This window comes from Mustela nivalis (assembly GCF_964662115.1).
Source record: "Mustela nivalis genome assembly, chromosome: 19".
In the NCBI taxonomy this organism is placed as follows: domain Eukaryota; kingdom Metazoa; phylum Chordata; class Mammalia; order Carnivora; family Mustelidae; genus Mustela; species Mustela nivalis.
Window position 1 is genome coordinate 16174895 of NC_139038.1, and position 270873 is coordinate 16445767.

Below are 270873 nucleotides of genomic sequence, written 5' to 3' on the forward strand. Positions count from 1 at the left end.
GTGATGGCCTCCTAAGGGAAGAAGATAGGCCAGCAGAAAGTGACCCCAGTGCAGCTCTTCACAGGCCTCCCATTCTCTCTGTTCTAGGAAGATCACAGGCACTCTCCCAAAATTCAGACAAGCTGTTGTTCAAGCCTTTGCTTGTGTGGACTATGTGGCATTCCAGGAGGCCAAGGCACCGTGGTGGAGATGTTCTCACACTTTCAGTCAATAGTAACAGTGCTTTGGGTCATCTGTCGTCTGTCGACATGGGGCATCTGGTCCCTTTCTCCCACCTTTACCTCTCCGAGCTCATCCCTTTCTCTTTGACCCCTCACTCCTTCTGCTGCAGTCATGCTGACCTCCTTGCTGGTACCCAGACATACCAGGCACATTTCCAGCACATTGGCGGTTCCCTTTACTGGACTATTCTTCCCCCAGATGTCTTCAAGACTGATTCTCTCAACTACTTCAAATAAGTGGGGTATCACATAAGTCTTTATATTCAACTTGGCAAATCCCCTTTTCTTCTCCCTAATTTTCTGCCTTTGCCCTCAAGAGAATGAGGAAGGTAGCAGGGTCTCTTTAATCTCCCATGTCCCACATGGCACCCAGGATTGTGGCTCCTCTCTTCCCAACACAATCTCCCGGACCCATCTCTCCAAATTTTTCTCCCAGCCCCCACCTACACAGACAAGTTACCTCTGTCTGAACCTCCCCAATTTGTTTGAACTACCCTATTCAAAGGAACTGGCCACACAGGATCTACCCTTCTGAGAAGATCTGGGAAGTACAAATACTATATTGTTTTTCCATTACACTTATTGCTGAGAAAAGTTCCACCTGAATGTCATTCTTAACAATCTGGTTAAGCCTTTGGGGTCTGAAGCCATACTAAGGCTTCAGACTATTTCTATAGCACATCCCCAATGATACATAAAGGGAATATTGGTCTCAAAGCTGCCTGTTGCTCTCAGAAGCATTCTAGATGGTTCCACACACTTCCTCAGTTGTTCAACCAGAGATCCAAACTTCAGGCAGGAGAAATAAACAGCCATACCATCCGTTTTCCGGGAGTCCTAGGTCTTCCCTCTCCAAGATCACACTAAGACCATGTTTGGCAGCGGTCACTGGCAAGGCAGAGAAACCATGCACTGCCACCACCCCTGAGATACGTCTTTCTGTTTCCCGTCTTTGAAAGAGGAAGTGGCTCAGGACGTGACCTGAGGACTGAAAAGAAAGTTTCTAATTTCTGGAATAGGACAGAAAGGAAGTTGTACTTCCTTCACATGAAAGGAACAGAAGGAAAAGAACTACAAACTCTTTTATATGACATTTTTGCTTCTGGAGGAGAGGGATAGACACAAACGTCAAAGGGCAACAATTTCTCCCCACCTTCTAGGGAGTAGGTCAGATATGTCCTAAGATACACAACTCTGTTCAGTCCCTGACAGTTGAGCTACACCTACAGAGACATCGTATGGGGTTTTCCCTCCCACTTTTTGCCCTCCCTTCCCTGTATGTTCACGTACAAACAGTATTATGACAATATTAAAGAAAACAAGAAAAAGCAACATACAGCCCCACTTCTATCACATATCAGTTTCTCTGCCCTCACTCCCAGCACAGACATAATTTACAAATTTGCCATGACAGGGTTGGTTTAACCCTGTATCGTGGTTTTGTCATATAACACTTTAGCACAAATATTTCATATTTATACCCATTTTAATGGATACAAAGTATTCCATTAAGCTGAGAAGTTTTAGCAAATTTAGGCAGTTCTGTATTAAAAAATTATCTACGTATAACTTTTTGCTTCTCTGTAATTCCTTTTTATGGATATAATTTTAAGATGAAATGACTCAAGCAAGTTAGATGCACACTTTGGGGCCCTTTTTTTTTAATTGATTTATTTATTTTCAGAAAAACAGTATTCATTATTTTTGCACCACACCCAGTGCTCCATGCAATCTGTGCCCTCTCCAATACCCACCACCTGGTTCCCCGACCTCCACCCCCACCACCACCACTTCAAACCCCTCAGATTGTTTTTCAGAATCCAGAGTCTCTCATGGTTCACCTCCCCTTCCAATTTCCCCCAACTCCCTTCTCCTCTCCATCTCCCCTTGTCCTCCATGCTATTTGTTATGCTCCACAAATGAGTGAAATCATATGATAATTGACTCTCTCTGCTTGACTTACTTCACTCAGCATAATCTCTTCCAGTCCCGTCCATGTTGCTACAAAAGTTGGGTATTCGTCCTTTCTGATGGAGGCATCATACTCCATAGTGTATATGGACCACATCTTCCTTATCCATTCGTACTTTGGGGCCCTTTAAATGACTCTCTCCCAATGGGCTGTCCCACATGCATCCCATTTTGAAGTCAACATTTTACAGTGCTTTATAGTTTCAAACCATTTTATAAATTTTATCTCAATCACGCTGACAGGCTGATCTAAATTCCACCTCCTGGGGCGAATACTTTAGTAGGCTAACTCCAGCTCCGTCTCCCATGCCTCTAAGACAGAGACTAGAAAAGGGGCCTGTAGGGTTCCCCAGCTTGCCTTACAGCCACACGTGGCCATGTGGTCCCATCCTAACCAATGAGATGTAAGGGAAACGTGATGGACAGGAGGCTCATGCTCTCCCTGAACCTTCTTCCTGAAATGTGGAAGTGACAGCTGGAGCAGACTATGTTGTGAAGGAGCAGTGGTCACGGGGAGGGAATAAAGTCTATTCACAGAGAGAAGCAAAGATAACACGAGGGAGACACAGAGCCCCTGAGAGAGAAAGGGAGAGTGAGTCTTGCAGCAGCCTGAATTCTGTGGTGATTTCCAGTTTAGTCCGATGGAAATGTCCGTAAGAGTAATAGACTGTTCAAAATATAACTTTAAATGAGGAGTTGTACTGGTCACACAAGCATGCTTAAAGATGACCTTGAGAAAAACATGTACTGGCCGCGGGCCTCTGGTGAAGAGGATGATGCACGTCCTTGAGGCTGAGCAGCTGGGGATGCCCGGCCTGCTCAGGCTGGAAGCCACCTGCTTCCCTTTTTTTGTCGTCTCTCCTACCTCAGAGAAAGCCTGCTGCTAAGGTAATCCCTTGCAGTGCACTTGCTCCACTATAAATTCATGCTGCTGGACCAGACACACTTTATTCCTCCTCTTGTTTACCTCTAAGACTGGTGACCAACATATTACATGTTCCTTCTTGTTTACCTACTAGACCGATGGCTATTGTATAACCTTTTCTTCTCCTTTGTTGCTATCTTGTATCGAATAAATACAGGGCTGAGGAGTTGTTTGGGGCAACAGTCCTTCCAGCTGTCAAACCCTGCTCCCTCTCTCTTACAACTCACATGTTTGTGCCTCATTCTTCTCCTGTGCACCCTTAGGAAAGTGGCAGTCCAGCCCTCACGCATCTGCATACCTGATCCCTTGTCTCCACACCAAACCCCTATTTTCTTGTAGAAATTCAGGTAGGTATTTATTCTTTAGAAACAGTCCAGCCTGCAGGTATTACAGCTGTTCTTATAGTGTGTATTCCATGTTGGTGAACTCAGAGGGCAGAGCAATTAGGGATTTTGTTCTTTACCACAAGAGGAGAGGAGGATGTTCACACACCAGGAGCCTGTTGATAGCTGTCTGGACCACCTGTATCCTGCAGAGCATTGCAGGATGAAGCAGGCTGCAGATGATTTCAAATTTTTTGTTCTTTTATCAAAGTATGCCCCAACTTCTGGCTAAATAAAGCCAAGGATCAAGAGGGAAAAGCGCTAGCATTAGATTCATCTTTATACCCTATTTGAAGAGGCATCAGTCAGTAGAAACCCAATTGAGCACAGAACTGCTCCGTGGAGATTCAAACACAAATATACCTCACCTGAGTTAGCCATTGGAAGCCACCCAGCATCATGGTTAAAAGCATGTCAGTTGGGTCACCTGGGGGGGGGGGGGCTCAGTGGGTTAAAGCCTCTGCCTTAGGCTCAGGTCACGATCCCAGGGTCCTGGGATCGAGTCCCGCATCAGGCTCTCTGCTCGGTGGGGAGCCTACTTCCTCCTCTCTCTCTGCCTCCCTCTCTGCCTCCTTGTAATTTCTGTCTGTCAAATAAATAAATAAATCTTAAAAAAAAAAAAGCATATCAATTAATCTGGGTTCAGTCACTAACTGTTTTCTACTAGCTCGGTCACTTTGGGCAAGTTAACTTACTCTCTGAGCTTCATTTTCCTTATAATAGTTAAACATTATAAATAAGCTATTTTACTAGCAAAAATATGTTTATTCAAGAATTGCTTAAATTTATGCACAGAATTGCAATTTATGGAAGCTATGACAAAACCACAGGCAAGTACAACAAACAAAGGAGAGGAATATTTTTATAGAAATTGAGGAAGCTGGTAGGGATTGTTTGGAACAAAAGTCCATTGAAGAGAAGCAGAGGTCCAGGAGAAGACAGTTTCCCATTGGCTGGATTGCTGGAGTAGTCAACTTCTTGTAGACGTAGTATACATCTTTGCCGTTGAAACCTGCCACTTTCCTAAGGGTGCATGGGAGAAGAATGAGGCACAAGCAAGTCAGCTGTAAAAGAATGGGAGCAGGGGACAACAGCTGGAAGGACTGTCACCTGAACTCCTCAATCCCATATTTATTAGATACAAGATAACAAAGGAGAAGAAAAGGTTATACATTAGTCATGTATCTAGTGGGTAAACAAGAAGGAAGAATCGTATGTTGGTCACAAGTTTTAGAGGTAAACAAAAGAGTAGGATGTGTCAGTCGAGCAGCAGGAGATCTGTAGCTGTGCAACACACTCAGTGTATTACCTTAGCAGGAAGCTTTCTCTGAGATAGGGGAGACAAAACGGGAAGCAGGGCGGTGTTCCACCCTGAGCCAGCCGGGCCTTCCCAGCTGCTGGCTGCAAAGACCTGTATCATCGCCTCCACCAGAGGCCTGCTGCTAGCACATGTCTTTCTCAAGGTCATCTTTAAGCGTGCTTGCAGGACCAGTACAACTCCTCATTAGTTAAAGTTATAGTTTAAGCAGTATGTTATTCTGAGGGATGGTTACAGGAACCTATCATTTATAATTCCTTCCTGTAGAGGATTCTTCTGTTGAGGTCTGTAATTACCCATTTTTCCTGTAACTGAGGTTGAGTGCTACAGCTTTCTCTTCTAACCTCACACTGCAGCCTCCTGGCTCTTGCTTTAGTGAGATTTTATTAACTTATTAATTTTCACATAATTGGAAATCCTGTTACTTATTCATAGTGGACATTTGTTGTTTTTGGCCACTCAATATCCATTCTTCCCTGTTTTGCTCATAGCAACCAACTTCCTTTAAGGGTATGACCCAAAAGCTACACCTACTTCTCTCCCATCTCATCGGCCAGAACTTTGTCACTCATAGCTACATAGCTGCGAAGGAAGCTGAGTTTGAATTCTGGAAAAATTTGGAGTTTGACTCCTAAGGAAGAAATACATCCAGAAGACAACTAGATGTCCCTGACGCATTATCATTGTCGTTACACTAATTATATTACATCCTCTGGTTACAAAATCTTGCACAGTTTGACAAATAATCATGATCCTTGACCGGACCTTGTATCATTACTGTCACATTCAGCTTCAAGGTCTCCATGGTCAGGGTTCTTACAGACCTGAGGGTTTGAAGAAGGGCTGCATATCCTTCCTCCAGAAAAGTTTTGTGCAGCTTAAATAAGACCAAGAAGCAGGGAGATGGGGACTTCATGGTTCCAAATGAAGAAATACATGTTAGAGAATGGGTTAAGCCTGGAGAGGCCAAGTGAGTTGGGTATTTCCCCCTTCAAAGGACTCCTCACTAGGGAAGGGGACCATGGTAAAACTAAATATCATCCCCCCCACCCCAAGAACACCTTGAACCTCAGATCCTGAAGATCATAAGTAAGAGATGGACCCAGTCTGCAACAGAGTGAGAATGGGGACACCTCTGGCTATCAACAGGCAGCAAGGCACATGTGAGGAACCCTCTGCTATCTGTCCAATTCTTTCCTCTCAGTGTCTCTCACCCTGGAAGAGCTAGATTTCAATTAGAAAGGAAAGAGAGAAAAAAAGAAGAAGAAAGAGGAATGAAAAAGCAAATCTCCTCAAAGTCTCTAGAGCCAGAAACAGACCTTACATGGTATGACAAATTCTGTATATATGTATCCTTCCCCTGGAAAATTCATTTATTTTTTTTTTAAGATTTTATTTATTTATTCGACAGAGAGAGATCCCAAGTAGGCAGAGAGGCAGGCAGAGAGAGAGGAGGAAGCAGGCTCCCTGCTGAGCAGAGAGCCTGATGTGGGGCTCGATCCCAGGACCCTGGGATCATGACCTGAGCCGAAAGCAGAGGCTTTAACCCACTGAGCCACCCAGGCGCCCCTGGACAATTCATTTAACAAATATTTACTATGTCTCACTTGAGAGCAGGGATTGTGTCCTGTTCATGGCTCTATCCCAGGACCCAACACTATATTTGACTGGGGCTCAGAAAATGTTCTTTAAATATTTTATGTATTTATTTACTTACTTATCTATTTATTTATTTATTTTAGGGAGAGAGAGCAGGGGAAGGGGCAGAAAAGAGAGGAAGAGAATCTCAAGCATCTCCATGTGGAACCCGATGCAGGGTTTGAGCCCAGGACCCTGAGATCATGACCTGAGCTGAAACCAAGAGTCACTTAACCAACTGAGCCACCCAAATGCCCCAAGAAATTTTGTTTAGGTGAACAACATCACAATTTTGATTTAGTGTTGAACACTAGTGGTTGCCTCCCGAGCATCCAATTTCCATCTTCCCAGCAACTATTCTTTAAGTTTGTTTTTTTTAATATTTTCTCCATTTATTTGACAGAGAGAGCAAGAGACCACAAGCAGGCAGAGCAGCAGAAGAAGAGGGAGAAACAGGCTCCCCACCGAGCAGGGAGCCCAATGCCAGGCTCAATCCCAGGACCCTGGGAACACAACCTGAGCTAAAGGCTGTCACTCAACCAACTGAGCCACCCAGGTGCCCTTTTTTTAAGCTTATTTAAATTCCTTAGTTAACATGCTGTGTAATATTAGTTTCAGGTGTACAATATAGTAATCCAATAATTCCAGAATCACCTGGTGCTTATCACAACAAATACACTCCTTAATCCCCATAATCTATTTAACCTTCCCAGCATCCAATTCCCTCTTCCCAGAACTCTTAATTTCCATTTGGACAACTATGTGGTTTAAGGTTCACCCCCAGCTCCAAGCATACAACATGTGAACTAAGTTAAACCAATCCATATATTCCATACCCCTGACTTCAGCAATTGGTTTAAAATGTGAGCCATGTGACTTAATCCAGACCCACCAAAGTGGATCTGAGGTCAAAGATGTTTTTTCTCTTTCCAATATAATGTAAAACCTGGAACACTATAGACATTTTTGCTACTGTGAAGAAAGTCCACTTGAGACTAAACCAATTTAGCATAAAAACAAAGCCTAATCCCTCTTGCAAATGTAAAGCTCTAGATCAAACCACACTTGAAATCCTTTTTACCTCTGGACTTTACAGTCACATGATCAATAAATTCTTTTCATTGCTTAAGTCATTGTGGGTGGAATTTTTTATTTGTGACTAAAAATATCCCAGCTGATGCAGAAATACTAAGTTTGACACAGTGGAAGAAATCCAAGCTGACATATGATACAAACTAACAGTTTCCAAAAGTCAGTCCAACAGAAATGAAACAAAGAGATGTATTTAAATATACATGAATTTTCAAACAGCCCAAAGGAGAAGCAGAGAATGTTGAGAGCTTATTTAACTGTATTGGACAGCTTGCTGCCAGATTTGGATAAGAAGCAGTTCAACCCTAGGTGCCTTCTTCAAAATATTTCAAGATTTCTCTAGCACCAGCAGTTAAAAACCAAACTCTTCAGCCCCTGATAATTTAGTCCATAAATAATTTTCAGCCTCATTGCTAACCATTTATAGTCCAAGCACACTACATCAGTTACACCTGGCATGCCCTAGGTAATAGTCGGCATTCAAGATGGCCCCTTTGATCTTCCTTTCCTTTTTTAAAAAAACTTTATTTATTTATTTGACAGATCACAAGCAGGCAGGGAGGCAGGCAGAGAAGGGGGGTAAGCAGGGTCCCTGCTGAGCAGAGATCCTGATGCGGGGCTCGATCCCAGGACCCTGGGATCATAAACTGAGCCAAAGGCAGATGCTTTAACCCACTGAGCCACCCAGGCAACCCTTATCTTCCTTTCTTAATATTCTTTCACATTGAATTATGGCTGGCCTGTGTAACAACAGAACTGAAAGTGTGTGACTTCCAAGGAATTTTGGCTTCTGCCTTGCTCCCATGGATTACCCTTTCTGAAGTCTCAAGAAAGTCACCCACCATGCTGCTAAGGATATTTAAGCTACCCCGTGAAGAGGCCTTGATGGAGAAGAACTGATGTCTTCCACCAATAGTGATACCAACTCATCCTCTGTGTCAATGAGCTACTTTGGAAATAAATCCTTCAGCAGCAGTCAAGCCTTTAAATGACTGTAGCCCTGGCTGACATCTGACCATCAGCTCTCTAGCCTACATTGAAAACTCCCTTCCTGGATCTGTACTCAAGGAACTACAGAACACTCATGGAAGAAATTGAAGAAGACACACAAAGATGGAAAAGCACTCCAAGCTCATGGATCAGAATAATAAACATTGTTAAAATGTCTATACTGCCTAGAGCAATCTATACTTTCAATGCCATTCCAATCAAAATTCCACCGGCATTTTTCAAAGAGCTGAAGCAAGTAATCCTAAAATTTGTATGGAATCAGAAGAGATCCCGAACTGCTGAGGAAATGTTGAAAAAGAAAAACAAAACTGGCGACATCATGTTGCATGATTTCAAGCTTTACTACAAAGCTGTGATCATCAAGACAGTATGGAACTGGGACAAAAACAGACACACAGAGCAGTGGAGCAGAGTAGAGAGCCCAGAGATGGACCCACAACTCTATGGTCAACTAATCTTCGACAAAGCAGGAAAAAATGTCCTGTGGAAAAAAAGTCTCTTCAATAAACGGTGCTGGGAAAATTGGACAGCTATGTGTAGAAGAATGAAACTCGACCATTCTCTTACACCATACACAAAGATAAACTCGAAAATGGATAAAAGACCTCAGCGTGAGACAGGAATCCATCAGAATCCTAGAGGAGAACACAGGCAGTAATCTCTTCGATATCGGCCACAGCAACTTCTTTCAAGATATGTCTCCAAAGGCAAAGGAAACAAAAGTGAAAATAAACTTTTGGGACTTCATCAAAATCAAAAGCTTCTGCACAGCAAAGGAAACAGTCAACAAAACAAAGAGACAACCCACGGAATGGGAAACGATATTTGCAAATGACAGTACAGACAAAAGATTGATATCCAGGATCTATAAAGAACTTCTCAGACTCAACACACACAAAACAGATAATCATGTCAAAAAATGGGCAGAAGACATGAATAGACACTTCTCCAATGAAGACATACAAATGGCTAACAGACGCTTGAAAAAATGGTCATCATCATTAGCCCTCAGGGAGATTCAAATCAAAACCACATTGAGGTACCACCTAACACCAGTTAGAATGGCCAAAATTAACAAAACAGTTAACAACATGTGTCGGAAAGGATATGGAGAAAGGGGAACCCTCTTACACTGTTGGTGGGAATGCAAGATAGTGCAGCCACTTTGGTGAACAGTGTGGAGATTCCTTAAGAAATTAAAAATAGAACTTCCCTATGAACCTGCAATTGCACTACTGGATGCACTACCCAAAGATACAGATGTAGTGAAAAGAAGGGCCATCTGTACCCCAATGTTCATAGCAATAATGACCACGGTCGCCAAACTGTGGAAAGAACCAAAATGCCCTTCAACAGATGAATGGATAAGGAAGATGTGGTCCATCTATACGATAGGATATTGTGCTCTCATCAGAAAGGATGAATACCCAACTTTTGTATCAACGTGGATGGGACTGGAAGATATTATGCTGAGTGAAATAAGCCAAGCAGAGAGAGTCAATTTTCATATGGTTTCGGTTATCTGTGGAGCATAAGGAATAACTCGGAGGACATGGGGTGCTGGAGAGGAGAAGGGAATTGGGAGAAATTGGAGGGGGAGATGAACCATGAAAGACTGTGGACTCTGAGAAACAAACTGAGGATCTGGGAGGGGTGGGGATGGAAGGTTTGGGGAGCTGGTGGTGGGTATTGGGGAGACCATGGATTGCATGGAGCACTGGGTGTGGTGCATAAACAATGAATTCTGGAACACTGAAAAGAAATTTTAAAAATAAATTTTTAAAAAAACTCCTTTCCTGGGTCATAAAAATGCCACGGAAGCCTAGGTAAGCTGCAATGGGCGGTTCCATAGTGTCTTTTGCGCTCAAGAGAATTAGTCTGTAGACTGAGAAGTCCAAGAACTCTTGCAACAGAGAAGTGAAGTAATAATGTGGCCAAAAGCTGAGCACCCACAACATGGTGGGGGAGGGGAGGAGGTTAAACTTTGACAGCATCTAGAAAAGAGGAACATCTGGTTTCAGACACTTCCTCCTCACAGATGGGACAAGGAGTGTGGAGGGTTTTTTTAAGATATTTATTTGTTTGTTTACTTATTTATTTATTGTTTATTTATTTTGAGAGAGAGAGAGAGAGCGAGCAAGCAGGGGGAGGGGCAGAGGCAGGGGCAGAGAGACAATCTCAAGCAGACTCCATGCTGACACGCTCCACAATGTGGAGCCTGACATGGGGCTTGATCTCATGACCCTGAGATCATGACACAAGGTGAAATCAAGAGTTGGATGGTTAACTGACTGAGCCACTCAGGTGCCCTAGAGGAAGTATGGTTTAAGGGATGCACCAGTAGGGTTCTTGGAGGGGAGATGGGTAGGAAGATGGGCTGATTAGGTGATGCTCATCACCTAATTAAGAAGGGATCTTGGGTGGGCACCTGGGTGGCTCAGTGGGTTAAGCCACTGCCTTCGGCTCAGGTCATGGTCTCAAGGTCCTGGGATCGAGTCCCACATTGGGCTCTCTGCTCAGCAGGGAGCCTGCTTCTCTCTCTCTCTCTCTCTCTGCCTGCCTCTCCATCTACTTGTGATTTCTCTCTGTCAAATAAATAAATAAAATCTTTAAAAAAAAAAAAAAAGAAGGGATCTTGGGTATTATATGCAACTGGTGAATCACTAAATTCTATCCCCCAAAACTAATAATACACTATATATGAACTAAATTGAATTTAAATTTTAAAAATTTTAAATATATAAATATATAAAAATCCAGCAGTAATGCTAGAAAAGCCATCGCTTGGAGTCTTTTTCCACAATCTTGATAATGAAAGTTCTTTTGCGAGTAGAACAGGAGGATCTTAGAGGTTAGAAACAAACTGAAATTTGAGAAGAGGTTGGAATGATATCCAATTAGAACCTGGAAGGGGAGGTGGATCTTGGAAAGATTCAAAAAGTAGGAAAGGGGACAAGTTCAGATTTATAGATATGGGAATGAACCAATTGCTCTGAACAACACAACTAGAAAGGCAACATTAGTAGACATATGTGAAGATTAACTTTGCCAAGAAAACCTTTTATTTCTATAAAAGGTTTTTTTAAACACTGAAGCACATTTTGCAAGAACCATTCCAATTTTATGCCACAAAAGATAAGAAATGATGCATACCCTACTCTCTAATCATGATACATTAAGGTAAGAAATAGAAAATATCAAAAATGGAACTAAAATGCCAAATTTTGAAAATTGAACATTTTAAGAACATAGAACAAATAGTGAACATGTAGTATGATAACATAATTCAAAATAATAATAACAGGGGAGCCCAGGTAGCATAGTCGGTTAAGAAGCTGTCTCTTGATTTTGGCTCAGGTTGTGATCTCAGGGACAAGGAAGGGGACCCACGTCTGGCTCCAGGCTCCACAGAGTCTACTTAAAATTCTCTCTCCCTTAAAATGTCTTACACGACTGGTGGGAATGCAAAGTGGTGCAGCCACTCTGGAAAACAATATGGAGATTCCTCAGAAAGTCAAAAATAGAGCTACCCTACAACCCAGCAATTCTGCTACTTGGTATTTACCCAAAGGATACAAACATTGTGTTTTAAAAGGGCATATGTGCCCCAATATTTATAGCAGCAATGTCCACAATAGCCAAAATATGGAAAGATCATAGATGTCAAGTAACAGATGAATGGATAAAGAAGATGTGAGATGATAGATGGATGATTGATAGATAGATATAATGGAATATTACTCAGCCATCAAAAAGAATGAAATCTTGCCATTTGCAATGACATGGATAGAAGTAGAGGGTATTGTGCTGAGCAAAATAAGTCAGTCAGAAAAAGACAAGTACCATATGACTTCACTCACAGGTGGAATTTAAGAAGCAAAACAGGTGAACATAGGGGAAGGGAAGGAAAAATAAGGTGAAAATAGAGAGGTAAGGAAACCATAAAAGACACTGAGCTCTAGGAAACAAACTGAGGGCTGCTGAAGGGAAAGGGTGGGAGGAAAGGGTAACTGGGTAATGGGCATTAAGAAGGGCACTTGATGTAATGAGGACTGGTGTTATATGCGACTGATGAGTCACTAAATTCCCCCCTGGTAACTAATAATACAGTATATGTTAACTAAATGGAATTTAGATAAAAAAAATTTTTTAAAAGAGAGATTCTCTCTCCCTCTGCCCCTCCCCTGCTCTCTCACTCTCTCTCATATAAATATTTTTAAAAATAAAGTAATAGGGGCACCTGGGTGGCTCAGGGGGTTAAGGCCTCCGCCTTCAGCTCAGGTATGATCTCAGGGTCCTGGGATCGAGCCCCGCATCGGGCTCTCTGCTCGGCAGGGAGCCTGCTTCCCTTCCTCTCTCTTTGCCTGCCTGTCTGCCTACTTGTGATCTCTGTGTGTCAAATAAATAAATAAAATCTTTTAAAAAAAAATCTGTACACTCTAAATATATACAATTTTTATTTATCAACTATACCTCAAGAAAGCTGGAGAAACAATTTTTTAAATGTACCTTTTATTGGCTGCCGTTCCTCTCTGCCCCTCTGCCAGTGATCCCAACACCTCCCAAACTCCTTGCACCCACATCTGTGTCTCAGGCTCTACTTCTGGGAGAACATAACCCACGGCCGACACCGATGATAAGCAAGAGAGAGGAAACTGCTTCGAGGAAGTCGAGTGCCCCGGGTGCGAAATGCAGCTGAGAGGTGAAGATGAAAAAAAAAAAAATGCCCAACGGATTTAGCAGCATAAACCTGACCTTGTAAAAGGTCATTGCAGAGGCATAGGGCATGTGGAAACCACACTGCTGTGGCTTGAAGAATACATTTCAAAAAATAAGCAGATGCAATCTCTACACCAGGAAGAGGAAGAGGTAAAAAGGTGATAGCCTTGGGGACTGTGGCCACAAACGACAGAGAGACAGATAAGACGCACAGATACCACCCTGCGTGGGGCATCTAATGTTTCTGGACATACTCAGGAGATCAGACAACTGGAAAATAGGCTTGCAACTGAATGAGTGGTAACCACCAAGATAACTAAGAAAAAAAGGCAATTATTATTATCTATTTTATATATATGTACACTTATACATATATATATAATCAAGATTATAGAAAATATATGCCTTAAATATAGAGAAAACAAAAAGTTACACAAGAGGGAAAAACAAATCAGAATATAGTACGTTGCTCAGCCAAGAATAGCACTTACAGAGTCATAATAATGTAAAGCCAGAACATCAATTTTTTTAAAGATTTTATTAATTTATTTGAGAGAGAGAGAGAGCACGCACACAAGCAGAGGAGAGGGGCAGAGGGAGAAGCAGGCTCCCTGCTGAGCAAGGAGCCCAATGTGGGACTCAGTCCCGGGACCCTGGGATCATGACCTGACCCAAAGGCAGAGGCTTAGCTGACTGAGCCACCCAGGTGCCCCAAAACATCGATTTAATCAAAAATAAAACTTGAACTGTTATTGGGAGGATGGAAGAAAAGAGGAGCGGAGAACAAGGAAGAAGCCCACCTTCCCTAGCAAGAAAGCCTAACAGATTGTGCCTAAGAGTTGAGAAAACACAGTACATGTGTATTGCTCACCGTTACGAAAATAAACGCCAAAATTAGCAAAAGTGATAGCCCGGGGTAGGTGGAGACGGGACCAAGGGACTGTAGGTTTTTGTCACAAAACTTGTATAATCATTTGGCTCTTTTTTTCTTTTTTTTTAAGATTTTATTATTTATGAGAGAAAGAGAGTGAGCACTCGTACAAGGTGGGGGTGGGTGGGCCAGAGAGAAGCGGTCTCCCCGCTGAACAGGGGGTCTGACACAGGACCCGTCCCAGGACCTGGAGACCATGACCTCGACTGAAGGCAGACCCTTAAGTGACTCAGCCCCCTAGGCACCCCCTAACTATTTGGCTCTTAAGCCAAGGTTCTTCCAAAATTTCTGAATATAACCACAGTAAAAATAATAGTACTTATAATAATAATAATTAATAATTTTTTAAAACCTGAATTTTACTTTACAACCCAGTCCATACATACGAGTATTAAGGGGTTTGTGAACCAGTGGGATCGCTAACACTTACTGGTTAGTGTGAAAACTGAAAGAATTACTTTTGAAACACAGGTTCAAACACTGCGTATCCTACCCAACAAGTCTACTTTTACAAATTTGTCAAGGTAAATTTAGCACATATGCACCAGGAGAAGCATGCAATAATATTGATATCACACTGTCCACAATGACTAAAAACTAGAAGTGATCCAATGTCTGTGATAAGAGAACAAACAGATACAAGGCATAAATAGAATATTATACAGCCAAACGGAATACCATGGATGATAATCCTAGCAACACAATGTTAAGTCAAATTAGCAGGTTCCTGGTACTGCATGTTAAAGAATCCAAAGTGTTGATTTTTGTCAGGGTGATGATAGTGATATGATTATATTTAAAAAGTCAACAGTTGGGGCACCTGGGTGGCTCAGTTGGTTAAGAGTCTGCTTTCAGCTTGGGTCGGGATCCAGCATCTGGGATGCAGCCCCGCATCGGGCTCCTTGTGGAGAAGCAGAAGAGTCTGCTTGTGGAGAAGCAGAAGAGTCTGCTTCTCCCTCTGCCTCTGCTGCTCTCTCTCTCAGTCAAATAAATAAATAAAATCTTTAAAGAAAAAAATCAACAGTTTTCAGAAATGAGTTCTGAAGTATGCACAAGTGACTATGTACAAGTAATTTTTAATTTATTTTTTAATTCGAGTATAATTAACATACAGTGTTATATTGGTTTCAGTTGTACAATATAATGGTTCAACAATTCTATGCATTACTCAGTGCTCATCACAGTAAGTACTGTTAATCCGCTTCACCTGTTTCAACCATCCGCCTTCCCACAAGTACACTTTTTTGACAACTGAATTACAGGCTTTATTAAAATTATTTTTACAAATTTGTATCTCCTAATATGGAAAGGTTGCTTTTTACTTTAACACGTGCTTTGCAAATTTACATTCTTAATAAGAAGGGCTTTGGTGAGGGCGCCTGGGTGGCTCAGTGGGTTAAGGCCTCTGCCTTCAGCTCAGGTCATGATCTCGGGGTCCTGGGATCGTGTCCCGCATGGGGCTCTCAGCTCAGCAGGGAGCCTGCTTCCCTTCCTCTCTCTCTGCCTGCCTCTCTGCCTGCTTGTGATCTCTGTCTGTCCAATAAATAAATAAAATCTTTAAAAAAAAAAAAAAAAAGAAGGGCTTTGGTGAAATAATATCTAAGATTGGCCTTAAAGTATTCCAGGAGGTTGGGGTTCATATACACAATGCAGTATTACTCAGCCATCAGAAAAGATGAAAACCCACCATTTCCATTGACATGAGGGTTATGCTAAGTGAAATAAGGCAAGCAGAGAAAGACAGTTATCTTTGGTTTCACTTATTTGTGGAACATAAGAAATAGCACAGAGAACATTAGGAGAAGGAAGGGGAAAGATGAAGGGGGAGAAAGCAGAGGAGGGAGACGAACCACGAGAGACCACGGGCTCTGGGAAACAAACTGGGTTTCAGAGAGGATTATGGATGGGCAGCCCGGTGATGCGTGTTAAGGAGGGCAAGTATTGCACTGCGCACTGGGTGTTAAATGCCAGTAATGAATTGTGGAACACTGCATCAAAAACCAACCTGAGGGTTTTGAAGGGGCGGGGGGTGGAGGTGGGGGGAGCCTGGTGGTGGGTATTGTGGAGGGCATGGACTGCATGGAGCACTGGGTGTGGGGCATAAACATTGAATTCTGTTATACGCAAAAGAAATTAAATTAAATTTTTAAAAATAAAATTAATTAATTAATTTTTAAAAACAAATGATGTACAGTATGGTGACTAACAGAACATAATAAAAATAAAGAAATAAGCACAAATTGCAACATGAATGAATGAATGAGTATCCCAGGGAGGGGTGCCGGGCTAGCTCAATCGATAGAGCATCTTTGGGTTGTGAGTTTGAACCGCACATTGGAAGTAGGGAATACTTTAAAATAAAATCTTTAAAATAAATAAATAAAGCCTTCCAAGAAAAACACGATACGTGAAGCAAGAGGGCAAAAGCTTGATGATTGTTGAAGCCGGATGACGGGCGTGCTGAGGTTCAGAGTACTCCTCTTCCCTGTTTGACGGGTTTGAAATTTTCACAATAAGAAAAATTTTTTTATTTCTTTTCAGCATAACAGTATTCATTGTTTTTGCACCACACCCAGTGCTCCACGCAATCCGTGCCCTCTCCAATACCCACCCCCTGGTACCCCGACCTCCCACCCCCCCCTTCAAAGCCCTCAGATTGTTTTTCAGAGTCCATAGTCTCTCATGGTTCACCTCCCTTCCAATTTACCCCAACTCCCTTCAAATTTTAATAGACAAGCCAGTTCCCCCAAAACAGAACATTTTCTTGGCATAGTCATATAGTTCAAAAACAAGTAAAATGAAACTAACAACATGTGTGATAATTAAAAGAAGGAGCAGGAAAAATGAAAAACGCAAATCCAGATAAATTGTCACTTCTGGGGATAGAGGAGAAATCCATCCTTGAGTAAATTCTTTGGAATCATCTACTTGTTGGATTAAGTACTGAAATCATGATTGCTCAGATTTTATAATAAAGTGGTAACAGAATACAAGAGAGGCATTCCTAGGCCAATTAATGATAGTGTACAAATGAAGCACATAACTTAACTCTGTGCACCCGCAGTTTAGCAGAAAAGTACAGTATATTGTTCTCTGCCAGAGATCTTACACTTCCAAAAGTGGGAGTAATATCTCGAAAAGATTTCTGAACTAGGAGTTGGGAAAGAGAGGTCCTGGCCTTTGTTCTGTCACCAACTTGCCACATTGCTTTGGAAACTAATTCCTGTGGGTAGTTCAGTTTCCTCACGTATAGAATGAGCAAGCAATTTTGTCAAATCATTGCTGAAGTTCCTGTTAAGACAGGAAGAATGAGGGGAGCCTGGGGGTTCCGCTGGTTAAGCGTCTTACTTCTGCTTAGGTCATGATCCTGGGGTCCTGGGACCAAACCCCACCATGGCTGCTTCTCCCTCTCCTTCTGCCCCTCCCCCCACTCATTCTCTTTCTCTCTCTCAAATGAATAAAATCTTTAAAAAATAAAAATTAATTTAAAAAATTAAAAAGACAGGAAGGGGGCGCCTGGTGGCTCCGTGGGTTAAAGCCTCTGCCTTCAGCTCAGGTCATGATCTCAGGGTCCTGGGATCGAGTCCCGCATCAGGCTCTCTGCACAGCAGGGAGTGCTTCCTCCCCTCTGCCTCTCTGCCTAGTTGCAATCTCTGTCAAATAAACAAAATCTTTAAAAAAAAAAAAAAAAAAAAAGACAGAAAGGATGATTGGGTACCGGGCTGAGAGGCAAACACAGCAAACATCTCTGGCAACAGGCTTGCAGCCCCTCCCCACAGCAGAGTGACCTCACTGCTCACAACCTCCTCCAGGCCCTCGCTTCTTGCTTCCAGGCCCCTGGGTCTGGTCTTCGTTCTTCCCTGGTTGCTCTGTTGTAGAGCCAGGGCTGAGCCCATTTCCTGAGGTCTCCAACCCAACATCTGCCCCTTCAACCTCCCTTCTCCCTCTGCCATGTGTTCTCCTCCCAGAAACCCAGACATCCTGGCCTAGCCCCTGATTATTCTTGGGAAATCCATTCTGCCCACAGTACCGGACGAAACGGTACAAGGACTGGTAGTCCATGAAGCCACCTACACACTCCCTTCTCCAGCCCGGAACGTTTGCTCCTAGACACGCAGCAGCAGGCAGGGCCGGAGAGTATAAACGGGTCTTGACAACAGGGGTGACTCAGCTGAAACGGGAAACACCCAGGGAACCCGCTTAGCTACTGGGTTCCTCCCATGCCGGTTCCACGTGTCCTCCTGCCTCTCCTCCTGTGTGGCTCATATCCAGGAACTATGTCTACATCCAGCCTCCCACTGCCACCACGTTTCTCAGGAAGCCTGCAAGCAGAGACTCTAAGCTAGTCAGAATTGGGGGAGCCCAGGTGGCTCGGTGGGTTAAGCGTCCAACTCTTGATTTTGGCTCAAGTCATGATCTCGGTCTCATGAGATCAAGCCCCACTTGGGCTTGGCTCAGCGGGAAGTCTGCTTGAGCTTCCCTCCCTCTTTCTCTGCCCCTCCCCACCAATAAATCAGTCAATCTTTAAGCTAGTCAGAGTAGGAGGGTGTGACTGAGACGGGGGATTCCTGTGGGCTCCAGGACTTGTCACCACCATAGGTGCTTCCCCCAGCCTGAGGACTTTCTCCCAAGTCTCAGGTGACCTGCCCCTGTGAACAGCAGACTACTAGTACAGGAGAATTGTCCTCCCTTGGGGTCACCATCAGCCAGGGACAGATAGGAGTCAGTGTCTAAATGCCCAGATTCTTCAGCCTCATGTGGACTGAGAAGAGTGCTTTTTACTGTTTCTCAGTGGAAGCAAGGGTCAGTCCCCACAGTGCTAACCTGCCTCACAATGCACCTTCCCTGACTCCTTGGCTCACTTCTCCACACCCAGTGGGTGCTTCTTGCACTTCCTAAATAAGGAGGGGCTTTCACTGGGATCTTTGCTTTAAGGTCTGCTTCTGGGGAACCCAAACGAAGACAGTTGGATCTCAGAGAAAACTCCAGGCCAGCCCCTTCCCACTACAGAGAAGACTGAGACCTGGAAAGGAAAGATGAGCTGTTCCCTCAACACCTGGTCATCACCAAAGACCCCCTTCACCCACATGGCCACCTCTACTTGAAAGGGAACCTGCCAAAATACCTCAGATCCTTTAAGTAGTGTTTCCAGCCTTCCTTAACTCACATACTGCCTTTACAATTTTTGCCACAAACCACATGCTCTTTTTATATCTGTCATATCCACATGACCACCTATAGGATCTAATTAATATACTTTAATTTACTTTTTAATTCAAGTATAATTATCATATAGTGTTATATTTGTATCAGGCTTGCAATATAATGATTCAACTATTCCATACATTACTCAATGTTGTCATGATAAGCGTAAATTAATACATTTTAATAGACTCTTTAAATTTCCTTTTTCTGTGTTAATTCCTGTCTTTAAAATAAAAGTTATATAGGGGCGCCTGGGTGGCTTAGTTGGTTGAGGCTCTGACTTCAGCTCAGCTCATGATCTTGGGGTCCTGGGCTCCTTGGCCAATGGGGTGTTTTCTTCTCCCTCTCCCTCTGCTTCCACCCCACCAATCCTGCACACACATTCTTTCTCACTCTCTCTCAAATAAATAAATAAAATCTTTTAAAATAATAATAATAAAATAAAAATTATATTTTAGTACATTACATATTCATATGATTCAAGATTCAAAAGGTACAATAATGTACACTGTGAAAAATTTCTCTCCTGTCCCCCCAGAATCGTAGTACCAGTGTCTCATACTTCTTTCCCAAGATAATCTAGGACTATACATGTGCTCATGTGTGTGTTTTCTTTATTACATGTACCTTTTTTCTTTTTTCTTTTAATTTTTTAAGACTTTTTTTTTAAGTAGACGCCACTCCCAGCATGGAGCCCAGTGCAGGGCTTGAACTCATGACCCTGAGATCAAGACCTGAGCTGAGATCAAGAGTTAGACACCTCAACCTACTGAGCCACCCAGGTGCCCCTGAATATTTTTTTTTTAAGAAAACTTTTTTTTTTTTTTTAAGTTTCAGGAGTAGAATTTAGTGATTCATCAGTAGCATAAACACTCATTACGTCAAGCGCCTTCCTTAATACCCATCACCCAATTGTCCCTTTCCCCAACCCACCTCCCCTCCAGCAATGGCCAGTTTGTTTCTTCAAGTTCAGCCATCTCTTGTGGTTTGCTGATTTTGTCTTATTTTATTTTTTCCCTTCCTTCACCTATGTTCATCTGTTTGGTTTCTTAAACTCCACATTTGAGTGAAACCATATGGTATTTGTCTTTCTCTGACTGACTTATTTTGCTTAGCATAATACCTTCTATTTCCTTTTTTTAAAGATTTTATTTATTTATTTGACAGACAGATCACAAGTAGGCAGAAAGGGAGGCACAGAGAGACAGAGGGAAGCAGGCTCCCCGCTGAGCAGAGAGCCTGATGCAGGACTTGATCTCAGGACCCTAAGATCATGACCTGAGCCAAAGGCAGAGGCTTAACTCACTGAGCCACCCAGGTGCCCCAATACCCTCTATTTCCATCACATCACTGCAAATAGCAAGATTTCATCCTTTTTTGATGGCTGAGTAATATTCGTGTGTGTGTGTGTTTGCCACATCTTTATCCCTTCATCTGTCACTGGACATCTGGGCTCTTTCCATATTCTAGCTGTTGTGGACATTGCTGCTATAAACATTGGGGTGCATGTGCCCCTTTGAATCACTATGTTTGTACCCTTTGGGTAAATACCAAGTAGTGCAATTTCTGGGTCATAGGGTAGTTCTATTTTTCATTTTTTGAGGAACCCTCATACTGTTTTCTAGAGTGGCTACACCAGTTTGTATTCCTACGAACAGTGTAAGAGGGTTCCCTTTCTCCACATCCTCGCCAGCATCTGCTGTCTCTGACTTGTTAATTTTAGCCATTCTGACTGGTGTGAGAGGGTGGCTCATTGTGGTTTTGGTCTGTATTTCCCTGACCTCCAGTGATTTAGAGTATTTTTTCATGTGTCTGTTGGCCATTTTTATTTCTTAATTGGAAAAATGTCTCTTCCTGTCTTCTGCATTTTGGGGGGATTTTACTTATTGATTTGAGAGATACACAAGCACACAAGCAGAAGTGGGGGGGAGGAGCCGAGGGAGAGGGAGAAGCAGACTCCCCATTGAATAGGGAGTCTGCCATGGGGCTCAATCCCTGGTTCCAGGATCATGACCCGAGCCCAAGGCAAACATTCAACCAACTGAGCCACCCAGGGGCCCCTCTTCTGCCCATTTCTTGGTTTTTAGATTGTATTTTGGTGCTGAGTTTGATAAGTTCTTTATAGATTTTGAATATTGCCCCTTTAGTTTTGTTGACTGTTTCTTTTGCTGTTCAAGAGCTTTTTATTTTGTTGAAGTACCAATTGTTCATTTTTATTTTTATTTGCCTTTAGTGTCGTGTCTAGCAAGATGTTGCTGCAGTGAGGTCAAAGAAGTGGCTGCCTGTGTTCTCTAGGGTTTTGATGGATTCCTGTCTCACATTTAGGTCTTTCATCCATTTTGAGTTTGTTTTTTGTGTGGAGTAAGAAAGTGGTCTGGCTTCATCCTCTGCATGTGGCTGCTAATTTTTTCAATATCTTCATGTGTTAAAGAGACTGTCTTTTTTCCATTGGATATTCTTTCCTGCTTTGTAAAAAAAAAAAAAAACTATTATTAAGAAATCTCTACAGGGGCGGGCGCCTGGGTGGCTCAGTGGGTTGGGCCGCTGCCTTCGGCTCAGGTCGTGATCTCAGGGTCCTGGGATCGAGTCCCGCATCGGGCTCTCTGCTCAGCAGGGAGCCTGCTTCCCTCTCTCTCTCTCTGCCTGCCTCTCCATCTACTTGTGATTTCTCTCTGTCAAATAAATAAATAAAATCTTTAAAAAAAAAAAAAAAAAAGAAAGAAATCTCTACAGGGGCACCTGGGTGGCTCAATGGGATAAGGCCATTGGGTCATGATCTCAGGATCCTGGGATCGAACCCCACATCTGGCTCTCTGCTCAGCAGGGAACCTGTTTCCCCGCCCCCTGCCTGTCTCTCTGCCCACTTGTGATCTCTGTCTGTCAAATAAATGAATAAATAATCTTAAAAAAAAGAAAAAGAAATCTCTGCACACAGCATGGAACTCAAACTGCAACCCCAGGATCGAGAGTCACATGCTCCCAACTGAGCCAGTCAGGTGCCCCTCTAATACATATATTTTAAAGGTTAATATGTCAAAACTATATCTAAAAACCAGTATCACTTCTTTATGAATAGAAGGTAAGAGCAACACATAAATATAATAAATATAAAATAAAATTAAATTCCTAGAAGTCTTTGCTTATTAAATGGTCTGAGCTGGAGATGCGATTTCTCTGTTAAAAAATTAGTACGTGTGAAGACATCCAGATGGCCAACAGACACGTGAAAAAGTGCTCCACATCCCTCGGCATCAGGGAAATACAAATCAAAACCACAATGAGATATCACCTCACACCAGTCAGAATGGCTAAAATCAACAAGTCAGGAAATAACAGATGCTGGCGAGGATGCGGAGAAAGGGGAACCCTCCTCCACTGTTGGTGTGAATGCAAGCTGGTGCAACCTCTCTGGAAAACAGCATGGATGTTCCTCAAAATGTTGAAAATAGAACTGCCCTATGACCCAGCAATTGCACTACTGGGTATTTACCCTAAAGATACAAACGTAGTGATCCAAAGGGGCACGTGCACCCCAATGTTTATAGCAGCAATGTCCACAATAGCCAAACTATGGAAAGAACCTAGATGTCCATCAACAGATGAATGGATCAAGAAGATGTGGTATATATACACAATGGAATACTATGCAGCCATCAAAAGAAATGAAATCTTGCCATTTGCGACAACATGGATGGAACTAGAGCGTATCATGCTTAGCGAAATAAGTCAAGCAGAGAAAGACAACTATCATATGATCTCCCTGATATGAGGAAGTGGTGATGCAACATGGGGGCTTAAGTGGGTAGGAGAAGAATCAATGAAACAAGATGGGATTGGGAGGGAGACCAACCATAAGTGACTCTTAATCTCACAAAACAAACTGAGGGTTGCTGGGGGGAGGGAGGTTGGGAGAAGGGGGTGGGATTATGGACATTGGGGAGGGCATGTGCTTTGGTGAGTGCTGTTAAGTGTGTAAACCTGGTGATTCACAGACCTGTACCCCTGGGGATAAAAATGTATGTTTATAAAAAATAAAAAATTTAAAAAAAAAATTAGTAAGTGTCAGAGAGGTGCTAAGTACCAAATGGAGACTTTCTCCTAAACTGAATCAGCAAGTTTATGGAACCACCAAAAAGAAAATAACATTCTCATGTGTCAGTCACTAATGAATGCCAAGGTTGTCCTAGTAAAACCAACTTATAATTGGTAGAACATTCCTTCCAGAGGCAGAACTTACTTTGTCTTTGAACTGTAAACTAGCTCTGAGTTAGAATCAGCTTTGCCACTTCCTACCAGTATACCTATCCGTATACTGACACTCACTGGTTTGAAGAAAACAGCAGGGGCACTTGGGTGGCTCAGTCTGCTGAGTGGCCAACTCTTGATTTTGACTCACACCATGATCCCAGCGTCCTGAGATAGAGACCTGCATCAGGCTCTACGCTCAGTAAGGAATCTACTTAAGGATTCTGTCTCTCCCTCTGACCCTCCTCCCATTCTCGCTCTCTCTCTCAAATAAATAAATAAAATCTTTTTTAAGTTTTAAGTAGATACATAAATAGATAAATAACTCAGGCACCTGAGGGCTCAGTGGGTTGAGCGACTGCCTTTGGCTCCAGTCATGATCCTGGAGTCCCAGGATCGAGTCCCACTTTGTCTCCTTGCTCAGTGGGGAGTCTGCTTCTCCCTCTGACCCTCCTCCTTCTCATGCTTTCTCTCTCTCTCTCTGTTCCTCAAATAAATAAATAAAATATTTTAATAAATAACTTCTTGATATAATAACTCATACTATGTGTTTCATAAGGTTTCATAATGATTTAAAGGAAAAGAAAATATATTTACATGATGGAGATATTTCTAGTCAGACGGGATTTGGGCAACTAAACAAGGGATGTTTCCCAGTTCTCAAATCCTTTCCTAGAACTGTTGGCTCCACCAGTCTTGCTAAATTCTCTACTCAGCATCTCCTCTCAGGAAAAAAAACAGAAAAACAATAGCAACAACCTATATTGTCTATGATTACCTTTAATTTTACTGACACAGCATTCCTTCTGAGGAGCTCAGATTACCTGTTACATCCTCCTCAGAAATTCTTCCGAATTCTTTTAAGATGGATATTAAACAATGGCTGTATGGGAAACCATGCCAAAAGAGGCCACAGTTTGGGAGAAACAGACTTGGGCTCCAGGTCTGACAGCATGATTCAGTTGTCATTAGGAACTACTGAGAACCTCAGTTTTCTCAAAATAGAGACATAATTCCAACCCTCCAAGAGGCTGAGGTAATATAGATTTGAAAACACTCTGTAATTAAATTAATAAATTTAATAAATTAAACATAATTTTTTTTAATTTTTTTAAGATTTTATTTATTCAGTTGACAGAGGGAGTACAAGCAGGGAGAGCAACAGGCAGAGAGAGGGAGAGGCAGGCTCTCTGCCAAGCAGGAAGTCAGATGCAGGACTCGATCCCAGGACCCCGGATCATGACCTGAGCCAAAAGCAGCCACTTAAGGAACGGAGCCACCCAAGTGTCCCTAAACATAAATTCTAAAGCACTGCTTTTGTAAAAAAAAAAAAAAAAAAAAAATAGGAATTAGGATGCTCTAAACAAATTAAGGATCCAAGTTCATACTCCAGTTCGAAATATTTTAGGGACAGGAATTTTTCTGCCTGACTGAACAGGGGTGGTATCACAAAGAGTGCATGCTTAGGATTCAGAAGTCCCTTCTTGCTGGGAAGAGCTCATAGTGTAGAGAGAAGCGTGCCCTCAGGCACTTAGAGGGCACAAAATATACTACTCAGATGACACTTAGGCCAGAGATTTTTAAACTCTTCCTCCAAAAACTGCAAGAAAAAGAACCCCATAAAGTTAAAAGATAAGCTGTCCAATTAAGAAAAAGTATTTGTCTGTAATTGACGAAAGGAATTTGTCTGTAATTGACAAAGGAAAAGTATGCAGAATACATAAAGAGCCACTATAACTCATTAAGAAAAATGAGCAAATGGGGACGCCTGGGTGGCTCAGTCAGTTAAGCATCAGCCTTCAGCTCAGGTCATGATCCCAGGGTCCTGGGATCAAGTTCCTCATTGGGCTCCTTGCTCAGCTGGAAGTCAGCTTCTTCCTAATCTCTGCTTGCCTGGTCTCTCTCTCTCTTCCTCTGACAAATAAATAAATAAAATCTTATTTAAAAAAAAAAGAAAAGTGAGCAAGTGATGTGAACAGGTGGGGTTTTTTTAAGATTTTATGTAGCCTGCCTGTTCTCTCTCTCTCTCTCTCTCTCTTTCTCTCTCTCTCTCTCTGACAAATAAATAAATACAATCTTATTTAAAAAAAGAAAAATGAGCAAGTGATATGAACAGGGTTTTTTTAGCATATTACAATTATATTTATTGAAAAGTTGTTAATATTGACTTATTTAATATTTGTTGGTAACAGTTTGTGCAAACTTGCTTACTTACAAAAAGGTAAATTAACTGTGGAGTACTCAGATACAGCAAAAGGAGAGAGAAGTAGTATAACTAGAGCTTGCCTTTTCTTGACTCTCTATGGGAAAGTTTTTATAATTTCTCTGTTCTTCTCTGCCTCAGTTTCCAATGCCCCCCTGTGTCTGCAAACAGGTAAAAGTTGTAGGAGAAGTTTGGGTTTGGAATTGCAGAGACTCTAAAGCAATCATACCCAGGCCAAAGGGCACATCAGCAGAGCCTGTGGGGTTTGTTTTTTTGTTTGTTTGTTTGTTTTAATATATAACATATTATTAGCCCCAAGGATACAGGTCTGTGAATCGCCAAGTTTATACATTTCACAGCACTCACCATAGCACGTACCTTCCCCAGTGCCCATAACCCAATCACCCTCTCCCTACCCCTCAACCCCCAGCAACCCTGTTTGTTTTGTGAGAGTAAGAGTCTCATAGTTTGTCTCCCTCCCGATCCCATCTTGTTTCATTTATTCCTTTCCTAGCCCCCCAAACTCCCCATGTTGCCTCTCAAATTACTCATATCAGGGAGATCATATGATAATTGTCTTTCTCTGATTGACTTATTTTGCTCTAGTTCCATCCACGTCGTTGCAAATGGCAGGATTTCATTTCTTTTGATGGCTGCATAGAATTCCATTGTATATATATATATACACATCTTCTCTATTCATTAATCTGTTGATGGACATCTAGGTTCTTTCCATAGTTTGGCTATTGTGGACATTGTTGCTACAAACATTTGGGTGCACACGCCCCTTTGGATCATTATATTTGTATCTTTAGGGTAAATACCCAGTAATGCGATTGCTGAGTCATAGGGTAGCTCCATTTTCAATTTTTTGAGGAAACTCCATGCTGCTTTCCAGAGTGAGTGCACCAGCTTGCATTCCCACCAACAGGTAGGAGGGTTCCCCTTTCTCCCCATCCTCACCAGCGTCTGTCATATCCTGACTTGTTAATTTTAGCCATTCTGACTGGTGTAATGTGGTATCTCATTGTGGTTTTGATTTTTATTTCCCCGATGCCAAGTGATGTGGAACACTTTTTCATGTGTCTGTTGGCCATCTGGATGTTGTCTTTGCAGAAATGTCTTGAACAGTCTTTTTTTAAAAGATTTTATTTATTTTTTTGAGAGACAGAACACAAAAGGGGAGGGGGAAAGGGGAGAGGGAGAGGGATAAGCAGACTTTTCACTGAGCATGGAGCCTGATGTGGGGCTCAATCCCAGGACCTTTATATCATGACCTGAGCCCAAGGCAGACCCTTAACCAACTGAGCCACCCAGGTTCCCCCCAGGAAATATTTTTAATTGTGTTATGTTAGTCTCCATGCAACACATCATTAGTTTTTGATGTAGTGTTCCAAGATTCATTGTTTACATATAGCACCAGTGCTCCACGCAATACGTGCCCTCCTTAATACCCACCACCACGCTCATCCATTCCCCCACCCCACCCCCAAGATTTATGTATTTATTTGAGAGAGAGCATATGTGAGTGGGGGGAGGGACAGAGAAAGAGAATCTTCAAGCGGACTCCCCACTGATTGTGGAGCCCAACACAGGGCTTGATCTTACAACCCATAAGATCATGACCTGAGCTGAAACCAAGAGTGAGACACTTAACCAAATGAGCCACCCAGCCATCCCTGAACACGCAATTTTTTTAAAAAGATCTTATTAATTTATTTGTCAGAGAGATACAGAAAGAGAGAGAGTGCATGCATAAGCCGGGGTGGGGGGCGGTACACAAGCAGGGGGAGCAACAGGCAGAGGAAGGATTGGGCTCCTGCTAAGCCTTCCTGGTAAGTCTTCCTGGTAAGCCCAATGCAGGACTTGATCCTAGGATCCCGGGATCATAACCCAAACTAAAAGCAGACTGAGCCACCCAGGGGTCCCTGAACAGGCAATTTTTTGAAGAGAAAATGTTACTAGTCAATAAATAGAAGTAAAGAGAAATATGTAAATTAAAATAAAAGAACAATTGGATACTATTCATCTCTTTTTGGGGGGATCTCATACTTTCTTTTATTATAAAATTATATAAATTACCATAGTTATCAAACTAGTATTTTTTTCTGTATGCATAACACGACTCATGACTATTCTTTTGTAAAATAAGAGAAAATTTCTTGGGATGATATATGTTCTTTAAATAGAAAGTATTAAAAGAAATAAAAATTAAAAAAACAAATAGAAAGTATTCTTTTTAAGATTTTTTTTTAATTTTTTTTGCATTTTTTTAAATTTTTATTTATTTTTTTTAATTTCTTTTCAGTGTTTCAGAATTCATTGTTCATGCCCCACACCCAGTGCTCCATGCAATACACACCACAATACACACCACCAGGCTCACCCAACCTCCCACTCCCCCTCCCCTCCAAAACCCTCAGTTAGCTCCTCAGAATCTGCAGTCTCTTTATTTCTTTATTTCCCATCACATTGGCAAAAAGAGATAAAGAATTTGAGTTTGATAATATTGAGAGCTGGAGAAATTTTAGGGAATTTACATTCTCAAATGGTGCTGTTTGGGCTGTAAATTGATAGTTTTTGTTTAAAACCCCAAAGCTAAGGACAGTGACTGAAACACTGCCCCACATTCTTTAAAAAAAAAAAAAAAGAAGAAAATGCTGCAGACACAGCTTTTGAGACTTTCTGGTAAGAGGCAAGTCCAGCCCAGCAAATTCCACCATCATCACCCACCTCAATGGAAGAGAGTCATAGTGTGTGTTTCCCAACCTCAAAGCAAGTGAGAGTATTGCTCCCAAAGAACCCCTCATGGATATTAGAGGTAACTCTTCTGCCCTGAACTGCAAGAACTGAAGGTCCAGATGAAGGCTAATGAGTTCTCAGAAGAACCTGAAACATGTCTCAGAATATGGAGAACTACAAGACCATGGAGACTAGTCCTGGTTTCCCACCTGGAGGGTTCCAGAGGAGGAACAGAGTATATACCAGAACATTCCAGGATGGCCAGGCAAGGAGAGAGATAGAAGTATCTCTTGGGCCCTTGTCTTTTATGAGACACCCTAGGTCATGTGAATGCCACCAGAGTAGTTGGGCCCAAAGTGCTGTGATCAGCCCCTGCCTAAGACAACCACCTGCCTTGATGAAGGGGTCTGGCAGTCGTATAACTACTTCAAGAGTGTATTGTGGGGGAGGGGGGGCCTGGGTGGCTCAGTGGGTTAAAGCCTCTGCCTTTGACTCAGGTCATGATCCCAGGGTCCTGGGATTGAGCCCCGAATCCGGCTCTCTGCTCAGTGGGGAGCCTGCCTCCCTTCCTCTCTCTGCCTGCCTCTTTGCCTACTTGTGATCTCTATCAAATAAATAATTTTTTTTTAAAAAGAATGTATTTGGGGAAAGAAGGGCTACAGAGCAGGAGCTGAGGAATTTCCACAAGAGGTGAGCCCCAGAGTGTCTGACTACATCATCTCTGAAGACCTCAATGGCATCTCCCATGAAAGCAGCAGTATTTGGATGCCTGTCCTGTCATGACTGGGGTCCCACATTATAGCCACACCAATCATGTTGTACTCTGCCTCTGTACTCTTGGAGGAAAGCTCTAAGTAACCTTAACCTTGAGAAGTTAGCAATGCAGAGGTAGGGAGGGTTCTGGTGAAGAGGGATTGAGAGAAGAGTGATAGATTCCCCTCCCTTCTCCACTTAGGGTCCCTTTAAACTGGGTATGATGTTGAAATCTTGAAATATTCTGGACTGGACTTGTTTATATCTGAAAATGAGACTGTTCTTAAAGCTGAAAATGACCAAAACTCTGTGAAATCCTCCAAAGTATGGCTGAAACCAGAGGTAAAAGACAGTTTCCTGATGTAATCTTCCAAGTCCACCACTTTTTCAAGCCCACAATTTAATGGTAACATTTATTCAAATTTTCTTATTATTAACATATAATGTATTATTTGTTTCAGGGGTACAGGTCTGTGATTCATAAGTCTTACGCAATTCACAACACTCACCTTAGCACATACACTCCCCAAAGTCCATCACCCGGCCACCCCATCCCTCCCACCTCCCTCCATTCCAGCAACCCTCAGTTTGTTTCCTGAGTCTCTTGTGGTTTGTCTCCCTCTCTGGTTTCATCTTGTGTCATTTTTACTTCCCTTCCACTATGATTCTCTGCTTGTTCCTCAGATTCCACAAATCAGTGAGATCATATAATAATTGTCTTTTATTGACTTATTTCATTTAGCATAATACCTTCTAGTTCCATCCACCTCGTTGCAAATGACAAGATTTCATTTTTTGATAGCTGTATAATATTCCTCTGTGTGTGTATGTGTGTGTGTGTGTACACACACCACATCTTTACCCATTCATCCGTGGATGGACATCTGGGCTCTTTCCATAGTTTAGCTATTGTGGACATTTCTGCTATAAACATTGGGGTGCAGGTGCCCCTTCGAATCACTACATTTATATATTTAGTGTAAATACCCAGTCGGATCATACGGTAGCTCTATTTTCAACTTCTCAAGGAACCTCCGTACTGTTTTCCAGAGTGACTGCACCAGCTTGCATTCCCACCAATAGTGCAGGAGGGCTCCCCTTTCTCCTCATCTTCACCAACATCAATTCCTAGTTCATTAATTTTAGCCATTCTCACTGGTGTGAGGTGGTACTCTCATTGTGGTTTTGATTTTTATTTCCCTGGTGCCGAGTGAGGTGGAGCATGTTTTCATGTGTCTGTTGGTCATTGTGATAGCTTCTCTGCAGAAATGTCTACTCATTTCTTGATTGGCTTATTTGTTCCTTGGATGTTGAGTTTGATAAATTCTTTATAGATTTTGGATACTAGCCCTTTATCTGATATGTCATTTGCAAATGTCTTCTCCCATTCTGTTGGTTGATTGTTTTCTTTGCTGTGAAAAAACTTTTTATCTTGATTAAATCCCAATAGTTCATTTTTGCCCTTGCTTCCTTTGCCTTTGGCAATGTTTCTAAGAAGAAGGTGCTGTGGCTGAGATGGAAGAGGCTGCTATCCTCTGTGTTCTTCTCAAGGATATTGATGGATTCTTGTCACACATTGAAGTCTTTCATCCATTTTGAGTCTACTTTTGTGTATGGTGTAATAAAATGGTCCAGTTTCATTCTTGTGCATGTAGCTGTCTAATTTTCCCAACACCATTTGTTGCAGAGACTGTGATTTTTCCATTGGAAAAGTCTACTTCTACTTTGTTGAAGATTAATTGACCATAGAGTTGAGGGTCCATTTCTGGGCTCTCTATCCTGTTCCATTGATCTATGTGTCTGTTTTTGAGCCAGAACCATACTGTCTTGATGATGACAGCTTTGTAATAAAGCTTGAAGTCTGGAATTGTGATGCCACCAGCTTTGGTTTTCTTTTTCTACATTCCTCCATCTATTTGGGGTCTTTTCTGGTTCCATACAAAATTTAGGATTATTTCTTCCATTTCTTTGAAAACAGTTGATGGTATTTTAATAGGGATTGCATTAAATGTGCAGATTTCTCTAGGTAGTATAGACGTTTAAAAATATTTGTTCTTCCAATCCATGAACGTGTAATGTTTTTCAATTTTCTTTGTGTCTTTCTCTATTTCTTTCATGAGTATTCTATAGTTTCCTAAGTACAGATTCTTTGCCTCTTTGGTTGGGTTTATTCCTAGGTATTTTATGGTTTGGGGTGCAATTGTAAATGGGATCAATTCCTTAACTTCTCTTTCTTCTATCTCATTGTCGGTGTATAGAAATGCAACTGATTTCTGTGTATTAATTTTATATTCTGCCACTTTACTGAATTTCTGTATGAGTTCTAGGAATTTTGGGGTGGAGTCTTTTGGGTTTTCCACATAAAGTATCATATCATCTGCAAAGAGTGAGGGTTTGACTTCTTTTTTGCAGATTAGGATACCTTTTATTTCTTTTTGTCGCCTGGTTGCTAAGAGTAGGACTTCTAGTACTATATGAACAGCAGTGGTGATAGTGGACATCCCTGCTGTGTTCCAGATTTTTACCCCACTGAGAGATGTATTCGCTGTGGCTTTTCCATAGATGGCTTTTATGATATTGAGATATGTACTCTCGATACCTACACTGTGAAGAGTTTTGATCAAGAAAGGATGCTGTAGGGACACCTGGGTGGCTGAGTTGGTTAAGCAGTTGCCTTCAGCTCAGGTCATGATCCCAGCATCCTGGGATAGAGTCCCACATCGGGCTCCTTGCTCAGCAGAGAGTCTGCTTCTCCCTCTGCCTCTGCCTGCCACTCTGTCTGCCTGTGCTCACTCTCTCTGACAAATAAATAAATAAAATCTTTTTTTTAAAAAAAGGGGGTGGGGATGCTGTACTTTGTCAAATGCTTTTTCTGCATCTATTGAGAGTATTATATGGTTCTTTTTCTTTTTTTTTTTTTTTAATTTTTTATTTTTTATAAACATATATTTTTATCCCCAGGGGTACAGGTCTGTGAATCACCAGGTTTACACACTTCACAGCACTCACCAAATCACATACCCTCCCCAATGTCCATAATCCCACCCCCTTCTCCCAAACCCCCTCCCCCCAGCAATCTCTTTTTTTTTTTTTTTATTAATGTATTGTATCACATTGAATGATTTGCAGATGTTGAACCAACCTTTCAGGCAAGGAATAAATCCCACTTGGTCATGGTGAATAATCTTTTCATGTACTTTTGGATCCTATTGGCTAGTATTTTGGTGAGAATTTTTACATCCATGTTCATCAAGGATATTGGTCTCTAATTTTCCTTTCTGATTGGGTCTTTGTCTGGCATTTGTTAGACATCTGTTCAGGTTTTCTATTTCTTCCTGGTTCAGTTTTGGTTGTCTATATGTCTCTAGGAATGCATCTGTTTCTTCCAAATTATCTAATTTGTTGGCATATAGTTGCTCATAATATGTTCTTATAATTGTATTTCTTTGGTGTTGGTTGTGATCTGTCCTCTTTCATTCATGATTTTATTTATTTGGGTCCTTTCCCTTTTCTTTTTGATAAGTCTGGCTAGGGGTTAATCAATCTTATTAATTCTTTCAAAGAACAAGCTCCTAGTTTTATTGATCTGCTCTACTGTTCTTTTGGTTTCTATTTCATTAATTTCTGCTCTGGTCTCTATCATTTCTTTTTTCCTGCTGGGTTTAGGCTTTATTTGCTGTTCTTTCTCCAGTTCCCTTAGGTATAAGGTTGGGTTGTGTTCAGGTTGGGTTGTGTTCTTGAGACCTTTCTCGTTTCCTAAGAATGGCTTATTATTGCTATATACTTTCATCTTAGGAAGACATTTGCTGCATCCCAAATATTTTGAACAATTGTGTTTTCATTTCATTTGTTTCCATAAATTTTTTTAACTTTTCTTTAGCTTCCTGGTTGATTCATGTATTCTTTAGTAGGATGATCTTTAGCCTCCATGTATTTGAGTTCTTTCAAACGTTCTTCTTATAAGTGAGTTTGAGTTTCAAAGCACATTCCAAAAATACGCAGGGAAAGATCCCAATCTTTTAGTGCCAGTTGAGACCTTATTTGTGATCCAGGATGTGGTCTATTCTGGAGAATGTTTCATGTGCACTAGAGAAGAATGTGTATTCTGTTACTTTGGGACAGAATGTTCTGAATATATCTGTGATGTCCATCTGGTCCAGCCTGTCATTTAAGGCCTTTATTTCCTTGTTAATCTTTACTTAGATGATCTGTCCTTATCAATGAGGTGATGTTGAAGTCCTCTACTATTATTGCATTATTGCTGATGTGTTTCTTTGATTTTGTTACTAATTGGCTCATAGAATTGGATGCTCCCATTTTAGGAGCATAAATATTTACAATTGTTAGATCTTCTTGTTGGATAAATCTTTTAAGTATGATATAGTGTCCTTCATCATTTCTTATTAAAATCTTTGGTTTAAAATCTTATTTGTCTGATACAAGGATTGCCACTCTAGCTTTCTTTTGATGTCCACTATCATGATAAATGGCTTTCCACCCTCTTACTTTAAATCTGAAGGTGTCTTTGGGTCAAAAGTGAATCCTTTACAGGCAGCATATCAAAGGGTCTTGCTTTTTTATTCAATCCAATACCCTGTGTTTTTTGATCAGGACATTTGCATTCAGGGTAACTATTGAAAGATATGAATTTAGTGACATTGTTGTGCCTGTAAGGTGATTGCTACTGTATATTGTCTCTGTTCCCTTCTGGTCAATGTTACTTTTGGGCTCTCCCTGTGCTTAGAGGACCCCTTTCAATATTTCTTGTAGGGCAGGTTTGGTAACTGACATTTTTTTTAAGATTTTATTTATTTGACAGAGAGAGAGAGATCACAAGTAGGCAGAGAGGCAGGCAGAAAGAGGGGAGTAAATAGGCTCCCTGCTGAGCAGAGAGTTCGACATGAGGCTCAATCCCAGGGCCCTGAGACCATGACCTGAACCGAAGGCAGAGGCTTAACCCACTGAGCCACTCAGGTGCCCCAATGATCACAATTCTTTTAGCTTCTGTTTGTCCTGGAAGATTTTTATCACTGCTTCTATTTTCAGTGACAGCTTAGCTGCATACTTTTCTTGTTTAATGCTCCACCTATTCAAACTTTAAAGACACACATGCTAGACCACAGAAACTCCACCACTCAGAATCTACCCTAGAGAAACCCTTGTGTATGTGCATATAGGAGCATATACAAGGATGCTCATTGCAGCACAGTTCATAATTACAAACAATAGAAACAAATACCAATTAATCAGGAAATGATTAAGTAAGCAATGTCGCATTCATATAGTAGAATACTATAAAGCAGTTAAAAGGAGAAGGTACACTCTACATATTACATGGATAGATCTCCTAACTATATGACTAAATGAAAAAACATGTTGTAGAATATGTCATGTTTATGAAGAGTATGATATCATTTATATAGAAATAAAAATATAATACTATGTATTTTCTGTGGAACATATATGTACAGGAAGCCCCAGCAAACTACTCCCCAAACTGACAACAGATATTATTTCTGATGAAGAAGAAAAAGAAGAAATTAGGAATGGGTGAGGGAGAGAAACATGGTCATAGAACATTCCTCTTATCTGTAATATATTATTAAGTATATTTGTACATCACCAGGCTCACCCATCCCCCCAATCCCTCCCCTCTAAAACCCTCAGTTTGTTTCCCAGAGTCCATAGTCTCTCGTGTTTTGTTTCCCCCTCTGAGTTCTCCCCTTCATTTTTCCCTTCCTTCTCCTAATGTCTTCCATGCTATTCCTTATGTTCCACAAGTAAGTGAAACCATATGACAATTGACTTTCTCTGCTTTACTTACTTCACCAGTATAATCTCCTCCAGTCCCATCCATGTTGATGCAGAAATTGGGTATTCATCCTTTCTGATGACTGAGTAATACCCCTTGTGTATATGGACCACATCTTCTTTATCCATTCATCTGCTGAAGGGTATCTCAGCTATTTCCACAGTTTGGCTATTGTGGCTGATGGATATTAAGGAGGGCATGGATTGCATGGAGCACTGGGTGTTACATGCAAACAATGAATCACTGAACACTACATCAAAAATTAATGATCTACTGTATGGTGACTAACATCACATAATAAAAAAATTCTAAGTATACTTGTGCATTTTTTTTTAATTTTTTAAAATAATTTTAGGAATTCATATCCCTGAGGGTCTAGAAGGCTAGATCCACATCGCCAGTACAAATGCAGAAGTTTGTGGACATCTCTTGTTTGATCTCAAAAATTTTCATCAATTCTGTACTCCATAATACGTTTGTTTTAATATGAAACTGTTTGCAATGTTTACTTATGGGTTAAATTATAGAACTTTTTCACCACTACTACCATCAAGAATAATAATAATCTTAGTATAAAGTTGATACTCCAAGAGGCATCATGCACTAATGGATTCAGGTCCTTCATGGCTATACCATCATGTTCCCAGAGGCTATTTGAACCTCAGGGACAGAGGCAACAGAACCAGAGCATCTGGGTGGCTCAGTAGGTTAAGCATCCACCTTCAGCTCAGGTCATGATCCCAGGGTCCTGGGATCACCCTTGTGATCAGGGAGCCTGCTTCTCCCTCTGCCTCTGACTCTCTGCAACTCGCTCACTCTCTCTCAAATAATTATTTTTTTAAATAAAAAGCAGAGTAGGGACCTTAGTCATTGTGAGATCTCAGCTAGAATATCAAATAACAAGCTCTCAATAAAAGGGTTTTGGACAGGAAAAAATATACACTGGAAAAAAGACAGTCTCTTCAATAAATGGTCCTGGGAAAACTGGACAGCTCTATGTAGAAGAATGAAACTCGACCATTCTCTTACACCATACACAAAAATAAACTCAAAATGGATAAAAGACCTCAATGTGAGACAGGAATCCATCAGAATCCTAGAGGAGAACACAGGCAGTAATCTCTTTGATATCAGTCACAGCAACTTCTTTCAAGATATGTCTCCAAAGTCAAAGGAAACAAAAGCAAAAATAAACTTTTGGGACTTCATCAAAATCAAAAGCTTCTGCACAGCAAAGGAAACAGTCAAAAAAACAAAGAGGCAACCCACAGAATGGGAGAAGATATTTGCAAATGACTGTACAGACAAAAGGTTGATATCCAGGATCTATAAAGAACTCCTCTAACTCAACACACACAAAACAGACAATCATATCAAAAAATGGGCAGAAGATATGAAGAGACACTTCTCCAATGAAATCACACAAATGGCTATCAGACACATGAAAAAATGTTCATCATCACTAGCCATCAGGGAGATTCAAATTAAAACCACATTGAGATATCACCTTACACCAGTTAGAATGGCCAAAATTAGCAAGACAGGAAACAACATGTGTTGGAGGGGATGTGGAGAAAGGGGAACCCTCTTACACTGTTGGTGGGAATGCAAGTTGGTGGAGCCTCTTTGGAGAACAGTGTGGAGATTCCTCAAGAAATTAAAAATAGAACTTCCCTATGACCCTACAATTGCACTCCTGGGTACTTAGCCCAAAGATACAGATGTCGTGAAAAGAAGGGCCATCTGTACCCCAATGTTTATAGCAGCAATGGCCACGGTCGACAAACTGTGGAAAGAACCAAGATGCTCTTCAACGGACGAGTGGATAAGGAAGATGTGGTCCATATACACTATGGAGTATGATGCCTCCATCAGAAAGGATGAATACCCAACTTTTGTAGCAACATGGATGGGACTGGAAGAGATTATACTAAGTGAAATAAGTCAAGCAGAGAGAGTCAATTATCCTATGGTTTCACTTATTTGTGGAGCATGACAAATAGCATGGAGGACAAGGGGAGTTAGAGATGAGAAGGTAGTTGGGGTAAATTGGAAGGGGAGGTGAACCATGAGAGACTATGGATTCTGAAAAACAATCTGAGGGTTTTGAAGGGGTGGGGGGTGGGAGGTTGGGGTACCAGGTGGTGGGTATTAGAGAGGGCACGGATTGCATGGAGCACTGGGTGTGGTGAAAAAATAATGAATACTGTTATGCTGAAAATAAAAAATAAATTTTAAAAAAGGGTTTTGGGGGGTTTGTTTGTTTGTTTGTTTGTTTGTTTTTGCAGTGTAGCATGGCTCTGGTAGGTGCCGGTTTGTTCCTGTACACAAGGAAGTCAGGAGGTACAGGAAACCTCTCAGCATCCGGTTGTTCTGGGTTCTTAGAGTTTCCATGAAGGGGAAGAACTAAAGGAGAAGACTCTGGTCTTTGGAGGCATGGGTTATGGAATAACCCAGTTCTGTGCTCCCACTTCACCTTCCTACATCACCAGGAAGATTCTGGATTGTTCAGGTGGCCAACATCCAACAAGGAACACTCTGACTAGGCAAAGTTTGCCACAGATATATCCCACCCTGGAAGCCTTTGTCTCAGGGACCCCACCTCTCTCACTCAGTCAGCCATAGGCAAGATCACAGGGTCGTTTCCCTCAATGCACACAGCTCAAGCCAAGGTAACTTTATGTAGAAAGAACCTGTAGCAGCTCTGAAAAGAAATTTTCTTGACAGAACTCCAACAAAGGGGAGCAAAGACTGAGGGCAGCAGCTAAAGAGCCGTGAAATCCATCCCCGCACCTGTGCTGAGCATAGCTCCCACAGCCAGCTCCCAGCCATGACCCAGACACGGCAGGGACACGAAGGTAGGCCCATACTGGGACACGCAGGGCTTCCTGCACAGGCAGCTGGAAGAGAAGTCCCCACAACCATCAAGGACACTTTCATCCAAAATTCCCCTCCCCCTCTCCTTCACTCAGGGTCAGACTGACATCACAATCTGACCGCCCCGTTTGCTCCCACAGGGGCATATTCCCTCATTTAATGAGGAAACCCTTGACATTTAATGCTGTCTTGGCACCTGTTTCTCAGAGCACCTAATTCTTCAGGAAGGGGCTTTGGGTTCTTGGACGTTGCCAGTCTGTGACAGCGAGGACATCGGAATGCACCTTGTAAAGGTGAGCTGGGGTCTAGAGAGCATGGGAAATCGTGTGAAATAGTGTTTCAGGAAATTCCTGGGGGATGAGAGGGAAACCGAAAAAAGCATCCCTAACAGAGTAATGTGGTGTTGCGACACGGACCCCGAGAGGCCAGTAGGGCCAGAGTGTAGATGTGGCTGGAGAATAGCAGGGTGTCCCAAATGCTGAGCCAAAGATCTAGGGCTTTCTCTTGCAGGGAACACGGAGTTGTTGAAAGTTTTGAGCAAGCGGATCCCACCAGCACATTTGTGGGGTTTTTATTTTTAATTTTATTTATTTATTTGACAGAGAGAGAGATCACAAGTAGGCAGAGAGGCAGGCAGAGAAAGAGGAGGAAGCAGGTTCCCTGCTGAGCAGAGAGCCCGATGCGGGGCTCGATCCCAGGACCCTGAGATCATGACCTGAGCCAAAGGCAGAGGCTTTAACCCACTGAGCCACCCAGGCGCCCCCACATTTGTGTTTTGCTAAGATGAGATGGGTCAAGACTAAAAGCCAGGTGGACAATAAGAGGTTATTAGGCCTAGCAATAGGTCACTTGTCTCTTCACAAAGATTTAATGGAAGGAATCTGAATATAATCGTCTCTATTAATGCTACTGAATTTTACAACCAAATAACCCTTAGTGTCCAAGAACCATTCCTCTGGGAGCACAGCCAGGAGTCCCCCCAGCCAGACCTTGAGGCCTTTCTTACTCTACCCACACCTTCCTTTCACTCTATCCCCCAAGAAAATTCCCGTACTGGCACCTGTTTCCAGGGGTTCCCAGGCCCTTTCACACATCAGCAGCAGCACGCTGGCGCAGAGAGCAAACGGCCCCTACCGTCACCTCTCGGACAGGAGCGGCAGCAGCTCCGCTCCCACCGGCTTGAGTCCCCACAGGCCTTCCCCTAAGGAAGAGGAACTGTCACTCTGGGCCTCTGTCTAACTCCAGGGCCCAAGACACGGGCCGGGCCGTTGAACTAAAACCAAAGAAGGTGTGAACCAGTGAGTAAGCAGCGAGGGGCCAACCCAGGAGAAGCGGGGCTGGTGGGGGAGGCCTTCTCTTCCCCACAAGCAGCAGGGCCCAGGCTGGGATCCGCATCAGGCTCTTTCTCTGGGTTGGCAGCTTGGGGGATTACTTCAATGTCCAAGACACTCAGTAATCATATTCCAGAGGCGAAAGGAACTAGCTAGGGGCCAGTTTATTCACTCAGCATGGTATCTGGCAGTTTTTCAATGACTGTTGAATCTCCAGAGGAATATAGTGTGGGTTTTCTATTCCTGCGAGCTGAGAGCTACCGATAACCACCTCTGTGTAATGGAGAGCTCACGGAACAGACCAGGGTCCAAGTCCTGGGTTTTCCACTTGTAACCTGCAGCAACAGCACGGCCCCAGGAACTTGTAAGGAAAGCAAAATTTTGGTCTGCGCCCAGACCTAGTGAACCAGAAACACAACACTCGGCTTCAACAAGTCACTGTCACATGCTTTGAAAAAGTGACTTTGATGCACGCTTAAGTTGTGGAACCATGAAGGGAAAGATCTTTCTGTGTGGTGAATCTGGACCCCCCCATACACACACCCCAAGGCCGCCAGGAAGGAGGGAAAAGGGGCTCTTTGCTCTCCAGAGATCTTCAGTTCCCACCACCCCAACCCCCACCCCACCCCAGCCGGACCCCTGACCCTTTTCTCTCCTTCCCTCAACTTCAATTTCTTCCTGGAACCCTCGGGCTTCCTGGTTCTCAAACTGGGGTTTCCTCGCGGACCGGACTTTAGATCTCCCTTCCCCACACCCACCCCAACCCCTCCAACCCCGAACATCTCAGAACTCTGAAGAGTCCCCAGTCCCCAACCCCCTCCGCCTTCAGTCCCGACAGCCCCTGCCCTCCCTGCCTCCTTCCAGGCCTGCAGGACCCCCGCGACCCCCCCCCCCAGCCCAGCGGGCGGCTCAGGCCTCCTCGCCATCAGCCCCCACGAGCAGCAGCGGCTGAGCGTTTTTGCCCTTGTCGTGCCAGCACACGTCGAAGAAGGGGTACACGGGCCCGGGCAGGCGCTCGTGGAAGGCAAAGAGCAGCTCGAGGGCGTCGGCGTCGCTGGCATCGTAGAAGGAGAGGACTCCGTCGGCAAAGCTCAGGTAGATCCCGACTCGCGACGGCCGCCTCTCCGCAGGGCGCAGGGCGCGCGGCTCTTTGGCCTCGACGTGCGCCTCCAGGATCTTGCCGTCCCGCAGCCCGATCAGCCAGAGGCCCTGCGAGGGCACCGCGTGCAGCCGGCCGCGGCGGCTGGCCTGGGCCGCGATCACGCCGAGGGCCCAGCGCGGCTTGTCGCCCACCTCCACCTCCCAGTAGTGCTCGCCGTCGGACAGCAGCTGGCGCGCCACCACCGCCACGGCCTTGTCGAACTGGCACGGGTCCTCCCCGGCCGGCGGCGCCTTCTGATCCGAGCACTCCACGCGGCGGCCCGAGGGAGACAGCACCAGACTCGGGTGCGCGGTGCTCGGGTCAAAGGTCAGGTCCTTGGTCACTGCGGAGGGGAGGGAGGCGAGGTCGGGCCCCTGCCAGCTCCGCCCAATCAGTTAGGGGCCAGCGGGTCCGCCCTCGTCCCCCCGCATCTCTGAGAGGTGAGCCCCTCTCTGCTTCCTGCGCTGGGCCAAAGACTGGATGTCTCTGAGCTTCAGCTGGCTCTGCTGAAATCGAGGCCGTAACTGCCCCCTTCCAAGGTAGGGAGGACCCCGTGGCCACAGGGCATGTAAGTCTGTAGCTAAAGCCCAGGTCACAAAGCAGGAGACAGGAAGCCTGGTCCTAGGCCAGCCCCCACCTCGCCCGGCTGTAAAACTGCCGTCAAGTCTTTTTTTTTTTTTTTTTTTTGTCTTTTTTTTTTTAATTTTATTTTATCTTCTCAGTGCTCCACAATTCATTGTTTATGCCCCACACCCAGGCCCTCAAGTCTTGAGCCAGTCTCTGGGCCTTACTCTTGCCTTGCATAAAACAGAATCCCCGCCCCGCCCCGCCGAAGGGCAGTCAGGACTATACCAGCCCTGGGCACGTGTCCTGCAGTTCTGCAGCTAGTGCCACTTCACTGTGACCTAGCTCTCAGGGAGAGAAGGCAGAGCCCGTGGGGCCTCCAGCCACAGGCCACCAGAGTCACTCTCTGGCTTCGGCCCGTCCCCAGGGCACCGGCTCTGCACATCCTCAGCCTCGAGCTGGCGGCCATCCAGTGGCGGCAGGAACTGACCCAGGACCACACAGGGCTCAACCCCCAGGCCCCAGCCTCCCTTGCTTGCCAACGGCAGCAGCAGCTTCCCAGCAAGCAGAGTCTGCCCCACATCAGTCACCCACCCATGAACCCCATGCCTCAAAGGTCCTTCTCTGAGCTCAGGTTACAAGGTGCAGAGCAAACACAGAGGTAAAGGAGCAATGGGCACCTTCTTCGATGACCTCCCAGCTGGGACTGAGAGGTCTCTCTGGTGTAGTCAGGACGGCCCCTCAACCACACAGCAACAAACACAAACCCGGAGACAGCCCCTCCCCCGTACCTGGCATCAGCGCCCGGAACATCTTCCTCCACACCTGGAACTTGAAGTCATCGGAGATGACAGGCAACTGGATATCCAGCCGGGCCGGCGGTGGTGATTCTGCCAGGATCTTCTGTAGCCTGGGGGCGGGGACGTGGGGGCAGGTGTGTGTGTAGAAGGACTTCCTGGAGGAGGCATGGGGCAGGGGCAGGGCACAAGGTGTCACCCCAAAGAGAGGAGGACTGGGCTGTGGTGGGGGTCCAGGATCTCTGGTGTGTCACTCCTGGCTTAAAACTCTGTCAGAGTTTCCCTTTGGAAGGATGAGAAAGTTCTCGAGGGAGATGGTGGACGCCACTGAACTTAAAACTACATGCCAGAAAATGGCTGAGGCGGCAAACTTTACATGGTGTATATTCTACCACAATTGTTTACTTACTTACTTATCTCTACACCCAGTGTGGGGCTCAAAAGTCACGACCCCAAGATCAAGAGTCACAGATTCCACCAACTGAGCCAGCCAGGAGCCCCCACCAAAAAGAAGAAGAAGAAGAAGAACCTTCTGTTGGGATAAGGGCCAGGCTCCCGAGGCCTCCGGCTTGGCCCCGCCCCCCTCCCTCTTTCCAGCCTCGGCTCTTGCCCTGCGCATGTCTGCTGCGTCTCCCTGAGCTCTTCACCTCACCAAGGCGCATCACTCCCCCAGGGCCCCATGCAGAGGTGCCCTGCTCTGCGAAGCCTACCCCAGCCACCCGCTTCCCGCCACGGCAGCACCGAGCACCTACTACGCCTGTGTCCCCGCCCATGTCCATCCCCAGCACCTGTCTGGGAGGTCCCTGAGGAGAAGGACCAGGTCAGGGTCAGGGTCATTTCTGTGCTCAGCACAAAGGCAGGCCGATGGAGGGGGGCGGAATGGGGCGTACAGGTTTGCTGCGATTAGAGGGTGAGGCAGCAAGTGTGAAGACCAGGGCAACTTGGGAAAAGGGGCCAAGTTGATCTCACCTGCTGGTCACCAGACAGTATTTCTGGAAAGAGAGATAAAGAGATGGAGGTGAGGCAGGCAGGGGAGACACTGGGGACTTCTGAGGATGGACGGACCCCCAGGAATGCTAAGTGGGGGGTCAGGAAGAATCAGAAAGAGCCAAAAGGAACCCAGAATTTAAGGCCAACCCTAGCCCTTTACCTCTGTGTGAACTGAAAAACATACTCCCTTTCCTCAAGAGAACAAACAATTCCACCGGATAGATGATTGTCCAAATAAACACACAAACCTCTAACGTCTATGATAGGAATGGTGACCACTTAGATTCAGTGTCCTTGTGCAGTGTGCAACCTAAACAACCATAACAGCAGCCCCAGGGGCCCGTCCCTCTCCGAAGTGTGACCCGGCCTTGTCCCTGCCCCGCTCTGGACCTCAAAGTCCATGTCGGACAACAGGATGAGGTCTCGAGGCACCGAACCCGGGCTGAGAAGCAGAGAGCGAAGGTCACCCAGTGCTCACCATGAGGAACTCCGTCTGTGGCTTGTCAGCCACCTCCTCCAGGACTTTCTCCATCTGCCGCAGCTGCTCCAGGTAAGAGTTCAGGCTGCCCAGCTCTCGTCTCAAGGCGACCCCCGCCTCACTCCGCACACGCTCTGCCTCCCGATCCAAGGAGCCCTCCAGCGCCGCCAGGAACACCCGCATCTTGCCCAGCTGATCCCCGACCGCCCCCCGGAACTGACGCACCGTCTCCTGCGGGAGCAGACAGGCAAGAGCACTAGGCTGGGAGCTCCTGCCCGACCCTAGGACCCAGGCCCTGCCGTGCTGAGCCGCTCACCTCCACCTCCAGCAGCTGGTGCTCCAGCACGGCCGCGCTCTTCTCCTTGCGCATACACGCCTCCTGCAGCTGCAGCTTCTGCTGGGGCAGCTGCGTCTGAGGGGCAGAGCAGCCAATGACAGGGCTGCCCCCGGCCCCACCCGCCCCGCCCCAGGCCTGAACACTGGCTTGGCCTGAACACCGGCCCTCCCCCAGTCGGGTGGGCATCTCCCCACTCCGCAGACTCGTGGGCAGACGTCTGGGCCCTCAGCGGCACTGATCCCGATGGCAAGAACGCGCTGCCCTCCCACTGTTTCAGGAGGTCCTCCCTGGCCACCCATCCCTCATCCCTCGCCGGGCACGGTTAGCACCCTTAGCACACGTCTTTGTGAGGGCGACAAATGCAAACGCGGCTTGGTGTCCTCCAGCAGAGGGGTACAGCGCTGACCCAGAAGGCCTCTTGGGCTCAGTGTGGGGTGTATGAGGAAGAAATGCAACCTCCTCCTCTCCTGGGGCTTTACCCCATCCTTAAAAGCAGAACAACAGCAAAACACCCCAGTCAGCCTTCCTGCCTACCCAAGGGCTCTGGGGGCAGGGAATTGAATGAAAGTGTCTGCTGTGTTGGGGCAGCTGGCTCTTTCAGCCCGTAGAGCACGGGACCCTCCATCTCCTGGTGGTGAGCTCCGGTCCCACCTTGGGGGTAAATCTTACTTTAAAAAAATATATATGGGGTGCTGGATGGCTCGGTAGGTTAAGCCTCTGCCTCTGGCTCAAGTCATGATCCCAGGATCCTGGGATCGAGTCCTGTGTCCGGCTCTCTGCTCAGCGGGGAACCTGCTTCTCCCTCTCTCTCTCTGCCTGCCTCTCTGCCTAGTTGTTCTCTCTCTCTCTGTCAAATAAATAAAATCTTTAAAAATATGCATATAGATATAAATAGATAGATAGATATCTCTGCTGTGTCTACCAAACACATTTGTGGGGGTACCCTACCGTAGGCCTGCCAGTTCGTGAGTCTGGAAATGCAGGTGTAGGGAAACTAAGAGCTCCTGCCAAAGTCACTCTTTGTGGGAAAACTGCAAGGCCCCGGAATCAGACGGTCCCAGGCCCACCTCCATGGCTCCCAACCTCAGTTTCATCTTTCTAGAATGGAAGCAGTCTTCCTCCCCTCACCCATAGCTGTGACAGATCCGTGGCCTCCTCCCTACTCCCCCTAAGGGAAACAGAGAGACCCTCTAGGCTCTGCCTGCAGATGGGTCCCAGTTTTAGCAGGTGCCCCAGGATTAGCCCAGCCAGTCGCAGGACAGGGCGGACCTGGTGGCTCTCAGCATGGAGCCCTCAGAGGTTCAGTAGCAACAGGGCTAAGCCATGAGGAAGAAGCATGACGTCATCCTGGCTGCACAGGGAAAACTTGACCACTGATGACCTCAAGAAGTTCAAACGGAAGCTGGGGGCGGAATCGCTGTGCCAAGGCTTTCAGAAAGTCCTGCAGGGGCCACTCCGGCAGCTAGAGTCCCCACAAGCTGGTTGCCCTCTGCGGTGAGCACTACGGCTCCAGCTCTGTAGGGATCCGAGCCCAAGGCAGCCATGCTGTGCAACCTTGGCACTCAGGAAGATGCAGCTCAGCCCCCCGTTCCCGGCACATCCCATTCGACCACTCTTGAGTCCTGGTACATGGTCTCTGGACCCAAGCCCTCTTCGTGGTCAAGGACCGAGGCATCCAGCCCAGCCCCAGCCTTCCTGTCTCCCTCCTCCATCAGACCCTTCTTGGGCCCCTTCTTCCGAATTCCTGCCAGCCCTCCCCTGTGTCTTAGGGCTGGGGCGCATTCGGATCCTGGCAGAATGTATCCCACCTCTCTGCCCCCTCAGGACTCCTGGGTCACCTGGTGCTCTGTTCCATGTCAGGGACTCTATTCCCTCTTCACAGATCTCTCTCTTGGGCCCAGGCTAGGAGTCCTGGGGTTACCAGCAAAGGTGAGTCTCGGTTAGAAAGGCCCCTGGAAAGAGGAAGCTTCTGCACTGGTCTAAGAGCCACCAATCGGCACTGGGCAGGACTGGGCAAGGCAGAAGGGGGCCAGAATGTTGGGCTGCGTCCCTGGGAGAGTCTGGGGGCCTCGAATACCTGCCTAAGGACAGTGGTCTACCCTCTTTAGAAGTCTGGGGGCGAAGCAGAAGCGCAGTACGCTGATGTTTGTGGCTAAAGATAACCCGCAGAAGCCCCCCACTCATCATTCCTGAGAAGCCGATGACGGCTTCACTGCGGGGTTAAGGGCCGTTCCCTGCCTCCAGAACCCCTGCCCCTCTCCCGCACCCGTCGTTTCTTGTTCCCAGCCCCACCAACGCTTCATGGCAGACCTTCCTGGGCCTGTGTAGACACGTAGTCTCCCGTAGCTGCGTGCCTGTGACTTGCCACACGTCTGACACGAACGAGCCAGTGTGTGTGCGCGCGTCTCTATTCACTATTCTGCGGGGATCTTTTCTGGGCTCCCGTGGGAATCGCAAACCTTGGGCAGAGCACAGCTGTGGGCTGGCTCTGTTAGCCGGCGTTCAAGACTTCCCGCTCCATCCGGAAAAACAGGTGGATTGGGGTCTCGGAGCCAACCTGGGCCTGCGCCCAGAGGAGCGTCCCCAGGCCTGCCCTGCCCTCCCGGCCGGATGCGCTGAGCCCTGGGCCCGCACACGTTCAGCAGCAGGAGCAGAACGTGGGCTCAGCGAAGCCGCTCGGTGGCCCCCACCCGCCCCGCCCCCGGCCGCGCCCCTGCCGTTCCGGTTCCCCGCCGACACCCGCGGAAGCGCCGCGACTCGCCGGCCCAGACGCCGGTTCCCCTCCCGGCTCAGCCCGCTCCGCTGTGCGGCGGCCCCCGCTCAGCCCCGGAAACCTAGGCCGGGGGTTCCCTGAGCGCCCCTCCAGGGTCTCGTCCCCGCCAGGCCCCCCGCTTCGGCTCGTCCGCCCCGATTCCCCAGCGGCCTCGCCCAGCCCGCGTCCCGCACAGCCGCGGGGGCCCCTGGCCCCGGAGCGCGGAATCCAGGTCCCTGCGGGAACGTGCGGGGCCCCGCGCCGCCGACCGTCCGCTCCCGCCCGGGCTCCCCCGCCTCCGCGGGCCGCGCTCGACTCCCGCACCTTGAGGCGCGCGTGGGCCTCGGCGGCGGGCAGCAGGCGGTGGCCGCGGTGCGACCCGAGCGAGGCGCACACGCCGCACACGAGCGCTCGGTCCTGCTCGCAGTAGACGCTCAGCGGGTCGAGGTGCTCCTCGCAGTGGCCCTGCGGCACCTGCGCCAGCCCCTCCACCAGGCGCGCCAGCTGCAGGTTGGTGCGGAGCGCGTGCGGCCGCGTGAGCGCCTGGCAGCACGGGCAGGGCACCGAGCCGTCCGCCGCCGGCTCGCCCGCCACGCGGCTCAGGCAGGCGCGGCAGAAGCTGTGGCCGCACTCGGCCGTCACGGGCGCGTCGAACAGCTGCAGGCACAGCGGGCAGGACAGCTCCTGGTGCAGCAGGCCGGGCGCCGCCGACATGACGGTCCTGAGCAGAGGAGGGGTCGGTCAGGGAGGCTCCGCGGAGCGCCCCGCGCTGCGCCCAGCCCCAGCCCCAGACGGGAAGGGCCCCCAGCCTATAAAGACCGCATTTCTCGTGCAGAAAAGGACTCTGGTTCTGGCCAACGCGGCGGGGGGGGGGGCACTCGGTTTCGATCCCAAAAGCAGTCTCAGCTGCACTTCTCAGCCCCAGCCCCCAAAACAGCCACGAACAGGGACCTTGTCTCAAGCCCTAAACAGTTCCTAAACAGGATCCAGGTTGCAGTCCTTCCCTTGTCTTAGCCCCAGCCTCAGCCCCTGCCCCAGATTCCCCAGAGCCACCACCCCTCCCCTTCTACCTCTCCAGGACCCCCAGGCCTCCCCTCCCCCCATATATCCAGGCCCACAGGACCCGCAGGACTCACAGGTCTGGTTGGAGATCTTGGGCAAAAAGAGACTCCCGGGAGGCCCACTCAAGGTCAGGCCCAAACTTAGCCGGGTCAGAGCTGTGTCTGAAAACAGGCAAAGGGCAAACAGCAAGCACAGAGCACAGACCGGGGCTCACCGGTGCAGCTAGCAGTGGACCCCACCGCTGAAGGCACGGAGTGAATCGCAGACAGACCCTCCCAGACTGTCTTGGCCCCAGGACTATATTTAGTCGTCCTGCCCACCCCTTTCCATCACTTCTGGAAAGCGTTCTAAAAGTGAGGACTGAGTGGTCAGCGGACAAGCATCACATGTCAAGGCCACCTGTCCTGGCCCATCCACTGGCCCCTCCCTGGCTCAGCCTGGAGCCAGAAATTACAACAGCAGGGAGTCACAGAAAAGAGAGAAACTAGGTTGGGAGGAGTGTCTCCCTTCTCCCCCCACCCCCCCATCCGCACCCCCCCTTGCCTGTGGCCCATCCCCAGTTTGTCACCCACTTACTCACTCCCCAAGTTTCTGGCTCTCCAAGATCACACTGACCCTCTTAGCTCCACCAGCAGGAGAACAGGACCTGCTCACTCCAGCCTTGGCCTTTGGGCTTGCGGGCCCCTCGGCCTGGAACACTCTCAGACATGGTTGCCACCCTCCTGTCCCTCAGATCTTTACCCATGTCCCCTCTTCAGTGAGGCTTTTCCCAGCTCCCTGATTCTAAATCTCACATCTCCTTTCCCCTGCCCTTTTTCCCTATAACATTTATTACCATCAGACAAGCAATATTTTACTTGGGTTTTTTTTGACTGATTCCTCCTACCAGAACATAAATTTTATACACTGCTTGTCTCCAATTTAGAATAAAGCATGTGCACACTACAGGAGCTCAGGAAGTACTCAGTGAATGAATAAACACACAAGGTCACTGAGTCCTCTTTTGGCCTCTCAGCCACACTTTCGGCTTTTCCTGTTTGTCTGTTTCTCCCTCCCTCAACCACATTCTGCCTGTCTTAATCTGAGTTTCTGCTTATCTTTCAGAAACATGACGACTTTGGACTCTCTTTTTACCTCTCTCTTGGGTTTTTAATGTCCATTCTTATTAATTTTATCCCAAATGAGCACATGAGGTGCTCTGGATCAGAGGCATACTAAATCTCTCCCAGGAAATAGTAAATGTCTGGCTCCCTGTGCCCTAGGATGATGGATAAGAGCCAAGTTAACTGGCCCATGACAGCAGCCAGGTACCGTGCAAAGCATCTACAAGGAAGAATTCCTTTCCCTGATTATTGAGGAGAAGAAATCAATTGCCCCTATCCCCTGCTTAAAGATCTTTTTCTTGTTTTTAAGATTTTATTTATTTATTTGACAGACAAGGATCACAAGTAGGCAGAGAGGCAGGCAGAGAGAGAGAGGGAAGCAGGCTCCCCACAGAGCACAGAGCCCGATGTGGGGCTCCATCCCAGGACCCTGAGATCATGACCTGAGCCGAAGGCAGAGGCCTAACCCACTGAGCCACCCCGGTGCCCCCTTAAAGATCTTCTTCCTCCAACTCTTTGGCAAGTAAATACATCTCCCCAGGAGCCAGATAACTCCCTACACGTCTCAGCTCAAGTCTTTGGTTTTACTGTTTTTATTCCGTTTTTGTTTTTTCTTTTAATTCCACAAAGATATTTTATTTAACCCAATGTATCCAAAATAGTATCATTTGACATGTAACTAATATTAAAATTACTAATGTGGGGCACCCGTCTGGCTCAGTTGGTAGACCACACAACCCTTGATCTCGGGGTCATGAATTTAAGCTCCATGTCAGGCATAGAGCTTACTAGAAAAAAATACTAACAAAATATTTCACAGTCTTTCTTTCATACTTAGTCTTTGATATCAGGTGTGTATATTACATTGGAGGCACATCTCATTTCCGACTGGCCTCATTTCAGGTGCTCAAGAGCCATGTGTTGATAGCAGCTATCAATGGAAGAGCACAGCTCTATAATCTTCATGATCTTATAGTAGATTAATTTTAAGATTATCTTATTAAGCCTTGCTGATTTTTTTAAAGACCTTATTTATTCATTTGACAGACAGAGATCACAAGTAGGCAGAGAGGCAGGCAAAGGAGGGGGGGGGGGAGCAGGCTCCCTGCTGAGCAGAGAGCCGGATGGGGGGCTCGATCCCAGGACCCTGAGATCATGACCAAGCTGAAGGCAGTGGCTCAACTCACTGAGCCACCCAGGTGCCCCTCATATCTTATTAAACATTTGAAGCTCTTGCATGTTGCATGCTGGCCCACTTAGGAAGCTTCCCCAGGCTTCCTGGCACCTTTGGGCTTAACCTAGGAACCTTGTACACGTTATCATAATTTAGGCCTCTCAGGAAGAGATAAGTCTTATTACTCTTTTGGATCAGAGCCACTGGCTACACAAATGACTAAAGTATTGAAAAGTCTCAGGAAGCTCCTAGGACTTTTTACCAGAACACTGAGCAGCCCAGGGAGGTGTGATTTCCCTGAACAGGAGTGGGTGGGGATGGCAGCATATCGGGAGGCAGTCTCTGAAACCACAAGCTACCTCACTTCCACTCAGAAAGTCCATGTGCTGAATGTTGATCTCACCTGGAGTTTCCATCACTGCCAGGCTGAGGCTGAAGGCTTTGAGCAAAAGGAGTGGGTACCCAGGACAAGGGGGTGACAGTCAACTCAATCTCTCCCTGTGCATGGGCCAGATCTGACCTCTGACCCATGGGAGGGACACTGGTTGTCCACAGAAGGAAACATATCAAGAAGGAAGTAAGGACTTGGGTTGCTAACCCTAGGATGGAGCTCTCTGAAGTCCCCGCAGCCAGGGCTCAGAGGGGTCAGATTTTGGCTTGTCCTAAGGGAAAGCTTCCCAATGGCTAAAGTCATAAATGCCATGGGAGGTGAGAGCTCCTTGTATTGGGTAAATGCAGGAAGAAGGCAGAAATCCTCTAATCAGGGCCAGAGTAAAAGCAGGTCCTGAATGCTGATGTCACAAATTCATGTTGCATACACTCAGGAAGGTCACCTATCTCTCTGGACTCCAATTTCTGGAGCTACAACGTGAAGATAAGTAGGAAAATAACACCATCCCTGTAGGGTTGCTATGAGGATTAAACCAGATATTATATTAAACAAACACCAGAGGCAGTATGCTGACACCTGGGGCTTAGGGGGCAGTGACTGCCACCACTAGGCTCAAATCTTGACTCTGCTCTTTCCTCATGTGACTTTGAGCAAGTCACTTAACCTGATTTTCTCAATTGTAAAATGGGAATCATGTAAGGATTTTTATTAAGACTCTTAGATGGGGGGGGGGGGCGGGGTGCCTGGGTGGCTCAGTCCTTAAGCACCTGCCTTCAGCTCAGGTCATGATCCCAGGGTCCTGAGATCAAGCCCCACACTGGGCAGGGGGCTGGGGGGTCCTTGCTCATCAGGGAGCCTGCTTCTCCCTCTCCATCTGCCTTCCACTCTCCCTACTTGTGCGTGCTCTCACTCTCTCTCTCTCTCTGTCAAATAAATAAATAATTTTTTTTTTTTTTAAAAAGACCCTTGGATTGGGGCACCTGAGTGGCTCAGTTAGTTGAGCATCCAGCTCTTGATTTCGGCTCAGATCATGATCTCGGGGTCATGAAACGAAGCCCGACATCAGCCTGTGCACTCAGCAGGGAGTCTGCTGAAGATTCTCTCTCTTCTCCTGTCCTTCTGCTCCGCTCCCCCAGCTCACTCATGCACTGACTCCCAAATAAATCTTAAAAAAAATTCTTGGATTGTTATGAAGATTCAGCAAACTAATTCAAACAAAACTCTTATAACAATGCCAAGCCCATAGGAAATGTTCAATAAATGCTGGCTATTGAGATTACTACAATTATTATTACTAAGTATTCCAAGGAATCCTCCATATAACTCTATAAGGTAAATAACATCATCCCTACTTCAGAGACTAGAAAACCAAGGCTCAGAAACTTTAACAAGTTTAACAAGTGACAGAATCACCACCTGTTCCAACCATTTCACCATTCTTAATTCATTTACAACCTCATAAACTCATTTATAACCTTGTAACCACCCAGCATTGATTCTGTTTTACAGGAGGCCATGAGGGACGAGGTTAAGTGGCCTGACCAATGTTCTGGAAATCTGTGGTCTTGGCTGCAGAAGCAGCAATCTGGTTCCAATGATCAAGGGTTTCTTTGGTTAGGTGGCGAGGAGCACACCCAAGAGACATCTTACCACCAGCAACAGCTCTGGCTCCAGTCCAGGGGCAAGGGTGGGCCTGAAGTAAAACTTGAAAGTTCTTTTCTTGCCAGGGATCAAAGTTCAGAGCTCTGGGCACTCCCCCCAAGAAAGGGAGGTTTTGAGGGGAAGAGATTATCATGGCTTCCCTGGGCCTCCCTGGAAAGTCCATACCTCTTGATCTCCACCTCCCCAGATGAAAATCACCCTGGCAGTGTCCAGGAACAAGTAGGCTCTGCCTCTACCTCCCTGATTTTGACCAAGTCACTGCCCTTCTCAGGGTCCTGATTCCCTACAGGCTGATGAGGTGAGCACATTCACATTACAGAACACAGACCCAGCAAGGGGCTGTGACCTCCCTAAGTCACAGCTAAGAGGATCTGGGAATCAAATCTGAGTGGAGCTGATACCAGTCAGCAACTTCCTTTCCCACTATTCCACCATCTTCTGAACGTAAATTCTAGAGCTTTCTGCAAAGAGGAGGAAGTTAATGTTATCATTACTACTATCGTAATACCTACCCTCCTAAGATGTTTGTGGACAGTCTGGAGGAGGCATAAATCTCCATATACATAATCTCCCCAAGCCGTTTGTCGATTTTCAAGGAGGTAAGGATGGTGGTTGGAATTTGGGCCTAGGGATCAGATGGTTCAATCTGTTTCCTCACTTACTACTATTGTTGGCTTTGAGAGTAATTTCTGAAAACCTCAGTTTTCTCCTCTGTAAGGTGGGATAATTAACACTCCTCACGGGGATGTCAGGAGGTTTAAATAAGATTATGCATGTTGGGTGGCTCAGTGGGTTGAGCCTCTGCCTTCGGCTCGGGTCGTGATCCCAGGGTCCTGGGATCGAGCCCCGCATCGGGCTCTCTGCTCGGCGGGAAGCCTGCTTCCTCCTCTCTCTCTGCCTGCCTCTCTGCCTACTTGTGATCTCTGTCTGTCAAATAAATAAATAAAATCTTTAAAAAAAAATTATGCATGCTATGTTATGTTATGCACATGTCTAGAACATAGTAAATTCTAAAGAATGGAAATTTTTATTACTACTATTACTGCATCTCACCAGCACTTACCACGTGGGTGAGTATCTAGTAGATTCTTAATACATGTATTTAGAATAAAATAGGGGTGCCTGGGTGGCTCAGTCTGTTAAGCCTCTGACTCCTGACTTCCGCTCAGGTCACGATCTCAGGATGGTGAGATGAAGCCCCATGTCAGGCTCCACATTGGGCATGGAGCCTGACTCCTGAAGAAGGTTGGGACAAGCAGTAACTCATCAAGCCAACCAGAAGGGAAAAGAGGGCAAGCAGAGGACAGTGGCCACTTATGGAGGGAAGTCCAGAGGCTAATAGGGTCAAAAGTATAGCTAAGGAAGTTGGCAAGGATCTTGAAGGCCAAGCCAAGGAACTTGAACTTGGTTCTGAGGGCACTGGAGAGTCACAGGTTTCTGAGCAGAGAAGGAGTAAGATTGATGTGTGGGCTAGGAAGAGGTAGCCTGTCAGCCACAGCGTACTAAATGAACTAGAGATTCTAAAAGGATAAAGACCAGGGAAGAGGCACAATAATAACCATCCATAAGCCAAGGAACATTGGCTATTGGACCACAAGTGCCACCCGTGGTGAGGATGTTGGCACGCAACATGCCCAGACCACACGGGGCAACATGAACAAGGATGGGGAGTGAGCCCTGCCGCCGCCCTTGCTGGAAGCTCTTGAATACAACACGCTGCAGGCACCACGGCCTCATTCATTCCTTCATTTAACAAACCTTCACCGCGTACCTCCTACGTGTCACTCTCCTGATGTCGGGGATTCAGCAATGAACAAGACAGAGAAGGTCCCTGCTCTTACCAAGCTCACGTTTTGATGGGCGATGGATGTCCAATAAGTGAATAAATAAATGTGGAAGTCAGGAGCACATCCGCAAAAGGAATGGTGATTGCTACAACCCAGCTGAACTGGGAAAATGGGCTCCCAATACCCACCTAGACGGAGGGCCCAGATCCAAACTAGACACTGTACAGCTTCGAGCCCGGTCTTCCAGCTCCTGGCAGCGGCCGCTTCGAGAGTGTGTATGTAAACCGCACCCTCCAGTTCCTGGTATCCTCCCTTGAACCACAAGGTGCCTTCGGTGTTGTTGTTTGCTTAATTTAATTTTTTATTTTTTATAAACATATATTTTTATCCCCAGGGGTACAGGTCTGTGAATCGCCAGGTTTACACACGTCACAGCACTCACCAAAGCACATACCCTCCCTCGTTGTTGTTTTTTAATTTAAATTCTAGTGAGTTGATATATAGTTCAGTATTGGTTTCAGGAGTACAGCTCAGCGATTCGTCACTTACATGGAATGCCCAGGGCTCATTATAACACATGCCCTCCCTAATACCCGTCTCTCTCCATCAACCCTCAGTTTGTTCTCTCTCATGAGCTGCTTCCCACAAGGTCCCTTCATTCATACTGATTGCACCATAGGCTTGTTCTAGATGCTGTGGATGCAACAATGATCTGGACGGGCACAATTTACAGACTGGCAGGGAAGACTGATGCCAAGCAAATCCACGCAGTTACAATCCAGTCACAATTGCTAGGAGAGCAGGGGCTATGAACTAGTCTGGAAGGAATTCTAAACCTGGTTGGCCAGAGGAAGTGACCGTTAACTGGAGACCTAAAGTCTCAAGAATTTAGCAGGCCAAGAGTAAGGGAAGAGATTGTCAGGTCAAGGGAACATGTTGAAAGGCTTGGACAGGGGCACCTGGGTAGTTCAGTAGGTTAAGCGTCTGCCTTCGGCTGGGGTCATAATCCCAGATCTTGGGACAGAGTCCCACATCAGTGGGGAGTCCACTTCTCCCGCTGCCTGTCTACCACTATGGTCTCTCTCTCTGAAGTAAAATCTTTAAAAAACAAAACCAAAAAAAGGCTTGGAGAAGCAAAGTAGTGTTGCACGTTTGAGGAACTGAGAGGCCAGTGTGGTTGAAACTCAGAGATGGGGGAGGGCAGGGTGTGGCACAAGACGAGGCTGCTGAGGTTCACCAGGGGCCAGACCAGCAGGGCCTTCCCACCATGCCAAAGGCAAGTTAAGGATTCTGGGCACAGCTTGGGCTCCAATGACTACTCTTGCCGCCTTCACTTGCTCTTCTACATCAAGCCCTCTGGGCCCAGAGTGGATCCAGAACTTTCCCTCCAGTCAAGAAGTTTCACAAGCGTCTCATCACCATTTCCCCAGAAATTCAGCTGCTGGGACCAAATCCTGGTTGTCCCAGGAAGTATCTAGCAAGGTTTCAGAAGCCACCAGGTACCCCACGTTATGCTGGAATACTAAGAATATTAAGTGGGTGTTATGATACCATTTCACAGATAAGGAAACCAAGGCAGAGAAAGGACACAACTTGGGCGCCTGGCTGGCTCAGTTGGTTAAACAACTGCCTTCAGCTCAGGTCATGATCCCGGAGTCCCAGAATCGAATCGTACACCAGGCTCCCAGCTCCACAGAGAGTTTGCTTCTCCCTCCGACCACCCCCTCCGCCTCTCATGCTCTCTCTAATGAATACACAAAATCTTAAAAAAAAAAAAAAGTTGTGAAAGGTTTTGAGAGCGAGAGAGAGCGAGCGAGCGAGCATGCATGAGCAAGGGTAAGGGGCAGAGGGAGAGGGGTAAGCAGATTCCTTGCTTATCCCTTTTTGCTGGGAGCCCAGCCCAGAGTCCCGGGATCATGACCTGAGCTGAAGGCAGACCTTTAACCAACGGAGCCGCCCAGGTGCCCCCCTACCCTTTTTTTTACATCTCTTTTCTTCCCACTATGTGGAATTTGGTAAGCTACACGGTTCTGGCTGTTAGAATTTTATGATTCTAAGATTCTTTGACTTGTGAGAGTGCTAAGGTTCAAGGAAATGTGGACATTATAGTGTTCTAGAACTTCAAGATTCTAACCTTGGCACTTGAATAAACCAGGCTCCCCAGGTCTGTGGTAATTACTGCAAGCCTGGAGATGCAGGCACTACCCTGGAAGTCCCTCTGTGGCATCGCCCTGGTCCCACCCTACACATCCGCTGCAGGATGCAATCTGGGCGCCCCCCGATGGCCAGGCTATGGAGTCTGGAGACCTTGGTGGGTGGGAACCAATGGGATCATCAGGGTTCCCTCTGCCACAGGGCACTGGGCTGGGGCAAAGGCAGGAATCAGGAGAAGGCGGGGAGTTCCAGGTCCCGCCCCAGAGCAGACTTCCTGATCTGCACACATCCCGGTGAGCGAGAGCAGCAGAGGACCCCAGCGCCATGGGGTGCACGCGCGACGCCATCCTGGACGCACTGGAGAACCTGACTGCAGACGAGTTCAAGAAGTTCAAGCTGAAGCTACTTTCAGTGCCCCTTCGCGAAGGCTATGGGCGCATCCCACGGGGGACACTGATGTCCATGGATGCCATAGACCTCACAGACAAGCTCGTCTCTTCCTATCTGGAAGAGTACAGCACAGAGCTCACCGTGATCGTGCTGCGGGAGATGGGCATGCAGGAGACAGCAGAGCACCTGCAGATCAAGTGCGCAGGTGAGCACGCCCCTACACACACTCTGCAGGGGCCACCTCCTATACCCCCTCACTGCATCAGCCCCCCAACACTTGCCCCTCGGGCTCTTTCACTTCCTGTTCCTCCTACCCTCTAAAATTACAAAAGCTTCTCCTGCTGGGAAGGGAGGTTTCCTGTGCTTGGCCCTGCACTTAGCTTCCACACCAAGGGGCCCCTAACCCCAGAGAGACCAAAGCTACGGGATGACCAGAAGGCGACCACTTGACTCATTTCCTTATAGGCCCCGCTCCAGGGCCTGCTGGGATCCAGGATCACCGGACTGGAACCTCGCCAGGTGAGGCCTCCACTCCCAACCGCTCAGCCGCACCCCATCACGCCCCATCAGCCTGAAGCAAAGCAGCTGCGTCCCACAGCCGGGAGCAAGGGGAGCAAGATCGGGCCCAGCCTTCCCGCCCACCTCCACTCCGTGGGCCACACCGGCGGGCGGCAGGGGCCGGGCAGGGGGGCTGATCGGAGGGAAAGAGAAACCAAGTTCTGCTCGTCCCACTATCTGTAGTGTGGGTGGGCTGCCCACCTGGAGCCCCACCCCGTGAGTTAGAGCAACTTCTGAAGCAAGCAGTGCTGGAACACAGGCCTGCACCCACCCTGGGAACTGGCTCACGGCTCTCTGCTCTGCCCACAGCACCGCACTTCGTGGACCGGCACCGGGCCGCGCTCATCACCCGCGTCACCGACGTGGAAGGGGTGCTGGACGCCCTGTACGGGACGGTCCTGGCAGACGGGCAGTATGAGGCCGTGCGGGCGGAGCCCACCAACACCATGAAGATGAGGAAGCTCCTCAGCTTTGCCCCGGCCTGGGACAAGACGTGCAAAGACCTGCTCCTTCAGGCCCTGAGGAACACCCACCCCTACCTGGTGGCGGACCTGGAGAAAAGCTGAGGGGTCTCCCGCAGCGGCAGCCCCACCCAGAATCTGGGGCAGGTCCAGTGCATTCGCCCAAACCTGATTTTTTTATATACAATATATGAAAAGCCAGCTTGTACTTGTGTGTTTTTCCTACTTGGAGCCTGGAAGCACAGGCAGAGCTAAGCTAGAGATGACCAGCGCAGAGGCCAAGCAAAGCTCTACTGTCACTGCCTGTTCCCAGGGCAGCCGGTCCCCCCCTTACCCTCACGGTCACCCCAGGCTGGCCCCTCTCATTTACCATCTGGCACCTCCTCCAGTGCCCCCCTAGTTAGCCCTGGGGCCAAGGTCTAAAACATATGTGCAAAGGGTCTGGAACAGACAGGCCAGCTTTGTCGGGTATTTGACAACAGACGGGTCTCCGCGGCTTCCCTTTCACTTCTTCCTTAGGGAAAAAAAATTGTAAAATTAGAGAACTTTTCCGAGGGACAGAGAGTACCCTCTAAATAAAGAAGAGGACAAGACATCAAGTACCCTTCCAGGGCTTCTTCTGGCCCCGGCACAGCCGTGGGCAAGCCTCACCGCTCCCTCTGCACCCTGCCAGCCACCTGGAGGAAGGGGTTATAGGTTATACTTTGCCCACAAAACAGACCATTCTAGGAGCCATTTATTCTCTTGGTTGAATTTTTGCCTCAAGGGATATAGATTTTTCTCCAGAACAGCACTTCAGGAGCCTTTGCAAAGGCTGCTGGGGAGCCAGGATCCTAGGATTACATCCCCCAGACCCTTGGCACCCAAAATTCTTCCTGGCTTTGAAGCAAGATAGGGTTTGGTAGGCAAAGCAACGGGCAGGCACACCAGCCCAGCTGTCCAAGTCTTAGGGGGTCAGATCATCAGACAGAGGATTCAGATATGTGGGCACATGAGTGGTTCTGTGCCACTCACAAGGACACCCCGGGTCACAATGAACAAAGCTGTGTGGACTCCCTCACCCAGAGGACACAAAAACTAGAAATGTGGTGTTTATGCTTCCCCTACACTCCCTTAGGGGTGGACACACAATACTGTGAGTCTGTAAGAAATTTCCCTGTCTTCATCTACGGGATCACCTGAGCAACCGGAGAAAACAGGTAATTTGCTACGAGAGAAAGCATCAAGGTAAGACAAGGTCGCCCACTCATCACATGGTAGGAACTGCTCCTAATGCTAGCCAGCCACCCAGGTGCCCCTCGGCCCAACCTGTCCTTTAACATATCCCATGATTCCAGCAATATTTGCTCACACCCCATTCCCTAGAACATGAAGGTCCCTAACTCTGGACACCTTGAAACGTTTATCTGGGTTCCAGTGCTATTTCCCAGGATTGCTGTGGTAAAGCAAACCTTTTTGGGTCTCTTACATAGGGCTGAGCCCTAATAAAAAGGCAGTTTTTCAACCTCTTGTGTCTTGCATGCAAAAAGTAATAAATGGGGGCGCCTGGGTGGCTCCGTGGGTTAAAGCCTCTGCCTTCGGCTCAGGTCATGATCTCAGGGTCCTGGGATCGAGCCCTGCATTGGGCTCTCTGCTCAGCAGGGAGCCTGCTTCCCCCTCTCTACTTGCCTCGATGCCTACTTGTGATCTGTCAAATAAATAGAATCTTTTTAAAGAAAGAACAAATGGTAGCTGTGTATCTCCAATATCTTAACAACTTTTCTTAAAAACTCCACACGAAGGGGCCCCTGGGTGACACAGACAGTTAAGCCTCCCTTCGGGTCCTGGGAGAGAGGCCCGCTTCAGACGGGAGCCTGCTTCTCCTCCCCGTGCTCGTGCTCTCTCTTGCTCTCAAATAAATAAAATCTCTAAAAAATAAGACTTCACATAAAACTAATGATTCTCAGATGAGGAGGCCTTAGCTAAAACTTTCTTGCCAAGTTATCCTTAAAAAGAGCAGTTACAGGGACACCTGGGTGGCTCAGTCAGTTAAGAGTCATGATCCCAGGGTGTTGGGATTGAGTCCCTAAGCAGGCTCTTTGATCAGAAAGCTCCTAGCTCTCTCTGCCTGCTGCTACCCCTTCTTATTCTGACAAATAAAATCTTAAAAAAAAAAAAAAAAAGGTCCGTTACAAAACCAATGCAGTCCTGAAGCAAAAGAAATGGCTCTAATAAACTGTTCCCTAGGTTAAAATTTTGGGGGGTCTTTTTCCCTTGGGGAGATGATTGGGGGAAGGGGAGCACAGGAGAACAGAGTTTCTTTTTTGTAGTATTTCTTTAATTTTTTTAAGAGCACAAGCAGGGGGACAGAGACAAAGCAAGAGAGAGAACCTGAAGCAGACTCCACACTACGCACGAAGCCTGACACAGGGCTCAGCTGGGGGCTCGATCCCAGATCGCCACCTGAGCAGAAAGCAAGAGCCGGATGCTTAACCAACGACACCACCCGAGGTACCCCCAGGAAGGCTGAATTCTACCGAAGTCTTTAAGCACAGCACAACACAGTGGTCGAAGATCGTTCTCCCCCAAAGGATATCAACTCAAATCCCTGCTCCACTTCACATCAGTTATGAGGCCTTAAGGCCAGTCTGTGCCTCAGCATCTCCATCTGTAACGTAGGGATAACAGCAACTGGTCCACAACTAGTACACTTCAGTCCATGTATCTCCACCAGCATGTTTTTGATCTTGAGCTCTCCAATGGCTTAACATAAATAACACTGGAATCAAACTTTTCTCTCATCTCCAAGTATCGTTAAGACTGAAAAAAGAGGGGCGACTGGGTGGCTCCATGGGTTAAAGCCTCTGCCTTCGGCTCAGGTCATGATCCCAGGTTCCTGGGATCAAGCGCGCGTTGGGCTCTCTGCACAGCGGGGAGCCTGCTCCCTCCTCTCTCTGCCTGCCTCTCTGCCTGTGATCTCTGTCAAATAAATAAATAAAATATTAAAAAAAAAAAAAAAAGACTGAAAAAAGAACAAGAACAGGGGTGGGTACCTGGCTGGCTCAGCTGGTGGAAAATGTGCCTCTTGATCTCAAGAGTTTTAAGTTTGAGCTCCATGTTGGGTGTAATTAAAGATCTTATTAAAAAGGGGGGCAGGGGGATGTCTCAGTGGCGCAGTTGGTTAAGCATCTGCCTTCCACTCCGGTCAGGATCCCAGGACCCTGGGATGGAGCCCCGCGTCGGGCTCCCTGCTCCAGCCTGCTTCTCCCTCTGCCTGCCACTCCCCTGGCTTGTGCACGCTCTCTTGTTCTGACAAATAAAAACCTTTTAAAAAAAAATGTATTATTGACCCCCTTGCAAATTTGAATATGCCCTACCCAGCACCATGCCTGCTATTCTATCACCAGAACAAAGAATTTTTAAAAAGAACAAGAGGGGCGCCCGGGGGGCTCCGTGGGTTAAGCCTCTGCCTTCAGCTCAGGTCATGATCTCAGGGTCCTGGGATCCAGCCCCGCATCAGGCGGTCTGCTTGGCCGGGAGCCTGCTTCCCCTCTCTGTCTCTCCACCTACTTGTGATCTCTCTCTGTCAAATAAAAATCTTTAAAAAAATAAAAAAGTTTAAAAAGAACAAGAACCAAGGAGCCACTTCTCTGCCTGCTGCTCCCCCTGCTTGTGTCCCCCCAACTCTGACAACTGAAATCTTTTAAAGAGATTTTATTTATTGGGCACCTGGGTGACTCAGTCCTTAAGCATCTGCCTTCAGCTCAGGTCATGATCCCGGGGTCCTGGGATCAAGCCCCACATCGGGCTCCCTGCTCAGTGGGAAGCCTGCTTCTCCTCCCATTCCCCCTGCTTGTGCTCCCTCTCTGTGTCAATTACAGAAAATCTTTATTAAAAATTTTTTTTTTTTTACTTGAGAGCAGCAGCTGTGGGGAGAGGCAGGAGAGCAGCAGACTCCCTCTGCCAAGCAGGAAGCCCAACGTGGGGCTGGATCCCAGGACCCAGAGATCATGTCCTGAGCCAAAGGCAAGCGCTTCCCACTGAGCCACCCAGGTGCCCCATAGATCTTTCTAGAAAAATAAAGGGGGAAAATAAGAACAAGAGCTAATGTTGGCTAAGACTGTGCTAATCTGAACAAAAATCTGTAAGCAGGACCCAACCTTTCGTAAGGTGACATTTAGCTTCGCTCCTAACTAGCACCATTTATACAGAAAGTTTTACAGAGCCAAGCTCTTCACAGGAAAGGTACAGGGAAACAGCAGAAAAGGAATCTCTGCGAAACTTAGAAGGTATGATCTTAGCGTACAGTTGAAGCAGCAACATAAACGGCCAGAGAACGTGTGTCCCACCTGGATGGACACAGTGAATAGAATCCAGATGTTAACAAAATTCCCAAATGATTCCCGTGTTCAGCTTAAGACACACTGCTGGAGGGGATCTGGCTCCACCATGTGAGGTCGGCTGAGGCCTTCCCTGATCAGGATGTGCATGTGCTTCTTTACTCAGGGAGACAGTAAAGAGAATAGGCCATCCTCCTCTCAAACTCTGGGAAAAAAAGAAAAAGAAAAAAAATACACAGAAGCCCCGTCCATCTAGACCTGGCAGAACCTCACTCCCTTAAGGGGTGGCAGCTGAACCCTAGGGTCCCGGGCAGTGTGCGAGCTACAGGGTGTTAGCGGTGTAGCTGGGCAACACTGCCACCCGGAGGCGTGCGCGCGGAACGCCACCCGGAAGGCTGCCGCGCTCTTCCTCTTCCCACACCCATCCCGCTCACCCTCCTTGCTCACGTGAACCATCTAATTTGGGTCCCACTGCAGGACAGAGAATCCAAAACCCTTAACCCAAGGATAGTCTCAGCTCCTCTCCGGCCTTTACTCCTCACACTAGTGGCTCTCAACTGTTCTGTTAGAGGACCCTTCTCTCTGGGTCCCTACGTGACACACTCAGTTGGGCATCAGCATCATCAAACTGATTTTGGCTCAGGTCTCACTCTCAGGGTAATGGCCTCCATGCTCTGAGCAGGTTCAATGAGATTCCCTTTCTCTCTGCCCCTCCCCCCAAAATTTGCACTCTAAAAATAATCAAAAAAAAAAAAAAAAGCCCTTCTCTCTGGCACTACAGCCCCAAAATTTAGGGACAGAAGCCACTGTCCAACAGCAAAGAGCACTATCGGCAGGGAGCACTATTTCCAGACCCAAACTCCTGCTCATAAGTACTTTCCTCAACTATTCCTGCTTTGTACCAGGAACTTTCAGACTGAACACCCTCCAAAAGCTTTTCTAGGGGTGCCTGGGTGGCTCAGTCATTAGGCGTCTGCCTTTGGCTCAGGTCATGATCCTGGCATCGTGCCCTGCATCGGGCTCCCTGCTCGGCAGGAAACCTGCTTTCCCTCTCATACTCCCCCTGCTCGTGTTCCTGCTCTCCCTGTCAAATAACTTTAAAAAAATTTTTTTTAATTTAAAAAAAGCTTTTCTATTAACACCATGAGTTTTAGGACCCAATAATTTCTACAAGCCCAGAAAGTCGAAAGTGTTGGCAAGATCCACCCGACTCAACTTCTTTGGCTCTTATGTATCAGCACCAGGAATACTGCATTTCAGGGGCGCCTGGGTGGCTCAGTGGGTTAAGCCTCTGCCTTCGGCTAAGGTCATGATCTCAGGGTCCTAGGATCGAGCCCTGCATCAGGCTCACTGCTCAATAGGGCTCCTACTTCCCTCTCTCTCTCCCTGCCTCTCTGCCTACTTGTGAGCTCTGTCAAATAAAATCTTTAGGGGCGCCTGGGTGGCTCAGTGGGTTAAGCCGCTGCCTTCGGCTCAGGTCATGATCTCAGGGTCCTGCTTACTCCTCTCTCTCTGCCTGCCTCTCTGCCTACTTGTGATCTCTGTCTGTCAAATAAATAAAATCTTAAAAAAAAAAAATTCACAGAGGTGAAACAACTTCTAATGAATTTAATACAGGTCTGGGTGGCTCAGTTGGTTAAGCGACTGCCCTCGGCTCAGGTCATGATCCTGGAGTCCCAGAGAGTAGAGTCCCACCATCAGGATCTTGCTCAGCAGGGAGTCTGCTTCTCCCTCTGACCTTCCCCCTTCTCATGCTCGCTTTCTGTCAAATAAAGTCTTTTAAAAAATAAATTTAATAATTCTTCCTCTGAGTCTAAAATTATTTCAAGATACTATGTTAAAAATGAGAAGGGCACCTGAGCTAGTTCAATGAGAAGAGCATGTGACTCCTGATGCATGGGGACTCAAGCGCCCCACTGGGTGTAGAGATTTCTTAAAAATAAAATTTTAAGGGGCACCTGGGTGACTCAGTGGATTAAAGCCTCTGCCTTCAGCTCAAGTTATGATCTGAGTCCTGGGATCGAGCCCCGCATCAGGCTCTCTGCTCAGCAGGGAGCCTGCTTCCCCCTTTCTTTCTGCCTGCCTCTCTGCCTACTTGTGATCTCTGTCAAATAAGTAAATAAAATATTTAAATAAATAAAATAGCATAAAATTTTAAAATAACAAAGAAGGGACACCAGGGTGGCTCAGTCACTAAGGGTCTGCCTTCAACTCAGGTCATGAGCCCAGGGCCCTGAGACTGAGCTCCACATCCGGCTCCCTGCTCATCGAGAAGCCTGCTTTTCCCTCTCCCACTCCCCCCTGCTTATACTTACTTCCTCTCTCATTCTCACGATGTCAAATAAAATTTTTAAAAAATTAAATAAATAAAATAAAATAATAAAGATTAGAGGAAGCCGACCAAGTACTGAGGACTCAAAGGAAGTTCTGGAAAAACTGGGCAGGAATGGTTGCTGATGGGATCCTTCAGCTAATACTTAAGCGTAGGTTCTCTTGCATTCTAGTGTGGAAACGAGATCTGGTGACAAAATCCATAGCACATCACCAAGGAACAAAAGAGAATCCAGTGGAGTGTGAAGAAATACACAAAAATAAAATGTATTGTCTCATGGGGTCTGGACCCTAGCCAAGAACTAAATCAAAGGAGGCAGTGAACAGACCTCTCCCCACCCACCACCATACTCCCTCCTCTCTTAGCCTGATCATCTCTATCCAAAATTGTTCCTAGTGCTTTCAAGACAGGAGGCTGTTTTCAATACTTCAGTAAGATTAATGTATTCGTTAGAAAACAAAGGATTCAAAATCTAAAATGCTCACCCATGAAAGAAAACAGAACTAGCTACTGCTTACCCCTGGCCAGGATATCATTACAAGGCAACCCAACAAACAGAGAATTCCACAAGCCCACAGGTCTCGTGTTTTTCTCACCAATGAGCTGGAGACCGGAACAAGCTGCTCAGAACCAGACCAACTCCCTCTGCTGGTCTTTCCACCTTTGTCCACTGTCCTGGAAAAGCCCCCAGACCCATTCACCCGTAAGTCAGACACCTGACCCTACTTCCTTTCTCTGCTCAGCTCAGCTTGGGAACGGGGGCCTGCTCCCACCCGACCCCACCCCCCCCCCCCCGCCTACTTGTGATCTCTGTCAAATAAATAAATAAAATCTTAAAAAAGAAAAAAGCAAGGCCAATCACTAGGCGCCTGGGTGGCTCAGTCAGTTGAAGGATTTTGGCTCAGGTCATGATCCTAAGACCATGCCCCACATCAGGCTCCCCACATCAGGCTCCCCACATCAGGCGCCCCACATCAGGCGCCCCACATCAGACGCCCCACATCAGACGCCCCACATCAGGCGCCCCACATCAGGCGCCCCACATCAGGCTCCTCACATCAGGCGCCCCACATCAGGCGCCCCACATCAGGCGCCCCACATCAGGCGCCCCACATCAGGCGCCCCACTCGGGAATCTGCTGGCCTCCCTCTCCCTCAGCCCCTCCTCCCGCTCGTGGCTCTCCTGCTCTCAAATAAAGAGCTTTAAAAATTTAGGGAAAAAAAAAAAGCAATCAAGGCCAATCACTAAGCCCTTTCAAGGATGTTAAAAATTGTAGTACTAACAGTGCCAAGTCAGTAATCAAATTCACAAGGAGCTCCTTCACCCCCTGGGGCAGGGATCCAGGAACCGCAACTGAACCCTAACACTAGAACTCTATTAGGTGAAGCAGAAACAAACTTCTCAGAGATATGTCATCCAAACCAATCATTTAAGCAAAGAGATCAAAGAAATAGTAAAGGCGGGACACCTGGGTGGCTCAGTGGGTTAAAGCCTCTGCCTTCAGCTCAGGTCATGATCCCAGGGTCCTGGGACTGAGCCCGCATGGGGGTCTCTGCTTGGGGCTCTCTGCTCAGCAGGGAGGTTTCTCTTTCTCTCTTTCTGCCTGCCTCTGTGCCTACCTGTGATCTCTGTCAAATAAATAAATAAAATCTTAAAAAAGAAAAAGAAAAAGAAAAAGAAAAAAGCAACAGTAAAGGCAGCCTGATCACACTAAGAACTGCCACACCCTTGGCTCTGAATGAGGGTTTCTCACTTGTACCCAATTCAACAGCCGAACCAAAGGATTGCTTGGAAGAACTTCAGCCATTCTCAACCTACTCTTGGTTACTAAGCATCCTTACTCAGGACAAAATAACTACTACGTTTTACAAGGAACTCACTCCCCTGCCTTGTCACAGATTTAAGCATCCTTCTCTACACACCTGACAACTTTCAACAGAGAGGAAGCACCTCCCAAAGAAGAGTCCCAGGAACTCCACAAGCTAGGCTTCTGACAGGTCAAAGAAAGTCTTCGAAACTCAAGACTCTTAGCTGAGGGGGAAAGAGAGAATTGGGGAGTCAGGAAGGCCATATGGTAAAGCAGAGGGGAAATGTCTAAGGTTTTAACTCATTAGCCCTACCCTTTATCTCCAACACCCTCCCTAAACCTCAAAATACCATGATTTCAGCCCTAAGTCTAGGCAGGATATGAAGCAACAGTCTCCTTATAGCTCCTACCCAAGCCCCATCTTCAGGAAAATGGGCAGAGGAGCACTCCCCTTCAACTGCAAGGAGCTACCTACCTCCACTTTCCTTTCCCAGCTAACCTTATCAACTCATTCCCAACCCTCTTCCCTCAAACTTAGCAACCTCTTTAAGACCTAAGCAAATGACAGTCATTACCAAGGCTTTGAAAACACAGTTTCTCATTTGCTGTGGACACAACCATAAAAACAACTTCCCACTAGGTTTTCTCCTCCTTGCTAGCACTCAGCCTATTGGGAACATTTTATCAACTGTTCTACTTCCATGGCCTAGATCAGCACCGTCCAGTATAAACTTAACACAAGCCATACGTGATTTGGTAATGGTCGTATTTCATATTCTCATCTGACCATACACAGCTAGTATATGGAACAGTACACACCTAGATCTCTACTTGCAGATGTCCTTTGCTAAATCCTTCTATGTTGCTAACAACCATGCAACTTGTAATACTACAGATTTAGTAGAGGGAGGCTGGCTTCAGTTTACATAATCGTCTCCGGAAATGAAACCTTACTTTATGTTCAGTGACAACTGTGTATTGATCAAGACCTTTTAAAAAGGGTTATTTTGGGGACAGCTGGATGGCTCAGTTGGTTAAGCGGCTGCTTACAGCTCGGGTCATGATCCCAGCATCCTGGGATCAAGTCCCACATTGGGCTCCTTACTCGGTGGGGAGTCTGCTTCTCCTGCCTCTGCTCTCACTCTGCCTGCCTGTGCTCGCTCACTCTCTGGCAAATAAATAAAATCTTTAAAAAAAAAAAAAGGATTATTTTGAAGATTATGATTCTGACTTTGGAGGAACTATGGTGACTGACAGCGACTGGCAGCAGAAAAGAATCACATGTAAAAACTCCTTAAATAAAAATTTACTGGCTTTAAAATTAAAAAAAAAAAAAAAAGACCTAAGCAAATGAAGGTTTTGGAATAGCATTTTGTCCCCTTTAAGAACAGTGATCTCAGAACCAAATGCTAAGGAATGAAAATTCCTAAAACTAGGCCTCAATCCTGGCTCTACCATCTTCTGATTCTGAGAGCCAAATACCCATGCACTCCATCTCCTGCCTCTCCTGTCTCCTGAGGCCACAGAACCTCTGCCATGAAATAGGTACACACTCCATCCTAAAGGTCCCAAAAATCCAACTTAGCTAGCTATGCGCTGGCGAATCTGAAAACTGTCCATCTGAATACTGCCCCAAAAGCCAATCTAATTTGAGCCCCACCCTTAGAAAAGTGTCAAAAGAGCCAAGAACCTTAAAAAGGGTATCAAACTGACAGAGTAGTAAGCGAAGACCAGCATGTAAATAAATGCGGTAAAAGACAAACTCGCACATAGTAGAACATACAGGGCCACAGTCATGACACCGTGTGTTCTTCACTTACCCCAGTCACACATCCAATTTTTGCCATTAGAGCAAAGTTTTAATCTCTACTTTGAAAGATGCCACTTGACTTTTTCTCCCCTGGACCAAGTATCAAACACTTTATTCCAGTTCCTGCTAAGCAGAAACAAATTATCCCAGTGCCTGCTAGGCAGGACCATCTGAACGAGAAAGCTCCCCGCATTCCTGACCCAGATACCAATTCTCCAGTGGAGTGAAGAGGGGGAAGAGGAAAAAAATTTAACTAAAACGATGGTTTTTAATGGGAACCAGAGGTACGGTTACAATGACATAGTCCGACACAAAAAACCCGTGGGTGATCAGGAGTTGGAAGGTTACAAAATAATGAGGGGACACTGGGTACGAGAAGGAAAGCTGCTGCAGAACGTCAGGAGCCGAGCTAGTACGGCCGCTCCCTGCGATCCTGTCTGTGCTCACCCCTGCAAAAAAGAGCATCTGTTAGGTCTGAGTTGCCAGCCTCTCCATCCACCCAACCCCCCAAACCCCTGCGAACCCACTCCCAAGAAAGGCCTCACCTGGACGAGTAAAGAATGTAAGCGTCACCTACAGACTAGTTCCCCCAGGTCATTCTCTCACCCTCCCTCCATACCGCACTTCGGTTTAACAAATTTCCAGTCAAGCCCTCATTTAATTTAGAGTCTTACCTGGAGTCCATCTTGCCAGGGCCAAAGCCACCTCTGTCCCCACCACCCCGGCCCCCTCGGAAGCCCCCACGGTCCCCGCCTCGGCCTCGGTAGCCGCCCCGATCATAGCCTCCTCTTCCACCACGACGATCATCTCCATAGTTACCCCCTAGGACAAAAGAAACAAGATAAACCACATGCCCCCCAAATCCTTTCTACATTTCCTGTAACCTCCCTGCTTCAAGTGAAGGGCTTTCTGGGGCACCTGGGTGGCTCAGCCAGTTAAAAGCATCTGACTTTTGGTTTTAGCTCAGGTCAGGCAAGGTTGTGGGATTGAGCCTTGCTTCAAGCTCCACACTGAGCACAGACACTAAGCGTAGAGCTGGCTTGCTTCCCCTACCCTCCCGCCTATAATAAATAATCTTCACGGGGGTGGGGAGGCTTTGTGATCCCAACTCCTCATTATCAGCTCTGTCCCTTCTTACCCATATGAGAGCCTCCTGGTCCCCCTCCTGGGCCATCTGGTTTAGGGGCCTTACACTGGTTGCATTCATTCCTCCAGGAGAAGTTCATGTTCTCACATATACTGAGAAAAAGACAGAAAATTAGTTTGCAAGGGCGGGAGTAAACAAGACCAGGAATCAGGAAGAGTCCAGTGACCTTAGAGCGAACAGTGAATAAACAGGGGCCTCCAAAAAGGCAAAAAAGGCTTCTCAGGAGCAGAACCAGGAACAAAAACTACAGACTGAACCCAGTCTAGTAGCTTTCCCACTCTAACAACCTTAATTAGTAAGCTCTCAGCCAAATCCATCCCCCTCGCTGTGACCTTGACGTCTGTCTAGAAAACATCCCAACTCTAATATCAAATGGCACACATTTACAGGACTAAGAAAAAAAAGGTTTTACTCACGGATTTGGACACTTCCAGTCACCAGCTCGCTGCTGGCCACCGCCACCACCACCTCCACTAGGGAATCCTCCCCGGCCACCGCCACCACTGCCACCACCTCCGTAGCCTCCACGGCCCATAGGTCCTAGTAAAGACAGAAACATGGGTCTGCTCCCCTTCCGAGTTTCATCAGCCGAACCTCCTTTCCCTCTCCTTCCTCTATCCACCACCTCTCCCACCAGCAGCAAGCAGCAGCTCACCTCCTCGCCCTCGGCCTCCACGACCATTGCCACCGCCCCGATTGAAGTCTGCTCGCCGAGTAGCAAATGAGACCTTGATAGGATTCCCAGAGAATTCTTTACCTAATGAGGTAAAGATATAAAAAGAGACCTTTTGTTAAGATTTGTGGATCCAAAAGCAAGTGTAGTACAATCCCAGACTCTACACCTTCCTGTAAAGATTTACAATCAGATGACATATAAACCAAAGACAACAGTTTACCCTTGAACATGCGTTAGAACTTACATGCAGAGTTGTTTCAATACAGCACAGTACATTGAATGAATTTTCTCTTTATACCTGTCTCAAGTTCAATATTCAATACACAAAGTATGTGTTTATCAACTAATTACTAAGGCTTCCAGTCAAAAGGAGGCAAATGATTGGAGTTTTGAGTAAGTCAAGTTATATACAGATTTGTTAACTGCACAGGAGTCAGGCAGCCCTACACCTGTGTTATGGTCAAGTGTAGAGACACTAAAGGAGCAGAAAGGAAGTGCTGGGAGACATAAAAGGAACCTTCAAAATGTAACCTGGTTCCCAAGGCTAGTTGCCCTATCCCTCCACCCCCGCCCCCAGCCTCCTCATACGCACCATCAAACCAGTCAATAGCCGCTTTAGCAGACGGTGGGTCATCAAACGACACTGTTGCCTCTCCCTTCAGCTTGCCCGTTTCCCTGTCTGTGTACAGATTAATCATGGGCTGTCCTGTCTTCTTATTTGTCTGAAAAAAGCAGCATGAGAGAATGTGAGTCTCAGATGATGGGACAACCCACCTTCCACCTTCCTTCTCAAGAACCTGAGGTTTATCATGACCGTATTTCGACTCCTCCCTGCCCGGTTACTGTCTCCTACCTCACATGTACCTTGAATTCAAGTCATTACAACAATCTCTCACTTTATGTTTACCAATGAAACTACAAAGTTTAGGGAACTTTTTTAATAACTACGTTTTCCTGTGTGAAGTGTGCTTTCCTTTTAGAAAATGGCAACATCTAATATTCTTTCCTCACCAAGTTGAGAGGACAACAATTAAGACTTTTATTTTTACTAATGTGTGGGATCTAAAAGCCTGCAGAACCAACAGAAAAGCACCCGCCATGTTCTACAGTACCTTAATAATACCAATCTGCTTGAAGTAATCAGCCACAGACTCAATTGTAACATTTTCGCCCAAGCCCTGCACGAAGATGGTGTTGTTGTCTGAATTATCCTGTTCTGCTTGAACAAAAAAAAAAAAACAAAATGTGAATTTGAAGAAAACCAGCAAAGGTAAAACGAGTCAGTGACTCTTAACCCAACTCTAATACCGGATATTAAACTTTCAAAGAAAAACATTCTGAAGAAACCCATCTGATTTAAGGTAAGACAAAGAAGGGGAAAAACCCACTACCCTTCTATTATTTAAGTGGCTATATGCTAAGCCATTTCACAAATTTAAATGTGATTTTTAAGAACTATCCCTTGAAATGTGTTAATATCCATAGAAGAAACCCAGGGCTCAGGAGGTTCACTGCAAGATCACACACTAAGTATAACAGTGTTTGTGATTTTCAAAAGAAGACCCCAGATAAGAAACCTTTTTTACACTAAAAGCCAACACACCACCAAGAGACTAAATCCTTCCCTTTATGGGTCTTTTGCGTTTACTAGTTTGGTCACGATCCACATTTTTAAAATCCACTGCTCTAAATCAGCAGTACCAGAACATGGTCTACACACAAATATATCACCATCTCCTGGGACTTTTTAGAAATGCAGATTATCAGGATCCTCCCAGACCTACTAAGTTGCTGGGGAAAGAAACCACTGAGGAGATCCTTCCGATCCTCGTTTAAAGATCAGTCCTGATCATGACGACACCTGAACTCCCTTCCCTTCATTTTCCTCCTTCTCCACCTGTTCCTTTTTTTTTTTTTTTAAGATTTTATCCATTCATTCTGACAAAGAACACACTCAAGGACAGGAGCAGGCAGAGGGCAAGGGAGCAGCAGACTCCCAGATGAGCAAAGAGCTCAACCCTGGGTTCTATATCAAGGACCCCAGGATCATGACATAAGCTAAAGACAGATGCTTAACCGACTGGGCCACCCAGGCGCCCCTCTTTTTTAAAGACTGTGTTTATTTGACAGAGACAGTGCACACAAATGGGGCATGGCAGGCAGAGACGGAGGGAGAAGCAGACTCCCCCCACCCCACCCCACCCCAGAGCAAGGAGCCCAATGTGGGGCTGACGCCACGACCCTGGATCAGGACCTGAGCAGAAGGCAGTTTAACAACCAAGCCACCTGGGCACCCCTCTACCTCTGCTTTTTCAGATTTCTGAAGTGTCCAAGAACAGCCCAGGAAAGTCCCAATACCACACTAGCTCTTCTTTCATGCCAGCTATGGACTCACCGGAGTCATGACGTGATCCTTGGTCCCGGGGGCCTTAAGTGACATGAAAAAAAAAAAAAACAAACAAACAAGAGAAGCTGTTAGTCAACAGGAAGAGACAGATAAGGAAAAAAATTAACACCAATTCACATTCTTGCAAAATTATCAGGTAAGTGCTCATAGCCTCATCCACACCCTGTCCTGGGTTGCCTACCCAGAGAAAATCCTAGACAGGGCTGGGGAAGACACAAGCCCCTTTTCTTAAGATCTGTATGTAATTGAATCCCCACAGGAACAACTCCACACTTCAGAAAATTCTGCCTCCCCCAGCTCAGGCTGGGAAATGTCCTCAGCACAGACTGGGGGGGTCAGGAGGGAGACGACCCATTGCAGTTAACAAAACCAACTCATAGCCTGGCCCTATTCTCTCGCCCCAGAGAGAAACGGGCTCACCACCAGCAATGTGATATGCATCCGTCCAGTTTCTCCAAAACTTTAACACCAAAGACACTTATCCCTTGTGGAACAATTTTTAATTTCAGCTTTACAAACCATTCTTAAAACCGTGTTGTTTCCCCAACCACATGAAAATAAAAAAACATACATAATAACTATTGTATTTTAAAAGCATGTCCCAGGGAACAGACCAGAAATCTTATTTCCATAATGCAGCCTCTATTTTTTTTCCAGAGACCATCTTTGACCGAAGTTTATCTGAATCCACCATATATAGTGTACCCACACTCAATGGACACCTAAATCGTGAACCCGAGCCTTTGGCTTTAAATGTTGAGACAAATCAAGAAACCTTTTTGTTAGTTAACCAAACCAGAAAAGTTCCAGCTTACTGGGAGACTTCTCAAATTTGCCATTTTTCCATGAATTCAGTTTGTGCTGTTAAGACCTGGTTATTTCCCATGAGCCACACATGCTCCCAAACCTTTCTTGTCGTACAGTAGTCCACACCTTCCTTCCCAGAGCTAGTTTCTATTTGCCCGTCTTAGTCGAGTTTAAGCACGGAGATGTAGAGTTGCATCGACACCATTCAGCATTTAATATATAATGAATATACACCCACTTCACCATCCTCAGAGCAGGACAGCATTTCACATCCCCCTTCCAGAATTAAAACATTTGTTGGAGGTTGTTACACACACACACACACACACACACACACACACACACTAACCTTGGACACACTGATCAAAAAGATCCTAAAGCCAAGTTGGCACCATGTGTTCCAGCACACACTCTCCAGTTTTTCGTAATGGTGGTCACTAAGTGCCAGAGGTGGCAACACTCCTGTCAGAGGCCTACTGAACACCTCTTTTTAACCTGGGTCAAACCAATTTGGCACCAGACGACTGCGGAGTCTTCCCCCGCCTGCCTCCAGGGTTAGCACACATCTGGCAGCAGGTGGCAATCTACCCCACCCCTTTCTGGAGGTGGTTCTGGACACTTCAAAACCTTTTGACACTTAAAACACGCTAAGACATCTGCAAATGAACAATCAGACAAAGCATTGCTGGGAGTTGGGAATTTTGGAAACTCTGTTCACTTACCACCAAATTTATTGAAGCCACCACGGTCACTTCCGCTGGAGAAGACAAGTTAGAAGAAAGGACATGAAGCTTCCAACGGCTACAAAAGGGCGGTTTTTGTTTTGTTTTGGTTTTGTTTTTGTTTAACATTCCCCAAACATGGGTAGGTGTTTTGGGAAAAAAGATACAAGTGGCTACTAAAATACATTCCCCTTCCTGACCACCCCTTGTCTGACCTTTGAGCATGTCACACACACGTGTGCAATTTCTCAGACACAGTTTTTAAGGATTTTGCTTTTAAAAGGTTATGTATCTATTTCCTCTGGAAAAAAAAATGACCCATTTTCCTTGGTTGTTCTTCCGACGTAGCAGATGTTTATTCCTCTTGTCGTGAGTGGTTGACAACCCAGTAGTTGATTTAAAAACCCTACCCCAATTCACCCAGAAGACATTTCACACCAGGCTGGGGTAGCCCTGAACACATTTTTGTGGTTTTTGCTTTGAAAGCAGCAAGCAGACCCAACCCCATTCCATAAAAAGTCAAAACCAAAGGCAATGTCCCCTAAAGCAAGACAAACTCAGCTAAGCCCTACCCTAACTACTGAGCTGGTTTTGATCTGCCCCCCACCCCCGGGGTCACCCCTTCTACACTGTGAGAAGAGCGGAGTATTTTGCAATGTCACCTTTCATACCTGTGGCACATAAAATGCAGAGCAAGTTAACAGTCACATAACAGTTGTTTTTCTTTTTAAAGTTTTGCATTAAACACACGCACACAACAGAGTTTTCCTTATTTTTGTACGGTTTTTGAGACTGCCCCCACCCACCTCTGAATACTTACCACATACCACCTCATTTAAAAAACCTACTTTTTCCAAAAAAGGAGTTAACACACTGACATTCCCCCCCTTTTCAAAGGGAGACACAGGAGGGTCCTTCCAATCATATTTACCAACAGATTTGACCAATGCTTTAACATCAAATCTAAGGTTTTACTTCAAAATCAACTACAGCGGGAAGGGGAAGAAAGAGAAGGTCCAGCTGGACAAGTAACCAGGGAAGGGGACAGTGGAGCGAATAGATCAGACACCACTGTCAAGCGTTATTTTGTCCAGAAAGTCTGCACACTTCAGACAGCCCCATAACCGAGTCACACACAAAATCATTACTGCCAGTCAAAATTACTACAAATCAAGCTCATGGATTCAAATGACTACAGAATACGGGAAGAGAAGCCAACTCCTGGAAGCTGAAGTCATCACGTTAAGCATTAACAACTCCTTTAGAGGACACATGGGAATACATGTAACGAGTTTCCCTATTACCAGGAGTGGGATCATCGGTTTCCTTTGCAGAAAAAGTAGACTTTACTTCCATGTTTCTTGCCTAGGATATCAATGACTCCCAATCCATATACGCTGATGTATTTTTTGCCCTTTTCTTTGGATATCCAAGTGTCAGTACTCAAATCTCTATGCAGAGGTGTGGGTGATACAAGTTCGGGCTCCCAAATGCTCTCCAAAAAATGGGGATGTACAAAGAAACCACCAATGCCCCCAACTCCAAACCCTCATAGATCCCTAGAATAAAACTAATCATGCACTAAGAAACTGAGCTTCAAGGGAGATTCATGCAACCCTCCACACTCCCCACTGATGTTAGTTACTCCCTGGCTCACAAGAACACCTACCCCATGCCGCCTCTGCCTCCACGGCCACCTCCACGACCTCTGGGTTCATAGCCACCGCTGCTACGGTTGTAACCACCGCCACCGCCCCGGCCGCGGCCCCCACGGTCCTGCTGGCCTCCCCCGTAGCCACCGCCACCACCACTCTGGTCCTGATTGCCATAACCGCCGCCGCCACCACTCATGGAGGACTGATCTTGGCCGTAGTTACCTGTCAGGAGAGAAAGGATTCTTTAAACAAAAAAATGCACATTGCCATTAAACACTGCCAAAAGATATAAGACAATGAAAATAAAGCCAGATGAGAAACAAGAATGCAAAAATTTTAAGAACCTTTAAGGGCAAGGGACCAAGCAGTGCATATAAACCTCTACAGAAAATAGAGAGGAGACAAAGCTAAAGACCCCTCACCTCCACCACCCCCTCCGCCACCACCTCCACTGCTACTGTTGTACTGGTTCTGCTGTCCATAGCCTTGAGGGGGATTATAGGAGCTTTGCTGCTGTCCATAGCCTTGCTGCTGTCCACTATAGCCAGACTGCTGGCCATAGCCCCCACTCTGGGGCTGCCCGTAGCCGCTGCTCTGAGAACCACTACCATAACTAAGGAAAAAGAAAAAAAAAAACAGAATCGTAATGCCAGCAGATCTACAACTTTATGTTTTGCACACCCCACCTCTGTACCCAACCCCCATTTCAAAGATTCCTACCCCTTCCCCCGACAATTACTTCTACTTGCTCCTTTTGCTGATGTACCATTCCTAATCAATTCAGCCCTAAGCCTTCCCCTCAAAATTTCTTACCTTCCCGAGGTGCTGCTAGGAGCTGGCTGCTGGCCATAGCCAGGATAAGAGGACTGTTGCCCATAAGATGACTGAGAACTCTGGCTACTGCCATAGCCACCAGTTGAGCCATATCCCTGGGGAGCTGACTGAGTGCCATAGCCTGCTATGAGGAAAAGAAAAGTCACAAAGACTATGAGAAAAGCGAGAAAACAGGCTGAAGAAAACATACATCCTAATGCTCCCCGTACTTGGAAAGTCAGCCTTTTAAAAGCCGCTTGGAAATCCTTCCTATCTTGGTGGAGGATGCCCTTCCCTTCCACCGTAAAGCTAATACTAACTTATCAGTATTAATTAGTGCCACTCGCATCCCACCCAGCCCAAAGCCAGTCTTCAGGACCGCTACTAATCATGACCCAAGAAAGTCCTATTCATTAACATTTTAACCTGCTTACACATGTGTAGTAACAAATGCAACCCACATTATTTACATATCAGGACCTCAGGGCAAATTCTACCCCTTGTATATCACCACGATACATAGTAGCCTAAACTCAAACATCTTAATGAAAATCACCCCCTCCCTCCATGAAAAGCCTAAAACTCTTTCTCTCCCCCACGTTTCACTGCAGAGGGGAAATGGGGAAAAGGGGTGCATAAACAGGAAGATTAAAAAGTCAAAAATAAAAGGAACCAGAATTACACACCCATTAAGTGTCTGTCTGCAAAGATGCAGACTCCACAAACTTAAGGGTTACAGACTAAGTGGAGAGAAACTCCACATCTCAGCACTGCCCTGGATTAAGAGGAGCCGCGTTCACAAAGAACAGGAAGAGGCGGGTAGCCCACCGCAGCAGACTCACTGTTCTGGGTCTGTCCGTAGGAAGAACCGTAGCTGCTCTGGCCATAGCCTGAAGTGTCTGACTGGCCGTAGCCACTGTAACTCTGCTGTCCGTAGGGCTGGTTGCTCTGCTGCGAGTAGCCCTGCCCAGGCTGGGTGGGGTAGGCCCCATAGCTAGAGGGAGAGTAGCGGTTCCATCAGGAAAAGATCTGACCTCGGCCACCCCTTGCCACTCGACCACCTGCAGACCCCGGCATGACACTCACCTTTGGGTTGCTTGCTGGGTATAGTCTGCAAGAGAAAACACAACTTCGTTACCTCCAGCCATCCCTAGGGTCCAACAGAACTAAGTTCTCAACCCACGCCGGGGCCCGGCCGGGAGACAGTGTCAACCGTGTTGCAAGAAAGGCAACAACTTCCTGGGAGAGGAAGGACAGGCTGGCAGGTCATCGCCAAGGAAGTGGAAAGGAACGAAATGAAAGGAAAACCAAACCTTCACAAACCGTAAGTCCCACCACTAGCGGAAGAAACCATGGAATCGGGTCAGAAAACTACGATTCTCTGAAACTTTAACTCGGGTGAGAAGTGCACAAATGCACGCGGATTTCCTTTTCCTGCCCACTCTGCAGGGTCACCGCCGGTCCCGCCGCCGTCGCACACGGAAGCGGGACGCTTCCCGCGAGCCGGAGGCCGCACTCGCGCCGATGTGGCCTCCGCCCTCTCGGCCACGGCCTGAGGAGAGGCACAGCCCCGTCCTGGGGACGGCCAAGCGGGCTTCGGCGCAAAGCCAGGGGCCGAGAGAACTCTCCCGACTCCGCAGGACAGGGGTCAGCGGCGGCCGGGGAAGGCCGGCCCACGGCCCCCCAGTCCCGAGCCCGACCTCCGAAGGGGCCCCCGGGGCTGTGCGGAGTCTCGGCAGCTACGACGGCCCGACCCCAGACCGGCCCGTCTCGGGACAGGAAGCGAAGCGCTTCCCCCGCAGGAAAGGGCCGCGGGCCGCGAGAGGGTGTGGCCTCGGGCGGCCGCTCCTTTCGGTTCCCACGTCAGGAAGCGGAAACTCGGGGGGCAGAACCGCGGGGCCCGTCCCAAGCCCGTTCGACGAGCCCCCGCGAGGGCTCCCGCAAACCGTTAGGCGGGCGCACGGCCCCGATCCCCGGCCTCCGCCCCCGGCCGCGCGGCCGCCGAGGCGGGAACCAGGCGGTCCCGCCCCTTCCCGAGGGAGCCCGCGGCGAGGCCCAGAGCGGACGCCGCCGCGGAGCCCCCGGCGGAGGCTATCGCGACAAAAAGCAGGACTACCGCGCGGCGGGAGGGGTTCGCGCCGCGAGAAAGGGGGCGGGGCCACAGGGCGCGTGCGCGCGCCGAGTGCCCGGATGCAGCACTGCGACAAAGCGGGCCGAGCTCGCGGCCGGGAGCGAGGGGAAGGCGGGCTCCGGGCCGAGCGTTTCCCTCCGTGTCTCCCGTTTCCAATCCCCCGGCAGCGTCCCTCGCAGATCCCACGTCAAGTGAAGCGACTGCGAAGGCAAGATGCCCCCCACCCCGCGCCCGGCGCCGGAGGAGCGAAACAAGATGGCGACACGGGCCTCCCCCTTCCACCCTGTCGCCGCCTCCCGCCAGGGCTGCGGGAAGACCCTCCACGCGACCGCCGCCCAGGTCCCACCGAAAAACTGGGAAAAACAAAAGCCCGGCTCAGAGGAAACGAAGCCCGGGCTGGCACGCCGCCGCCGCCTCGCGCCCTCGCCTACCGTTGGAGGCCATGTCCGCGCACGCGCGCACAGGCCGACCAGCAACGAGATTCCACCGCCGCCGAGCACCGCCGCCTCGAGGACTGAGCGGCCCCGCCTCCTGCGTCGGGCTTTAAGTACGCCTCCCGCCTACGCGCCGCGGCGGAACGCACCAAGTGTGGGGGGGCGGGGGGAGCACGGGCGGACTCCCGCCGCTCCTCAGGGATCGTGGAGGGCTCGAGCAGACCCAGGGGAAGCGTGCTACCGGACACCCTGCAGAGCAACCCGTGCAACCCTGCTCGTCCTGGCAAAGCCCTCCGACCCGCCCTGCGGGACTACCCCACGACGGCCCCACCCCTGTCAAGGTATGGTACGGTCTGATGAGCCTCGGGGGCGGGGCGAGGGGCCCAGGGCGTCCGCGGACGCCGCTGGAGGCGCAGCCGGGAGTCGCGGGGCGGGAACCGGGACGCTTCGGGCCCCTCTCCCTGGGCCCCACTTTCACTCGGGATGGCCCTTCCGCCGCCCCAGACGCTCGGGGCCTCCCGCTCCAGCCTCCCTTTCTGGCTCAAGCGTTCCTTCCCCGACCGCACACCCCTCGCGTCTCGGTTTCCACCTCGTCGTCCGCGGCGGTTGGGTCTCCCCGGCGCCCGCCCGGAGCAGCGGGTGGTGACGGTTGACCCGAAGGAAAACAGGGCGTTTGCGGGGACCCCCGAGTCCCGGTGCGGTCGAGCACTGACCCGCCCCCCCGAAGCCTCGCGCCCGGCGACGGGACGGGGGCGCCCGGGCCTTCTGGACCGCAGCGTGGAGATTGGGGGGGGGGGGGTCTCCCTTACTCCTTTTACTGGGAAGCCCTGCCAGGTGGCCGATGTGGAGACCCAGCAGTGCCTGTACTGACAGGGAGTCTCAGTGCTTTCAAAATCCCCCATCGGGGCGCCTGGCTGCCTTGGTCAGTGCAGCGTGTGACCCGACCTTGGGGTTAGGAGCTGCAGCCCCATGCTGGGTGCAGAGAGTACTTAAAATAAAATCTGTAGGGGCGCCTCTCTGGCTCAGCAGTTAAGCCCGGGACTCTCGGTTTCCACTCAGGTGGTGGGCTCAGGGTGGGCTCAGGGTGGCGGGACCCAGCCCCACATTGTCTCCGTGCTCAGCCAGAGTCCGCCTGAGGTTTCCTCTCTCCGGCTCCCGAGCCTGCTCATGTGCTCTCTCCCTCCCAAATAAACCAAACCTTTCAAAAAATAAACTCTTACGGGAAAAAAGGATAACTGATTGCTTTCCCATCACCATCTTGTGAAGAAAGTAAAGGTACAGGAAACGTCAGACTAAGGCCAAGTGCAGTCCAGACTGTAGAGTGATTGAGGGTTCAACCTGATTCCAGTCCAGGTCGGTGGGGCTGCAAAACACTGTTTTTGTTACGTGAACGCTTTGCAGTGTTCTGAAGCCTGTTCACTCCTTGTGAACAAGGACAAAAACTGAAATTCAAACTAACGTGCAACTTGCACTCTAATCAGCCTGGCCTAGAGAAAGAAATTTTAAAGTATTAAATAAAACAAGACAAATGAAATTAATCCTGTTACACTTGCCAAGCAGATTTTCCTTCTCAAATTACCTTTGACCTGGGTTCCAGAACTTCCTTTGTAGATTTGACACTTTATCCTAGAGAAACAATTGAGGACTATGCCCTAGGCCTGCCCACAACTTCTACAAAATTCCTGATTGAGGGGCATCTGGGTGGCTCAGTGGATTGAGCCTCTTCATTCAGCTCAGGTCATGGTCTCAGGGTCCTGGGATCGAGCCCCACGTCAGGCGCTCTGCACTGCGGAGAGCCTGCTTCCCCCTCTCTCTCTGCCTGCCTCTCTGCCTACTTGTGATCTCTGTCTGTCCAAATAAATAAATAAAAATCTTTTTAAAAAAATAAAATAAAGTTCCTGATTTAGGCCCTGTTGGTTCTTGAACACTTTGTCACCTATCCCACTGGAAGGACAAGGGAGTGGACAAAGGGAGTAAGACAAAAGGAAGTCAATGACTCATTACTTTATTCACTCAACAGATATTTACTAAACACCTACAGTGTTCCAGACACTGTTCTGGGCACTGAAGATGCATTAGTGTACAAAATAAGCAATTTAATGACATAACTAATATCTAATAATGATCATTTTATGTATATTATATATCTAACACATATTTTTAATAGAGTAATACTATGATAAGGCTTACTAACTAAACTATGACAGGGTGCCTGGGTGGCTCAGTGGGTTAAAGTCTCTGCATTTGGCTCAGGTCATGATCTCAGGGTCCTGGGATCGAGCCCCGCATCGGGCTCTCTGCTCTGCGGGGAGCCTGCTTCCTCCTCTCTCTCTGCCTGCCTCTCTGCCTACTTGTGATCTGTGTCTGTCAAATAAATAAATAAAATATTAATAAAAAAAAATAGATCCTCTTTTATATTTTAATTTCTTACTATGAATGTATATTGACCAATTCAAAAAAGAAACTGACTTACAGAACAGCCCAGCAAAGTTGCTGAAAGGGTGTTACAGGGGGACCACCAGGGCGGGAGGGGTAACCCGTTTTGCAGTGAGTAGGATGTGATGGGCCAGCCTTCCCTGAGGTGATGACATTTCACCGAGGAGTTTACCAGCTGAAAAAGGATTTGTCAGCCCAAGACCAGCAAGAACAGAAAAAGGGAGGAAACCACCTGACTGGGTTCTTGTCCTGGCCTTGCACTTAGGCTGGTGCCCTGTCTACAAAGCTCAGAAGGGAGAGCTGAAAATGCCCCTCTTCTCAGGAGCCTGAGGGGCAGTGAGGAGCGGTGGAGTTCTGGCATTGGGCCAGACCTGGACCACTTGCAGCCTGCAGTGCAAGTAGAGAAAAGCACCCCTTCCTCCAGGCCAGTGCAGCCAATGCAGGCCTCAAGGGTTGAGGAAAGGAGCAGGAGCTGAACTTCTTTCTTTCTTATTTTTTTCTCTCTTTTGTAAGTAATCTCTACTCCCAACCTGGGGCTCGAACTTACAACCCCAAGGTCACAAGTTGTGTGCTTTACCAACTGAGCCAGCCAGGCACCCCAAGACCTGAAGTTCACTCAGTCCCAACTAGCTATTCTGTAGGACGAAACCCACACCATCCTAAACAGAGGCCTCGAGGCATGAAAAGACTCCGCTACTTCATATCACTCAAAACAGGAATAGAAGAAAGTGACCTTGGAGACCAATTATAAATACCAAATGATATTCCCATTTACAAGTCATCTGTAACTTGGCTTGGAACATAGTAGGCGTGAGTAAAAGTCCTTTTCTCTCTCACCCATCCTTCAAGGTATATGGCTTCAAGAAAGAAATAAATGCTTTATTATTTCTTTGGGCAGGATAGGGAGGGCCTCTGTGTGTACCTCCCTCGGGTTTTGTGTCTCTAGGAGAGGTTGTCACAGTCAACAGAACTGGAAAGTAAATACTGAGCAGAAAATTGGGCTGCACTAAGAGAAAAGCTGCATGCACCAGCTGGTAAAGCGCCACACAGGTCACTGGGTCTGAGCAGGAAGGGCAGGGTCAGGAACCTGAACAGGCACCGGGTGAGGAGTCGGGGACCGTGGGAAAGTTTCCCATCATTGTGCCACAGTCACCCCCAAATGGGTTAGATGTCCCAGGGGAACGAATTAGGCAACCCTGAATCCTGGCACCTGGTTCATGAAAATTGTAATGTAAAAGACTCTGGTGGCATTCCAGCATCATCGCCTTTCTCAAAGACCCAGGACCCTAGGGTTTTCGATTCTAAAGACAAAGGAAAAGAAAAAAGGGCCTAGAAAGAGTAGCAGAGTAGGGGCTTCCTGACAAATATGCAGAAGAATCTGACAAAACTTGTTTATGCTTGACTTGTTCATGCAAAGATCTGAACCCTCGCATGCTAAAAATATATATCAGATTTATTGGCTTATTTTGACAAGAAGATACAAGTAAAACTATTAAGAAGAGTTCTGATTTCTCTGTGGGGCAACTAAAAGGAAATTTATAAATATGAAAACCTTTTTTTGAATGGATGTTTCAAGGAAACTATGATCCACCTATGTATTTTAACTTGCTAGGAATGACATTTTACTTATTTTAAAGATTTTATTTATTTGGAGAGAGAGTGTGTGAGGTCAGGGAGGCGGGGTCAGAGGAAAAGGGACAAGCAGACTCTGCGCTAAGTGCAGAGCCCAACTCAGAAGCTCGGTTCAACTCACCCCTAGGAGTGACATTTAAAGATTTTATTTATCTGGGACACCTGGGTGGCTCAGTTGGTTGGACGACTGCTTTCGGCTCAGGTCATGATCCTGGACTCCTGGGATCGAGTCCCACCTCGGGCTCCCGGCTCCACGGGGCGTCTGCTTTTCCCTCGGACCTTCTCCTCGCTCATGCTTTCTCTCACTGCCTCTCTCTCAAATAAATAAATAAAATCTTCTTTTATTTTAAAGATTTTATTTATTTATTTGAGAGAGAAAGAGAGCATGAGAAGGAAGAGGCAGAGGGAGAAGCAGACTCCCCGCCAAGCAGGGAGCCCAGTGTGGGACTCGATCCCAGACTCCAGGCTCATGACCTGAGCCAAAGGCATTCACTTAACCAACTGATCCACCCAGGCACCCCTAGGAGTGACATTTTAAAAAGTAAAACAAGGGGCACCTGGGTGGCTCAGTGGGTTAAAACCTCTGTCTTGGGCTCAGGTCATGATCTCAGGGTCCTGGGATTGAGCTCTGCATCAAGCCCTGCATCAAGCCCAAGTGGAGTCGGGCTCTCTGCTCAGCAGGGAGCCTGCTTCCCCCCCTCTCCCTCTCTGCCTGCCTCTCTGCCTACTCGTGATCTCGGTCTGTCAAATAAATAAATAAGTAAATTTTTAAAAACTTAAAAATAAAAATAATAAAAAGTAAAATAAATCGTGGTGCTTGGGTGGCTCCGTTGTTAAGCGTCTGCCTTTGGCTCAGGTTTTGATCCCAGGGTCCTGCATCAGGCTCCTTCCTCAGCAGGGAACCTGCTTCTGCCTCTACCTTTGCTTGTGCCCTCGATTTCAAATAAATTTTTAAAATTAAAAAAAAAAAAAAAAGGAAAACAAATCAGTGGGATAGTTTACATTATTTGCTTTCCCTACTAAGTTTTTGAAATCATATGGGCCACCAAGATGAGTCTGAAAAGGCTATATCCACCAAAAAGGGCTAGACAGATACATGCACACACCTAGAAGGACATCTCTAGTAATATCCATGACAGCTTTTGTTTCCCACTAAACAGTTGTTTTTCCAATGTTGTTAAGAATTTTGGGAAAAAAAGAAGAAGAAGAAAATAAAAATTAAAAAAGAATTTGGAAAAAAAGGGGTGCCTGAGTGGCTCAGTGGTGAAGGGTCTGCCTTGGGCTCAGGTCATGATGCGGGGGCCTGGGATGGAGCCCCGCATCCGGCTCCCTGCTCAGCGGGGAGCCTGCTTCTCCCTCTCCCACTCCCCCTGCTTGTGTTTCCTCTCTCACTGTGTCTCTGTCAGGAAAAAATAAATAAAATCTTAAAAAAAAAAAAAAGAATTTGTCCTAAGGCTTATACCTTTTAGCTGACTAGAAGCCAGAGAATTTAGCAACTCCTTTCTTTAGTGAAAGTTTCATATGAGATAACTTAGAAAATTTTTTTTGAGGGGCGCCTGGGTGGTTCAGTGGGTTAAGCCGCTGCCTTCGGCTCAGGCCATGATCTCAGGGTCCTGGGATCGAGTCCCGCATTGGGCTCTCTGCTCAGCAGGGAGCCTGCTTCCTCCTCTCTCTCTGCCTGCCTCTCTGCCTACTTGTGATCTCTGTCTGTCAAATAAATAAATAAAATCTTAAAAAAAAAATTTTTTTTTGAAAAAATAGGTCTGAAAAACATGGCAAAATAAACTGGAAGATTTTCTTCTCGTTTTAGACATTTTCTTTCCTGATGGTCCTTACTGAAATAAGAAGACATTTTTATGGGTAAATTTGGCCTTAGTAATTTTTAGCGGAAGATGTGTTTCTTCTCTGTGGTAAGAGGAGAAAGACATTATCCCAGAAGCCCAACCACTACTGAGTGTAAAATTGAAGATACAGGCATGGTTTATTTTAGTCCACAGAGAAAAATAACATAACTCCGCTCAATGTGATTATTGTTTGCTACTTTTCTATGACAATAGGCAAACCCTTCTGGGCCAGTACCAAAATCGTGTGGAAATTCGCTGATAATCATATCAAAATGTACCCAAATGTAGGGGAGTTATGGGCTTGTGATTGGCCGGAGTTTTCATATTTCACAGCCTCCTTCTACTGGTCTAAGACAACATGTAGTATTTACACTGAAATGGTTCAAGTAAACTCCCTGGGTGAGTCTTCCAGAATAATCTTGAATTAGTTTCCAGAACTCTTTTTCAGTGGTGTTACCTAAGGAATGTAATAAACACTTGAATACTCCCAAGTACTAGAGAGTAACTAGAGGATAGTTACACCCAACCTAGGGCTCAATCTTGTGACCCAGAGATCAAGAATCACATGCTCGGGGTGCCTGGGTGGCTCAGTGGGTTAAGCCCCTGCCTCCAGCTCAGGTCATGATCCCAGGGTTCTGGGATGGAGCCCCACGTCGGGCTCTCTGCTCAGCAGGGATCCTGCCTCCCCTCTCTCTCTCTGCCTCCTTGTGATCTCTGTCTGTCAAATAAAGAAAGAAAGAATCACAGGCTCTACTGACTGAACCAGCCAAGCACCCAAAGATATCTTTGTTCCAGCTTTGGTCTAAGCTATTTAATTATTATCAAAAGCAAATAGATGGACAGGCCTGCTTTACCTAGTAATTCTCAATAATTCAGACTTTAATTTTACCTTCTTTTTTAAATTTTTTTTATTTTTTTAAAATTTTATGTATTTATTTGAGAGAGGGAGAGAGAGCATGAGAGGAGAGAGGTCAGCAGAAGCAAGACTCCCTGCTGAGCAGGAAGCCTGATGCGGGAGTCCATCCAGGGACTCCAGGATCATACTGAGCCGAAGGCAGTCGATTAACCAACTGAGCCACCCAGGCGCCCCTTTTATTTTTATTTTTTTAAAGATTTTATTTATTTATTTGATAGACAGGGATCACCAGTAGACAGAGAGGCAGGCAAAGAGAGAGAGAGGGAAGCAAGCTGCCTGCAGAGCAGAGAGCTCGATGCAGGGCTCGATCCCAGGATCCTGGGATCATGACCTGAGCTGAAGGCACAGGTTTAACCCACTGAAGCACCCAGGCGCCCCTACATTCTTTTTTTTAAAGATTTTATTTATTTATTTATTTCATTTAAGAGAGAGCGAGAGTCGGAGGGAGAGAGAATCTCAAGCAGATTGCACTGAGCATGGAGCCTGAAACAAGGCTCGATCCCACATGAATTGAGCCAAAATCAAGAGTCAGAGGCTTGACCAACTGAGTCACCTAGGTGCCCTTTACTTTGCCTTATAAAATGTCTGAGTAATAAAACCTTTAATCTTTAATCTCTGTACTCAGGAAACAGAGGGCAGATGGGCAGAGGCCCGAAAACATGTTTTGATGTGGAACAGAAGAGGGAAGCAGAGATGCAAAAATAAAACACAAGGATGTAAGCTTTTCCCCCCTTAATGTAAGGAAAAGAATACCAAGGACAATTCCTGTAACAGAGAGGGCCTATGATTTTATAAATCCGATAATATAAAATCAGGTTCCAATAGCATTGATTCTAGTTGGTATGCTGGGGACCTTATGACTGGAAGTGTTCAACAGGCCAGCTGGGACCTGCACACTACAGAGGCTGTCTCGGGATGCCCAGGCCGCAGGGACCATTGCACCTGCTTCAACAGATGTGCTGGCCAGCTACTCTGTTTGTAAATTATGTTGGTATATCCGTAGCCCAAAGTGGACGGGCAAAGATGCTCCTTTATGGATAAAATACAAAGCTCTGGATAGTACAGTAATTTAAAGATATACTTTTGTGTGATAAGACATTTCATAAAACAAATATTTTGGAGAAATGTCAGTATGTATGAAAAGAAAGTAAGGAAACGAAGAAAGAAGAAAGTAACCCCAAAAAACTTTTCTTTAGGTAGGTTACAGCTATCTACAGCTACCATATTAGAAATTGATAAACTTTTAATTATCATTACATGTTATGTAGTCTCTGGAAAACTTCAGAGAGTGAAAAAGGCAAATGATCTCTTTGTATTATTATGAAAATAGGTTTGATGTTACAGCCCCTCTAAAAGTGTCTGGGAACCCAAAGAGTTCCCCGGACCTCACTTTAAGAACCGCTAAGCTAGATTATTATGCTATAGTAATAAAATAACACACATTAGTTTACTTCTTGCTTATGCTTCATGTCCACCGAGAGCTCTGCTCTGCATCATCCTCATAATGGGACCAAACTAGAACACTGGGAGTTTTGGGGGCGAGGGGGAAAAACAAGCGCCAGAGGTCTCCGAATTAAAGCTTTGGTCCAGTAGTTGTACATTCATTTCCATTTACAATTCACTGGGCAGAACTAGTCACGTGGCTTTCCTCAAGCACAGGGTGGGGCCAGGAAGGACAGTCCTGCCCTGTGAAAATGATTCTTTCTCCTTGAAAAAATTCTTCTTTCTCAGAAGTCCCAGCAGACTGTCCGCGGGTCAGAATTGGATCGATTTCTGATAAAGAGGAGCAGTGTTAACCCAAAGAGGCTCAGAACTTCAGGGCAGAGGGTAGGGCACCTTACCTCCACGAACATATTGCTGCCCATCCAGTGGCTGAACAAAATTGGGGTCTGATTAGCAAGAAAAAAGGGAAGGAATAGCTTTCACCGTCTTCCCCCTTCCTTTGGGTTTCAGTGGGCTCTCACGCTAGCAATCTCAAATAGTATAATGAAAGAGGCAGGAAACACACCTAGAATGTATCTCTTTTTTTTATTTTTTTAAGTAAACTCTATCCCCCTACATGGGGCTCAAACTCACAAAATCAAGAGTCACATGCTCTACCAACTGAGTCTGCCAGCGGCCCCAGAGTGTATCTCCTAAACCGGGAAGATGTCCATTGGAGCGATACTTGTTACAAGATAGCATAACTGAGTACTGTATTTCATCACAACTAGTTCCAGCCAGCTGAAACTAATAAATAGGCATGGACTTTGAGTGAGTTCCAGATGCCAGACCCTTATGGGACCGAACTGAAGACTCCTTCTTGACCAATGAACAATGGGCTTTTTTTTTTTTAAGATTTTTATTTATTTATTTGACATAAAGAGAGATCACAAGTAGGCAGAGAGGCAGGCAGAGAGAGGGGGGAAGCAGGCTCCCCGCCGAGCAGAGAGCTCGATGCGGGACTCGATCCCAGGCCCCTGGAATCATGACCTGAGCCGAAGGCAGAGGCTTAACCCACTGAGCCACCCAGGCGCCCAATGGGCCTTGTTTTAGCCACCTGGGTCGAACCTATGGATTCATTCCATTCTATCCAAAGTGTTCAGTTTTCATTCTTAATTAGCATATCACCATGAAAACCCCCTCTTAATATTCAGCTCTCTTGACCTCTCCCACTCAGCAACCCTCCCAGTGAATTTCTTCTTCTGTCAAACACATTCAGCTAAAAAAGCTATTTCAAACTTTGGTGATCTTTGTTTTATTCACTGATAGAAATGATACAATGTTAGAGGCACCTGGGTGGCTCAGTTGGATAAGCACCCAACTCTTGGTTTAGGTCGGGTCATGATCTCATGGTGACAGGATCAAGCCCTGAGTAGGGCTCTGCACTCAACGTAGAGTCTGCTTCAGATTCTCTTTCCCTCCAGCTCTCTCTCTCACAAATAAATAAATAAAATCTTTTAAATAATAAAAATGGGAATTTTGTCCACAAGTTGACCATCTAGAACAAGAGTCAATTAAACATTTTCCATAAAGCACAGACAGTAAATATTTTAGGCTTTGTAAAGGTCTCTGTAGCAAGTACTCGACCCTGTCTTCATAGCACTAAAGCAGCCCTAGACAACAGGTCAATGAATGGAAGTAGCTGTGGTACCATGAGACTTGACTTACAAAAAGAGGTTGATGGCTGGATTTGGCCAGAGGGCCAGTCTGCCAGCTCCTGAATTAGAATTAAAACCACTGAACTATGATCTATTATTAAAACCAATCTGAAAGCAAGGTAAAAATCAAGTTGCAGATCCATGGGTAAACCCAAGTCTCCTGAGAGATCTCCTCTGTGGAACAGTCCACAGCAGAAAAAGGATCAGAAAGCCACATGATTTCTTCTATGAGCTGATTGGGGCCAAGTATAAATCCGCCTGTCATACCTTAGACGGTTCGTGTACTAACCTAACCCAGGCAGTGGCCTGCAGTGATCAGAAATTTAAGATCACTTCTAGGGAGGGTCAACTACCAAAGGAGCTAACCCAATCCGAACCAAGATACAAAGCAGGTGCTCCTCTGTAAAGAACTATGAGAAATAATGATCTATCAGAGGGCAGGGCCAGGCAAGATCACCTGAAGACCACTGCCCATTCTAACACCCTGATCAGCCCAGCTTGAGTCCACGGTTCTGGACCAAGAACTTGCCAGGGAAGTAAGGTTGTGCCTTTCAAAATGACTAGTAGTATGATACTGGGAAAAGGCATCAAGGCCGTTTCTTGTGGGCATTGCTGGCCATACTAAGCAGCTTAATTTAATTATAAGAGCTTTGAGCAGCCACAGAAGATTTTTTAAAGTTTATTTGTCTTTTTAAGTTTTTTTTTTTTAAGTATTTATTATAGGGAGCAGGGAGAGGGACAAGCAGACTCCACACTGAGAACAGAGCCCTACATGCGGCTTCATCTCATGACCTGGAGATCACAACCTCAGCAGAAACCAAGAGTCAGACACTTAACCAACTGAGTCACCCAGCACCCCATAAAGTTAATTTTTTATTTAAGTAATCTCTACACCCAACATGGGGCTCAAAATCAGGAACCTGCTATCAAGAGTCACATCCTTTTCCAACTGGGACAACTAGGCACTCCATCCACAGAAAATTTTTTAAGCAGGGGCAAATAATTTCAAAATTTGATGTAATAGCAGCCAAGATCCCATTCCGGTGGACCATGGGAGCAGATAGGAGCAATAGTAAGCTGGATACGTAATCTAAAGCAGCTGTCCAATAGGACTTTCTGCAGTAAAGAAATGTTCTACATCTCTGCTGTCTAGTATGGGAACCACTAGCCACACACGGTATCGGGCATTTGAAATGCGGTTAGTGTGACTAAGGAAATGAATTTCAATTTCCACTTAATCAGTTTTAATTTTAATTTTAGCAGCCACATGTGACTAGTTACCTCTGTGTGGACAGAACTGGTCTAGAAGTCTAGCACATACAGCTTCAGTCCCGTGGGAGCTTCTGGGATTCAATGAGAAACCGTCGATACCCTGACAATAGCGCGCCAGTTTCTGTAGTAAGAGAATCCGAATGGGTTTCCGTTACCTATAGCTTTCTTCCTCATGCACCCATTTTATTAATTAATTAATTAGCTATACTTAATTTCTATATTTCTTTATTTGCAAGTAAGCGCTATGCCCAACGTGAGGTTTGAACTCACAACCCTGATATCAAGAGTTCCATGCTCTACCAACCAAGCCAGCCAGTTGAGACTCATTTTACTCATTTGGTAAATGAGCCCGTTGGTACCCATGTACTCATTTTAGATGTTTAGAATTCAGAGAACAAAACCCACCCCCAGGAGAAGTAACTGCTATGGTATGAATGCCCAAGATCCTACCCTGCCCCATGCCCCCTGTTGACCAGAGGAGTCCAGAAAGCTTCCTGGTTCAGCCTCCAAGTCAGGGCCCTATTGCTTCTAGCCACTTATCAAAAATCTTGCCCTCACCTCCATCCTCTTGGTCACCTGTCTCACCTGCAGGGACCACACTGACTCAGCCACGCTCTTCCGTTTTGCGCAGGAGAACCCCACAGCTGCTCTCCGCTGAGGCAGAGGGTGTCTATTCCAGACACAAGTCAGACCATTCCCTCTGTTTCTCAGGAACCACCCCCCGAATGGCGTGTAACAGCTCTCAATAAACTGAGGTACTCTTAGGGCACCTGCATGGCTCAGTCGGTTGGTTGGGCATCCGACTCTTGACTTTGTCCCAGGTCGTGATCTTGGGGTCATGGGATTGAGCCCACCATTGAGCCCTGTGCTCAGCATGAAGTCTACTTGGGATTCTCTCTCTCCCTCTTCCTTCTCCCCTGCCTGCAAAAATAAATAAGTCTTTAAAAAAAAATGGTGAGGTATTCTTAGTTAAAGTAGGACTGCTCATTTGAGACCAAAGTACTGAGTCCTGGGGCGATTTCTTTTTTCTTTTTTTTTTAAGAGTTTCTTTTTTTTTTTTTAATTTGGGGGCGCCTGGATGGCTCAGTCATCAAGCGTCTGCCTTCAGCTCAGGTCATGATCCCAAGGTCCTGGGATCGAGCCCTGCATGGGGCTCCCTCCTGGGCTGGAAGCCTGCTTCTCCCTCTCTCTCCCCTTCTTGTGTTCCCTCTCTCGCTCTCTCACTCTCTGTCAAATAAATAAATAAAATCTTTTTCTCAATATTTTCAATAAGAAATTAAGCGTTCTTCATCCAATAAATAAATAAATAAAATCTTTAAATATATATGTATATATATATTTTTTTAAATTTTTCATTCAAGCAGGGTGAGTGGCAGAGGCAGAGGGAGAAGCAGGCTCACTGTCGAGCCCGGAGCCCGGCGCTGGGCTCCATCCCAGGACCTGGAGATCTTGACCTGAGCCAAAGGTGGACTCTTAACCCTCTGAGCCACCCAGGCACCTCCTGGGGCAATTTCTGGCTCCAGTAGGCCTCAGCTGCTCAGGCACTACATTGAGAGAAAGGCTGGGGGACTCGACCCCTCTGGTCCCTGGAGACCAGGTGTTAGGGGCAGGTGGCGCTGGTGTCTCCAGTTACTCTTCCCCTCACAAGGGCGAGCACTAGAAGGCGGGGCGGAAACCGCTAACGAGCCTTCTGCAGAGTGGAGTCAGGAGGTCCTCAACTTTCATCAGGAATTTCTCAACTGTCCCCATTCAGAAGATCACCCCGTCAAGTAAGGTGGACCAGGCCCTTTAGACCGTCGCTCGGGTTATCCTGGAGCTCACTCCAGAAAGTCTCGTTCTTCCCGAGCAGAGGCAACAGCACAGTAACTTAGCGAGACAATATTATGGCCAAGGTAATAGGGTGGCCAGATTGAGCAAATAAAAATACAGGACACCCAATTAAATCTAAATCTCAGATAAACACAAATTATATTTTTTAGTATAACTATATCCCCAATATTGCAAGGGACATAGTGATACAAAAACAATTACTCATGGATCACCTGAGCTTTGACTGAACATCCTCTGTTTTCATCTAGGCAGACCCTAAGGGGCTTACATCTGCTTGAACGCTACCCAGACGGAAATGTTTGCAGGCTCACTCGGTAAGGGCACCCATTCTGGGGCGCATTAGAGCAGACACTCCCGATTCTTGTCTGAGGAGACACATGGTCCTGCCCACGAGCTCTTCGCCGGGCAGCCCTGACCAGAAGCAGAGCAACTTCACCTGAGTGGACCTTCTCTCCACAAGGAGACGCAGTGCCACCGGCCCGCCAGTAGCTTCTGTGATGCGTAGACGGCTCTGCCCTTAACCTGTTGAAACGGTCTCCTGCTCCCTCCACCCAGCACCTTTCAAAAGCTTGGCTGAGAGAAGCAATATTTTTCTTCCAGTTTTCTTGAGAAGTGACTGACCTACGAGAGAAACAATATTTTTAAAGGATTATCTGAAGGATGTCTTTTTTTTTTAGGTCAGTGATAACCTTCTTACTGAGAAGGCCAATTCAGAAAATAAGTAACCTGTTACCAAATTTTTTTTTTAAAGAAATGATCTTTTTTTTTATCAGGGAGGTGATGGCAACAACTTTGCTTAAGCATGCTTTTATTGCTTCTCCAATTGCTAAGGGCTTTGGCTGAACTTTCAGAAACTATATAACCCTTATTCCCTGGTGTATCTGAGGTAATATTCCACCTTCTACCAAAGCATGTGGTCTAGGAAAGCATTTTTGGATCTGGTTCAGTTCATTTATCCTTAACTGACCCTGGAATTCACTTACTTGCAAAATGTGTTTTGTCTCTCTTCATTCAGGTGTAAGAACCCTACAGTAAAGTGCATGAAGTGTACTAATCTTAAGGGTCGGCTTAATGAAATTTTGTTTGTGTACACCTGTGTGGCCACCACCCAGATCAAGATCTATAACTTTCCTGCACTCTAGCACGTTCCTTTTCATTCCTTCCTGGTCAATACTTCCACAGTGGTAACCACTATTCTGACTTCACCAATATCAATTAGTTTTGTTTGTTCTTTTTTTTTTTTTTAAGATTTTTTTTTTTTTTTGAGATAGAGAGTGCGGAAGAGAGCACAAGCTGGGGGGGTGGGTTGGGGAGGGACAGAGGGGCAGGGGGAAGCAGACTCCCCGCTGAGCAGAGAGCCCAACTCAGGGCTCAACCCAGGACCCTGAGATCATGACCTGAGCCAAATGCAGACGCTTAACAGGCTGAGCCATCCAGGTGCCCCTAGCTTTGTTTTTGATGTTGTTGTTGTTGTTGTTGTTTTATCAATAGACTTTTTTTTTAAGGATAAGAATTGGGTTTTTTTTTTTAATGATTTATTTGACCCAGAGAGAGAGAGGGAGAGAGAGAGCACAAGCAGTGTGGAGAGGCGGAGGCAGACGCAGACTCCCCGCTGAGCAGGGATCCTGATGGGGGACTCCATCCCAGGACCCTGGGGTTATGACCTGAACGGAAGGCAGACGCTTAGCTAAGTGAGCCACCCAGGAGCCATACTCTTAAGTTGCATATAATTGGAATCATAGAGTCTGAACCTTCTCTTTGGTGAACAAAAAACGGGTCATTCTTTTTTATTGCTACACAGAATTCCATTGTATCAAAGCACCACAATAATAAATTGTGGTATAAATTGTCAATTTTCTTGTTATGAGACATCTGTGCTGTTTCTAGGTTTCGACTTTTGTGAATAAAACTGCTATGGACCCTACATTATGCTCAAGTCTTTTGGCACACGTGTTTCTCTTGTCTAATCATAAGTATTTTGGAATCATAATACAAGTATGCATACAGCTTAAGTCAATACTGCCAATTTTCTTTTTTTTAACATTTTATTTATTTTTAAGGTATATTTTACCTTATATGGCAAAAAGGACTTTGGGCCCATTAATCATGTGGATCCTTAAACTCGAAGAACCCTTCCTGGTTTGGTCAGACAGAAAGATGTGAAGACAGATGAAGGGTCAGAGAGGGGCTCCTGGTCAGTAAAACGTCTGACTCCTGATCTCAGGGTCATAAGTTCAAGCCCCACATTGGGCTTTAGGCAAAAGAGAAGAAGTCAGAGAGATGCAGCCTTCTTGGCTCTGAAGATGGGGAAGGAGAGCCAGGACCCCATGACTGAGAGCAGCCTCTAGCAGCTGAAAAGGCAAGGCAATGGCTTCTCCCTTAGCGGCTCCAGGAAGGAACCCAGCCCTGCCTAGCAAGACTCTTGTCATATTTTTAACTCTCAGAAGTATAGGGTAACAAACTGTTATAGCTTTAAGCCATCGATTGTATGATTGTTTGTTCTATGGGTGACAGAAAACGAGTATGGTAGCTGATCTGACAGTTCTCCTTCCACGGACCAGACCCGCAGAGAACGGTGTGTCTGTATGGTTTCTGCTACCCAGAGGCAACCACCACATCATTATTTTATTGACTTGTGGTTTGACTGTAGGGTTATTGGCTGCCAGTAAGCAGCACAATAAAAACCAACCTCATGACACTCTTTGTTGCATTTGCCATAATGGTGCTATTGAAGAAGAGTTCATTACCCAGAAGTTTCCTCCCCATCAGAACCTGCAGGAGAAAATGAGTTTCCGGCCTAGGACCTGGAGGAGACTTTGCTTGGGTTTCCCTCTCTGTGTTTGTTGGTTGTTAGGAAGCTTAGAACAGCGATTCTCAAGCAAACACATCTTGGGCTGGAAGAACCAGAATTCCCAGAGGCAGCTTTTGCAAACTGTCCTTGCAACCCAGAAATTTCAATCTGTCTCCCTAAAGCAAAGTGTTCCCCCTTCCCCCCACAAGAACCTTTGCTTTGGTGAGCCACTCTTTGATGATAGACAAAACTCTCTAAAGGCCTGATATATAAGGGAAATCATTTTAGACTTCTTTTTAAAAAATATTTAATTTATTTATTTGAGAGGGCGAGCGCGAGCTCACGCGCATGCGGGCTGGAGTGCAGGGGAGGCCAGAGGGAAAGGGATAACCAGCCTCCCCACTGAGCAGGGAGCCGGACCCCACGTGTCTCCGTCCCAGGACCCCAAGACCGTGACATGAACCAAAGGCATACACTCAACCACCCGAGCTACCCAGGTGCCCCTACATTTCTTTCTAACTCAGCATGACTACATAAACTTTGTTTAAACTAAAAGCTGGGGAGTGCTTGGCTGGCTCAGTCAGTAGAAGACGCGACTCTTTTTTTTTTTTTTTAAGATTTATTTGTTGGGGCGCCTGGGTGGCTCAGTGGGTTAAGCCTCTGCCTTCAGCTCAGGTCATGATCTCAGGGTCCTGGGATCGAGCCCCGCATCGGGCTCTCTACTCAGCAGGGAGCCTGCTTCCCCCTCTCTCTCTGCCTGCCTCTCTGCCTACTTGTGATCTCTGTCTGTCAAATAAGTAAATAAAATCTTTTTTTAAAAAACATTTATTTATTTATTTACTTGCTTACTTACTTACTTACTTATTTATTTGAGAGAATCAGAGAGAGAGAGCAAGAGACAACAGGGGGATGAGACTGTCCAGCAGACTCCACTGAGCACAGAGCCTAATGTGGGGCTCGATCTCAGGACTCCGAAATTGTGACAGACCGGAGCTGAAATCAAGAGTGGGAAACATAACTGACTGAGCCACCCAGGCACCCTGAGCATGGAACCCTTGATTTCAGGGTGTGAGTTCATGCCTTGCATTGGGTGTAAAGATTACTTAAAAAATAAAATCCTTTTTTTAAAGATTTTATTTATTTGACAGAGAGAGACACAGCGAGAGAGGGAACACAAGCATGGGGAGTGGCCGAGGGAGAAGCAGGGTCCCCACTGAGCAGGGAGCCTGATGCAGGGGCTCGGTTCCAGGGCTCTGGGATCATGACCTGAGACAAAGGCAGACACTTAACAACTGAGCCACCCAGGCACCCCCCAAAATAAAATCTTTATAAAGATTAAAACAAAAAACCAAAAGCCCGATTTATGGCCTACCAAGCATACATTGTAAATGAGTAGCGTAAAGGAAAGCCTTCTCGTCCTTAATGTAAGGTTGATGCTCCTGCTCCCTGAATTCCTTGACATTAAAACTTGTGATTCCTGCCTATATGTTAACCTATAATCTTTTGACTTTTGTAAGATACAAAAAAGTATATAATCCTGTAAATAACCCTGTAAGAACCGTTCATTCTTTGGAGCACTTTCTTCCCTGTGAAGACTGTGTTTCCCAGGCAGCTTTTCCTACCTTGGGCTCCAATAAAACTTTCTTAACTTTTAGGGATTCCAAAATTTTTTTTTCATTTTGCATCAGCACATTTAAAGGAGCAAGTCGTATTCCTCAAATCTGTTGAGTTGGAGAAAGGATTAAGACTTCCTTGGGGCACCTGGGTGGCTCGGTGGGTTAAGCCGCTGCCTTCAGCTCAGGTCATGATCAGGGTCCTGGGATCGAGCCCTGCATCGGGCTCCTTGCTCAGCGGGGAGCCTGCTTCTCTCTCTGCCTCTGCCTGCCTCTCTGCCTGCTTGTGATCTCTGTCTCTCTCTCTCTCTGTCAAAAAAATAAATAAAAAACGTTAAAAAAAAAAAAAAGACTTCCTGCCTTTGGAGTTCCTGACTGACTAAATCAATAGATCATGTGAGGGCGCCTGGGTGGCTCAGTGGTTAAGCCGCTGCCTTCGGCTCAGGTCATGATCTCAGGGTCCTGGGATCGAGCCCCGCATCGGGCTCTCTGCTCAGCGGGGAGCCTGCTTCCTCCTCTCTCTCTCTCTGCCTGCCTCTCTGCCTACTTGTGATCTCTCCCTGGCAAATAAATAAAATCTTTAAAAAAAAAAAAAAAAAAAGAAATGCTCTTCTCTGGGCACCTGGGTGGCTCGGTGGATTAAGCCTCTGCCTTTGACTTGGGTCATGGTCTCAGGGTCCTGAGATGGAGCCCCTTATCAGGCTCTCTGCTCAGTGGGGAGCCTGATTCCCCCTCTCTCCCTGCCTGCCTCTCTGCCTACTTGTGATCTCTCTCTCTGTGTCAAATAAATAAATAAAATCTTAAAAAAAAAAGGAAAGAAAGAACTGCTCTTCTCATGCGTGGCAGGGAAACCTGGGGGTGGCTCTACTGTGACTCTCCTCCACCGCTTCTCCATCCTGATCTGCTTCCCCAGAGCGATCTTTATGGGCCACATCATGGGCTCCGGATCCCTCCAGCTTCGGGGAAGTTTCAGAGCTTGGAGGAGCTAGCAGGTGAGCAGAGGGAAGGAGGAACGGGAGATGGAGACTTACTTCCAGCTTCCTCCCTGCTGAGCCACGCGCTGAAGAAGGCCGCACTGCTCCACTGAAGGGGCTCCTGTCCGGAGCCTCTCTCTCCTTCTGCCGCTCTTCCTTTCTGTTTCGGGTCTGTGCTCCCTCTCTTTGCCTCTCCCAGCAGCGCAGGGCAGAGTTCTCCATTACTGCTAGCCCCAGGGTTGCTTCACCAGCCCTTGGTGGTTTCCCTTAACCCTGCCTGTGCCTCTGTAAATGGTTCCTTCACTAAACTCCCCACAATTCCTCTTTGAGGCACCACATGTTTCTTAGTGGCCTCCTATTGATATACACTGAAGGGTTGAGTGACTTTCCCAGGGTCACACAAAGAATAACAACACAATGGAGACGACTCTTAACATAAAAAAGGGTGGTGTCCGTCTTGGTTTTGCCAGGCTGCCCAGCGCACCCCCCCCCCCGGCCCCCCCAGAATCCTCGGCCCTGCCCAACCAGAGGAATCTGTGATCCCTTTGTTGGGTGGGATTGAATTCCCTAGAGCTCCCTTCCCAGACCTGGCCAGCAACTCCAGTAACCAGAGCTGTGTGAGAAGAGAAGGCCAGGCCACTGGGGTAATCAGCCACACCCTGAACAGAGGTGAGGTCTCAGGTAAGTCACGCCACTGAGGGGCCACCTCCTCTGTCCCAAGGGCCTGGGCTCCCCTACAGCCATGCCTCACCGAGGACCCAGGGCCTCAGCCTCCCAGCACTGGCCGCCCTCTCCTTCCTCCCCGGCCCACAGGGTTCCCACCCAGCCGTGTCCTGGGGCTGGGACATGTGCCTCCCACCCCCACCTTGGGCCTCCAGAGATGTGAGATGCTCACAGTGCTCTGGGTGGGGCCTTAGGCTCCCTACTTCCCCCTTCCAGCCCCAGATCCTCTCAGATTGCCAGAGATGGGCTCCAGCCAGGGAGGGTGGGGCTGGTCCTGGGACCATCGGGTGTCACGGGCTGCCTAGGCAGGGACAGAGCTGTGGCGGGGAGCAGACCTTCACTCATCTCCGTGCCTCCGGCTGACTCAAATGTGCCATGTCCCAGCACCTGCTCCTTCCACTTCTGATCCTCGGTAACTTCAGGGGACAGGAGATGGCTTTGATGGGCCTGGGTCCTGAGTCCGAAAGCAGGACTTCTGGGTCCTGTGTGGGTAGTGGGGGTGTCAGAGGAAGGGAAGGAGAAGGTCAGAAACAGGACGGAGTAAGGCGTCAGAAGGGAGAGGAATGGTGTACGAGGGGGGTGGGGCCCGAGCGTCCGGGGAGACCCAGCAGCCGGAAAGCTTGTGGGGGAGGGGAGTCGCGGAGGCCGCTCAGTGTCGGTCCCCAGCCTCTTCCTGCTTCCCTCTTTCCAGCCTTCAGCCCCATCCCAGGAGCTTTCCAGGACTCAGGTAAGGCAGTCAGACTGGGGGAATCACGTGGGAGGCCTTAAAGGCAGGAGGACGCTGGAAAAGGGGACTGGGGGAGGGGCAGGTGGGGGGAGGGGCGGGGAACAGGACGCTGGAGGCTGGCAGCGACGGGCTGGGGTCCCAGCACCTTCCCCTCTTTCCCCTCCAACCCCCAGCTCTCAGTCCCGCCCAGGAAGAACCTGATGATCTAGGTAAGGAAGAACGGGGGCTCCTCAGACCTTAAAAAAAAAAAAAAGAAAGAAAGAAAAAGAAAGTCTGGTTAGGTGAGGAGGGAGGTGCCAGTGCCGGGAAGTCAACAGTCCCTAGTCCTCTTGATTCCTGTTCAAGGGGCAAATTAACGTCGGTGGGAGCCAGGCTTTGTCTTGGGTTGCGCGGGCCTCCGGGCCGGCGTCAGACACCCGGCAGGCTGACCTCCATGGTCCTCCATCGCAGACTGCGGTCGCCCCGAGCCCTCTGCCCGAATCGTGGGGGGCTCCGACGCGCCGCCAGGCCGCTGGCCGTGGCAGGTGAGCCTGCAGCAGCGTGGGGGCCACGTCTGCGGGGGCTCCCTCGTCGCCCCGTCCTGGGTGCTCTCGGCGGCTCACTGCTTCCTGACGTGAGTACTCGCCCGCGCCCCGACCCTCTGCCAAAGCCAGGCCCGCCCCGCAGCTGGACCCGGAGTCTCCGACCGCTAACCTGGAACCGAGCTCCGCGCGGCCCTGAATGCGGGTGGCACCGCCGGGTCACTCGCCCCACCACTCCCCGCAGTACCCGAATCGGAATCCCCTCTGCCCCGGGTCCTCCTCCCACCGCCTCAAAATCGGATCCTCCCGCTTCGGGGAACCTAACTCAGCCTGGATCGCCGCAGCCCAGATCTAGATCCGGCTCCGCCCCCCGGGTTCCCACTAACCCCACCTGCTCCCCGGCCTCTGAGCCGCGACCCCACGGCTGTCGGGCGCCCCGTCTTCGCGTCCGCCTAATCGCCTCCCGCCTGGGCCTCGGCGCAGGAACGGGACCTTGGAGCCCGCGGCCGAGTGGTCGGTGCTGCTGGGCGCGCACTCCCAGGACGGGCCCCTGGACGGCGCGCACGTCCGCGCGGTGGCCGCCATCCTCGTGCCGGACAACTTCACCCGCGTGGACCTGGGCGCAGACCTGGCCCTGCTGCGCCTGGCCTCGCCCGCCCGGCTGGGCCCCGCCGTCCGGCCCGTCTGCCTGCCGCGCGCCTCGCACCGCTTCGCCCACGGCGCGGCCTGCTGGGCCACCGGCTGGGGGGACATTCAGGAAGACGGTAAGTGGGAGGCGGGGGGTCGGGGAGTGCGGAACCGGAGAGCGGGAGCCTCCGGAGCGGGCCCCGGGGCGGCACCTCGGGGCGAGTGGGAGAAGCCGCGGCGCGCGGTGCGTGGGTCCTCGGGGCGGCAGCTCGGGAGGTGGAACCCGCGGCGCGGGGCCCTGGGCGGGGGCCCGGAGCGCGGATTTCCGCCCGGCGGCTGCGAGGGCCGCTCCCCGGGGCCGCCAGTCCTCCTCCCTCTGGGCCCGCAAACTGAGACTCCGCACTCATCCACCCCATTCCCTCCTCGCCTTTCCTTCCAGATTTTTCTTTCCTCCATTTAGGATCTGACTAGGGTTCCCACCCTAGCTCTTCACCCAGTCCATTCCCTCCTCTGAAAACGGAGGAAAATAGTGCCCAGTCCGTGGGGTTGTTGGGTGGATTAAATGAGAAAACCCACGTCAGGGTTATAGCCCGCTGCCTCACATCGCAGTAACTCGTGCGCGGTAGATAGTCTTGCCCGAGGCAATCGGGCACTAGAGCACAGCGCCCGGAGTCCTGCAAGCTCATTCGGCAGATGGCAGCCCCTGCCCTCTTACCCCCGTTCCTCTTCCTCCCCCACCCCCCAATCCGCGTCTACGCGCCCACCTCCTGTCTTCTCCCAAGTCACTCTCCTCCATTCAGTTCATCTTTCATTCACTCGACAGGTCACGTCTTGAGCCCCTTCTTGGGCCAGGCACCGACTAGGGCATTAGAGATGTATCAGCGAACATAAGCAAAACTTCCCTGCCTTCTCAGAGCTTAAGCTCCAGTAGGCAGACAAGCTAGAAATTCAGTAGATAAGCAAACGCTGTGTTGGAAGGTGTGGGGGGAAATAGACCACTTTCCCGTTCCTCACCATCCTACAGTCCATGCTAGCAAAGCCCCACAATTATTGTGCATGTGCCGTGATCAGTCCTGTGTAGTGCCCAGGGCTTTGGCAAGGATGAGGAAGGTGCCACAGCCTGTACTTGGAGGGGCCCCCATCAAGGGGAGAGAAGACAAGAAAAGGTAATTCTGAGCACCGGGGAAGTCTGGTGATGGCCCCAGACCATCCTGATAAAGGGCACCCAGAACAGGAGATTGATCTTTTCTTCTTTTTCTTTTTTTTTAGATTTTATGAATTTGACAGAGAAAGAGAGTACAAGCAGGGGGAGCAGCGGGCAGAGAAAGAGAGGGACAGGCAAACTCCCTGCTCGGCAGGGAGCCTGATGCGGGGCTCAATCCCAGGACCCCAGGATGCTGGGATCACAGTCTGAGCGAAAGGCAGATGCTTAACCATCTGAGCCACCCAGGCGTCCCCAGAACAGGGGATTTCTGGGGAGGCTTTGTAAAGAGGACCTAAGTTAGCATTACAGGAAAGTGGGGGCACATGGAGGCCACTCTGGGAACCCACATGAGACATATTAATTGGAGAAGGTCCAGGTTGGGAAGCCGGAGTGGAAGGGGAAGAGGCAACAGAGGCCACAGAAGCTGCTCGGGCTGGACCGTGAAAGCCTTAAGGTCAAACTGAGGGCCAGAGCACCCCACCAGCTCCCAGGATCCCCAGGACAATCCCCAAACCTCCCTGGCTGACCCTCAGGTACAGCTTCACCATCACGGGACCTTGCAGGAAGCCCGGTGTGGAGGGAAGAAGCTGGGTCCACAGCTCCCCCCACATTCCTGGAATCTGAGACTTTGTTTCCATCAAAGGTAGGTTCACCCCAGGAGAGGGCGGAGGGCTCAGATGTAAACAGTGGGGTCCATTGATGGTTTTTGGTAAGATCAGAGCTGAGTTTTAGAAACATTCCTCTGTCATGGGGCGCCTGGCCGGCTCAGTCAGTTAAGCGTCCGCCTCTTGATCTCCGCTCAGGTCCCGATCTCAGGGTCATGGGTTTAAGCTCCAAGTTGGGCTCCACATTGGGCGTGGAACCTATTTAAATTTTTTTTAATTTAATAATTTAAAAAAAAGAACATTTCTCTGTCAGCAATAAGTGAAGGGTGGGTTGGGGAATGGACCAGTCGAAGCCTAGGCCAGTCATCTAGGCCCAAAGTTGTGCCTCCTGAACTAGGGCAGTTGTAGTGAAAATTCCAAGAAGTCATAAACGAGAGGTTTTCAGGACTTGGGAACTGAGGCGAGGCCAAGGATGATGTACAGACGCCATGCTTGCCAACTTGTCAACTTAGCGTGGGACCACGCTAGGCTATATGGCGTCTTTGTTGAAAAGGTCACCCTCTCAAGACTATACAACCTACACTGGGGCTCAGAGCTTAGTGATTTTAGCCCCGACATGCATCTTGTGCCGTCTAGATAACTTTCTCCACTGCACAACCATCTGTGGAAGCTCTCACTGGGTTCTGGGTGAGGCGATTCCCGAGGTAAGAGAAGAGCGGGAGGTGACAATGACTGGTTTTGAACACAGCGGGTGCGGGTGTCACGGGGCATCTAGACAGAGATGTCCAGGAGGCACCTCAAGGGCACAACGCTGAGCTGGGGACCAGGGGACTTCACATCTGCCTCACAGCATTTGCTCTCTGGTTCGACCTGCAGACCGCCTGCCTCTCCCATGGGTGCTACAGGAAGTGGAGCTGAGGCTGCTGGGAGAGGCCGCCTGTCAGTGTCTCTACAGCCGGCCTGGCCCCTTCAACCTCACTTTCCAGCTCTTGCCAGGGATGCTGTGTGCTGGCTACCCGGAGGGCCGCAGGGACACCTGCCAGGTGAGGGGAGGTCGCCGCAGCTGCCCCGCGGGGCCAGGCAGAGCCCTGACCATTGGGAAACAAGAGGAATAGGGCAATCTCATCTCTCTCGTGTCTGCAAAAAGAGGGCAAGATGGCCAGTGAATGGGATGGATGAGATTAGAACTTGGAGCTCAACAAGAGGCCATTGTTCCTTACGGCGGTACCAGAGGGAGTCAGTCTGCTGACAAGTCCAGCGCCACCGCTTATTAGCTGTGTGACCTTGGCCAAATTACTTAACCTCCATATGTCCAGACTTTCTCGTCTGGAAGACGGAGGTGATAGCACTACTTACCTCATAGGGTGGTTACGACGACAGCAGGAATATGTAATACGCCAGTGCCTTGGTCTTTAATCAGAGCTACAATAAGTATTTAGCTATTATTATCATCATCCCATATCCCAGGCCACAGCACAGCACCTGTTACTTAGTAGATATTCAGCAAATAGTTATTTTTTTCAAAAACGAATTAATCTGGAGTGCCTGGCTGGCTCAGTCCATAGAGTGGGGGACTCTCGATCTCAGGGCTGTGAGTTTAAGCCCCACGTTGGGTGTAGAGATTACTTAAAAATAAAATTGTAAAAAGTAGAAGAAGGATTAATCCTTTATAGAAGTTTCCAGTTATCTTGCTGAAAGCCAGCACATAGTATATTTTAACCATCTTCCCCAGAAACTTTCCTCCAATGGCACATATTTCTTTTTAAGATTTATCTATTTATTTAAGAGAGTACGGGCAGCAGGAGGGGGAGGGAGAAGCAGACTCCATACTCGATCCCACCATCCTGAGATCGTCACCTGAGCCAAAATCGAGAGTCAGATGCTTTGGAGTGTCTGGGCAGCTCAGTAAGTTGAGCGTCCTACTCTTGGTTTGGGCTCAGTTCATGATCTCCTGCTTGGGAGATCACCCCGAATCTGGGCTCCCTACTCAGCTGGGAGTCTGCTTCCTCATACCCTCTCCCTGCTCCTCCCTGAGAGTGTTTCTCTCCCTCAAATAAATAAATAGGGGCACCTACGTGGCTTAGTCAGATAAGCCTCTGCCTTGGGCTCAGGTCATGATCCCAGGTCCTGGGATGGAGCCCCGCATCCGGCTCCCTGCTCAGCGGGGGGGTCTGCTGCTCCCACTCCCTGTGCTCCTCCCCCCCACCCCACTCATGCTCTCTCTTTCTCTCTCTCAAATAAGCAAATAGAATCTTTAAATAAATGAGGTTGTTTTATTCTCTAAAATAAGAAAGAGTCAGATGTTTAACTGACTGAGCCACCCAGGTGCTCCCAATGGCACACTTTCTTTTTTTGGCGCCGAATGGCACACATTTTTGAGGATGCTCAAGCATGCATGGTGGTGAAGGGAATTTGAGCTACATTGTCTTCAGGATCCCTCCCCATTATGAGGTTCCAGAACCTATGGACGTAATCCCCTGCCTTCTTGAACAGGATTGCCAGGGATGGCAGTTTAGATTGCTCTAAACCATGCACTGTCCAGGGGCGCCTGGGTGGCTCAGTGGGTTAAAGCCGCTGCCTTCGGCTTGGGTCATGATCCCAGGGTCCTGGGATGGAGCCCCGCATCGGGCTCCCTGCTCGGCGGAGAGCCTGCTTCCTTCTCTCTCTCTGCCTGCCTCTCTGCCTACTTGTGATCTCTGTCAAATAAATAAATAAAATCTTAAAAGAAAAAGAAAACCATGCACTGTCCAGTACACCAGTCACTAGCCACAGTGGCTACTGAATATTTGAAACATTTTCAGTGTGACTGAAAAATTGAATTGTAAATGCTTAGCTTAAATTTAGATTCAGATAGCCACATGTGGGTGGCATCTACCACACTGCACAGCACAGTTCTCAATGATTCCAAGCCTTTTCTGGGGCCTCCTCAGGTCACAGAGATGCCTGACCCAGACTACGGAAGATGCCTTAGGAACAAGGCTAATTTAGTGTTTGTTAATTGTAGTTATCTCTGCTTACTCGCTTTCAAACTAACCCTTCTTGCTTTTAAAAAAATTTTTATTTATTTATTTTAGAGATAGTGACAAAGAGAGAGTGAGTGTGCAAGCAAGGTGAGGAGCAGAGGGAGAGGGACAAGCAGACTCCCCACAGAGCACAAGTCAGATCTCATGGCCCCAAGATCATGACCTGAGCCAAAAACAAGAGCTGGGCGCTCAAACAACTGAGGTGCCCCCTTGCTGTTTTTCTAACGGCTTATTTCTAGAAGCCTCTTCCTCCTGAAGTTGGCGTCTCTGATTTACCTTAACAATTGGGTGCACTTAGGAACCCAAAACAGTGTTTATTTGAGCCATTTATTGAACAAGAATCATTTGGCTCTGAACAAGACCTGCAGATCTCTGTGGAGTGGCCTTTGGTGCATTAACTTGGTGCCCGTGGCTTTGGCTGCTCATCAGCCTTTCTGCCTCACAAGGCTTTCTTCTGTTTAAAGTTGTAGGGAATGCAGAGGACAAGGCTCAGACAGGACAGATTTCTAGGAAGTGGCTCTGTATTGGGCAAGAAGAGGCGCAGAACCTTGGTGAGGTGACCCAGTATACACTGGTGGGTCCCTGCGTTGATCGTGTAACACTGAACTGTCCATCACCAGGGAGACTCTGGGGGTCCGCTGGTCTGTGAGGAAGGCGGCCGATGGTTCCAGGCGGGAATCACCAGCTTTGGCTTTGGCTGTGGACGAAGGAACCGTCCTGGAGTCTTCACCGCTGTGGCTCCCTACGAGGCCTGGATACGGGAACGGGTCATGGGCTCCGAGCCTGGGCCCGCCTTTCCCAGCCGTTCCGGGGAGCCCCAGTCGGATCCGCGGGAGCCCAGGGAAGGGAACTGCACCATCGCCCTGCCAGGTGCGGGAGCAGGACGCCTCGGTGGTGGCTGGGCGGACACTGCTGGGGGTCCGGGAGGCCCCCTGACTCCGGCCTCTCACCCCTCAGAGTGCGGGAAGGCCCCAAGGCCAGGGGCCTGGCCCTGGGAGGCCCAGGTGATGGTGCCGGGATCCAGACCCTGCCGTGGGGCGCTGGTGTCCGAGAGCTGGGTCTTGGCACCCGCCAGCTGCTTTCTGGAGTGAGTGAAAACCCAGCCTGACATACTCTGGCCGCCCCCGCCTCGGGCCCGAGACACTATTTCCCTGACCCTGGCCCTTCCCCGGTGTGGGGTGGGAGTCGAGCGGAGGGGCGCCGTGGTCTGGGGCCCGGGGTCTCCCTGGCAGGAGTGGGACCAGCGTGCAAGCAGGGTCGGTGTCTAGGGGACGAGCGGGAGGGGGTTCGGGTTCGCCGCAGGGCGCCGGGGTCTCGGCACACGGTGCTCCGCAAGCCCAAGGTCCAGGCCGGACGCGCGTGGCTTTGGGGCTGCGTGTGCGGGATCCAGCCCAGGCCCCCGTGCCCCCGCCCCGCAGCCCCGCCCGCCCCGACGGCGCGCCCGGCGGCCTGGACAGCTGGCGCGTGCTGCTGCCCTCGCGTCCGCGCGCCGAGCGGGTGGCGCGCCTCGTGCCGCACGACAACGCCTCGTGGGACGCCGCGGCCGACCTGGCGCTGCTGCGGCTGCGCGCGCCCGTGGACCTCCGCGCGGCCCCGCGGCCGGTGTGCCTCCCGCGCCCAGACCACTACTTCCTGCCCGGGAGCCGCTGCCGCCTGGCCCTCTGGGGTCGCGGGGGTGAGCGGGGGGCCCGCGCGCGGCCGGACGGAGCCGGGCGGGACGCCTCCGCAGCGCGGGCTCCCTCGCTCCTCCCTTGCAGAGCCCGCGGCCGGCCCCCACGCCCAGCTCGAGGCCGAGCTGTCGAGCGGCTGGTGGTGTCACTGCCTGTACGGCCGCCAGGGGGCGCCGGTGCCGCCGCCGGGAGACCCGCCGCACGCGCTGTGCCCCGCCTACCAGGAGGAGGAGGAGGCGGGCCGCTGCTGGGTGAGTGACGGGGGCGGGGCCGGAGGGGCGGGGCCTGAGGGGCCTGGGCGGGAGGCGGCGAGCTCCGGGGCGGGGCGGAGATTAAGGCGGGTCCTGCAGGCTCTGGGGGCGGAGTCTGGCCGTCGAGGACTCCAGGCAGGGCCCTGGGCTGGGCCCTGGGGGATGTCCGGCCTTCTGGCTACCCCTAGTTTAAAGAGGAGCCTAACGTGAGGGCCGACTTAGACAGATGGGTCCTGGCGCCCGGCTGGGAGGAGGGGGCTTGTTACGGGGACACAGTGGAGGACGAAAAAGCCCCAGCACCTCCGCGAGCCGCGTGCTTCCCGTCGCCCCCACACTCTTGCTGCAGAACGACTCGCGCTGGAGCCTTCTGTGTCAGGAGGAGGGGACCTGGTTCCTGGCCGGAACCGGCCCCCTCTCCAGGGGCTGCCTACGTCCCAGAGCCTTCTACCCGCTGCAGACCCACGGCCCTTGGATCAGCCATGTGACTCGGGGAGCCTACCTCGAAGACCAGCTGACCTGGGACTGGGGCCCTGAGGGGGAGGAGACTGAGACACAGACGTGTCCCCCCACCACAGAACACGGGGGTGAGGGCTCAAAGTCTCCTTAGGGCTTTGGGACTTAGAGGCTCCTACGTGGGCTGAGATCCATGAGAGTGTCTTCAGGGTGCAGCTGTGGAGCCCCCACTCCAGCGGACATCTCCTCTCCCTAGCCTGTGGCCTGAGACCAGAGCCCGCTGCGATGGGGGTCCTGTGGCCCTGGCTGGCAGAGGTGCACGTAGCTGGAGGTCGAGTCTGCACGGGGATCCTCGTGGCCCCAGGCTGGGTCCTGGCAGCCACTCACTGTGTCCTCAGGTGGGTCTCACCCATCTCTTGGACAAGAGGGGAAAATTGAGATGGGCAAAAGGAATCTTAAAATAGTGGGATATTCTCCCTTTAAGGTTCTGACAGTACAGGGAATTACAACAAGTGTTTTGAGATTGAAGAGAGATTTGGAACGAGGAATCATGAATGGAGTGACCTTGGAGTTCATTCTGCCCTGTCCCCTACACTACAGGACTGGGGGAGGAGGTGGTGACGTTGGGCTTTTTTTTCCAACAGGCCAGGCTCTACAACCGTCCCTTATATTGAAGTACACCTGGGCCGGGCAGGGGCCACCCCCCTCCCACAGGGCCACCAGGTATCCCGGTTGGTCATCAGCATCCGCCTGCCCCGGCACCTGGGACTTCGGCCCCCCTTGGCCCTCCTGGAGCTGAGCTCCCGGGTGGAGCCCTCCCCATCAGCCTTGCCCATCTGCCTTCACCCAGGGGGTGTCCCCCTGGGGGCCAGCTGTTGGGTCCTGGGCTGGAAGAGCTCCCGGGACCGAGGTGAGAGCCCAGGGTCCTCTGGGGTGAGAAGTGACTGAAGGCCAGCAATCCTGTGACAACTCTCTCTCCCCTTAGTCCCTGTGGCTGCAGCTGTCTCCATCTTGATGCCTCGACTCTGTCACTGTCTCTATCAGGGCGTTCTGCCCTCTGGGACTCTCTGTGTTCTGTACTCAGAAGGTCAGGAGGACACATGTGAGGTAAAGGGAGCGGAGGCGTGGTGCTGGGCAGCCAGGTCCTCGAGAGAGAACAGGACTGCAATTCTTGAGTGCTGGGCGCCAAGTGGGAAGGAGCAGCGCTTCCTTGCCGGACTTCAGAGAGAGACTGGGGCCAGGAAGCCTAAGGGTGGGGACAAGCAGTGCTCTGTAGCTGGACTCTAAGAAGGGGCAGGGAATCAGGAGGAAGAAAGAGTAAGAGACCCTTTGGGATTTGACTCTGATACCGCAGGTGACCTCAGCACCTCCACTCCTGTGCCAGACCGAGGAGGGCTCCTGGGTCCTCGTGGGCGTGGCTGTGCGAGGGAGCCGGGAGCTGTTTGCTGCCATCGCCCCTGAAGAGGCCTGGATCTCCCAGACAGTGGAGGAGGCCCATTTTCTGCCTCCCAGTGGCTACCCCTACTGGACCCCAGAAGGCAGCGATCTCTGTCCCCCCGACATGGCCAGGGCCTCAGGCTCCCCTCAGGCTGCTCTGTTCCTGCTGCTACTAACGCCCCTGATCCAGGGCTGAGGGAGCCGGGGTCTCTGGCTCAACCTTCCCTACCCCCCACTCCCTCCTGCCTTGCACTTCCCGCCCAGCAGGGCTGGAATGTGGCCCAACCGGCTTTGTTCCCTGCCGGAACCTCTGGAGCGCCTCACCCACCTGGGCTGCAGCGGCTTTGGACAATTGGGTCCCAGTGCCCGGCTATTTCGGGCACGGGAATCCTTGGGGGCAGCGGGAAGCGGATAATAAAGGTGTAAACACAGACACGTGGCCTTGTGGCATGGCCAGGGGCAGGCCGAGGGGCTGGGGGAAGCCCAGGAATCGGGCCCATCCCTTCTGGGCCTCTGTGAGTCAGGCCTTGGGCTCCCAGGAAATGTGTCCCTGATAACGTGGCAGCTGCCCCTCATTCCTGCCCCAGGGCGGGGGAGGTGGGGTGGCAGCTGGGTGTGTGTCACCTCCCCAGTGGAATCAGCAACCCTAGCACCTGCCGGACACCTCAGCCCCAGCTCAGCCCCTACTGCCCTTGCCCTGCCTCCCAGAGCAAGGGGTGAGGGTGAGGGCTGAGGAAGGGTCGCAGCTTGGGAGTCCAGGGTCTCCCGTAGTCTATATCCGCAGACTGCTGCTCTCCTATGCACCCCAGAGTGTACACCCTCCGGGGTCCCCAGTTCACACATGACATGTCCTTCAGTGGTCCCCCATTTTTACATCCTGCCCAGTGTCCCCAGAGTTAGGGCGCCGTCAAGCAACCTTGGGGGTACATCGCACTCCCTCTCCCTTCATTTTTTTGAAAGATTTTATTTATTTATTGGAGAGAAAGAGCCAGGGAAGTGGGGGCAGAGGCAGAGAGAGAAGCAGGGAGCCGGATGCGGGGCTCCACCCCAGGATCATGACCAGAGCCAAAGCCAGGCGCCTAACCGACCTAGCCTCCCAGGCGCCCCCCTCCCCCACCATCTATTAGTGCCCCTCCCTGTGTGAATTCAACCACATTCCCTGCTAATTGCGAAGTCAGGGGGTCTGGGGTCTGATCGATCAGCCCCTGAAGTGCTCCCAAGGCAAAAGGGGCACATGTGGACACCCCTAGCTGGGGATTCGGAAAGGGTCACAGAAGAGGTGAGGTCTGAGTACAGAAAAGGGACAAATGGAGACCTGGGGAAAGAGGAGTGCTTGGCCTGGAAACCAGATGGTGAGGGTAGCAGAGGGGTCCCCTCTGGGGCTGCAGTCACCATCTCTTGGTTGAGTGGGCAGAGAATAGCGGAGGGGAAGTAGGAAGTTCTTGGGAGATTAAGGAGCTGGACAGAGGTTCTTAAAGAACCGGGCTTAACATCAGCTGCCGGACCCCAAAGGGACTGTTACCCGCCAGCCGGTCCTGTACCCAGACAGTCCCCCATCTGCCGTCCCTCACAAACATTTCATACACCCACCGTCCACCCAAACCCACCACAGTGTCCAATGTTGCCCCTCCTCCCCAGCAATTAGCCTCTAGCCCCTCACCCACCCCAGGAATTCCCTGCCCTCCTGGAGAGGCTCTGAAGTTTTGGCTAAGAGGTCCCATATAGAAAGTAGGTGGGGGAGTGGGGCTCTATTTTTCTGAGGCTTGAAGCCAACATACATGCTCAGTTGCCCACAGACCCATACAGGGTCAGAGGATGAACCTGACCCCCAAACTGGTCCCATGGACCTCTGTCCCGTGAGCCCTTGCCACCTGCTTGCTCCACCGGAGAATCCCTGGATTCTTCCCTGGACCGCCCTTCTCCTCGACCTGCCTTGACACCTTCCCAGAGCCCCTCCAGTCTTCCTGAGGAGCCCTTCCTGATGGGAACCTATGTCAGACTTCCGTGGACAGGCCCCCAGAGCCCCCATCTTCTTTACCATAGTGCCTGGCTCGCAAGTACTCCATAATCTCTGTGTGACGCTTTGATTCAGACCTGTCACGCTATTTCACCGGGAGCTCAGCGAAGGCAGAGATGGTGTCTGTGTTTGTGTCCTGTGCCTGGAACATAGTAGGCACTCGGGAAATGTCTGTGAGGTGGCCGGCACTGCCATGCCCCTCGGCACACCTCACCGCGCACAGGCGACGCTGCAGACTCCACAGAGGGGCCTGAAATGGCCGGCCTGGAGCAGCCCCAGGTGTCCTGGGCTCGGCCGCCAGGCCTAAGGAGGGAAAAAAGGTCAGAACCACAACTGCCCCAGGACAGCCAAGGCTGGGCCAGGCCCTGGGGGACATAACTGGTCTGGGAGACTTGCAAGACCTGGGACAGAGGGCAGTGGGGTCACATTCTAGGGAGTCCAGCTATCAGGGATTTGCGAGCGGGCGCGCACATAAACACACACAGAGAGCCTGGGGGTCTGGGAGGGCTTAGGACTCTGTTAGCAGGAAAAGCTGGCGGAGCGAAGCGAGAAGGGCGGGGCTAGGGGAGGGGCAGGCAGGTAGGTGCCCTTCCCCCGGGATCCGCGCTCTGGAAGGTCTCTACGCAGCCAGGCCCCGCTGGAGACGTGTCCCCTCGGCGGGCTGCGCGGACCCCAGCGTCTCCCTTCGTGCCTTGTCCCTGACTTGGAAGCTACCCTCCGACGCCTCTTCCCCTTCGCGGCTCGGATTCCAAGATCCCTTCCGTCTGGGGCCGATACCTGGAACTCGTCTCTGAAACCAGCCCTAGGTACCTTCCCCTCCGGTGCCTGGTGTCTCTCCCCAGGGGCCCTGGTCCTGGGCCATGGCCCACCGGGCAGGCCTGGGGCCTGGGTGGCTGGGGGCTGTGGCCGTTCTGCTTTTTCTTGGATCATTCCGGTCCGGACTTGGTGAGTATTTGCATCGGTCAGAGTGTGGGGCTCGGGGGAGGGGTGGTGGACATAGGCAGAGGTTATATCCCTCTTCGGGGCACATCCCTTATCCGGGGCTCAACAACGCCCGGCTCCAACCTCCCTAGCTCTGGGCCTCCCCCTTCCCTTCAGCTTTGGCCTCCTGAGGGGCACAGGGTGAGAGACCGACCTCTAGTCTTTCCTGTTTCCTTCCCTTTTCCTCTCCTCCAGGGGCTGATGGGGACGAAGGTGAGGCTTGTGTGGGGGAGGGGAAAGGAAGGGGACTTGGATTCAGAGTCCAGTGGAAGGTTTCCGGAGTGCTGAGCCCTCTCGGGAGGGCCATGTACCCACCCCTGCTGCCTATGTAAATCCTCCCGTCAGTCCCGAGATGAGGATTACAGAGACAGAAACTGAGGTGCTGAGAGTGACTTGCCCAAGAGCACATAGCCAGTCGGAGGCGTAGCTGGGATTTTAAACCCAGGTCTGACTCCAAAGGTACGACCTTTGCGGGAAACCGACCAGGGTTACTTCCTGGCAAGGCGCACCACCCGACCCCGAGTCGGATTTTCACGCCCAGCCTCACCGCGTACTGCTGGCTGTGTATTCTTGGCCAGTCCTCTTGCCTCAAAAATGAAGATGTTGGTTGTCTCCCGCGGCCCAGGGAGGACTTAGGGACATAAAGGAAGTGAAAGCCCTCTCGCAGCCCAGCGAGGTGCTTGATCAGTCACTAGATGGTAGCTCTTGTCGTTACGATGAGGGCAGGAGGAGCTTGGCTGGACCGTTTCGCTGCACCAGGCAAGGTGACTTGGTGATGGGCTGTTGGGTCCGGCTCCAAACGGCCGCAGCCTCAGTGCGGGTGAGGCTGTCCTGGAAAGCAGATGTTCCGGGTGGGAGTCCTGTTGTTCGGTCAACACATGTCCTTGACTCCAGCTGTGTGTGCCCAACCCTGGACCAGGCCCCCGGGACAAGGAGATCCACTCCAGTCCCTGTCACTAGGGAATGCCCGGACTGGGGACAGCTGAAACAGAGTCGCAGACACCAGCAGCACCGTTGTGTGATGGGACAGTGTTGGGGAAAGCATGCACCCCCCCAACCCCCACCCATCTCCCCGCCAAGAGCCACCGGCATCGTCCAACTCAGCCTGCCCAGTCAGGAGAGGCTGACATTTGAAGCACCCCCAGAGGCAAAGAGGTTTGCTGAGCTGCGAAGGGATGCGGAATGCAGGCTCGAGCGCCAGAGTGACCTGGATACGCGAAGGTCTAGAGAACAAGTGTGTGGCCCGGTGTGCGTGGCAGGAAGTGTCCCGCGGGACGGCCAGAGTAGGTGGTAGCGTCACCGAAGGTCTGGAACGTATCTACGGGCAGTGAGGAGCCAGGAAAGGGTTTCAGCTGAGGTGTGACCGGGTCACATTCGTCGCGTATAAAGATCTTCTGACTAGTGAGGAGCGGACGGAAGGTGGGGCCTGAGAGAAGGCTGGACGAGACCCGGTCAGGTGACGGGACGGTGAGGGGGGAACTAACCGTGCCCACTGAGCAGGGGACGGGGACAGACAGGGGCTGCTCCTGTGAACCCCCTTCCCAAGCTCCAAGCCAGGTTGTCGCGACGTGGCAGGCCCAAGGAACCTGATGGAGGGGGTGCGCCCCAGAAGGACCTGACCCCTTCCCCTTCCTCTCTGGACAGCTTCCTGCGGTGTGACCTTCCAAGCCCGCATCACGGGTGGTAGTGGCGCAGTCGCTGGCCGGTGGCCCTGGCAGGTCAGCATCACCTACGACGGCACCCACGTGTGTGGCGGTTCTCTCGTGTCCGAGCAGTGGGTGCTCTCTGCCGCTCACTGCTTCCCAAGGTACCAGCGGGCGGGGGGCAGCGGGGCAGGCAGGCAAAGTGCAGGGATCAACGTAGGCCAGAGGCTGGGGTGCTTGGGCTGGGTCTGGGGTCGCAGGAATGAAGTCTGAAAGGAGGTGCCAGGAGTGAAAGTCAGGGGTCCCAGGTCACAGGATCAAACGAACGGACAGTTCAGATCTAAAAGGCCCTTCAATGGGGAACAGAACCTGGGGTTGGCTGGAACAGGGATCCCTGGCAGGGATCAGGGAACCGGAGAGAGCTCCTGGGTCCCAGTCTTGGCCCCTCTGCCTGCAGGGAGCACCTCAGAGAAGACTACGAAGTGAAGCTAGGGGCGCACCAGCTGGACTCCTACAGCCCTGAGGCCGAGGTCCGCACCGTGGCCCAGGTCATGCCCCACCCCAGCTACCGCCAGGAGGGCTCCCCGGGAGACATCGCACTCCTCCGGCTCAACAGGCCGGTCGCCTTCTCCCGCCACATCCGGCCCATCTGCCTCCCTGCGGCCAACGCCTCCTTCCCCAATGGCCTCGAGTGCACTGTCACTGGATGGGGCCATGTGGCGCCCTCAGGTGAGGTGGGCGCAGACCTCTAGCGGCCGGCGTGGGGGGGCCCTGACTCAGGGGTAGGAGGCCCCAGGCGAGCATCTCTTGCTCCACAGTGAGCCTCCTGGCGCCCCGGCAGCTACAGCAACTTGAGGTGCCACTGATCAGCCGTGAGACGTGCAGGTGCCTGTACAACATCGGCGCCAAGCCCGAGGAGCCCCACAACATCCAGCAGGACATGGTGTGTGCCGGCCACGTGAAGGGAGGCAAGGACGCCTGCCAGGTGAATCGGGGGTGCTGGGAGACCGAGGCCTCTTGGCCGTCGAGGGTCGGCGGGGCCGGCCTGAGGCCCTGGTGCTTCATCCTGACAGTCACTCTGTTTCTCTTCAGGGAGACTCTGGGGGCCCACTCTCCTGCCCTGTGGGGGGCCTCTGGTACCTGGCAGGCATCGTGAGCTGGGGGGATGCCTGTGGGGCCCCCAACAGGCCTGGCGTGTACACCCTGACCTCCAGCTATGCCTCCTGGATTCACTATCACGTGACAGAGCTCCAGCCTCGCTTGGTGCCCCACATGGAGTCCCAGCCTGACGGCCATCTCTGTGTCAACCATCAGGCCTTCAGCGCGGCCCCAGTCCGGGCCTTCCTGGGGCTCATCCTTCTGCTGCCATTAGGCCTGACCCTGGGCGTCATCTGCTAAGCGGGTCATCCTGCGAGCTGACCCTGCTTCTTGGACTTCCACACTGTACCCGAGGACGGACGCCTGGCCCGGGAACGGACCTGACCCTTTCCTTACATCTTCTGGGCCTGGGGACTGGCTGGAGCCGCTCCTTCCTCCCCAGACCTGCGGGAGCCCCCTCTTCTGGGTCTGTTCTTTGGGACTACAACCCCCAGTCAGGTTTCCCACCTGTGGTGTTGGCTAGAACCTCTGTCCACCTCCACCTGCTGGTTGGACTCCTATGGAGCCCGAGGACCCTTTACGATGAAAATGAGCCCCGACTCCCCACTTTGTTTCCAGAAGGCGGGGCACCTGCCTTGTTGCTGCCGGGAGGGCCGGCTCCAGACCCGGAGCGCTCCGTCCGCCTGAGGAGTCCCGTCTCGTCACCCTCTTCCTGTCTCCTGAGCCGGGGCTGCCCTGGGCGGCGTGTTCTCAAGAACAGAACAGGCCCCAATCTTGCCCCATTGGCTGCCATGCCCTCCTGACCTCGACTTCTAGACTCCGGAGGACTGAGCCCCCACCGGAACCGGACTTGGGGTGAGGGACAGAGAGAACAAGCGCGAGTGAACTGTTCTGACGCCACCGGCTGTGTGCGTGACGCGCAGCGAGAACGGCGGCTCCTGGCCTCTCCCTCCCACCTCCGAAGTCCAGAACCACTGGCAGAATTTACTTTATTAAAAAAAAAAAATGATGAAACAGGTCTGTACATATTTACAGGCAGGAAGGGGGTGGGGTGGGGAGGGAAGCAGGGTCCGGCAGCAGGGGTGCGGCCCGCTCACTTCTTGGAGAGTTTGACCTGCTTGTGCTTGGGGGGTGCCCACTTGAGACAGACTGAGTCCACTGTGGGGAGAGAGGCATGAGAGGCGGGGCTGGGCCCCGGGCCCCGGCCAGGTTTCACCTCCAGCCCGGGAGCGAGGAGCCTGCCAGGGCTTCCGTCCTGGGAGCTGGTCAGACTAGTTTGGGATCATGTAACAGCCAAAAGGTGGCTCTGGATCCCAGGAGATCTTAACACCTGCCCCCCACCACACACACCCTGGGCAGCCCCCCACCCACCTGTTATGGGTGGTTTCTTATACTGGGCGCTTTTGAGGTGCTCTTCCACCAGCTTGGGTGTGACACAGATCACGTGCTGGCCCTTCCAGTACTTGACCATGTTGAGGGACTGCAGGGTGCTGATGATGTCATTCTGGGTGATGCTGGTCATCTGGCTGCGGAAAGGGTTAGCACAGACGTTGCAGACAGTCCCCCCGTGGGGTCTGACCGGGACGGAAAAGGGGACGAGGACACAGGATCTCAGCGTCTCAGAGGATCCTTCCCTCTTTAAGGGTTCCGGGGCCCTCACCTAAGGTCCTTGATGGACAGGGTGCCCCGGAAGTCTCGCAGGATCTCCAGCAGGACCCAAGACCAGTAGCTGCGGTAGCTGAGCTTGCCCAGGTCGGACAGTGGCTTCTCTGGGGAGCCGACCGTGCTCTCCAGCTTGGAGAGCTCATAACCTGGTGGCAGAGCGAAAGAGGCTCCGGAGGACCCAGCCCTGCCCCGGCACCCCCGCCCTGGCTGCCCCTTCCTCCGCAGGCCAGGAACCACTCACTGAAAGCAATGAGGAATTTTCCGTAGCCGCGGCGCTGGTAGGGGGGCAGAGTCAGGATGCAGGCCACATTGTTGCCGTCCGGAGACTCTTTCTCCTAAGGTGGTGTGTGGTCAGGACCAGCGGGGAGGCTCAGCCTGACCTCCCCAGGTCCGAGTCCCCGCCCTCCCTCAACCTGGGCTTCCCAGTGCAGCACCTTAGAGAAGTAGCCAACGATGTGGGCCCCCTGCCTGTCCACCTCGGTCAAGATGTAAAAGACGAAGGGCTCCACGTCGAAGTACAAGGTCTTGTGGTCCAGGAAGAGCTTGGCCAGCAGACACAGGTTCTGACAGTAAATCTGAGGGGAGGGAAGGTGGAGGCTCAGGGAGCAGGCGGAGGCTGCCCCCCACCCCCAACTTCGGTGAGGCCTGGACAGCGGCTGTTACCCTGCTCCGCAAATGCCAGCCTTCGGAGAGCAGCCAGTGCCACGCTAGGGAGAAGTGGGCTCCTCCCCAGAATAGCAGTTTTTAGAACTGAGAGGAGTCTTGCAGTCACTTCCTAAGGGACAGGGAAACTAAAAACCAGACAGCTGGATTAATCAATGACAGCTTCTTTTTTTTTCTCCCCGGTGCAAAAAGGTGAGTTGTTTTGGCTTTTTTAGGATTTTATTTATTTATTCAGAGAGAATATGTGCAAGCGGGGGGGCGGGGGGGTGGTCAGAGGGAGACGGAGAATCCCAGGCCGACTCCACACTGAGCACAGAGCCTGACGCAGGGCTTGATCTCATGACCCTGAGGTCATGACCTGGGCCAAAATCAAGAGTCAGACATGCAACGGATCCCCTCAGGTGCCCCAAAGGCTTCTTTTTTTTTCTACTTAAAGCATGGGGATAGGACTCATGGGCAAAAGTTTTTTTGGTTTTGTTTGTTTGTTTGCTTGTTTTTTAAGATTTTATTCTTAAGTAATCTCTACACCAACATGGGGCAGGAAGTCACAACCCCAAGATCAGGGTCTTGCGCTCCACTGACTGAACCAGCCATGCATCCCAACCAGTTACCACTTCTGAGTGCTAAGCAGGAGTTGAATCTTCAGGGACATTAACTCTTACACTTCAAATCAGGAAACGGAGGCTCAGAGGAGATAAGTGGCTGATGTAAGGCTAGTGAGTGCTAGGGCAGGATTCAAACTGGTATACGAGTTCTGTCTTGTTCATAGCTGTATCCTCAACAGCCAGCACATGGCTAAGCGGGAAGCTTGGTGCCTGGTAAATACTTGTGGAATGGACGGCTCTGAGCCATCTGCCCACCTGGCCATACTCCTCTGCTGGGCCTCGGCAGCCTCCTTATGCACCCAGGCTAAAGACCAACATCAGGACGGAGAATGGTTGGCTTCATGGCACAGACCAAGAGGCCCTCTGGTTTATGACACCTTTTACATCCACTCTTATTTGATCCAACGATTGTGAAGTCCAGCATTGCTAGCCCATTTTACCTAGGAGGAAACTGAGGTTCTGGAAAGGGGAAGTCCTTGGCTGGGACTTCAAAGTTCCCAGGGTAGAGCTAGAAAGAACACCCACACCTCCTGCTGGAGCCCATTCTGCCACTCCCCTGTTCATGCTCAGAAAGGCAAACCAGGGGACCCAGGCCAGGCCAACAGCAAATACTTCCCATTGGGCTCTTTATCTCAAGGCTGGCTGAACGCAGGAGGTCACCAGTAATAAGAAAGGCCCATGTTTACTAAGCACCCTCTGGATCCCAGACACTGTGTTAAGCACTTGACATTGCCGGCTCATTTGCTCCACCAACAATCCTACCGGGTAAACACTATCATGACTCCTATCTTACAGATGAGGAAACAGGAACAAACAGCGTTAAGTAACTTGTCCAAGGTCAGCCAATCAACCACAGCACAGCTGGAAGCAGGAACCACTCCGCAGCCTGCTCACTTTGCCCTGCCCTCTACTGTCCCCTGCCCTGGAAAACAGGGACATATGGTGAGAGCTTCCCAGACTGACCAGGCAAAGGCCAGGTGCTCTACGGCAGCAAAGCAGGCGGCAAACGCCGCACCCTGCCCCCGAGGTCCTGCTGCCACGAACCAGGAACTCGGCTCTCGGAGCTACACAGCTCTTGGGCAGCGAGTCCCACACAAAGCCGTCCCTCCCGGGGAAGACAGCTTTCCTTCCGGCAGAAAGAGAAAGCTCTTATAGAAGCAGCCTCTGGCACAACAATCTTCACTCTGGGTGCCAGAAATGCCCCAAGCTAAGCCACCCCATCAGGAGAAAAGTCTTCAGGGACAGAACAAAAACCTGGTCCCCAAGGCTGGTACCCCGCGGTCGGGTGTTTACCGCGCCCCACCACGGGCCCCTCACCAGGCTAAGCCTGATCTCACGGGCCTTTCCCAGGTTGGAGCTGGTCCTCAGGCCGGCCTCTACCCTTTGGTGAGAACGAAGACCACCCCGGAGGTGCTTGCCCCCAGCTCCCCTCAGCGCCCGGGCCCCCCACTCACCTTGTGGTCTTTGCCGTCAACCTCGTACACAGAGATGTTGCTCTTGCGATAGATCTCCTTCCCGGGGGGCTGCCGCCACTGACACTGGCCCTGGGGGTGTGGAGGAGGAGACGAGGCCTGAGACCTTCGGCTTCCTGCTGGGAGCCCCCATCCACCCTGCGTGGCTTGCAACAGGCCTCCACTTCTGTTTCCCCCTCTGCAGACCCTGGGCTCCATACTTAACCTCTGTCAAGTAATCTGAGTCAAACTACCTGACACAGAGCCCATTTTACAGATGAAGAAACCAAGGCGCAGAGAGGCTAAGTAACTGGGTTGAATATCACACAGCTAGATGGTCTCAAGTTCGGGTCAGCCTGGCTCTGGAGGACTCTGGAGGGCTCTCATCCACGACAGTGGCCATCCCTAAACCGCATACATTTGCCTCAGGTCACGCCCTGCACGACCCGCCCTGCTGCGCTAGTACTGTGAGCCCCCAGCCCCCCACACCCTGTTCCGCCTCTGCCAACGTTTCCCATCTGGTCCACACCTTCCACTGCTCGGGGCTATGCTCCCTTGCTCTCTCTCCCTGAGGAATCTGGCACTGGGCTGGCCTTGAGGAACACGTGGGGTCTGGGGGGACCTGAGAGACAGTAAGGGCTGGGTAAGTTAGCAACCCCATTCCACGGACGAGGACGCTCAGGCCTGGGCGAAGGCAGCAAACTGGCCACAGTCACTCCAGGCAAGGCAAGGCCAGGCCTAGAACCCAGGGCTCTTGAGCCGCGGGCAGCTTTTCCTCGCACTCAACTCCTCTGGACCTGTCTCTTCCCTATGGCTGCTGCCTCAGCCCCTCAGCCTGGTCCAGCCAGCCCCGTCTCACCAGGTGGAAGCGGTAGCTCTTCTCAAATTTCATGTACTTGAGGCAGTACTCGCAGAGCCACAGTTTGGGCTGTTTCCCATAGTCTTCGGGGAACGGCGAGAAGTACCAGGCGTCGATTTCGTAGTTCCCGATGTGGATCTTGTCCACATACTTGACCTTGGTGATCTGTGGGTAAGGTGGGAGCGCAGGGCGGTGTTTGGCTCAGGGCCAAGGACAGCAGGCGAGGGAGGGCCCCAGTCAGGAGCCCGGCCCCTGCTTACCGCTTCGTGCTCCTTCTCCAAGGCTGCTGTGGTGGGGTCCATCTCGGCGTAGGTCTGCGCAAGGACAGAGCCGTGAACAGAGGTAAACAGAAGTGGTGGTCAAGTGGCGTCCACTGCACCAGAACCCAGTGCTTCCCTCCGGGCTTCCAGATCTCATCCCCTGGATGACACTAACAACCACATGAACAGCTAACCTGTCTGACGTGGCTCTGAAGCTGGGCCAAGCTCCTCTCCTGCCCAAGGTTGGACCTTTTGCCAGATGAACAGGGCTAGGATCAGGAGGTCTGGTTCCAGCCCTTGGGCTGGTAAGAGCTTCAGCTACACAAAAGGATCAATCCAGCTCTGCTCAAACTGTCATGAGACAGAGGAATACCGGATCTCACCTTCTGAGCAGGAACTGGTGCCGGACTTCCCAGTGAGACCGGGCCTCTTTCCTGGGCACCATATCCAGGGGGCTGCCGGCTCCCTCTCGCAGCCACATCAGACTCTAGGTGTCCAGAAAGAAACTCAACCCCGTCCTCCCCGCAAACCTCTTAATCCTCCCGGGCTCCCTCTCTCACTGGGAGCAGCACCTTCAGTCCAGCTGCCCAAGACCAATAGGTCTGCTCTTCGGACTCCTCCTCCTCTTAGCCTGGCATCTGATGAAGGGCCAAGGTCTGTCAATTCTACCTCCTTGAGGTCTCTGCCATCGGTCCGTCTCTGAAACTCTTCTCTGGCCAACTCCGAAGAGCTACTGCCACCATCTCCAGTCTGGACCCCTAACTAAGCTTCCGCAGATTCCCAGCCTCCAGGCACAGCCCCTTCAGCTCTATGCTCTCAACACCCCGCTTTCTGTGGCCTTCATGCTCTGCGCATGCAGTTCCCTCTCCCCGACCTCCAAAAACTGCTTATTCAGCCTCGCATGGAGCGTGAGCCAGGGGAGTGTGAAGTGAGGCCGTGTTGCGAGCCATCGTGTGGAACTGTTTTTACTGTGCTCTTCCCTGTCCTTCAAGGCCTTGCGCGCTGCCCACCCCCTCCGGGAGACCTGACTGAATCCTTCCGCCACAGAACACACCCTCTCCTTTCCAAGTTTTGTAATGCATTGTTAACAACAATCCACTCTGCCTGCTGCCACTTAGTTTCCCCAATTTTCCAAGTCCTTAGAAATCAGGGACTGAAAGTCATGTCACCCTCATAGCACATCCTATTCCTAAGTCAGACTCTGTAGGAGGAACCAAGCACACAGACTGATAATGGAAAGGGACCCCAGGAAGGCCTATGACCTACACCAGGGGAGACGGCAGCCTTGCCCTGTGGCTGGGGAGGCAGGAGGGGGTCAGCATTTTCCCCAGATCCCTTCCCAATAAGCACCTGGCCTGTGTTGGCCTGTGTGGCCTCATGAAACCTTTTCAACCACGCTGAGCCATAGCCTTTTTATTTCTGTTTTAGAGAAGTAAAGAGGCAGGGAGAGGGAGGTCACTTGCCGTTGGGGACTAGCTAACTGCCATTTATTTCAAGTGCCAAACACTCCACAGGCATTATTTTCTTTAGCCCTCACAAAGACCCTGAGACAGGAGTGCTCATCATCCACATGGCACAAAGAGGAAACTGAGGTACAGAGAGGTCAGGTTACAGAACTGGTACCCAGCAGCGCTGAACACGGGCCCCTGGCTGGCCCAACTCCAAGCCTGACCCCTGCAAAGATGAGGAAGAAGGATTTTTCTCCTTACATGTTTCTTTAAAAACCCACTTCCCCACTCTCACAAAAGACAATCCTCTTCTGCATGGGTGTTAAAGAACTACAAAAACAGTACTTGTCTTAAATGCTGCAATTTATTTAGAATTAAACATTAATTTGGCTCTATTAACTCCGATATTATTAACTCCGATTATCCATCACCCTTTGGTTTTATCACCACCGGCCCACTGGCACCCCTGCTGACTACCAGCTTCCAGGTACACTTTTGAGACTTTAATGTGCCAGCACAACCTGTTCGAGGAACTAAGAGAAACTGAGACCTGGCCACAGGTGGCTATTTGAATTCATTAAATTTAACACAAATTTAATTTTTAGCCACATGAAACACATCCCAAGTGCTCGGTCACCACGTATGGTTAGCGGCACTACTCTACCGGACGGTACAGACACATTTCCACTTATCACAGGAAGGTCAGTAGGTCGCTGCTGCCTTAGACCTTGCAGGGTCTTTGCAGCTTAGGGTATTTCAAAACTTTTTTTACCATGATCCACAGCAGGAAATGGTTAGCATTGCAACCCAGCTGACCTGTCAGTGCATACACATTACATGTATTTGTACGTGAAATAAAAGCTTCTCAAAAACAATATATAACGTTTAATAAAGTGCAACGTACTCTGACATTTCCTATCTTACCCTATTTTTCTTTTCTTTTCTTTTTTTAACCAGGTTCCACACTCAACGTGGAACCCAACGCGGGGCTGGAACCCATGAACCTGAGATCAAGACCTGACCTGGGATCAGAGACTTGACCTACTGACTGAGCCAGCCAAGTGCCCCATATTTTCATTTTAAGTCATCTCTCCACCCAGCATGGGGCTCGAACTCACAACCCCAAGATCAAGAGTCACATGCTCCACCAACCGAACCAGTCAGACACCCCTCTTTCTTTCATTTTTCAATTTAAAAGCCTGTTACAACCCACTGAACTAATTTGGCCGTGCCCCCACGCTGGAAAAACATTGCCACAATGAGCACTCAGAAGGAAGCACGGAGAACATGCACACAATGAGCACTCAGAAGGAAATCACAGTGGCTGAAACTAATGAATGTCTAAGTGCCTGAGAACTCAATAAACCCTGGTTTCATCTGCGCTCCCCACTTTACAAATCAGGAAACTGAGGCTCAGGGTCAGGGAAAAGCAACCCCCACGGGTGGCATGGATTGGGGATAAAAATACCCAGCTTTTGGATCAAGAAGGATCCTTCCAGGTTTTGGATCAAGTAGCCTGAGTTTCTAAGGACGTGGTGAAGTCATGGTTAAAGGCTCTGGTGCCCTGAAGCCAGACAATCCAGAAGCTGGCAAATCTAATTCCTGACCAGATTCTTAAAACTTATCTGTTCCTCCCTGTAAACTGGAGATAATAACGCTGCTTACCTCACAAGGCTGCTGTGAAACTTCAGTGAGATCATATATTAAAATACTAAGCCTATAACTTCGGCTCACAAGCCAATAAATGTCTGCCATTATTATTCTAATTCCAGCCCACCCTTTTACTAGCTGTGCAACCTTGGGCATGTTACCTAACCTCTCTGATGCTGCTTCCTCATCTACAGAAACCATGATCGCCATGGCACTGGATGGTTAGGAAGGATATGATGAGCTTATATATGTGTAGGAGTCAGCACAGTGCTGGGCAGCAGCAGTGCCCAAAATCATTCATTCTCTTCCTTCCTTTTGGACTTCAAACCTTTGTCTAAGATGGTGTGGCAAATAGGAGACAAAGAAGCCTACTGCTGCAGGAAGCCCTGAGTTCCAATCCCAGCTGCGCCACTTCCTTGCTGCGAGACTGTAGCCAAGTGCTTGCCCTCTCTGAGCCTCACTTTTCTTCTCTGCGAAGACTGTCTGACAAAACATGGGCTAAGTTCCTGACACACTACAGAAGCCTAAGAAACAGAAGCTGTTGCGGTTCTAGCCCCAGGACTCAAGGGAGTTGGCAGAGGCAGCTGAGCCTCCTGGGGCCTCGGAGAAGGGGAGGGGGCCCGGACCTTCTGCACATGATTGATCTCATCGTGCTTGCGCTTCTGGTTGCGAGTGATCTTGCGCTCGGGCTGCTCAGCCAGCTCACTCAGGTACTTCTCGGAGTTCTTCTGCACGGCATCTTTGACCGTCTTGGTCAACGCCAGCCGGTTCTTGTCGACCCATTCGTCCAGGCGCCGGTTAACTGTGAGGATGGGCCATGAGTGGGCTGCCCTTCCACCCCTCTGCCCCACCCCAGGCCCGAACACCCCCAAGTCACTCACAGCCTACGTAGTGTACATAGAATTCCTCTCGGCCCTCCTGATCATTCACTCGAGACTGGATCACTTCAGCAGAATCTGTGGAAGAGAAAGGCCAGGATCATCAGGAAGGCCGGCAGGAATGGGACAAGGAGGATCCTTCGACCGAGGAGCAGTTTCCAGATGCCAGGGCACACATGAGCTAACCGGCCCTGGCCGCATCTGCCATTCCCTTGATCACTGCCTGTTCAGTGGGCCAGGCTGGAGCTGCTGCTCTTTCTCTGCAGGTGACACACGGAGGCTAACCGAAGCTCACATATGTACAAAGTGCCAAGAAGTTAACACTCCACTGAGCTTACGTCTGGCTCCAAACTCCATGTTTGTCTTGTACTCAGGCGTTCATTTGTTCAGGAGTCATGAGGGCTGGCTGCGCGTTTATGCGGAACCCTAGCTCCCCACGTCCTTTATTTAACTGCAAATTATTTGGGGTGAGCTTCAGTTTCTTCGTGTACAAAACAGGGATAATAGTGCCCGTCTCAGAGGGCGACTTAATGCTTCTAAAGGCTTTAGCACAGCACTGCCAACTAGCAGACCATTCGGCAGGTGAGCAAGACCACCACGGCCGGTCTGGTCCTAGCTGTGCTACTGCCGGGCAGAGAAGGCACAGCACTGAGTCACAAGCGGTCCCGCCCTGCAGAAGCTCCCCCGTGGCCAGAGGAAGGCGCAGCCAGACAGTGACAGCAGGTGTCACACACACCGCAGCCGAGGTATGAAGAGAATGCCGCGGGCACGTACGGAAGGGCACGACTCGCTCGGCCGGAAGGGAGCCGGGAATGGCATCACAGGACTTAGGGCACGTTAAGAGGCTGAGTAAGCGCTGCCAGCCGAGCCCGGAGAAAGGGCAGGAGGGCCCCTCGGAGCAGCGGGCACAGGGTGCAAGGCACACCGCGCTCTGCTCTGCTCGGGGCCTTCGCGAGGGGCGGCTAGGAACCAGAGAGGTCGCGCGGACGCCCGCCCCTGCACGGAACCTGGGGAGGGGAGGGCAGGGGGGCCCGGTGGCGTCTGCCTCCGCGGCGCCGAAGAGGAAGCCGCGCAGGCGGGAGACACCCGCAAGGAGCCGAGGTGTTGTCGGAAAGGCGACGAAGCCCGAGACCGGACAAGCGGCGGGACGAAGCCGCCGACTGCCGAGACCCGTGGGGCTTGCAGGCGGCGCCCGGGACCGCCCGAAGCTCCGCGCGCCTCCCTCAGAGCCCGCCCCCGTGACCCCAGCGCCTCCGAGAACCCGCCCCCGTGACCCCAGCCCCTCCGAGAACCCGCCCTCGTGACCCCAGCGCCTCCGAGAACCCGCCCTCGTGACCCCAGCCCCTCCGAGAACCCGCCCTCAGACCCCGCCCTCGTGACCCCAGCCCCTCCGAGAACCCGCCCTCAGACCCCGCCCTGGTGACCCCAGCGCCTTCGAGAACCCGCCCTCGTGACCCCAGCCCCTCCGAGAACCCGCCCTCGTGACCCCAGCCCCTCCGAGAACCCGCCCTCAGACCCCGCCCTCGTGACCCCAGCGCCTTCGAGAACCCGCCCTCGTGACCCCAGCCCCTCCGAGAACCCGCCCTCGTGACCCCAGCCCCTCCGAGAACCCGCCCTCGTGACCCCGCCCTCAGACCCCGCCCCCTGGCCTTTCGGGCCCCGCCCTCACGCCAGGTGCTGTCCGGGCGTCGGCACAGGTACGTTTCTCCGATCTCCACGGTGACTTCGGGCTCGCCGCGCGCCGGGGTCGGGGGAGAGACGCGGCCCGGGGACGGGGCGGTCCCCTCGACCGCCGCATTCTCCCCGGGCCCGGGCTCGCCCTCCCCCGCGACCCCTGAAGTCGCCGCCGCAACCGCAGCAGCTGCTCCCTGCGCCGCCATCGCTGTAGTGGAGATGACGCCAGAATCCGGCGCCGCGCAGCCCTTTAGTTCCGGGTCAGCGACGCGTGGCGGAGGCCGCTGCCGGCTTGAGGGCGGGGTCTGTGACGTGGCAAGAGCTCATTGGTTAGTGCGGCCTGCCCCCGCCCCGGCCCAAGTTTGACCTTTCTGTGCCAAGGGCCCTGGCCCTTTCTTCCGTCTGGAAATACGGCTGGACCCCGAGTTGAAAGAGGAGATTTTCCTGGTGTGATGACTCAGCCCGGCCTTTTTAAAGGGCCTGGTACCCGAGGAAGCGAGGGTGTGCCCCTGGGCACAGGTGCTGCCCCCACTTTACCCGGCAGCGGGGCGAGCTAGAGCGGCCCCCGGGGTCCTGGCACTGAGGCTTTGAGCCCAGAATTCACACCCGCCTTTGCGCCGCCCATCCCCGCCCCACTGATCCAGATCGCCCCTTTCGTAAAGGTCGGAGGAGCCGCCTTCCTTCAGTCAGGGCGAGGGAAACAGATGGCCGTGTCCGGGGGCGGCCAGTAAACTGCTCTCGCAGAATGAAACCCTTTTTTCCTTTTTTGAATGAAACCGCAGACAAGAACCAGGCGCGCACAGCAGACATCCCCTAAACAAACTAGTCAAAGGCAGTGGCCATAGTGGAGCATCTTGAGCTTCGTGAGGCATCTTGGGTTCTGACCCTGCTCTGGGTAAATTGTGCAAGGGTTCAGCCTCAGAGTGCCGTGAAGGTTATCATATATCAGTGGATAGCCCATATAGCTATATAAAGGGCACGCCATATATTTACCTATCTCTTTGGTATATAAAGTGTGTTGCACAGTGTCAAACAGGGTAGGTACGCAATAGACATTCTTTTTGGCCATTCTCTGAATTTTCTTTGACTTACAGATTGGTTATTGGGATTAAAAGCAGTTCTAAAGGAGTGGAATGCTCAGTTCTAACGGAGTCGGGACTCGGGTTTCAGATCAAGAAGTAGAGGAGTGAGCAGTGGGAAGCACTAGGGACTTGGGGAAGTTAGAGAATTGGTGGGCGCCTGAGCAGTGAATGCCAGGTGTTTGGCTGCCTAATAAGCCAAAGAAACAAGTCAGGCAAGAAAGAAAAACATTGTAATGCCTTAGGGCACTTGGGTAGCGCGCAATCAGTTAAGCTTTGGACTCTTGGTTTCCGCTCAGGTCATGAGATAGAGCCCCTCGTGAGGCTCCGTGCTCAGCACGGTATCTGCCTAGGATGGTTTCCCTCTCTCCCTTTGCCCCTCCCCACCCTCTAAAACAAATCTTTAAAAGAAACCACAGTGCCTTCTCCCACTCCTCATCCTACCCCCACCCCCATCTTCAAGACTGTTGTTCTCTCCACCCATGGTCCTGATGCCTCACTTTTGACTGCACCCAACATCTTGTTACAGGGCTGCTGTCCTTTCTAGTTGAGGATTAGCCTAGGCTTTATAAACCCCTGATCCAGGTTACTACACCAACCTCTTCACTAGTCTCCCTCTAATCATCCTTCTAATGTGCAAATCTGTTATTTCTAGAACTGGGTGGATGCTTCACCCAGACCCTCTGGAATCTCTTTTTGTTGCTTCTTCAGATCCAGATTACTTCTGTTGTGCCTTCAAAAGCCAGAGGCTCTTTATCAAACTATCCCTTGGGCCAATAAAGCTGTTTTGCCTGAGTAAAGCTGAAAAGGCAGTGGGGGGGCTGGGAGGAGTGAGGGGGGTGGGGACACGCCTGGGCGGCTCAGCCTGGGTGGCTCAGTTGGTTTCATATCCATCCGACTCCCACTTTTGGCTCAGGTCATGATCTCAGGGTCAGGAGATCAAGCCCTGTGGTGGGGTCTGGGCTCAGTACAGATTCTGCTTGGGATTCTCTGTCCTCTCCTCTCTCTCAAATAAGTAAATAAAATCTTAAAAAAGCAAAGGAAGTTTTCAGTTTGGAAGTTTAAGTACCTATCCACCCCTACTTTCCAATACAGACATTAACCAATGATTATCAAGAAGAGTTCATCAATGACTGTGCAACTTAGCTCTCCTGCCTCCAATTCTAAGGCAGAACTTACTAGCTAGCCCTGACCTTTTGCCTGAGATGATGTCCTTGTCTGGCCTCCGGCCCTTCCCTTTTGTGCCTCTCCTACTCCCTAACTGGAGCACTTTCCCAACAAATCACAGAGACACAAAGCCTCCTTTCAGCGTCCGCTTCCCAGGAAACCCAACCGGAAACATCCCTGCCCTGCTGAAAATCTGTCCATGGATTCGTGCTGCCTACAGGATAAAAGCCCGTATTTCCTGGCCAGACTCCAGCCACGTCCCCTGCGCCACAGCCAGCAGGATCTTTAGCCTGGGATGTCACTACGGTTTCCACCACCTGGCATGTGACATCAGATAGAATTCCTGTCTTCCTCAACCCCCACTTCTCTCACCAGTCCCACCAAGCAGGGCTTCCGGCCCTTCTTCCCTCCCTTGGGCCCCACCTGCTGTCTGGAGCCCTTTCCTTCTGCCCCTCCCCCACCAGGGCCCCACTGCCCCTGGGGCCTGCCAGGATATAATTTTATGTGTTCCTTTTTCTTGGCAGAAGCAGGCACAGCTGGCAGGCAGTATTTTTAACCTTACTTAGGAATCAGGTGGCTCAAGGAGGTTGCCCAGTCTGGTAACCTTCACCTCCAGAACCTGTGACTGCCAGGAAAGGAGGTGTCAGAACTGAGGCCTGAGGCTAGGCCAACTTGGGCCTTCAGTATAGCCTGGGACACAGAAACATCTGTTAAATGAAATTTAACATTTGTTAAAGAGATTTGGGGGCAATTCTATACCTGGCCTGACAGGCTGTCTGGACAGTTCGAGACTGAGACACAAGCTACATAAACCCAACGGCCCAGGGAACCAGAACAGGGTGGCAACACACACCTGCCCTCCCCACACACGGGGCCCAAGAGGGCATTCAAAATGTGAACTTTAATAACAAACAGCAGGTCAAGGTCGGGGTTCCCCAGGAACGAGAATAAAGGAGCTGGTGCCGGAGGCCTCACGGGTCCCCACTTTCTCTCCTCCAAGGCCTGGAGGCAGCGAAGCAGTGGACCTCTGTAGAGGAGGCGTGGCACCGGGCTCCATGGAACTCCATCTATTTGGGGCCCGAAGACCCAAGATGCAGCAGCATGTGGACCAGGGTGGCACCCTGCCTCGCCCAAAAGGTCCTGGCAGGGTGTGGGGCCCAGGCGAGGCAGGCAAGTAGGCCAAGGGCTGTGGGGTCAGATGCGGAAGCTTTCCTCTCGACCATCAATGTGCCGGAGCCGCAAGTAGACGTCTGTGCCAATGCCCTGCAGAGACTGCAGTCGAAGGGAACCGCCGAGGTACTCCGCGTAGGCCCGTGAGGTGGGCAGCCCGAAGCCAAAGCTGGGATGGGCAGGGGGACAGGATAGCTTCAGAGGCTTGGGTTTCCTGGGGCCCCCCTCCCCCTCCATCCTGGCCAGGTGGGGCCTCACCCGTGCATGGGCCCTGATTGGCCGCCACTGTGCATGTCCAGGTGGCCAAAAAGGGGGCTGATCCGGGGGTCCTGGGTGCTGGCCTCAGCTGTAGTGAAGTGGTAGTCCATCACCCGGTCCAGGTCCTTGTGAGCGATGCCCCCACCCCGGTCTGAAATCCTGGCAAGATGTTGATAACATGGGCTTGGCTCCGCTTGGGTGGGAGCCTCACTACCTCCCAAATAAACAGTGCCAAGTCTGCCTTCCTGCCCCTTCCACCCAAGGATGGGACGGGCTCCACCCAGACCCTGGCCCTTGTTTTTATAAGCACCACCCTTCCATCCTCACTTCTGCCTGGGCCACTGGCTGCGTACACCTTCTCGCGGGACTTCACACTTACCACCAGCCCGACGCCGTGGACTGGTTACTCCTAACTCCCCACTCCAGGACCCTCAGCTGCTGACAAGGATAGGACTTGGCACCTGCAGCCAGCCCCAGATCCGTTCCTCTCTAGCTCACAGCACTCAAAACCAGAGAGCATTCTGTCTGACCAGGGACCGAGTCTCAGAGTAGAGCAGCTGCCGGCTCAAGGTCATGCAGCCAGGCAGAAATCGCGACCCCCGCGTTTCCAGCCTAACTCCCACTCAGGCCAAACCTGATGACGAGATCAATATCATTGTTGGCGATGGTGATGACCACATCTGGGACATTGTAGGGAGTGTCGAGGTGACTCTCCATCGTGGCTCTATGTGGGGAAGAAACACCAGTAGGCGGTGGTGCCCCAGCCTCACCCCAGTTCCTGTCTGCTCCCTTCCAACGTATCCAGCCAGCCTACCTCATGGCATTCTTGAGGAGCTCAGGCAGGATGTAGTCCAACGGCATAGGGATGAAGGGGAAACGGGCGGCCACGTGTCCATTGATGCGGACGCGGGGGGCATTGCCATACTTGTGTTCACACAGGCGTCTGTGGATAGGAGCCGACCTAGCCAGTGATTCTCAGACAGAAATGGTTCTGCCTCCACCAACCCCAGATGCAATTTCTAGAGAGATTTTTCCTTGCCACACTGCGAGTTGTACTGAATAGAAGCCAGGATTCCTTCTAAAGATCCGAATAAGCACAGGACAGCCCCTGAGATTTATCTGACCCAAAATGTCAATAGTGCCACATTTGAGAAACCCTGTCCCAGGCAAGGGCTCAGGCCCAACCCTTCCCAGCCAGAAGCCCTCCACCCCCTTAGCTGTTCTAGCCTCACCTGGCGAAGTCCACCCACTTCTCAATAATTTTCTTTGGCGACAAGCGAGTGCAGATGATGCCAACAAAGTCGGGCTGGCAGGAGAAAGAAAGTCAGGACTAAGCAGTACCTTGACCCACACCTTACCATCTCTGGACCCCTGAAGCAGCCCCAAGCCCCTTCCAGGCCCTTGGCCCAGCCCCTAGCCCCAGGGAACCCTGGCTTGGTCCCGTCTGTCCCACCTGGAAGGTCTCAGATCCCAGCACCCCACCTTGTCCTCATGCAGCGCCAAGTGATGTGTGGCCAACATGCGGATCCCAAGCCTCGAGGTCAGCGTCTTGTCCAAGAAGTAGCGGACAAGTTTCTCATCCTGTGAAGAGTGGGTCCTCAGAAACCCCGTGCCTTTCGCAGACCCCCCAACAGGCCCGGGTGCCCACTGTGCTGCCCCTGACCTCTATGTGCTTCCGGCTCTCGCGCAGGCCCTCCGCTAAGAGGGTCACCACATCCTTGTGGTCGTCCAGCAGCTGTCGCACCAGCTGGCAGTACTGAGCCTCGTCCGCCTGGTCCTTGATCTACAGGCCACAGAGTCATGAGCTTGGATATTTCGGCCCTGACCTCTCAGCCCCTCACCCTGCCCTGGCCCAGCCCTCACCGGAGGGAAGTCGGTCAGCTTCTGGAAGGCCCGGATGTACAACTCGTGCTGCAAGGAAGAGGTGTGGAAGTTCACAGGGATGCTGTGGGCACTGGGTAGAGAACAGCCACCCGTGCTTACCCATGGGGATTGCCATCCACCCCAATGCACTTGGTTTACACCTACACTGTGGCCTTTTAAGCCTCAGTAAATATGCAGCTTTGGCCTCCGAGGGCTTGGGTCTGAGCCCTCTGGCCCTGAAACCTTTTGGCAGACAAGGTTCTCCCACTCTGGTCCCGTCTCCCAACACGCCCCATGGGCAGTGGGCACACTGATCTACAGTGCCCTCTAGAAAAACTCACACCCCCTGAGGCCATCTTACCACGTGCAGTATGGTGGGGTTGCAGCCAATGATAAAAGGAAGGCTCCGGAAACCCTTGATGCGGTGAGCAATCCTCACTGGCAGCTCTTGATGCAAGTACCTGGCACTTTTCTAGGAAAAATGAGGGCAGTCAGGGCCAGGGCCGGACAGGCTGTGCCCGGGCTGCAGGAACCCGGAACCAAGCAAGGGGGCTGGAATCTTACCAGAAGGTGGCTGCCATCCTGAGAGCGGCCAGCATAGAGCATCATGGTCGGAGTGAGGCGGACTGAGGGCTGGAGGGGTGAGGGGACTTTGAGGCCTGGATCTGCAGCACCGCCCCACCACATTAGCTCCACCCCTTCCCTGAACACCGTCCCCAGCTCCAGACCGGACCTCTGCCCAGCTGCGCACCTTCTCCGCGGCCACATCGATGGCCGACTGGTTGTAAAAGGAGGTGACAGTCTTGGAGCGCTCCCGCGCCATCTCCATGTGGTGCGTATCGGTGGCTGATGTGGAGCGGGCCCGGAGTGAGAGTGCAGGCCGCAGTAAGGGCCGGAGTGGAGGTCCGCTCCGGGGACCACTCCCCAGCACGGACGCCAGTATCATTGTCCTGCTCCGCTCCTTTGTTTCTTTTCAGACTAGGCGACTGCTAGGGCAGAGCAGCGGATACACCAAGCCGACCCCAGAGCGGGGCAGGGGCTTTTCTCTGACTTCAGGAGCCACGACGGCAGGTCCGGGACGCTGACAAGCTCAGCCCCCGGGGAGCAGCTCCCATCTGCCGGGGAAAGGAAGGAGGAATTGTAAGGATCCGAATGCAGACGATCTGCACCAGCTCTCCACGTGGACCCCGGTATCATCAGACCTGGGCAATCTCTATCCGCACCCGTGCAACCACCTCCCCAAACACACAGGGGCCGGGCCCGTACAACCTTGTTTTGCGGGCCTGTTCTTCAGCTTGAGGCTCTTGCTGGTGCCTGGAGGGGAGGGGAATCTCAGACGCGTCCAGCCGGAAAACAACACCCCTCCCGGTGGTCCTGGGCACCCTCGTTCAGGGGGCGGGGCTGACCCCTACCCGGCGCCTTCAGACCCGGGCCCCCCACGAGAGTGGCCTGCCTGTGTGTGGCACACCGCTCTGTGCCCCCGGGGGCCGGCGGCATCGGAGTAGCGGCCCCGGAGTCGCCGCCTGGGTTCCCCCTCCGCAGGGTCGCTTGGTTCCGCCCGATCCCCCCTCTACGGTAGATGCCACCCCGGTGGGCGCGCACCCCGCGGTCCAGCTCAACGCCGGAGGCTCCGAGCACGCGCCGCGAGCCCCGGCAGGCAGGGTCCGCGCCGGCTGCTCCACTTACCGCGGGGCCGGGGCCGGGGCCGGGGCCGGGGCCGGGGCCAGGGCCGAGGTCCGAGCGGAACGGCCCGACAGTCGACGGGCCGGGAGAGCCGAGCCGCCTGCGCCGTCTGCCGCCGTGACGTCGCGGGGCTTCGGGGGCCCGGTGCCTCCTGGGAGTTGTAGTTTGGAGCCGGACCAGGTCAGCCACGCCCCTGCTCCTGGACCCCCAGATGAATTTCCACGGCTCCTTCCTGGGTCTCCCTGGGTCTCCGTCTCCTGTTCTATAAAACAGGCTTCCTGGTATGGGAAGAGGGACAGGGCGAGAAGACCCTTAGACGTGAAGCGCGCAGGCCGAACCCCGCGTCCCTTTCCTGCGGTCCCATCCGTCCCCACCAGTGTTTCCTGACTCACCTGTGGAAACGCAGACTGCTGGCTCAAACCCTAGTTCAGCCACTTTTACCATCCGGAATGACTTAACTTAAACTGCCTCATGCTTTAATGTCTGTGTTCGTAAAATTAGGATGTACCAAACTTGCGATTGTGTGGGTATATGAGTTTATAGGTGTCAAGTGCCTAGAACAGTGCCAGGCATGAAATTAGCACGGTGTGAGTGAGTTATTATTATTCATTCAGGCCTGATACGCTCATTGGGGGACTTTTCCGTGCCAGAAGAGGAGCTGGGGTATTGAATCAAATAAGTGGACCCTCCCCTGACCCACAGAGGAAGGAAGTTTCAGGGTCATAAATCCTGATGAAGGCTGCGCAGGAAGGAAGCATCAGATGGGGTCTGGGACATTGGTACAGGCACAGCATGAGTAGGATGTGGTCAGGTACCCAAGCCTTAGTGGGAAGGGCATGACAAGACAGAGAATAGTCTGGATCATCTGAGGATATGCCTGCAGCCATGTGGAGTCTAGGAAGGAGAAGGGCTGAATGGGGTGAGTAGAGCCTGATGGTGAAGGGCGAGGAGGCTGCATTCGTCCTGAGATAGCAAGAAGTCATTGAAGAGTTTTAATTCGATCTGCTCCTTAGATACACTCCTGTGGCTATAGTGTTTGGAAGATTGGATGTTGGTGAGACCAACTGCAGAGACCAGTGAAAAAACGATTTACTTTTCCTAGGCAGGAGGTGATGGAGAGACTTTCCTCTGTGTGTGTGTGTATGTGTGTGTACTTGTATTTGTACTAATCGGATCTTTCTTTCTTTCTTTCTTTCTTGTTTTTTAGACATTTATTTATTTATTTGACAGAGAGAGAGAGAGAGATCGCAAGTAGGCAGAGAGGCAAGCCGAGCAGAGAGCCAAACGCGGGGCTGGATCCCAAGACCCTGAGATCATGACCTGAGCCGAAGGCAGTGGCCCAACCCACTGAGCCTCCCAGGCGCCCCTGATCGGATTTTTCTTTACCATAGTTATGTATTTTCTAAATATTTTTTTTAATTTCACTTTTTAAATTTTTTTGATGTAAGTTTTCTTTTTAATATTTTATTTACTTATTTATGTGCCAGAGAGAGCAGAAGCAGGGGGAATGGCAGGCAGAGGGAGAAGGAGACTCCCCCGGAGCAAGGAGCCCGATGCGGGACTCCATCCCAGCATCCCCGGGCTGTTATGACCTGAGTGGAAGGCAGACACTTAACTGACTGAGACCACCAGGCATCCCCCCTTTTTTTTTTAATTTTTTTTTTTTTATTAAAAAGGGATTAAATGAAGCCCAAAGGCTGTCTTTAAACTTCAGCAGAGGTGGGACCCTTTAGCACGGCTGAGGGCCCGAGGAACCGGAGGAAGGTCTGCGTGTACCACGAGGCTAGAGCCCCGAGTCTCTGGATGTCCCCTGCGCCCCTCATCGCACACCCCTCCCGCCCTTTCTTGTCCAGCTGCCGGGCAGAATCCTGGAGCGCGGCCACGAGGCCTCTGAGCTCTGGGCGCGGGAAGGCTGGTTCGGATGCGGAGCACAGCGTGCGCGGAGAGGCGAAGGACTCGGCGCTCACGCGGCCGCGGCGTGGCCCGGGCAGCGGTGCTGTAGCGGCCCAGCGGCGGGAGGCGTCTGGGCAGGACTTCGCCCCGGTTGACCCGGCCGGCTTGGCCCCTGCGCGGCCCGAGCTCGTTGCTGACACCGGGCGGCGGCGGGTGGACATGCACCGGGCGTTTCGTAGCACTCGCGCCCAGTCCGCCCCTGCGGGGGCACCCTTGGAGGAGTCGTGTGTTGTGTTAATGTAGTCTTCATAGCAACCCTATGAGGCAGCAACTGTTCTTATTATCACTCTACAGATCGACTAAAAGACTCGCCCCGCTCTGTCCTCTCCGCCCTCACCCCCCGCGCGCGATGGCTCCAGCCACACGGCCCTCCCTGCTGCTCCCGAAGCAAAGCAGGTGCCTCTGCCTCGCACCTCTCCCGGCTGTTCCCTCCGTCTGGAGCGCCCTTCCTGGATGCGCGCCAGCTGACTCACCTCCTTCAAGCCTTCGCCCAAATGACAGCTGAATGAAGCCCACCCTGACCTTCCTGTTTAAACTTGCGGTCACCTCCATTCCCGTCACTCTCTCGTGTTTTTTTTATTTGTAGCATTTGTCACCAGCAAGATCCTATATACTTTATGTATTGATTGTGCACTTTTTCATCTTTTTTAAAGGATTTACTTATTTATTTGTTTGAGAGATTAGGGGGGAAGGAGAGAGAGAATCTCAGGCAGACTGAGCATGAAGCCCTGAGCCCTGAGCCCTGAGCCCCACCCTGGTGCTCCATCCTATGACCCTGAGGTCATGACCTGAGCCCAAATCAAAAGGCGGATGCTCAATCAACTGAACCACCCAGGTGCCCCTTTTACCTTCTCTTCTAAAATATAAGACCAGGTGTGCCTGGGTGGTTCAACTGGTTAAGCATCTGACTTCCGCTCAGGTCATGATCCCAAGGTCCTAGAACTGAGCCCCGTGTGGGGCTCCCCACCCAGTAGGGAGCCTGCTTCTCTCTGCCCTCTCCCACTTGTGCTCGCTCTCTCCTTCTCGCAGATCACATTTTAATAAAATAAAATGTAACACCAGAGCATGAATATTTGTCTGCTTTCCTGATTTATCCCAAGCTCCTAACACAATCTCGGGCACATAACATGGGCTCCATAAACATTTGTTAAATAATGTTCTCCTGAAGGATTTTGATAGATTCCTGCCTCAAGTTGAGGTCTTTTATCCATCTCAAGTTTATCTTTGTGTATGGTGTAAGAAAATAGTCAAGTTTCATTCTTCTATACATAGCTGTCCAATTTTCCCAGCACCGTTTATTGAAGAGACCGTCTTTTTTCCACTGGATATTTTTTCCTGCGTTGTCGAAAATTATTTGACCACAGAGTTGAGGGTCCATATCTGGGCTCTCTACTCTGCTCTACTGGTCTATGTGTCTGTTTTTGTGTCAGTACTGTGCTGTCTTGGTGATCACAGCTTTGTAGTAAAGCTTGGAATTGGGCAATGTGATGTCCCCGGTTTTGTTTTTCTTTTTGAACCTTTCCTTAGCAATTCAGGGTCTCTTCTGGTTCCATACAAATTTTAGAATTGTTTGTTCTAGCTCTTTGAAAAATGCTGGTGGAATTTTGATCAGGATGGCATTGAAAGTATAGATTGCTCTATGCAGTATAAACATTTTAACAATGTTTATTCCTCCAATCCGTGAGCATGGAGTGCTTTTCCATCTTTTTCTGTCTTCTTCAATTTCTTTTATGAGTGTTCTGTAGTTCCTTGAGTACAGATCCTTTATCTCTTTGGTTAGCTTTATTCCAAGGTATCTTGTGGTTCTCGGTGTTATAGTAAATGAAATCTATTCTCGAATTTCCCTTTCTGTATTTTTCTTGTTAGTGCATAAGAAAGCAACTGATTTCTGTACATTGATTTTGTATCCTGTCACATTACTGAATTGCTGTATGAGTTCTGATAGTTTGGGGGTGGAGTCTTTTGGGTTCTCCTTGTAAAGTGTCATGTCATCTGCAAAGAGAAAGAGTTTAACTTCTTCTTTGCCCATTTGAATATCTTTTCTTTCTTTTTGTTGTCTGATTGCTGTTGCTAGGACTTCTTGTACTATTTTGAACAACAGTGGTGAGAGTTGGCATCCTTGTCGTGTTCCTGATCTCAAAGGAAATGCTTGTCAGTTTTTCCCCTGTTGAGAATGATATTTTCTGTGGGCTTCTCATACATAGATTTTATACAGTTGAGGAATGTTCCCTCTATCCCTGTACTTTGAAGCGTTTTAATCAGGAATGGATGCTGTATCTTGTCAAATGCTTGTTCTGCAGTAATTGAGAGGATGATGTGGTTCTTCTCTCTTCTCTTATTGATTTGTTCTATCACATTGATTGATTTTGAGAATGTTGAACCACCCTTGCATCTCAGGGATAAATCCCACCTGGTCATGGTGGATAATCTTTTTAATGTGCTGTTGGATCCTATTAGCTAGGATCTTATTGAGAATCTTGGCATCCATATTCATCAGGAATATTGGTCTGAAATTCTCCTTTTTGTTGGGGTCTTTGCCTGGCTTGGGGATCAGGGGAATGCTGGCTTCATAGATAGAGTCTGGAAGTTTTCCTTCTGTTTCTTTCTTTCTTATTTATTTATTTATTTTGAAACAGCTTCAGGAGAATAGGTATTATTTCTTCTTTGAATGTTTAGTAGAATTCCCCAGGGAATCTGTCAGGTCCTGGGCTCTTGTTTTTTTTGGAGGTTTTTGATCACTGCTTCAATCTCGTGACTAGATATCGGTCTATTCAGGTTGTCAATTTCTTCCTGATTCAGTTGGAAGTTTATAGGTTTCCAGGAATGCATATATTTCTTCTAGGTTGCTTAACTTACTGGCATATAACTGTTGATAATAATTTCTGATGATTGTTTCTATTTCCTTGGTGTTGGTTGTGATCTCTCCCCTTACATTCATAATTTTATTAATTTGTGTCCTCTCTCTTTTCTTTTGAATTGGTTTGGCCAGTGGTTTATCGATCTTATTGATTCTGTCAAAGAACCAGCTTCTAGTTTCGTTGATGTTTTCTACTGTATCTCTAGTTTCTAACTCATTGATCTCTGCTCTAATCTTGATTATTTCCCTTCTTGTGCATGGGGTTGGCTTAATTTGTTGTTTGTTTTCACTTTTGAAAGAGTCACTTTGATTGTGATGCAGAGAATCAGTCTGTGGATGAGAGACAGGGGTACCTGGGAGACCAGTGAGGAGACTACTGCATTTATCTGGGCAGGAGGTGAAGGTAGCCTGGACCAGGGTAGTGGTCTGCACAGATTACAGGGATTGAGAGAGTAATGGTGGAGGAGTGGCTTGGGTGGTCGGGAAAGCCCGAAGAGGAACAGGTTTGGGGAAGTTTAAGGAGCTCCTTTTGGGACGCATGGCATTGCATCTGAATGGCCTGGGAGGCACCCAGGTGGTGATGTCCAAGAGGTGATCCTACAATGGGGTTTGGAACCAGGAGAAAGATCTAGGCTTAGGGCAGAGGTTGGAAGCTGTGACCTGGAGGGAGTAAGAAAAGACAGAGGAGAAATAATGCCTTCCCATGTGGTGGTTTGTATTTCCAGAAATGGTCCACCCCACATGAACGTCTCAGAATATGACTTTGACCCTTCTCAAATCAAGAGACGGAGTCCTATGTTCCTCCCCTTGGAACAGAGGAGGCTTGTGTTACAGTGGAAGAGATACGTGTGACTTTTTAAAAAATTTTATTTTTAAGTGATCTCTATGCTCACCATAGGGCTCAAACTTACAACCCCAAGATCAAGAGTCACATTCTCCACCAACTGAGCTGGGGCACTACCATGTAACTTTTAAAGCTACATCATAAGAGATGATACAGCTTCCCCCTCGCTCCCTGAAGCGCTTGTCCTAGCATCCAGAGCTGCCTTGCTAAGCAAGCAGTCTGACTGTCCAGTATTCATCATCTATGGCAGTGTAGAAGATTACTCCCAGAGCATCGCAGTGCTCAAAACAATAAACCTTTGGTATCTCACAGTTTCTTTGGGTCAGGGATCTGGAAGCAGCTAAGCTAGGTGGTTCTGGCTCAGGATTTCTCACGAAGTTCCAGTCAAGATGTTGACTAAAACTACAGGCATCTAAAGGCTTGACTGGTGCTGGAGAATCCAATTCCATGGTGGCTCTCCCACATGCCTAACAAGGTCATACTGGTTGTTGGCAAAAAGCCTCAGTTCCTTACTAAGTGGTCCATTCCCTAGGGCTGCCTGAGTGTCCTCATAACATCGCTACTGGCTTCACACAGAGCCAGTGATCTAAGAAGGAGCAAGATGGAAGCCACAATATCTTTATGACCTACCATGAACGTGACACACCATAATTTCTGGACTAGCTTATGGGCCCAGGTTGGCCCCTATCTAGTGTGGAAAGAGACTGCACACTGAATGATATGAATACTAGAAAACGGAAATCCTTTAGGACAATTTTCAAAGCTGACTATTGTAGCCTGGAGACTGCCATGCTGTGAGGAAGCCCAGACTAGTCCCTACAGAGAGACTACATGGATCCTGAGACTACAAGAGAAGGAGAAAGAATCGCTATGTTAGCCCTCAGCTACTTCAATCTCCCATTGTTCCAGCATTAGCCATCACTGGACTGCAACTATGGGACCCAGGATTCTGAGCCAAAATTCTCTTCCCAAATTCCCAACCTATAAAATCTGTAAGAGAAAATAAAATGACCATTTTTGTTTCATGCCATTCTTTGTTGAGATGATTTGTTGACCAGCAGTATGTGCTCAACAATTCCCACCTTCTGGTATTCACACCACTCTGCAGTATCTTCCAGCACTGCCTAGGGCTAATGTGACCCCACAGGATACTGGAGACAAGACATAGGACTAAGGCTACCATAACAAGTTATCACAAATTTAGTGGCTTAAAGCAACATAAATCTGTTCTCTTACAGTTCTGCAGTTCAGAAGCCCGACAAGGCTCTCACTGGGCTAAAATCAAGATCTCAATAGTGCCTTTCCAGACACTTTGGGGCAGAATCCATTTCCTTGCCTTTCCTTCTTCTAGAGGCCACCCCACATTCCTCAGTTCATGGCCCCCTTCTTCCATCTTCAAAGCCAGCACCACTGCATTCTCTCTGTACCTTCCTTCCACAGTCACACCTCCCTCTGACTCTCCGCTGCTGCTGCTTCTCATTTTCCCCCTGCCCCTGTTCACTTTTAAGTGATTATATTGGTTCCACAGGATAATCTGTTTTAAAGCCAGCAGATTCGTAACCTTAATTCCATCTGCAGTCGTAATGCCTGTTTGCCATGGAAACTCACACATGCATAGGTCGCTGGGAATGGGCATCTTTGGGGGCCATTATTCTGGGGACCATGCCGCCTGAAAGAATGGGTTTGAGAAGGAGCATGCACAGAGAGAGGAGCCAGAAGGAGAGTGAAATATCACAGAATCCAGAGAAAAAGAATTCCTGTGCAGGAGTGACTGCCACTGTTGGAGGTCAAGCACTGTTCATGCACCATACCCAGTGTGGAGCTGGGAATTTAGGGGCAAGAAGGAGAGGTGCGGGGGGGGGGGGCTGGCCTGCAGGCGGCGCTGATGAGATAGAAGGGAAAAGCTGAGCAAGACAAGACGATTGGAGACAGAGTCCTAAGAGTATCCGAAATAATAATTTCAGTGAAAATGCTGGGTTTTGATCGGATCGCAGTATTCTCTGGGTTCCGTGGTCCGCCGGTCCCTAGTCCCCGGATGTTCCAAAGTGTGGAACAGAGCTTGGCACACCGTCAACGCTGCACGGTGAGCCGCATTAATAGAATTTTAAAACTCGGAGACTCCATTTCCCTCAAGGCATTGCGGCCACTCCGACTACAACTCCCATGATGCCCGGCAGGCCGCGCGCTCCCGCCATTCCCCCGGTCCCTAACCTGGTTTTCCCAGCCCAGCCTCCCTCCCGGGTTTCCTCCCCGGCCACGCCCATCAAAGCCGCAGGAACAACCAATGGGATCAGGGAGTGCGAGGCCAAGAAGGCCAATCGCCCCGTCCGAGGGGCGGGAGAAGGCGTGGCCACATCCTGTCCTGCCCCCAGCGCCGTGGCCGGCTGCCTGCGGGCTAGGGCCTCCGGGCGGGATCGGAGGACATGGGCGCTCCCTGGGGGAACCCCGGATGGGCGCGGCTGGCGCTGTGCCTCGCGGGTCTGGGGCTCTCCCTCTACGCGCTGCACGTGAAGGCGGCGCGCGCCCGGGACCGGGATTACCGCGCGCTCTGCGACGTGGGCGCGGCCGTCAGCTGTTCGCGCGTCTTCTCCTCCAGGTGCGCCCGGGAGCGGAGGGCTCGCGGGGCCGGGCTGCTGGTCCGGGGTCGTCCGGGGCCGGGCTGCTCGTCCGGGGTCGTCCGGGGCCGGGCTGCTGGTCCGGGGTCGTCCGGGGCCGGGCTGCTCGTCCGGGGTCGTCCGGGGCCGGGCTGCTGGTCCGGGGTCGTCCGGGGCCGGGCTGCTCGTCCGGGGTCGTCCGGGGCCGGGCTGCTGGTCCGGGGTCGTCCGGGGCCGGGCTGCTCGTCCGGGGTCGTCCGGGGCCGGGCTGCTGGTCCGGGGTCGTCCGGGGCCGGGCTGCTCGTCCGCGGCCGGGTTGCCGGCGGCTTCTGGAGTTTGGGATCGGACACTTGGGGGCGGGGCTGCTCCAGGGGGCGTCGCCTGGGGAGACCCGGTTCCTAGAGAGGAGTGTGGGGCCTCGGGCGGGGGCCGGGTGGTGCGGGTAGTGCTGGGCACTGCGGTGGTTCTGGGGAGTGGCACGGAGATCCGGATGCCAAGGAATAACCGTAACCACGTAGAAGGGGGGCATGGGTGAGCGTCTGGGGACCGGTGATGGGCTTGAGGTCTTGGGGATGGCCGTGACTCGGGTAAAGTGGCCAGCTCTGACGGTGCTTGAGGGCCTGGGGTTGACAGCATACAGAAGAGGGGAGTGGGCGGGAAGGAGCTGGAGATTAGAGGTCCAGGGCGGAGAGATTCTGCACCTGATTCCCAGGAAAGCAAGGTCAACCGTTCTACCTACCTGGCCATCTTAAGAATTACCGAAGGCCTAGGATGAAAAGAGGGGCATATGGTGGAGCCCTGGCCAGCCCTGGCCGGGGGTAGGGAACACAGGGGCGGGGACAGGGAGTCCCGACGTAGCCAAAGGGAGGGTAGCCAGGAGTTCATCGACCCTTGGACTCAGGAGGGCGTGGGGGAGGGAAGGGGAAGTACAACCTAGGTGGCTTTTTGGAAATCACCCCTCCAGACAGGACAGGGCCAAGGCACTGGATTGCCACTCCTAACCGGGGTCCTGCCCTCCACCAGGTGGGGCCGGGGCTTCGGGCTGGTGGAACCTGTGCTCGGCGAGGACAGCATCCTCAATCAATCCAATAGCATATTCGGGTGCATCTTCTACACTTTACAGCTGTTGTTAGGTGAGTGACCCCGCCCCTTCCCTGCAGGCTCCACCTCTTCCTGATGGGCCCCTCCCCCTTGGCCCGCCCAGCCCCATCCCGCGCAATCTCCGCGACCCAGACAGCCTAGAGCCCGACGCACATCAGCGAGCCCCCTGGAGGGGGCAGGAACTCCCAAGTCTTTCACTTGGTTAAGGTCCTCTCAGAGCCAGAAGGGCCCTTAAAGACCTCCTAGGTCTCACTCCACTTTGTGGAAAAGACTCAGGAGTTACTCTCGGGGGGACTCCAAGGCCAGCATCTCTTTCATCACATGCAGAGCTCAACAGGGACATTCGCCATTTGGTTTCTAGGGCTCAATGAACAAATAGGAGAACCAAGGCCTTGGTGAGGCCCATCTAGTCTCTCACTTTAGAGACTCTTCCCAAGCAGATCCTGAGGTCTGGGTGGTACCCTGAAGTCAAGGCAGTGTTCTAGAGATGGCCAGTCCCTGAAGCCCTGCCTGAGCTTTGTTGTCTGCCTTGCAGGTTGCCTCCGGGCCCGCTGGGCATCTATCCTGCTGGTGCTGAGTTCCCTGGTGTCTCTTGTCGGTTCTGTCTACCTGGCCTGGATCCTGTTCTTCATACTCTATGATTTCTGCATCGTTTGCATCACTACCTATGCCATCAATGTGGGCCTGGTGGTGCTCAGCTTCCGGAAGGTCTGGGAACCGCAGGGCAAGGTCAAGGGGCACTGAGCCCTCAGCCAAGGCAGAGCGTGACGTCAGCTGACGTCACGCTCTGCCTTGGCATGGGAGCCTTCCCTAGGGGGGCCCATGTCTGGGTCCTTAGAAGAGTCTGCAGCCTTACCCCACCATACTCCCACGCAGGACAATGGACCAAATGTGCCACATTCTTTCCTCCACGCCAGTGCCTCTGGCTCTGTCCCCAAGGGCTGGGTTCCAAAGCTTCTGCCATTGCACAAAAAGGGAAGGTTCTGAGCAATAAAATTTCTTAAATGATCTGGCTAAGTCTGAGCCATCTGTCTGTGAGGGACCCTAGTGTTGGGCCTCCCCCAGTCTTGTCTCCTCTGGATTAGAAGCAAATGAGTCAGAGGGAGAGTGTAGGGCATGCCTGGAAAGGATGATTGGTCCCTTCTCCAGTGTATGGAGTTGGTAAGACTTTGAGCGCCATCGGCCCCACCTCCAAAAAACAGGCTGGCAGCTTGCCCTTGCTGCCCAATGGAGGGTTTCTCTTCTGGGGTACCAAGCACACACTAGCAGGGGCAAACCTACCTTTCTCCTTCTGTGCGTGCTAGCCGGGAAGTTCTTCCTGTAGTCCAACCTTCACCCCTCCAGATGCCTTATCTACCACCCCACACCAGTCTTGGCCACCCTGAGGACCAGGAACACATTTTGAGTATTTCTGTCTTAGTTTTCCTAATATGTACTAAGCACCTATCCACATGCTAAGCACTGCATAAGAACATGACATATTCTGGGTGGCTCAGTGGGTTAAGGCTTCTGCCTTCAGCTCGGGTCATGGTCTCAGGATCCTGGGATCGAGCCCCGAGTAGGGCTCTCTGCTCAGTGGGGAGCCTGCTTCCTCCTTTCTCTCTGCCTGCCTTTCTACTTGTGATCTCTGTCTATGAAGTAAATAAATAAAAATCTTTTTTTAAAAAGAACATATGTTAACTCCTCTAACCCTTACATATCCAATTGTACGAGGTAGATGTTCTTACCCTATCTTGATGAGGAAACTGTGATACAGAGAGGGTAAGTAATTTACCTAAGACCACACAGCTGGCGCCAGGGAGGAGGTTAAGGGCCCCTGGGGATTCAGATCCACTGGGGCCGTGTGGCTCATGTCTGCCCTTACCACAGCTGCCTGTGTTGGGGGTCAGGCTTCCTGAGTAGTTTGGGCTGGCCTGAGTTAGAAGTGGGGAGGAGAAAACGGGTGCCCCCTGAGTGTTCCTCCTTCCCAACTGAGTCTTCCATCACCTGCCAGAAGGGTGGGCGCCTCTGTAACCCTGGTCCCTGGGAAGGTGGCAGAGAGGTCCACCTCGCTGCAGCGAGTGAAAGAGAGTCCTGGGCCTGCACACGCGGCCTCTGAAGCAAGGTGGGAGAAGGTACGGGAGACCATCTGCTCGTGGGCCTGGGGAGAGCTAGGGAGCCGAAACATCCCGACCTCGGGGGCTCTGCCCAGTGCCCCTCCCAGTTCCCAGTTCCCCATTCCCAGAGGACAGCCTCCACGCTGGGAGCAAGTCTTCTCCGTGTCAGACTCTGGCCCAAGCATTTTCACTTTCAGCAATTCTGAGTCCACAGACAGGCTACTTGTCCAAGGTCACTTAGGCAATAACGGGGAATGAGGACTTGAACCCATGCAGTCTGGCCATGGTGGAGCCCCACGGAGGGGTGGTGGAGAGCCCAGGGTAACATAGTCACAGCCTCAGAGCTAGGAGCTGCGGCTCCCTTCCAGCCGGAGGAAAAGCAAGGACGCCTGACTCGTAGCCAGCCGGGGGCGGAGCAGAGGTGGAGCTAGGGAGACCCAGGTGGCCTCCGAAAACCCGAGCAGAGGCGGCAGAGTGCCCTGGAGCAGCATGCAGCAGAGCTGGGGGCCAGCACTGCTCATCCTGGCGGCGGTGGTCCTCGTGGAGGGTGAGCCACCGCGGGTGAGCGGGCAGGGGAGTGGTGTGGCGGCCCCCCCCCCCCCGCTGTCCCAGCAGGCTTGCAGCTCGGGGGGGGGGGGGGGGGGCGTGAGGGTGAGAGCCCGTGGGGCGACAGTCGGCCGGTGCTGGTGTGACCGCGTCTGCCTGCGGAGCAGCCGCCTCTGTCAGAACAGGTGGGATTTTCCCCGGCCAGATGACGGTCTGTGTCTGCTGTCGCTGAGCCTGTGCGTGTACCCTGTGCCCCTCTCTGCCTCTCTCCTTCTCTGCTTCCAGAACGACCTTCAGCAGGCTCTGGGAGCCCTCGGGCTCTGTGCCCTCATCTGTCTGTCCCATCCCTCCTGGCCTCTCCCGGCCCAGATACCGATGTGCCTGTGATGGGAAAGAGGCAGGGCGGGGGATCCTTTGGTAGAGTTTCTGGCGGATTCTGGAAAGGTGGGGGGGACTCTGAGTCGTCAGAACAGGGGTGGGGTGAGTCTTCTCCATCTCCTGGTGCCCTCCCCAACTTGGACATGATGTCTGCCTCTAATCCTTCCTCTTAGGCATCACGGCTGAGGGCACAATTAAGCTAATGCTCTCCACATACGCAGGCCGCCTCCGTGACTCAGTGGCGGGGGCTGGAGTTGGGGGTTCTGAAGCCTGGAGGAGGCTGAACCCTGTTCCTCCTTCACGGGCTTAGGAGTGCTGAGCACAGCTGAAGGAGGAGAATTAATTACCGAGTGTGAGCTCTGAATAGGTTCCAATAAAAGCTGTTTCCTGACCTCATATATTTTCATTCTGGGAGAGGCTGGGGAGGTAGCTACACAGTCATAGGCAAGGATCCAGGGCCAGTCCCCCAAAACGTCTGTCTTCCACCAAGGCTGGGCCGGGCAGGTAAGGTTCCCTCAAGTCTCACCCCTGTCTCTTTTCGCAGGTCTTCAAGCAGCTCGGCCCGGTAAGCTCTGGGGACATGGACTCAGGCCTGTGGGGAGGGCAGGACAGGGGCCTTCTGTCAGTCTGACCTACGCCCTTCCCCTTTACAGTTTGTGGGCAGCGTGGCCCTGGCCCCCCTGAGCCTCAGGAGGGCATCACAGTACCTGGCGAGTGGCCATGGCAAGCGAGTGTGAGGCGGCAGGGGGTCCACCTCTGCAGCGGGACCCTGGTGGCAGATACCTGGGTCCTCACTGCTGCGCACTGCTTTGAAAAGTGAGTCCTGGCTGGGGTCAAGCAGAGTTTCTGGCCTTTGGGGGGGCGTGGGTGCTATGTCCCCAAACTCCATAAAACTGACCCACGCTGTGCCCCTAGAGTAACACGGTGCCATGTCCTGAGAGCAGGCCATGTGCTAGGCACACATTATCAGGTTAATCTGCACCTTTCGTGCTGGAAGGCTTAGAAGCAAGCAAATGGAGGGTGGGCAAGGGGAGGACCCGGCTTAAGGCTCCGGGCTGACTTCTGTCCGTCCTTCCCCTACCCGTGCTGTCTCTCATGGTGTCACTGTCCCCTCTTGGGTTCAGTGCCCCAGCTTTATCCCTCCCCTTCCAGGGCAGCAATGACAGAACTGAACTCCTGGTCCGTTGTCCTGGGTTCTCTGCAACGTGAGGGGCTGAGCCCAGGGGCCGAGGCGGTGGGGGTGACAGCTCTGCAGCTGCCAAGGGCCTATAACCACTACAGCCAGGGCTCGGACTTGGCCCTGCTGCGGCTCGCCCGGCCCACGGCCCGCACACCCCTCTGCCTGCCCCAGCCCACCCATCGATTCCCTTTCGGGACCTCCTGCTGGGCCACAGGCTGGGATCAGGACACTAATGGTGGTAAGTGCCGGCCCGGCCTGAAGCCCGGAGGGGCACTGTGCTTGCCCCCCAGGGTCACACAGCCTCAGCTGCCGACCGTCCCTCTGCGCCACCTCCCTTGCTCCCCACCAAGCCCCTTTCTTCTGGCAGCTCCCAGGACTCTGCGGAATCTGCGCCTGCGTCTAATCAGCCGCCCTACCTGTAACTGTCTCTACAACCGGCTGCACCAGCGGCTGCTGGCCAGCCCAGCTCGACCTGGGATGCTGTGTGGGGGTGCCCAGCCTGGGGTGCAGGGTCCCTGTCAGGTCTGATGGGGGAGATGAGGGAGGGGAACAGAAGGGGAAGGGGCCTAGCCCCGGGCTCGGTACTCCGTTCCTAAGGACAGGTGGACGTGCCACTGTTAGAGGGGGTCTGCCTGTGGCTGGGGCTCAAGTGTCCACCCTTGACTCCCTTGCCTGGCTCCAGGGAGATTCTGGGGGCCCCGTGCTGTGCCGTGAGCCTGATGGACACTGGGTTCAGGCTGGGATCATCAGCTTTGCATCAAGCTGTGCCCAAGAAGACACCCCTGTGCTGCTGACCAGCACGGCTGCTCACAGCTCCTGGCTGCGCGCTCGAGCTCAGGGGGCGGCCTTCCTGTCCCAGAACCCGGGGACCCCGGAGATGAGCGACGAGGACAGCTGTGTAGGTATGAGCGAGGGGCGTCGGGAGTGGGACAGGTGGGGACAACCGGGCCTGGCTAAGGGCCTCTGGGGAGCAGATAGAAGCATCGTGAGCCAGTGTCAGCTCAGAACAGAGAACTGGGACAAGGCATTCACACACTGCCAGGGGCGAATTAGGCGGCTTTTAAGAGCCCTTTCAGCCCTTAAGAGAGGAACAGCCCTACTGAGGGCTGAGAGGCATAGATACCTAAGAACTCCGGGCATTTGGAGCTTAGGTAAGAAGAGGGACCTGACGTCTAACATAAGGTGGTGCGGGTAAGCTCCAAGTTTCTAAGCAGGGACCCAGGAAGATGGGACAGGGCAGGGCTCCCACTCAAAATTTACCATGACCCTGGGACGCCAGGCTGACTAACATGCAAAAGAGTTCCTAGGGCGGAAGCTGTGTCTTGATGGTGAGAGAAGTACTAGTGAGCCGGCAATTCTGGGGCCAGTCCAAGCCCTGGGGGTGCAGACAGGTGGCGTGGAGTGTGATGAGCTTGGCCGCTCCCCCTAGACCATCAGGGTTTAAAAGCTTGGGCCCTGGCTTTTGAGTCTCAAGTTGGCTCCCTGCCTGTGGTTACTGAGTTCAAAAGTCACTTAACCTCGCTGGGACTTGGTTACTTTGGTAATGAGGGTAACAACATCCAGCTTAAAAGCATATCGCGAGGATCTGAGGTTAGAGGGAAGTGCTTTGCGCAGGGCCAGACATGCAGTGCGCACTTAGCAAGAAGCCGGTGAGGTCATCCCATCTGTTCCAGCCTGTGGATCCTTGAGGAGAGGCGGCCCCCAGGCAGGAGCCCCCTCCCCATGGCCCTGGGACGCCAGGCTGATGCACCAGGGGAAGCTGGCCTGTGGAGGAGCCCTGGTGTCGGAGGAGGTCGTGCTGACGGCCGCCCACTGCTTCATCGGGTGAGCCCGGTCTCTTGCTTTCGTGCCCTTTGCCCTTGCCGGCAGCCCTGCCACCCGTGGCTGTCAATGCTGCCTCTGCTCAGGCGCCAGACCCCAGGAGAATGGAGCATCGGGCTGGGGTCCGGACTGGAGGAGCGGGGCCTGAAGCAGCTCACCCTGCATGGGGCCTACACCCACCCAGAGGGGGGCTACGATGTAGCCCTCCTGTTGCTGGCCCAACCCGTGACACTGGGCCCCAGCCTTCGGCCGCTCTGCCTGCCCTATTCCGACCACCACCTGCCTGATGGGGAGCGCGGATGGGTCCTGGGGCTGCCCCGCCCGGAAGCAGGTACGTAGCACAGGCCCGCCAGCAGCCATCCATCCAGCCTAGAGGCTGCTGGGCAGCTGGGTCTTGTCCCCTGCCCTACAGGCACCAGCTCCCCTCAGACAGTGCCTGTGACCCTCTTGGGACCCAGGGCCTGCAGCCGGCTGCGCACGACTCTCAGGAGCGACAGTGCCCCCGTTCTGCCAGGCATGGTGTGTTCCAGTGTCGTGGGTGAGCCGCCCCGCTGTGAGGTAAGCCCCGGTCCCCCAGACCTTACCCCCCAGAGGGCTGACAGCTTTACTCTAATTCATGAACGAACCTTAGCCAGGATAGACTTGCCTCTCCCTCGAAATTGGGTCTTTCTGTGGGACTAGCTCCCAAACGGCCAGAGCCTCAGCCCCCACAGTTGCCTAGGGAGAAGAGAGAGTCACCCACTGTCACCTGACCCCTGACAGGGCCTGTCTGGGGCACCACTGGTGCACGAGGTGAGGGGCACATGGTTCCTGGCTGGGCTACACAGCTTTGGAGATGCGTGCCAGGGCCCCGCGAGCCCTGCAGTGTTTGTGGCGCTTCCCGCCTATGAGAACTGGGTCAGCAGTTTGGACTGGCAGGTCTACTTTGCGGAGGAGCCGGAGCCCGAGGCCGAGACTGGAAGCTGCTCGGCCAACACAAGTATGTGGCCCTAGGGCCTCTGGGCTGACACTTCTCTCTCTAGATGCGGGCTCTCTCCACCGGGGAAGTATCAGTTCTGGCCCACCTCGAGCTGCCCTGGGCGGGGCCATGGGCATAACACTGGTTCTTCATCACTGTGCCTGGGAGCAGGCCTCCCAACTTCTTCAAACCTGCATTTTCTTATCTGTCCTGGGGCTTAAATAGTACCTTCCAGGGAGGGAGGGAGAGGATCGAGGATGAGGTCCACCCTGCTCTCCTTCCTCTGACAGGCAAACCAGCCGGCTGTTGACAGGTGGCTCTGGGATGCTGCTGCAGACACAGTCAGACAATTTCTGAGTCACCACCCATGTCCCTCTCCTGGAGTCCCTGCCTGCACAGGATTCCAGGCACCGGGGCAGGCCCACCGGTCCCGTGAGCTCAGCGCTGGAGCCCTCCTGGACCGGCGGCTGCCCTCACTCCCAACCCCTGCAGGACAGGGAGATGTCGCCTGCAGGATGCCCCCCCCACACTCAGCCCTGCTGTCCCGCGCAGGCGTCCCCAGCCTTCCCTATTCTGCAGACCCAGATAGGATCACACCAGTCACTTACTTTGAAAATTCGAGGTTTTTTGGGGGGTGGGGCAATTTTCCTTTTTTTTTTTCTAAACTTAAATAAATTGTTACAAAATAGACTTTAGAAAATAAGTTACAAATTGTAGTAAAGGCTCCCCTTCCACAGGCAACATTCCCGCCTGTGGCTCTCTGATTCTGCCTCTCCCTGGCGTTGGAATCTGGCTGGTAACGGTGGCCCCCATTTCTGGCAGAGCCTGGCACCGGATTTCTTGCAGGGCTCGTCATAGGGAAGAGCATAGTGACCAAGGCTGGGAAAAGGAGGGTCTCCAAGGACAGGGACGTGAGGAAAACCGTACCCCCTCCTTGGGCAAGAAGCCAGATCCGGGTCCTCTGCACAGCGGGAGAAGGAAATGAGAGACGGGACGCCTAACTACTCCTGAGCAAAACCCGGAGATCCGGCCTTTCCCTGCAGCCCGCCCGCCCCACGCCCGTATTCTGATCTTTGGAGACTTGGAGTTTAGAGGGAGAAGCTGAGGTCTGCAGGCCACTGGGGTGACGGATCCAGAAGTGAGGTCGTGCCGGTGGGAGGAGGGGGCAATGCCATGTCCCCTCTCCCCGCCGCTGGTGCCTTTGGGGCTCCTGGGGACAAAGAGAGGAGGTCACTGAGGGCAGCGAACAGCACACAGCTTGCACCCTGTTCCCAAGCCCTGCAGGCCATCCGGCTGCCCCCCCCCCACTCCCACCGCGGCCCTAGAAGCCTGCATGAGAAACTCCCAATTATTTTTCCAGGCCTGATTAACTGGCTTCTCGCTCATTCCCTTGAGGTCACAAGACCTCTTTTATCCTGAAAGCGATCTCGTCGGCTCTCAGGGGACTCTCGGCCACCATGCCCTCCTTCCCTGACAATCTCTGGTCAAAGACCTGCCATCTTAGGGACACCCACCCTCGGTAGCCACTTAATGGAATGGGTCCTGGGAGAAGGCCTAGAGACCTCGAGGGGGAGGCTGAAGGCGTGAGCCCAGGGCTCAGAAACAGGCTGCCCCACTCCCCGGCAGGTTCATCCTCCAGCCGGGCTGGGTGGGGTGACTTTCCATGGAGATTCCCCTGATAGAGGACGCGAGATAGGGGCTAATGACTGCGGTTACTACGGCTGGGCCTGGCTTCAAAGAAACAATTATCTGTGACTCAGTCCTCCAGTTAAAGGTGCGCTGCGGGTAGAGTGGTTTGGTCGGCTCCTGAAGAGGAGATCACAGCAGAGAGAAGAAAGGGTTCAGTGAGGGGAAGAGGAGACATGCGGCAGTACCACTCGCAAAGGACCGAAGGCCTCGATTCCAAGACAAGAGGAGGGGCACGAGACGCAGGGAAGAGGGACAGGGAGCTGGGGGCCAGCCGGTGGCCTGCTTTCCCTGGCCAAGTCCGCGCAGAAGCCACAGAGCAGTCTAGTCTGGGGGTGGCTCCCACGCCCTTCCTCCCTCTCCTGCTCCCCGCCTCAAGGAAAGAGCACCGCCTAGACCATTTCTTTCTCTGGAAATCATTCCGTTTCTGGCTAGATCCGGGAAGTAGCGAGATGTCATAGGTGCTCCCTTCCCCAAATAAAAAGCCCCTTCCTCTTTGGCTCAGCAGCTGCCCAGGTGCCCACCCCACCCCACACACCATGCTGCTGACCTCAACCTCAGCCCTCACAAGGCAGCATCCTCAAACTAGTTTTCCTCCTATCGAAGCTCCCCCCACCCGCCTCACACCCCCTGGAAGCCCCATGACCCTCTCCTCTCATTCCGTGCCCCCCACCCCGACTCTGTGCCCACCTCTGTCCTCTGCCCAAGCCATTCAGGCCCCCGTACCAGAGCCGGCCACCGGCCACTCTTCCTGGTGCTGCTGCTGGTGCTGCTGAAAGCTGATTCGGCGGCGGAAGTGGCGGGGGCACTGAGGGCAGGGGAAGGGCCCCTCCCGAGGCGCATGGACCCGCCCGTGACCCTCCAGCCGGGCAGCTGTCCGGAAGGCCTTGCCACAGATGCTGCAGCGGTGGCGCTTGGGGTCTGTGTGGGTCCTGCCGTGGTTCTTAAGGGACAGCAGGTTGGGTAGAAGTTTGGGGCAGAGGGAGCAGGGGTAGAGTCCAGTGGTGTGGGCCTTTTGGTGGTTCAGCAGGCTCCCAGCATGGCGGTAGGACCGCCCACACTGGGCACAGCGGAAGGGCCGTTCCTCTTCGGCCAGAGTGGACTTTACTCCTTGCCCCCCATTAGCACTCCCAGCATCCTCTCCTGGGGCCCTGGGGGCTTCTGATGGGGACGTCCGGGTTCCCCCTTGGCCAGGGGCATCTACCTCATCCTCCATGGTCCCACCGTCAGGACCTGTGGCCTCCTGTATCTGCGGTAGCACCTGACTGAGGCCACTGGCATGTGTGTGCAGGTGACTGGCTAGTTCATGATGGGCCTGAAAGGCCTTGTCACAGTCAGAGCAGGCAAAGGTCTGGGCAGCTACGTGGTTGTGGCTGTGGCTCTTAGTGGCCACAGGATTCGCGAACTCCTCAGGGCAGGGCAGGCAACGGTGGCAGTCCGTCTCAGGGGTGCTGGGGCGGTTCAAAGGGCCTTCCGACGACGGGCAGTACGTCTCGCCACGACGGGTGCAGGCAGAGGGGGGACTCTCTGGCTGGACCTGAAGTCCGCTGTCTCCACTGCGCCAGCTGTCCACAGGACTCAGACTGGGTCCATTGGGCTGGGTGTTGCCGTGACAACAAGGGCTCTTGGGGACAGTGTCCTCCAACTGATCTGCTGGCTTGGTCAGCACATGGCCCTGAGGAACCCAATCTCCACCATGACTCACGGGTCCCCCCTCTCCTTGCCTCCCTTCGGCCCGGCCCACGTCCCGGAATCCCGGCTCCGCCGCGGGGACGGGGCTCAGACTCGGCTCCCCCAGCCTCCTGGCTCCACCCTCCAGCCGGAGAACGGATTCAGGACCATCCGCTCTGGCCTCCGGTCGCTGGTCCCTGGCCAGGTTCCCCTCACGGCCCTCCGTGTCTGCCGGACTTCGGGGCTCCTCGTGCTCCCGCAGGTGCTGCTCCAGAGAGCCCCGGCCAGGGAAGCCCCGGCCACACAGGGCACAGCGCACGGCTGCCCGCCGGGACAAGCCCGCTCGCCGCCGCCGGCTCTCGGAGTGCAGCCGCTGGTGGTCCTTCAGGGCCATGCTGTTGGAGTAGGTCTTGGGGCACGTGGGGCACCTGTACTGGCCCGTCTCGTGGCTGCGCCGGTGGTTCAGGAGGCTGCCCGCGTGGCGGTAGCTGCGCCCGCACTGCCCGCACCTGAAGGGCCGGTCCTCCCGCCGCAGCTTCCGCGCGCCCCCGGCCCCGGCCCGCTCGGCATGGACCCGCTGGTGGCTGGCCAGCTGCTTCCGCAGCCGGAAGGCCTTGCCGCACTCGCCGCAGCCGAAACGCCGGGGGTCGGCGTGGATGCGCCGGTGGTTCTTCAGGGACATGAGGTTCGAGAAGCCTTTGGAGCAGGCCTGGCAGCCAAAGTGGCCAGTCTGGTGGCTCTGGCGGTGGTTGATAAGGCTGCCGGCGTGCTTGTACGACCGGCCACACACCTCGCAGCTGAAGGGCCGCTCGGGGCTGGCCTCGGTCTGGCAGCTCTTCTCCGCCGTCTCCAGCCTCGGCTCCTCCTCCTCCCGCCTCCCGGTGGCCTCCCGCCACTCCTCCTCCACGGGCTCCGCTTTCTCTTCCTGGAACCTGCCCCCATCTGCAGGACCCAGCCCTTCTTCGGCCGCGTCCTGAGCCTCGCCGCTGCCCCCCGCCTCCGGGACGGGCCCCACGTGGGGCTCAGAGCCCTTGCAGCGCGGGTGGTTCCGCAGGTGGTTCCGGTAGGCGGCCAGGTTTGGGTAGCGGCGGGAGCAGACAGGACAGGTGAAGTCACCCGTCTGGTGGATCTTGCGGTGGTTCACCAGGCTGCCCCCGTGGCGATAGGTCTTGCCGCACTGGTTGCAGCGGAAGGGGCGGGGCTGGGCCTCTGGCGCGCTGTCCTCGCCGGGCCTGCAAAGGCTGTCCACAGCCACAGCACCGGCTCCCTCTCCAGACTTTGTGTCCTCGCCCTCCCCAGACAGAGGGGTCCCTGCGCCCTCAAAGACGCGGTCACCACCTGCAGCCCTTCCCATGGCATCACTGGGCTCTCCTAAGTGGCTGGGAGCTTCATCTGTGGCGTTCCCAGAACTCTGACTTTGGTGGTGACGCTCCAGGCTCCCTAGGTCGTCATAGGTGTGACCACAGCAGCCACAGATGTGCCCATAACCGGCTCCGCCCAGTGCCTCCACCTCCCGCTGCAGCTGATTCAACAGCTCTGCTTCCGAGAGCTGCAGCGGAGGGCTCTGGGTAGAGGCTGCCCCTGTGGCTCCTTCCTCTTCTCCCTCCTCCTCTGAGCCCTCCGTCAGGCCAGAGGAGTCGTGAGCCTGGCGCCGGTGAAGCCTGTAGCCAGCCCGACCCGGGAAGATCATGCCACAGAGGCAGCAGAGGAAAGGCTGTGCAGGGGCTGCCTCCCCAGGCCCGTGGTTCTGGAAGTGGCTGCGCAGGGCAGGCAGAGAGTCAAACTCCTTCGGGCAGAGGGAGCACTGATAGATGCCTGGCGGGTGACAGGGCCGGTGGCTCAGCAGCCCAGAGGCATGAGGGAAAGAATGCCCACAGTCAGAACACGTGTGCGAGACCTCAGCCTGCCAGCCAGGGCCAGCTTCGGGAGACTGGGGAGGGGAGCTGGCCTGGCCAGGAGCTGCCGTGGGGTCTCCATCCAGCCTGGTGAGACCATCACAGACGCGAGGCCCACCGCGTTCCTCATCGCCCGCGATCTCCAAGTTGTCCGGCAAACAGGCCTCCTTCCTTTCCAACCCCGCCTCGGTCTGCCTGCTCTCCTTCGCACCCTGGACATGGGCCTCCGCTTGCTCAAGCCCACATTCGGTCCTTTCGGCTTCAGCCTGCAAACAGCCCCCATCACTTCCCAAGCTGCCTTCGGTTCCATTAGGGGCCCCCCCAGAAGGGTCTTGCAGGCAGTCCGGGCCCTCACTTTCCACCAACTCTTGGGCCCAGGTCCTGCCCAACGGGAGTCTGGCCTCTCCACCGCTGCCAGCACTGCTAGCCCGCCTCCGGTGCTGCCTGCTCCACCGCCCGCTGTGGCGTCGCAAATGGTTCTTCATGGCGGCCATGGTGTGGAAGTGCTTGGCGCAGGCCCCACAGCTGAAGTCCCCCGTCTGGTGGGTCTGCCTGTGGTTGATAAGGCTGCCCGAGTGGCGATAGCTCTTTCCACAATCTTTGCAGGCAAATGCCCGAGGAGGGGACACCCTGGTCTCTGTCCTGCTGTCTTCCCCTTCCCCGTGGGTCTGGCCGTGACGTTCGAGGCTCTCAGGGTCTTCAAAGAGCATCCCACTCGTGCTACGGATCTGGGGTGCTGTCCTAGTTGTTGCTGGTGGGACATCAGCTGCCTCCTCTTCATGTCTGCACCCATGCCCCTGATCTGTATGTGGGGCTGCCTCTGCTGCTTCCACCTGGTCACGAGGGAGCTCTACCTTGAGGTGGCTGGGGGGCCCCTCGGCCCCTGGGCCTGCACTGCGGCGAGCAGCTTTGCAATGTACCCGCACGTGATTACGCAGGGCCATAAGGTTGGGGTACTTGCGGGGACAGAGTGAGCACTGGTACTCTCCTGTCCGATGACTGTGGCGGTGGTTCACCAGGCTCCCCCGGTGGCGGTAAGCCCGACCACACTCATCACACTTATAGGGCCGGTGGTCCAGGGTGGTGGTGGGGACCTCTTCCTCTTTGTGGCTGGTATCAGCCGTGGGCAGGGGAGCTGCTGGCACTGATGGCTGCCCATCCTCCCCAGCTCCTTGCCGGGGCCTGTGATGAGCCCGCACGTGGTTTTTGAGGGCAGCTGCGTTGAACAGCTGTTTGGAACAGATGGAGCAGGGGTAGACTCCTGTCTGGTGGCTCTTGCGATGGTTGATGAGGCTCCCAGCATGGCGGTAAGTACGGCCACAGTCCCCACAGCGGAAAGGCCGGTACTCCTCTAGGCCACCGTCCTCCAGCTCCCCAGAGGTGCTGAGCTCCCCGGAGCAGTTCAGCATCTGAGCAGTCGGGAGCTGGTCCTGGCTGCTCTCATCTGTGTGCCCGTTGGCGGTGGGCATCCCTTTCTCTTCCCATAGCTGCTCCTGCCTTTCACCCTCATGGGTCTGTTGGTGGTCCAGCAGCTCTCGGGGGAGCCGGAAGGCACGGGGACAGTGGGGACACTGGTAAGGCTGATATTGGGCATGGAGTCGGGAGTGGTTCTTCAGAGCCATGAGGTTAGAGAACTCCTTGAAGCAGACGGCACAAGGGTAGATGCCAAGGGTGTGGCTCTGGCGGTGGTTGGTGAGGCTCCCAGCATGCTTGTAAGTCTTGCCACATTGACTACACTTGTACCGCCGTTCCTCCTCCGCAGGAGGTGACTGAGTGGGCTCCTGGCCCCCCGTGAAGTTCACTACTGATTCCGCTAAATACTGTTCCAAATTACTAAGGAGACTGCTCGCTGGGGTGGGGAGCGGGGTGGCTCTGGCAGAGTCAGTAGTGGGCCCCCAGCTCTCTGCACCCCCCTTGGAATCTGGCTGGCTTTGCCAGCCTTCTCTTTGTCTGGTGGGTCGATCTTCCCAAGTGCTCAGAGCTGCCCTGGGGTCAGGCCCAGACTCACAGCCAGATGTCTCTTCAGCCTGTTTTTTCTGGCTCATCCAGCTTTCCCCAGGGCTGGGCCTCTGGTCCCTAGAGTCAGAGGAGACTGGTTCCCCCTGCAGGTGTGGAGTGACTTCCCTGGATCGGGGAGGCCTGTGCCTACGGCGGCCCTCAGGAGCATGAGTCCTCATATGGCTCTTGAGGGCCACGGGATTGGTGAAGTCCTTGCCACAGGTGGTACAGGGGTAGAGGCCAGTCTCGTGGGTCCGACGGTGGTTGACCAAGCTCCCTGGGTGACGGTAGCCCCGCCCACACTGCTGACAGCGGTAGGGCCGAGGGATGCCGTCTGCCTCCTCACTGTCCTGCGTGGATGGATGGAGCAGCTCTCGGTGCCGGGACAGTTCCGGGAGACTAGGAAAGTGGCGCTGACAGTCAGAGCAGCTGAGTGAGGTGGGCGTGTCCTCCATGAGGCCCCGTGGCAAACCCTGGAGGTTCAGGAAAAGCAGGCAGGTGGCAGCAGCATCCTCCTCTAGTGGCAGGGCAACGGCCTAGGAAGAGGGGGCAGTGGTCAGAAGGCAGGCCTGAGTTCACACTGCCTCATGGCTCTACAAGCAACCAGCTCATGAGCTCACGGAAGTGCTCCCCAAGCACTAATGCCCAGGGACCTGCTTTCTGTTAGGTCTACTCTGGAAGCACCCGTCCTTTAAGGCCTCCCGCAAGCTCCCCAAAGATGGAAGCTCCCCTAGGCCTAACTCATCCCTAGAGATTTAGATAAGAAAACGAGCGTCTAGAGGGACGCAACGGATCTGTGACCACAGACCCGCCTACCTCGGCCCATCCGGCCAAATCCAAGCAAACCGCCCGTTCCTAACCTTCACTGCTGTAGGATCCCCAACCGACCAACCAGCCTATCTCCTGGGCACTCTGCATAGGAGACCCGCACCTCTTCTGGGCCCTCCGGGGTGAGAAGTCCAAGCCTCTGCCCTTGGCCCCCGGCTAAGCAGAGCGAACAGGCACCGCTCCGCAGCCCTTTTCTCCAGCTCCAGCGCGGACCGGAGAGCTGGGGTCAGCACCAAGCCCTGGCTTGTCCCCCCACCGCCCCTGTTCCTTTCAGCGTCACCAGGTCTCCTTCGTCAGAGGCTCTCTTGGCCGCGTCCTTCGCGACTCCCCCGGATCGGGGAAGCCCGCGACGTGCTCGTCACAGCGCATCCGCACGCGCTGCTCGCCTGGCCTCCAGCTCGTCCCCCGGCATCTCCGGCGACGGCGGCCCCACCGTGAGCTCAGAGCGGACACCCGTCGGCCCCGGAGGCTCCAGGCGCGCCGCTTCCCGAAGCCCGCTCTGTCCGCAGCAGGCCTCGGGCCGTCCGGGGGCCTCGCTCCCGTGGGACCCCCGCGCAGCTCGCGCCTCCGGACCCAAAGCCCGCACCGACGCGGCTCCCCGACTCCTCACCTCACAAAGCCCCGTCGCTCGAGCCCCGTCTCCGGGTCAGCCGCCCGTCGGGGCCGCTCGCCTCTCTCATGTCCTCGGCCCGGCGCCCCCCGGGACCCCACCTCGCGCGCGCGGCCTCCGTCGTTCCCGCCGCGGGGGCGTCCGTTGGGGACGGCGCACGGGAGCGCGCCTGCGCACTGGGACCCTCCCCCTGACTGCAGCCGCGCGCCCCGGGGGATGGCCGTGGGGGGCCCTCGCGCTCCCACGCACGCGCCCTTCGCCAGGGCTCCCGGGAGGCGGGGAGCGAGGGACAGAAGGAAAGGAGAAGAGGGAGAGGGCGCAGCTGGCCGGCGCCAGGGTCTACCCCAGCTCCGCGGACACTTCCTATTGTTACTAGGAAACAGGAAGTGTCCTGGCCGCAAAAGGTTCCCCTCGAAACCTCTGCCTCGAGAGCACTTCCTGCGCCGCCTCCGAGACAGCGGCTCTCCACAGACACACTTCCGGGGTTGCGGGAGAGGGAGCTGCAGCGCGACTCTGACCCCGCCCAGGAGGGTCGAGCCGTAGGTAGTGTCGCGCCGCCGCCAGCCACACTTCCGGCACGAGCTGCGCAAATGGTTCCGGGGCAGAGAGGACGGCAGCACAAGGGAAAAAAAAGGCGTCCTGCGGCTCTGGCCCCGATACTTGAGCGACACTTTCCGTGGGGTCCCCTGAGAAACTTCCCAAGGCAAATGGACGGAATCTCGTCACTCCGTGATACCGAGAGAAATCTGGTGGAAGGGAAGCGGGCTGGGGCACTGCACATCTTGCCAGGACCCTTCTCTCCTCCCGCCCTCCAGCTCTTGGCGACCTGTCCCCAAGCTCGCAGTGGCCCGGCAGATACCGTACCGCTGTCTGGCGTCCCCTGTCATGAGCACCCAAAGAGAACCCCGGCGAGATGTTTCTCCGCCACCCGCGCCCGCAGTGCCGGAGAAACTTCGCCTTCCTCCCGGGCGGGCAAAGCTCCCGCCCACTTCCGCTTGCCGCCCCGCCTCCCCTCCCCCCCGCTGGGTCCTAGCGCCGGCCCCTCCCTGGCAGTGTCCCGGACTCCGCCGGCGAGAGCAGCTGCCGCGGACGCCACGGACCCGACCCAAGTTCGCGGAGGTACGAGATGCCGGCGGGAAGCCGCGGGGACCCCCGGGCCGCCCCAGCGCGGACGCAGTCCTTGAGGCCTCGGTTTCCCGCGGGTGCAGAGGGCGGATGGGGTTGGCCTGGCGCGAGCAGCGCGGGCGGGGCAGGAGGAGTGCAGCCCGGGGAGGGCGCCGGCGGGCTCCGGCCCAGCGGGTCCTAGAACCCGCCGGTTGTCCCCGCGGGCCGGCTGCTGCGGACTCCAGGGCTCGGCCGGCGCGGCTGCCCGCCTCGTGCGGTGCGGGCCTCGGGGGTCCTAGAGCCCGCCATGTTGCGGGCTTTTGTCCCGGGCGCGCGGCCCGCCTAACGAGGCCCCCGGCGCCCGCGCGCCCCTCCCCGGCCGAGGCCCGGCCGCCCCGCCCGCGGTCCTAGAGCCCGCCATCTTGCGGGCCTTTGTCCGGCGTGCGGCCCTCCGCCCATTCATTTGTTGGTGCTGCGGGTCTCCGTCCGCTCCTCCTGACTCCATCTCCACGGCCGCGTTTCCCGGCCTCGGACCCGAGTCCGCCCCGGCTTCGGGCCCGCGGGGTGGCCTGGCGGGGGCGCCGACGCGTCGATCGTTGCTGGGAGCGGGAGGCACCGGGTCTCCGCAGCTTTAGGCCCTTCTCGGCGCTGCCCCTCGGCCCGAGGCCCTTCAAACTCCCGCGGGCCTCGAGGCCCCATTTTCCTGTGGGGAAGCCCGAGGCCGGAGCGCCCCTGGCCCTGGCCCTGGCCCTGCCCCTGCCGCCGGTTCGGTAGTCGTGAGGGCTCCGGGGAAGCGCGCGTTTGAAGGGGGCCGGGTTTTTCCCGGGGGAGGCGGCGGCCGAGGGCTCCGGGGCGGGGAGCTCACGCGGAGATGCATTTCGGGGGCAAAGCTGGAGGACTGAGGCCGGGGTGCGCGCGCTCTCAGGAGGGGAGCCCCGCGCTGGAGCCGAGGCTGGGAAAGTGCGTTGGGAGTGGGCTGGGAGCTGCCCAGCGTGGACGCTTCGGAGAGCGTCAGCCCTCACTCTGCGCGGCTCCTGGGTCCGCACTCGGCTCCTGGGGCCTCCTGCCTGCCGGCTGCGTATGGACACCCGGGGAGACCGAGGCGCAGAGGGACAAAAACGGATTCCGTTCTGCTTCATCCCCGCGGGCAGGGCCCTAGCCTAAGCTGTCTGGGAAGTAAATCAAGGCCTCTAGCATTTACAGCCTGTTGGGGCAGCAGCCCCGCATCTCCCTCCTCAACCAGTGAAGCAAAGACCAGCCTCCCTCACCAGAGCAGTGAACGCACCGTGGGGTGCTGGCTGGTATTTGGACGTTGTGAACTTGGAAAGGCAGAGAAATTCAGTTAATAAATAGTCGTTGACAGTCTCACAAACCCCCAGTATGGGGGAGGCCGTAGACCTGGGTTTGACTTCTGTCTCACTTTGTTTTGGGGCATCAGCCACAGTTCTAGGTGTACAGGAGACAAAAAATAATAATAATAATAATTAATAAATAAAGGTTCCTGGCTCTTTGCCAGCCTGGAGACAGAGGATTAATAATCCAGCCATAAAATGTGCAAGTGCAACATAAAATGTATAAGCAACAATCAGCACAGAAAGCAGAAGTTTTTTGTTTTCTGGATTTTTAAAAAGATTTTATTTATTTATTTGAGAGAGAGAGAGCACAAGCAAGGGAGGGGCAGAGAGAGACAAAGCAGGCTTTCCACTGAGGACAGAGGCCAATGCAGGGCTCAATCCCAGGACCCTGGGATCATGACCTGAGCCGAAGGCAGCCACTCAACAAACTGAGCCACCCCGGCACCCCAGAAAGCAGAAGTTTGAGAGCCAGACCACTTGGCTTTAAATATTAGCTGTGGCTAACGAGTTCATATCTGTTCCCCTCAGTATCCTTGTCTGTAAAACGGGGGAAATAATACTGTTTAACTTAGTCTGTTCAGGCTAAGCATAACAACAACAACAAAAAAACCCACACAGACTGAAGGGGCTTAAACAACAGAAATTTATTTCTTACAGTTCTGGAGGCTGGGAAGTCCAAGATGCTGGCCAATTCACTTCCTGGTGAGGACCCTTTTCCTGGCCTATAGGTGTCCTCCCTCTGGTTATAGCCTCACAGGGCCTTCTCCATGCATGCGCTCATTCATAAATGTCACAAGATATTTCTAAGCAGTCGCGAGGCTTAGCCTGAGTAGCACCTACAAAATGCATAGAACGATACCTGGCCAGTGGTAAGCTTGCAAGGAATTGTTACCCAGATGACACCATATGGGAAACTGAAGAGGAGGGACTAGTGATTAGCAAGAATCCAAAACTGCATTAAGGAAGGTGGTAGTCAGGGAAAGCCTTCTTTGAGGAGGTGACAGGGGACTGAGGCCCAAATGAAATCAAAGCGTTAGCTACACAGTGATCCTTGGGGAACAGTGGTTCTGGCAGAGGGAGCTACTGGTACAGAGGCCTTGGGGTGGAAAGGAATTTAGCTCTTTTTGGGAAAGAAAGGGAAGAGTGAGCGGGTAGAGAAGAGTGGGAGGTGGAGTAGCCTCCACAAGGGAAAGATGCAGGTCTGTCCTAGGAGCAGTGGAAAGCCTCCGGATGCGGCGCATAACCCTGAAGTAAATACAGACTGGTGGAGAAAGAACCCCGCCCGGGGGCCTGAAAACTTGGATTGGAGTCTGGGCCTCTTGACAAGCTAGGTGTCCTTGTAAAGTGCTTACGGGGGCCTTCCTCTCTGAAAGAGAGGCCTGGTAGCAATGCCCCTCTTCTAGAAGCTTTGTGAAGACCTAAGGATGTGTCTTTGGTTCTTACGTGTTAAGTGTTGGCTGAGGTGACCCCAAGAGCATGTGTCCGAGTCCCATACTCCCTGGATGGTGACTGTCGCACAGGGGTTCACGGACCTGACCTGGAGAAATCCCAGTCTAGGGGGTGGTGGGTGGAAGGTCCTTGGTAAATAAATAATGAAGCGAGGAGCGAGTGGTGGATTTTAAGGTTTCTTTGTTTTGTTTTTAGATTTTATTTATTCATTTGAGAGACAGAGTGTTTGAGAGACAAAGAGAGAGCATGAGTGGTCAGAGGGGCAGTGGGAAAGGGAGCAGCAGGCTGCCTACTGAGCAGGGAGTCCGAAGCAGGGCTGGATCCCAGGACCCCAAGGTAATGACTTGAGCTGAAAGCAGATGCTTAACCAACTGAGCCACCCAGGCGCCCTAATGGTGGGATTTTAGCGTACATAGTCCCCTGCTCTTCGTGGATGGGCTCTTGGTGCAACCAACCTGATGCTTCCCTACCTCCCCCCCCTCCCCCAGGAAGTGCTTTAGGAGGACAGGTGTACACCTCCAGATAGGAACACTGAAGCCCAGAGCTTGGAACCCAGGCAGGGGTCAAACTCTCGGAGAGGGACACAGCCGCAAAAAGGGTGCTGGTTTTGGTCTCAAGGTGTTCCACAGGGATGAGAGAGCATGAAGATGTGGCTTGAACTCTGGGTTCTGATCAGCGTAGGGAGGGCCCAGACAACTGATGCAAGAGCCCAGTAACTCAAGGCAAATTAAACACCTCGATTCAAGCTCCAGCTGTGAGTCTATCTCTGTGACCATGGGCTAGTCTCTAAACCTCTGGGAACCTCAGTTCATTTTTTTGTGAATGAGGACAAGCATCCCTAGCTCAGGAAGCTCTGAGAGAGTGACCCAAGGGAGCATGCTCCGCGAAGTGACTGGCTCTAAGAAGACTCTCGATACTTGAGGGCAGTTATTCACAGAATTCAACCAACACTAGGAAGTACTATTATATATTTTTTAAAGATTTTATTTATTTATCTGACAGACAGAGATCACAAGTAGGCAGAGAGAGGAAGGGAAGCAGGCTCCCTGCTGAGCAGGGAGCCAGATGCAGGACTCGATCCCAGGACCCTGGGATCATGACCTGAGCCGAAGGCAGAGGCTTTAACCCACTGAGCCACCCAGGCGCCCAGGGAAGTACTATTCTTATCTCCATTTTTCAGATGAGAAAATCGAGGTGCCATGACATGAAGTAAATGGCACAGGGTCATAGCTAGGAAGTGAGTGAGGCAAGACTGGAAGCCAGACAGTTTGGCTTCAGAGATGGGACACTTAGCCACAATGCTACACTGATTGTCTGAGCCTCAGGTTCCTTTTCTGTAAAAAAGGAATATATATAACAGAACACGCCTCACAGTGTTGACGTGAAGTTTGAGTTAACACATGTAAAGAGCTTAGGATACTGCCTTTTACTGAGGCAAGTCCTCAGTAAACAGGAACTATCATTTTTATTTAAGGGAAACCTTATCAGTCAGACTGTCCAGAGATGGTCTAGAAAGGAGTTAGTGACTGCCTAATCCAGAGATAGGGAAGAATCCCCTGGAAATTCTAGGGAGAATTCAAGCCACGGGGAAGGTTAGGCCTCATGCCCTTTAACTCACCTTCCAGCCCCAGCACTTAGTGGGAAAAGTGAGGGGGGGTTGGGAACCAAACCAAAACAAGCTGAGACTGGAACAGAGCTGTGCGGGGTTGGGGCCAAAAACCATAGGGGAGATACAGGAAGAGCTTCCTGGGGGAAGTGGGGCTCAAAGAAAGGCTTGGTGGGCTTTGTAATAGCCAGGAGGAACCTGGGAGCTTGCATGGTGTGCTGGAAGTCATGAGAAGTTACTGAGCAGGGGACAAAGTATGACATGATACCTAAAGAAGATTCTGGCTGCCTGTAACATGGCGTTTTTTTTTGTGTCTAGGGGCGGGAGACTGGGGAAGGGTCACTAGGCAGAAAGGTACTGTCCAAGATTCAGCCCGTGCCATTTACCCCAAGGGCTCCTGTGGGTCCTGACTTGGAAGCCACCAACCCCTGAGGTATACAGATGAGGAAGCAGGCCTAGAAAGGAGCACTCGACTCAGGCTCCTTCTGCCCAGACTAGCTTCAGGACACACCTGGCTCCCACCACGGCCTACAGCAGCATCCTTACCCCGCACACTGGCGGCCCCTGCAGCTGCTGCCGAGTGCTCCCTAAGTGGATCTGCCCATAATCCTCTTCTTTTCATCCCCTTGGGAGGATGAGCTGGTGTTAAGACTAATGCAGCCATTAATCCTATTTCCTCCCAGCCGTGAGCCCCAGGAGCCGCTGGGTGGAATGAAAAAGAAGGGGCCTTAGCTAGAGCGGGTGCCCTGGGACGCCAGGCTAAATCAGATGTATTGATTGTGACTGAGACACATCTAACTGCTAGCAGCTGCAGCTGCCCGGAGGGTAGTGAGTTCCCCGTTACCAGAGCTATGGGAACAGGAGCCCAACAGTGATTCCGGAGCAGAGGGCGGACCAGGATTCCTGGCTGGGGTGGAGTCCCTTACAGCTGTGCAAGGCCAGAATTCTGTGAAAAGTTGCTGCCTCTGACTAACCAGAGGGGAAAGACCGAGTACATGCGCTGGGGACTGGGGACCTGTCACTTCAGACAGACGGTGCCCGTCGCCACTTAGCCCACTAATTCTGCCTTCTTCGGGACCTGCCTCTGCCTTCCCTGGGAACTTGGCCGCCTTCAGGCCGGCCCACATCCGGGTAACCTCTGTGTCTGCAGCCCTGCACGGGACCCTGTGCCCTGGCACAGGCCTTAGCCGCTGAGCTGCAGGAGGATGGGGAGATGGACGGAGCCTGGGCCTTCTGGGATGCTTCAGCCTTTGGAGAAGCTCAGGGGCTGGGGAAGAAAGTACCGGTGGACATTTGATGACGCCAGCTCCCTCTCTCGGCCCCTCCAAGGTTACCTGGTCCAACTTCTTCATCAATGAACAGCCCAGAGAGGAAACGCCAGTTCAGAGCGTGAGAGCCAGGAATGTTTGGAAGGAGAGATAGGACCCTCCCTGGTGAGACAAATGCAGATAAGACAGAGTCCCCTTGAGGCTTTAGAGAACGCCAAAGGGACGCGGCTGGTGTCTTAACTCTGCTTCTTTCCTAGAGAAGCTCCAGCCTTGGAAGCCATGGAGGTGGAGTCTGCGGAGGCCCGGTCCCCCGCGCCCGCCGCCGCCCCCGCCCCCGCGCCGGGCTACAAGCGCTCCGGCCGCCGCTACAAATGCCTGTCCTGCACGAAGACATTCCCAAATGCGCCTCGGGCCGCGCGTCACGCGGCCACACACGGCCCCGTAGACTGCGCAGAAGAGGTGGCGGAAGCCAAGCTGAAGCCAGAGACAGAACCCAAGGCCGAGGATGCTGGCGGGGACAAGGGGTCAGGCGCATCGGCCAAGCCTCGGCCTTACGCGTGCCCGCTGTGCCCCAAGGCCTACAAAACGGCACCCGAGCTGCGCAGTCATGGCCGCAGCCACACTGGCGAAAAGCCCTTCCCTTGCCCCGAGTGTGGCCGCCGCTTCATGCAGCCCGTGTGCCTGCGTGTGCACCTGGCCTCCCATGCCGGCGAGCTGCCCTTCCGCTGCGCTCACTGCCCCAAGGCCTACGGCGCGCTCTCCAAGCTCAAGATCCACCAGCGCGGTCACACGGGCGAGCGGCCCTACGCTTGCACCGACTGCGGCAAAAGCTTCGCCGACCCCTCGGTGTTCCGCAAGCACCGGCGCACGCACGCCGGCCTGCGGCCCTACGGCTGCGAGCGCTGCGGCAAGGCCTACGCGGAGCTCAAGGACCTTCGCAACCACGAGCGGTGAGGGCGTGGTGCGGGGGCCCCGTCGGGGAGAGCTAGGGAAGGGCCGGCCCGGGGAGCCCGTGGGAAGGCGAGCGGGCGGGCTGCGGGGAGAGCCGAGCGCCGGGGAGTTGGGTGCGGCGGGGCGGACCGCGCGCGCGGGGCTGGAAGTGGTGCCCAGAGGATCCCTGGCAGACGCTGGCGGGCGGGAGTGGAGCCGGCCTGGGCGCGCGGGGCCAGGTCTTCCCCGGGGTCTGGAGCCGGCCGGAAGGTTCCCGCCCCGGGGCGCAGCCGCTGGTCCCCGGGGACACCAGGAGGCGCCGCGGTCCAGCGCGGCCACCACAGGGGCCGGGTGCCAGGCCTGCCGCCTCATGCCGCGTCCCCTGCTCCGCAGGTCCCACACCGGTGAGCGCCCCTTTCTCTGCTCCGAGTGCGGGAAGAGCTTCTCCCGCTCGTCCTCGCTCACGTGCCACCAGCGCATCCACGCGGCGCAGAAGCCGTACCGCTGCCCGGCCTGCGGCAAGGGCTTCACGCAGCTCAGCTCCTACCAGAGCCACGAGCGCACGCACTCGGGCGAGAAGCCCTTCCTGTGCCCGCGCTGCGGCCGCATGTTCTCCGACCCGTCGAGCTTCCGGCGCCACCAGCGCGCGCACGAGGGCGTGAAGCCGCACCGCTGCGAGAAGTGCGGCAAAGACTTCCGACAGCCGGCCGACCTGGCCATGCACCGGCGGGTGCACACGGGGGACCGGCCCTTCAAGTGCCTGCAGTGCGACAAGACGTTCGTGGCGTCCTGGGACCTCAAGCGCCACGCGCTGGTGCACTCAGGCCAGCGGCCGTTCCGCTGCGAGGAGTGCGGGCGGGCCTTCGCCGAGCGCGCCAGCCTCACCAAGCACAGCCGCGTGCACTCGGGCGAGCGCCCCTTCCACTGCACGGCCTGCGGGAAGTCCTTCGTGGTCTCGTCCAGCCTCCGGAAGCACGAGCGCACCCACCGAAGCAGCGAAGCCGCAGGGGCGCCCCCACCGCAGGAGCTGGTCGTGGGGCTGGCCCTGCCCGTCGGCGTGGCGGGCGAGGGCTCCACCGGCCCCGCCGCGGGCGCCGCGCTAGGGGACCCCCCAGCAGGGCTGCTCGGGCTGCCCCCGGAATCGGGCGGGGTGATGGCCACCCAGTGGCAGGTGGTGGGCATGACGGTGGAACACGTGGAGTGCCAAGATGCTGGGGTTGGGGAGGCTCCTGGTCACCTGGCGGGGGCAGGCGAGGTGGGGGCAGAGGAGGTGGACGAGAAGCCGCCGCAGTTTGCCTGCCGCGAGTGCAAGGAGACCTTCTCCACGCTGACGTTGCTGCGGCGGCACGAGCGCTCGCACCCGGAGCTCCGACCCTTTCCCTGCACCCAGTGTGGCAAGAGCTTCTCTGACCGGGCAGGGCTGCGCAAACACAGCCGCACCCACAGCTCTGTGCGCCCCTACACCTGCCCCCACTGCCCCAAGGCCTTCTTGAGTGCTAGTGACCTGCGCAAGCACGAGCGCACCCACCCTGTGCCCATCGGGACCCCCACGCCCCTGGAGCCCCTTGTGGCTTTGCTAGGAATGCCTGAGGAGGGACCAGCTTGAGGCCCATGCCCCCTCCACCTCACGGCCAGGAGCCCAGACTTCACAGGGTGCCTCCTGAACCTCTCTGCCCCTGCTTTTTAGACTCCAGATTCCTGTCCCCCGGGCAGCTAGCTTTCCTTGCCAGCAAAGAGTTGGGGGACAGAGACACGTGTCCTCTGAGCAACACTCATTAAAACATTCACTTTGACACTGGGTTGTCTTCTGTTTTGGCTGGGGGAAACGGAATGGGAGTTTGGGCATCACATAAGGTTCACTGGAGACCCCTGGATTGACAGATTAGAAACCAGAAGTGTCTTTGGCTGGCTTGTTTCCCAGTGTATATTTTCAGAATGTCTTGACAAAAGGTTCCCTGGTCAAGGAAGTACAGAAAATACCCTGTGCCCCTCTTGGGGATTTTTGGTGATCAAAAGTGTATTAAAGTCACTGATACAACAATGAACAAATCTACTTACATTTGTTTAGCCCAATGTTATTTCATCATGGAAACTTTTTACTGAGTAGTTCCATCCTTTTATAGATAATCCACTGAGGTCCAAAACTAGTGTATTTCGTATACTGCAATAACAAACCAGAAAACCCACGTAGGGGATGAAGGGGTTCCCCTCACAGTAGCAACAAAACCCATAAACTATAAAGGAATAAGCCTCACAAGAAACATGCAAAACCCATATGAAGAAAATGGTATCCCCGTTCTGAAGGTTGTAACCCCTAAGTGAAAGGAGACGTACCAAGTACCTGAATGGAAAGACATTAAAAATGATTATTCAGGTGTCTGGGTGGCTCAGTTGGTTAAGCAACTGCCTTCAGCTCAGGTCGTGATCCTGGAGTCCCAGGATCAAGTCCCACATCGGGCTCCCAGCTCAACGGGGAGTCTGCTTCTCCTGACCCCCCTTCTCATGCTTTCTCTTGCTCACGCTCTCTCAAATAAATAAATAAAATCTTTAGAAAATATAAAATAAAAATGTTTATTCTAGTTTAATCCTTAGATTCACTCTCATCCAAAAAGTTTTTTTTAATTTTTATTTTTTCAAAGATTTTATTTATTTATTTGACAGAGACAGAGATCACAAGTAGCAGAGAGGCAGAGAGAGGGAGGGGGAAGCAGGCTCCCTGCTGAGCAGAGAGCCCGATGTGGGCTGGATCCCAGGACCCTGGGATCATGACCCGAGTTGAAGGCAGACACTTAACCCACTGAGCCACCCAGGCGCCCCAAAAAAGGTTTTTTGTCGTTTTTGTATTTATTTATTTCAGAGAGGGCACGTGTGAGTGGGGCGGGGGCAGAGCAGCCGAGGGGTGAGGATCTCCACCCAACTTCACACTGACTCTGAAGCCTGACTTGGGACTCGATCCTATAACCCTGAGATTGTGACCTGAGCCTAAATCAAATGAAGGCTTAACAGACTAAGCCCCCATGCAACCCCCCAAAAGGGGCCTGAAAACCCAAATTTTGAAAACTCAAAATGCTACATAATACATTTTTAAGAACGAATGGAGGTGAGGTATTTGACAGATAAACAGCAACACACTGATGTTAAAACGGGTTATTATTAGCACAAGAATAAGTTAGCCAGTGGCGTGGGGGCAAAGGTTTAGAAACAGCCCCATTTCTGGGAATTTAGTTTACAATAAATGTGGTTATTCTAATCAGTGGAAAAAGATAGGCTGTTAAATTATAGTCATATCCGTACTCTGGAAGCCTACACAACTTTTCAAAGAAAAGAAACAAAGCCCCACATTTAGTGTGAATTGGAATAATCTTTTGGGAAGATGATTTGGTCATGGTTATTAAAAAGTTAAGTGCAGGGGTGCCTGGGTGGCCCAGTGGGTTAAGCCTCTACCTTTGGCTCAGGTCATGATCCCAGGGCCCTAGGATCGAGCCCTGCTCTGCTCAGTGGGGAGCCTGCTTCCCCCCCCCACTCTCTCTCTTTCTGCCCGCCTCTCTGCCTACTTGTGATCTCTCTCTCTCTCTCTGTCAAATAAATAAATAAATCTTTAAAAAAAAAATAAAAGTTAAGTGCATATACCCCATGGCTGGGCAAGCACATGTCAAAGAACTTACACCACGAGTTTTTTCTATGTCCACAGCAAAACTGAAGATAAGAATGTTTGGTGCGGCAAAATCTGTGATAACCGGGAATACCTTAAAAGTCTACTAGCAAGGCCCCTTGCTGGCTCAGTTGGTTAAGCAACTGCTTTCAACTCAGACCAAAACCACAGAAGTTGTGTTTTATTTTTGTTTGTTTGTTTGTTTTAAGCAGACAGGAGGGTGCCTGGGTGGCTCAGTTGGTTAAGCAACTGCCTTCAGCTCAGGTCATGATCCCAGAGTCCTGGGATCAAGTCTTGCATCAGGCTCCCAACTCCACAGGGAGTCTGCTTCTCCCTCTGACCTTCTCCTCTCTCATACTCTCTCTCACTGTCTCTCTCAAATAAATAAATAAAATCTTTTTTTAAAAAGTCCATTAGCAAAGGACTAATTAAGTAAGGCTAGCCACTGTAAAATATATTATGCAGCTATTTTTTAAAATGACATTTATTAACCCAGGTTGTTGAAAGATCTCCCAAAAATATGTCAAGTGAAAAAAATAAGATGCAAAGCAGTATGGTTATACTCCCATCTGGGTCTAATCACACATTCATACTCAAATTCCTATAGAATATTCTTAGAAGGAGGAGTGCCTGGGTGGCTCAGTGGGTAAAGGCTCTGCCTTCTGCTTGGGTCATGATTCCAGGGTCTGGGGATCGAGCCCCGCATGGGGCTCTCTGCTCAGCAGGGAGCCTGCTTCCTCCTCTCTCTCTGCCTGCCTCTCTGCTCTGCCTACTTGTGATCTCTGTCAAATAAATTAATAAAATCTTTAAAAAAAATATTCTTAGAAGGACACTCCAGAACTGATTTTGGATTATTATGAAGTCCAGCCGCTAGGGCCCTCCCGATTTATAAGCCAAAATGAAGCCAAAGTTCAGGGAACCAGATCCTCCTTTCCATGCTCTTATCATCTCTAGACTTATTCTTACCAACTCTAGACCAAGCTGGCAGCCTCAGGAAGTGACCAATGTGCAGCCCCTCTCTAGGCCCACATGCCAGTCAAAGGGGACTTGGGCAGCACCAGGTAGCTTCAGGAACAGAAGTATCAAGTGTCCCCTGATGTCATGGACCTCACTTACAGTCGTCATGACCAATCCTCAGAAATTAGTTTTAAAAAGGTTCTCATTCCTGCTCTCCATCAAGGACAAGGAGGCCACATGGCACCAGCAAGGACCAGGGTGTCGTGGTTGCAGGAGAAGACACCAGTTTGGCCAAGGACACTCACTGCCCAAAGCAGGATAAGCACTGACCCCAGGCTTTCTGCCTGTCCAGGCTGGAACCAAATACTGACAGGGTCCAGGAAAGAAACAGACTTGGACTGGGGTGTTGGAAACAGGGGGATTTGGGTTATTCCCAACTAGCTTTGTGACGTTGCCCAAGATGATTTATGTTGGGAATGACGAGGCATCTTTTAAAAATTGGTACAAAGATACCATATTCCCTAATCGACAGATACCCATGGGTATCTGTCTATAGTGAAGGATGAAGTGGTCCCCTGGATGTTTGGGAGGAATCCACAGCCTCCGCTCCCTTTCTGAGCCCCGACAGTGCACCATCTCTTGGTCTCCCTTCTCTGATACCGCAGGCACCCTATACCCCAGTGCCTGCTCCCTAAGGACTCCGATGGTCTGACCTTTTTAAAAAAGTATTTTAACAGCTTCATTAAGATATAAATTACATGCTGTACAATTAACCTGTTTAGATTATCTCTGAATTGGATTCCAATTCAGTGGATTTTAGGATATCCACAGGGTCCTCGAAATCTAATTTTCATCTGCTTGAAAGCAACTCCACACCCATTAGCTGTCCCTTCCTATTGCCCCCAACCCCAACTTCTTTCCCTTAGCCCTGGTCAATCACTAATCTACTTTCTATCTTTCTGGAGTTGCCCTTGTGGATAATTCATGCAGACAGAATCACACCATATGTGCTGTTTGTAACTGGCCTCTTTCACTTCCAACAGCATTTTCAAGGTTCAGCTGTGCTGTCAGTACTCCAGTCCTCTTCATTGTCAATAATCTTCCAGTGTATGGAGATAAATTTCATTTACTTTTTTGAGAGGAAGGGAGGGAGAGGGGGGAGGGGCAAAAAGAGGGGGAGAGAGAATCTTAAGCAGGCTCCAAGCCCAGTGCATGAGCCTAAAACTGGGCTTGATCTCACAACTCTGAGATATAACATGAGCCAAAATCAAGAGTCTGACAACCTACTAAGCCACTCAGGTGCCCCTTGGAGATACATTTTCTTTTCTTTTTTCTTTTTTTTTTTTTTTAAGATTTTATTTATTTGACAGAGAGAGATCACGAGTAGGCAGAGAGGCAGACAGAGAGAGAGAGGAGGAAGCAGGCTCCTGCTGAGCAGAGAGCCCGATGCGGGGCTCGATCCCAGGACCCCGAGATCATGACCTGAGCCGAAGGCAGTGGCTTAACCCACTGAGCCACCCAGGCGCCCTTCTTTTTTCTTTTTTAAAAGGTTTTATTTATTTGACAGAGACAGTAAGAGCAGGAACACAAGCCGGGGGTGCGGGAGAGGGAAAGCCAGCTTCCCCAGGAGGAGGAAGCCTGGTGCGGGGCTTGATCCCAGGACCCTGGGATCCTGACCTGAACCGGAGGCAGACACTTAACGACTGAGTCACCCAAGCACCCAGAAATACATTTTATAATCCTTTCATCACTTGATGAATATTTGGGTTTTCCATTGTTTGGCTACTGTGAATAAAGCTGCTATGAACATTCATGTAAAATTTTTTGTTGTAAGATTTTATTTATTTATTTATTTATTTATTTATTTGAGAGAGAGAGAGAAAGAGAGAGTGAGAGAGGCGGGAAGGTCAGAGGGAGAAGCAGACTCCTTGCAGAGCTGGGAGCCCTGTGCGGGACTTGGTCCCAGGACTCCGAGACCATGACCTGAGCCAAAGGCAGTGGCTTAACCAGCTGAGCCACCCAGGCGCCCCATGTAAAAGTTTTTATGTGGACATGTTCTTCTTATTTATTTATTTCTTTATTTATCTATCAGAGAGACAGAGAGCACCACAAGCAGCAGGAGAAGCAGGCAGAGGGAGAGGGAGAGGCAGGCTCCCCTCTGAGCAGGGAACAGGATGTGGGACTCCATCCTAGTATCTTGGGATGCTGACTGGAGCTAAAGGCAGATGCTTATCTGACTGAGCCACCCAGGCGTCCCTGGACATGTTTTTCAATTCTCTTGTTTGCAGAACTGTCAGAATGTTTTCTAAAGTGGCTGGACCATTTTACATTCCTACCAACAGGGTATGACTGTTCCAATTTCTTCATACCTTTACCAACAGCTGCCATTATCTTTTGATTATAGCCATCCTGGTGGGTGTGAGTTTGTGGTTGTGATTTGGATTCCCTGGGTGGAAACTGATGTTGAACGTCTTGGGGCACCTGGGTGGCTCAGTGGGTTTTAACTCTGCCTTCGGCTCAGGTCATGATCTCAGGGTCCTGGGACCAAGCCCCACATCGGGCTCTCTGCTCAGTGGGGAGACTGTCTCCCCTTCTCTCTCTGCCTGCCTCTCTGCCTACTTAAAATCTCTCTGTCAAATAAATAAATAAAATGTTAATTAAAAAAAAAAGAAACTGATGTTGAACATCTTTTTGTTTGCTTATTGGCCATTTGTACCTCATCTTCGGAAAAATGTCTATTGAAGTTCTTTGCGTGTTTTTTAATTGGGCTGTTTGGCTTTTTGCTGTTGAGGGGCAAAAGTTGTTTCTGTATTCCAGATAAAAGTTTCTTATGATTTCCAAAAATTCTCTCCTACTGTGTGGATTGTCCTCTTACTTTCTGGGTGCCCTTTGGAGCACAAAAGAAAAAAATTTTAATTTTGAAGATATCTCATTTATCTTTTTTTCTTTTTTAGTTGCTTGTGCTTCGTGAGCCATATATAAGAAACCATTTTCCTAATCCAAGGTCATGAAGAATTATGCCTATGTTTTTATCTACAAGTGTTAGAAACCTTATATACAAAGTTTACAACCTAGTTTTAAACTTATAAGGCTTAAAATTTATAAAAGTTGTGAGCACCTGGGTGGCTGAGTCGGTTAAGCATCTGACTCTTGGTTTTGGCTCAGGTCATGACCACAGGTCCTAGGATGGAGCTGTGCAACTGGCTTCACGTTCCGCAGGGAGTCTGCTTGAGGGTTCTCTCCCTCCGCTCCCCCCCCCATCTCAGGTGCACTCTCTCTCTCTCTCTCAACATAAATTCTCTTAAAAAATTTGTAACCTCGGGGCACCTGCGTGGTTCAATCATTGGATGTCTGCCTTCGGCTCAGGTCATGATCCTGGAGTCCTGGCATCGAGTGCCACATCAGGTTCCCTGATTGGCAGGAAGCCTGCTTCTCCCTCTCCCACTCCCCCTGCTTGTGTTCCCTCTCTCGCTGTGTCTCTCTCTGTCAAATGAATAAATAAAATCTTTTAAAAAAATTTATAACTTTTTTTCGGTAAACTTTGAACATTTTATTATTTTTATAATTGTTTTAAAAGATTTTATTTATTTATTTGACAGACAGAGATCACAAGTAGGCAGAGACACAGGCAGAGATGGGGGGAGGCGGGCTCCCCGCTGAGCAGAGAGCCCGACATGGGGCTCCATCCCAGGACTCTGGGATCATGACCTGAGCCGAAGGCAGAGGCTTTATTTTTTTTTCTTTTTTTAAGATTTTATTTATTTATTTGACAGAGAGAGAGAGATCACAATTAGGCAGAGAGGCAGGCAGAGAGAGCAGAAAGCAGGCTCCCTGCTGAGCAGAGAGCCTGATGTGGACTTGATCCCAGGACCCTGAGATCATGACGCAAGCCGAAAGCAGCAGCTTAACCCACTGAGCCACCCAGGTGCCCCTATAAACATTTTATAGCTAAAACTCTTACATTTGGATACTTGATCCATTTTGGGCTAATCTTTATATGTGATTTCATTCTTTTGCACATGCTTATCCAAACACTATTAGTTAAAAAGAATGTTCCTTCTCCACTGAATCCTCTTGATATCCTTGTTGGAAATAACCTAACTGTACACATAGTTTATCTCTAGAATCTCCATGTGTTCCATGTAGGTGTATCTATCTATCATCTACCTATCATCTCTCTCTTTATTTTCTTTTTGCTAGTACCATACTTTATTTTCGTTTTGCTAGCTACCATATTGTAGCTTTGTAGTAAGTTTTACCAAGACTTGTAATTCCTCCAACTTATTCTTCTATTTCAAATTTTTCTGGATTCCCTACATTTCCATACGAATTTTAGGATCTGCTTTACAATTTTTGTGAAAAGTAAGGAGCAGCTGGGGTTCTGATGGGCACTGCATTGAATCTGCAGATCAGTTTGAGAAATACTACCATCTTAACATGAAATCTTCTGACCCATGAACTTGGGATTTAAAGAATCTATTTCACGACACCTGGGTGGCTCAGTCAGTTCTGTTAGCCTTTGGCCAGACACAGAGTCCTGGAATCCCGGTCCTGGAATCCAGTCCAGCATCAGACTCCTTGCTCAGTGCGGAGCCTGCTTCTCCCTCTACCTCGTGCTCTTTCTCTCTTTGATAAATAAATAAATAAAATATTTTAAAAAATATATTTAGATTTTAAATTTCTTTTCAGTGTTTTTGTCACTTTCAGCATATAAATCTTACTCTTCTTTTGTTAAATTTATATCTAAGTATTTTATTCTCTTTGCTTCTATTATAAATGGCATTGTTCTTAGTTCATTTTTGGATTGCTTCATTGCCAGCAATGAGAAATACAATAAATTTTTGTGCATTATTCTTATATTTTGCAACCTTGCTAAACTGGTTTATTAGCTCTAATAATTTGTGTGTGTATATCCCTAAGGGTTTTCTATATACAAGATCATGTCATCTGGATAATTTACTTCTTCTTTTGTAATCTGGATACCTTTTACTTATTTTTCTTGCCTAGTTGCCTGAGCTAGAACTTTCAGTACATTGTTGAAGAGAACAGACATCCTGATCTCAGGGGGGAAACATCCAGTCTTTCACCATTTAAGTATATTAACTGTGAATTTTTTTATAGATGCCTTTTGATACTTAGCAAGTTAAGGAAGTTTCATTTTATTCATAGTTTCTCAAGCTTTTTTAATTGTTGTAATTAAAGGGTGTTGGAGTCCTCAAATGTATTTTCTATTGAGATGATTATATGGTTCTTCTTCTTTATTAATATTCAGAATTAGGGGCGCCTGGGTGGCTTAGTCAGTTAAGCATCTCTCTTCAGCTCAACCCATGATCTCAAGGTCTTGGCAACCCCTGGGTCTGGTTCCCTGCTCAGAGCAGAGTCTGCTTCTCCTGCTCCCTTTGTCCCTATACCCCACCCGCTCAGGCTCTCTCTCTCAAATAAGCAAATAAAATTTTAAAAATATATTCAGAATTACATTAATTGAAGGGCGCCTGACTGGCTCCAGTTGAAAGAGCATTCAACTCTTGATCTCAGGATCATGACTTCAAGCTCCATCTTGGGTTTAGAGGTTACTTAAATAAACTTTAAAAAATTACATTGATTTTTGGATGTTAAACCAACCTTGCATTCCGGGAAAAAATTATGCTGTATAATAATTTTCATATATTGATAGATCTGGTTTGTAATTTTCTTTTTTTGTGATGTCTATGTCCAGTTTTATTATCTGGATAATGTCCAATCTAACTTCTGGCCTTCACTTTTCTTCTGCCCTCACTTCCTTTGCCCCCTGGCTATCTACCACGACTGTCCAAGGGGGAGCACATCGCAGGAATGCCAAATCACACACCCTGCTGCTGGTACAAGCAGCAGCTGTATCACTGCTCTGTCCGTACTGTGGATGACAGTCATCACCCACTTCCCAGCCAAATGGCTGGATGAATTATGGGCTTCTCCCAGGAGAATGCTCCAGGGCCAGGGCTGTGGAGGAGATAATGGGAAGTCAGCAAGCTTAATAGGTGGAGCAGTGATTCTGAATTCAACCAAGATCTGGAAGCCAGTTCTCAATTCCCTACACATAGTCCCCTCTCAATAGAAATCCCTCCAGCTGGGGCCTGCCTTCATTCAGTCCCTATCCTGCTCTGATCTCATCTACCTACTCCTACAGAGCAGGCCCCAGCAAATAAACAAATTTGTTTCTTCCCAGGCTTGGGGCCATTACACTTGCGAAAAGCTGGGGATGGAAAACACTGCCCAGGATTTGCCCATCCATGATGCTCTTTCTCTTCGTTCAAGTCCTGGCTCCAGTATTAGGTTTCTGTCCCTGCGTACTAAAAAACCACAAATTCAGCCTCTTAAAAACAACACCCATTTTTTTAAAGATTTATTTATTTATTTGAGAGAGAGCGAGCGCACCAGCCAAGGGTGGGGCGCAGAGAGAGAAATAGTCTCCCACTGAGCACGATCCCAGGACCCAGAGATCATGACCTAAGCTGAAATCAAGAGTCGAATACTTGGGTGCCTGGGTGGCTCAGTGGGTTAAAGCCTCTGCCTTCTGCTCAGCAGGGAGCCTTCCTCCCCCTCTGTCTCTGTCTGCCTCTCTGCCTACTTGTGATCTCTGTCTGTCCAAAAAAAAAAAAAAAAAGAGTCGACTGCTTAACTAACTGAGCCATCCAGGCGCCCCACTCATTTCTTATTTCACAGTTCTATAGGTCCAAAGTCCAGTCTGACTCAGCTGGGTCCTCTACTTAGGGTCTCACAAAATGGAAGTCAAGGTCTTGGCCAGTCTGGGCTCTTATCTGGAGGTTCTCCCCTAGAGACCACTTCCAGACTTAGCCAGGTGATTAACAGAATTCGGTTCCATTTGGCTGTAGAACTCAGGTCCCTGTTTTCTTTGCTGGGTGTCAGTCAGAGGTTGATCTCAGCTTCTAAAGGCCATCTACATTCCTTGGCTGGGGGCCCTTCAAAACTGGCCATTGGCACATCAAATCCTCCTGTTTCAAATTTCTCTGACTTCTGTTTTCCTCTTCTGTTGCTAGCTGGAGAAGCATCTCTGCTTTTCAGAGTTCATGTAATTACATTGGTTCACCTGAATAATTCAGGATACTCTGCCTATCTTAAGGTCAACCAATTAGTAAACTTAATTACATGTGCAAAGTCTCTTTTGTCATGTAAGGTAACATATTCATAGAGATTAGGGGTTGGAATCTTCGGGGGCCATTTTTCTCATTACTATAGTTCACCCTTTAGCCCTCAAATATTTATGTCTGTTCCACATGCAAAATACATTCACTTCCTCCCAAGGTCCCTAAAAGTCTCATCCCATTAGAGCATCAAGTCAGAGTCCAAAAAACCTCATACAAATCTTATCAAGTCCAGAGTCCTAAATCTCATTATCCAAAAGTAGATGCAGATGAGGCTCTGGTTCTAATTCTTCCTAGAACACAACTCCTGCCATCTGTGGTCTATAGAACTGAAGAAACAAGTCAGGTACTCCCAACTTGCATGGTGGGAAATGCATAGGGTAAGAGTTGATAGACGTTCTGGTTCAAATGGGGAGAAATGGAAGGTAGAAAGGAGTCACTAATCCAAAGCAATTCCAACAACCAGCTGAGCAGATTCCCTTAGGTTTCCAGACTAGAAGTAATCCTCCATGGCTCTGTTCTGGCCTGAGCACCCGGGTCTGTCCTTGGGATTAGTTACCTTCTCTAAGAAGCCATTCCTAACTACCTATTAACATGGCCATCTCCAATCCTTTGTCATTTTTTGTCATAGAATGCTGCTTAATTTTTAATAATACATGTCATGGTTTGGGAATGTCTTAGTTATTTCTTTACTTGTCCTTTCCACTAAAATATAACTCCATGAAAGGCAGAAGTATTTTTACTTCTATTTCTCCGGCACTTTCTAAAACACTGAGTATGTGACTCTTGCTCAAGAGATATTTCATGAGTAAATACATTTCTAAAAACCCCACTTGGGTGGCTCCGTGGGTTAAAGCCTCTGCCTTCGCCTCAGGTCATGGTCTCAGGTCCTGGGATTGAGTCCCTGCATCGGGCTCTCTGCTCAGCAGGGAGCCTGCTTCCCCTCTCTCCCTGCCTGCCTGTCTGCCTACTTGTGATCTCTGTCTGTCAAATAAATAAATTATATATATGTAATTTATTATTTTTTAAAAATTCCACTTACACGTGAAATGAGGCTAAGCAATTGCCCCCAACCATGTCCACATGCTCATCCCTGGAATCTGAGAATGTTGCCTTATATGACAAAAGGGACTTTGCAAATGAAATTTGGAGTTGTAAGACGGAAGATTATCCTGGAGTATCTGGGTGGGCTCAAAGTAATCATAAGCATCCTTATAAGGGGGAGACAGGAAGGTCAGAATCACAGCAGAAGGTGATAAGACAATGGAAGCTTTGGAGGACGAGGCCGCTGGTCAGGGAAGGCCGGCATCCAACAGACGCTGGAAAAGGCAAACGATCCCTCCAGAAGGAGTCAGCCCTACCGACTCCCTGACGGGTTAGCCCACTGAAACTAGTTGTGGATTTCTGATCTCTGGAGCTGTAAAATAATAAATGCATGTTGTTTTACCACTACGTGTGTGGGACTTTGTAACAGGAGTAACAGGAGGCTAATACAATTGGGAGGGGTGAGCGCTGGTAGTATGTGCTGTAACTGTGGACTGTCCCCCAATAGTCATCCTTCCCAAGTTAGCTTGTTTCCTGGGAATAATTTCCCAGTTCCCCTAGAACTTTTGGCTGGACAAAAAGCTTGCCCAGGGGAAGAGTCTATTTCTTGGCCATGTGACTACATTCTAGCCAATAGGATTAGAGCAGAAATTCTGGGTCTGCAATTTAGGGTAAAGGGCAAGCCATCCCCTTCACTTTCCTGCTTCACAAGGGCTCAGCTGTGGAAGTGCTGGTGGACCCTCTTAGACTACGTGGGGGAGGGCAGTATCCCAGGGAGGGAACAGCAACAAGACAAATAAAAGAATTTATTACTGCAGCATGCGGGTGGCTCAGTCACTGAAACATCTGCCTTTGGCTGGGGTCACAATTCCAGGGTCCTGGGATCAAGCTCCATATGGGGCCCCTGAGCAGGGAGCCTGCTTCTCCCTCTGCCTCCGCGGCCATGCCCCTGCTTGTTCTCTCTCTGTCAAATAAACAAGTAAAATCTTAAACAAATAATTTGTTATTATTTTTTAATTATTATGCTTTGGTCCTGATAACTTCACGCAAAGACCCACCATACTAATCTGGACTTTTATACAAGAGAGAAATAAACTCCTACCTTGCATAAGCCATGGTTAGTTTGGTTCTCTGTTCCATGCAGATGTACCCATAAGCAAAAGTACAAATTGCCACTTACTATCCATTATGTTGGGGCTTCCTGGAAGGGCAGACATCTTTGTAATTAAGGCAAGTTTCGGTTTTACTTTTTTTTCCTTTTGGACAAGTCCATTGTAATAGCACCATTGTGGTCTCAGGATATATATGGTATATCCTAAGATATGTCTTGGGATATATGTGAGGTTGACATTTGCCAGGCACCAAGCTGATGGTGGAAGGTCTGAGCCCCATCGCCCAGACGTTTTTCTAGGTCACATAAGCAGCTGCCACAGGCTGCCAAGAACCAGCAAGGCTCACTGCATCGGAGGGTAAATACCCCTAAACAAGGAGCAAGCCTCAGACCTCAGAGAACTACCTCAGCTCAGTTTGGTATGCTGACTGTCTCCACGACAGGGAAGGAGAACTACGGGGCGCCGGGGGGCTCAGTGGGTTAGGCATCAGCCTTCCGCTCAGGTCACGATGTCAGGGTTCTGGGATCGAGCCCTGTGTAAGGCTCTCTGTTCAGCGGGGAGCCTGCTTCTTCCTCACACTCTCCTGTGCGCTCGCTCGCTCTCTCTCCCTCTCTCTCAAATAAATAAATACATAAATAAAATATTTCTTCAAAAAAAGGTTAGGATGGGGCGCCTGGGTGGCTCCAGAGGGTTAAGCCTCTGCCTTCAGCTCAGGTCATGATCCCAGGGTCCTGGGATCGAGCCCCAAGTCAGGCTCTCTGCTCAGCCGGGAGCCTGCTTCTCCCTCTCTCTCTGCCTGCCTCTCTGCCTACTTGTGATATCTCTCTCTCTCTGTCAAATAAATAAATAAAATATTTTTTAAAAAATTAAAAATTAAAAAAGGAAAGGAGAACTGAATAGAGTCTCTGCAACATGGAGAGCTTTTATCCATCAACTAGGATCAAATTATGCGGCAGTAACAACCATCCCAAAATTTCAGTGGTTCACAACAAATGTGTTTTTCTCACTGATATTCCATGTCCTCTGTTGGGGGAGCTCATCAGGTCATCAAAAGGATATGACTGCCAGTTGACCTGTGAGCAGCACCCCCCTCCCCTGTAATCAAAGGTTCCTCATACCCCTCCCTTGTCCTTGGAATGTCCATTTGGCTTGACTTCTCTGCTCCCAGACGCTGCCCCAAGGATGCAGCCTTGAGAGAGTACTGTGTTATTGAGACCATCTGCATGGTAGACATGACTGAACCCAGTGAAGGCCTCTACAAAAACTTTTTTTTAAAGTAGGCTCCATGCCCAACATGGAGCTTGAACTCATGACCCTGAGATCAGAAGTCACACGCTCTACTGCCTAAGCCAGCCAGGCACCCCAAGCCCTCTATATAGATTTTTAAGATTTGGTGGGAGGTGCAGAGATCTACGTGTCTGGTGGCATGTAGGTCCCCTTGCTTCTTAACCCCACCATGTACTGATCTGCGGTGGCCTGCCTCTTTGTTCAGTCTCTCCCTGTGCTCTGTGTACAGGGGCTGGTTTCAGGTTTTACTTGGGAAGCTTCTGAGGATGTTGTGAACCAATGTCCTCCATGGGACAGCTGTGGCTCTGTTTTACTTCATCTTCATCCCAGAATCGGAATCTAGTCTGAAGGAACGGCCTCAATCTGGAATTCTTCAATCTCAAGACAAAGAAGAGAAGAAAGGCGTCAGGCCCTGTGATGGCTCTTAAACCTTCCTCTTGGAAGTGGTACAGTTACTCCTACTCGAGTTCCTTGGCCTGAAGCAAGCCACATCCCCAAAGCTGATGTCTGTGGGGTAGGGAAATATAATCTCATATGGTGGGGCCCCACAGCAAGGGTTAATGAACGATGGGTTTTGAACAATTGTGAAATCTTCCTAGTCTGCCTTCTTTGTCACAAATATGGCCTTTGTGTTTTTTCTACATGCAAGATATATACATATCCTTCCCCAGGGAGACCACCCAAATGACCCATCTAATCATGGCATCATGCTTAAGTCCAGGACCACTAGTAGTGTCATAGCAGGTCCAGAGGTAGCTTCTCTTGATCCAGAGACCTATGAACCAAAATCACCACCACCACCACCACCATCACCACCACCACCACCACCACCACCACCACCATCATCATCATCACCAGTTATCTCTGCCCCCACTTCCTCATGCACATCCAACATCTGGAGCGGAACAGGGAAGGGATACTAGCAGTAAACACTATTTGGGAGTGTTTGGGAGACACACAGCAACTTACTGATCCATGGTAACTGCAGCATCCTGCTGGGCAGATGTTCAAGGCCCCCCACCTTTACCTGGGGGTGGGATTGCTTCCTGGAGCTAGTTCCCTGGTTCCCATAGAGTAGCTCATTCTTTCCCATTTATTCTCCTTGGCCACATCTGAGAAAACATTGGAGGTTATGCCCTTCAGAGGCAAAGTAGCTTTCTGTCTCCTTCATGTCCATAGAAATTTGGGAGCTCTCAAGATCTTGAACACTCATGGTCTTTTGAAAATCCAAGCTAGTGGCTTTTGTGAGGAGGGAAAGAAGCTTCTTATCTATTTGATTCCAGTCAGTTCTATGGGCTAACTGCCAAACCCACAATTCTTTTCAGACCTGCCTCTCTCTTTAGAGTTAATTGTAAGCAAATGAAGCCTACTAACTCCTCTGGGAGAGTTGTACTCTTAATCTCTCTTTTCTGAATCACCTCCACTAACTGAAAGCCTTTATTTGGAACCACTTTGATCAATTCAGAGGTTTCTACAAAAGGCATGAAAGCCATACACTTGATTAAGACCCTTGCCACAAAGATGGATTTCACTCAAACTTTTCAGCTTAAGGGCTTTGTCAACTCTATCTTTCATTGCTTAAAAATATAGATCACCTGCCTGGACCTTCTATACTCTCTTCCATTTCTGCTTAAAAACTGGCCCATTATTTTCAGAGTTCTTTCTTTCTTACCGTAATCTGTCAAATGCGTCCCCAAAGCAATCAAGTCATGCTGCTGATATTCTTTCTCAAATTCCTTTTTCCCTAAAGGCCCAAGCTCATTTGGACATGATTTATATTCTTACTTATTTCCAGCTTACAGTTTAACCAAATGCTTCACCACAGCCTAACACATCACCATCTTTCCAACTTCTGCTGATGGTTTCCTCATCAGCTGCTGTCCAGCTCCAAAGCCAATGGCACATAATTCAGGTTCATTTATTAATGTGGTAGCGCCCCACTTCTGGGTACTAGCTCTGTGACAGTTGGTTTAGACTTATTCTGATGTGGCAACAACTAGTCTCCAAATATCGGTGGTTTGCAGCAAACGGGAAAAGAAAAGGCAAACTGCCAGCCTACTCACTGATACTTAAAGCTTCTATCTGAAAGTGACACTTGACATTTCTACTCACAATCCATTGGCCAAAGCAAGACATAGAGCCAACCCTGCTCTAAGTGGGGCACGAATGGATACAACCCTATAGTGAGTGGTCCAGTAGGAAGGGCAGTATATATTGGGAACAATAATACAGTCTATCACAGGGTTGCACAAGAAATGTCGGTCATTGAGCCCGTCCACTCCCCCTTTATGGACACTCTGCTGCAGTGTTTTGTGCCACATAAACACTTCACATACATCATGGTCAAGGGTAAAGTCTTGACCCGGCTAGACAGTTTGTATGTTATTTTTCCTGGTAATTTGAACCATAAAATACGGAGTGAATGAGGCAATAAGCAGGGAGAGCTACAGCTGAAAAGTTATGATGCAAGATGGATTTGGAAAAACCACATCCAAACAAGACCCTGTTCTCTGAAAGTTGGGCTGACAGCCCCCAAGAGAAGATTTCAGTGCAAAACCTGCCCTTAACCCCTCATTCAGGTCAGTTCCCCCCAGGGAAAGGGTATATGCGGGAGAGGCTGTGAAATGTCCAGTGCACGGGTCCACCTGACTGCTAAGTCTGCCCCAAACTTGCCACTCACCTGTTCAAAAACCTTCCATGTGTCCCCTAGCCCACAGGAAAAGTTCAAACTACTGGGCCTGGCATCCAAGGCCTCACTCGGCCATCTAGTTATGTTTGTCAGGAGGTTCTGGACCACTTCCTGGGGGAGACAGACACGTAGGCGGGCTTTCAGGGGGGGGGGGGGCGTCCAGCAAAGCCAATCCCAAGTCACATACCACACACTGACCCTCAGGTGCGTCGATGTGACTCTGTCTCGTCACAGATCCGATCGTCTCTGTCAGGTCCCAGTAGGTGCCGACGGGTTGTGCAGTTTTCCTCCGAAGGAGAAAGATGAGGGGTGGACAAAGGCGACCGCGAGGACAGGATTCCGAGGAAGATGCAGGCCACAGGGGAAGAGATGGAGAATTAGGGAAGCCCGGAGGCCCCGTATCCAGATTGGTCTTCTACTGGGCCAGGATCCGTCTGGCCCCGCGGTTTCGCACCGAGTGGACATCCAGGTCGTGCTTGCACACCGGCGAGAACGGGGAGCTCTTGCTGATGTGTCTAGGGCTTCACCTGGATTCAGGACCCACGATCTCGGGCAGGACCAAGGCGTGGCTACCCTCCCAGACCCGAGCAGCTGCCAAGTCCGGGGGCTGGGGAGAGGGACCCGACTCGCCCATCCTGGTCAGCCTCTCTCAAGCCTGCGCCCCTCCCCTCATTCAGAGGTTTGGTCAAGCCCCGCCCCATGACCCAATCACTTTAGAGGGTGACCGAGGACTCACTGAGGCCCCGCCCACATCTGCCGTAGGCTTGTTGTGGTTTGATCCCTCCCCCGGGCGGTCCCTGGGCGTCCTCCTAACCAATCCCAATGCTCCTTAGGAAAAACATTTAGTTCCGCGGGCCAATCGTTTTCCAGTTGCGGCCAGGCCACGCCCCCACGCCCGGGGCCCAGCCGAGGCTGGAACCCGGCGCACGCGCCTTGCAACGGCCAAGCCGGAGTCTGTCTAGGGCCACTGGGGGGCGCTGCAGGCGGGTACCCAGGTGGACCGAGGCACAGCCGGCCGGGGTCCTGGGGGCCTAGTCCCGCCCCCCGGCTCCTCCCCAGGCCGGGTCCCGGGGCAGGGTCCGGGACTGCACCAGGACAAGACCAAGGGCAAGACCGCCCTTCTCGGGCTCGCGTTACCCCCGCCCCAGAAGCGAGCGGTCCTGCAGGCCACACGGGCTGCGCAAGGGCCGGTTGGAGCCGCAGCGACGCAGCAGCAGCAGGGACCTGAGGGCTGGAAGTGGGATGGGTCGGGGTGGCTGGCCCCCACACCGAGGCTTGGGGTCAGCGCCGCCCCACTCCAGCCGGACTTCAGGGCTGGGAGCTCGCTTTCCCCTGAAATCCGGCGTCTGGGAAGGGACGCCCAGCTCTGGACACGAGGCTTCGGGACTTGGAACTCTTCGACAGGGAGAGTTGGGGTCTGGAGCTTAGGTGCCTCAGAGAAACCAGGGCTCAGGCTCTTCAGGCTCCTCTGCTGCTTCAGCCAGATAGCCGCTTAGTAACGAGGGCTTGATCCGGAGTCCCTGGCTCTCCAGGCCACACTCTGATGTGGCCTTTCTCTGGGTACAGGGCGGTTCTCCTCTGCCTGGTAACTCTCCCATGCTTCTTCCTTGTAACTGGCTCCTCCTCAGTACTCCGTCCAAATGTCTCCCATTCTGAGATGGGCCTTTCCCTGTTGACTGTATCAGCCTCCATGACTCACGGTGCCTCTCCCTGGTCTCCGATGCCCACCAGTGCCCACACATATCTCCCCTGGCCCAGGCTGGCTTGGCCCAGCTTCACTGCTCTGGGCTTAGGGACTCCCAGTAGTCTTTACCCAAGGGCAGTGTAAGTCAGACAGGGGCATGTGTCCCTGCCTGTCCCACCTGCTCCCGTGGGAGAGTAGAAGGGCCGGGCCAGTTTCTGCGGTCACAGCACCTACCAGTCTGGGCTGGGCCTGGCTCCAAGGATGGCCAGGAAAAGGGGAGCTAGACACCTGAAGGCCGTGGGCCGCCCCTTCCAGGAACACACAAGCACAGGGCAGGCTCCAAGCACTTTTTTTTTTTTTTAATTTCTTACAAAACCGTGTGTCCCAGCCGAACAGGATGCCGCAGGTCTTCCCGCAGGCATGGTGGCCCGACTCGGGAAGCCCCCAAGAATGAGTGGCTGCCGACCCCAGGAGAACCATCTGCCCCTCTGCACAGGCCCAGTGGGAGGAAGGGGTCCAGCTGGAGGCTCTGTCCTGCCGTCCCCCCTCAGCTGCGCGGAGCGAGGGCAGACCGGGGTCTCTGGGCTGTAGCGAGGGCAGACCCGGGTCTCTGGGCTGTTAGCGCCTGCAAGGCAAGGAGGGAGAAGAGGGTCTGAGGGAAGGAGGCGAGGCCGGGGCCGGGGATGCGGCAGGCCGGGGGCAGCCCACAGGAGCTCACCAAGAATGTGCGACGCGCTCACACCAATGTGGCGATACCAATGATGACCGCCAGAATGAGGACAGTGACAGAAACACAGATGGCGATCAAGACTTTCTTCTGTGGGAGAGGAGTTGAGGGACACTCACTGGAGGGGGGGAGGCTAGCAGGGTCGGGGATGAGGGGAGGGAAGAGGAGGGGAGGGGCGGGAGGGGAGGGGAAGGGAGGGGAGGGGAGGGGTGGGGAGGGGAGGGGTGGGGCGGGAGGGGAGGCTCGCCTTCCGGGCCTTCTTCTGGTTCTCCAGGGCAATCTTGACGTGCTCCTGCCCGCGTTCCACATAGTCCGCGGAGCTCAGGATGTTCTTCTCGATCCGGTCGATCATCTCCCCCTGCTCAGAGGGGCGCGTGCTTCAGGCAGGAAGGCATGACTGGGGGCCGAGGGCCGGCACCTCCTCGGCTTGTGCGCCCCAGCCGCCTGAAGGCCATTTTCTGGCAGCAAACAGCACTAACAAGGTGCGGGGCAGGACCACAAAAGTTCACGTGCCTGAGGGGGGCTTCCGGGCTCCCTCTTATCCTGTGGCCCCTTCTGCCCTGCTCCCTTACCTGCTACAACCTTCCTTTGTGACTTAGGGCCAAGTGCCTTAAGAGGCCCATACGTTTTCACAGAGTGTGGACTCTTGTCCCCTCGGACATCTGTCTGAATTTGCCCATTCTTCTAGGCCTGCCTCTCAACAGCTGTGAAGCCCTCCCCACCCCTGCCTCCTCATGGCACCGCCAGCCTTCAGGTCCTGGTTCTCCTACTGAATGGAGTCCCTTCCCCGTGACTCGCAGCTGCACGAGGCTATTGGCTGAGGCACTGGCGAGTGAGCTCCCCCAAGACAGAGCCGGAAGCTTACCCTCAGCCATACAGCCAAGGGCCACAAAAGAACACCACCTCCCACCCGGCCTCATCCAGACCTGCGGAGGCAGGCGCTCAGGAGTGAGGGCCAGCCTGGGGGAGATGGGGGACGAAAGCTTCAGAGAGAGAGGCTTGAGGGTGGAGATGGCGGACAGTCACAGCAGGGCTTCTGACTGAACACGGTCTCAGGCCAAGCCCAGTCGGCTGTCTCGGGGGCCCACCTGCATCTCCACTTCGGTAGCCAGAAAAGTGAAGATCTCATGAAGTTCACGGATACTGCGTTCAAGCTGCTGGATCTCACTGTGTCGTGCCGAGATCTCATTGAGGGCCTGTCGAGTCACCTGTGTGTCCTTCAGTATCTGGGGAGTGGACAGCAATGGACAGACGGGTCACAGGGAACCTGGCAGCAGGTCCGAAGTTCCCGTTGAGCTCTCGGGCAGCCCTGGGACTTGGAACCGGGGCTGGGGCCCTGACACGTGACACTAAGCCTGCTAACTCATGCCCCTCTGGGCCTCCGTATTCCCTCAACCAGAAGGGGCCAGGCCTCGGAGAAGACAAGCGTCCCGAAGGGGGAGGCGAAGCTGTGGCCACTCACATTGGACACAAACACCTCGCTTTGCCCACTGTCCAGCATCTGCTCCAGCTCCTCATCCGACACCATCCTGGCATTTGCTGTGAAGGGGAAAAGCCAGGCTCAGAGCTGCATCGGGTGACCTGACTGCGGGCCACACACCCCGACTCACTGATCTTCAGCTGCCTCCGGATCCGCTCCACGTTCTTCTCCCGGTACTCGGACTGCGTCAGGTTGCACTTGTTGATGAGCTCCACGAATTGCTGGGACAGGACCCCATGCTGACGGGAGAGAATCGAGGCTGGGCACCCCGGAAGGATTTGGCTTCGACACCCCCACGAGGACAGCACAGGCTGTTCTAGGTGCCTGCTGCACGCAGCCACCATTCTCTCCAAGTGAAAAGCCAAAGCCCTTTCTGGGCCTACGTGACCCTCCCTTCCCCCACGTCCCCTCTGAACGGCGGGCTGCTCCTGCCTCCACGAAAGCCACCCCACCTCAGACTTTGCATTCGCTGCTCCCCGGGTCTAGCACGCTCACGCCCCGCGGAGATCACGGACGGAACGACCTCGTCTCTACCTTACTAACACTGCAGCCCGCCCTCTCCCGGCACGCTCCATCCCTCTTCTCCTCGTTTCTTTCCCGGAGTACTTAACTATGTTCTAAAATAATGTACATATTTATCAACGTGTTTGTCTCTCCCCACCAGAACAGAAGCTCCATGAGGATAGGGCTCCTGGGTTCACTGCTGTATCCCAAACAGCTAAAACAAACAGCTCATAAACACCTGTGAATACTTGCTGAACACCAGCCTCACTGCTCAGACCAAAGGTGGGCTAGTATACCCGGAGGGCAGTCCACTTGCTGCACTTGGGACAGGGTCCATCTGGGCCCTCAGCCTCTCGCACCAGGGACCGCCACAGGCTCCCTATGAGATGTTCTCTCATCTTGCCTTTCCCCGGCCACCTTCAATGTGTTCAATCTTTGGAGCACCTTCCCCAGAGACCTATCTGCTCTACTGCCCTCAGCTGCACCCCTGCAGGCTGCCCAAACGGCTCTATCTTCAGTCTAGGGGACTTGCTGAGCTCTGGGCCTTCCTGCTCCAACTCTGACCTCCAGGAAATCTGAGTAACTCCTCACTGTGAACCCAGAGCGGGGCAGTTGGATTGCCTCAAATCTCCTTGCTAAGATTTGAGTCCGTGACCTTCCTCCTCCAGGAAGTTCCTCTTGCTGACTTCTTGAATTCTGCCCATGGGGCAGAGGCTGTCCCTGTCACGTGGGCAGGAAACCCCCAGTTACTTATGACTGTTCCCCCTTCTTCCCCGGGCAGGGATATTAGCTACCAAACCCTATCTGAGTGATGTCTCTGTCACCTATTCAAGCCTGACCTCCCACCTTGGTTTCTAGAAAGCATGCGTTCCACAGTCAAGCTCAGATCATATCTGGGGACCCAGCAACTTGTCACCGAATGGCGAAGGTGACAGATTGTTAAGTAGACTGGGAGTCGGGAGTCTTGACCTTGGGTGAGTCCTTTCTCTCTTTCAACCTCAGTTTCCCCATTTGAAAACCAGCTAATGATCCATCTAATGATGTGAAATGTCTTAGTTCTGGGACTAACAACCCACCTGTGTCTTTCTCATCCTTGTGTTGACTGAGTTATAATTCTCATCAGCTTCCTCATTCTGGGGCTCTATGGCTGTGGGAAGACACAGGGTATTGGTGAGGAAGGGGATTTGAGCTGTGATTCCAAAAAATCATGAGACCAGCACACAGGGCCAGAGCCATACCCCATCCATCCAACAGAGAGGTGCATATCTCCATGGGATTCTTTTGGGAATTATAATTTATCATAAATGACTAATTCTGAGCCTCCGATGGGAGAACATGGATTTTTCTTTGCAGTACATCAGAGCATTCCCACCGGAATACAGAGGACTCTTGAGAAACCCCCATCTGCCCCTCCAAAGAATGCACATTAGGCAGCAAAAACTGTAGAAGTAAATGGTTTCCTTACAAATAAAGGAACTTAAGGGGCTGGCATGTGCTGTGGAAAACAATACGGACAGGAAGCCAGGACAGAGTGCTTCTAGGCCTAGGCCTGCTATGTGATCTGGATACATCACTGGCCTCTCTGGGCCACACACTCCTCAGACATACCAGGAGCCGGGCAGGACCACAGGGAAGGATCCGTCTGAGGTCCTAGGGAGCTCACCCTTCAGCTGCGATCGGATCTCCCTCCCCAGCTGTTTGATCTCCTCGCGCAGGTTCTGCAGGTCCTGCTTCATACCTGAGCAAGAGAAACCCAGGACTCCCCAACAGCAGCCCCTGCCTCAACCAACCTCCCCGGCCACCACCTTCACGGAACTACAAACCCCACAATCCCTCCGGCTGAGCGCGCGTTTGCACTTGGGGTTTCACTGACTTTCCTCGGGAAGAGGCGTGGCCAGGATGGTGACCTGCTGCTTCTCCAACTCTCGGACTTTATTCTCCAGCTTGACAATAGTCTGTCGAATGGTCCGGACCTGGGGAAGGTGACCGAGAGGGCTGAAGGAGCGATGGGGTTCTGCGGCCCCGCTGCACCTCGAGTCATCCAGCCCCTCGCGCAGAAGGCCGGACCGCAGTCTTACCTTGTGGAAGAACTCGTCGTCCGGGCTCCCCAGCCGCGCAGTGCCCGGGTGCACCACCAGCGCGACCCGCTCCTGGTCCTCGTCCGAACTGTCATCCCCCTACAGGGCCGGGGTCGGCGGCATCGTCTCCTCGCTGTGGCTCTCTCGCCGCAGGACTCGGGGACTTCCGGGTCTTCCCCCGCAGCCCGCAGCCCGCAGCCCGCAGCCCGCAGCCCGCAGCCCGCAGCCCGCAGCCCGCAGCCACCCCTCCCTGCCCCGGAGTCCAGGACTCCCGGGTCCGGCCAGACCCGGACCGGTCCGCCCGTCCGCAACCCGGCAGCCCCCACTGCTCACCTGCCTCAGCTCGCGGGTCCTGTCGCGCATGGCGGCCCGAGTTCCCTGTCCCCGGCGCCGGAGCCCCGAGGGCCTCAAGACGAAGTTTGGGAACTCGCGTACCCCACTCGTACTCGGACACGGACACTCCCCCCTCCCTCAGCCGGCGGACCCCCGAGCTCCCCCACGAGCCACCAGAGGCCCTGCCCCGGGCACCATCCACAGTCAGTGGGAAGAAGCCGACCTCGGGGACCCCCCCGAGGTCCCACAGGTTGGAATTCCCTTTTCTTTCCCCCCTCCCGCTCCTGCAGCCTCGGCCCCGCCCCTCTGGGATGATCGGGGCATGCGCGCGGGGTCGCGTCTCCTCCTCGCCCGGGGAGAGGCTGCGGGCGGAAGCCGCCGCGCCCCGAGCGGAAGCGGAGCTGCCAGGACGGGGGAGCCCGCCCCCTTCGCCGGAACTGTCGCGTCCTCGGACGGAAATGCCGTTGCCGACCCGGGCGGGAGTGCGTCACCGATCGTCATCGGACGGACCCTGCATCGCACATCACCCCATGGGCACCCCCCACGTCACGTGACCGGCCCGGTGCCACCGTCGCGGACCCCAGACCGAGACGAGCGAATGTCACGTGACCCGGCGCCGTCCCCTTGGTCTCCGGACACCCTTCTCCGCGCGAAGTCTGCGGCGGCCTCGCGCGCAGGCTGCGCCCCGACACCCCCGCGCGACCCTCCCCTAAGACCTCGCGAGGCCGTGGGTGGGAGGACCCTTGCTGGCACCGGCTCCGTCGCTTGGGGGTCCGGGGGTGCGGGCGCACAGAGAACTCAGGATTCGCGGCTGTCAGCGTCACGCGACCTTGAAATTTGGAAAATAATAAGATCCAGCGTCAGAGAATTGCAGGGTTTGTAGGCAGAGACTCTGGGGGTGGAAAGTGGCCTCACCCAAGGCAGAATCTCTTCTCCCGCAGACTGCTGGCGCGGCCTCCGCGGGTGGGCGGTTGGCGCCCTGCTTGAACACTGCAGTTCCGCTGCGCTCACCACCCGAGCATGAGACCATTTCAGGGCAGCTAAAGCTGAGAAAAGCGTCCGGACTCTCGAGCAGTCTGCCCCTTGCATCTAACTCCTGCCTAGCACCGGGGTCTACCCTCGGAAGCCCACCAAAAAATGTGCACGCGTTCCACACTAGAGTGGACTGGGAGCTCTTCGGGTCAGGGCATGGCCGTCTCGCTCTTACCTGAATACCCAGTCCCCAGCACATGCGGGCCCTCAATAAATACCCGTGGACAGAATTGAGCCCTTCATGTATCTGGAGATAAAGCTTGTGGCTCCCTAGTCTTGTCTTTCAGGCGTCAGCCTCTCATGGTGACACTGCCCTAGCCCTCTAGATGACCATTCAATGGATATTTATTGGGCACTTATAGAGCAGAGACCGTTCAAGGGGTCAGAGAAAAATCAGGGCCCGAGAGACAAAAGACCTTTCACTTATGAAACTTGCATTATGTAAGAGGAGTCCCCAAGGCCACTCAGTGAGTCTCAGCTTAGCCAGAGTAAAAATCAGGTCTCCTGGATTCCAAGGGCTCTTTCCAGGGAACTTACAGTGTCAACCAAAAGAAAGAATGGCTCCTGTCTAGTATGCCCTGGCAAGGAGAATATCGATTTCCTTTGAGTTGGTGTGGATTTCTGGAAGGGACTTCATTGTCTCCGGGCCTCCATCTCCCAACTATATCCAATGGGAGGCATAGAGGGACAGGGAGATCGTATTTATGGGTTTCCCCTGCTCTAAAGTTCATTGATGATGAGGTTGGAAACTGTAAAATGCTGTCTGATCCTTCTCTTCCCTTCAGAACCCAGCTTGCCTGGGGTTGGGAATGGAGAAGTGAAGATGGTGTGCTGCTCTGATCAACCTACAGGAGGGTTGGAGGGTTTTTCAGGAGGCTAAGCCCTGCCCCTTAGGGTCTCCTGGAGATCATGAAGGAGGATTTCTCCACTCTTGGGTCTTCTATATCAGCCTCTGCCTCCCTGCCTCCTGCCCCTCCTCTCTCTCTCTCTCTCTTCCTTTCTCTCTCTCCTACTCTGTCTCTCTGAGTGGGACAATGGAATGGCTTTTGGACATCTGACTCCCAGTCCTGCATGTGGTCTTAAATAACTCATCACTCTTCTCTGGGACTCAATTTCTCCATTTGATAACTTGGTCTCGCAAATTCTGCCTTGCCTAAGGTAAGAATTGAACAGTATCAAGTGAGGTAAGAAAGGCTGTGGAAAGGTCTTGCGAACTGTAGAGGGTTGCCCCCTCCGTGGAATTTTACGACTGTGGGTTCCAGCTCTCTCTAGGATCACCAGTCCCACCTGCCTCTCTGTTGGCCTCTTGATGGTTTGCCTTCTTGGTTCCCAGCTGGGTCTGGAGTTGTTGGTGCCTTTGGTAAGTTTCCCAGGCTTATGATATTTATTCATTCATATATTGTATTTGTGGTCTCTGGGTGGGATCCCAGGGCTTTGGAAAGGTGACTTAAGGTCACAGGAGGCTGGGCTTAAAGCCTCATGGAGTGGTCTGGAGAGAGGGTGGGGAGCAGGGACCGCATAAGGAGAATGGCTCTGGGGATGGAGTTCTCCAGAGCTGAGTCCTTATCTCTATTTCATGGTTTTGGGGTTATTCCTTTTGGGCCCTCTGAACAACCTTGAGCTGTGCATTAAGTATATTGGGTCTTGGATGTATAGGTATTAGGGCTCTGTTCGTGTGTTCCTTCCAGTGTGTGTGCCCCCCGCCCCACTGCAGGTCCAGCCTACCCACATCCTACCTATACTGGAACCAGATGACCTTGGGCTGGAATCCTAGCTTGTTCCCCTCATCATACAGCTCATGAAAGCAAGTTACAGAACTTTGCTATGCCTCAGTTCCCTCATTTGAAAAATGGGAATAATAATGGTACCAACCTTGTAGGATTAAATGAGGTGATATATGTAAAGTGAATAGAACAGGGCCTGGCACGGAATAAATGCTATAGAAGTGTTTGCTGCTTTTATATGGCACTGATGATGATGATGATTACCCCGAGGGGGTGAGCAGGGATTCCACTCTGCGGCCTGCCCAGGGTCTCCTCCTGCTTTCCAACTCCTGCACCCCGCTGTGCTTCGGGTGCAAGGCTGGAGGCCTCTCCATGGACATGAGGTCTCTTGTGTCTCCACCTGGATCTGACACACCATATATTTTCTTATACTTTCTATTTTTATTTTCTATATTGTCTGTTTTCACCTAACGCAGAATGGAAGCTCTCCTGCGCTGTTCACTGCTGTGTCTCCAGGGCCTCCAACAGTGCCTGGCAAACGGTAGCTGGACAATAAATATTCATGAATGAATGGACTTATTGTTTTTATTTTTTTTAAAGGTTTTATTTATTTATTTGACAGACAGAGATCTCAAGTAGGCAGAGAGACAGGCAGAGAGAGAGAGAGGAGGAAGCAGGCTCCCCACTGAGCAGAGAGCCTGATGCGGGGCTCGATCCCAGGACCCTGGGATCATGACCTGAGGAGAAGGCAGAGGCGTTAACCCACTGAGCCACCCAGGCGCCCCAGCACATTGTAAATATTAACTCATTTAATTTTCATAGCAGTTCTGTGAGGTAAGTACTATTGTTGTCCTCATTTTACAGAGGAGGAAACTGAGCCACGGCAGTATTAAGTAACTTGCCCAAGGGTACACCCTAGCAAAGGGGAGAGTCAGGATTTGAACCCAGAAAGTAGAGGTCTAGATTCTGGGCTCTTGTCTACTCCACTGTGGTCCAAGGAAAGCGTGGGCTAGGGGAGGCTCCCTGTGTCCACTTACCTTTGGGAACTTGCTGTCACCTGTTGAGGCCCTGCTTTAGATCATCTGTGGGGCGGAGAGGGGAGGACTTGACCTGCAAGATTGAGCTTTTTCCCCTCCCCATCACAGGGTCTCTCTCCCTTTTTTTTTTTTATATTTTATTTGTTTATTTACTTATTTGTCAGAGAGAGAGAGAGCACAAGCAGAGGGAGAGGCAGGCTCCCTGCTGAGCAAGGAGTCCGTGCGGGACTCTACCCGAGGACCCTGGCATCAGGACCTGAGCAGAAGGCAGACACGTAACCAACGAAGCCACCCAGGCGTCCCTCCCAAGTTCTCTCTTCCACACCTGCTGGGTAGGGCTGACTGCCCGGAAGTTGTTGGCCTTCCCACTCCCCAGGAGCAAAGACACCCGTGCATGTTTGGCATAAAGGGCCTCTGTTTATCCTACAAGTCTCTGAAGTGGGTTTTGTGCCAAGCCCCAAGGCCCACAGAGAGGAAGCCCCCACAGCTCTCTTTTCATGATTGTGTTTGTGGCCTGACCTTGACCACTCCCTAGAGTTCCATCTGAGAACCTCTCTTCAGACACTACACACATTCTTGTGGCTTTAACTGGCATGCATGGGCTGCCTCCCAAATCCCTATCTCCAGGCTCAAATTTTCTCTTGAGCTCCAGATCCCTGAATCCACTTGTCTCCTGGACATCCCTTCGTGGGGGTCCCATAGGCACCTTAAATTCAACATGTTTCAAACAGGAGGCATCGTCTCCCCCTGAGAATCTCCTAAGCTAGCTTCTGTTTCTCCTGTTGCTTCTCCATGTGGGATACTCCTGATCACATGTGCCATAACCTTGGCCTTGAATTTCATTTTAAAAGTGATGGGTCACACAACTTGTCAGCCCCCCTAAAAACACCAGAAGAAAATATGGGCAAAATCGTTTATAACTCTTGGAGCGAGGAAGCCTTTCCAACTCCAACTCAAAAGTCAGAAGCTATAAAAGATTAATAATATGTTTGTTGACATGGAAAAAATTCTGCATGGTTAAAAAATAAAGCAAAATCAAAAGACTAACAATAAACTAGGAAAAAATATTTGCAATTCTTATCATATACAAAGGGCAATCTTTGTACTATTTAAATGTCTTCCTCGTATTGATAAGACCAACAGTTCAATAAAAAATGGGCAAAGACTGGGGCACCTGGGTGGCTCAGTGGGTTGAAGCCTCTGCCTTCGGCTCAGGTCATGATCCCAGGGTCCTGGGATAGAACCCCACATCGGGCTCTCTGCTCATCGGGGAGCCTGCTTCTCTCTCTCTCTCTCTCTCTCTGCCTGCCTCTCTGCCTTCTTGTGATTTCTGTCAAATAAATAAATAAAATCTTTTTAAAAAATGGGCAAAGAACATGACAGATCACAAAAGAGAAAATACATAAGGCCTTAACACATATGCAGATATTCAACGTCACACATAATGAGAGAAATGAAAAGACGATACTGAAATGCCTTTTTTCCTTTATTGCATTAGCAATAACCCATATGTCTGATGAAACACTCTTTTGGCAAGACTGTGGGGAAGCAGGGACTTTCACCCATTGTTGGGAGGAATGCAAAATGATACAACCCAGACATTATTTATCAAAATTATAAATGTATACACACTTTGAGCCAGCATTCTCACTTGCAACAACCTATCTGAAAACCTACCTCTATCAATTAGCTATTGCTTCCCAAGGAACCACCTTAACACTTACTGGCGTAGAACAACGATTTATTGTTTCTCTAGATTCGGAGAGCGGCCAGGTGGTTTTTCTGCTGATCTGATCTAGATTACTCAAGTGATGGCAGTCAGCTGACGTCTAGCCTGGGCCTGGATGGCCCCTCGTGGCCGTCACAGGTCTGAGACCTTAGCCCTGATGGCTCGGTCAGCTAGAGGGGGGCTGAGCCGCTGTCTCCATGTGGTACGTCAGTTATCCTGAATTTGTTTAATTGTTTGTTTGTTTAAGCTCCCTGCCCAGTTTGGGGCTTGAACTCGCAGCCCTGAGATCAAGGGTTGCACGCTGTACTGACTGAGCCAGTCAGTGCCGCCAGCCCGAGTTTCTTCATAGCACAGCATCCTCATGGTTCCAAAAGGGTGAGAATAGAAGCTTCAGGGCCTCTTGAGGCCCTGCTCAGAAGTTGTTCGACATTATTTCTTCAATTAGTCTCTAAGCAAGTCACAAGTCCATACCAGCTGCAAAAGGTTGGGGGGGAGGAGAAACAGAATTTTAATGCCCTCTATCTGCCCATGAATGAAATGGCATATACATCAATGTTATTCATTGGATTTTGTTTGCAGACTTGTCCATCAGCAGGTAAGCAGCTGTGAAAAAGGATGAGGACGTTGATGTGAGAGTGCTTTAAGACACCTTGTTAGTCAAATATTAAGGTGTAGAATGAGTGGACCATGCTATTGAGGTATAAGAAAAAAAAGTGTGGGGGCACCTGGGTGGCTCAGTGGGTTAAGCCTCTGCCTCAGCTCAGGTCATGATCTCAGGGTCCTGGGACCGAGCCCCGTATCAGGCTGTCTGCTCAGCAGGGAGCTTGCTTCCTTCTCTCTCTGCCTGCCTCTCTGCCTACTTGTGATCTCTCTCTCCCTCTCTGTCAAATAAATAAATAAAATCTTTAAAAGAAAAACAGTGTGTGTGTGCGTGTGTGTATGTGCACATGTGTGTGCGCGTGTGCTTGTATCCTCAAAGAAATCCTGGAAAGTTACAGAAGAGAACAAGCTGGTAAGCACAGTTGTCAAGAGTAAGAATCTTCACTGTCAACCTTTAATGTTATTTAGATTTTTGAATCTGTGAAAGTACTACCTGTTTTAAATAACTGTATCAAAGAAAGAAGCTACCTTCAAATAATTTCCAACAAAGAAAAAGCTGTCTTAGGCAGCTTGGGCCGCTGTTACAAAATAGCACAGATTGCCCGCTTACCCAGTAGACATTTATTCCTCGCAGTTCTGGAAGCTGGGAGAAGATCACAGTGCCTGCAGATTTGGTTCTTGGTGAGGGCGCTCTTCCTGGATTGCAGATGGTTTGCTGCATCCTCGAAGAGCAAAAGGAGGAACCTCTGGTCTCTCTTCCTTAAGAGGTTGCCCGTTCCATCAGGGACGTCTCCCTGGTGGGTGGACGTCTCCACCCTTGTGACGGCTTCTCAACCTCATTGTATCCCAAAGGCCCCACCCCCCTGATACCATTACAGTGGGGGTTAGGGCCTCAGCGTGTGAATTTGGGGGGCACAAAGACTTTCAGCCCATAACAGAATACTGTGATCAAACTTTCACTTTTCAAGGATCCTGCCGGTGGCCATGTGCAGGGAGACCACAGATGGCTGTGCCCGTGGGCACGGTGGGAGCGATCACACAAGAGAGGCCCCGACCACATCGTGGACATCCGCATATCTGAACATTTATTCCAATTGTCTGACAGATGGAGATCAAGTATCCCGAGGAAGGGACACCTTTTTCTATTTACACAAAGGCGCAGTAAGGGTTGGCAGCGGCCCTGGCCAGGTGAAGGTTGATTGGGAAATCAGTTAACAGATAATGAGGCCTGAAGTTAGGGATGGAACACCCATTAAAGAGACAGAGTCTATCAGACGTGGCAGCAGACTGGAAGAATTGGTAAGGGAGCAGGAGGGTCCTAGACCACCCCTGGATATCTGCCTCTCGCTCTATGTGCAGGCAAATTTGCTGGAATCGGAGAAATTATTTAAAATAGATTGCCTTTATAAATCACAGCAACAGACTATTAGGAAATGGAAAATACCATTTATAGAAATATGTAGTACCTAAGGAAACCTTTTAAAAATATGTTCATGTCTTTTATGACAGAACATTTTACTTTTGGGCACCTGGGTGGCTCATTGCCTTCAGCTCAGCTTAGGATCCTGGAGTCTCAGGAGCCAGTCCCACATCAGGCTCATCAGGGAGAATGCTTCTCCCTCTGACACTCCCCTCTCATTCTCTCTCTCTCTCTCACACACACACACAAATAAATAAAATTATTATTTTTTTTTAAGAACACTTTACTTTTTTTTTTTAAAGATTTTATTTACTGGGGTTCCTGGTGGCTCAGTGGGTTAAGCCTCTGCCTTTGGCTCAGGTCATGATCTCAGGATCCTGGGATCGAGCCCTGCATTGGGCTCTGCTCGGCAGGGAGCCTGCTTCTCCTACCCCCTCTCTCTGCCTGCCTCTCTGCCTACTTGTGATCTTTGTCTGCCAAATAAATAAATAAAATCTTAAAAAAAGATTGTATTTACTTATTTTAGTGGGGGAGGGGCAGAGAGGGAGAGGGAGAATCTCAAGCAGACTCCTGCTGAGCACAGAGCCTGATGCCGGCCTTGATTGCAAAACCCTGAGATCATGACACGAGCCGAAATCAAGAGTCGGATGCTTGGGGCGCCTGGGTGGCTCAGTGGGTTAAAGCCTCTGCCTTCATCTCGGGTCATGGTCCCAGGATCCTGGGATCGAGCCCTGCATCGGGCTCTCTGCTCGGCAGGGAGCCTGCTTCCTCCTCTCTCTCTGCCTGCCTCTCTGCCTACTTGTGATCTCTGTCTGTCAAATGAATAAATAAAATCTTAAAAAAAAAAAAAAAGAGTCGGATGCTCAACCAGCCTAGCCACGCAGGCACCCCATGACGGAACATTTTCAATTTTATCAAAAGATTTTAAAGAAATCCAAAACTAATGGGTAGATATACCATGTAAATGAACAGGAAGATGTCAGTATTGCAATGACATCAGTTCTTCCAAAATAGATCTCCAAAGTCCGAGCCACGATCCAGTGTCTGCCGCGGGACGCGGACTCTGGTTCTGATGAAGAGAAGGGCCGAAATGAGCCCCCCGGCAGTCAGATACCAACCAGCAAAGAGAACGGTTCAATAGTCCAGATGTCTGCCGGGATTGGATCCCAGCTCCGACCTCGAATAAACTACTTAAACTCTTTGTGCTTCTGTTCCCTTGTCGGTGATAACCTCAGATGGTGTTTGTGAAGATTAACTAATACAAACAAAACACGTAAAGCAGGGCTTGGCACACGATCAGCACTAAGTAAGATCTAACTATTACCATCTCTACTGTTACCCACGCTATGGACATTCTGTTCATGTCACAGGTTCACAATGGTCTGAAGGGGCCTGAGCAGCACATTCCAGGGCCGTGAGAAATAGAACCGGGAAGCCTGATGGGAGGGGTGGAAGCACCGGACAACCGTGCTCTTTCACATCAGCTTGAACTGAGATTTTCGGGGCACCTGGGTGGCTCGGTTGTTAAGGGTCTGCCTTCAGCTCAGGTCATGATCCCGGGGTCGTGGCATGAGCACTCGGAGGGCTCCCCGCTCTGCAGGAACCTGCTTCTCCCTCTCCCACTCCCCCTGCTTATGTTCTTTCTCTCACTGTGTCTCTCTCTGTCAAATAAATAAAATCTGAAAAAAAAAAAAAAAGAAATTTCTCCACATGAAGTACTGAATCTTCCTTGAAGGACAGGAAGTAACCCAAGTGCGCTGCAAAAGTAAGCCTTGGTCGCATTAAATCACTGAGACCTGGGGGATGTTACATAGCATAACCTAGCCTCAGCCGGCACAGCCCAGATACCCTGTTGTTCCCAAACTTGACTAAACATAAGACTTTCCGGCAGTCATTGCTCAAAACCCAGATTTCTGGGCTGCAGCACAGCTCTCCCAAATCCGAATTTCCAGGGAAGTGCCTGGCAATCTGTATATTTAACGGGCTTTCCCCTCCATCTTCAGAAGGGTCAAGAAAGCCCGAGCAGCTAAACTTGAAGGTAGGGTAGAAGAGGGGCTTGGGGATGCGAGAGGGAAGGGTGTTCTGGGGTCAAGAGGAGCACGAGGAAAAGCACGGGGGGAAGTGCGGGGAAGCGTGCTCGGAATGGAATTGGGGTTCACGAGCGACGGTGGTGTGTGCTGAAGTGGGAAGTCAGGGTAGGAGGTCTGGGCTTTATCTTACCAATAGTGGGGACGTGGGGAGACCTTCCGAGCAGGTGCTGGCCTGCTTGTGCTGATGCTTTAGAAAGGCCAGTCGGGAGGAGGGGCGGCATGAGAGGCTGGGGCGTGGTCCGGGTCACCCATCTCACAGGGTTATTCGATGGACTTTAAGAATCCCTGAACGGGGGCGCCGGGGGGGCTCAGGTGGTTGGGCGTTTGCCTTTGGCTCGGGTCAGGATCCCAGGGTCCTGGGACCGAGCCCTGCGTCGGGCTCCCTGCTCGGCGGGGAACCTGCTTCTCCCTCTCCTTCTGCTTCTCCCCCTGCTCGTGCTCTTTCTCTGTCAGATAAATAAAATCTTAAAAAAAAAAAAAAATCCCTGAGCAACAAGAGGATTTACGATTGTCAACTCTTGTGTGTTCTTGTGTCCACCTTTAGAGTTGCAGCCAGATTTGAGACGTACATCTTTCACTCATCCCTTTATTTCACAAATATCTGGGCACCTTCTGTGTGCCGGGTGCCTTTAGTGCACTGGGAAACCAGCCACGAGTGAAACACACAAAGGTCCCCGCCTTATTTCCTTTGTCCTTTTGCCCGGCTAAGGGTGTGAAGGAATAGACCATGCATTCATTCATTAGTTCATTGAGATTTTTAGTGAACATCTGCTTTGCGCCTGACCTTGGTTGCTGGAGGGAAGCTAGGGAAGCAGACATGAGTCAGGCCCAGACTGGTCTGGTGGAGAAGCTGACTCAGCCCACACCTCATGAGGCTGTTTGCCTAGACTGCTGGGAAAGGCTTGAAGGATGGGAAGTCTGACTATCCAAGAAGGGGGCAAGACAGAGTGCTGGGCAGAGGAGAGACGGCATAGTGGAAGGGTATGGGGTGTCCGGGGTCTGGGATCCCGTGGTGTGGTTAAGGCTGGGGTTCTGCAGCCCAAGGAGGGGCAGTGGTAGGAGAGATGAGGTGAGGGCGGTGGCATTCAAAGGCCAGAGCAGCCACCGAGTGCCATCGGGGCGGTCATGGCGGGTAGAGTGGGGGGTAGAGTCGGTGGTGCAGGGGACGGATAGGACCCCATTTGTTCAGGGCACAATCCCACGGGGCACAAACACCTGGGGAGAAAACCGGACACACAGGGAAGGGGCTGCCGTTGGAGGACCAGAGGGGGACTGATGTGATGCTGCGGGGGAAGCCGACGAGGGCTCAGCCTGAGCCGCGGTGGTGAGAAGGGAGAGGACCCCGGAGACAGCTCTGGAGCTGGCAGCGGAGGGAGGAGGTACAACACTGTGGCTTTACGAGAACAGGCTTTGTAATCACAGGATGCCTGCGAGAGCCCCAGCCCTGTCCTTTACTAACCTTGTGAACTTAGGGCCACCATTTCAGCATTCTGAGCTTCAGTTTCCTGATCTGTGCACTTGGGATAAGCGCAGGAGCAGCTACGTGGTTGGGAAGATTCTAGGACCTACTCTGCATGACACCCGGGGTGGGGGGTGCGCTCAGAGCACGGCAGCATTATGGGGATGGGGGAGGGAGCCAAGGTCAGTCTTGTATCCGCTCTCAGTGACTGGCTGATGGAGATGCCACCTCCGATGGAGACACAGGCCTAGCGCGTTGGGAGGAGGAGGCGAGGCCGCCACAGTCCTGGAGGTTCCATCAAAGCTCTGGCCTCACTCGCTGCAGCTATGGACTTCCTCGAACCTCTGATGACATCTTTCGCCTCTCTGTTCTCAGTGCTCGGAGCAGGGGCTGTCTTTGAGGAGGAGGGTCTGCCTTGGAGCCACAGATGTGGGTACTGTGGGCAAGTGGGTGCAGTCGGCCCCGGGAAGTGAGAGGGAAAGAGAGCGGAGAAGCCCGGGTGGGGCCCGGGGAGCCCTGTGGGACGGATCTGGAAGGAAACTGGGGGTGGGGGAAGGCAGGCTGGAGTCAAGGAGCGGAGGGTTTCAAAAAGAGAGAGGTCATCAGGGTCATATGTCACCGAAAGATCATGATGGGTAAGGCCTGACCCGTGGCCGATGGACTTGGCATCAAGAAGGTCATCGGGTAAACTGGTAGAAGCTGGTTCGAGGCCTGTCAAGGGGCCAAAGCCCAGGGCAGGGGTGGAGGTGTTGATGTGATGTTAAACTATGGCGATGGGAGCAGGGAGGTGGGGTCAAGGGGCAGAGCGGCGGGCACCTGCATCTGCCGGGCACCAGCTTTCCCCTCCAAGAAGGACGGGTTTCCGTTTCAACATTCATGGAAGACAGGCCAAGAGGTCAGGAAAGGTAGTGAGCCCCCTGTCCCGGAGGTAGACAAGCAGACCTCTGAGACCCACGGCTGCCCAGAGATGGGCACAGACAGAGTGGGGAGGGCTGCGCAGAATAAACCCCCAAACACACGAGTCCTGCCCTTCTCAGGCTCGGCTGATTCCTTGCATCACAAAAGCCACCTAGAGGGTCACTTTGGCTATTTCCAGTGTCCAAAGCGCGTCCTGCGGGGCGAACGCGCAGAGGTGGTCGAGCCGGGCTCGCCCAGACTCGCAGACACCGAACCCCGAGTCTCCCTCATCCCCGCTGTAACGGGGTCCAGGGCGCCCCTCCCTGGGTGACCCCGAAATCACCCCCCTTGCCCCCCTTCTGCCGCGCCCCCCCGGCCAACAGCTCCCTCCGGCCGCCGCAGCTCCCGGCTCTGCGGAATCCCTCCCTGCGCCCCACCCGCCGCGCCTCTCCACTGCCCTCCCCGCCGGCCCCCTCCCCCGGACTACAACCCCCAGGCGCCCCCAGCCCCGGGCGCTGCGCATGCCCCCTGCTCCCCGCCCCCTCCCGGCTCCCCCCCTCCTCCTTGCCTCCCTCCGCCCCCCTCCCCCGCGCTTCGGCTCCCGCATCCATCCGAGCCTGTGCCGCAGCCGCATCGCCACCGCAGCCCCGGCAGAGCCGAGCCCGGCCCAGGCCCCTGCCCCTGCCCGGCCCTCGGCCCGCAGCCCCCGGCCCCGCCCCCGCCCGCGGGCCCCCCCCCCCACCAGCGGCTCGGGTGCCCCCACCCCCCCGCCCCCGGCGCCCCCAGACTCCAGCCTCCAGCCCCGAGGCGGGAGGCAGGGAGCAGCGGCAGAGGCAGGAGGAGGACGAGGAGGAGGAGGAGGAGGAGGAGGAGCCGTCGCAGGATGAAGGATCGGACTCAGGAGCTGCGGAGTGTGAGCCGGGGGTGGGGAAAATGGGGGGGCGGGACCCCAATATTGGGGGGGCGCGTGGGGGTGGAGTGGGGGAGGTGCTGGGACATGGGGGCAGACGACCGGACTGGAGGAGGTGGGTGGTCGGGGCACCCCAGCATCTGGAGGCACCTGATGTCTCCAATGAACCTGCATTTTGGGGACGGCGGCAGGAAGAGAGGTTGGAGGCCATTAAGACTCAAGGGGGCAGGAGAGGTTCCAGGGGCTTTAGCCACCCACGTTCCCAGGAGGGCCGGGGGGTCTCCTCCGGGAGGGGAGAGAGTGAATGTCCGGGGAGAATGGGAGGGTACTGTCCTCCCCTGGGCAGGTTTGCGGAATTCGAAAGATGGGGGCGGTTACTGGGCCAGGCTGAGTCCAGCGGGACCGAGATTCGGGGGGTGCTGTGGGGAAGGACACAGGTTGGGACAGAGATGCCAACACTTGGCAGTGACGGAAGTGTCTGTGTGTGTGTGCACACGCGTGTGTTGCTCCCTGTGGGGAGGGGGCACGTCTCAGAGCCGAGGAGGGGAGGGGTGGCCTCAGCAGACAGCCAGAGGGCCAGGGCTGGGGATGCGGTGACCCCAGAGGCGGGAGAGGGCTTGCAGAGGAGACGAGGAGGAGGCTCCGTGCCCAGGGCCATGGAACTGGGTTGTGTGACACGGCCCGTGCTCTGCTGGGGGAACTGGGGCATCCTGAACAGGCAGGGGCTGGTTGGTGTGGGCCCCTGGTTTGCAGGCCTTGAAGAGGCCCAGCTTCAGGAGTCTGGCCAGGCAGTTTGGGTGACAGGGGAGGAGGGTGGCGCTGATGCCCGCAGTGGCGGCCTCCACTTGGAGAGGCTTGATGAGACCGGTTTCTAGGGTAGGGAGAACGTTGGGGGGTTTGTGGAAGTGACCCGGGGTCCGAGGAGGCAAAGCTGACAGCCTGCTGTGTGCTCGGGGCCTGTGCTGTTATGTTCAGAAAGTACTAGCCCCAGCCATGATGCAACCTGACGCCCTGGGTCTCTACCAGGGGGACCCTGTTGGTTGTTCCCTTCCACCGGGTGACTACCCCATTGGACAGATGAAGAAGCTGAGGTTCGGAGATAGCAAGAGCTCGCCCAAGGTCACCAAGCAAGTGGGTGGGAGAATCAGATGGGAATTTGGGTTTCAGTCTGGCAAGTTGACATGAGTCTCTGCTGTTTTTGAATCTTTGAAACAGAAGTCTCCACACTGGGGTTAAAAAGCTTTGTTTTGGGGAGACCCCGGGATAGGGGTGTGGGAAACCAGGCTACAGAAAGCTAGGAGGAAGGGGCTGGAAGATAAAATGACTGTTGCTGTCTCCGGGGAAAGATGTGTTGGCAAATCGGAAGGAAGGAGAAACTGCTGGTTGAAAGAGGGAATTTTGAAGGTTTCTGTATTCGACTTACACTGAATATGGGGCCGGGCATCCACTAAAGGACAGTATTAAAAATCATCAACCTTCTAGTGCCAGAAACTGTCCTAAGCATTTCATTCATGTTTATTCATTTTGGTCTCTGCCACAACCCTGGTACTAGTTTGGTCCCATTTTATGGGTAAGGAAATTGAGGCCCAGAGAGGTTAAGAGTCACGTAGCCAGGAAACGGCAGGCAGGCGGGCCGGCTCCCACACGGGCGCTCCGAGCTCCCTGCTTTCACGTTGCATTTTCCAAAGCAGTTTGCCGTCCATTATCTCATGAGACCCTCGCTGACCTCCCGGTGAGGTATGTAGATGACAGACTACCTCACCTTATAGCTGAGGAACCCGAGGCCCAGAGTGGTTAAATACCTGGCTCAAGGTCACACAGCTCTCAAGTGAGGAACGCAGATTGGAACCCAGATCCCCCGCCACCAACACTGTTCCATGACTCCAAAACCCAGAGAAATGGAAAGCGGTTGTTGAGGTGAGGTGCTGGCAAATTTGAGGTCTGATCAGAGAGAGGGAGGGAAAGTCCTAAGACACGGATGCAGGGGGAGGCAGAGCATGGCATCCTCATCCGAGTGGATCAGATAGGCCCCTGCCCAGAAGCGAGGAGTTCTGGCTGCTGGGGCTGCAGGGGTGGGCAGCCAGGTGGGGAGGTGGGAGGCGGCTTGGGGGGTAAAGGGGCCAACGGCTCTGGTGTTAGTCACAGCTCAGAGAGACTGGAGATTCGGGACGGGGGTGGCGGGTAGGGTGGAAAGAAGCTACCAGATGCAAGGAGCGCCAGGGTCTCCCCACCAGAGTTGGGAGCGAGGGAGACGGGGCAGGGGGGAGAGACGCCTGCCAAAGCAGTCTCTGTGATCCTGAGAGGGGTGGCGGGGGCCGGAGGGGGGTGTCACCTCAAGGGACCTGATCATCTTTCCAGCAGGGCCTAGCGTTCCCCAGGGGTTCTCAGATCTGTTTATCACATAGCGGGGGAGGGCGCAGAGTTGGGAGTCGGCCTGTCTGGGTTCATATCCTAGCTTTGCTACTTCCTGTGTGACCTTGGGTAGGTTTCTTAACCTCTCTGGTCCTCAGTTTCTTCACGTGTGAATTGGGGGTAACAATTGTACCTATTCGCTGGTTGTCCAAAGGATTGGAACTAGGTAATAGGCAAAAGGTGGCTAAGAAGGGCCGTGGGCACCCAGTGCTCTGTGGGTGTTTGTTATTCTACAGCTGACTTGCTTATTTCCCTTGAACCTCATCACACCAGCACCCTGGGATGGGCGGGATGTGACCCCTAATTTATTTTGGAGTAGAAAGGGCCAGAGAGGCAGCCTGACCGAGGTCAAACAGATGGTAAGCAGAGCTGGTGCCGAACCAGGGTTTTCTGTTTTCTAAATTCACCAGGCACCTCTGGGTGCGCGCTGGGAGCTGCTGGGCTGGAGGGGAGCTCGTCCGCCTGACCCTGACGCCTGCCGGGAGCTCCAGGTCCAAGGGGCGGGGCCAGGGATGGGGCTCAAGAGAGGAGAAAGAGGAGTAAGTGAGGTAGAGGGAGGACTGGGGAGAGAGAAGCCTGTGTGTGGGCGGGGTTGCCTTTGGACTTTGGAGAGACCTGGCAAGGCCTGCAGTGAGTGGGGGCTGTGATGGGACAAGCCACGCACCCTGAGGGCAGGGACGAGTCATCTGGGTAGCACTCAGGTATGGGCTAGGCACAGAGAGGGCCTTCGAAGGCACGCCTGAAAGACAGCGGGCAGGAGTGACCCCATGAGGGAGCAGGGCCCAGCAGAGCCCTGGTGATGGGCTGCCAATCCCCCGGCTGCACAGGGCTCCTTTCTGCCATGCAGACACACCAAATTCGCCCCTGCCTCAGGGCCTTGGCACTTGCTGTTCCCTCTGCTGGTCTCTGTTTTGAGTGCTGTTCCCTCCGCCTAAAATTCTGTGTCATCCTGAAAAAAGCCACCCCTGCTAGCCCCTGCTAGCTCGCACAGACCGAACCCGTCCTGTTCGATCTTCATCTCCCTCGATCTGTCGGAGGCAGGACCTCCTTCCTGTCTTATCCGCCGCGGTGCTCTCAGCAGCAGCCAGGGAATGTGGCTCAGCTCATACATGTGTGCTCGGTGAATGAGCGACTCAGAGGGGCAGAGGGAGGACTCGGGGGGAGCAGTTGGGGAAGGAGGGAGCGTCGAGTGGCACGGGGGGGGGGGCGGTGAGAGGGCCAGGCTGGGCTCTGGGAGGGCCGAGAGGCCCAGTCAGGGAGACGGACGGACAGGAGTGGGGGTGCGGCGGAGAGAGACAGCTGCCTCTAGATCGAGCCATGCTTGCACCCCGAGGAGCACGCGTGAGCACGTGTGTGCTGTGTGCAGGGGTACGCATGTGTGTTTACACACGCGCGCGCACGCTCTATGACTTTGCTGTCACCCAACACCGGGCTCTTTCCGCCTCTGTGTTAGTCACCTTCTCACCATCTGTCTCTGGTCCCTGACTTGCTCACTGTGTCCCTCTCCTCCCATCCACACATCTGTCTCTGTTGTCGCCCTGCCCGGGTGTGCCCCAGGGCCGCTGATCTCTCTGATGGGAAGACTGCGGCTGGAGGCTTGGATCTGATGCCCCAAGGCCCAAGGCGGAGCCACAGGGCGCCCAGGACCTCAGCAGTCCCTCATGGAATGCTCTGAAGCGCTGGTAGAGCTGGTGGGCAGGAAGGGCAGAGGGCCGGGTTCACACCTGGTGCCCCAGACGGTGCCTGCTGTGTCATCCTGAGCGAGTCCCTTCATCTCTCTACGCCTCAGTTTCCTCCTCTGTCAGATGGGTGTAAGAAAGGATCTGCTTCATGGAGTGCTTATAAGGGTTAAACGAAACGCACAAAACATGTATCCCAGGGCCCAGCTCACCATAATTAGTACACACGTGTTAGATTTCTTATCTCCTTCCTTTCGGACATGAGGAATCTGAGGCTGGAGTTGTCCGTCAAGCGGATCGGGTGCATATGAGCCTCTCTTCCCGCGTGATCTCATTTGCCCACAGCCTGCGTTCCCTCAGGCCGGCCAGCTCCTTCCGGAAGTGAGGCCTCAGTCGTTATTAGGCGCGCACCCCTCAGAGCGGGGAGGGGTGCACCAGCCTGCCCATTCCGCAGACCGACGGGTGCAGAGAAGGGCTGAGGTTTGCCTCGGATCACAGAGGAGGGGAGGTAGAGCGCCTGGCTTCCTACCTGGGCTCTTCCTGCAGCCTGGCCGGCCTTCCTCGATTTTTCTCCTGGCCCCAGGAGTTCAGCAGTGCTGGGGACAAGCAGAGCAGGACGGTGGAGTGGGATCCGGGGAAGCCTGGGATTAAGCACTTGGCGTTCAGGTCCCACCTCTGGGCTGTTTTGCTGTGAAGCCTTTGGAAGGTCAGGCAGCCTCTCTGAGCCTGCTTCCTTATCTGTAACACAGGAGCTGCAGGGGGTGCCAGCCAACCCGCACGAAACACTGCGGCCTTCGGGCAGCATGAGGCATTTTTCCTGCCTGGACTCATCGCCTCCACCTGCCCAGCATCTGGGGCAGATATTACTGCTGTTCAGCTACGGCGGAGGCTGAAGCCCAGAAGGCAGAAATCGTGTGGCCTTGTAGCTGCTAGCCTGGGCAAGTTCTTTGGCTTCTCTGTGCCTCAGTTCCCCTGTCTATAAAAGGGAGCTATAATAATACCGACCTCAAGAAAGGCTTTTGTAGGAATTAAATGGACAAATAGCCAAAGGGCGTAGAACCGTGCCCAGCTCCTCATCACATGCTATGGAAATGTTTGGCATTAATGATAATTACGCAGTCCAGGGGCCCTGATAGGGTTTAACGAAAGAGTCACGGAGATCACACGTTGTAAAGCCCAGGTAGAAGATGCCGGTAGAAGATACTCTTTCCCCAGGGTTTCAGGGTACAGAGCCCCATCAGACTGGGCCTTAGCAGGAGCTGAGCTGAGAGGGAAAATAGCTAGTGGCAGAGGCCCTGGAAGGAGGGGGCCTGGCCTCGAGCCTTCAAAGGGCTTGCGGGGAGTCTGTCTTAGGTGCTTATGATTGCCGGCCCATTCAGCCCAGGCGCCCTTGGACGAGTCCCTTCTGTTTCCCCCCCCCCCCGACCCCCGGCTCCCTCATCTGTGAACTGGGGACGATGATATTTGCTCGTGTGGTCAGGATCAAAAGGGATTACAGATGTGCAAGTGTTTGTGAGATGCAGAGGATTATTCGCTCTCGGCTCCCTGTAATTATTATAGCAGATAAGTCATCCTTGGGTCTCCACCTCTCTTCTCTCTCAAGGACAAGTAAACAGGCAACCAGGGATGCCCCAGGGCAGAATCGAGGGGAACTTGGCTCTGGGGACAAACAGGAGAGAGAGAAAGGGAAATCGGACTTTAGAAGGTCGAGAGTCAGCCTGGGGAAAAGGTGGAGAACAGGAAAGTTCCCAGGCCAGAGGGACGTCCCACGGCCTCTGGGCAGCTGGGAAGGGGCCCGAGTCGGAGAAAGGGCAGAGGAGTGGTTTTGGCTCTAGGGGAAGGAGACCCCATGCGACAGCTGGCTTGAGGGCAGGGCGTCAGGGGACGTTGCTGGGTCCTCCGAGAGGAGCTGGGCCTCCCGGAGCCTCTTGGGGCCAAGGTCTATCGGGGTGACCCCGGATCCGGTGGAGACCTGAGAAGCCAGGAGTCCTCTTGGAGTACCCAAGCCCCACCTGTGCCCCGTCTCCCTCCGAGGGCAGCTGTGCACAGAGACAAAGGAGCCTCCCTTTCCCAGGCGATGTTTGGGATCGTCTGGAAACTTATTGGAAGTGCTGGATACATCTTCTGACGTGGGGTGGGGCCCGTGTCAGTAGGGAGAGTTCTCTGCATTCTGTTTGGGCAGGAGCCTGGTGGGGGGCCTCGAGCGTGCAGCTGGAGGGCTCCCCCAGGCTCGCAGGCTCCTCCCGGGGCTGTCGGGGCTCGGCTGATTCCGAGTTCACTCGGCTGCCGCGATTGCATCTCGGCCCCATCTGGCTCTGTCTAGGTTCGATCGGAGCTGTCTGGGATCTGTCTGCCCCTAGTCTAGTTGGGTCTGAGCTTGTCTGGTTTCTGTCAGGTCTTGTCTGCGATCTGCTGGGACCCTGTCGGGGATCCACGGGATCCTGGGATCTCTCTGGATCCCAGCCGGCTGTGCTCCAGGTGGACACCTTCGGGTCCTGTCTTGACGCCATTCCGGCTCGGGTAGTGCGATGCTGTCCCGTTCGGGCGAGGTTGTTTCCAGAAGTCCGTCTGTTTAAATCTCCACTGGGGCTGATTAGGGCTCCGCGCGTAATTAAGCTTGACGGGCTCGGCTTTCTGTCCTCAGACTTCTGCCGGGGAGCCCGGCCCGCCCCGTCTTCCTTCCTGGCTCCGCCGGAGTGTGCAGGCCCGAGGCGGCAGGGCCTGGGGGACGAGGCCCGCACGGTGCCTCCGACGCCCCGGGGCTGCGGGTGCGCGTCTGTGCGGGCAGCTTCGCCGTGGGGCCGCGTGTGGGTGAACGTCAGCGTGTCAGAGTGTCTCCGCGTGGGTGTCGGGGGCCTATTTCTGTGTGCCTTGTGTGTCAGCCCTTCTGTCGGTGTCACTGGTCTGTCTGGCGGTGGCGGGGGCGGGGGCGCTGTGGGTGGGTGAATCCCTTTGTGTCTCTGAGCCCCGGGGGTGGAGGGCTGAGCCGCCGCAGGTTGCAACTGGGAAATCCAGGCAGGCAGAGTAGGTGGCTGTGAAGCGAGGCTACAAGGAAGCCGGCGAAGACGCCAGAGCCAGAGGGGCAGAGCCGCGGAGCCAGAAGCCAAGCGGGGGGGCGGGCGCGGGCAGCGGGCGGGGTCGGGGCTGGGGGCCGCGTGGGTCTCCTGCAGCTCTCCCTGGGCTTGTACGCTCACGCGGGCGCCCGCAGCTGGCAGTGACCTGACCGTGCCCGGGGGCGAGGCCGGCCGGGCGGAGGCCGGAGGGGAAGAGAAGGGGAGCAGCGTGACCCCCCACCCCCTCCCTCCCCACACAGGAGTGGCTGGGGGCGGCTCGAGTCAGCCCCCGGGGCGTCCGCTCCAGACCCCTTCCCGGAGCTCCTGCAAGGCTGCCGTTTAGCTGGTAGCTATGATACTGCTTAGTGGCAGCTGTCCTGGGTGTCACGCCCCCCCCCAGGGTGACTGCATTCTTGGGGTCACATCCACCCTTGAAAGGGTGCCTTCTGCGAATTCCCTCCAAGGTGTCCCTTGGGCTCTCAGCTACCTGGCTTCCCGGACCCTGTTCCACAATTTTTCCAGTGTTCATTCGGGCCGCTTGGGGCCCTTGCATTTGACCTGTGGACGACCTGCCCCCTGCAGATGACCCCTTCCCAGGCCTCTGCTCTGAACCCAGAGCTGGGAGCATCAGATCCAGGATAGGGACTGTTCATGGATTCTACCTTTCTTCGCCTCCCAGGCTAAAGACAGTGATGATGAAGAGGAGGTGGTCCACGTGGACCGCGACCACTTCATGGATGAGTTCTTTGAACAGGTAACTGAGCGCCTGATGCTCCAGACCCAGAAGCTGGCCCCCAGGCAATGACTTCCCTGGCCCTGTTCCCACCCCTGCTCTCCACTGCTACACCCTCTTGGCCTTTTTACCTGTCCCTCGACTCTGGATTACCCGAACCCCGACTAAGCCCCAGGGCCCCTTGCCTGGCTCAGCGACTTGGCTGGGCACAGCTCATCTGGTACCCCAGGTGGAAGAGATCCGGGGCTGCATTGAGAAACTGTCAGAGGATGTGGAGCAAGTGAAGAAACAGCACAGCGCCATCCTGGCCGCCCCCAATCCAGATGAGAGTGAGTATTGCTGCTGGGTGGCCGTCAGCGGGATGGGGGTGGACAGTGTTGAGGGGGGAGGAGGTGGGGGATGGGCTCCCCTCCAGACTTCTTACCCGCTCTGGCTCTCCCCTCAGAGACCAAACAGGAGCTGGAGGATCTCACCGCAGACATCAAGAAGACGGCCAACAAGGTTCGCTCCAAGTTGAAAGGTGAGGAATGCAATCCCCAGACTCAGGGGAGGAAACAGCTCCGCCCTCATTAGACCAAACATGCCTTTCTATAAGGAGTGCCCACAGGTTTCCAGCACCGCAGCTTCCTAAACAGTGAGAAAGCACAAAACCCCAGATCCAGATCTCTGGAGAAAGATAACATGACAAAGAAATGAGGGAGAGGAGGTTTCTGTCCCAGGTGCATCTGAGCGTGGCTGGATCCACCGGTGTGAAGGTCCACCAGAAAACAGAGGCTTTCAAGTGGCTTCAGTTTCATTAAATCCGTCTTTCTCCAGAACAGGTGCCGTGCATAGCGCTAAGCACCCAGTAGGTGGGCCCAGCAAATGCTTCTGAACTGGTATCCTCGGCTCAGGACAGATTGGATTGTGTGGCTGACATCAGGAGCTGGCAAGCTTTCAGGAGGGACCTGCCAAATGCTTATGTATTCACTCTAATTTAAGGACTTGGGTGCTGGTAATAACCACCTTCCCCCAAAGCATTGTGGGTTGGGAACCTCCTTGTCTGCCCGTGCCAGGGGGATAGGGGTGTTACCGTGACGGGGTAAATGCAGCCTCAGACAACGTTTGCCAGCCACCTACTTTGTCCGAGGCACCGTGCAGGGCATTGGGGAACAGGTGCCAGGCCAGGTGCCTGGCCTTGAACACACCTACCTGGGTCCAGAGAGAGAACAGGGACTCCATGTGTCCCGCGCTCAGTGGGAGGTCATGTGTGAGCCTCCAGTGCTGATCAGTAAAAATATCCCTTTTACACTTGCATCTTGGAAAGGAAAATGACTTAAACTGGGAGCACATTAAGTACAAAGCCAGGCGGAGGGGGTTCAACTTCCATCATCATCAACTCATTCCTGCCGTCGGCTGCCTCACTGGCTCAGTAAGAAAAACAGAAGGAATTTCAAAGCAGGCTTTTTTCCAGGGGGCAGTACTTTTTTTTTTTTTTCTTAATGAAATCTTACAAAGAATTCCAATATATACAATCCATAAAAGATAGGCTGTTCTGGCTGCACTGGCCTTGGGGGGCTCCGCGCCCACCCACCTGGCTCCCCGTTCCTCCGGCAATGGCTGCTGAGGTTCTTTCTCAGAAGCAGGGTTCTCTGGGACGCTGCTTTCAAATCCTTTGGGCCCACCGAGCTCTGACCTTAACACTCTCTATAAGACCACGAGGTAGGCTCCGTGGATTATGTGTGAGTTCAGAAACAGACCAAGAAAGAGCTAGGAAATGTAGCAGTGACGTAGAGAAGCTGCCCTTCCGGACCTCCAGAAGAAGACAGAGTCTCTTCTCCTGCATCTTTCTCCAGCTACTTGATGGCGGGAGCTCGGGCTTTGCGTGTGACCATAAGTGAGTCGCTTTACCTGGCTGAACCTCAGGTTCTACGTGACCCATGGGCGGATTATGACTGAGCTCGGGATTGTTGTAAGAAGTCAATGAGATCCTCTGCACGACCCTTCACTGTGGAGTTGGGCCCCAGACCCAAGTCTGACAACAGAGTCCCGGTAGGGGCCAGAGGTTCCGACCTCCCCGGCCGTGTCTGGCGCGCCTGTGCCTTTTCTGCGGCGGGCAGGCCAGGAGTGTCACTCAGTCCCTGTGCCCACCATTGGTGGCAGGAGAGCACTGGGGTGCTGTTTAGCCCCCAGCCTTTCCCGCCAGAGCAGAACAGAGGAGTGATGTTCTCAGGAATGGCCTGGGGGCCCTTCCAGGTCTGGAGGGCCTGGTGATTCGTCTCTGCCGCGTTTCAGAGCGCTGTAGATCTTGCCGCAGGCAAGCTCTTTTTGAGAAAATCTGAAGGACGGAAGTCAGGCGAGCCTGATCCGGAAGCAGGACTCCCCGTTCACCTGTGCGCTCTTCCAGAACACCCTTTAGAAGTGGGAATTCCGGAAACAGAGATCACCTTGCAGGGCTGGGGGAGAGCTAGTTTCTGTCGCAATATCCCTCCTTCCCCTTAGAATTTTCCAAGAAAAAGGCGGCCACTAGAACCTGACCCACCTGAAGTGCCAGCCTTCTGCTAGAAAAACCGCAGGACGGGTTCCTGCCCTCTTTCCAGAGGCTGGAGGAAGTGGAGAGCCCCCCACCTACTGAAGCCCCTCCTGGGGACAAGCAGGAGTTATACGGCTGGGGGACCCTTCAAGACCCAACCCTTCCGCCAGAACAAGTAGCCCCTTTCTGTCTGGTGACCCGGTGACCCTCAATCTTCCTTCCTCCCTGCCTTCCAGACCCTCCAATACGTCTGTCTTCTATTCATCCACCTCCTGTCCCCGCACCCGGACCCTTTATTGTCTGCCCTGGCCATGGGGGTGACATCTCTTCACAGGCCCGGGGCCTGCCTCGGGATGTCGACCCTTCCTACGTCCCAGACCCCGGCCCCACATGTCCCGGGCTGGTCACTGTACCCTCTCTCCCGCAGCAATCGAGCAAAGCATTGAACAAGAGGAGGGGCTGAACCGTTCCTCGGCGGACCTGCGCATCCGTAAGACCCAGGTGACCAGACCGGACCGGGCCGGACTGGGGAGGGAGCCCTGGTTGGAGCCGGGAAAGGAGAGTGGTCGGCCAGAGCGGAGCGGGGCAGGGACGCAGCTGGGCCACTGCAGGCGAGGGCGTTGGAGGAGGGCCCGGCGGCAGGTCGTCCCCGGACTGAGCACTTATCTGGGGTTGGGATCATGGCTGAGCTACAGAAGGGCGACCGGCCCGCTCAGCATCTTCCCGCTGCACCCCTGCCCCGGCCTCCTGATGTGTCTGTGCCCCTCCCCTAGCACTCCACACTCTCCCGGAAGTTCGTGGAGGTCATGACCGAATATAACGCGACCCAGTCCAAGTACCGGGACCGCTGCAAGGACCGGATCCAGCGGCAGCTGGAGATCAGTGCGTGCGCCCCGCTTCCGAGTCCCCGGCTTGCCCCGGCCCTCTTCCGTGGCTTCCCCAGGGCTTGCGTGGAGGCTGAAGGCTGGGTGGGGGGGGGCTCCTGGGTCTCTACCCCATCCCACCACCTCAGGCCCCGAGACTGGCCCAGTCCGTGAGCAGGGAGGCCTTTCTCCCCACAGCTGGAAGGACCACCACGAACGAGGAACTGGAAGACATGCTGGAGAGCGGGAAGCTGGCCATCTTCACCGACGATGTGAGCCCCGGGTGGGGGTGAGGTTGCGTTAAGGTCCTAAGTCCACCCTGGGATCACAGACAGCGGGAAGCCAGGTCCTGGAGCTGGGGAGCAGGGCAGCAAGACACCCCCATAAAAACGGGCAACGTGTTGAGTAGCCACACACTGTTCTAAAGCACCTTACATACTTGCATTCACCTGCTGTCTCGTCTGGTCCTCACCACCACCCTCTGAGGGAGCCACAGTTCACCAGTGAGGACATCGGACGCGGAGATTAACCAGAGAGGTTAAATAACACGCCCAGGGCCTTGGAGCCAGGATTCAGATACCGGGTCTCCTTCCTGCCAGTTAGGGCTTTGACGTCCTGAGAAGATACGCTACTCCCCGCCGAAGCGGGGCATTTCACCAAATGAGTAATGTGCCCACATTATGAGATTTTGAAAATACACCAGTTTTAGTTTTGCTAAAGTTTTACGCCCTGCCCTGCCTTTGTCATCTTGAATGCGAGTGGACAGGCTTCCCCCACTGTACTTCTCCTTTCTCTTTGTAGGTTTTGCCTTGGCCTGCCCAGTTCTGTCTCTGCTTCTGATGGCAGAACGGCTCTGGTTAAGATTTCTAGACCAGAACTCGAGTCTGTTCAGTGACTGTCTAGCAGTTTTCAGCAAATTGTTATTTAGAGAACTGATCTCGATTAAATTAGCTTTGGAGCAAATTGATTAGGGCCGGGTAGCAGCCTGGAGTCCTCCCAGACAGCTCTGCCCAGGCTTCCGTGGGAGAACAGAGGGGAGCCTGGTGGGTTCTAAGAGGACAGAGCTGATCCCTGCCAGTGAACCCGCCGTCACTGCAACGGAAACCCGTCAGTACAATGCAGGGTGCTCGGGGATCGTGCCCGAGGGATGTGCAACCCGCAGACAGGCCCTAAGGTAGCAGTTAACTCCTAGCGTCAGGGAAGGCTTCCTGGGGGAAGTGGCACGGAGCTGTGCTGTAAGAAACAAGGAGCATTTGGATGTGGTGAGGCGAAGAGCCCACCAGAGCAGGGGAGCAGACTGAACCAAGGTGGGGGCAGGGGGCCACTTGCCAAACAGCCACTGGGTGATTTTGGCTCGTAGAGGAGATGTAGGAGATTAGGGCAGAAAGGGAGACTGAGCCCTGGGTAGGGTGAAGGTATACAGACTGGGGGGGGCAGGGAGGAATTGTGGGGGGCCCTGGAGGGTTTCAGAGCAGGGGAGTGGCTTGATGGGGTCTGAACAGTAAGCAGTTGGGGAAGCGAGTGGCCCGGCTCAGGCCAGGGGTGTGGGGGGAGAGGGAATCCCTGCTTGTGGATGGGAGTGAATTTCTCTCCCCCCGACTCTTGAGGGCTGCGGGGCAATTCTTTATTTCTGCCCTCGCTCATGTCTTGGGGGCTCCAGAGCAGGCACACTGCCTTCTCTGCTTCTACTTGCTTTCTCTGCGGTGTCCTCTGCCTTTGACCAGACAGAGGCCCCCAATGCTAGTGGTGACTCTGCAACCCTATCGCTCTTCCCTGGTGTGTGTGTGTGTGTGTGTGTGTGTGTGTGTGTGTTAGAGGAAGCCCTGGGGAGGTGGCAGGTTCAAGCCAACTTTTATTTCTTGTAACTCAGACTTCTCTTTGGTGTTTACTGTGTGCCTGGCAGGTGCCGTTCTAATCGGTGGATATACAGTGACTCAAAGCACGGTGGGAGGTGGGCACTGCTATCATCCACCTTTTCTAGGTGTGGAAACTGAGGCCTGGGAAGGTTAAACAACTGGCCCACAGTCAGAGCTAGGAAAGGACGGTCAGATTTCAGCCCAGACACTCCGGCTGCAGAACCCACACTTACCAGGGTGCAGAGGGGTCTGCAGCTCCTCCCCTCGCGACCCCCACCCTGTCGCCCTAGATCAAAATGGACTCGCAGATGACGAAGCAGGCACTGAATGAGATCGAGACGAGGCACAACGAGATCATCAAACTGGAGACCAGCATCCGAGAGCTGCACGACATGTTTGTGGACATGGCCATGCTTGTGGAAAGCCAGGTACTACTGCCTTTCCCCCGCCTTCTGGGACCCTCCTGCGGGTCCCTGGCGTGCTCCTGCGGGTCCCTGGCGTGCTCCTGCGGGTCCCTGGCGTGCCCCCGCTTCAGCCCAGCCCCGACCCCATCCTCTGCAGGGCGAGATGATTGACCGCATTGAGTACAACGTGGAACATTCCGTGGACTATGTGGAGCGAGCCGTGTCCGACACCAAGAAAGCTGTGAAATACCAGAGCAAGGCCCGGAGGGTGAGCGGGGGTGGGGGGTGGGGGGCAGGGGGTGGGCCCCGGGGAGGGGCGAGGGGTGGGCAGCCAGGGCAGGTGGGCGGCAGCGGAGGAGGGCAGCGGAGGAGGGCTCCGTCGGCTCAGGCCGTGGCTGGCGGGTGTTGAAAGCCAGAGGGACGTCTTATCTCGGGCTCTGACCTCTTCCTTTTTCTGTTTTCTCCCCCTCCTCTTTTCCGCACACCTCCTCCCCGACCTGCGCCCCCTCTGTCCGTCTCTCTTCATCTGTCCGTCTCTCTCGGCCTTCCTCTCTGTCGACCTTTCCGCCTGCAGAAGAAAATCATGATCATCATTTGCTGTGTGGTGCTGGGGGTGGTCTTGGCGTCATCCATTGGGGGGACGCTGGGCTTGTAGGCCCCCCACCCCTGTCTCCCCCAGACCCTCCCCCCACATTGGGAGCAATACCCCCACCGCCCCTTTCACTCCATCCCCTGCTCCAGGCTCACCCCCAAGACAGACCCAGGCAGCCCCCCTTCCCCACTTCCTGTCGGACCCCAGAGTCCCCGGACCTGCCCCCCACCCGCCACGGACCACCCCCCGCACGTAGACAGCAGCAGGCGTGATTACACACGCACACCCACATGCGTGCCGCCAGAACATGCTCAAGACGTGTGGACACCCCAGCGTGTGTGTGTGCGCGTGCGACGTGTGTGTGGAAGCCCCCAACCCCCCTCAGCCGCCCCCTCCGTCTGTGTGTCATCTGAGCTCTACCCCTTCACTTGGGTTGTTGTGTGTGGACTGCGGCCAGGTGTAACACAGCAGCCCTGCTCTGTCTTCTGTGACAGGCGTGTGTGTGTGTGTGTGTGTGTGTGCGTGTGTGTGCGTGTCAAGGGTGTGCTTCCACGGTTGATCGCTGTTCTCCTCAGAGCGCTTCGTGTTGTGCGCGGACACCCGTGTTGGGTGGGCGCCAGAGCTGTATTTCTGGGCTGTGTACAATACGTCTGTGCGAGTGCGAGTGTGAGTGTGAGTGCGAGTGCGAGTGCGAGTGTGAGTGCGAGTGGAGAGGCTTTCTACGCAGTGTGCTTCTGCCCGCCGGTGTGTTAGACGCGCACACGCGTTCTTCAGAGACGGGCGCCCGGTCCGGGGTCGTGTCGCCGGCCGTGTCACCGGCCGTGTGTGCCGTCGGCCCCGCCCGCGCTCCCCCGACTGCCCACCGCCCTCTGGGGCGGCCCCACCCCCCGATGCACCCCGCGGCGGCGGCGGCGGCCTGCCCGGCCGGGTCTCCGAGCCCGTGCGCCCGCATGCCGGTCCTTCTCCGTGGCCCCGCGGGGGCGGCCTTCATCTGGGAACGCTGGCGGGCCTCGGTGCGCCCCCGGGCCAGGCCGCGAGTGGCCCCCGGGCCCGGCCTCTTCGCGGGCAGTGGCACCCAGGGGGCTGCCCCAGACAGGTGCCGAGGGAGGGCACCGCTGCCTTCCACACGTTTCCTCAGAACGGGGAGAGGCCCGCGTGGGTCTTGGCCGCCCCAGTTGACGCTCCGGGCTCTGCCTCAGGGACCCGAATGGCCCCCGTGGCGGCCTGCACGTGGTGGGGGCGGGGGCGCGTCCCGGGACCCTCCCCCGGGACACAGCCACCCCGAGGTGAGGCACGGGCCCAGGGCTGTGGGGCGACGGAAGGGCCAGCCCCTCCCTCGCTGGGTGCGCAGGGCACCGGCACTGGGCACGGCGGGTTTGCGGGGCTGGTGGCAGGCGCGGGGTGCGGGGGCGCGGGACCCGCGGGTACAGCCTGAACGCACGCGGGGCGCGCGCCGGGGCAGGGCCTGTGTGTGCACAGGGTGAGGGAGTCTGGCACGTGTGTTCACGGTGTTTCCCAGGGTCCCCCTTCGTGTGAGGCGTGTGTGTGTGTGTGTGTGAGACACAGAGACAGAGACAGGGAGACTCTGCACTTGTGGCCTTCCAGAACACAGTCCCCCTCCGGCCCCCACCCCAGCTCCCGTGGCTGGCCCCGTTGCTCCCCGAGCTGTCTGAGCCCCGTGTGAGGCCCATCTGTGTAACAGCCCCAGAGGTGGGCTCTGCTGTGGAGGGCAGCCCGCCCGTCCCTTCCAAGGGTGTCCTGCAGCGCGACGGGACGTCTGCCCCGGCCTCCGATCACAGCCCTCCTCCCATCTCGGGCTTCTCCGGGGACATCAGGACAGGCCCTCGCACCCCCACCCTTTTTCCTTCCTGCCTCCGGCGCCAGGACACCCCTGCAGCCCAGGTGTTTCCGGAATTCCCACCGCCTTCGGGGCCACCAGCAGGAGGGCGGAGCCGTGTCTGGAGGGATGCCGTGGCCTCCGGGAGCGGCAGTGGGCCCCTGGCTGCCCATCTCTGGGCAGCTGGACTGGAGGTTCATCAAGGGTCTGCTGGGCCCCAGCTTCTTCAAGTCCCGCACGTCGTGTGAGGGCAGCTTGTTGGCGGCTGTGTCTGTATGGGTCCCGGAACGTCGTCGTCTGGGGGCTGGTGTCTCGTGCATGTTCTCGGACAAGTGTGTGCTGCTCCCCCTCCACGCGCCTACAGCCACCAAGCCCCCGAGTGACCCGGGGTGGCCCTGGGCCTGGCCGGGGCTCGCTGCTTCCCCTCCCCCCAAGCCCTGCCTCTCTCAAAGCACACCGCGTGTTCATCCCATGTGCCTGTGGGCCGATGCACGCTCTTGCCACGCCTTGAGCGTGTGTACATGATGTGTTCTATGCATTCACCCTGTCCCCCAAGCCCGCCCCGCAGAGGACATGATGGGTGGCCCCCGGCTCCCTTCTCCCCCACCCCGCCCCCTGCCCGCTGTGCAGCCGTGTGCGTTGGCGTGTGTTTCCGTGTCGCTGGCGTGTCACGTGATGTAGCCGTGTTTGCTGACATGAGCCCTTGCCCCTTCTGTTTCTCTGTTGGTTTCTAGAGCTCTTTCCCTCTCCTCCCAGGAGGGGACAGGACTCCTGGGGCCTGGCTGGGGGCCCAGAGCCAGGCCACCCTCTCCTGTTAGCCCTCAGAGTCCATTTCTCTCTATTGGTGACCAAGTTGCAAATGGATAAAACACAGGAAAATTCTGCCCCCCCCACCCCGCCCTGCATGTCCTGTCCCCAGAGCCCCCCACCCCCACCCCGGGCCGGGTCGGGCCCCGTGGGACGGGAGAAATAGCAACCAATCCAACAGCGGGCATGCTGTGTGCTCACTTCCTTCTGTCCCCGCGGGGACAGGCGCCGTGGGGGACAGGGTGGGAGGCAGGAGGGGAACTGGAGAGGCAGACGGACACAGGCTGGGACTGGGAGCTTTAATCCAGGGCTCGGCTGGGTACAGCACAATTCTGTAGGAAGTCATTTGGGTGGAGAGGTGGGAAGAAGGGAAAACCTGCCGATTTGCTCAGGCGTCACTGAAGAGCAGAGAGAGCTGTCAAAAGGCGCTAAATGATTTTTGAAATAATGAAACTGTGACCCTCAGAGAGGGCCCCAGGTTGTAGGAGGAGCCAGAAAGGATCTTCAGGCCGAATCCAGGCCTGAATCCAGGCCCAGAGCTCAGAAGGCCAGCACGAAGCCCGTGGGACCCCTTCTCACTTCCTGCTTGAAAAGCCAGATGGGACAGGGCAGTTGAGAACAATCGGGCCATTGGACACTCCCCAGCCAGCCGTCAGGCCTGGGTCGAGAGTGAAGATGTGCCTGTGGCAAAACCCTGCCCCAGGACTTAAGAGGCGTGAGGATGCAGACTCACAGCTCGGCTCGTGGCTTAGAAGCATGGGGAGCTGCAAGGCAGGCGAGCTGGTGTAGCACCCGCCCCTCTGCCCCCAAGGGCTGGAGGGCCCTGGACCTGGACGGATGGACGTGCCACGCACCAGGCTCCAGGCCCCAGCTCCACCGTCACCGGGCTGAGCCCTCCATGGCCTGCACCCAGCGGATGGTGCGCGTCCGGCTGTCCTCCCAAGAGAACAGGGGTACATAGCCGAAGTGGCGCTGCGCCTTGTCGGTGCTCACGGTGAAGGTCGTGTTGGCCACAGCCAGTGTGTAGGGGTTGAGCAGGGGGGCGTAGAGAAACAGGGGCCGCAGCAGCCACTGCAGCAGGGCGTTGAGAGCGGCCAGAAGCACCAGCAGCCAGTAGGGCACCAGCAGGCGGGACTCCACGAGTCGCAGCCCGCAGGGGCCCAGGAACTCCATGTTGAAGTCCTCGTAGCTCTTATAGGGCGAGTCGTCGTAGCAGAAGTACACCTGGCCGCCCATGAGTGCCGCTCGCTGCTCCAGCTCCCGGGCCACCAGCACGTGCATCCAGGCCACATTGCCTGCCGGTGGGGGAAGGGGGCGGACGTGGTCCCGAGTGCCCTAGAGCCCACGGAGACGCTGCTCTCTCCTGGGCTGGCCCGTGTCCCAGGGGCCCCCGGAACTACCGCTCTTGGAAAGGCTGCTTTCTCCCCACTCGCCCTCCTGGGCCGGCCGGGGTGCGTGCTACTTCTTTGGGGGCTCCCGTACAGGGGCTGCCTCTCACCTCTCCTGGGGAGATGCCGCTCCCCTGACTGCTGTCCTGTCCTTGGCGGGTGACGTGTGTTTTACGTCAGCCTTCCCAACTCGCACGGATGCTGTTTCCTCTGGGGTTGGGCACACAAGGCCCACATATCCGGCCACTCTGGCCCATGTGTGGCTCACCCTTCGCTGGCCACGGCATACGCTGCCCACCCGGGACCACACGGGCCCCGCCCCGTCCTGAGCCCCCCCCTGCCGTGTAGCCGGGGCCTTACCCACGTAGACCCGACCGTGCTCCACGGAGGCTGGGATGGCCCGGAAGAGCCGACCCCCCAAGCGAAGGCCTTGGCGGTAGAAGTCCCTCATGATCTGGTGGCCTTCACCGTAGATGCCAGTGGGACGCAGGGCACACGTCACCAGGGGCAGCCCCCCATGGACCTGGGGGTGAAGGGCAGGCATAGCGAAGACCCAGTACCCAGCAGCCTGCCCTCTGGCCTGGCCTCCTCCCATGGGAGACGGAAGGGGGGAGGGGCCCAGGGCGGACTGCGAAGAAGTCCCGCCCGTGCCAGCTCTGCTGCGACAGGCGGCCCTCCCCGCTCCAGTTTCGGGTCTCTCCGCCTCCTGCCTCACCTCCCGACCGTTGGCTTCCAGGACCAGCTGCTCCGCTTGTGCCTTGCTGCAAGGATAGGGGTGGCTGTGCGCTGCTTCATACGGGGTGTCCTCGTCGCCCCTAGTTGAGGGACAGGGAAACTCTTAATGCTGAGGGGAGGTGGGTCTCTGAAAGGATTGAGGGGAACCTCCGCTTACCTGTAGAAGGGGTGGCCTTTGATGTTGGGCCCCACAACTTCCATGCTGCTCGTGTAGACCAGGAACCGTGTTCCAGTCTGCACACAAGCCTCAATCACGTTCTTTGTGCCTGGGAGAGGTGGTGGGGAGGGGAGGGTGGGCCTGAGCTAAAGCTTCCTCCCTCTCGGCGTCTCCGTTCTGGGTGAGGGCCCGGGGCTTCCTTCCCCAGGCCCGGGGGAGAACCACAGCAGGGCTGGGAGGGCTGCCGGGCGGCCGTGAGTGGGGCAGACGTGTCCAGAGGACAGGTTTCCACAGGAGAAGCCCAGAAATCAAGGTCAAAGAGGGGGTGGGGAGTAAACAGCCACCTCACCCTGTACGTTGACCTCGTAGATGGTCTCGGGGCTGGCCCTCCCGAACACATCCACCAGCCCGGCTGTGTGGATGACCACATGGGCTCCAGCCACAGCCGCTGCCACCTCGTGGGCCTGGGTCACATCCCCCTGGATGGCAGTCACCTGCACGGGCCCTGGGAGGGATGGGGGCAGCCAGAGGAGCATCAGAGCTGGGGCCGCCGCCAGCTTCTGGACTCAGCCCACACCCTTAGGAGCCACATGTTCCCAGTGTGACTCACTCATCCCATTTGTGCGCGCTGGACGATATAAACAGGCATGTTTTCCACCCTCGCGAAGGAGCCCACCCGCCCCCATATCCCTCCCCACCACAGTCACCTGTCTTCAGCTCCTCCAGCCAGGGACCCAGGTGCAGGTCAAAGACCCGCAGCTCCAAGAGCCGGGGTTCCCGCTGCAGAAGCATCCGCACCACATGCTCCCCCAGGAAGCCGCAGCCACCTGTGACCAGGTACACCAGCTCCCGGGCCTCTGGAGACTCGGCCATGCCTGGCCGGGGAAGAGAAGGGAGTTGCCTGCCGCCACCTACCCAGTGCCCGCAGCACACCTGTCGCTCCCAGCTGCGGCCTCCGGCCTAGTGGGCCGGAGTGGGGACGCCAGGGGCCCCGAGTGGCTCCGGAGCCTGGGCGTGGGCTGCAGCAGCTGCGCCACGGGCCGGCCCGCGACGGCGGTTACCGAGATAAGAAGGGTGAAGGCCTGGGGTTGAGCTGCAGGGGAGGTTCTGGGACAAAGTGGAGGAGGAGGTAAGGAGCGTTGGAAGGAAGGAGCCGGGAAGCGCGGTGAGGAGGGGAGGCCCCGGGCCGGCATCGCCTCCGCCTACCTGCAGCCAGTCCCGGGGCAGCCACACTGGCCACCGGAGGGGCTGTCTTCGCTGACTCCGGGGCTGGCCGGCCAACACACCGTCCCCTTCCGCCGCTCCTCCTCCCTCCTGGCCCATTCCAGGAACAGCGACCGGCCCGGCCTCCGCCCCGCCGCCCCCTTCCCGCCTGCCGTAGGGCGCCCCCTGGTGGCCACCCTGCACTCCGCGGGCGTCTGGTTCCAGCAAAGAACTTGAGGAACAGGGGGCTGGGGAAGCTGGAAGCTGCGGGGTGGCCCCTGAGGACGGGGCAGGTGCGGTGACCTCATCCCACCGCATGACATCAGTCCTCCCCTTTGGCTGGGTTTCCCGGGATGCCAGAGGCCCAGCGGCAGCTGCGGTTCTGGGAAGGGAAGGGGACGCCAACCTTGGCCCAGCTCTGGCTGACCCTGGTGGGGGATTTCTGGATGACCATTCCAGCCTGAGGGGCTGAGTCCGCACGTCCGCCCCCCAAACTTCGGTCCACCGCTGCCCTCTCTGGGCTTGACCAGTCCCCTGTCTTCAAACCCCGCCCCCCCCCACCTACTCTTCCCCAAAGATACTGACCAAGCACTTTTGTACAATAAAGTTTAATCACAATTATAAAAATGTGGCGTTGGGTTTGCACTATTAACATATGTACAATCCAGCCCCACAGGAAGGGCCCGCCTCCCACCATCCGGGCCTGGTGGAGCAGGAGCTTCCAGACGCCAGGGCGGGAGGGCGACCCACAGGGTCTGGCAGGAACAGAAGATGAGGCAGGGTTCCAGGCACGGAGTCCCTAGGACTGGGGGCACAGGGCCCCCCCCAGGGGGAGAACATGGCCACTGCCCCTAGAGACCCCTAAACTGGGGAGGGGTGCACGCAGGGCACAAAGGGGAAGTCCCCATTAACACAAAGCAAGGAGGCTATGCAGCCCCCCAAGAACAAGATCTGTACAGGCCGGCACCCCAGGTTTCCACAGGAAACAGCTGCTGGCAGCTACAAAACATTTACAGCTTCTTCTCCGCAAAGAAAAAAAAGTTAGGGGGTAGGTGGGTGGGGGCGACGGGGGAGGCAGAAGCTGCCTCAATGGACTGAGGCTCCCTCGCTGGGCTTGGGGCCCCCCAACCCCGTATCTGGAGACGGGGGCAGGTGGGGCCTGCAGAGCCCGCTAAGGCTGGGGCGCAGGGAGCTCAGGGCACCACGGGGAATAAATAGGGGCGCGGGCACCAGTCCTGCCCCACCTCAGTTGAGGGAGCCGCGGCAGCTCTCCGTGCCGCACAGACACGGGATCTTGTTGTCCTCCAGCGGGAACTTGTAGTCGTAGGTGATCTCCTCGTCCACGCCGATGGGCTGTTTGGAGTAAATCACAATCTTCTTCTGGGACTCGATGGTGATCACCTTGGCATAGCAGTTGGGCTGCGGGAGGGAAGGCGGAATGAGCGGCAGCCCCTGCCCTGGGCCGCCCCCCCGCCCCCGCAGACCCCCCCCACCATGCGCACCGTGCAGCAGTGGTTGATGAACCTCGCCAGGTTGCCGCACTTGGTGGCATCGATGATGGTGTCATGGTCCACCCGGAACAGGTAGCTGCTGCCGATGCCCTCCTGCACGTAGCGCTTCTCCCGCATGTCGGCCACCATCTGGTAGAACAGGGTGCTCCGCGGTCAGCTTCCTGCCAGACCACGCCGTGCCCCGGCAGCCCCCGTGAAGGGGCCCTGGACAGTCACCCGGCTACCACCCCTGGGGGCCACAGTGGCCTTTCCTGGACCTGCACCTCTCCTTCTGGCTCCCACCGACCCAAGGTGCTGACCGTCTGCTCCAGGAGCCCCCGTTCAGAGGGTCCCCCCAACCCCGACACCTCTGGCTGCCCTTCTGCATCTCCCAAAGAGAAGTCTGCAGGGCTCAGTGGGCAGGAGCCACAGCCCCTGCCTGGAGCCCCTGTCCGGCCCCCAGTGGGGCCCCCGGTCTACGGTGGGGCCAGGCCAGTTCCCAAGACAGCGTGGCCAGTTCAGAGGCTGAACCCCGACCTTCTCTTCTCCCAGGACCCTCCCCCCCAAACAGGCGCCCATGGGCTGCCACTCGCCACCTTCAGGGCCCACAGTCTTGTGCAAGGAGTGATTCCTTCTTCCCAGGAAATGGGACGCTCAGCCCTCTGCGCTCTCTCCTTCGGGGACCTCACTCTCTTCCGGCGCTTCAGCTGCCAGGTAAGTGCTGGGGACTCCTCCCAAGCTGCCCTCTCCAGCCAAAATCCACCTCGGTGGCGCTGCCGGGCGTCATCCTCTAAGTGTCCCCAGGGCCCGGCAACTTCACGGCCCGGAACCGAGCTCCTCGTGGCCACACAGCTGCTCCTTCTGCTCACTCCCCACCTCACTGGCAGCCGGAGATGCGTCTAGCTGCTCCAAGCAGCACAGAGAAATGACCACGTCCCCCCTTCCCTACTCGCCTGTCCAGTCCAGCCAGCGGCTTCGGACCCACAGACTCCTATTGGCTGCAACTGCCTCGTCTGGGCCACCTGGGCCCCTACGGGATCTCTGCGATGGCGCCCCACCGGTCTTCGCCTCTAGCTGTCCCCTCACGCTGTAGCTGAGGGGCCCACAGACTGACTGCGAAGCCTGTTACGGGGGAGCGCTTCGCCACAGCCTCCCTCCCCTTGCCGCTGGCCCCAGGTCACCCACACGGCTCCTAAGATCCGTGGAGTCCAGCCTCCACTGGCCTCCTTGGAGCTTGCGTTGTGGCCGTTGGCCCTGGTTTTTCCAACTGACCATGCTGACCTCCTTGCCCTCTTAAGACTATCCTGTCTCCGGGCCTTTGCACATGCTGTCTGGCAACGGGGAGCACTCTTCCCGTCACCTGAGTCTGGGAGTTCATCCTCCTTCAGCTCCTGGCTTCCACGTCACTGTGTGCCCACTGCCACTGCCCCCCCGAACTTCCCCTTCCTGATCGACCGAGTCACCTAGTTACCATCTAGTTTAGGAGCACCCCTTCCCGTCGATGGAAGGAAGGAAGCACAAGGAGGCAGGTTTCACCAACTACGCCGTGGAACCGGGAGGTCACGTGGAGCTTGACCCAGAGACGAGGTGCTTCTCAGGCCAGCATCCCGTGCTGCCACGTGACCGGGGGCTGGGTACAGGGCCTCACCTGGCGGATGTTCTGACCCACATACTCGATGACCATCTCGTCGGCCGCAATGGGCTCCATGGCAAACAGACCCCACTCGTGGATCCGGCTGCGGCCGAACCGGAGCTTCTTCTTCCGGAACTAGAGGGCGGAAGGCAGACTGTGCCGCTCAGTGCCTTGGCTGCTGTCCTCCGAGGGGAGGAGCATGCTTTCGGCCCCTCACCTCTGCACCCACCCCCAAGAGGCCAAGAGACTCTGTGGTGCAGAGGAGTCCCGCCTCCTCACCTTGAGCTGGTTCAGCTTCAGCAGGTCACTGTCCATGATGGCAGAGGTGCCAATAGCGCTCAGCAGCCGCCGCTGCTCAGACCGGCGCTCCGAAAGCACGCGGTTAGTCCCCTGCGACGCAAGCCAGGGAGCGGGGGTAAGTGACCGCAGGACCGTGGGAAGAGACGCCAGGGGGCCAGGCAGCAGGGCAGAGTCTTACCTGAGTGTCCGCTCCTTCCAGCTGCCGGGCCGAGACGGGGCACACGTCCAGGTACCTGTCCTTCTCCTTCTTGCTGATGGGGTAATAGCCTTCGCTGCGGGCGGAGCCTGTCTGGTGCTCGCGGGGCCCGTCCTGGGGCCGCCGCTTGCGTTTCGGAGTGCTCAGGTTGGTGAGTGCGGGTGTTAAGGAAGAAAATGGGTTCCTCGCCGGCCGGATCCCCGGGGCCCTCCCTTCTATCCTAGTCCCAGCCCAAGGAAAGGGTGACTGACCTTAGCCGGAGGTCCCAAGCGCTACTGAGTGTGAGCAGAGCAGACGGAGGAAGGACGCCCGAGACCTTACCTTTTCTGCCTGAAGAACTCTGCGAGGCAGAGAAGCGGCAGGAGGCAGGAAGGACAGAAGGGCCCGGGGGCCAGGGAGCTCCCCAGGCTGAGTGTAACAGAGAGCGCTGGACGGGGCAGAATAAACCAGAGGCTAGCGACAATCCGAGGGGGGCCACTACCCAGCTGTGCGACCCCAGGGAAGCCTGTCCCCGTCCCCAGGGCCTGCCCTCCTGTCCAGAGCAGGCCGGCCTCCAGGGCCCAGGATATTGGTGTGATGGACCCAGTGGGTGTCGTTAAGCCAGTCAGCGCCGCTCGTCTGCTGCAGCAGCCGCTCGTACGTGAGCCGTAGGTAGCCCATGTCCTCTAAGTCCAGGCCCGAGTTCCAAATGTCATACAAGATGGTCATCTGCTCAAACTCGCTGCGGGGCTCAAAGGTGGGGGGTGGCGGGGGCGGGGGCGGGGGCGGGGGCCGCCTGCGCCGGGCGTGGGAGCGGAGGCTGCGCCGCCGCACAGCACTCTCCCCCCCGCTGCTGCTGCTGCTGCTGCTTTCCGAAGACTCGGACTCCTCCTCCTCCTCCTCCTCCTCCTCCTGCTGCTGCTGCTGCTGCTGCTGCAGCGGTGGCGGCGGCTGCTTTGGCTCCTCCGCCTCAGCCACCACCACCTCGGGGGCCTCCAGGACTTCATCCGCTGGGGAGCTGAAGAGGGCCGCAGGGGCAGGAAGCGGCTCCAGGGGCCGAGGGGCCGGGGTGGAGGGCGGCGGCTTGACGGCCAAGGCATAGTTGTGCTCCAGGAGAATGTGGCTGAGCAGGGGGCCTGGGCGGTCGGCCTCGTCTGATGTCTCAGTGGCCTCCGAGTCGTCACCAGGAGGCAGGGCAGGCAGCCCGCGACGGGCTGGAGTCAGGGCCAGGTCGGCCAGCACCGCCAGGTCCACTTCTGTCGCCGGCTCTGGCTCCTCCTCATCGGCAGCGCGGCCGCGGCCTCCAGTGCGACTCCGCCCTGACCGGGCCACATCCTCGGGCCAGCTCTTGACCAGAGACGCGTGGTCCAGGGGCAGGTTTCGAATGGTCCGCTCTGCAGCCCGGGGGGCTTTGCGGGAGGCGGGGCCGGGACACTTAATCTGCGCTGGGGTGACGGGGGCAGGCTCGGGCGCCGGCACCTCCTCCAGGGCAGAGAAGGAGACGGTTTTCCGGCGTTTCTTGGGGGGGGGCAGGAGGGGGATCGGAGAGGAGGGGCGCTCGTCCGGGCGGGGGGCCGGGGCCGGGGGCCCCACCGGCGGCTCGGTGGGTGGCTGCGGCACACTGGGAGGTGGTTCCTCGGTGGAACCTGGGGAAGGAAGCACACAGGAAGAAGGAAGAGGGTCACTGACTTGGGCCAATGTCATCAGAGCAGACTCCTGGCAGGCAGGGCACCGGCCGGCCTCACCGGGGAGGCCGCAGCCAGGCTGCTGGCTCGCCTCTGCTTCGGGCCGCCACCTGTGCCCGCTCAGCCAACAGCGCTGCTTCCCAGCGGCGACGTCCTCGGCACAGCGGGCTCCCGTGGCAGGAGAGGATTCCGCACCTGCTCGTTCATACACTCAACAAACACTCACTGAGCACCAAACAAGTCGAGTGGACACTTTCAAAACCCTCACAGAGCTTACAGTCCGATGGGGACAATGGCAGGAAACAAATGTACAGCCGACTGTGGAGAGTCGGGACAGGGGCCCTGGAGAAACACACGCTTAGGCTCTAACCTCTTCACCAAGACTGAACTACGTGCAAGGAGTAGGCCCCCAGGCCGCGACCGTTCGTACCGGTCACGCTGAGTGATGGGCACGCGGTTAACCCTCTCTGATTTACAGTATCCGTTATTTCAACTACAACAATGTTCTCTGTTTAGTGATGTGAGAAAGGTAACAATGTAAGCAGCTGAACCTCTGTACGAAAACACTGAGCAAAGTCGGCTTCCTTCCCACCACCTGCCAAGCGGTGGGAGGCTCCGGAAGACTCCCCTAAAGAAGCTAAGGGTGAAGGTGAGATCCCAAGGATGGGGGACAGCCCGGGGAAGGGACACACCCTCTTGAGCAGGGGGCGCTCTCTGTCCGGCCCCCCGGACAGGAAGCACATCCTCCCTCGGCTGGGACTCCCAAGTCTGCTGCTGAGTGCGGGGCTCTAAATACAGCTCGAGACGGACACCACCTCGTCTCTGGGGCAGACCCTGTCTTGCGGACTGACCCTCTCCGCTCCTGGGTTTCGGCCACCGGTACAGGCACAGCTTTGAAACCTCCCTCCCCCCTCCTGCCTACTGGGAAGGCCACATGCGGCTTTCGGCCCCAGCTCAACGCCATCTTTGTGAAGGTTACCCCAACTTCTCGAGATGCTGGTAGTAACTTCCTCTCGGAACCAGAAGGCCAGGGGTTCTCAAGTGCCAGGCTTCAGGGTGGCGGCAGACTGACCACTAGTATTTTGTGTCAAGCATCCATCCAAGACTTTCACATATGCTAAGTACTCCCTTCATTCCCCACAACCACCATGTGAGGTGGGCACGATTACTGGACCCCGCTTACCAGTAAGAAAACTGAGGCAGAGAGGGGTTAATAACTGGCCCAAGGTCCTAGAGCTCGCAAATGCCAGAACAGGGTCTACCCAGACGGCCTGGGCTGAATTTCGAGCTCTCTTCAACTGCCCCTCACGGCCCTGGCCACCCCTGGGGGTGGCCACGCTGTGGGACTCCGCGGTGTCCTGTCTGACACCGGGCCTGACCCAGGCAGGCGGTGACTGACCTGTGTCCAAGACCTCAGGAGACGGGACCCAGCCAGACGCCCCGAGCAAGGCCCTCAGCCTGCTGGCTCCTGACCGTGCGGACAGCAGCGGGGAGCCACTGCGAAGCTCGGGAGGTCCGGGTGCTCGTCCCAGGCTCTCCGGTTTCTCCAAGTCTCCCTCTGTCTTCTCCTCCTCTCTGTTTGGGGCGGCCCTGCCTTTGACCCATCCCCCACCTGAGCCACTGAGCCCGCTGGAAACCTGGCTCTTGAGGAGAACGGATTCCCCTCGTGGCTCGGCTTCTGGCAGATTTCTCCTTTGCTTCTTATTCTGAAAGAAACCCGTCCAGTCGATACGACTCCCCGAAGCCGAGGTTTCCGTGACATGACCTGCCCCACTCTGTGCGCAGCCTACATTAACGGATGACCTCCTGACCCAAGCCGGGCCAACCAGAAGCTTCCCTGAGAGTAAGGATCTGCGACAGGAGTGGCTTTCTCCGTGGGGGTGGGCAGAAGGGCAAACCCATCCGCAGGAGGAATCAGGCGAGAGAACGAATCAGACGGAAGACAGAAGAACAGCAAGTCCCCGAGGCGTCCGGGTCCCATCTTCGGGCTTCACCAGACAAGCGCCCTCTTGGCACGGGGCCACATCCCTCTACCCAGCTCCCGCTGGGAACTCGCACAACTTCACTGTTCCCTAAAAGCCAGGGGACTTGCCTTAACTTCCTCCTCCTCTGCCAACTCTGTCGTCTGGCCGGGACGGTCCTCCCCGTGGTGCCTCCTCCGGCGCTCTCCCTCACTCGTCTCAGCGGCCCGCCCTACGCGCGCACATGACCTTCGTAACCCCCGGAATGGCCCTGCCGGGGGCCCCTGCCCCCGACGCCCAGCCCTCCGGGCACAAGCCTCAGGTCCTTTCGGCTGACCCACCGGCGGTTCCATTTCCCCCCTTAGAGCCCCCCTGCCCTGTCACCTTCTCCTAAGCGAGCGGCTCCTTCCGTGCCTGCCCGCAGGGCCCTCGCCGTCCTCTCCTTCCACAGCACCTTCCGCAGCCTTCAGCCACTGCCGCCACCCTGGAGACCCCCCACCCTGACTTCGCCTGAACCCCTGTGTTTCTCCTCCCCCACCCGACTCTCAGTCTTCTCGAAGGAGTCGCAAGCCCCACCCACCTTCATCCTCCTCCCCGGTTCTCCTCCCTTCCCCGCGGCTACTCCTCCCCCGCTCCCTGTGCTCAGAAAATGCCCTTCCTTCCTACTGCGGGGTGAACCCGGGGGTCCCTGGGCACGAAAGCCCACATCTCTCTGTTCCCCAATTATGGGTGCGCCCGCCCACTCCCAGGAAGGCCACCCTAACAGGTGCTGTGCTCTCTCCTGGCCTGTCTACCTGCCCCTCTGCCGGCCCTGAATCTACATGCTTAAGTCTCACCTTTTGAGTTTTTGAAAAACGAACCCTCCACCAACCCTGCATTCTCTTTCGTTTCTCTGTTCCCAGCCAGGTGACCTCAAGCATGTCACTAAGCCTCAAAGTCCTCATCTGGAAAGTGGAGTAACAGACGGTGTGTGTCCTGGATGAGGAAGCAAACCCCCGGTGTGCCAGGCCGAGCGCCCGGCGCACCCGAGGCACCCGAGAAACGTTTGCTAATACCACTCATCACAGCCTCCCGGCTCTTCTTCACGGAGCGGTCTACCTTCCAGAAGACTGCTTATCTCTGTCGCCTGCTCACTCCTTTCACACCCTCTAGCTTGGCTCCAGTCTGACCCACTCTACTGAAGTGATAAGGTCACCAGTGACCCCGTAACTGCCAAACACAGCGGAAGCTCTTCCTATCTGACAACCTCTCCTTCGGCCTGCTGATACTCACCACTCCGGCCTTCGGAAAACCAAGCTGCCCCGTCTCCTTCCCGTGTCGCCGACCGCTCCTGCGGGGCCTCCCCCAGCTCCCCTTTGCCCACCAACCTCGCACAGGACCGGAAGGCGCTGGCCCCTCTCTCGTGCACACGGTGTTCCAGCGTGTAAATGCGCTCACACCCACAGCTGCCCTACTCTCCAACATCTACCTCGTTTCCAGCCTACTGCTCTCTCCAGACCCTCCGATCCCGTGATCCAACTGCCTGGTGGCTGTTTCTTACCAGAAGGTCCCGAAGGCACACCAAAGTCAAGCCCAAGGAAGCACATGAGCTTTCTTCTGAGTGCCGGTTCTCTGCCTTCTCTTCCCTTTCCTGGAAAGTTCTTTAACCAAGCAGTTCACCTCCTCCACTTCTCCCAAACCCTCATCTGCTCTTCAACTCCTCACACCTCGCTGTGACCAGCGCTGCTCTGGTTCACGCCCTCCGCTTACCTACATCTCTTCCAGCCTCACGTGGGTCACCCTACCTCCTTCCTCACCCTTCCAAATCCCCCCTTCCCACCAGGATAATCTTTCTGGAGAAATGCAAACCTGACCATGCCCCACTCTCTCTATCCGCCCCACTGACAGCGACACCCTCTGATCACCAGCTCTTCTGTGACCAGTGGGCTCAGGAAAGGCCGGGGGAGGCATCTGATTAATGAGACCCTCAACTTCTCTCATGAGGTCTACACCGGAGCAGAGTCCAAGAGCGCTGGGAGGTCTTTACGTGGGCACTGTTCATCTCAGATCACAGGTTCTCGGTAACATCTGAGAGGGGTCTGGAAGGCCAGCGCGAGTACACAGCCCATCTTGGAAACCGCCTTACTCAAACCTTCCCAACACCGTCCTAGTCCAAGCTACCACCACCGCTTGCCTTACTTACTAACCGGAACACAGACTCTGGCCCCTCTCCTAGTTCTCTCTGCACCGCATCTTTTCAAAACACAAGTAAGATCGCCTCACTCCTTCCACGGCATTCCACTGCCCTCAGGATAAAGACCCAATTCCTACCAGAGCGACTCCTCTTGTACAGCCCAGTCCTTGCTCACCTCTCCCGTTTCAGTCATTCGTTCCCCCTCACTCCCCACCATCCAGAAGGTTTTATGCTTTCTGACACGCTATTTCCTCCGCCCTCAGGGCTTCTGCACATGCTAACCAAGCCCGGCTGCCTGCTCTGCCTTGACTGCAGCCCAAGAACACTTCAGCAGAAGACACCAGCAAAGACATGCCCACAGATGTGCTCAGGTTCTCCGAGTGCCCTGTACCTCTCTCTCATGGGGCTTACCAGCTTGTCAGCACAGATTTTCTGAGATACTTATTACTCAACTAAACTGTCTCTAGCCCATAAGCTTCAGGAGGGTGGGAACAGGGCCCTTCGTGCCTACCGCTGCGCCCCTGCAGCTGCCCTAAAATACAGACAACCCTAGAACAACACAGGTGCAAACTGTGCGGGGCTACTTATACACATGCTTTTTCTGGAAAATGTGATAGAGTATAGTAAATATTAACTTCCTTATGACTTTAAAGATTTTTTTTCTCAAAAAAAATTTTTTTTGGGACGCCTGGGTGGCTCAGTTGGTTAAGCAGCTGCCTTCGGCTCAGGTCATGATCCCAGCGTCCTGGGATCGAGTCCCACATCGGGCTACTTGCTCCGCAGGGAGCCTGCTTCTCCCTCTGACTCTGCCTTCCACTCTGTCTGCCTGTGCTCGCTCTCACTCTCTCTCTCTCTTACAAATAAATAAATAAAAAATCTTTAAAAAAAAAAAAAAATTTTTTTTTCTCTTGCTTACTCTCTTCGCAAGAATACAGTACACGATACGTATCACATGCAGAAAATGTGTTAACTATCTGCATCATCAGTAAGACTTCTGGTCAACCGTAGACTATTAAGAGCTAAGTTTTTGGGGAGTCAAAAGTTACTGGTGGATTTTCAACTGCATAGGGGGCCAGCGCCCCGAACCCTGGCATCGTTCAAGGGTCAGTAAGTAAACTCCACTGCCGGAACACATCACTCAGAACATAAGTTAGGTGTCCGTGCTATAAAGGAACAATCAAACATACAAATCCACAAGGCAAAGTAAGGTGAAATTAGCTTCCAAGCCAATGCTGTTCAAGCTGTCTTCTACCTATCTGTCCATTGAATCGCCTGTAAGTACACAACACGTTAAGGCAAAAGCTCAAGAAAAATTAATAGGAAGAACTTGTTAAACTGGGGATTTTCTCCTTACTTAACTTAGAGACCATGCTGGGCCGGGCAGGGCGGGGGGTGTTGCTGAAAGAGACCACTGCTGTCCGTATTAGCCAGACACCCTGCTCCGGCTCAGCGAGCCACTCCCGGCAGCACGGTTTGAATGTGGCCATAAACGTCTCCAAGGGAGGACAGGCAGGAGATGATGACTTCCGGCCAACGTGTATGCTTTCAAACAAAGTCCCACACTGGCATATCATTCACAAACACGGCCCCGACGCTCTCACAAAGACAGATACAAACATAAACAAAGACCAAAGCACCCGCTGGGCACCACCCACCTGCAGGTCTTGCTGGAGACTTCTCCTGTTCAGGGAGGGGTGTGGCTGGGGAGCCCGCGACCCGCTCGGGCTCGGGCTCTTCCACGGGCGCTGGCGGGGGTGCGGGGACATCTCTGGGGGGAGGTGATGCTGAGGGTATGGTTGCCGGCTGCTCCTCTTCCTCTTCCTCTTCCGAGGAGGACTCAGATGATGATGAGGATGACGATGAGGAGGAGGAAGACGAGGAAGACGAGGAGCTGGATGAGCTGCTGCTCTCGGAGTCCGACGTGCTGTCGCTCTCACCATCTGAGTCAGCATACAGAGAACATTTGGAGGACGAATCGCTTTCCCCGTCCTCGCCTGGAAATCCAGAAGGGGCAATCAGGCGAGGTGGGAACACCCCTCACTTGGTCAAGCCATGGGTCCATTCACTGACTCTACTACAGACTGGTTAGGCTCTGCGCCAGGCGCTGGGAAGTCCGACCCTCAAGGAGTTAGATGAGCAGGCTATTGGTTCACAGCGGGACCAACTTCCGTGTGGAAGACCAGGAGAGTGTGGCAAAGGGAAGTCCTGGATTCCGCCTGAAGATCCAGGCAGGGGAGGGAGCCCCAGGCAGGAGATGCTCCAGTCAAGGAGGACAGGCAGAAATGAGGGCTAACCGAGGCGCCAGAGGTGAGGGAAACGGGAGCCCGGACACCGCTAAGCGCTCTGCGCTAACTACCGAAGACGCTCCCGAGGTGGGTCTCCGAGAAGCCGCCTGGAGAAGACTCGTAAGAAGGTTCCAGGTAAAACAAGCTCTCTACGTGTTGCACGCTCTACGCCCCCAAGAAAGGGAAATATGGCGGAAGGGCTTCATAAGAAGGTAAGAATTACGAAGTGTCTGAGGAACACAAGCGGATGAATTTAGAATAGATGGTGGTGGCGGCGGCCTGGGATGGGCCTGGAGCGTGGCGAGAGGGAGCCGAACAAATAAACAGGAGCTAGGTCATAAATGGCCCAAAGTACCGGGCTGAGGAGTCACCTTCTAGAAAATAGGGAGCTAGAAATAGACTTTATGGAGAGAAGCCGCAGGATCAGGTGTGCGCAGAAGGAAAGAGAATTCTGTCTGCAGACTGGAAAATGGACTGGCGAGGAGGAGGAATGAACCAAAGGCAGGGGATCCGTCAACACTGCTGCAGAGGACTCTAAGTGAATCTTCTCACTTCTCTCAAGTGAGTCTTCTACGACAGGCCAGCAGGACCAGAGAAGGCAACAAGTGCCAGCGACACGGAGGCGGCGAAACGGACAGACAGCGGTGACCAAGCGCGTGTGTGGCAGTCTCCCCGCGTCGAGCAGGGGACCCCACCCTCTACCTTCCTGAAAAGACAGCCTCACAGATCATCGCTCTCCCCGCCTGGCCTCTGCTGAAACGGCACTTCTCAGAGGCACTCCTTCTCCAGGAGCTCTAGAACACCCCATCTTTCCCCGGCTCCCCCACCCGTTACTCCCTACCCCAGTGACCTAGTTTCTCTTCTTCAAACCACAGATCTCTACCCAAGGCGCTACTACTTGTTCATTTGTCAAGTCTCCTCCTCCCCTCCAACCGATCCCAAGTGTCCCCAATACCTAGAACAGGGCCTGGTACCGAGTAAGGGCTCAACAGCTAGCTCTGAACAAGTGAAGGAGAAGCAAGACTAAACCATGTAGCCCAGACTCAGCGGATGTGGACGGACTAACGGGTGTCCAGGTGGAGAGTGGAGCTGTGTCTGGTGGTGGCAGCTGAGGGGGGAGAAGCACAGCTCGGGGCAGGGCTTCCAAGAGCAGCGCTCAGAGCAGAAAGGCCCAGTCTGGTAGTATCGGGGGCAGCAGCGGAACCCAGACCCCTCTTCTTGAGGGCCTGGGAAAGTAAGTTAGTTCTGCTGTCCTGCTTTCAGGAGAGAACTATGTGTCCGCACAGGAAGCAAGCAGAAGGGAGCGGCCTGGGTGTCAGTTACTGTCTACAATGGACCAAGGCTTCCAAAAGAGGGGACTAAAGGAAGCTGCTTTGGGGAAGAGCAAAGGAGACCAACACATCCAGCATGAAGCTTCTGTGCACTCAGCAAAGGAGGGTCAACAGGCGGCGAACCCGTTCTTCCCCAAGGCAGGGCTCTACCGTCCCGTCTGTACTTACCATCTGACGCTTCCGTCTCCTTCTTTGCCGTGTCCATGGCTTCCTCGCGCTCTTCATCTTCTTCATCTTCCTCATCCTCCTCCTCATCCTTAAAGAAAAGGACAAATGGGGACTCACAAGAACAAGACAGCGCTCCTCCAGGAGGCACAGCTATCTGGGCTCCAGCCCAGGGAGGAGCTGGTGATGGGGACGGGAACTCAGGAAGCTCTTGGCAGGGAGTGGGCGCCACGGCCCCTGCGCCTCACCTTCTCTGAGGAGGACTCCTGGGACGCCTCCTCCCCTTCGCTGTCCAGAGCAAAGGCCTTGCGGTGCTTGCCCTGGGTCTTGCTTCGCTCTTCGTCCCGCTTCGGGGGCTTGGTCCCCGGACGCCCAGGCTCTCCGGCCTCCTTGTCTCGCTCCGGGTCTAGGCCCAGTTGAGTGGCAGTTAGAGAATTTACCATCAGCAACAACAGTTCCCGTTCCCCTGGGCTGAGAGGAGCCTTGCACACAGCACTGCTGACCTTTCTGATGGTCCCACAACACAGACCTCATTTTACAGACAAGAAGCGGAAGCTCAACAGAGAAACACAAAACCCCCAGAGCTACCTAGCATTTTCTGTAGTTCAACCGCACCACACCTGTTTCACCTTTCATCCGTTTCTGGGTCTGGTGGAAGAGGGAGCAGACTGGCTACGCCTGCCCCAAGAAAACAGCACTAAGACCAACGGGTCTCCAGGGAAGCCAATCAGACTCAGTAAGGAAGTTCCCTGGCCACATAAGCCGCCAACCAACACCTCACACCCAGGCAAACTGGAAGGAAGGTTGGGGAAGAGCTTAAGCCTTAGACGGAGTAAGTGACCTGTTTGACCTCGACACCACAGGATTCTAGATGCTGAAATTACCATTTCTGTGTTACAAGGGAGATACGAAACGGGACATTGCAACCAGCACACCAGAGTAAGAACCACAACCAGGACCCAGGGATAACCCTATCTTAAGCTTCCCGTACCTCTCAGCACCGCTTCAACTCCGCACCGAAACCTCGACTTGGCCACTTGGCCAACACCTACCCCCCCTTCTCGCTGCTTCCAGCGTTCCTGCCCGAAGCTGGCAGCCCCTTCCCCTTCCTGCCCCCCCCGGACTTCCCACTCACCATCTTCATCTTCCTCAGCTGGAGTGGAAGGACGGGGCCTCTTTTCTTCGCTGGCCTCGGAAATTTCTGAAGGCTCTTTTCGCTTCACCTGGAGCGTGGGAAGAGATGTTGGGAACATTCATGGTTCCCAACCACCCTCTACTTACCCCAAGGGAGAGAGGTCCCCACCCCACCCTCTCCTCCCTATGAAGCAAGATCAGTTCTAGGTACCTTGAAAGAAGGCAGACGCAGGGCCCCTCGCAGCCCTGATCCAAAGGCGAAGGCCTCGATGCCCGTGGTACCCCCGCTCTTGGCCCAGTCTACGAGGGACAGCAGGCCCGGCTCTTTGAGTTTTGTCTTCTCTTTATCCTCCTCCTTGGCTTGCTGTTTGGCTGCGTTCTGGAATGGCTGCAGGCAGTAGGGGGACTGAGCCCCGGAACCCAGGCGCTCCCTCCTGCCTCCTGCCTGAGAACTACTCCCAGGTCCCAGGAATACAGAAATGCATCTCCTCACTCCTCTATTTGACACAGATCTATGCCACACCTCCCGTGCACCAGCCCCTGTACAGCGTCTTCTCCAAAGTCTGCTCGTTTAGTCCGCCCACCTCACAAAGCAGCTACTATTAGCCCCACTCTACAAACGGAAACGTTGAAGATCGAAACTCAAGAGATCTAAGGGCCTTACAAACCAGAAATCTACTTTCTCCCACGGAGCCCCAAGGTCTCCCAGGCCAGGCAGCGCCCCTCACCTTGGCCTTCTCTTCTTTGCTCTCCCACCACTGGTCAAAGGCCCCAAAGGCCACATTCTCCACCATCTTGCGGTTGAGGTCTCGTTGCATGATGCTCTTCATCTCTTGGACAAGGGTGGCCAGCACACGTCCCACAGTGCCTGCCGATGGTAGGGCCTTGCCCTCCGCCAGCTCTGCTTCCTCCCTGGGAGGTAGCCGGGCCTCTTCTCCCGAGACCGAGGAGGAGGGCAGGGGCTCGGCTGCCACGGGCAAAGGCAGGTGGTAGGCCTCCCGGGAGTAGGCCCCTCGGCCTTCCTGCCCTTGTGTGTACAGAGCATACGGTAAGCCATAGGCTGCCTCTTGGGGGGCTGGGAATGGGAGGAAGGCCTCCCCAAAGGCTCCACCAGGGGGACCAGCTGAGGCAGCAGTCAATCCCTTGCCCTGCCGCAGCTGGTGAAGCCGAGTTAACATCTGGGTCTGCATCTGGAAGGACATGGGCATCCCTCCCCACTGAGCCCCAAGTCGATCCATGAGCTCTAGGGAGTTCACAAAGTCATAAATGTGGGGGGGTGGCGGAGGAGGTGGGGGGTACTCGGGGGGTGGCGGCCCATCAGGGCGTGGTGGGAGGAGGTAGGCAGGCTGGTGGGGAGGGTACCCAAGGGGCAGAGAAGCCAGGTAAGGAGGGGGAGGAGGGGGCGGAGGCGGCGGCGGCGGCGGCTGCTGGGGGGGTGTTGGGGCCGGAGGGGGTGAGCCGCCCCTGTCATCGTCGGAGATCTCCATGTCCTCTCCGGAAGAGCATGGAGAAGCCTGCAGGGACGCAGAGGCGGGTCACGGAAAGCGTCTGTCTATTCCCAGGGCTGTCCCTCAAATCCGTTCTCTTGCCTAATTCCCTCCCCCGAAGGGTCCAACCCTGCTTGCCGGATCCCAGGCACCTCTGCTGGCTGACCCCAAGCTCACCTGGTTCTGTCCATTGGCCTTAGGAGACTCCCGGGTAGCCCCGGGTTCCCCACTCCCCGTCGGGGCCACGTCCTCAAAGTTAGCCGGGGCTGGAGGGGGTGTGCAGGGACCGTGACCTGACCCCGAAGGCACCTCGCTCCCTGAGTCTCTAGACCCCGGGCCTGCGGTGCTGTTCTCTTCCTCTTCCTCTGTGTCGGAGGCCAGGAAAGAAAACTTGGAGCGCTGCTCCTTCAGCAACATCTCAATGCGGGAATCCAGGCTGCTGTGCTGAGCGAAGGGCACGCTCTCATTGGTGGTCTCTGGGGCCGGGGAGCCGGAGCGGGCAGGTGAAGCTGGGCGGGGGGAGGTCCGAGCTTCCTCTCTCTCCGGGCTGGGCCCCCCCCCACCCCCGCCTCCACCAGGTTCTGGAGGCTCCGGGGGTGGGGCTTCTGAGGCAGGCGGCCGGTAGTCCTGGTCAGCGGGCCGGCTGGGCTCAGGGGGCAAGTAGGAGGTGTAGGAGGGTGGGAAGCGCTCAGCTGCGTTTTCGGCAAAGGCTGCCCCAGCGGGCTCCTCCCGAGTCGCCCGGCGGGGAGGGTAGGAAGCGTGGCGCTGGTAGCGATTCCAGCTCTCGTAATACGCGGGGTAGCTCGAGTCAGTCCCGCGGAAATGGGAGGACGACGAGGAGGACGAGGACGACGAGGATGAGGAGGAGGACGAGGAGGAGGAGGCGGCAGTGGCTGCAGTCGTGGCGGAGACAGCTGTGGAGGTGGTTGTGGGGGCTGAAGATGCGGAGAAGTGGCGGCGGGAGAAGGAATCTTGGTAGCTGTTCTCCGAGCGCCGGGGCTTGAAGGAGGTTGAAGTGGTGCTGGAGAGAAAGTACAGGAGTTAGCTGCGCTCAGCTCTGGAGGACCAAACCCTAGAGTCCTGGTTCTCAGGACTCGAAGCCCCTCGAGACACCGCCCCCAAAGAAAAGTCTAGATGCTCTTGGGTTTCTAGCTAGACAGTGAGTTCCCCGAGGACAGGGATATGTTAGCTGAAGCCACACCGAAACCAGGACAAATGGCTCCCAATGCCCTTTTAGAGAGACTCCAGGTATCTTCTTCCCAGTGGCAACTCCCAGAATCTGGGGGTCCCAGAGGTGTTCATTCTGCACCTGCTGGAGTAGGCAGAGTCCTGAGAGTAGGGGGTGCTGCCCCGAGATGTGTAAGGGGTTCCTTGGGAGGACTGAGGGGTGAATTGGCCAAAGGAAGATGGGGTGTCTTGTCGGCTGCTGGAGAAGCTCGTGTCCTGGGAGCAAGGGGTGCCATTGCCAGGAGTGCCCACACCAGCGGTGCCCGCCGGGTAGGCCGCCGTGTCAGACGAGGAGCGGCGGCGGGATTCGGTCTGGAACGGCAGAAGCAGAGCAGGGAGAACAGAACAGATCAAGTACCACGTGACAACCTGTCCTTTCCCAAACCAAGAGCCCCAATTCCCCGTCCTCTGAAAGCATCTCAGCATCTTTTCTCGGTTCTTGCTATCCTCAACAGGGAAGTCCAGAACCTCTCAAATACCGTTCCTGGCACCCGAGGACCGTGCCCGCGTGGCTAGGGCCACAGCAACCACAAGCTACTTACTGTCTCAGGGGCCGCACCAGAGCCTTGGAACTTCTCACTCAGGGCCTTGCCCCCGGTGGGCACTGTCTGAGGGGTGTAGGAGCCGTTGACTATCAGTTCATAGTACTTCATCCGCTGCTGTCCTGGAGGGAGGAAGAGGGGAACCATCAGACTGAGACAGAGAAACCCCTCCTCCCCGATCTGTCGTTCCCACTTCTTCCTCAGACCTCCAGTTTCCTACAATTTCTTGGCGTCTTGGGCTCAGGGACTCCAGCTATGTTACCTCTATCTTTGGGACCTCCTATTTCGTCTCTGCCTAATGATACTACAAACGACATACTGAACAGTGCTGTGCAGCTTATAAATAAACACCTCTATTTATCTTACGGAGTTGGATATCACCAGGAAAGAGAAGCACCAGTACCCCTATTTTATAGGTTCAAAGAAAATTGACCTGCACAAAGTCACAAAGTTGGTCAGTGGCAGACGAATTCAAACCCAGATCATCTGATGCTACATCCCACCATGCTCTTCATCCTATAAACTAAAGGTGGCAAAATGGCAGCCTGAGGGCTAAATCCAGGCCACAGTTATCTCACTTGCCCAACAAAATCTCTTAAGAAATTTGGGGGAGGGGGTTGCAGCACTTAAAACCCTGAGATTGCACACAGAAGCCTAGATTTGTGACTTAATAATAAAACAGTACTTGGCAATATTGGCAATATTAGTCCTCATTCCCACTTGCAAACTGGCTAATGCCGACTAACAGCTGCCTCCTTCCGTGGCGCGTTACTCCCCAGGCCTCCCCAGGCTTCCCCAGTCCCTCGCTCCTCCCTATGGCCTCTGCACGCACAACCCCAGGCTGCTTCAGTCCTCTGCACAGGTCCCAAATTCTCGATCCCAAATCTCAAAAACCCAAGAACCTCAAGCCTTTTTTGGAACTTGACCTCAATATCTGATCTGAGCTGGGGGGATTTACTAGCTTATACCGATCGTACCTAGTGTGACCCTTTGTACGTTTTCTTACAAATACGGTTCCGTGCTGGCCTATACGATGCTACCCAACCTTGCCAAAGATCACAAACACACGCAAAACACACAAAAAGCCATAATCCCTCTGTAAAATTCTAATTTCAGAAACACACCTGGCCCCAAGAGTTTCACGGAGGAATCATGAACCTGATCACGTGCCCGGCCCACACAGCCATTTGCACGTACAGTCTCTGCGGGAGCTCAACCTTAGGCAGCAGGCAAGAGAGCCCTCACCTTTGATGTCGAGCTGGGCATGGATGATGTTGCCCATGACGGAGGTAAGGTGGAGGTTTTTGACTGTTTCCTTGGCTCCCCGAGTGCTAGTGAAGAGCACGCGGGCCAGGCCCAGGTGCTTGCGAGTACGGGGGTGAAGAAGGATCTCTACCTCTTCCACCTCACCGTACTTTCGGCACATATCCTTCAGGAAGGTCTCCCGCACGTTGTCATTCAGCCTCGCGAAAGTCACTTCCTTCAGTGGGATCTGTCCGATATAGAACTCATCCAGCTGTGGAGAGGACAGGAGGTTTGAGTGGGGTCTCAATACTGACCACGGTGCCTTTGCCCTTTGGGAAGCCTGGTCCAGAGAAGACCTGGAAACACAGGCAAAGAAACGGGGAAAGGGCCCCAACAAGACTGACCCCTCTCTGCTCTGCCTTCTTGTCACAGAATACCACAAGAACCAAGAACATACAACTGAGAAGTACGCACACGCGGAAAAAATTAATTGTAGAAACTCACTCACTAGTTTACCTTTTGCCACGGACTGAACAGTAGGAACGCAAAGATGAAAAAAAATAAAGATTTTGGTTCAAAAAAGCAGATAAGACAGACACACACAGTCCCAAGAGGACACAAATGTCATGTGACATGAGTGTCGACGGGGTGTCTGGAGGCCCGGTGAGTGCAGGTAGGGAAGAATTCGTAAAGAGGGTGTCACTCATATAGGCTTTTTGGGGAGCGAGAGTTCACCAGGTGACAAGGACTGTAAGACACAGAACTGTAAAAGTACTTGGCATTTCACAGGAGCTGTAAAACGTACGGTAGCGAGGAACACAGGTGTACACGAGGAAGGCAGGAGATGAGGCATGGCCAGATCAATAACCGTACGTGCCAACGCACAAAACATGGACTTGGCAACGAAAGTAATGTAAGAATAAAATACAAAAACACACGGCAGGGTGCAACACGAAACGGGAGAAGAGAAAGCGGCAAGGAAACCCAGAAAAATGAATATGAGAGTCTGCATTGAAAAAACAGCAATGGAAATAGGAAAACTAAGATAAAGCGAAGATCAGTTTAGGAAAAGGAGTCAGCAAGCCTAGGTAACGCGTTACGTAATAAAGAAGAGGGCAATCAAAGGATGACTCCCAGGCCTCCCGTTTCTGCAGCTGAGCAGACGGCTAGCGCTCGCCAGTAAATCTGCAGCTGACCAGACGGCTAGCGCTCGTCAGTCAAAGGGAGATGGAAGGGGTAAAGGTAACTTGTCCCCCGTCTCTTGAGTTTGCTGTGTCTCCGGGGCCTCCAGATGGAGCTGTCCCTCTCCAGGCATACAAGTCTGGAGTGGAGAGACTGAATTTGTCTGGGAACAGAAAACTGGAAGTCACAAGCACGGGCATGAGAAAGACGGTCCCGGGAGCGTACAAGGTGATAAGAGGTGGGGGGACCTGACAGAGAACTCCCTACAAATGAAGGAGAGTAAAGAGCGAATGGAGCAACCAAGAACCACCCGTTTCAAGGGCCAGTCCACGGCCTGATGAGAATCCTGCCCAGGCAGGGAAACGGGAATTTTCTGAGGGAACGAGATGGAGGATCACGTGGCAAAGGAGTGCTAAGGACTCCAACGAAGGCGTCCCCAGCCTGTCACTCTGCTGAACTGTGGAGCAACTGGGGTCCTGCACCAGGGCGCCTGTCACTCTGCTGAACTGTGGAGCAACTGGGGTCCTGCACCAGGGCGCCTGTCACTCTGCTGAACTGTGGAGCAACTGGGGTCCCGCACCAGGGCACGGTCATGCTGTGCGTCTTCTGGGGGTGCCCCAGGCCGGGTACAGCAACTGAACATGCCTGCACTTCCCCGTTCAGGTAGCCAGCACCCCCGCCGGGAGCACCTCGCCTGCACCTTTCCACGACTCTTCTCCAGAGCGACTCAGTGTCCCCGCCTCAGAGATGACACGATCCGGCTGCCACCCGCAGAGACGAGCCCCCGTCCCCTGTACTAGCTTCTGCTGAGACGCTATGACCAGGCCGGCTCCTCCGCACGCGCACCCACCCATCAAGGGCCACCGCACCCCGAGTCTAGCAGACACCGACCTTAAACTTGGGGACCGGGAGGGAGAAGTCTCTGTTTTTGGACCTGACGTGGCAGCGGGGGTCCTGGAGGTCTTCCACGGGTATGTACTTCGAGTCCTAGCAAGAAGCAGGCACAGAAACAGCTGCCGGCGAGCCAGGCCGCTGAGCTCGGAAAGCGCGTCGGCCGCGCGCGCAGGAGCAGGGGCAGGAGCAGGGTCCCGGCGGCCCCTCGTGAGAAGGCGGGCCGCGGGCAGGAAGGTCAGGCTGCCCAAGCGAGCTGACCGAGCGCCCCGCGGGGCACGGCCTGGGCACTCACGTTGACGCTGAAGTGGACGCCATCGTAGCGGTACACCTTCTGAGAAGGCCTGCGCAAGGCAGGGTCCAAGGCAGGATCCACGATGAGCTTGTAGTTCCGCCACTGGAAGCTCGGGGCCTTCTGCCCATCTCCCCCGCCTTCCTGATCCATCGCTGCTCATCTACCCTGTTCGCAGAGGGGGCAGGCGCGGGGCTGGGGCTGCGGCCCGACTCCCGGCCGCCCCTCCCCGACTCGCCGGGACGTGGGGTCGTCCCCTCGCCGCAGTGTCCACACCCCGCCGCGACCCGCGGCCCCCCAGACGCCCCCCGCGCCCGCTCTCACCACAGCACCCCATCCTCTCCGCACCTCCCAACTCTCCCGCAGGCCCCCAGGCCCGCCGCGCGCCCCCTTCCCTCCCCGCTCGGCCCGGCGCGCGCCCCGCTTGGCCCCAGAGCCAGACCCCTCCCCCGCCCCCTGGCAGGCCCCGCCCCCTCCCGCCTCCTCACCGGCCAGCGGCCCGGGCCGAGCCCGGCTCTCGCTCCCACACACCCGCTCGCGTCCCCGCGCCCCGAGCCTCTGGCCAAGAGGTGGCACCTCGTCGGGGCGTTGGAAACACCGCGAGACCGAGCCCGAGACCCGGCTTCGGCCCCGAATCGGGGCGGGGGGGGTGGGGGGAACGCGCGCCGCTGCCCTCTCCTCCCGCCCCGGCGCGATCGGCCCCCCCATCCCCGCGCACGCGCGGCGAGGCCTCACTCACCCGCTCGTGGCGAGCGGCTCCCCCTCCCCCCACCCCGCGCGGCACCTCAGCGGCGCGAGGCGGCGGCGGCGGCGGCGGCGGCGGCAGCGCGAGACCCGGCCCCGCAGCGGTGGCGGCGGCGGCGCCCCCCCACCACCACCTCCCCGGCGCGCGCACCAAACACCACCGCCACCTGCGTGAGGCCCAGCGAGCACAACGTCTACATTCGCACTTTCGCCATGGGTGCCGCCAGGAGATCCACGGGGCCGAGGAAAGCGGCTTCGCCTCGGCCGGCGCCCTTTAAGGCTCGAAAGGTGCGGCCCAGGGAACCTGGAGATTGGCCGCATTCCCCGGAGAGTGGGCTTCACCACGACTATCCAGCTGCTTTGGCCAGGGGTCCTTGACGAATCGGCGGCGACGGAAGCGGCGACTAATCCCTGAGGAAAGGGGGGCGGGGCGGAGGGGAGGAGGCCAGCCAGAGCTGGGGAGATTTGAGTGGTGCGTTGAACAGGCGCAGATTCGTCAGGCGGGCGGGGCGAATCGGTGGACGGGATGCGCGCTCCTTCGCTCCTCTTTCCTGCCTCTTCCCCGCGCGGCCAAAGACCTAGAAGGCTGCAGATTCGCCACAGGTTCTGGCCTCGCTGTCGCCTCCCTTCACCCGTCTTGGCGGAGTCAAGAAACGAACGCCCGGTTAGCCAAGCCCTGTTGGCAGAGTCGGCCACTTTATCGGGATCTGTCTTAGTAGCACAGCTTAGGGGAGGCCCAGTTCCGGCCCCGGGTAAATGGCTACGGCCCAACGCTGCGCTCGGAGTACGATGAGAATTTCCGGCGGAGTATAGGGAGGCCCGAGTAATTCCGAGGAAGAGCCGACCTAGCGAATCTGCGGACCCTCCTGTGGGCGGGGCCGAAGCGCCGCGCGCAGAGGGCGTGGCCAGGGCGCGCCGAGCCCGGCGTCGCGGGGCGCTTCCGGTCGGGCCCTCCGAAGGCGGGCGGGCCGGGAGGGGGCGGCGGAGGCGGAAAAGTACAACCGCCCGCGGTGACTCAGGCCGTTGGCCTGGCGTCGCGCGTAACGCGGGGCAGGTTCTCCGGTCGCCACCGCCCCGGGCCGCTCGCTGAGGGGCCCGCACGGCGGACTGGGGGGACTGAGGCCGGCAGGAAGCGCCTCTTGCCTGCTCTCGACCCTGCGTCCGCGGGCAGTCGAGGCCGCCTCAGTGCGCTGACAGGGCGGGGGCGCCTCGAAGCCCTGGAGCGGGTCGGTTCTCCGGGCGACGTCCCCTTGCCCCAGTTTTCAGGTCGGGGTGCGGGCAGGCCCTGAGCTACGCGGCCCCGGCGCTCGAGGGCAGCACCGGCCGGGCGCGGGGTCACCGGGCCGCGCGTCCCGTTCTCGGCCTGGGACGCGGGACGTGGTGGTTTCCGGGGGACGGCCCTGCCCGGGGCCCTCGGCTCGAGCTCGCCCGTATTTCGGGCGCGTTAGTCCGTCACCGTGTGACCCCGGGCCGCTCCCGGGGCGGCTCCTCTGCGGGGCCTTAATCCCTGCCCCGGGGGCCCGTGCGGGCCGGTCAGGCCTGGTTCACGCGGACTCGCGATTCCGAGGAGAAGAGAGCGGACGGGCCCGGCCGAGCCTCGCGCGGAGAACGGCCGAGAGGACTCGAGCCCCTCGAGAGCTAGAGGAACCGGCGCGGAGAACCGACAGAAGCGGGGGGCGTCCCGCGGCTCCGTCCCGGGCCTGGGCTTGGCTCCGGCGGGAGCGGCCGCGGTAGAGGGAGTCCACGTCTCGGCTCGGGGCGAGCCCTCCGTTTCCTCAGGCCTGTTTCCCGGGTTCCGAGACGCGAATGGTAGAGACTGGTCCCCCGAGGGGGCCTGAGCGCCCGGAAGGGCACCGGGAGCAGCTTGTCGGAACCCACCGGCGACGGCGGGAGACTGGGCGCGGGGGCACGACTCCGCGTCGGAGTAACTCGGCCTCCCGGCGAGGAGCGTCAGGAGCGGTCGCGCCCGGAGCCACGCCGCCCCCAGGGACCCTGCTGCCACCGGCTCGCAGGAGTAAGTCACGGGGGCACCTGCCTTTACAGTCCTGGGACGGAGCCCCAGGTCGCGCCCTGCTCAGTGGGGACTCGGCTTCTTTCTGCTCGCGCTGTCTCAGATGAATAAACTATTTAAAAGAAGAGAGAGTCCCCTGATCCCAAGGAGGCGGCCCCTTCACCCCATTCCAAGCCAGAGAGACATCCGTGAAACGCATTTTATTCTACAAAACAAGGTGCATCAAAACCGCAGTGTCGGAACAGCTCTGTATTCCAAGGGCTAGCGACGGGACCTTCTCCCCCCACGACCCTTGCTCGGGAGTCAGGTGGTCACAGAGGCCCTCCGGCTCCACACCTCGGCGGCCCTAGCCTAGGAGAGTAGGAACCAGAAGCTCAAGTGTGGGTCTAGGGCAGCGGAGCAGGCACTTGAACCTCCCAAACCAGGAAGGCTCCTCCTAGGAAATGCTGGCCCGACGTCTGTGGTAGAGCCCCCCAAGTCCTCGTCTGCGGCAGGTGAGCAAGCACCGGAACCCATCAAGACCTGGCGATGGGGAAAAGCCTCCCCCACATGCCTACGTAGATTCTACAAAAACAAAGCAAGGGCTGACCACATTCTGAGGCAGCTGGGTGGGTGTGCAACCTTCTGGCCTCCACATCCTGGATGGGGGTAAGTGGCTAAGGGTCAGCACCAAAGGTCTGACCAGGTCTCCGGCCTCCGCTCTACCTACCAGGATCCTTGGACTGACGCCCTTCGACTTCCTCGCTCCTCCCAGCCCAGATGTAGCCTGACTGGGATCAACCGATAGGGAGAATCCCCGGGAATGTGGAGGCTGCCCCAAGGACCCTGAAGGCAGGAATCTGGTCTCTACCTGAGAGTGGCCACAAGAAGTGGCCCCAGGCAGGGGCAGGGAATGGGGCCCGTGGACCTGGGTCCCCTTGCGGACCAGAGGGAGGCAGTGTTGGCCCCCGTGGCGCGCAGCGGCCTCACACAGCCTGCAGCTCCCCCTGCAGACGACTCAGCTCCTCTAGCTCCTGCTTGTGGCGGTCGGTCTTGTGTGCCACCAGGGAGCGGTAGAAATGCAGGGCAAAGGCTACGAACACAAGCCCCACCGGTACCATGATTGCCGTGGAGGCCATGGCCGCTTGCCAGCCTGGTCCGTGGGCCCCTCCACCAACGCATGCTTGCCGGGGTGGGCAGGCCTCCGGCGGCTCAGACTGCGACGGAGCTACGGAGGCAGACGAGGGCTTAGAAGCTGGACTAAGGGAGGTAGTCCGTGGTAACAGAGTCCCAGGCACCTGGGAGGCAGGTACCACGGAGGCCGGTGTGCCCAAGGGCGTCCCAATGGGCACAAACTTGACCCAGCCCACCAGGACAACTTCAGCGAGGAAGAGGAAGGTGCCCAAGGCAGTGGAGAAGCCCCAGGCCAGCTCCACGTAGCGGTGCAGTCGCTGGTGTGGCGACTGGTGGACAGAGTTGAGGTTGTGGATGTTGCTGACGGCTTCTATGTGGGGCAGCAGACACGTGGAGACCATGAGTGCGAAGAGGTGCACAGCGACGAGCACGGTGGTGCAGGCACTAAAGGCCACCAGCAGGCCTGGCGGGTACTCGTGGTCGCTCTCCAGCTGTACCTCCACCATGGCCACCTGTGGGGACAGAGGAGACGGACTGAGGGTTGGCTGGCCTGCTGCTGTACATCCCCGGTGTATCCCTAGGGCCTAGAACGGTGGTAAGGCTTCCTGTCGTTCTGGCTTTGGTCTCTGCACCTGGCTATCGAGAGGGCTGACACTTCGGCTGAAAATCTTTCCTTGTTATGGGGGTTAAAAAAGCAGATTCTGAGGGCTCCTGGGTGGCTGGGCCAGTTAAGGGTCTGCCTTCGGCTCAGGTCATGATCCTGGGATCGAGCCCCATATTGGGCTCCCTGCTCAGTGGGGGTCTGCTTCTCCCTCTCCCTCTCTAATAAATAAAATCTTAAAAAAAAAAAAAAAAAAAAAAGAAGCAGATTCCAGAGCTGGGCTTCCTGGGTTCACTCAGCTCTGCAAGCCATGGAATCTTGAGCAAGTGATTTCGCTCTATGCCTCCATCTCCTCGTTTGGAAAGTGGGGACTGATCATGGCACCTTACTTGCCTTACAGGGTTCTTGTGAAAATTAAACGAGATAATGTACACCAAGCACTAAGCACAGTATAAGGCACACAGTAAGCACTAGGTGTTTGTTACTTATTAGTAGGGTTATTAACTGTTATTAATACTGGTGTTATTATTAGTGGCCTAAACACTGCTAAGAGGTTCTGGGGGCAGGACTGGCCCCAGTCCTGTCAGCCAGTCCTGCTAGGGGAGAGCAAGGCTCTTAAGAACACTGAATGAAGTCCAAGGGCAGAGTTTGCAAAGTGGTGTACCATGAACCCAGCCAACTTTACACACATGTTTTGCTTGGCTCATAGTGTGTTTTTTTAGAAACTAGTCTGTACTTTTAAAACTCAAGAGATTTCCTATAAATATCCTTATTTCCAGTTCCTCTTGAAAATTTGGAAGATCTGGTTACACCAGACCCACATTCCTCCATTTCAGCTACAGCTAGATTTGGCTCATGAACACTCCCTTGGACAGGTCATGAGATCTCCTGATAGCCACAGTCCCCACTCAGCCAACTTGGCGTCCACAGTACCTGCCTGTCCTTAGCAAACATTTGCTTTTATGATTCTACGGTTGTATAAATTCGGATTCCAGAGCCAGACTATCTAAGTTCAAATTCTGCCACGTCCTTGCTGTGGGACCCTGGGCAGGTGTCTTAACATCTCTGATCCTGTTTTCTCAACTGTCAAACAGCCATAGCAGTGGTACCTACTTCACAGAATAATAAATGTGAAACACAGAGAAGCTGGTACTGCATGACAGGGCAGTACAATTTGTATCGTGTTTTTCTAACCCAGGCTACCTAGACCCCAGAATCTAGATCTCTCCCCAGGCCTGGTTCTTGCAGGATCCATCCGATTGCTCTCGGGCTGGGGGAAGGAAGAAGGTACACAGCCTGGAGGGTGGTGGCAGGGAGACAAGGCTAAGTATTTTGGGAAATTGGGCCATGGCGAGTGTTCGCAGTTTTCCACAGACGGAGATCTGGGCCAGGCCTAGGCCTGGTTTCTGCCAGAGTCTGACCCAGCCTTGCTCTTGCCCGTCAGGACTGGGGCCATTCCTGCCCTCAGAACCTACTCATCTGGTCTTTAGAAGGACCTGGCATTTAAGTTGTCGCCCCAGCAACCTGCAAGTCCAGCAGCAGGCTTGGGAACAGGCTGACCGTGGGAAGGGTGGGGGTTGGGGACCTCCCTCAGCTGGGTCCATGAAGTCACTTCCTTCTCTCTGCGGTCAGTACAGGTGAAAGGGAGCCACTTCCTCGTCCCTAGCGGACTCCGTGTCAGGGAAAGTGGGCTGGCCCATACAGAAAACCAGAGACCTTGGATGACCCCTAGGGATAGACTTTTCCTCTCCTCGTTCAAATACAAAGGCTTTGGTCAAGAGCAGGGCAGAGACTAGCGCAGATCACCGAGCGCCGTGACCCCTCTATCCGTCCCCATCTCCACCTATGCCTAAGAGGATCCCCTCCAGCTTGTTTTCTCCTTCCCATCACGATGGTGGGGAAAGTCCGCACTAACAACAGTTCAGGGATGCAGGGTCGTTCAGGTTCGTTCTGCAACCTTCATCTGCTGAGCACCCTTGGCAGAGGCATGGCCCGTTCGGGGCCCGGGTTTCTGTGCCTGCGCAGCCAACAGGCAGTCTGAGCCATCTCCGATGTGTGTCCCGCTCTGACACGCGGGGATCTAGAGCTCCCAAGAGTCAGCTCCGCCCCGGCAGCTATTTGCAGGCTCCAGAGGGCGCACCCTCTATGGTCCCCCAGATTCCCACTGGCCCTCGAGGATTTGGATGCCTGTCCAGGGCCACACAGCTGGCCACAAGCCCAGAGGACGCAGGATTTGTGTCTGCTGACTCCTCCGGCCCCAATTCCTGCGAGGCCACCGCGGGGACCGGGGACCGTTAGCTGGTGTCACCGTCCCACACGAGCCGTTGATCAGATCAGGAATCATGCAGCCGCTTCCCCATCACCTCCTCTCCCCAGCAGCTTCCTCAAGGGCCATCCCCTCTGCTCAAAGCGGTCCTGGGTTCCACCAAGAACTCTCTGTGGCTGCTGGGGACTGGCCACCCCCTGGGCACTGCCGCAGCCCGTTTAGTTTCTTGGCTCCCGCAGTTCTGGTCCGACCACCCCCACGCAGCTCTGAGTTGCCCTGGGCGCCCTGGCGGGAACCTGGTAGTCGCTTCTGCCTGGAACCGCGCTCCTGGACCTCTCTGCCCGCGCTTGCCCAGACACTCCCCTCCGGACCCCTCGGGGCTGCTTACGTCCAGGGGCCACTTCACGCCAAGGGTTCACACTCGCGCGCGCACGAAGGGAGCCGCGTAGTCCCTTGGGACCGTGTCGGCCCCGCTTTACCTCTTCAAAGCCCCTTCCGCCCACCCCATCTCCTCGGGCACCCCTTCGCTTCGCCCCACGGGCCCCAGCCCCAGCCCGGGAGCCCCCGCCTCCCCTCACCATGGCGAAGCCCGAGAGCAGGGCGGACGTGCGGCTGGAGGCTTTGAGCTTGGCCCGGCTGAGGTAGAGGCGGCGCCAGCTGAGCGCCCGCAGCGAGTGCTGACTGGCCCCCATGAGGTCCAGGTAGCCGCGGTGCACGAACTCTCGGTACGTGGCCGAGCCCGCGGGGCTCTCGGCCTCCGGGTTCAGCGGGGCCTGCTCGCCCGCGTCCCCCTCGCCGCCCTTCATCCTGGGGGCCGCGGCACTGGGCGGGCCGGGTGGTCACGGGGGCGCCGAGTCGCCCCGGGGGCCCCCCGAGGGGCGGCCCAGGCCGGCGGAAGGCCCCATCCCCCGGCGGGGCGAGCAGGGACGCCGGCGGCCGGCGCCCGGGAAGAGGCGCCCGGGCTGAGCAGGAAGCGCAGGCGTCCGCGGGCAGCGCCGGGGCCCGAGCCCGAGCAGCGGCCGAAACCAGAACTGGGGCGGGGGCGGAGCCGGCGCGGCCACGTGACGGGGCGGAGCCAGGGGGCGGGGAGACCGCCGGCAGAGATCCCAAGGGACCTCGCGACCCCGGCCGCTTCGCCCCCACCCAGGCGCCCGAGCTCGAGCGTAGGGCCAGGAGTTCCGGGGCCCGGGCCAGGCCGGCACCCTCGGACACCCCCCAGATGCCCAGACGTCCACACCCCTTCCGTTAACGGCGAGCCGGGAAGAGGGGAACCCATCCGCCGGCAGGGATCGCAGGGAGTCCGGCATCAGCTCCGAGAAGCTAGGAGGTCCTAAGGACCCCCGGGTGCACCCAACAGCCCCCTTCCCCAGGAGGCCCCAAGGATGAGCACTGCGGTCGTCCCAGCGCTCCCCCACCCCAGCGCCGGAGAGACACACACGAACGCGGCGGCCCTGGCTGGAAGATTTTGAGTTTTATAGCAAACCGTATGGTACAGACCTGGGGCCCAGGGGCCCAGCCCGGCTGGGACCCCCCACCAACTTGCCCCCGCCGGGCTGCCTCCACCCCTCCCCCAAGCGGCCCCATCCTCAAGCCTTTCGCGATACCTAGAACCCCCTCCCCTCCGGCCTTTGGTCCGCCCAGTCCCTCCCCCCACCCTCGCACCTCCCTGTTACCTGAGGTATGTGGATAGATTCCCCCCTCCCCTACGTGGTACATCCCGGCTCCCCGGGGAGGGCTGGGCGGAGGGGCGGGACCTGGCCCAACTCCTCCCCCTGGCTCCCCAAGCCCCGCCCCCGCCCCAGGAGGGGTGGGGGAGGGCCAAGAGTCTGTTACTAAATTCCCATGGCAACTAAGAGGGGCCATTTCCAGCCTTAGCACTGGCTTCGGGAGGTGTCCATTGGCTGCTATTTCCATGGCAACCAGGAGTGGCAGTTCCCTGGGCAAATGGGATACAAGTTTCCATGACGATGAAAGAGTGGGAAGAGCCACGCTGGAGGAGTCCCGTCTTCCCCCATCATCGGGCTGGCACCCCACCCCCACCCCCACCTCAGGTCAGGAGGGGTGGAGCTGCTCCATACAGTAAAGCAAGAGAGAGCCTGGGGGGTGGCGCAGTCCAAGCTGGGTGCCCACCGGTCCAGTCTCAGTCCAAGCCGATCAGTCCCCTCACTCCGGCTCCCCCAGGTCCGAGGTTCCCCCGGTTCAAGTAACACTTCAGTACAGATGAATGTTCAAGTATTGTGCGGGGAGGCGGGTAGGGGGCTGGGGTACCCCTCACCACTCCCCTGGGCCGCGCTGAACAGCGGGTAGGCCCGCGGCCCCCACTCCTCGCAATAGCTGCCATTGTCAGTGACGTTCAAGGAGTCAGGGTTGGGGGGGAAAGAACTGAAATCTGGGGAGGGAGTAAGGAGAGGGGTGTGACCCCGAGGGGGTCCTACTGCCCCCACGCCTGCTCTTTGCCCCCACCCCTCACTCAGCCCTGCCTTTCCCCTGGTTCCCCGAGTCCCCCATCTCTGACACGTGGATCCCCAATTGCTCCTCTGGTTTCCCTTTTTGGCCCCACCCCCACCCCCGAACTCCAAGTATCTGGTCTTTGTTCCCTGAACCCTTGGTGATCTGCTTTCTGCCCCCCCCCCCCAGCCCTGCTCCACCTCCCCCAGCCCCCCGGCTCCCAGGATCCTGTGTGCAGATACCCTTGCCCCATTACCCTCCCTCAAACTTGCACCTTACCCCCCTCCCACCATCCCTTTGGCTCAGCACCCCCCGTACCTCTGACCCACTCCCCCCAGGGGATGGACAATGAAGCAGGCGGAAGGGAGAGTGGACGGGAAAGAGAGACCCCCAGAGATATCAGTGCAGGGGGTAGGGATGGGGAGGGAGGCTGGCTCAAGTCCCTGGGCAGGAATCCCAAGTCATGGGGTGGGTAACCTGGCCTCCTGGCAGGGATAAAACGAAGGCCCGAGGTCCAGGCTCCTGATGAGTCCTGGGGGAGGGTGGGGGGCACCCAACTAGCTGTCCTTGAGAAGCAGCTTCTCCTCTGGGCAGCGGAAGGGGCCAGGGGGCCCAGCGGCTGCCAGCCGGGCACAAGCTTCAGGGGAGAGCTGGCGGCAGGAGCGCAGGTCTAGGCGGCGCAGGCGCGGGCAGCGGCGGAACAGCGGGAGGCAGTGGTCCGTGAGGCGGTGGCAACCTGGGGAGGGGTGAGGCAGTGGGAGCCGAGACCACAAAGGTTAGTGGGGGGTGGGCACTGGCCACGGGGACCAGCACACCAGCGGGACGGACACACAGGATGCTTACCGGCAAGATTGAGGTGCACCAAGGTCTCGCGGAGCGGGGAAGTGGGGGCTGTGAGGAGGTGGACGCTGGGGTCCCCGACGTGGGCGCAGTGGCTCAGGTCCAGGGCACTCAGCTGGGGCGCATGGCGCAGCAGGAGCCGCAGGGAGGCATCTGTCAGCTCCAGGCCCGCCAGGCGCAGCTCTGCTACCCCCTGCAGCCGCCCACGGCTCTCCGTTTGCCCTGGGCAGGCAGGGAAGAGGTCAGCACCGCTGGCGACTCCTGTGCCCACCCCCAGGCATCCAGACCAGCTGTGTCGGCACTCCTATGCCTCACCAGCCCCTAAACCTGCTTCCACAACAGCGGAGCCTCCACCTGCATTCTCTACACGGCTTAGTCTTCTCCCAAACCCCTGCACAACCTGACCTCATTTCTTCTGTCCACTGCTCATGTCGCGTCCTCAGCGAGGCCCTCCATGATCACTCCATTTGATCTGGTGACATCCCACCTGCTCCTACCCCTTCCCTGCCATTCGTGTTTCCCCTTTTCTTACCATGGGACCTTTTTTACCCCCCTCCTCCCACTAGAGTAAGTTCCCCAAGAGCAGGAATTTTTGTCTTGTTTTTGCTCTACCCCTAGCGAGGGACGTCGGTGCTCCGTACTACTCCCTCGTCTGACAAATGCCGTCTCTGATAGAACTGCCGCCCCAGGGTCCCCTGCTACCTCCCTCTCCTTCCACTGGCGACACCACCAGCCGGGTCCCATTCTCTCCATCCCCAGACACCCCTCGGGGACAACGGCACTCTTGCCGGGACCCCTGCCCCAGCCTCCCCACCCAGTCACGTCTCTCCTCTCCTTCCTGGCATTCAAGAGAGCGGTGCTCAAAAACAAACGGGACATGGGCCATCTGGTGGCTCAGTCGGTTAAGCATCTGCCTTTGGCTCTGGTCATGATCCCAGGGTCCTGGGATCGAGTCCTGCGTCCGGCTCCCGGCTCAGCAGGGAGCCTGCTTCCCCCTCTCCGCCCCACCGTGCTCTCTCTTCTCTCTCAAATAAATAAAATCTTAAAAAAAAAAGTGGGGCACCATCGCTCCTCTACTAGAAACTCTTGAGCGCCCCTTTTTGGTTAGAACATTCCAGTTCCTGTAAGGGCTCATCCCTGTCTCTGTTCCCAACTCCCCGCCCACACTCCCAAACACCTGGGCCAAATTCCACAGGTGACCCTGCTCTGCGACTCTGTCCACGGACACCGGTGTTCAGTCCTATGCGGGGCTGGTGTCCTTGGCTTTTAGCTCTGAGGTTAGTGACCGCTTCGTCCCACGTCGGGGAAGAACGCACATCCCTCATTTGTATACCCAAAGCATGTGGCATGCCGCCTGCTTTTCTTTTAGTGTCTCTACCCCATTCCGCATTTGGGGTTTGGGGAAGAGCAGGGAGGGGCAGAGGGAGAGACAGAATCTTAAGCAGGATTCACTAAGCGGGGAGCCCAAATGGGTGGCTCTACCTATTGCCCCTGAGATCACGACCTGAGCCGAAATCAGGAGTCAGACGCTTAACCAACGGAGCCACACAGGTGCCCCTATTTTGTTTGTTTGTTTTGTTTTTTAAACGAAGTGCCTAAGGTACACCAGCCACCATGAATTAAGCACTCAGTGTGGGCTGGGCACCAGCCAAGGGGGCCAAGTGGCGGCCTGTTCCTAGGCCAGGGGCTAGGAGGACTGCCTACAACGGTTGCTGGACCTACCCAGAGGTTAGGGAACCTAAGGGAGGCCTCAGAGTTTATTTTTCTGCAAAGTTCTGCAGTAACGGAGATGTTGCTCGTCTGGACCCTGCTTGAAGAACCACAGCTGCGCGATTATCACTCCTGCTTACAGATGAGAACTTTGCGGCTCAAATCATTAAAACAATCTGTCCGAGGCCGCAGGACTGAACAGAGGACGCCAGACCAAACACCACGGCACTATCTGCCCCTCAGGCACCAGCCCTGGCCATAGATACAACGGATCAGATATCACCAACTCACGAAACTAGTCTACACACACGTGTTACGGAATCGGCAGAGCGCTGACATTTTTCTTATGTTAATACCGAATGCTACAAAAAGGACACTTCCATAAAGGAATTTGGCTAGACCTTTTCTTTGAAAAATCCTAAGATCTGGCACCAGTGGGCTAGCTGGGCACCTGGAAAAGGCTAGCTGGACACTGGCTTGCAAGATGTTACTCCCTCCAGTCATTCACCGAGCCCATCCCTTCTGTCACCTGCCAGGCCATCTCCGTGGGCACCTGACTTGGCAAACTGAATTCCACCTCGTTTTTTTCTTTTGAGGAGCTGAGAGCCTGGGAAGGATACATCTACAGATGCCCTTGATCTTGGGGCACAGTTAAAAGCCACTGGAGGGAAGCAGAGGACAGGCAGGCCACTTCTGGCTTCTGCATCTGCAAGGATTTCACTGAGATGACAGGATTTAAGCTTTCAAGGATCTGAACGTGAGAAGTGGGACGAGAGCAGGCCAGGCAGAGGACGGCAGGGACAAGAACAAGGAAGCAGCAGCACTGTAAGTTTTGCTGGAGGAGTACTGCACAGAGCCAGGGTGCCGAGCTAAGAGGGCACTAGAGGAGGTCCCAAGGGCCTGGGAGGCTCATCTCTGCAAGCTCCTGGGGTAGTTCAGGCAGGAAGAACTGGGGTCAGTGTGCATGCCAACCGGCACTTTCTCACCTCAGGGAAGCCACGGTTCCCAGTGCTCACCCTCATCCCCACCCGAACCTTCCTGGCCCAGGCCGATTCCGGTGAGAGCTGCAACGGGGGAGTTCTCTGGTCTAGCTCTGCCTGTGTGACTCGCAGCAGTCAGTCAACCCCTCTGAGCCTCTGGTGCCTTGTCCAGAAGAATCCTAGATGCTTCCCTACCTCCTTCCAAGGCTGCTGTGAGGGGGGCGGGGTGGGAAGAAGGGACCGAAAAATAAGCTCTGAAAGCAAGGCTCTAGAGTGAGTACAGTCCTTGCCCTCCCAGAGCTTAGAACTCGGGGAGAAGAAATGGGTTTTCATCAAACACTTCACCACCACACAGTCACAGCTGGGGGGGGGCGCTCCCAAAGCGCTAAAGGAACCCTGATCTGGTGGGGGGGATCATGGAGGGCTTCTAGGAGGAAGTGGCATTTATGCTGAGGCCTGAAGAATGATTAGGTGTTAATTAGACAAAGGGGGATACAGCGTTCTGGTCAAAGAGGACTAAGCAAAGGCCTGAGGGCTGGAGAGAATCTTGGCAAGGAGGCTGAAGGGGCTGAAACGTGGGGATGGCAGGGGTCAGTGGAAGCCAGACCATCCGGGCCTCGGTGACAATGTAGGAGTGTTTATCCAAAGAGCACTGGGGGATTATGAGGAAGAGTTTAGAGCACAGAGGTGACATGGACAGGTGTGCCTTCTGACGGTTCCCCCGGCATCAGTGTGGAGGCCAGACTATGGGGGCCAGAGAAGCTGTTGTGAGCATCCCATCTCCTGGTTAGACGGGAAGGCCCAGGCCTCAGTGCGCCTAACCCACACCTCCGTTGGGACCTGCCTCTGCTGCCAGTACAGGCCTCCTCTCCTACCGAAGTGCTTATTTCTGCCTCACTCCCGGGACAACCCTGTCCCTTCCAGGATCAGTTCGAACAGCCTGGCCTCAAGGAGGGATTCTCTCACTGCTCCCCACACCCAACCACAGCCTCGGTCGGATCACCCTGTGACCTCCTATTCCGATTCTCTCTCTCCTGCATCACTGGGGTTCTATCAGGGTAGGGGCTGGGGCTCTTTGAGGTCTCCAAGGCCTGACACGGAGCTAAGGCCAGAGTCTATGTTCAATAGTAAAAGCCGTCTTTACCTGACAGGGCCCCTGGGCTGGACCCGGGGTGAAAAGGTAGCTGGCCTGACTTGGGAGATGATACCACCAGCCCCATGCAACCTTCCAAGTCAGCCGTCTCCCTGCTTCTGCTCCACTCCCTCAGGAAACCCTTGTCCTTTTACTGTAGGGCAAGAGGGCACAGAGGCCAATTCTATGGCTCGCTTGTATGTGTACTGATCCACGCGTGAATTTTAGAAGAATGCTCTATTAGCTGCCATCTTTTAAAACCAAGGATATTTCACAGGAAAATCCAGTGTCTGGCTCCTCCTGACGAGTGGAAGGGACCGGCCACCCCGGGCCTGCGTTCTCTCATGGCCACTGCCGCTGCTCCCTTTGGAGGAGGCTCTCCAGTAGCGCCACCACACCCAGTGACTTCACTCCTATGTGCCACCGGCCATGCCGCTGGCTTCTTCCAGAATTCTTATGTCGCCCGCCTGTCCTCTACCATGTTCCAGCATGTACTTCTCTCCCCTCTGGGGGGCCGGGCCTACCTCCCCTTCATCCTGTTCCCCACAGTTCCTACCGCAGGGCCCAATGCACAGCAGCTAAGTAAAGGAATGAACGGCAGCCACGCAAGGCCTCCTCACCACACTCATGTGTTCTGCCCTTTCTTCGGATCTCTTAACATCGGCACGAGTCAGAAGAGACCCTGGAAGCCTCATACCTCCCCCCCTGGCCAACCCGTTCTACCAATGAGCCAACGGACGCCACACCTGGTTTGGTGTCTGGCGGAGGCAGGAGCAGCTCGCGGAGCTGGGAGTCTTTCACATCCTCAATCCAGCGGAGATCCAGGAGCCGCAGGGCCGGCAGTGGGGCTGAGCCCAGGGCAGAGACAGAGAGCCAGGAGCAGCCGGAGAGCACCAGCTCCTGCAGGCCTGCACGGGGAGGCCGGAAGTCGGCACTGCATCCCAGGACCGACTCCCTCTTCACCCTGCCCTACCTTGCCATGCCGCCCTACCTTGCAGACGGTTCAGAAGCCACATGAGCTGCTTCTTGGAGACACCTGTCCAGCTGAGGTCCAGGGCTCGGGGCTGGCGACGAACCACACCACTGAGCATGGGTGGAGTCAGGGACTTTCGCCGGCTCAGATCCATTCGAGGCCACAGACGCTTGTCATAGCACCTATCGGCCACGAGAGGGAGACAGAGCCCTCAGCTCTTAGGGAGCCCATGACACCCGCTCCTTCAGGGCTTCCCCGGCCACGGCTCTGTCCTGGCCCACAGCGACAGCAGGGGTGGCAGGAAGTACCCGGGCTCAGGCCGAGAGCACCAGGTCTGGGGCTCAGTTTCATCACTACGCGAATGCAAGACCCCAGGCAGGTCCACTCCGCTCCCTGAGCCTCTGATGCTCCAACGTCCAGACGCAGCCGGCCCCACAGGGGCCCCACAGGGCTACCGCGAGAGCAAATGAGGTCACGGAGTCTGTGGCCCTTACAGCTTCTAAAGCAGCCAGAACACAAACACCCCACACGCTGTATCTGATGTATTGGCAGCCTCCACCACCCCCACCTGGGCCTTCTGGAGTTCTCCCTGGCTAAGTTATGAGGACTCGTGGGAACTTCGCATCTCCTCTACTCATCTCTGCCTTTGAGCCGCATCTGCCCCATCCTGATGGCCAGCTGCCCAAGGCTCAGCTTACAGCCCCCTTACCCCGTCTCGGGTTACTGTATCCCTCCAACTAGAATGTAGGCCCTCCAGGGCTGGATGGCGTTTCCCCTTTGGTAGCGCCGGGACCCAGCCCCATGCCAGGGGTCATCTGTTGCACCAGCGAATGGTGCGAAGCTGGTGGGAAGTCCATGAAGCGTCCCCGGAGCGCTCCCCCACAGCCCACGTCACCTACGGCTTCTCATTTACCGGCTCGGTGCTTACGGAAGGCGCGGTGGCGCCCAGGAATCCAAGTTCCAAAGACGACCGAGGCCTGCACAAAGTGAAAGAGCTTCCCTGATCCCTCACGGCCCCGAGGGGCCCAACATGCAGTGAACCAGAGCAGGGTTTCCCAAACTTATTTTTACCAGGAACCCTTCCCCAGCTCTCCCAAGGTCATCTGTGAACGCTCCGTGGCACACTAAGGTTCCTTGAGACTCGGTCTAAACTCCCCTTCCAGTTCTCAAAAGCACATCAGGAAATTCCCACTGGGCCGGACGGGCTGCGTCAGAAGCAGCAGGGCTGGGGAAGGCCCGGGAAGCTGTGTCTTCCTGCCCTTCACCCCCGCCCCATTCTGAGGGCTCTCCCCTCCAGAGGCCCTGGGCTGCAGCAGGGGGTGCCCACTCCTGGCGCGTAGTCAGCTGCTCTCCCGTTCTCTCGGAACATGAACTTATCTTTCAGTCGATCCCTCCTTGCACTTAAAATCAGTATTTCTTCACATAAAAATGTTAACCTTAGAAACCTGTACAGTGAAAACTAACCGGGTCTCTCAAATCCTGGGCAGGTGCTGCTGTGGCTTTAGGCTACCGTCTGAAGACTATTTTTGTAAAACAGGGAGGTAAGCATTAGGTGTTATACAGCACCCAGTGGACAGACTTCCGTTTCAGAACTGACAGAAAGATGAAGCAGGGTTCTGTGCCACTTGAGACTGCCAGGCATTCTCCCGTCTGACATTTTAGGGAATTACTGGGGAGGCTTCAAGCCCAACGACTCCACTTCTCCACTTGCAAAGCTCTTGGACTAGAAAACAGAAAAGGAAAACACCCTGCCTACCCGCAACCCAGCTTCTGCCCCTTGTCTCTAGCCACTCGGCGAACTCCTGCCCAGTCTGGAGTCTCAGCTCCACTGCCACGATCACCCCGAAGCCCTTCTGGATCTTCCACGGCTAGAGAGGGAAACCTTCCCCCCCAGGGGCACACACAGGCCCCCCAGCTCTTCCTAGAACATACTCCACAACAGCCACACGGAACCACCTGCCAGCCGACAGACACACAAGGCTGCCTGGTGCCAACATATACGGCGCCTGTCGTGCTTCCGACCAAAATGCCAAACTACCCAAGCTTTCAACAGCCAGTCCCAGTGTCTCCTCGCCCAGGAAGTCTCCCATGACCTTTCTTAGCTTGAACTAATTGGTCCCTTTGCCCCTGAATGACCAGGGGGGCAGCCCATGATCCCTCAGGGCCCTACGGATCCTAAGTGACCGCCTCCACTGGGCTGTCAGGAAACGGGAGAAACAGCCAGTCCACGGTAACTGAAGCAGCAAGGGATCTAGTGAGAGTCAGCGAGGGCTGGACAGGGAGCCTCCCAGGGAGACCGTGAGGGGAGGAAGAGAGTGTATGCTCCCATGGGGAAGAGCCAGCAGCCAGGCCTAGGACACAGAACTCGGAGCACTCGGAGAAACTCAAGCAGCAGGAACAAAGGGCAAGGAACCTTTGGAGGAAGGTGGTGATGACCACGGGATTAAGATCTAGTGTCGGGGCGCCTGGGGGGCTCAGTGGGTTAAGCCTCTGCCTTCGGCTCAGGTCATGATCTCAGGGTCCTGGGATCGAGTCCCGCATCGGGCTCTGCTCAGCAGGGAGCCTGCTTCCCTTCCTCTCTCTCTGCCTGCCTCTCTGTGTACTTGTGATCTCTCTCTGTTCCAGGTCCCACAGCTACTAAGTGGTGGCAGAGCCAGGCTTTCACCCAAGCTGCTCTGGACTGAGCCTGAGCCAGGTCTAAGGGAGGAGGCGGGAGGTAAGGGCCGGGGGGAGACTGCAGAAGGGGCCTGGGGCGGGCACGGTGTGGCAAGGCGGGCCGCAATGCCAGGCGGGTCTGTCGTTTAGTGCACTCGCTGACGTACTGTATGTGTTTAAATGTCCAGCAGGGCTGTGGGAATTCAGTGTGAGGGCAGCAGGGAACCACGGATGGGTCCTTTCTAAGCTGAATGACACAAAGGGGAGGGGCAGGGAGAACTGTTAGGAGGCACGCCTGTCCTCACTCAGGGGCCTTAGGGCGTGATGTCCAAGTTCCCTAACCCAGTTCACTTTTCCCTAGACTCCAGCCTCGCCGACTGAGTCAGCCCCCTATTGAGCCCACCTCCCGAACCTGGAGTTCTGATCCTAAACCTCTGTCTTGCAGGGGCGCCTTGGGGATGCAGACGCACCCGCCCGGCTGATGTCTGCCAGGAGCTCCCAGCCTTCTGGGCTGCAGCCCAGGCTGGTTCTTTACTCTCGGCGCTCTGTCCTCGCTGGTGCCTCCGCTGTGCTCGCCCCCACCCATTCCGGGCCCTCCCTCCGAGCCCCCACTGGCCTCGACTTAAGGGTACAGTCCCTTCCTGGCCACCCTCTCTCCCCGTCTTCCAAACTTCCAACCCTCTTTTCTGCGCCTCAACAACTCCACCATGCTTCCTCTGCCCAGCCCTCCCCTCGCTCTTGGTACAGTCACTTTGCCTCCCAGTCCCAAGAGGAGATAGAAGCCACCAGACAGGAAAGCCTGCAACTTCCTGCTCTCCTACCTACGGATTTCTCTCTGCCTCCACCCTCACTAGCTCTTTCCACACACCATCCTCATTTCCTCACTTCCGTCCGTCCGTCCGCCCGTCCGTCCAACCGGTATTGTCTTAGAGCCTCCTGCATGCCAGGCACCATCTTAGAAACTAGGGACACAGCAGAGAACAGATCAAGTCCCCGCCGTGGAGCTGATGTCCTCAAGCCCATGGACATGGCTTTGGTCCCTACTCCCACGCAGCACAGCCGAGGACCCCAGGGCCTCGTGCAGCAAACCCAACGGCCACCTCTGGTCCTTGGTCCCCCACGACCTCTCGCCAACTCCCACACTTTCTCATTCACTCTTTCCTCAGTCTCTCTCCTGCAGGACACTTCCACCATCTCCTTCACGTCTCTGGCTGCTCTTTCTCTAACTCACAAACACTGACATTCTGTCTCCTGCCCTCTTTCTGGAAGCTGCTACCTACGGGGGAACTTCCAAACTTGGATCTTTCCAGCATCAGATGTGTACATCCACCTGCTGTCCTGCTAGCTACTGACTAGCCCCCACGCCTTTTGGACAAAAACGTGTCCAATCTGAGCATTTCCCTTTCGCAGAATCTGCTCGTCCTCTGCTACTGCCAAGCTTGGGGAATGGCACTGCTGCCCACCCAGGCTCGTGGGCCACACACTCAGCCGAAGAGTCATCACCCTGGTGCTCTAACAGCCATTTAGTGACTGAGCACAAGCTGCTCTGCTTTTAAAAAGTTCTCAGCCCAAGTCCTCCTCTCTACCCCTCCTGTCCCTGTCTCTGTGCCTGCACCTGACAGAGCCTCCTGTACCTGCGTTAGCCTACTCTCATCCTTATCAAAACCCACCACTTTGGCGTGCCTGGGTGGCTCAGTGAGTTAAAGCCTCTGCCTTCGGCTCGGGTCGTGGTCCCAGGGTCCTGGGATCGAGCCCCGCATCGGGCTCTCTGCTCTGCAGGGAGCCTGCTTCCTCCTCTCTCTGTCTGCCTCTCTGCCTACTTGTGATCTGTCAAATAAATAATACATCTTTAAAAAAAACCCAAAACACCATTTTACTGAGGCTTTAGCACCTTCCAAGTACTGTGCTAAGGGCTCGGTAAGCCCTACTTTATTTACTCCCCATAGGACAGGAGTATGAAGCCTAGACTCCAGGTGAAAAAACAGGCCTTGAAAGGTAAAGCCACCCCCCCCCCCGCTAGACACTCAGGCAGGACAGGAGGCACAGAGGACACCCACGGGCGCCAGACTCCAGGGCCCCAGCTGGGAACCTCGGTGCCGCCTCGGGTCCGCTGCTTCGTCCACGTCCAGTCACAAGTCTCTCCCTGAGGGAGAAACTAAGTCCTCTTCAGTCCTGGATCCCTCCTGCCAAGCCCAGAGCAGGCCTTGGAGAGGCCTCGGCAGACCTAGCGCCGGTCACTACACGCGCGGGGCGGCTGTCCCCGGCAGTTGTTCTTAGCTTCCAGGCTGCAGGCAGACCGGCAGCTGCTCCCGGCTAAGTCTGAGGACGTAAAGTCTGTGCTTTCAGTCAGTGTCTGCAACTGAGGGAACGATACTGGGCGCGGCTAGGGCGCTGCGTCGTTCCTACTTTCTGGGAACTGTCCTGGGCTCTCTGCGTACACTAGCTCACAAAGATGTATGAAGTGAACACTTCGCTTCTTCAGGCTTAACAGGTGAAGAAGAAACTGAGGCACAGCGAGGTTAAGACACTCGCCCCCAGCGGCTGTCAGCTTATCAGGGCAAGAGTAAGAGTCAAGCCCAGGCAGTCTGCCTCCAGAGCCGCTGGCACCGGGACACCAGGTGTCCCTCCTGCTCCCCCTGGGCTGCCATTACAAGGAACACGTTAGTCCCCGATTTGCAAAGTGCCCGCCAGGATGCCTCCTCCACAGTAAGGGCCTGGGAAACAGCCTGAACGTACTCATTTAATGAAATACTTCTTGGGTGCCTCCACTGCCCCGGTCCCGGGCTGGGAACACGCAGATAAAACAGACACAGTATCCACCCCGCTCGAGCAAGCACTGTGAACACGAGTATGGAGAAAAGAGCGCGGGCTCGCCGGTGTGCGGAGGGTCCCCGCGTGCTCGGCGAGGGGAGAGCACGCTGCGGTGGTCTCGTGGGCCTGGGGAGGATCTGGTCGGGGCAGGATCGGAGAGAAGCCCGGGGCTTGGGAAGATGACGGACATTTCTGAACAAAGAAGGTTCCGGAAGCAGCGGGGCAGACGGGGTGGCGGGGAGCCGCTCTGGGGCACGAAGAAGGAACGAGGGGAGGCAGGAGCCTGAAATGTGGCTGCCCCCGAGAGGGCAGGGCCCCCTCAGTTACGTGTAAATGGACCCTCCGGTGAGACTGTCCTCAGCAAAAGGACTGTGCAAAGCAAATCGGGTGACGTACGACAGCACTGAGCACTACACTTGCCCCAGGAACACTCAAAAATGACGGTTCTTAGGAGGAAATATTCTGGAGCCATGGGGTGTGGGTTCAAATTCCTGGTCCCACTACCTCCTCTCCACAACCTTGACCTCAGCTTCTGTAAAAGGGAATAATAGTACCTGCCCTCACAGCGTTGTTCTGAGAGTTAAATGAGCTCGAGCGATGCAAAGGAGCTTGCACGCAGCAGTTGGGGAAGCATCAGACTGGAATGCATACGCGACACAAGAGTAGTAGCGAAGTAAGAACGGGACCCAGAGAGGGCATGACCTGCCGCTGCAGGTCCTACAGCAAGTGAGAACCCAGGCCCGTCCAGGCCACTCACCAGCGGCTCCAAGTCCGGCAGACTCGCATGCAAACGCACAGCTCTCGGGGCCCGAGGTGCTGGAAGACACGAAGCCAGGCGGCGCGGGGCAGGGGGTGGTCGGATCCAGCGGCCAAAGGCAGCGTGTCGGGCTCAGGGCTTCGAGGTGGGGGCCGTACCACGTGCCTCTCCAGCTGCGGGGGCCGGGGCGGCGGGGCGGGGCCCAGGGGCCAGCTGAGGAGGGGCCCCCCACTGCCAGGGCGCACAGCCCGCCGCCCCCCGCGGTTCTCCTTCTCGCCCGAGCTGCCCCGGGCTGGCCGGCGCCCATTCCGGGCCTCGCCAGGGGCCTCATCCTCACTCAGCGATGTGCCCGAAGAGTCCGAGTCGGAATCCGAGTCCGAGGAGGACGAGGACGTGTCGGGCACCCGCTCCAGCAGCTGGCACATCCGCTTGAAGCGCTCGAGCTTCTCCCTCTGCGGCGACGGGGATGGCACGGCCGGGCCCTCGGCAGAGGCCAAAGGCGGCTTTGGTTTCTGCAAGGAGATGGAGGGAGGCCGCTCTAGGGTCTGACATGCAGTTTCGCCCGCCTGCCCGGAGGAGTGAGCAGGGGAGGAGCAGCCCAAGAGGCAGTCCTGAGTTCCAGCCCTGACTCTGCCCCTGAGCGGCGTGAGGCCTCAGCCACGTCACATCCCTCCTTATCTGTCATGTGAAGATATTGATTCAAAGACTTAGAAGCCTTACGGGTTTCAATAGCTTAAGAGTTTTCAAAGGCTGTGAAATACGGAGAACAGTTAGAGATGTCATTTTGAGCTTTAGCTCTGCTATGGACTCTCTGTGTGACCTTGGGAAGCCCCGGCCTCGTCATCCATAACACGGAACGCTGGCCTGGATGATTCCGAGTGCCTGACAGTCAACGATATGAGAGGGACAGAGCACCTCATGCCCATGGACTCACATCCTCACAGCGCTCCAATGGAGTGGCAACCTGGGCCACTTTTCTTACACTCGAGGAAACAGAGGCTCAGAGAGACGAAGTGACTTGCCCAAGGTTACAAACTAACAAACGGCAGAAGCAGGATTTGAACACAATCAGGCCGACCCTTGCATTCATGCGTCAGTGCAAAGGGATAGCTGATTTCTAGCTTTGCTGTGTGATCTGGGGCAAGTCTTTTAACCTCTCTGGGCCTCGCCTTCCTCACACCTAAGTACATTTCACAGTTCACAAATCTCATTTACTTTCATTAGATGTAAACAGTTCTGTGGGATGGGTGGATAAGGTAGGTGGTGTCCTCTCGTTCACAGGTGAGGAACCGAGGCTCAGAGCAGCTGACAAGTTGCCAAGACCACACAGGGAATCAGTGGGCAGGGATTTGAACTCAGTTCTTTTCCCTTCAAGGTTTGGAAACATGACGCAGATGGGTCAGATGACACCCCCAGGGTTGCTGGGAAGTCCTGTGGCCTGGCCCCAACCCACCCCTTCCCCCTCCACTCTTCCCAGGGGCCCAGATGCCCACTGTGGCCAAACGGGGCAGGGGTGGACAAGGTGAGCAGGAAGGGGCAGATCTCGGTCTCTAGGCTGGAGGGTGAGGCAAGGAAAGGTGGGGGGGGGGGGGTCCCCGGCACACCTCCCAGTTCTCGGGAGGGAGCCCAGGGTGGCAGGACGAGAAAGCCTGGCTCGGATTCAGAACCCTGGGGGGCAGAAGGCCGGGGCCGCCTGGGTCCGATCCTCGGAGGAGGCAGGCGTCTCCACCCACCTTCTTCAGGTGCCTCTCTCGGCCTCCTTTCACCTACCAGAGCGAGAAGGAAATGTGGGGAAAGGGCGAGACCCCATCAGCCCCTCGCAGGCCACAAAACCAAGAGTCATGTTCGGTTCTTAGACTACAAATCCCAGAAGCCCCCATCTCAGGAAGAACTCTGAGCATGCTCCCCTTCCCACCCGCGTCCCGGCTCACTGAGCATGCTCTCCGCTGCTCTCTTCCCCTCAGGCCCTTCCCAGCCCCTCCTTCCTCCTCGGTGGCAGCTCATCTGGGCATGCTCTCCCCCTCCCACCTGAAGCACCCGGGGCTCCCCAGGCTGCCCTGCCCAGCCCAAGCTGCCTTCACCTGCACCTCTCCTCCCCACCCAGCTCGCTCCACCCTCCCCAAAGTTCCTGAACGACATCCCCCCACAACCCCTTGGGGAACCGGAGCGCAGCCTCCCAGGCCTACCCTCCCAGAAAAGGAACTCGACTACCAATCCCAGAATCCCTTGGGCTGGACCTAATGAGCATGCTCCCTGGCTCACCTTTTTCCTTGGGGTGGGGGGCTCATTCCCTGCCTCCCTCTCCTTTCTTTTGGGGGGCCCAGGCACGTCCTCTGGGGGGGGCCCAGCAGGTAAGGGGCCCTTGCGCCTGGGTGGGGGTGGCGGAAGCGGCGGCTCCTCCGTCAGCTTCCATCCACTCCCCAGGCTGGCGCCCTCCTCGCCGTTGTCAGCCCTGCGGCGGCCTGGTCCCTCACCTGAATCCTGGGGAGATGGAAGCTAGGGTTGAGGTTCTCTCCAGCTCCCCAGCCCACTGTCCGTGCAGAACCCAGCACCCAGCCCAGCCCCCACCCCTACCTTGCTGGTCCGGCCTTCCTGGGTGCATCGAGGGCACTCCCAGCAGTTAGGGATCTCCGCATTGATGACACCCTCAGCCTTCCCCATCTGTAGGCAGAGGGCAGGGAGTGGATGGAGCGTGCCGGGAAACCCAGAGGCAGCGCTCCCCAGGGCCATCACCTTCAGACTCCAGGGCCCCCAGGGCCATCACCTTCAGGCAGCCGGGGTGGACGATCTCATTGCAGATTGTACACTCCATGAGGCTCAAACCAAATTTTTCTTCCTCTCCCTCTACTGTGTCCTCCTTCCCAGCCTCCCCACACAAGAGGCACACAGCTGTGTGTGGGAGCACGGGCTGTGGGGAAGAGGGAGTATTAGGGACCCAGAAAGCAAGTGACAGGGGAAGACCCTTCCTTCCGGGGAGCCTGGCCAGCTGCGGGATGAGGTTCAGAACCCATGGGTCCATCTGGGTTAAATCTTGAATTTGTTCCCTTTTGACAGTATGACCTTGAGCAAGTGATTTAACCTCCTTACGTCTCATGTCTCCATCCATAAAATGGGGCTAGGCATTCTTCCTTTGCAGGACCTTTGGAAGAATGAGCTCACCCGGGGAAGCACTGGATACATAGTTGTTATCACGGTTGCAAATGTTGCAGCTGGAATCAGGGTCTGTGTGTGTGACCCTGAAACTCTTGCTGGCTTTGGGGAAAGGATAGAAACCATAGCAAATAGGACCATACTGTTGCAAGAAAAAGCGGCAGGAGACTGTGGCTGCAGCTTGGGATGATTCGGAGTTTGCACAATGGGCAGCCCAAGTGTTGCCCTGGACCCTACAATGAATCAGGTTTTGGCAAGACTCCTGGGAATGCGAAAGGCAGCTGGCTGGTCCTGAGAGAGCAGCCCTCTGACAACTTGACTTTGGGTGGGGGGCAGGGTAATACGGAGTCATCTGAGGGATGCTGAAGGTTGGGAGACAGGCCCGAGGAAAAAGGACTAGGGAAAGGAGGAACAGGAAAGCAAGGCCATGGTTGGGGGACAAAGAAAGAGAAGGGGGGGCTCTAGGGCAAAGAGGCAGCAGAGGGGTTGGAGGGAAAAGGTGGTGGTGGTCCTCCAGGAGGAGGTAGATGGAAAAGGCCGCCCGAGAAGGGCCACATCCTGGAGCTCTGGGGAGCTCCGTGGAAGGAACTCATGTTCTCTGAGCCCTACTGTGTGCCGGGCACACTCACATCTCTGCTACTGCTTCATCTTTACGGCTCAGCAAAGGAAAGGTTTCACTGAAAAGGTACTTCGAGGTTCAATGTGTTTGTTCAAGGTCACACAAAGGGTAAGCCTGGCCTCAAATCCGAGACCACTCTGGCAGGTGAGGAAGAAGCCAGAGAAGGCTCAGACCTATTCAGTTGGGCCAGCTCTGGGAGTGGGCCCCTGGGCACACATTCCTCTAGGGAGGCGTACAGAGGGGCTGAGGTCTCTCTGGGTCTGTGCCTCTGAAGCCGGGAAAAACATGAAGGTAAGCAGAACATTAGATTCTTCTGGGCGCTAACATTGCCCCCTGCTTGGAACTGGAGACAAAAACAGACCTGCTGGACATCCGAACAGGACAGCGTACGACTGTGTGAACGAACAGGAACTCTACAGTGAGCGCGAGGAAGCAGCCAGCCCAGGAGGGCACCCGGGCCAGCTGGGGAAGGGCACCCACGGCCCCCAGGGGTGTCGGGCGCGCCGGGGGCAGAACTCACGGCAGTGCACTGCCGGAGCAGGCACGACTGCTTCATGCGCCCGGGCCCCCCGAACTTCTTCATGTCTCGGCAGAAGTGGCAGTCCCCGCACTCAGTTCGCACACAGGCCCGGCAGCGGCGGCAGCGGGTTCGGCGTCGGCGCGCTCCGGCCCCCGGCCCCCGGCTGCTCGACGACATTGGGGGCGTCAGCAACGCCGAGGGCTGTGGGTGAATGGGACACAGGGTCAGGTGGGCCCACGGAGGCCCTGGCCTAGGACACTCGCAGCAGCTCCCCCCATTCCTAGGCAGCCAGAGCTTGCTCTCCTACCCCTGTCCCGGGGTGCGGGAGACCACGAACAAGGAGACTGTCCCTCCTGGGGGGGGTCGGGGGGGCACCACTCTCTCTACTCAAGGCCTCTCTCCAAAGAGCTCACCTGGCTCCTCTGCGAGCCTGAGAACCGGCCTCCTGACCTCACTCCTCCTTCCTCTAACCCTTCCTCAGCACCCCCTTGGCTACCCAGAGGAGGAGGAAGGGCCTTCGGCCTCGGCTCTGACACCTCCACACCAAAGCTCCTTGGAAAGCCGGGGTTCCTTGTTTGTGGAGTTCCTCAGAGAGACCCCAACTCTTCCCCCGGTACCCAAATGGACTACCCCCCAAGCATTCCCCAACCTCAACTCCCCCACACTTCCCTCCAGATACCCACAAATTCCTGGGCAGAAGCTCTAGACCCTTCCTCCTCCCTCCTTTCTCTCTCACACGCAGCTGCCGCCCAATCTCTCTCACCCCAAACCTATACATTGTCAACAGACCCAGTAGGATGCTTGCCCTCCCCCACCCTCAGGGCTCTGAGACACCCTCCTCCCCAGGCTGCCTCAGAGGCCCTCCTCAGCCCCACACCTCAACTGTTCTGCTCCCCCAACAAAGCTCCCTCTGCCCCAAGACACCCTCCTCGTGGATCTCTCAGGTCAGTCTGGGCCATCTCACAGACTCCTTGGGATTCCAGAATCCCCCTGACATCTCCACAGAACTCAGGATGGGCTCAGCCCGACATGTCTTCTCCCCCGCCCCCCAGCTTCCCAGGCTACTTTCCATCCCGAATTGTCTAGAATCCCTTGGGCTCCCCTTCCCATGGAAACCAGATCCTCCAAGACCCCACGGAGACTCAGCAGGCCTGGAGGGGTCTCTTCGTGGCCAGAGTCTTACCCTAGCTTCCCCCTTTCCAGGGACTTCCAGACCCATCCATGGGGGGAGGGGGCCCTCCAGCGCTCCAGGGGAAGGGCCTGGAGGGCGGCGATGCAGGCGGGGATGGGGGTCTGCCAGGGGAAGCAGGGTCTAGGAAGGAAGGCCGGTCCCCAGGGTTGAGCGCTAACAGGAAGGAGGGCTGGGCACGAGGAGTTTGGAGCAAAGAGAGGGCGAGGCTGGGGGCGGGGAAGGTAGAGAGAGGCCGGGCAGAGGATGAATGGGAGTGGGAGCTGCCCGGGTCTGGGGGTGAGGAGGAGCCGCACGAACCCACCTCACACGTGTCCCGGGAGCCATCTCTCCCTTCTCGGCAGCTCCCGGCGGGTCGGCGGCCATCGGCGGCGGGGGGGCCGGGCGGCGCGGGGCGCGGAACGCTCAGAACGCCGGGGTCCACGGCCCCCCGAGGGCGCTCGGCCCCTCCCTCCGGCGGAGGCCGGGACGGCGGCGAGTGGAGATGGGGGGCGCCGGGGGCGAGGCCCTCCCACGGGCTGCGGCGCGGCCCTTCCAGGGGGAGGTCCTGCTCTGGGGGGCTCAGTCCCTC

General features: G+C 53.7%; 17 protein-coding genes and 5 long non-coding RNA genes across 60 annotated transcripts in view; 7 read left to right on the top strand and 15 right to left on the bottom strand.

The window, feature by feature from the left end:
- LOC309854871 overlaps positions 1-3936 on the bottom strand; it is a 7500-nt gene extending 3564 nt beyond the window's left edge. Inside the window, exon 1 of the long non-coding RNA XR_014306468.1 lies at positions 3869-3936. This is a non-coding gene — a long non-coding RNA (uncharacterized lncRNA). The remainder of the gene's footprint in view (positions 1-3868) is intronic.
- Positions 3937-4242: 306 nt separating this feature from the next.
- On the bottom strand, positions 4243-13283 carry LOC309854864. The gene is made up of 2 exons (XR_014306457.1): positions 13069-13283; positions 4243-4523 (listed from the first exon to the last, which is right to left on the bottom strand). It is a non-coding gene; the product is annotated as an uncharacterized lncRNA (long non-coding RNA).
- A 24140-nt stretch (positions 13284-37423) lies between these two features.
- TRIM72 (tripartite motif containing 72) lies at positions 37424-47846 on the bottom strand. Its single transcript, XM_082714366.1, has 7 exons — positions 47573-47846; positions 46761-47157; positions 43664-43759; positions 43348-43578; positions 42849-42871; positions 41874-41992; positions 37424-40861 (listed from the first exon to the last, which is right to left on the bottom strand). The coding sequence occupies exons 2-7, from the start codon at positions 47148-47150 to the stop codon at positions 40287-40289; spliced, it is 1434 nt and encodes a 477-aa protein (XP_082570492.1). The 5' UTR covers positions 47151-47157; positions 47573-47846; the 3' UTR covers positions 37424-40286.
- Positions 47847-55942: 8096 nt separating this feature from the next.
- Positions 55943-57386, top strand: LOC309854564 (apoptosis-associated speck-like protein containing a CARD). Its single transcript, XM_082713854.1, has 3 exons — positions 55943-56364; positions 56625-56678; positions 57027-57386. Exons 1-3 carry the CDS (start codon positions 56094-56096, stop codon positions 57281-57283), a joined length of 582 nt encoding a protein of 193 aa, XP_082569980.1. The 5' UTR covers positions 55943-56093; the 3' UTR covers positions 57284-57386.
- A 10308-nt stretch (positions 57387-67694) lies between these two features.
- On the bottom strand, positions 67695-78375 carry FUS (FUS RNA binding protein). Of its 4 annotated transcripts, none has more exons than XM_082714360.1 (15): positions 78236-78375; positions 76760-76784; positions 76516-76667; positions 75674-75815; positions 75307-75473; positions 74875-75082; positions 73206-73240; positions 71665-71697; positions 70382-70485; positions 69862-69991; positions 69249-69350; positions 69010-69133; positions 68585-68685; positions 68121-68268; positions 67695-67895 (listed from the first exon to the last, which is right to left on the bottom strand). In XM_082714360.1, the coding sequence occupies exons 1-15, from the start codon at positions 78246-78248 to the stop codon at positions 67856-67858; spliced, it is 1524 nt and encodes a 507-aa protein (XP_082570486.1). In that variant the 5' UTR covers positions 78249-78375; the 3' UTR covers positions 67695-67855. The 4 variants fall into 4 exon arrangements, with proteins under 4 accessions (XP_082570486.1, XP_082570484.1, XP_082570485.1 ...); XM_082714358.1 differs by having other exon boundaries at positions 75283-75473; XM_082714359.1 differs by having other exon boundaries at positions 75674-75818.
- Positions 77458-108360, top strand: PRSS36 (serine protease 36). Of its 3 annotated transcripts, XM_082714298.1 has the most exons (16): positions 96348-96704; positions 97272-97367; positions 98101-98136; positions 98310-98345; positions 98587-98749; positions 99141-99421; positions 101970-102136; positions 104737-104986; positions 105074-105203; positions 105535-105791; positions 105874-106037; positions 106384-106621; positions 106747-106888; positions 107135-107400; positions 107476-107597; positions 107845-108360. In XM_082714298.1, the coding sequence occupies exons 1-16, from the start codon at positions 96548-96550 to the stop codon at positions 108121-108123; spliced, it is 2784 nt and encodes a 927-aa protein (XP_082570424.1). In that variant the 5' UTR covers positions 96348-96547; the 3' UTR covers positions 108124-108360. The 3 variants fall into 3 exon arrangements, with proteins under 3 accessions (XP_082570423.1, XP_082570424.1, XP_082570425.1); XM_082714297.1 differs by lacking the exons at positions 96348-96704; positions 97272-97367 and adding an exon at positions 77458-78579; XM_082714299.1 differs by lacking the exons at positions 96348-96704; positions 97272-97367 and adding an exon at positions 97505-97821.
- LOC309854869 lies at positions 93335-97833 on the bottom strand. Its single transcript, XR_014306466.1, has 2 exons — positions 97745-97833; positions 93335-95092 (listed from the first exon to the last, which is right to left on the bottom strand). It is a non-coding gene; the product is annotated as an uncharacterized lncRNA (long non-coding RNA).
- A 2112-nt stretch (positions 108361-110472) lies between the features above and the next one.
- Positions 110473-114680, top strand: PRSS8 (serine protease 8). Its single transcript, XM_082714423.1, has 5 exons — positions 110473-110889; positions 112570-112732; positions 113026-113297; positions 113387-113553; positions 113661-114680. Exons 1-5 carry the CDS (start codon positions 110805-110807, stop codon positions 113964-113966), a joined length of 993 nt encoding a protein of 330 aa, XP_082570549.1. The 5' UTR covers positions 110473-110804; the 3' UTR covers positions 113967-114680.
- Positions 114639-125979, bottom strand: KAT8 (lysine acetyltransferase 8). Of its 2 annotated transcripts, XM_082714370.1 has the most exons (11): positions 124815-125979; positions 123149-123223; positions 122894-123069; positions 119170-119223; positions 118910-119074; positions 118054-118143; positions 115766-115906; positions 115573-115666; positions 115327-115477; positions 115038-115192; positions 114639-114824 (listed from the first exon to the last, which is right to left on the bottom strand). In XM_082714370.1, exons 1-11 carry the CDS (start codon positions 125023-125025, stop codon positions 114760-114762), a joined length of 1377 nt encoding a protein of 458 aa, XP_082570496.1. In that variant the 5' UTR covers positions 125026-125979; the 3' UTR covers positions 114639-114759. The 2 variants fall into 2 exon arrangements, with proteins under 2 accessions (XP_082570496.1, XP_082570495.1); XM_082714369.1 differs by having other exon boundaries at positions 114639-115192.
- Positions 125980-127947: 1968 nt separating this feature from the next.
- BCKDK (branched chain keto acid dehydrogenase kinase) lies at positions 127948-132176 on the bottom strand (the record flags this gene model as incomplete). Of its 5 annotated transcripts, XM_082714388.1 has the most annotated exons (13): positions 132043-132169; positions 131626-131670; positions 131108-131471; positions 130921-130989; positions 130718-130828; positions 130357-130404; positions 130157-130276; positions 129976-130074; positions 129726-129799; positions 129308-129436; positions 129128-129217; positions 128494-128652; positions 127948-128404 (listed from the first exon to the last, which is right to left on the bottom strand). In XM_082714388.1, exons 3-13 carry the CDS (start codon positions 131300-131302, stop codon positions 128260-128262), a joined length of 1239 nt encoding a protein of 412 aa, XP_082570514.1. In that variant the 5' UTR covers positions 131303-131471; positions 131626-131670; positions 132043-132169. The 5 variants fall into 5 exon arrangements, with proteins under 5 accessions (XP_082570514.1, XP_082570513.1, XP_082570515.1 ...); XM_082714387.1 differs by lacking the exon at positions 131626-131670 and having other exon boundaries at positions 132043-132168; XM_082714389.1 differs by lacking the exon at positions 132043-132169 and having other exon boundaries at positions 131626-131982.
- Positions 132177-139999: 7823 nt separating this feature from the next.
- VKORC1 (vitamin K epoxide reductase complex subunit 1) lies at positions 140000-142396 on the top strand. 2 transcript variants are annotated; one of them, XM_082714468.1, is made up of 3 exons: positions 140000-140289; positions 141311-141420; positions 141924-142396. In XM_082714468.1, exons 1-3 carry the CDS (start codon positions 140117-140119, stop codon positions 142130-142132), a joined length of 492 nt encoding a protein of 163 aa, XP_082570594.1. In that variant the 5' UTR covers positions 140000-140116; the 3' UTR covers positions 142133-142396. The 2 variants fall into 2 exon arrangements, with proteins under 2 accessions (XP_082570594.1, XP_082570595.1); XM_082714469.1 differs by lacking the exon at positions 141311-141420 and having other exon boundaries at positions 140027-140289.
- Positions 142397-143111: 715 nt separating this feature from the next.
- On the top strand, positions 143112-149580 carry PRSS53 (serine protease 53). Of its 3 annotated transcripts, XM_082714355.1 has the most exons (11): positions 143190-144031; positions 144953-144973; positions 145062-145224; positions 145561-145826; positions 145956-146110; positions 146271-146490; positions 147262-147412; positions 147496-147740; positions 147822-147967; positions 148172-148388; positions 148658-149580. In XM_082714355.1, exons 1-11 carry the CDS (start codon positions 143974-143976, stop codon positions 148675-148677), a joined length of 1662 nt encoding a protein of 553 aa, XP_082570481.1. In that variant the 5' UTR covers positions 143190-143973; the 3' UTR covers positions 148678-149580. The 3 variants fall into 3 exon arrangements, with proteins under 3 accessions (XP_082570479.1, XP_082570480.1, XP_082570481.1); XM_082714353.1 differs by having other exon boundaries at positions 143112-144031; positions 145561-146110; XM_082714354.1 differs by lacking the exon at positions 144953-144973 and having other exon boundaries at positions 143112-144031; positions 145561-146110.
- ZNF646 (zinc finger protein 646) lies at positions 148972-158011 on the bottom strand. Of its 4 annotated transcripts, none has more exons than XM_082714268.1 (3): positions 157920-158011; positions 150780-156153; positions 148972-149577 (listed from the first exon to the last, which is right to left on the bottom strand). In XM_082714268.1, exons 2-3 carry the CDS (start codon positions 156070-156072, stop codon positions 149456-149458), a joined length of 5415 nt encoding a protein of 1804 aa, XP_082570394.1. In that variant the 5' UTR covers positions 156073-156153; positions 157920-158011; the 3' UTR covers positions 148972-149455. The 4 variants fall into 4 exon arrangements, with proteins under 4 accessions (XP_082570394.1, XP_082570396.1, XP_082570393.1 ...); XM_082714270.1 differs by having other exon boundaries at positions 150727-156153; XM_082714267.1 differs by lacking the exon at positions 157920-158011 and adding an exon at positions 157056-157195.
- A 79-nt stretch (positions 158012-158090) lies between these two features.
- Positions 158091-166562, top strand: ZNF668 (zinc finger protein 668). Of its 4 annotated transcripts, none has more exons than XM_082714337.1 (4): positions 158094-158174; positions 163899-164002; positions 164095-164787; positions 165161-166562. In XM_082714337.1, exons 3-4 carry the CDS (start codon positions 164117-164119, stop codon positions 166371-166373), a joined length of 1884 nt encoding a protein of 627 aa, XP_082570463.1. In that variant the 5' UTR covers positions 158094-158174; positions 163899-164002; positions 164095-164116; the 3' UTR covers positions 166374-166562. The 4 variants fall into 4 exon arrangements, with proteins under 4 accessions (XP_082570460.1, XP_082570463.1, XP_082570461.1 ...); XM_082714335.1 differs by having other exon boundaries at positions 158098-158174; positions 163720-164002; XM_082714336.1 differs by lacking the exon at positions 158094-158174 and adding an exon at positions 158971-160216 and having other exon boundaries at positions 163720-164002.
- A 10904-nt stretch (positions 166563-177466) lies between these two features.
- On the bottom strand, positions 177467-183961 carry LOC309854861. Of its 3 annotated transcripts, XR_014306452.1 has the most exons (4): positions 182642-183954; positions 180931-181073; positions 178376-180339; positions 177467-177935 (listed from the first exon to the last, which is right to left on the bottom strand). It is a non-coding gene; the product is annotated as an uncharacterized lncRNA (long non-coding RNA). The 3 variants fall into 3 exon arrangements; XR_014306454.1 differs by lacking the exon at positions 177467-177935 and having other exon boundaries at positions 178562-180339; positions 180989-181073; positions 182642-183949; XR_014306453.1 differs by lacking the exons at positions 177467-177935; positions 180931-181073 and having other exon boundaries at positions 178562-180339; positions 182642-183961.
- Positions 183962-184667: 706 nt separating this feature from the next.
- STX4 (syntaxin 4) lies at positions 184668-189862 on the bottom strand. Of its 3 annotated transcripts, none has more exons than XM_082713957.1 (11): positions 189457-189862; positions 189124-189222; positions 188919-189018; positions 188709-188783; positions 188122-188192; positions 186672-186780; positions 186524-186600; positions 186150-186287; positions 185309-185419; positions 185053-185151; positions 184668-184959 (listed from the first exon to the last, which is right to left on the bottom strand). In XM_082713957.1, the coding sequence occupies exons 1-10, from the start codon at positions 189484-189486 to the stop codon at positions 185071-185073; spliced, it is 891 nt and encodes a 296-aa protein (XP_082570083.1). In that variant the 5' UTR covers positions 189487-189862; the 3' UTR covers positions 184668-184959; positions 185053-185070. The 3 variants fall into 3 exon arrangements, with proteins under 3 accessions (XP_082570083.1, XP_082570084.1, XP_082570085.1); XM_082713958.1 differs by having other exon boundaries at positions 188919-189040; positions 189457-189833; XM_082713959.1 differs by lacking the exon at positions 189457-189862 and having other exon boundaries at positions 188919-189040; positions 189124-189345.
- A 5111-nt stretch (positions 189863-194973) lies between these two features.
- On the bottom strand, positions 194974-196316 carry LOC309854617. The gene is made up of 2 exons (XR_014306319.1): positions 196189-196316; positions 194974-195452 (listed from the first exon to the last, which is right to left on the bottom strand). It is a non-coding gene; the product is annotated as an uncharacterized lncRNA (long non-coding RNA).
- Positions 196317-202217: 5901 nt separating this feature from the next.
- On the top strand, positions 202218-219287 carry STX1B (syntaxin 1B). The gene is made up of 10 exons (XM_082714430.1): positions 202218-202357; positions 210178-210252; positions 210461-210560; positions 210677-210751; positions 213171-213244; positions 213517-213625; positions 213805-213878; positions 215753-215890; positions 216024-216134; positions 216441-219287. The coding sequence occupies exons 1-10, from the start codon at positions 202328-202330 to the stop codon at positions 216519-216521; spliced, it is 867 nt and encodes a 288-aa protein (XP_082570556.1). The 5' UTR covers positions 202218-202327; the 3' UTR covers positions 216522-219287.
- Positions 219288-219389: 102 nt separating this feature from the next.
- Positions 219390-222742, bottom strand: HSD3B7 (hydroxy-delta-5-steroid dehydrogenase, 3 beta- and steroid delta-isomerase 7). 3 transcript variants are annotated; one of them, XM_082714411.1, is made up of 8 exons: positions 222589-222742; positions 222090-222257; positions 221732-221887; positions 221383-221491; positions 221206-221305; positions 220851-221013; positions 220601-220700; positions 219390-220397 (listed from the first exon to the last, which is right to left on the bottom strand). In XM_082714411.1, the coding sequence occupies exons 2-8, from the start codon at positions 222253-222255 to the stop codon at positions 220295-220297; spliced, it is 897 nt and encodes a 298-aa protein (XP_082570537.1). In that variant the 5' UTR covers positions 222256-222257; positions 222589-222742; the 3' UTR covers positions 219390-220294. The 3 variants fall into 3 exon arrangements, with proteins under 3 accessions (XP_082570537.1, XP_082570535.1, XP_082570536.1); XM_082714409.1 differs by lacking the exon at positions 220601-220700; XM_082714410.1 differs by lacking the exons at positions 220601-220700; positions 221732-221887 and having other exon boundaries at positions 222589-222725.
- A 435-nt stretch (positions 222743-223177) lies between these two features.
- SETD1A (SET domain containing 1A, histone lysine methyltransferase) lies at positions 223178-246576 on the bottom strand. Of its 8 annotated transcripts, none has more exons than XM_082714278.1 (19): positions 244734-246576; positions 243787-243951; positions 243492-243587; positions 241419-241689; positions 240174-240295; positions 239714-239943; positions 238582-239425; positions 237646-238431; positions 237129-237305; positions 236919-237006; positions 236032-236189; positions 235787-235874; positions 233658-233942; positions 226774-227829; positions 226187-226359; positions 225988-226098; positions 225724-225843; positions 224088-224225; positions 223178-224004 (listed from the first exon to the last, which is right to left on the bottom strand). In XM_082714278.1, the coding sequence occupies exons 2-19, from the start codon at positions 243934-243936 to the stop codon at positions 223831-223833; spliced, it is 5067 nt and encodes a 1688-aa protein (XP_082570404.1). In that variant the 5' UTR covers positions 243937-243951; positions 244734-246576; the 3' UTR covers positions 223178-223830. The 8 variants fall into 8 exon arrangements, with proteins under 8 accessions (XP_082570404.1, XP_082570400.1, XP_082570402.1 ...); XM_082714274.1 differs by having other exon boundaries at positions 233658-233996; XM_082714276.1 differs by having other exon boundaries at positions 244695-246576.
- A 147-nt stretch (positions 246577-246723) lies between these two features.
- ORAI3 (ORAI calcium release-activated calcium modulator 3) lies at positions 246724-251560 on the bottom strand. Its single transcript, XM_082714429.1, has 2 exons — positions 251097-251560; positions 246724-248163 (listed from the first exon to the last, which is right to left on the bottom strand). Exons 1-2 carry the CDS (start codon positions 251322-251324, stop codon positions 247504-247506), a joined length of 888 nt encoding a protein of 295 aa, XP_082570555.1. The 5' UTR covers positions 251325-251560; the 3' UTR covers positions 246724-247503.
- Positions 251561-251968: 408 nt separating this feature from the next.
- The window catches only part of FBXL19 (F-box and leucine rich repeat protein 19), an 18941-nt gene continuing 36 nt past the window's right edge, over positions 251969-270873 (bottom strand). Inside the window, exons 1-11 of one of the 7 annotated variants that reach the window (XM_082714330.1) lie at positions 270607-270873; positions 269114-269314; positions 267589-267732; positions 267399-267485; positions 267087-267320; positions 266429-266590; positions 264825-265336; positions 258620-258783; positions 258375-258536; positions 253810-254028; positions 251969-253702 (exon numbers count right to left, since the gene is read on the bottom strand). The exon at positions 270607-270873 is cut by the window's right edge and continues 36 nt beyond it. In XM_082714330.1, coding sequence (XP_082570456.1) covers positions 253524-253702; positions 253810-254028; positions 258375-258536; positions 258620-258783; positions 264825-265336; positions 266429-266590; positions 267087-267320; positions 267399-267485; positions 267589-267732; positions 269114-269290 — 2040 coding nt within the window. In that variant the 5' untranslated portion in view covers positions 269291-269314; positions 270607-270873 and the 3' untranslated portion in view covers positions 251969-253523. The remainder of the gene's footprint in view (positions 253703-253809; positions 254029-258374; positions 258537-258619; positions 258784-264824; positions 265337-266428; positions 266591-267086; positions 267321-267398; positions 267486-267588; positions 267733-269113; positions 269315-270606) is intronic. The other 6 variants (XM_082714333.1, XM_082714331.1, XM_082714327.1 and 3 more) reach the window with 6 other exon arrangements.

Coding starts and splice junctions, on each gene's coding strand:
- TRIM72 (XM_082714366.1), bottom strand. CDS start 47,150: ATGTCGGCGGCGCCCGGCCTGCTGCACCAGGAGCTGTCCTGCCCGCTG. Junction 42,872..43,347: donor CACAGACGGAGTTCCTCATG/GTGAGCACTGGG, acceptor CTCTCTTTCCAG/AAATACTGTCTGGTGACCAG. Junction 41,993..42,848: donor TACTGTCTGGTGACCAGCAG/GTGAGATCAACT, acceptor CCCCGCCCCCAG/GCTACAGAAGATCCTGGCAG.
- LOC309854564 (XM_082713854.1), top strand. CDS start 56,094: ATGGGGTGCACGCGCGACGCCATCCTGGACGCACTGGAGAACCTGACT. Junction 56,365..56,624: donor CCTGCAGATCAAGTGCGCAG/GTGAGCACGCCC, acceptor ATTTCCTTATAG/GCCCCGCTCCAGGGCCTGCT. Junction 56,679..57,026: donor CCGGACTGGAACCTCGCCAG/GTGAGGCCTCCA, acceptor CTCTGCCCACAG/CACCGCACTTCGTGGACCGG.
- PRSS36 (XM_082714297.1), top strand. CDS start 78,018: ATGCCCCCCACCCCGCGCCCGGCGCCGGAGGAGCGAAACAAGATGGCG. Junction 98,137..98,309: donor AGGAGCTTTCCAGGACTCAG/GTAAGGCAGTCA, acceptor TCCAACCCCCAG/CTCTCAGTCCCGCCCAGGAA. Junction 105,204..105,534: donor CCCGCCAGCTGCTTTCTGGA/GTGAGTGAAAAC, acceptor CCCGCCCCGCAG/CCCCGCCCGCCCCGACGGCG.
- FUS (XM_082714357.1), bottom strand. Junction 75,083..75,282: donor TGGCGGAGGGGGTGGTGGAG/GTGAGGGGTCTT, acceptor CTCTCCTGACAG/GTAACTACGGCCAAGATCAG. Junction 67,896..68,120: donor CCTGGCAAGATGGACTCCAG/GTAAGACTCTAA, acceptor TCTTTTTTGCAG/GGGTGAGCACAGACAGGATC.
- PRSS8 (XM_082714423.1), top strand. CDS start 110,805: ATGGCCCACCGGGCAGGCCTGGGGCCTGGGTGGCTGGGGGCTGTGGCC. Junction 110,890..112,569: donor ATCATTCCGGTCCGGACTTG/GTGAGTATTTGC, acceptor CTCTCTGGACAG/CTTCCTGCGGTGTGACCTTC. Junction 113,298..113,386: donor GGGCCATGTGGCGCCCTCAG/GTGAGGTGGGCG, acceptor CTTGCTCCACAG/TGAGCCTCCTGGCGCCCCGG.
- KAT8 (XM_082714369.1), bottom strand. CDS start 125,025: ATGGCGGCGCAGGGAGCAGCTGCTGCGGTTGCGGCGGCGACTTCAGGG. Junction 123,070..123,148: donor CTATGTACACTACGTAGGCT/GTGAGTGACTTG, acceptor CCATCCTCACAG/TTAACCGGCGCCTGGACGAA. Junction 115,667..115,765: donor TCGTTGGCTACTTCTCTAAG/GTGCTGCACTGG, acceptor ACACCACCTTAG/GAGAAAGAGTCTCCGGACGG.
- VKORC1 (XM_082714468.1), top strand. CDS start 140,117: ATGGGCGCTCCCTGGGGGAACCCCGGATGGGCGCGGCTGGCGCTGTGC. Junction 140,290..141,310: donor TCGCGCGTCTTCTCCTCCAG/GTGCGCCCGGGA, acceptor GCCCTCCACCAG/GTGGGGCCGGGGCTTCGGGC. Junction 141,421..141,923: donor CACTTTACAGCTGTTGTTAG/GTGAGTGACCCC, acceptor TCTGCCTTGCAG/GTTGCCTCCGGGCCCGCTGG.
- PRSS53 (XM_082714353.1), top strand. CDS start 143,974: ATGCAGCAGAGCTGGGGGCCAGCACTGCTCATCCTGGCGGCGGTGGTC. Junction 144,032..144,952: donor GGCGGTGGTCCTCGTGGAGG/GTGAGCCACCGC, acceptor CTCTTTTCGCAG/GTCTTCAAGCAGCTCGGCCC. Junction 145,225..145,560: donor GCTGCGCACTGCTTTGAAAA/GTGAGTCCTGGC, acceptor CTCCCCTTCCAG/GGCAGCAATGACAGAACTGA.
- ZNF646 (XM_082714268.1), bottom strand. CDS start 156,072: ATGGAGGACACGCCCACCTCACTCAGCTGCTCTGACTGTCAGCGCCAC. Junction 149,578..150,779: donor GTGGCCGGTGGCCGGCTCTG/GTACGGGGGCCT, acceptor CTTTGTCCCCAG/GAGCCCCAAAGGCACCAGCG.
- ZNF668 (XM_082714334.1), top strand. CDS start 164,117: ATGGAGGTGGAGTCTGCGGAGGCCCGGTCCCCCGCGCCCGCCGCCGCC. Junction 164,788..165,160: donor GACCTTCGCAACCACGAGCG/GTGAGGGCGTGG, acceptor CCTGCTCCGCAG/GTCCCACACCGGTGAGCGCC.
- STX4 (XM_082713957.1), bottom strand. CDS start 189,486: ATGCGCGACAGGACCCGCGAGCTGAGGCAG. Junction 188,193..188,708: donor GATCCGATCGCAGCTGAAGG/GTGAGCTCCCTA, acceptor GTCTTCCCACAG/CCATAGAGCCCCAGAATGAG. Junction 186,781..188,121: donor CAAGGATGAGAAAGACACAG/GTGGGTTGTTAG, acceptor CTCTCCCGTCAG/CATGGGGTCCTGTCCCAGCA.
- STX1B (XM_082714430.1), top strand. CDS start 202,328: ATGAAGGATCGGACTCAGGAGCTGCGGAGT. Junction 210,561..210,676: donor CGCCCCCAATCCAGATGAGA/GTGAGTATTGCT, acceptor CTCTCCCCTCAG/AGACCAAACAGGAGCTGGAG. Junction 210,752..213,170: donor GGTTCGCTCCAAGTTGAAAG/GTGAGGAATGCA, acceptor TCTCTCCCGCAG/CAATCGAGCAAAGCATTGAA.
- HSD3B7 (XM_082714409.1), bottom strand. CDS start 222,255: ATGGCCGAGTCTCCAGAGGCCCGGGAGCTGGTGTACCTGGTCACAGGT. Junction 221,492..221,731: donor CTACGAGGTCAACGTACAGG/GTGAGGTGGCTG, acceptor CACCTCTCCCAG/GCACAAAGAACGTGATTGAG. Junction 221,014..221,205: donor TGGAAGCCAACGGTCGGGAG/GTGAGGCAGGAG, acceptor CTTCACCCCCAG/GTCCATGGGGGGCTGCCCCT.
- SETD1A (XM_082714274.1), bottom strand. CDS start 243,936: ATGGATCAGGAAGGCGGGGGAGATGGGCAGAAGGCCCCGAGCTTCCAG. Junction 237,007..237,128: donor TGCGTCTGCCTTCTTTCAAG/GTACCTAGAACT, acceptor CCCACGCTCCAG/GTGAAGCGAAAAGAGCCTTC. Junction 225,844..225,987: donor TGAAGCTGAACCAGCTCAAG/GTGAGGAGGCGG, acceptor TCCGCCCTCTAG/TTCCGGAAGAAGAAGCTCCG.
- ORAI3 (XM_082714429.1), bottom strand. CDS start 251,324: ATGAAGGGCGGCGAGGGGGACGCGGGCGAGCAGGCCCCGCTGAACCCG. Junction 248,164..251,096: donor TGCTCTCGGGCTTCGCCATG/GTGAGGGGAGGC, acceptor CTGTCCCCACAG/GTGGCCATGGTGGAGGTACA.